The sequence below is a fragment of the Scyliorhinus torazame genome, chromosome 18 (genome assembly GCF_047496885.1).
Source record: "Scyliorhinus torazame isolate Kashiwa2021f chromosome 18, sScyTor2.1, whole genome shotgun sequence".
Taxonomy (NCBI): Eukaryota; Metazoa; Chordata; class Chondrichthyes; order Carcharhiniformes; family Scyliorhinidae; genus Scyliorhinus; species Scyliorhinus torazame.
In genome coordinates this window covers 144871437-145159794 of record NC_092724.1, presented here as the reverse complement: position 1 = coordinate 145159794, position 288358 = coordinate 144871437, and the positions used below count along the sequence as shown (strand labels likewise).

General features: G+C 47.4%; 1 long non-coding RNA gene across 4 annotated transcripts; it reads right to left on the bottom strand.

Moving 5' to 3' along the window:
• Nucleotides 1-44951: 44951 nt before the first annotated feature.
• Nucleotides 44952-267933, bottom strand: LOC140395593 (uncharacterized). Of its 4 annotated transcripts, none has more exons than XR_011936242.1 (3): nucleotides 267762-267933; nucleotides 98973-99089; nucleotides 44952-46995 (listed from the first exon to the last, which is right to left on the bottom strand). It is a non-coding gene; the product is annotated as an uncharacterized lncRNA (long non-coding RNA). The 4 variants fall into 4 exon arrangements; XR_011936244.1 differs by lacking the exon at nucleotides 267762-267933 and adding an exon at nucleotides 267322-267500; XR_011936245.1 differs by lacking the exon at nucleotides 267762-267933 and adding an exon at nucleotides 264021-264202.
• Nucleotides 267934-288358: the final 20425 nt, after the last annotated feature.

Sequence of the window (288358 nt, the reverse complement as noted above, 5' to 3'; positions counted from 1 at the left end):
AGATGTTCCAACCAGACAGTGGCATGCTTTTGTTTGCCCTAGTGCGAGGATCTGAAGGTGATGCAAAAAGTACAGGGAAATCAGGCACAAGGGAACACACACCTCCAGGAAAGCCATTTAATTTAACGGATGGAAAAACAGTGGCAGCCTTTCTCTCGCCAGTGGGATTTTCTGGACCCGCCAATGGTGAACCCCCGCTGGGCGTATTCTGGCCAGGGGGGTTGTGGGGGTGGGGGGGGGGTGGACTCAATGGGAAATTCCATTGACCGAAGCAGGCCAAGACGATCCCGTGGGTTGGCCGCCTATTGCCGCCCAGGAATATACCGTGGGGGGGGGGGGGGGGGGCACGAAAAGTCCCCACCCCACCCCAGTAACTTTTCAACCAGGTTTCTCAACTAATTGATATGAGACAACTTGCAAAGTAAGATAGGGATCAACAAAGTTAATTGGGTATTACAAAAAGGGAAGAAGATTTGAACCTCTCTTTTTGGGAGAGACAATATCAAGATTAAATAATGTATTAGAAAAGTAAATGGCATTTTAAAAGTACAAACAGCTTTATGGTTAAAGATCCTGTAGAATTTTTTCAGTTATTATTATTAATGTTATAATATTGTAAATTATTATAAATGTTATAATAATATAAATTATTATAAATGTTATATTATTATAAATTATTATTGTAAATGTTATAATATTATAGAATCATAGAATCATAGAATTTACAGTGCAGAAGGAGGCCATTCGGCCCATCGAGTTTGCACCGGCTCTTGGAAAGAGCACTCTACTTAAGCCCACCCTATCCCCGTAATCCAGCAACCCTATCTAACCTAAGGGCAATTTGCATGGCCAATCCACCTAACCTGCATGTCTTTGGACTGTGGGAGGAAACCGGAGCACCCGGAGGAAACCCACGCAGACACGGTGAGCACGTGCAGACTCCGCCTTGACAGTCACCCAAGCGGGAATGGAACCTGTGACCCTGGCGCTGTGACGCCATAATGCTAACCACTGTGCTACCGTATAATAATAAATATTATTATAAATGTGGTCTTTCATCATCGAGTCAGCAGGTTGTGGGTTTAAGTCCGTCTGCAGAGACTTGAGCACATAACCCAGATTGGCACATCAGTACAGTATTGTGGGAGGGCTACATCATCAGAATTGCAATCATTCAGATAAAATGTTAAACTGAGGCTCCACCTATCCTCTCAGGTGGACATAACAGAGTCCCTGACACCAAGTCAAAGAAGAGCTGGGGGGTCAGTAGCCAGTCCTCAATCAACATCAATAAAACAGATGTTCTGGTTATTAACTCATCAGACGTTTGTGTTTTGGGAAAATTAGCTGCCACATTTCCTACATGGCATCAGTGATTACAGCACAAAAGTGCTTAATTGGCCGCACCCTGGAATTCTGAAGTTATGGATGGCACAAAATAAATTCCTGACTGTGAAAAATGTACCTGTTGTAAATTCCTAGCTTCTTGAGACATCGTAGCACCAAGGATGCACAATTATCCTCACAAATAACCAAGTCAACCCTTTGTTATTCTTTATGGTTTAAAGCCTGCAGGATTTACACAGACGCATTCCTCAGACCTGAAACACAGCAAGTCGGCCACCACAGCTGTAACATGCTAATCCCACAGTGACAGAATCCCTTCTCTCCATTCCTGCCCAAATTAAAGTGGCACAATTCAAAAATGAATCACAAGTTGGAGTGGCTAATGGCTTCTGTTAATTCAAATTCAGATTCAAGCAAAAATACCACAGGTACATTTGTATTCCTTTTCTTTAAAACACATGCGTTCTTCGAAAATGGGAGCAAAATCAGATTTATACAAGAATAAAAGCAAATTTCTAAAATAGCGTAACAAGGTGTGCGCGCCAGGATTTTAGAAGACAATGGTTTTTGCTGTCTTTGCCAATTAATCAGGACAAATATGATGAATAGTTCAGGTCCTCTGGGATTCAATAACCTTGCTGGTACAAATTACACAATACTATTAAGTCATTGTGCATTTATGGTTAAGATCTGCAAGTGGACTTTCAGCGTTCTGTGTATCTAAAAGCACCGATATGGTTCCTGAAGAACTTTGAAATTTTCATCGTAGCAGGTAAATTAGTCCCAACATGCAAGAGTTATTTTACATGTATGGTTTTCCTCCATGTTATAATTTTTTCACGATTAGGTCCGTGGAGATTTAACCCTATTCCCTCTAGAACCATCCAGGTTTCAGCAGTGACAACCCAGGTTCCACCCCATGCCAATAAGTTACATGCAGCCACAGGCATGTTCCTTTTTCAAGCATGCGTTCACCACACAAAGTCGTCAGATAATTTACAGGTTTTTTCCACCAGCAGGACAGAAATAAAACTGATCACAATCTACAACACACGCACACAAAAAGTTTTTAACATTCAGACAACTGTGCAAATAAAGTAAATGGACGTGTAAATGAGCAGTTCTTTTGGACTGCGTCATGTAGACATTGGCATGAAGCAAGGCAAAACTCATTGCTTTCTTGCACTGATAAAATATTTTGACAGGAAAAGTTTGTTTCTTCACCAAATTGTTCCAGCAAAATGGAAAGCAATCTTTTAGATTTGGTGGAGCTCGGTGAAGAATGACAGACCAAATAATTTCTAGCTGTCAAGTACCAGCATGTGACAGATTTACACAAGCTTGAAATCCAATGGGCTACAATTTATTTTCACACCGTGCAAAAAGTTAAAGTTACTGTGTGCAACACAGGAAGAGTGAGGGTAATATCCAGTGTTCCCTCTGAGGCAACAGGGAGGCACAGACATTTCTCAAGCACAATTTACAAGTTTTTTCCATCAAACACTCATTGTGTGTACAATAATAATTTGTAATATGAACTTCCACAGAGTTTGTAAAGTCTTTACAACCAGGTATAAATTTGAGTTTCCAATTTCATTCAGCACAATAAAATCTGTGGTCGTATTGTTAAGAGAGGGAGAAAGTGATTTCCAGGCAAAGCTTTTCCACTTGTGGAGAAGAATACAAAGTCACGGTATAGGAGCCACTTGAATTAACATGATATTCCTACTGTCAACTACATGGTGGAATAAACTGGATTAGACTAAATATGGCCGGATAAATTTTGCACGGAAAACAGATATCAGCTGCATTATTTTTTGGGTTTCTGATTTCGATATTTAAAATAATTTTGCCAATTTATGTTCCTTATTAAAAAAATGATGCATCCAAGGAAGGCAATTCTCCCACTGGCAAGGTAAGTGCTGCTGGATTTGTGGTCTCCGAAACTGTCACTGTAGAGTAATGGCAAGTGCTGACTGACTGTACAAAGAAAGTGGGGACTAGCAGCCGCAAAGCACAATGTCATTTCAATGACAAATGGCGTAATAGAAATTGTACCACGTTATTGCTTCTGCATTCCATCAAATACTCCCTCCCAGTCTCACTACCAACACAGATTCAGCTCTGATGCACGGGGGGGGGGGGGGAAGCACTGATTTCTGCCTCGCACCGCTGGAAACCCCCTGTCTTAGCATGAAAGCATCATCAACAGCTGCACAGAAATTGTCCTGACACATATTTGTTTCGAAACAGCTGCATAATGCAGCCAAGCTGTGACTGTACAAAAACAACCATTTGCAAGTAGCCTGCATAAAATAAACATTGAGCTCTCAATGTACTTTTTTTCTTCGTGGAACTGGAAGAAACGTAATCCTAACATAGCGGTTATGATTTCCTTGAAAGAAAACAATAAGCTTCCTGAAGATATGGAAGGTCAAATAAAAAGGCTGGCGCATATCCACGGTTGCTTTTCAATACGCAAGAGTCGTCTCTGGTTCAGTTATGGCTCTGTTCCCACTTGTCACTACCTTTGAATGGCTGTAATTTTGCTTCAATATCGTTAAATTTAAATGGTGCAGCATTTATTTCTACATCTTCAAATTGACAACAGCAGTTTTGCTATCATCTGATTTAAAGGGATCTCCGATAGATAGATATGAATGTTTCCAACACAGGTTGTTGCTGCAGGAAGTGTCACCGAGTTCGAGAGTTTAGAAGCGTCACAAACCCTCCTTTATGAATACAATTTACATTAATCTAATAAATGCACGTTATCAGCAAAATCCTATTTCTAATTTAATCATCCTTTTTTTTTTGTTGCTTGGACAGTTTCTAATTGAAAAATATTCCAGTTTTACAGAATTGACGACTCCAAGGTTTGGGCATATTGGATGATCTTCAAATCAATAGTATTTCTCAGTGTAACCAAGTGTGTTGGACACTGATTTCCCAATGTCACGTTGAATGAGCTCTTTATCGCTGTATCACTCATCTCCTGCTTATATGTCTGCTTCTCAATTCCAATAAAGGGAACAATAAACGATTTCAATGTTTTATCTGGAGCGAATTCAATAGGAAGAACCTTGAAAAACTGGTTGTTGCCATCTGTTGGAAGGTTGCTCTTCTTAAGCCGGGTTTAAAAACAATTTTAACTGCTGGTGTGAAGGCCCTCTTTCTCTATGGGTTTTGTCGAATCATTACAGTGCATAAGGAGGCCATTCAACCCATCGGGTCTGTACCGATCCTCTGAAACATCACCCTAACTGCGTCCACTCCCCGCCCTCTCCCCAAAACCCAGTAACCCCATCTAACCTTTGGACATTAAGGAGCAATGTAGCATGGCCAATCCACCTAACCTGCACATCTTTGGACTGTGGGAGGAAACCCACACAGACACGGGGAGAACGTGCAGACTCCGCACAGTCGCCCAAGACTGGAATTGAATCCGAGACCCTGGTGCAGTGAAGCAGCAGTTCTACCCACTATGCCCCCGTGCTATTTCCCAATCTGTGCAAACCCGTAGCTCAATAAATGGCTATAATTCAGCATTCTTGCACAGGTGATTATTAAGTAGGGCACTGATTTAGAATGACTGGACTGAAGCACGGCATTCAGGAATTTAATCAGTGTTCCAGAGACGGAATCCCACAATTCTGTACATTTTTCCATGAAGTGCATCTTTGACTACCATGGCAATGGACCTGAATCTGCAACTCAGAGTGCATAACTGGGCACCAATTACTACAGCTAGATTTGCATTGTTCTCACGATAAATGCAAATCAGCCTAAAGTGGTCTTGCCAAAACTAGCTAGAGGTTCATTTAAATATTGTATTGCACATTTCTATTTTCCATCCACGAAGAAAGAGCTGTGTTGGATGTTCATTTTGCCCACCCAACTGGAGATGTCCCAAGGGCCCATTGTGCAATGCATCTTTAAATAGGCAGAGACTTTAACCATTCAATTTTAATAATGTTTATTGTCATTCGTTTTTTTTGTATTGTTGGAGAAGTTATCTATTTCCACAAAAAGTGTAAAGTAACTTTCTTTGGTCAGAATTGTGGTGCCTAAAATGGTGCTTTGTAATTCATGACAGTTAGCAAAGTCACATTGGAATTAATGCCGGGTGCTAGTTTTTAAGGACTTCGTAGGCAGTGTTTAGGGTCCTTTGTTTGGGAGACTGAGGGCTGGATGCTTCGTCCTGGGACTCCCAGAATGCGTTCCCTGATGGGATGGAGAATCAGGCGTTAGGGTAAAATTGGGATCGGCGCCCACCCCTCTGGTGGCGTGAACGAGTTCCATGCTGCTTGCCAGCAGGAGCATGAAAATAAATACAAATGGGTCATAATGATCTATTTGCATCTATTTAGCAGTCCTGGTGCCCTATGCTCCACCCTCCCATGATTCTCCGGTCCCCACGGCCGAGAATTACGTGGGCACGGATCACCTCTGGTCTCTACAATCATGGCCCTGGTATGGTGGACCTTACGGTGGGTCAAGGGGGCAACAGTTGCCTCCTTGCCCACTGTGCGGTTCACCACACCAGAGCCACGATGATAGAGACCATCCGAGCCCACCCAAGGCCCAGCCCTCCCTCTGACATAGCACAACAGCTCCGACCTCCCTCGCTGCACCGCGCAGCAGCTCACAACCCCTGGATTGCCTGGGTGCCCCCCCCCCCACACACACACACCCCGACAACCCCCCCCAACTATGACCCAAACCACCCCCATCTTCACGGGACTCCTGTAATAGGGGTATGCCCCAGAGACCCCTGTGATAGGCAGACCCTGCCCCCCCCCAGAGACCTCTGTGATAGGGAGACCTCCTCAGGGACCCCACTGATGTAAACTGTGGACTATTATCTGACACCAAACCACTGACAGCAAATTGCAAACCAACTTCTCAAAACCTCACTAGTTTTGGCACTTGTTGTATTGAGCATAGACTCAACATTTCTCCATGATTGATAAGGGCAAAGTATTCTCCCACTTCACATGTACTCATTCCCATGGTTTTTCTTCTGACCATGGAATGAAGGAAACGTTGGGTTGGATCATTTCTCATTCTGAAAAGTACTTCACAAACTCAATTATATGTCTATTTTCCTTTGGATACCAAAGGTACCACTTGCTCTAACATGGACTATCCCTGTGTGTTTTTGATGAAGAACAATCTCTCTCTAAACCTCAGCAGGATAATGACCTTTAAACCCCATAGGAGACAATCTTGATCTGCACTCAATTCAGTTTTACATGTGAAATACTCCTGAATTTTCTCATCGTCAGAGTCTCCAGGCCAGCCATCCATGACAAAATTGACCATTTCGCACCACATCCTTGCAAAGTTTCTTCACGAGTTTCTCTGGCAGACACTGGCATGTTGTTTGCGTATGTAAAGTAATTCACAGGTAAATTAATAGCTAAAAATGAATCAGCCTTCATGGGAAACCTTGAAAGAACGTCCTCATCAGCATGATCTGCTGACTTGTGCTTTCTAATATCATTCTGTTGGTTAATTTTATCATTTGGTTCTCTTTGCTCAAAGACCACTTTGTGCTCTTTCAGCACTTGCCCAAAGGCAGACACACTCTTACTGATCCCTTTTAAATAACTTGGCCCAGTTTAATTGTATCTACTTAAGCCAATTCCTTCCCATCAGGGACACTTTATTCCCTCTTCCTACTACCTCCAACTTTCCGATTTTTATTTCTACTGTGGGTGCTAGAATTATATCTTCAGCCCTATTACACTCACCTTCCATGTATTGTTTTCCTTGTTGTCTGCCAGAGTTTAAATCTGGAACTTCCTGCTCAATAACATTAACTTCTGTTTCCATGGGCGAAATTCTCCTACCCGCCCCGCCACATTTCTGCCCCGACCGGCCGGCGGGAGTCTCCGTAACACCGGCCGGTCAATGGGGTTTCCCATTGTGGGGCAGCCCCACGCCGTCGGGAAACCCCCAGGCGCCGGCAAAACGGAGACTCCCGCCGGCGGAGAATGACGCCCCTGATCTCTCATTTACACATTCGAGGATTTCCAACAACCAGAATTAGCTTCAGACCTACTATGACCTTGCCCTGGTGCATGGTCGTGATCTGGAGCTTTACCACAACCTGGTGAATTACTGATACTTCTACACTTGCAGACTGCCTGGATGTGACCGACTTTCCCACAGCCTTAGCTGTGACTGTAAATCAGGCATTTAAATGGTTGGTGTGATGTTTTCTGTTGAGTCCATCAGGATGTCTTGAGTACATAGTGTTGAACAAAGAACATCAAGCGAAGTAAACGAACAAAGCTGATTTATTTACACTACTTAAATAAGCTTCAAACAGGTTCCAAGGTAAAAGTTATTAAATTAAACTATCCGATATCTCTAACTACAGGGGCGAGATTCTCCGACCCCCCGCCGGGTCGGAGAATCGCCGGGGGCTAGCGTGAATCCCGCCCCTGCCGGTTGCCGAAGTCTCCGGCACCAGAGATTCGGCGGCGGAAACGCGCCGCGCCGGTTGGCGGGGCCCCCCGCTCGATTCTCCGGCCCGGATGGGCCGAAGTCCCGCCGCTAAAATGCCTGTCCCGCCGGCGTAAATTAAACCACCTACCTTACCGGCTGGGCAAGGCGACGCGGGCGGGCTCCGGGGTCCTGGGGGGGGGGCGTGGGGCGATCTGGCCCCGGGGGGTGCCCCCACGGTGGCCTGGCCCGCGATCGGGGCCCACCGATCCGCGGGCGGGCCTGTGCCGTGGAGGCACTCTTTCCCTTCCGCCTCCGCCACGGTCTCCACCATGCCGGAGGCAGAAGAGACTCCCTCCACTGCGCATGCGTGGGAATGCTGTCAGCGGCCCCTGACGCTCCTGCGCCGCCCGGAGATGTCATTTCCGCGCCAGCTGGCGGGGCACCAAAGGCCTTTTCCGCCAGCTGGCGGGGTGGAAATTCGTCCGGCGCCGACCTAGCCCCTCAATGTTGGGGCTCAGCCCCCAAAGATGCGGAGCATTCCGTACCTTTGGGGCGGCACGATGCGCCGTTTTGGGCGCCAGTCAGCGGACATCGCGCCGTTTCCGGAGAATTTTGCCCCAGATCTCTCAACTAATCTCTCATGCCTGAACACCTTGGGCGGGATTCTCTGATCCTGAGACTAAGTGTTGATGGCGTTGTAAATGCCATCATGTTTCACGACGGCGTCAACATGCCCTCAGGAGCAGCGGTTCTGAGCCCTACAGGGGGCCAGCACGGCACTGGAGCGACCCACGCCGCTCCAGCCGGCGATGCCGGTGTCAGATGGGCGCCGCGGGTCTGCACACACGCAGTGGGACCGCCGCCAATGCGCGCATGTGCAGTGGCTCCCTTCTCCGCGCCGGCCCCGACGCAACATGGCGTAGGGCTACAGGGGCCGGCGCGGAACAAAAAACGCCCCCAGCCCGAGAGGCCAGCCCCGATCGCGGGCCAGGCCACAGCGGAACCCCCCCCCCCCCGCCCCCCCGGGTCAGATCCCCCTCCCCCCCACCAGGCTGCCCCCGGATGCATGCACGCCGAGTTCCCGCTGGGTAAGACCACACGTGGACAGTGCCGGCGGGGCTCGGGATTTTTGCGCGGCTGCTCGGCCCATCCCGGGCAGAGAATCGCGTCATGGCAGCGTCGCGCGATTTGCGCCTGGCCCGGCGATTCTGCGGCCCGGCCTGGGCTGAGAGAATCCCGCCCCTTCTCTCAGCATCCCAAGAGTCACATGATATTTATAGGACTCCTCCTTTCTCCATTTGGTGATGAGAAGTATTAACATCAAATTGTTAACGCTTTGCCTTCTTTACAATATACATATCCGTATCCCTCGACAAATACATGAATAGGATGGGAATAGAGGGATACGGACCCAGGAAGTGTAGAAGATTTTAGTTTAGACGGGCAACATGGTCGGCACAGGCTTGGAGGGCTGAAGGGCCAGTTCCTGTGCTGTACTTTTCTTTGTTCTTTATATTGTTACAGTTAGGAGTGACATTGGCAATGGTAACATTAAATTTTCTGACTGAGACGGAGAACCTGGCTGCTGTGGCCTGGATCTTGCTAAATCACCCCTGCCGGCTTAGGAAAAGAACTCCCTTACAATTTGCATCTATTCCTTTCTGCCATTTGCATGGCTGTGGCCTCATCGCAGATCTCCTTCCAAGTCAGCTTATTGCATTTGCTCAAAGCCTTGGCCTAGATTTTACCATTCTTTAAGCCACCTAAGAATGCTATACCCACAGTGACAAGAGTTTATTTTAATATGTAAAAGCAATCTGTAGCAGACTCACTTAGCAAATGTTTTCTTTTGCAGAATGCAACTCAGGGCAATCTCATTCTTCGTTGTACCATGATATGAATATAGAATCTCATTAGTTTCAGAATAGTCCATACAACTGCTGTGCACAAATTAGCTGTTATCATAGAATCATAGAATTTACAGTGCAGAAGGAGGCCATTTGGCCCATCGAGTCTGCACCGGCCCTTGGAAAGAGCCCACACCTCCACCCTATCCCCGTAACTCAACCTAACCTTTTTGGACACTAAGGGCAATTTAGCATGACCAATCCACCCAACCTGCATAACTTTGGACTGTTCTGTTTCTTTTATTCGTTCATGTGACCTGAGCGTCACTGACTAAACCAGAATTTGTTACCCATCCTTAATTGCCCTTGAAAAGGTGGTGGTGAGCTGCCTTCTTGAGTCGCTGCAGTCCATGTGGCGTAGGTACACCCACAATGCTATTAGGGAGGGAGTTTGAGGATTTTGATTCAGAGACAGTGAAGGAATGGTGATACAACTCCCAATCAAAATGGAGTTTGGAAGTGGAGGTGTTCCCAGGCATCTGCTGCACTTGTTCTTCCACATGTGGCAGAGGTTGTGGGTTTGGAAGGTGCTATCAAAGTAGCCTTAGTACGTTGCTGCAGTGCATCGTGTAGGTGGTGCACACTGCAGTCACTAATTGTGATGGAGCGAATGAATGAATTGTGCTTGAGCTTCTTGGGTGTTGTTGAAGCTGGACTATCCAGACAAGGGGAGAGCATTCCAGCGCACCCTTGCAGATTGTGGACAAGATTTGGGAAGCCAGGAGTTGAGTTATTCTCTTCAGAATTCCCAGCCTCCGACTTACTCTTGTAGCCACAGTATTTATATGGCTGGTCCAGTTCAGTTTCTGATCAATGGTAACCCCCAAGATGTTGTGTAATGCTCTCTGCATGAACCAGTAACCACACTTCAAATGTATTCCGCTGACTTAAACGCACTTTGAGACATCCTGTACTCACGAAAGGCGCTACACAAATGCGAGTCCATCTTTTTGATCAGCTTTAAATTAATCATCAGTACTTTATGAGGCCTCACACTAAAGTTACCACCGCCCCTACAAATGCAGCAGCTTAAAAACTGAGGAGTTATAGAGCATGAAGGAAAGATTTCGCAGAAAACCCAACTTGGCAGTTCTAACACAACTTTAAAAGGAAGGGCAATGCTTAAAAATCGAATTAGTGTTGCAGTAACAGTAAAGGAACAACAGCAGAAACACTTTATCCTTCCGTGCTAATCCGGTGATCCAAGTAAACCAGAGAATGAAGAGGTTGTGAAAATAAAGTCTGGCTGGTTTGCGATAGTTGGGGAGGCAAAAAAAAAAGCACGGCTGGGAGATGATATGGAGAGCACGACAGATGTAAAAAAATAACTAAAAGTCGCTTGAATAAGGACAGGGGGGGTCCACGCCGAGTGAAATAAAGAACTTTGATTTATTTACAATCACGGCATAACACCTCCTGGTAGATCCCCACCAGATTTCTTTCTGGCCGGTGCCTCACTGGGATGCTACAGTCGCAAAAATGAAATGCGAAGAAAAAAAACAGGATTAAAGAATTCCTCCATTCCGTGATGTCATACATGCATTCCGAAGGGACTTTCTCTGCTCTTCTGTAGACACATTCTTACAAAACGTATTTTCTACAACTTCACTTGAAATAGAAAACAGTGGAAATCTTGACAAAGACATTTATTACATTGCAATGCATAGTATCGGATGGAATTCCTACCCTCTTCCCTCTCCCCCAGTAATTAATCTCTGGGAGGATAGGGGAGTGCAGTAGTTTCAGAACATTGCCCTTTGACCTCTGTACCCAGGATTGTCTGTTCCAAGAATGATGGGAGGAAAGGACCCTGAATGTAAATTGCAAAAGACCTGCGTGAAATTACTCAGTTCAGTATCAAACACCTTGAGAAAACCTTACCAACTTAGTACCTGGCAAAACAGTAGGATCATTCTCATGGAACCCAGTTCCCTGTACAGCCATCTTACCAGAGCCAACCAATTAAGAATGTGTCTCTGTGTTCACTGGCCTTTCAGGGAGGATGGGCGGGATGCTGTTCCATCCTGTCAAAGGAAACATTTCTACTCAAAGGGGCCATAACATGAGTCAGGAGAGCTCCGCAGCACTTGGGGTTTTGAGGCTCAGCAACCAGAGGAATGGAGAGGAGACCTGGGAAGGCAGCTCCCCAGGTTTTCCCACTTCCTTACCCACTACTCCTGGTGCAGGAACTGAGGCGCTGCAGTGAGATGAACTCTCCTAAGGACAGGGGGAGACGACAAACTCTCCAACCAAGCTGGGGTACATGAATGTCACCACTTGGAGTGTGCACCCTCCAATCTGGAGACAGTGCACCAGGAGGCTCCGGGACCTCAGGAGGACGATACAATAGGTGAGAGGTATGATAATTTTGTTATCAAGCTCCAGACTCTGACTTTCCCAGCATGTTCCTGCACAGTATTCCTCAGGTCGACATAAGAACTAGGAGCAGGAGTAGGTCATCTGGCTCCTTGAGCCTGCTCCGCCATTCAATGAGATCATGGCACAAATTCGACACGCCGCGGTCGAAAAAGAAGCCCAAGCCATCGTGGAAGCCGTACGGCACTGGAGGCACTACCTCGCTGGTAGGAGGTTTACCCTCATCACCAACCAAAGATCGGTTGCCTTTATGTTTGACAATACGCAGCGGGGCAAGATCAAGAATGACAAGATCTTGAGGTGGAGGATCAAACTCTCCACCTATAACTACGATATAGTATCGTCCTGGGAAGCTCAACGAGCCCCCAGATGCCCTGTCCCGCGGCACGTGCGCCAGCGCGCAAGATGACCGATTACGTGCTATCCACGATGACCTCTGCCACCCGGGCGTCACCCGGCTCGCCCACTACATCAAGGCCCGCAACCTGCCCTACTCCACCGAGGAGGTCGGAGCCATGACCAGGGACTGCCAAATTTGTGCGGAGAGTAAACCGTACTTCTATCGACCAGATAAGGCCCACCTGGTAAAGGCGTCCCGGCCCTTTGAATGCCTTAGTATCGATTTCAAAGGGCCCCTCCCCTCCAATAATCGCAACACGTACTTCCTGAACATCATAGACGAGTTCTCCCGTTTTCCGTTCGCCATTCCCTGCCCCGATATGACCACTCCCACAGTCATCAAAGCCCTGCATAGTGTCTTCACCCTGTTCGGTTTCCCCAGCTATGTCCACAGCAACAGGGGCTCGTCGTTCATGAGCGACGAACTGCGTCAGTACCTGCTTAGTAAGGGCATCGCCTCGAGCAGGACTACCAACTATAACCCCAAGGGAAACGGGCAGGTGGAGAGGGAGAACACGACGGTCTGGAAGACCGTCCTACTGACCCTACGGTCCAGGAATCTCCTGGTTTCTCACTGGCAGGAGGTCCTCCCCGATGCGCTCCACTCTATTAGGTCCCTCCTTTGCACGGCCACAAACCAAGCCCCTCATGACCGCTTGTTTGTTTTCCCTCGGGGAGCTACCTCAGGGGCCTTGCTTCCGCCCTGGCTGATGACACCGGGTCCAGTCCTCCTCCGAAAACATGTTCGGAGCCATAAGACCGACCCCCTGGTAGAGAGAGTCTAGCTCCTGCACTCCAACCCACACTATGCGTATATCAGACACCCCAATGGCCGGCAGGATACCGTCTCCCTCCGGGACCTGGTGCCCGCAGGCTTCGACACCACGACCACTACTGCATCCCCCACACTAGGTCCCGTCCAACCTCCCATGTTCAGCGCCCCTACCCCTATCCAGCCTCCCATGTTCAGCGCCCCTACCCCGATATGGTTCTCGTGCTCCCTTCCACCCGCCGCACCGGTCCACAGGAATGAAGCTCCGGAAGAGCTGCTCCAGGAGTCCACGCCTGTGCCTGCTCCGGGCCAAGCTCCACAGCCACCCGAAACGGTGTGCAACACCAGTGCTTCGGCGGTCGCAACGTACGATCCGGTCACCAGACCAACCGAGTCTGTAAACCCGTCACCCCTGCCAGACTTCATTTTTTAAACAGGGGGTGAATGTGGTGAATGGAACTACTGTTAATTCACCAGTGCACTGTGATATCATGTTACTGCTGTATCGTGTTACGTTATGTGTTTAACCCTGTGGGCTCCACCTATGGGCCATTGTACGGCTTCACCCACAGGGGGATATGTCGGGGCATGTACGAGCTTGCCCATGGCTCCACCCCTTACAGGAAGTATAAAGGCAGCTGACCTGCAGGGCCGCATTCATTGTTGTACCGGTCACAGGCAGGCTCAGTTGTAAGCTGTTTAAAACCACGGTTTACTTCTCAACGTGTCTCTCAGTGAATTGATGGTCGCATCACCATCCTTCCACTCTCCCTCATTCTATGACTCCCTCGCACATTTTGTTCCTTAAAGCCACCTATAGGAACAGCCTGCATGTCAGCCTGAGCTGCCTGAGGCACTGCTGCCCAGACCTGTTAAGAGTTGTTTTTCTGTCTGCATAAACTGTTGACATTTTCACCTCCTGTGCTGCTGGTACTGTTGGCCATGGTGTAGTCTCTGGTCTTCGCCCTCGGAAGTAGTGGAAGGTGGGGCTGTATAAGCTGTTCCCATGTCGTTCTGAAGGCCTGCAGCGATGAAGTGCAGCTGAATATGAGTTGAAGTGCAAGGCAGGTGAAGTGCCTTCCAAGCAGTTGATAATCACCTGTCAAGCAATGATGACAATCTCCGAGGGAGGCGCTTTAAACACCAATCTCTCAAAGGCCAAGGCTGGAGCTAACAGTGATCAAAGTTTCCTTGAAGAAGATCTTCCCACTGTGTACTCGCTGACCTTGACAAGTAGCTGAATCGTCTACGTTCTCTGGTTGGGAAATGCAGGATTCAGAACTAAAGGACCTTATAATTACCTTCTTAATAACCTCAACAAGCTCATAAATACTTGCTGACAGAACTACAGAGGTTTCCACCTCACCTTCAATGTTGTCCTAGGGAAAGCCAAAAGAGAGTGAGATCACATTAGGATCCTGACCAGACGTCACTGTCCTGAACTTGCCCACTCCCCGATGCTGCCTCCAACAACCTGGAAAAGGCCTTCCCTTTTTCTTTACCATCCCAGAGCACAAGACAGCCCATTAGTCGGCACAAAGTTGGCAATCTCACTGCATGGATTTGTGAGGCTTACTGGTGCGACAGGATAAACTCTTTTGAGACTATGAATGGCGGGCTTTTGACGGGGCAAAGCTTCATTTTGCAGCTGGCCCTATGATGCCTGACCTGGTAATGTCTGATGTCCACAGAAGGGTGCCACTTCTCAAGACCAACAACTGCATGGTGAGCAGAAACCATCACAAAAGTAGTCAGCAGGAAACAGAAATGGAAAGGTAAATTTTAAAAATTGTTTTCAAAGTGCAGGTAGAAAATATAGAGAAAAGGTGCATGATTAAGTTGAAATTGAAAGTCAAAGAAATAAAACATTTAATTTCCTACATTAAAACAGTGATTGCACTTCAAAGTGTAGTTTTCACTGTACCTCGGTACATGTGACAATAAACAAATCCAATCCAATCCAAAGCTCTGTGGGGCATCCTGAGGTTGTGGCGGGTGCTATATAAATGCACGTCCTTTTTCCTAATACAAAATGTGGTTTTTCATTGGACAGTAAAAATGTGAATGGGACCTTGCAAAATCAGGCTTCGCTGTGGATTAGTAATAGTCAAGACTATTCATTCAAGTAGCAGCATCCTCAGGGAAGAAATATTTTAGACAGAATGCTGCTCAATCCAAATGTAATCAGATGTCTTACTAACTAAATAAGTGTTTTGCCAACAGTTTAAAATAATTCCTTTCTCACCTCACTATTTTCGAACATGGCTTCCCAGTGTCCCAGAGTATGGTGCGTTTACTGTGGCCCAGTGCACTGCCAGCCAGCATCAAATCAAAACTTCTTGAACAACACAGTTTCATAAACAGCAACAAAACTGCAATTCAAAATCTTTAAAGTTTAATCTGCCGCGCAAGTGGCTATATGAAAAAGAAATGCACATAACAGCTGGAATCCATCTGCTACTGCTTCGGGGAATTATTAAACAGCTGCATTCAGCTGTTTAGAATACAAGAGGGTTAAGCTGTGATTTGCTGATCCCCCATTAACCTGAATACTGTTTCTAGATTGAAAATAATACTTTTAATTTTCCAATTATGGGATTTTCATTTCGGTGCCTAAGATGAAGACAGGTCATTGCTAACTAACACATGCATTCACTATCTTTATCAGACATTTTTAGGTCAATGATAGCAGGTTGTAAGTGGAATACAGAGCAACCCCTACACCCATGCCCTCACCAAACCCAATTCCGCCCATCCCCCCGCCCAATAATGGCACCTCAACACCCAAGCCCTGATGAATACCCCTTGCTGTACTAATAATGTGACATTTCTGTTCCCACACCAGCCCAATCATTGCTGAGTTATGAGCAGTTTTACAATGTCGACTCATATTCACTGGCGACTGGAATACAATTGGTCAAACTTACCTCATTTAGGACCTGTAACCCAGCCATCATTCATCTCATTAGTCGGGACATTGTTCGAAGACAATAGATGGCCTAATCCTCCAGTTTACCCTACATTTCCAATGCTGAATAATTTAAACTACAACAAAATTCGGGAATCATACAGAAACAAATAATACTCCTGAAGAGCAAAACTACATTAATTTGTTGCTGCACATATATTTGGTCTAGTCATGTTCCAGCATACAGAAACGTCTTGTTAAAGATTCAGCCAGCTGAATCTGCCGCTTTCCCATGTATTTCAGTGAGAATGTCTATGATTATGACCCTACATGTCACTTCTTATTCATTTCAGATCAAAACAGAATCTAAAGAACTGGGCAGTTGACTTGAATCTGTTCCGAAAGAAGTTCATTTTCATCCTCGCAACAGTAATTATTTTTAAATGCAAGCTCAAGGCCTCAGTTACACAGTGTACCTGGAGTTACTCCAGCTAATTCTAAAATACTAGTGTATTTGCATTTGTTTAGGGATTCTAACCTGCAGCCTGGGGCTGGTGGTTCATCTCGCCCTCAATTTGGATTAATATGGCTTGGATAAACCATTTGTAAGGCCAGCCCTGAAGGGATCTGTCACATCTCCGATCCCTGCAGCTCCATGGAACTGGCACAGACGCTTCAAGCAAACTGATCTGAAGTAGACAGCTCTGAATATTGCATGTGGACATAAACATGAAATACAGCACTACTCCAGAAAAAACAAAGAGTTTATCTGCTGTTCTAGTTTGCAAGCTTCACTGAACCAGCACCACCAAAACAACAGATTAAATGGTTGGCCATCTAATTAGCTGCTGGGACAGCCTTGCTGGGGATAAAAGGTATGGTTGCTAAATTTACGGTTGATAGAAAGTAAGATGTGAAGAGGACAAAGGGATATAGATGAGTCAAGCTGATGGGCAAATGCAGTGTAATGTGGGAAAATGTGAAATTGTCCATTTTGGCACAAGAATAAAAGAGATTGCAGAGCTTCAAGATGCAGAGGGACCTGGATGTTCTAATGCATGAATCAGAAAATGTTAGTGTGCAGGTACAGCATGTAATCAGAAAAGCTAATAGAATGTTAGAATTTATTGCGAGGGGAATTGAATCCAAAAGTAGAGAGGTTATGCTTCAGTTATACAGGGCAGTCGTGAGACCACTTCTGGAGTATTAGGTACAGTATTGGTCTCCTTATTTAAGGAAGGATGTAAATGCTTTGGGAGCAGTTCAGAGGAGGTTTATGAGAGGATTGTTTCATGAGGTAAGGTTGGATTGATAGCCTTGTATCCGATGGAGTTCAGAAGAGCAAAAGGTGACTTGGTTGAAACATATAAGGGGCGGGATTCTCCCCTACCCGGCGGGGCGGGGGGTTCCAGCGTAATGGAGTGGCGGGAACCACTCTGGCGTCGGGCCGCCCCAAAGGTGTGGAAGTCTCCGCACCTTTAGGGGCCAAGCCCTCACCTTGAGGGGCTAGGCCCGCGCCGGAGTGGTTTGCGCTCCACCGGCTGGCGGGAAAGGCCTTTGGTGCCACGCCAGCTGGGGCCGAAAGGTCTTCACCAGGCGTCGCGGGTCGGCGCATGCGCGGGAGCGTCAGCGGCTGCTGACGGCATCCCCGCGCATGCGCAGGGGAGGAGGTCTCTTCCGCCTCTGCCATAGTGAAGACCATAGTGAAGGCGGAAGAAAAAGAGTGCCCCCACGGCACAGGCCCGCCCGTGGATTGGTGGGCCCCGATCGCAGGCCAGGCCACCGTGGGGGCACCCCCCCGGGGCCAGATCGCCCCATGCCTCCCCCAGGACCCCGGAGCCCGCCCGCGCCGCCTTGTCCCGCCGTTCAAAAGGTGGTTTAATCCACGCTGGCGGGACAGGCATTCCAGCAGCGGGACTTCGGCCCATCGCGGGCCGGAGAATCGGCGGGGGTGGGCTCGCCGACCAGCGCGGTGCGATTCCCGCCCCCGCCAACCGGTGCGGCGCGATTCCCGCCCCCGCCAAATCTCTGGTGGCGGAGACTTCGGGACACGGCGGGGGTGGGATTCACGCCAGCCCCCGATGATTCTCCGACCCAGCATGGGGTTGGAGAATCCCGCCCAAGATCTTGAGGGGTTTTGACAGGGTGGATGCAGAAAGGACGGTTCCTCTTGTGGGGGAATCTAGAACTAGGGGTCACCGTTTAAAAATAAGGGATCACCCACTGAAGACACAGGTGAGGAGAATTTTTTTCTCTCAGATTCCATGAATCTTAAAACTCTCTTCCTCAAAAGGTGGTCGAGGCAGAGCCTTGAACATTTTTCCAAGGCAGAGCTAGCTAAATTCTTGATGAACAAATGGGTAGGTGGGAATGTGCGGTTCAAGTTACAAACAGAACAGCCATGATCTTATTGAGTGGTCGTATAGGAACTGAATGGCCTACTCCGACTCCTAATAGATATGTTCATATGTGCCTTAGCATAAAACAGTCACTGAACATCAAAAATATTTCATTTGTCTGAAACACTAAAATGTCTTGAGGATGTAATGCCACTGAAGGGAAAGTTCTTTCCCGTAACATTACTATTGCTGTCAGCTAATTTCCATTTTCTTCCTCCCATGTTTGGAACAAAGAACAAAGAACAAAGAAAAGTACAGCACAGGAACAGGCCCTTCGGCCCTCCAAGCCTGTGCCGTCCATGCTGCCCATCTAAACTAAAATCTTCGGCACTTCCGGGGTCCATATCCCTCTATTCCCATCCTATGATGCCCCTTAAATGTCACTATCGTCTCTACCATGGCGGAGGCGGAAGAGACTCCCTCCACTGTGCATGCGCAGGAAACTGTCAGCGGCCGCTGACGCTCCCGCGCATGCGCCGCCCTGATATGTCATTTCCGCGCCAGCTGGCGGGGCAACAAAGGCCGTTTCCGCCAGCTGGCGGGGCGGAAGTCCCTCCGGCGTCGGCCTAGCCCCTCAATGTTGGGGCTCGGCCCCCAAAGATGCGGATCATTCCGCACCTTTGGGGCGGCGCGATGCCTGTCTGATTGGCGCCGTTTTGGGCGCCAGTCGGCGGACATCGCGCCGTTTGGGGCGAATTTCGCCCCTGGAGTCACATATAAGCCAGACGAGGGTTAGACAGCAGATTTCCTTTCCGAAAGGACATTAGTGGACCAGATGGGTTTTTATCACAATTGTCAAAGGTTTCATGGTCATCATTAGATTTTTAAGTCAGATTTTTATTGAATTAAAATTTCACAATCTGCTGTGGTGGGATTTGAACCTGGTTCCCTGGAGCATTCCCTTGGGTCTCTGGTTTATTACTACCTCCCCTATCACATGAATAATGTGTACATAGATGACACAGTGGGGGCATGTTGTTTTATATATGAAGAGGCAATAGAAGTGAATTTCTTTGGGGTTTCTCCCATCCTTCCATTGCAACTGTGACAGAATATCTGTAGAAACCTCAGTGTGGCCCCATTTACACCATTTTTCTGGGGTTTCCAGGACTCCTCCCCACCGATGTCACCAGAAGAGGTGGGCTGGCAGAAAAAGGGTGAAGAAAATCCCTGTCATAAAAAGATTGAACAAAATCAATATTAGTACCTAGAATCTCCACAGTCCACATCTAATCACTAACTCTAGTTCAATCAAAAAGAAAATACACAGTCTCGCTCACCATACATTGCCAAAGTTGCACAACTTAACTACTTTGCATCAACTATTGCTTGAAAACACGTTTGGATAAGTCTAATGCAGGTTGTGTCCATTAGTAGTCTTGGCTTCGGTTGGACAACTGGAGGTTTTTTGCTGTTTTCTTTTGCAGTTCTGTGGGCTCTTTCACTCTAGTGTCTAGGCAGAATGCTCAGCAGCTAATAACAGCTTTGGGATGCAAATTAACTGTTTGCCCAAGGTCAGGAGCACGTTTGAAAACAGGTTGCACCAAAAGTTAGCCACCAAAAAACTTTGGGAGTAATTTCAGCACCGAGAGTTTTTCCTTTCACTTGTGCCTCCCCCTGTCCTTGATAATGGATTTAACCCCAGAGCAGGAGGTGGCTGGAACGCAATTGACATTCCTATTATTTTCACAAAGGATATTTCTGGGCATGCGAAAGCTTGCTGTTGTCGCATTTGGAAAGAAACTGGCTTTATCTCATGAGAAATACCTACACTCTTCTAATTGCTTGGAATTCACCTCTCTTCCCAACTGCTCGGCGTTTCATCTGAGCTGCAAAGAATTCAATAACCCACTCGAGGCTGATCAATACAATCTGTGATGACACAAAAGCATTCTGATGACTGATCACCCACTTAACATCTCAGCAAGAAAATCACTAACATGAAGGCTCATTTTGTTGGTCTGTCATTAATTTGTTGCTCGACATAAGCAAATGTCCTAGATCTTTGTCTGGTTTGGTGCATATTCGTACAAAGACGACGCCAGATGTTCATCTTTCCTTCAACCACAATTCGATTGTTACCTTTGAGGTTGCTGCTGATTTTGAAGCCTGGTGAGTCTCGGCAAAAACAATGGAGTCCTCGTCAAAAAAGAATGGAGAAATATTTTAGCAGGTTTCACATTCATCATTCTCAAGGCATTGATGATTATCTATCTTTAGACTAACAGTACAAAAGAAATAGATTACATATAGAATCATAGATTTCCTTCAACGCAGAAGAAAGCATTGCAGTCTCTTTTCCGAGGGAAGATTAGTAGTAGCAGGTACGCCTGGTGTAATCTCTGCTTCTGTAGATGAACTAGAAGTTATGCATTCAGATGGGGCGGAGACCGTTACCTCCTGAGGTAGTTCTGGCATTGGCACACTAATGTGTGTTGACAATAATTGATCCATTTGGCACCTCTACAGGAGTTATCTGTCGTTTGGACTGAGTAGGATATTGGACCCATCTGAGCCAATACCGCCGCAGTGATTCACTTCTCACCAGTGTTGTAACTGCTCGCTAACACTTGTTCTCCTTGTTGAAACAAGCATTCCCTTGAATTACTTTTCTGTCTCAGAATCTGTGACCGTTGGTTCTGCTCTACTATGTCGGATGTCTCCTGTGGCAAGAGTAAATCAAAGGTAGCCCTCAGCTTCCTTTTCATTCAAAGCAAAGCTGGGGATCGGGTGGCACGGTGGCGCAGTGGTAAGCATTGCTGCCTCACGGCGCTGAAGACCCGGGTTCGATCCCGGCCCCGGGTCACAGTCCGTGTGGAGCTTGCACATTCTCCCCGTATCTGCATGGCTCTTACCCCTACAACCCAAAAAGATGTGCAGGGTAGGTGAATTTGCCATGCTAAATTGCCCCTTAATTAGAAAAAAATAATTGGGTACTCGAAATGTATTTTTTAAAAAGCAAGCGCGGCGATGAAGTGAACCTTGGTACTTGGAAGCTTTCCGTGCATGTTCAAGGATTGGACAAACCTTTCAGCTAAACCATTCATGGATGGGTGGTAAGGTGCTGACTTTAGATATTGAACGTCACACATCTTTAAGTGGTCTTCAAACTCTTGGCATGTGAACTGTGGCCCATTGTCGCTCACAATCTGCTCTGTTTTTCTGCTCTACTATGTGCATCGGGAGTGACCCCGGGCTGGATTCTCTGATTCTGGGGCTATATCCCCATGCCAGCGTGGGAACGGTGGCATTTTATACCAGAAAAACTGGCACAAAACGGCCACCGATTCCCTGTGTTGCTGGGGGCTAGCAGGATGGCAGCGTAGAGCATCTGGCTCTATCTACCAATATGCCCCGGAGAACTGCGCATGCACACAGCGGGGGCCTGCAGCAGCCATAGCCCCCGGATCCAGCCGCAAAATAGTGCCCCCCTTTGGGCGGCTCGAACGTGCCGGACCACCCCCTCCCCCCCCCCCCCCCTGTGCCCCCAGCCCCCAATAATGTCCCCCCTGCCCGCGGATCGGCTCTCCCCCGACTGTGTCAGTGCCGGACTGAGTCCGCAGCCGCCATGCTGAGTTCCCGACGTGTGAGACCATGAGAGACTCGCGCCATCGGGAACTCGGCGGGTCAGGGGCGGAGCATCGGGGGGCGGACCTCAGGCAATGTCCTGAGGCCATCGATACGTGGCGTGGGGTACTCCTAGAGTATGCCGCTTTGGAGGGGGCGGAGCATCGTGAAAGCGGTGCCGCCCCCAATTTGATCGGAAACGTGGATTCTCCGGCCGTTCGCCGAACGCGATTTCGGCCTAGGCAACCGGAGGATCCAGCCTCCTATCACCAGGATCTTGGTGCAGAACGTGGGCTTTTGCAGCCAGTGTAGATCCTGGAGCCAGTAGTGATAATATCATGAATGACTCTGGCTGCGATTCAGTGACCACGTTGCCCCCAGCGTGGATCCGGACACAGTGGGTGAATCGCGGGCGAGCCCCAAATCGGGTTCTACGCCGGCCGCAAAACCGCACCCGGGTCACCCAACTCGCTCTGCCCGGGGGGAGGGTGGGGTTGAAATCAAGAGGGGAAGTGAAGGTGGGGTGGTGGAACAGGGCGGAGGGGGTGGTGCAGGCAGGCCCGCTGTGAAAATTAACCTGACAGAGGCTTCACATGCATCAGCTGTGAAATGTTTTAATAGTGAACATTTCAATGTGACAGATTTCCACTCCCCCCGGCTACAGAGAGTGATCCCCTCTGCGTGCCCACTCAATGCTCCTTAATCTTTTTGATCTTCCGTGGTCTACTGTTATGTCTAGGTGTGTCCTCAGGATGCGCATCAGAGTGGAGGCAGTCTGCTGTTTCCGCGTCCTGTGGCCTTTGATAAACTTGGCGGACCTCCACTGGAGAGCTTGGTTTCGGAGGACTCCAGCTGACTTACTGGTGCCACAGGTGCCGCTGTGCCACCCTGTTCTGCCTGCTGCCCTTGAGATGTCTCGGTATCAGGAGGTGGGGGAGGGATTCAGAGGAACTGGAGATGCCGTAGTCTCCTTGATGGCAGGTCCTGGGTTGGCCTCCAGCGCTTTCTCCTTCCTGAGGGTGCACAAAGAGCCTGGGTGACTACATGGAGCAGTTGGGCAGCTGGAGTGAGCTCCAGAGGCCTCTAAGCCATTTGGCTCTGCCTGTCCTGGAGGCTCCACATTGTCTGAACCATGGAGTCGATATCCTCAGCAATGGTCCTTAGTAACTGGGCCATGCTCTGGAGTGCCTTGACAATGTCCACCTGAATTTGGGACATGTCCCTCATTGATTGGGACATGAGGTAGAGTCCTTCAGCCATGGTCATCACAGACTGAGCCATGCCTTGGGCACCACAACTCAAGGCGTGGACGTCACGCTCCATGTTTTCAACTGCGCTCTTCACAATAGCTGTGTTGGCCTCGGTGCCATGTATTGCCAGCACCATCTCCTGTGTCTGAAAGCTTTGGGACTCCGCCAATTGGAGTTGCAGTCGCTGGAATGTTCCTCTTACCTCCTCCTGAACCTCACAGCTCAGGCCCATCATCTGCATCAGCTCCAGAAGAACCTTGTCCAGAGGCATATGATTGGGACTTGGGATCCAATAGCCCTCCAACTGCTATCTCCCTTGGATGCTCCCATCTCCACTTGATGTGCATCAGCAACTGTGTGGTGCTTACCAGATGGCGCTCCTGAAGTCTGTCTACTAGTGTCGCCCACCGAGGTGTGCGTCTCTGGAACGTGCGGGTGAAAGCTGTGACGCATCACCGGTGTTCGCCTTGGAGCTCGCCTCCAAGATATTCTCATGGATGGCAGGGGAGTGTGGGGCGGGAGTGGGGGTGGGGGAGGGGGGGGGGGGGGGTGGTGAGGGGGGTTAGAACTCCGGATGGCCTGGTCTCACTGGATGGTGATCGATCCAGCAAGACAACGAACAAGTGGCCAACGAAAGAGAAAGGTTAATTTTGTGGGACATCAATAACACACTTGAGGCAGGTCATCTAGGTGAAGTGGCAATGGATCCTCACCTCTCTGGCACAGGCTGACCTTGCTGTCGGTCACTGGTCTCTCCTCGGGCAACCCTGTGATCTCCAGGGCCCGTTTCCCATAGCGGGTGAGGTCTCGAATGTCTGGGACTCCTCCCACACCCTGGCCCTTTCCCTCAAATTATGGGCTATTTACTCCTGCAGGACAAAGAGAGGACATTGTGAGTCGCACACTTGATGGGTCAGGGAGTGTGTAGCAGGTGGCATGTGTGGGAACCGCACCTGGACTTGAAGGGGCTGTGCTGGTGAGTGCCATTGGGTTCTGAGGACCAAGTTTGAAGATCAGGGGTGGGAATCTGCGGGAATCGGCGGGGTGGGCATTTCCGCCGCCGAGGAGTGGGCTAAACCACTCCGGCATCGGGCCGCCCCAAAGGTGCGGAATCGTCCACACCTTCAGGGGCTAGGCCAGCGCCGGGGTGGTTTGCGCCATGCCGGCCGGCGGGGAAGGGGCTTGGCACCACGCCAACCGGCGCCGAAGGGCCTCCGCCGGCCAGCGCGAGTTGGCTCATGCGCGAGAGCGCCAGCGTGTGCTGGCACCATCCCAACACATGCGCAGGGGATGTTCATCTCCGCATCGGCCATGGCGGAGGACCACAGCGCCCAACGTGGAATAATAGATTGCCCCACGGCACAGGCTCGCCCGCGGATCGGTGGGCCCCGACCGCGGGCCAGGCCACCGTGGGAACACCTCCAGGGGCCAGATCCCCCCGAGGACCCCGGAGGCCGCCCACGCAGCCAGGTCCCGCCGGGAAGTACCTACTCTAACTTACGCCACAGGAGCGGCCGAAAACGGGTGGCCACTCGGCCCATCGTAGGCCGGAGAATCGCAGGGGAGGCCGCCACCAGCGGCCGTCAACCGGCGCGATTCCCGCCCCTGCCAAATCCCCGGCAACGGAGAATTCGGCAGCCAGCGGGGGCGGGATTCACGCTGCCCCCCGGCGATTCTCCGACCCGGCCGGGGGTCGGAGAATCCCGCCCCAGATGTAGTGAGGGTGCGAGGCATCAGCCAGCCAATTGGGGGTGGGAGGGGAGGGAGACAGTGGGGGGGGGGGCGGAATTTGAGTGGTTGCATTTGGGACTTAGGCCAGGAGGAAGGTGCCAATCTACCCTTCCAGCATTGGACGACAGTCCTCTTGATTACACTGCCTGCGCTCACTGCAGCTGCCACTACCTCCCAGGCAGCAATGCTGGCCCGGCTGCTGGTTCTCCGACACCCTCGGGGAAACAGGGTGCCATGCCTCTCATCCGCTGCTTCGAGAAGCCTAGTCAAGTTGGCATCGCCAAAGCAAGGAGCAAGACTGCACACTGTCACCCTTGTCTATTGACTGGGAGTGAGTGTTGAGGGAGCACTTAAAAGTGAGTAGAGCGAATCAGACAGTGAAGGGGTCAGGAATGGCGACATGTGGGGGCTCATTTTTGGCACTATGTGCCGTTGCACAAAGACCTCGATCTCGCCAATCTGGCCGCCGCGAATCACCCCACCAAACTTGCCCAAAAGCAGACTTAGAATTATTTCCGCTGAATTGCGCCCAGGGTATTTGTCCTCTGAGGTAATAATTAGTTGGATGTCATTTTACAACACAATTGCTTATTTTGGGATAGAACTGCTCAGTGTTTGTACTGTGTGTGCTCTGACCACTTCTGCTGGCAAGCCAGCGAGGACCTGGAAAGGTAAACCTGAAAAGGGGTAGAAGAACTGTGTCTGCAGCTCACTGGGTCTACTCAAACGAGGCCCGATCCACAGCCTTTTCGCCGCCGGTCAGTCTCTTAAAATTCAAAGCGTACCCAATTAAATTTTAATGGATCAAGTCCACAACATAAACACATGGAATTATTTGGTCACTCAATCCAAGAGGTATGGCACAGAATTTTCATGTCTTCATTCGCATCTTGTTCATCCTTACAGAATGATGATACAAGGGAAATGGGTTAAACGTGACATAGCACAATATTTATTGGGTACAATCTGAAGTGTCCTGAAATGTTATTATAGCTGTGAATTATCAATGATCATAATCGACTGGATAATAACTGAATCGCAAAGAGGAAAGATATTTTATTATATTACGCCTGTCAGTTTGATATCACCCCTCAATTTAGCATCCCACAGAGCGTGGTTATAATTGAATAAACTTGGCCTCCGCCACCAGATTAGGAACAGCCTTCTCGCTACTTTGGTGCACAGTAAACAGTTGCATGACCCTGTTGCATTTCGGTCTCTGAACAATGATGTGGGCAAGCTTTCAAATGAATGTGTCTGCAACAACTGATCTTTCAAGTGAAAAAAAAATACCTTCTCAGCGAGGGTGCCGACATGAAGGGCGCAAGCACTCAAAAAGCGAGGTGTTAAGTGGTTAACCCATTACAGCGGCCTTTGGAAAGTGCAATGACCTGATAGGAAGCTTTGGAAGACCAGCAGCACCACCAGAAGAGTAGGCGTGGCTCAGGCAGCAAGGAGAGAATATCACAGCTATACTGCGAGAGGACACCTCAGAGGGCAGTGAGGCTATATGGGTAGAGATCAGGAATAAGAAGGGTGCAGTCACAATGTTGGGGGTATACTACAGGCCTCCCAACAGCCAGCGGGAGATAGAGGAGCAGATAGGTAGACAGATTTTGGAAAAGAGTAAAAACAACAGCGTTGTGGTGATGGGAGACTTCAACTTCCCCAATATTGACTGGGACTCACTTAGTGCCAGGGGCTTCGACGGGGCGGAGTTTGTAAGGAGCATCCAGGAGGGCTTCTTAAAACAATATGTAAACAGTCCAACTAGGGAAGGGGCGGTACTGGACCTGGTATTGGGGAATGAGCCCGGCCAGGTGGTAGATGTTTCAGTAGGGGAGCATTTTGGTAACAGTGACCACAATTCAGTAAGTTTTAAAGTACTGGTGGACAAGGATAAGAGTGGTCCGAGGATGAATGTGCTAAATTGGGGGAAGGCTAATTCTAACAATATTAGGCGAGAACTGAAGAACATAGATTGGGGGCGGATGTTTGAGGGCAAATCAACATCTGACATGTGGGAGGCTTTCAAGTGTCAGTTGAAAGGAATACAGGACAGGCATGTTCCTGTGAGGAAGAAAGATAAATACGGCAATTTTCGGGAACCTTGGATGACGAGTGATATTGTAGGCCTCGTCAAAAAGAAAAAGGAGGCATTTGTCAGGGCTAAAAGGCTGGGAACAGACGAAGCCTGTGTGGCATATAAGGAAAGTAGGAAGGAACTTAAGCAAGGAGTCAGGAGGGCTAGAAGGGGTCATGAAAAGTCATTGGCAAATAGGGTTAAGGAAAATCCCAAGGCTTTTTACACGTACATAAAAAGCAAGAGGGTAGCCAGGGAAAGGGTTGGCCCACTGAAGGATAGGCAACGGAATCTATGTGCGGAGCCAGAGGAAATGGGCGAGGTACTAAATGAATACTTTGCATCAGTATTCACCAAAGAGAAGGAATTGGTAGATGTTGAGTCTGGAGAAGGGGGTGTAGATAGCCTGGGTCACATTGTGATCCAAAAAGACGAGGTGTTGGGTGTCTTAAAAAATATTAAGGTAGATAAGTCCCCAGGGCCTGATGGGATCTACCCCAGAATACTGAAGGAGGCTGGAGAGGAAATTGCTGTGGCCTTGACAGAAATCTTTGGATCCTCGCTGTCTTCAGGGGATGTCCCGGAGGACTGGAGAATAGCCAATGTTGTTCCTCTGTTTAAGAAGGGTAGCAAGGATAATCCCGGGAACTACAGGCCGGTGAGCCTTACTTCAGTGGTAGGGAAATTACTGGAGAGGCAGCACGGTTTTGTGAAGGGGAGGTCGTGTCTCACTAATTTGATAGAGTTTTTCGAGGAGGTCACTAAGATGATTGATGCAGGTAGGGCAGTAGATGTTGTCTATATGGACTTCAGTAAGGCCTTTGACAAGGTCCCTCATGGTAGACTAGTACAAAAGGTGAAGTCACACGGGATCAGGGGTGAACTGGCAAGGTGGATACAGAACTGGCTAGGCCATAGAAGGCAGAGGGTAGCAATGGAGGGATGCTTTTCTAATTGGAGGGCTGTGACCAGTGGTGTTCCACAGGGATCAGTGTTGGGACCTTTGCTGTTTGTAGTATATATAAATGATTTGGAGGAAAATGTAACTGGTCTGATTAGTAAGTTTGCAGACGACACAAAGGTTGGTGGAATTGCGGATAGCGATGAGGACTGTCTGAGGATACAGCAGGATTTAGATTGTCTGGAGACTTGGGCGGAGAGATGGCAGATGGAGTTTAATCCGGACAAATGTGAGGTAATGCATTTTGGAAGGTCTAATGCAGTTAGGGAATATACAGTGAATGGTAGAACCCTCAAGAGTATTGAAAGTCAAAGAGATCTAGGAGTACAGGTCCACAGGTCATTGAAAGGGGCAACACAGGTGGAGAAGGTAGTCAAGAAGGCATACGGCATGCTTGCCTTCATTGGCCGGGGCATTGAGTATAAGAATTGGCAAGTCATGTTGCAGCTGTATAGAACCTTAGTTAGGCCACACTTGGAGTATAGTGTTCAATTCTGGTCGCCACACTACCAGAAGGATGTGGAGGCTTTAGAGAGGGTGCAGAAGAGATTTACCAGAATGTTGCCTGGTATGGAGGGCATAAGCTATGAGGAGCGATTGAATAAACTCGGTTTGTTCTCACTGGAACGAAGGAGGTTGAGGGGCGACCTGATAGAGGTATACAAAATTATGAGGGGCATAGACAGAGTGGATAGTCAGAGGCTTTTCCCCAGGGTAGAGGGGTCAATTACTAGGGGGCATAGGTTTAAGGTGAGAGGGGCAAGGTTTAGAGTAGATGTACGAGGCAAGTTTTTTACGCAGAGGGTAGTGGGTGCCTGGAACTCGCTACCGGAGGAGGTAGTGGAAGCAGGGACGATAGGGACATTTAAGGGGCATCTTGACAAATATATGAATAGGATGGGAATAGAAGGATACGGACCCAGGAAGTGTAGAAGATTGTAGTTTAGTCGGGCAGTATGGTCGGCACGGGCTTGGAGGGCCGAAGGGCCTGTTCCTGTGCTGTACATTTCTTTGTTCTTTGTTCTTTGAGAGCGTGAGGCACCCTCGAACGTCAGCATCAAGATCAGAATGAACAAGGACCAGGAGGCCACGCGGAGATGAGGGAGAACTGGTTTGGTCTAAAAGTGCAGCCTTTCCTGCCCATGGTTCTGTCCTTGGGGCATGGAACTTCTGGCTGTGAGGACCACTAGTGTCCACAGAACCGCCAGATTTGACATTCAGCAAGAGCCACTCCAAAGCAGGAGTGACGACCGGAGATTCCTTCATGTCCCCTCATTAACCTCCTGATGGTTAATTATTGACTACCTATCTCCGCCAAGTGGGTAGATGTTTCTGTTGTTCCATTGCTTCCAGGAAGATTGCCATGAAACAAGAAAGTGTTGGCTCTCCGACCCGACACTCTAATATGCAAGTATTCTCCCAGTCCCACTTTCAAGTCTGCCTCAGCAGCACTGGAAAATTCTGTCCTATGAGAGGTGATTTTTCCCATAATGCCATTGAGAAAAACGTTGCATGATTAGGCCTGTTCTGGCTGCATAATGTATAAAGGGAACATTATAGTCAATTGTCTACTTGCTCAATACCTCAATCAAATTCAGTTTGCAAACTGCATGTCCCAAATGTATTACAGCATTATAGTCACAAATTATTTCTTCAGATCCCTCAAATGTTGCCATTTCCCCCCCTCTTTTTTTCCCAAAAATTGATTCAGCTCAACCTTTGGCTCGAAGAAGCAAGACTGCCTTTCCTTGGCTTGGTTCCAAACACTCTCTGGTTCACCCACTTGCCTTTTTTCAACAAAACTTTACAATTACACAAAATCTCACAAATTAATCACAGCAACCGTTTGGCGATCTCATTACTCACACGCAATACAGTAGCTGGCATGCCCACAGCACGACATTTCTGCTGCGACTTCTCGAACAGATTGCATGCTCACTTGAGCTAATTTCGACCAATCCCCAATTGCAGTAAAAAATTATGGATTGGACCAATCGACAAAAGCATCAACCCCACCAACTCAGCACTTATATTTCATCATCTTTATATGCTCAATTCCAGTGGCGATAAGGCCACTGAAAGCCACATTCATTTCCATCACATCCCACAGATTCTTCTCCCAATCCAAATGCTCTGACTGCCTGTGGTCTTGTCTTCAATGAAACAGGACCTCTGGTATACATATAATTATATATATTTTAAATAGCGTCGTTCTATCTTTTGTCATTGCTTTTTAGGATTGTCTCATGTGACGTGTTTGTCACTCTGTAGAAAACCTGGCTGCATTCTATTGGGTTGTTGGCTGACATTGTTTTTTTATTTAAATATGTAATTTTGACTGACAAGCAAAGAATTCAAATCGGAGTCGAGGATTTAACAACAGCAATGGCTGTGGTAAATTCACACGGGTAAGTCACAGGTTGTCAGCTCCCTTGCGCTGACGGGTGCAAAGGTCCCGGCGCCATATTTAAACACCAGTCCAGCACACTCATCTCACCCTCTCCAGCCCACTTGTCTTCACCAGACTGTGTAGAATGTCAGCAACGCAGAGGGAAAAGGCTAGCAGCGTCAAGAAATGGTCCGTTCCTCGATTCAGCCACTCTCCCCCTAAACCCACCCCGTGTCAGGTGCCCATGCCCCACTTGGAACTCTACCAACTGCATCAGGAATCATTGTGCATCCCCGTCCAGTGATCGATGTGGCCTCCCTTTGTTAGTGAGCTTTTTATGCAGCCTTGTTGGGGTTCAGCTCCCCTCCCCGCCTTGTATTGTTCCTCACCTCCCCCCCCCCCACACTCCCACGCCTTGCACAACCCTCCTTCCACATTTTCCCACTTGTCTTCGTCAGGTATACCAGTGTAAATCTGTATAGCATCTCACGCAAACAAATTTTGCCTTTGATAAATGTGCAGCATCTATATTTTGCAATATCAACAAGTCATGTTTTAAAGCCTCTCCCGGGATTCCTGATGGTTGTTACACGACGGTAAATGCAGCCTTTGGGAGGGGGTGGGGGGAAGGGGCGGGGGGGGGGGGGAAGGGGGGGGGGGCGATCCCCACCAGAGGCCCAAATAGCAACAAAGTGTCGTTAGATAGCAAATCACTTGTGGTGCTTACCCTGCTAATTCCGCCTCGAACAGACTGATTTTTTGACTGAATCGTACCCTTTGTGCCCATCTTGTGACGAAAGTAAAATGTGAGGGAAAAAGTCTCTCATGGACCTCCCGCTTTTCATAACCACCAGACATCCCAAAGTACTTTTCGACCAATGAAATACTTTCTAAGTGTGGTCACTATTGTGATGTAGGATATGTTTCAGGTAATTTGTGCACGAGATAATCTGTTTTTGTGACATTGATTGAGGGACAAATATTGGGACGGACAAGAATAGTATGTTGGGACCTTCTCAGATCACCTGAGAGAGCAGACAGGACTCGGATTGATGTCTTATCTGAAAAACATCACCTCTGGAAGCACAGCACTCCCTCAGTACTACACCAGAATGTCGGCTGTGATTTTCTTTGCTCAAGTCCTGGAATGGACTTAAACCTGGAATATTCAAACTCAAAACTAAGAGTGCAACCAACTGAGCTGCAGCTTCAGAACATTTACTGCATGACAGTGTTGAGCAAAGTACCATTTAAGCTGCCCCAAGTGACTGCAGTACAGATCAGGTAGTGATTTTCAGGCTCCGAATACCAATAAGCAATATCATATGTGTCTATCTACAAATATCCCACGATGTTGAACCCAACATTACGCATCCATAGAACTATGCAATTCCTTCTGTGCAGAAGGCAGCCATTCGGCCCATCGAGCGACCCTCCGAAAGACCCAACCAGACCTGCTCCTCTGCCCTATAACTCCACCTAACCTGCACATATTTGGATTGCGGGAAGAAACCAGAGCACCTGCAGGAAACCCACGCAGACACAAGGAGAACGTGCAAACTCCACGCAGACAGTCACCCAAGGCCGGAATTGAACCGGGATCTCTGCCGCTGTGGGGCAGCAGTGCTAACCACTGTGCCACCTCAATTAGCGGTCGCATTATTTTCAGTTAAAAAAAGAAACAAAAACCCTATTATGATTCTGTAAGGAAAAATACACTTTAAAATCCTGCTGCAATATAGGGCCACTCTTGCATACGTTATCTCAGAAAATACACTGATAATGCCACCAGTGCTGTACAGATTTATACCTTTTATAGAGTGCTGCAAATGGTCACTTTGCAACTGAATAAAACATTGGTTTTTTTCCTAAAGGCACTGTAACATTTAATTGAAACCAATGCAAATAAGAATCAAAATCATGTCATCTGTGTTTTATTCAAAGAAAATTACATTCCATCCTTGTTTTATTAAATAAAAAAATCATGCAGTATTTAACTGGCATATAATGTGGCATTTTTACTGCTGGAATTGAAATTGTTGAATGTAAATACTTGAAGGTCAGACATCAGATAAATCAAAGGTGGGTTGGAAGCAATGGGTGAAGGAGATGGAGTTAGGTCTATCTGGGCAAAGAAGCACAAGTGTTCGTTTGAGAAGCAGCGAAACACGCCAAGAAAAAGAACATTTTTATTTTTATTTCAGCAAACATCTTAGGTGGTATGTAGCAAGGAGGTAGAACATAGATCGTAGAACATACAGTGCAGAAGGAGGCCATTTGGCCCATCAAGTCTGCATCGACCCACTCAAGCCCTCACTTCCACCCTATCCCCGTGACCCAATAACCCCTCCTAACCTTTTTGGTCACTAAGGGCAATTTATCATGGCCAATCCACCCAACCTGCACGTCTTTGGACTGTGGGAGGAAACCGGAGCACCCGGAGGAAACCCACGGAGACTCCGCAGAGACAGTGACCCAGCGGGGAATTGAACCTGGGACCCTCGTTGGTCATTTGTCTCATTGTTGACTTCCGGGTGCGGCGATGACCAGCTGAGTCGCACGTTTCGGCAGCTCCCTGTGAAACGGACTTTTGGGCTCTTGATAGGAGTCCCAACGGCAATTTTGACGACTAAAAACACTGTGCGGTAAACCAGAAGGGAATCCCCCCTGGATACGGATGGAAAAAGGAGAGGGAAGTGGCCAGATTGCAGTGGATCCTTTAGAACAGCGGCAAGGAAGGCAAGCAAAAACCAAGATGGCGTCGGAAGGTGGCAGTTTAACATGGGGCCCTGAACAACAAGAGTTCTTGAAATGCTGTGTGGAAGAGATCAAAAAGGAAATGAAGAAAGAGCTGTTGGCCCCGATACTACAGGCAATCGAAGGGCTAAAGGAGGAACAAAAGACCCAGGAGCGGGAGCTTCGGGTCGTGAAGGCAAAGGCAGCCGAGAATGAGGACGATATACAGGGCCTGGTGGTGAAGACGGAGACGCAGGAGGCACATCAGAAACGATGTGTGGAAAGGTTGGAGGCACTGGAAAACAATGCAAGGAGGAACAACCTGAGGATTCTTGGTCTTCCTGAAGGTGTGGAGGGAGCGGACGTCGGGGCATATGTGAGCACGATGCTGCACTCGTTAATGGGAGCGGAGGCCCCGGCAGGTCCGTTGGAGGTGGAGGGAGCATACCGAGTGATGGCGCGAGGACCGAGAGCAGGAGAAATTCCCAGAGCCATAGTGGTGAGATTCCTCCGTTTTAAGGATAGAGAAATGGTCCTTAGATGGGCGAAGAAAACTCGGAGCAGTAAATGGGAGAACGCGGTGATCCGCGTTTATCAAGACTGGAGTGCGGAGGTGGCGAGAAGGAGGGCGAGCTTTAATCGGGCCAAGGCGGTGCTTCATAAAAAGAAGATAAAATTTGGAATGCTGCAACCGGCAAGACTGTGGGTCACATATCGAGAGAGGCACCACTACTTTGAGACGGCGGATGAAGCGTGGACTTTTATTGTGGAAGAAAAACTGGAATGAGCGGGTTATTAAAAAGAACGTTTGAACAAAGTGGTGGGGCGAATGTGGGGGGCAAAGAGGGGTTTTATGTACTAATCCTGCGATGTGGTAACTTTTCTCTCTCCCACAGGTGGTGATGGGGGGAGGAGGGGAGGTGGAGGAGATGGGGCGTTGGCCATTGGGGGCGGGGCCAAGGGAGAAGCGCGGGCTTGGTTCCCGCGCTATGATAATCATGGCGGGAATAGAGAAGCAGGAAGGAGGGGGCGTCGCACGGTGCGAGCCGAGGTCACGGGGGGAAGCCGAGGTCAGCCAGAGTTTGCTGACTTCTGGGAGCAACATGGGGGGAGTAATTACGCTAGCGGGGGATCTAGCGGGGGGGGTGGGAGGGGGGAATTACTGGGTTGCTGCTGCTGGGGAGAGGGGGGAGCTGGTATGGGAGAGGATGGGCGGGGGGGCACCGCCTGGGGGAGATACAGCTGCGTGGGAACCGGGTGAGGAGCTGGAAAAAGGTGATGGCTAATCGACAAGGGGGGGGGGGGGGTAGGAAGCCCCCCAACTCGGCTGATCACGTGGAACATGAGAGGGCTGAACGGGCCGATAAAGAGGGCACGGGTACTCGCACACCTTAAGAAACTTAAGGCAGATGTGGTTATGTTACAGGAAACGCACCTGAAACTGATAGGCCAGGTTAGGCTACGCAAAGGATGGGTGGGGCAGGTGTTCCATTCGGGGCTAGATGCGAAAAACAGGGGGGTGGCTATATTAGTGGGGAAGCGGGTAATGTTCGAGGCAAAGACTATAGTGGCGGATAACGGGGGCAGATACGTGATGGTGAGTGGCAAACTACAGGGGGAGACGGTGGTTTTGGTAAACGTATATGCCCCGAACTGGGATGATGCCAATTTTATGAGGCGGATGCTGGGACGCATTCCGGACCTAGAGATGGGAAAGCTGATAATGGGGGGAGATTTTAATACGGTGTTGGAACCAGGGCTGGATAGGTCGAAGTCCAGGACTGGAAGGAGGCCGGCAGCAGCCAAGGTACTTAAAGATTTTATGGAGCAGATGGGAGGTGTAGACCCGTGGAGATTTAGCAGACCTAGGAGTAAGGAGTTCTCGTTTTTCTCCTATGTCCATAAAGTCTACTCGCGAATAGACTTTTTTGTGCTGGGTAGGGCATTGATCCCGAAGGTGAGGGGAACGGAGTATACGGCTATAGCCATTTCGGATCACGCTCCACACTGGGTGGACTTGGAGATAGGGGAGGAAACAGGAGGGCGCCCACCCTGGAGAATGGACATGGGACTAATGGCAGATGAGGGGGTGTGTCTAAGGGTGAGGGGGTGCATTGAAAAGTACTTGGAACTCAATGATAATGGGGAGGTCCAGGTGGGAGTGGTCTGGGAGGCGTTGAAGGCGGTGGTTAGAGGGGAGCTGATATCAATAAGGGCACATAAAGGGAAGCAGGAGAGTAAGGAACGGGAGCTGTTGCTGCAAGAACTTTTGAGGGTGGACAGACAATATGCGGAAGCACCGGAGGAGGGACTGTACAGGGAAAGGCAAAGGCTACATGTAGAATTTGACTTGCTGACTACAGGCACTGCAGAGGCACAATGGAGGAAGGCACAGGGTGTACAGTACAAATATGGGGAGAAGGCGAGCAGGTTGCTGGCACATCAATTGAGGAAAAGGGGAGCAGCGAGGGAAATAGGGGGAGTGAGGGATGAGGAAGGAGAGATGGAGCGGGGAGCGGAGAGAGTGAATGGAGTGTTCAAGACATTTTATAAAAAATTATATGAAGCTCAACCCCCGGATGGGAGGGAGAGAATGATGGGCTTCTTGGATCGGCTGGAATTTCCCAAGGTGGAAGAGCAGGAAAGGGTGGGACTGGGAGCACAGATCGAGGTAGAAGAAGTGGTGAAAGGAATTAGGAGCATGCAGGCGGGAAAGGCCCCGGGACCGGATGGATTCCCAGTCGAATTCTATAGAAAATATGTGGACTTGCTCGCCCCGGTACTGACGAGGACCTTTAATGAGGCAAAGGAAAGGGGACAACTGCCCCCGACTATGTCTGAAGCAACGATATCGCTTCTCTTAAAGAAGAAAAAGGACCCGCTACAATGCGGGTCCTATAGACCTATTTCCCTCCTAAATGTAGATGCCAAGGTCCTGGCCAAGGTAATGGCAATGAGAATAGAGGAATGTGTCCCGGGGGTGATCCACGAGGACCAAACTGGGTTTGTGAAGGGGAGACAGCTGAACACAAATATACGGAGGTTGTTAGGGGTAATGATGATGGCCCCACCAGAGGGAGAAACGGAGATAGTAGTGGCGATGGATGCCGAGAAAGCATTTGATAGAGTGGAGTGGGATTATTTGTGGGAGGTGTTGAGGAGATTTGGTTTTGGAGAGGGGTATGTTAGATGGGTGCAGCTGTTGTATAGGGCCCCAGTGGCGAGCGTGGTCACGAATGGACGGGGATCTGCATATTTTCGGCTCCATAGAGGGACAAGGCAGGGATGCCCTCTGTCCCCATTATTGTTTGCACTGGCGATTGAGCCCCTGGCGATAGCGTTGAGGGGTTCCAAGAAGTGGAGGGGAGTACTTAGGGGAGGAGAAGAGCACCGGGTATCTTTGTATGCGGACGATTTGCTACTATACGTGGCGGACCCGGCGGAGGGGATGCCAGAAATAATGCGGATACTTGGGGAGTTTGGGGATTTTTCAGGGTATAAATTGAACATGGGGAAAAGTGAGTTGTTTGTGATGCATCCAGGGGAGCAGAGTAGAGAAATAGAGGACCTACCGTTGAGGAAGGTAACAAGGGACTTTCGTTACCTGGGGATCCAGATAGCTAAGAATTGGGGCACATTGCATAGGTTAAATTTAACGCGGTTGGTGGAACAGATGGAGGAGGATTTCAAGAGATGGGATATGGTATCCCTGTCAATGGCAGGGAGGGTGCAGGCGGTTAAGATGGTGGTCCTCCCGAGATTCCTCTTTGTGTTTCAGTGCCTCCCGGTGGTGATTACGAAGGCTTTATTTAAAAGGATTGAAAAGAGCATCATGGGTTTTGTGTGTGCCGGGAAGACCCCGAGAGTGAGGAAGGGATTCTTACAGCGTAGCAGGGATAGGGGGGGCTGGCACTACCGAGCCTAAGTGAGTATTATTGGGCCGCTAATATTTCAATGGTGAGTAAGTGGATGGGAGAGGAGGAGGGAGCGGCGTGGAAGAGATTAGAGAGGGCGTCCTGTAGGGGGACTAGCCTACAGGCTATGGTGACAGCCCCATTGCCGTTCTCACCGAGGAACTACACCACAAGCCCGGTGGTGGTGGCTACACTGAAGATTTGGGGACAGTGGAGACGGCATAGGGGAAAGACTGGAGCCTTGGGGGGGTCCCCGATAAGAAACGACCATAGGTTTGCCCCGGGGGGAATGGATGGGGGATATGGAATGTGGAAAAGAGCAGGAATAACGCAACTGAAAGATCTGTTTGTGGATGGGAAGTTCGCGAGTCTGGGAGCGCTGACCGAGAAATATGGGTTGCCCCAAGGGAATGCATTCAGGTATATGCAACTGAGGGCTTTTGCGAGGCAACAGGTGAGGGAATTCCCGCAGCTCCCGACACAAGAGGTGCAGGACAGAGTGATCTCAAAGACATGGGTGGGGGATGGTAAGGTGTCAGATATATATAGGGAAATGAGGGACGAAGGGGAGACTATGGTAGATGAACTAAAAGGGAAATGGGAAGAAGAGCTGGGGGAGGAGATCGAGGAGGAGCTGTGGGCAGATGCCCTAAGCAGGGTAAACTCGTCGTCCTCGTGTGCCAGGCTAAGCCTGATTCAGTTTAAGGTATTACACAGGGCACATATGACTGGAGCACGGCTCAGTAAATTTTTTGGGGTGGAGGATAGGTGTGCGAGGTGCTCGAGAAGCCCAGCGAATCATACCCATATGTTTTGGTCATGCCCGGCGCTACAGGGGTTTTGGATGGGGGTGACAAAGGTGCTTTCAAAAGTAGTAGGAGTCCGGGTCGAACCAAGCTGGGGGTTGGCTATATTTGGGGTTGCACAAGAGCCGGGAGTGCAGGAGGCGAGAGAGGCCGATGTTTTGGCCTTTGCGTCCCTAGTAGCCCGGCGCAGGATATTGCTAATGTGGAAAGAAGCCAAGCCCCCGGGGGTGGAGACCTGGATAAATGACATGGCGGGGTTTATAAAGCTAGAGCGGATTAAGTTCGTCCTAAGGGGGTCGGCTCAAGGGTTCACCAGGCGGTGGCAACCGTTCGTCGAATACCTCGCAGAAAGATAGACGGAATGGGAAAAAGAAGGCAGCAGCAGCAGCCCAGGATCGGGGGGGGGGGGGGGGGGAGGAGGAACCAGAAGGACTCTCAGGGTTGTTAATATATACTGTATAGTATGTATAGGTCGTTGCTACAGATAATTATATATTGGACTGTTAAATTATATTTTTGGAGAGTGTTACTTGTGACAAGGCAGTTGCCAATTAGGGCTAGTTTTCATTTTTGTTATTTATTATTTATTCATTTTTTGTTTATAAAATAGGTCATTGTTATTTGTGTTGTTATAATATTGTGTAAAGGATGCACAATGTACTGTGTTGGTTGACCAAAAACTTTCAATAAAATATTTAATAAAAAAAAAAAATTGTCTCATTGTTGTTTTTGGGATCTTGCTGTGCACAAATTGGCTGTCACGTTTGCCACATTACAAGAGGCGACTTCACATCAAGAGTGCTTCAGTGGTTGTTGAAGTGTTTTGGGACATCCGGGGAATGATGAAACATGCTAAATAAATGCACGTTCTTCCTAGCAATGGTCATGAAGGATCATATGTCGCAGAATAATAAACACTTAGTGAAGGAATAACTGCATATTTTGGGCGGGATGTTCCGTCCCACTGCGCCTCACTTCTGCCTGATGGGATGCTCTGTTACACCGGCCGGTCAATGGGGTTTCCCCATTGTGGGGCAGCCCCACGCTGTTGGGAAACCTCCGGGCTACCGGCAAAATGGAGCATCCCGCGGCGGAGACTCCCGCTCCTCGTTTATTACCTTCACAGAGCTGGACAATAATGTACCCTGATTAACCAACGAGTTGTTCATCCAACATGTTTTTAACAGCCATCACAATGAAAAGGCGTGTTTCCATCAATCAGCAGTTGCCTTTCAAAAATAATAGTTAAATTGCAGTGGTATCCCAAAAGTGTACAGGAAACACAAGGGTGAAGGGTATTGGCTTCCTTGACATCAGGACTAACAATCTACTCAGAGGATGTGATGACCTTTACGCTTGCAAAATGTGCAAATATGATAAAGGAACAAATACAGATGTTATGTTAAAGGATGGTGAAACACAAGTCAGAAACTACACCTCCACAACTGGAGTTCCTGGTTTCAAACCCTGGAAAGGATGGCTTCAGGGAAACCCAACTTCTCTTACAAACAGAAGACGTTTGTGTCCCATTAACACAGAAGTAGAACACTTTGCCCAAATGGACTGGGATAATAAGAAGCAAGGCCCTTCAGCTGATACGCGTACGCATATTCGCCAGTGGACCATTAACAAGTGTGCTTCCATTGGAGTTTAGAAGAATGAGAGATCATCTTATGGAAACATAAGATCCTGAGGGGACTTGACTTGAAGGGATGTTGTGGGAGAAATTAGAACTGGGGAACACGGTTTAAAAATAAGGGGCGGGATTCTCCAATCCCACGGCCAAGTTCTGACACCGGCGTGAAAAGCGGCGCGAGCCACTTTGGCGACAACGGGCCTCAAGTGGCAGGTTTTCACCCTTTCCTAGGGGACTAGTACGGCGCCGGAGTGATGTAGCTCCGGCGCCCGAAAGCCGGCGGGCCAAGGCCGGCGCAGGTCCGCACATGCGCGCCAACACCGGCGTGAGTCCGCGCATGCGCATGGGTTCCCATCTCTGCGCCGGCCCCCGGGCAGTATGGCAGAGCCCAACAGGGGGCTGGCGCGGAGAAACATAGGCCCCCCACGGAACTAGCCCTCCCGCCGATTGGTAGGTACCAATCGCGGGCCAGGCCACCATGGAGGGCCCCCCCCCCCCCCCAGTCCCCCCCCCCCCGCCCCCGTCTCTCCCCCCCACCCCCCCAGGGTCGGATCTCCCCGTCCCGTCCCCCCACCAGGATGGCTCCCATAGCCAGAACTCCAATGTCCCCCGGGTGGGACCATATGTAACCCACGCCGGCGGGACTCATCCAAACTCAGCGGAGAATCGGATGGCCGGCGTTGGGATGGCGTGGCGCGATTCATGCGCCCTCCCCCCCCCCCCCCCGCAATTCTCCGACCCGGCGCGGGGTCGGAGAATCCCGGCCAAGGGGTCTCCCACTTAAGATGGAGACAAAGGGAATATTTTTCTCTCAGAAAGTCATGAGCCTGTGGAACTCTCTTGCCCAGGGAATCATGGAGCAGGGTCATTGAATATTTTAAAGGCTGAATTAGATAGATTCTTGAGTGACAGCAGAGACAAAGGGTAAAGGAGGTAGGAAGGAAAATGGAGTTGATGACACAATCAGAACAGCCAAGATCTTATTGAATGGGGAAACAGGCACAAGAGGTAGACTGACCGATGCCTGCTCCTAATTCAAATGTTTGTCTGCTTGTATGCTTCAAGGTAGTAAGGAATCCCTGGTTTCAAATAACTTGGGTGGAATTCTCCTCGGCGGGATACACCGCTTTGCTGGCAACGTACTCACGCCCGTAGATTTCCCCATGGTGTAGGGGATAGCCACATTGGGAAACTCCATTGGCCGGCGACCGGGACAGAGGATCCCGCTGCCGACGGGGGCGCACTGCGCCAGAAAACAGGTCTGGCAGGACAGAGAATCCTGCCCCATTCGTTTCACGTTTCTCGTTTTATGCTCTCCAACGTTACTGCTTGGTGACATATTACTAGTTACAAACACTCAAATTACTGTTTGGGTCACAATATTCCATTTGAAAATGCTCTTAGGTCAGATTCATTTGATGACAAAGTACATTGAAAAATATCAGTGTGAACTCCACACTTTTGGAAGGATAGTGCGGCTTTAGAAGGTGTGCAATACAATTTACTATGATGCTGCCCAGCATAAGAAAGGATAGATATGAACAGTTATAAAATTAGGGGTTTATTGTCAGAATAATGCAGTTTATGTGAAGACACATGTGCTCAAAATTATGAAAAGATCAGTAAGTTAAAAAGAGATTCCTGTTCAGGCATCACGAGCAAGAAATGAAAATGAAATGAAATGAAAATCGCTTATTGTCACAAGTAGGCTTCAAATGAAGTTACTGTGAAAAGCCCCTAGTCGCCACATTCCGGCGCCTGTTCAGGGAGGCTGATACGGGAATCGAACCGGTCTGCTGGCCTGCTTTCAAAGCCAGCGATTTAGCCCTGTGCTAAACAAGAGGTCACACATACAAGAGTAAAAGTGAACGGTTTACAATAGTGAGTAAGAAATTACAAGAATTTTTTTGAAAAGAATTTTGAATTAAGGGGCAATTTAGCGTGGCCAATCCACCTACCCTGCACACATTTGGGTTGTGGGGGTGAGACCCACGCAGACACGGGGAGAATGTGCAACCTCCACACGGACAGTTACCCGGGGCTGGGATAAAGTCCTCAGTGCCGTGAGGCAGCAGTGCTAACCACTGCCCCACCGTGCCGCCCATTTACAGCAAGCTTTGAGTCTGTGGAATTCACTTCCAAGATAAATGGTTGAGGCAAAAAAGGGTTAACATTCAAGATTAGATTAGATAGAGGGAATGAAGATAGAGGGAATAAGGAATAAGTGATTAGAGATAATTCTCCCACATGGGAGAAATGTATAATGGACAGATGATCCAGTATATCACCTGTGATATATGATTGCCCGGAGTCAAGACATAAGGATATTGAAATATAAGAAGTAGGAATAGCTTGCCCCGCCATTCAAAAAGATCGTGACTGATCTGATCTTGGCTTCAACTCCACTTTCCTGCCTGTTTCCATAATTCTCGACTCCCCTATCATTCAATAATCTGTCTATCTCCATCTTAAATGGATGAGCCTTTTCTGAATCAGTGTCCTCAGCTCTAGAGTCGCACAGAAGGGGGAACATCCTCTTAGCATCTACCCTTTCAAGCCTCCTCAGATTTATATACGTTTCAATAAGAACAACTCTCATTCTTCTAATCTCCTTTTGGCCTTGTCTCTCATTTTGTACAAATGGCATTTTTATTTTATTTTTAGCATGAATTTGATCCATTTCAACTGATCTTCTCTCAGGATTTAATGTATTTTTAAGTAAATGTTGCTGCTTTTATACCAATGTAAACCCACTTCTGCAGAGTCACTAACATTTTGTTTGTCCAGTCAAACAGAAAAGATATCAAAGCACAAGGGGGCAGACATCCCACATCAGCTTGTTGTCAGCAATAATTCTGTTTAATGTTTGTTCTTTGACAAGAAAATGACAGGCGAACTCCCAGACCCAATGAAGAAAAAGAACAAATGCCCAATTAAGAACAATGACCACCAATATTCTCAGAACAGGAAATGTTCTACAAAAAAAAGTGCCATCCTAATGCAAAATTACTAACACCAATTACTAAATATATACATTACTAAATGTAGTGTGGGCTGTCAGTGGTTTCCAGCCCACCTGGATTCTATCAGTTCCAATTTTCAGTTTTGTACAGAAGTTATACTCAATAAACCAGAGATTTTCTTCAATTTTCCTCTTTCCTTGAAGCATCAACTTGGGAGTATTATTGTTTTTTACACCGAGGAAACGGTCACAAGCAATGTAAAACTTACACCCTAGGCAGAATTTTACAGTCCCATCACGGCGGGGGCAAGGCTGTAAAATGCAGCGTGCTGTTCAAATGTTCATTGATTTCTGCGGGACCGAATTATCCAACCAGTGTAAAATTCCGCCCCTTGATGCTGAAACATTGTAATTGCAGCAGATCTGAGGTCTTGCAGTTACTCTCAAAATGCCTTAATCAAACATGCATGCAAACTGCATTGATTCGACGTTTGTTGATAATGTTCCTTCAGCTGGTTTTATCAAATTTGTTAAAAACTTTGGGGAATAATTGAGTTTGGCAGCAGAAAAAGATTGTTGGATATGAGAGGGAGATTCCTTCGGACGTTCCAAAAACAGCCAGATTCGGAGGAGAAAAATGAATTCAGCAAAGTATGCTTCCGTCATTATGAACGCAGGCGCGCTTATCCAAGGTCACAGACTTACAAAGACCAAGCTTCTTGGGCATCTCAGAGGAGACTTACGTTCAGCAACTCTCATTCAGAAGAACCATAGAGCTATGGCATCTGCTCCAGGATACTTGACCGTCCAATTCAGCAACAGGCAGAACTCACCCCACAGCTGTTACGGGCACCACTGCATTAATCTTTTACATAATCGGATCCTCCCAAGCCATCACAGGTGAATATGCCAGGTTAGACAGTCTAAAAGACTATAAGACCATCAGACATAGGGGCAGAATTAGGCCACTCGGCCCATCGGGTCTGCTTCGCCATTCAATCATATCTGATATTTTTCTCATCCCCATTCTCCTGCCTTTTCCCCATAACCCCTGATTCCCTTATTAATCAAGAACCTAACTATCTTTGTCTTAAAGTCACTGTCCAAGTCACTGACTGCTTCTGTACCAAGTTCCTCTCACCCATCTCTCTCCAGCTTCCTGACACTTACTAGCTCCCAATTCTCCAATGCCTCAAATTGTGTTTAAATCCCTCCACATTTCTATAACTTTCTCCAGCTCTACTTACCCTATTCCTATGAATACTGCATTCCTCTGGCCCCTTGTGTATCCTCCACTTCCATTGCCCTACCATGGGTGGCCATGCTCTCACGTATCTAGGCCCTACCGATTAGAATTCCCTCCCCAAATATCTCTGCCACTCCACGTATCTCTATTACTTGATGTTCCTCTTCAAAACTCTTCGTAACATGCTGTTTGAATCAGTGTCAGTTTTCTTTCCTGATTGCACCTCTAACGCACCTTGGAATGGTTCTCTACATGAATACACCTATATAAATGCAAGTTGTTGTTGTCAAAGGTATGTAGACGTCTGTTATAGCGATCAGTAAGAAGCGGATTCATTCCCCCATTCCTAATCTTATCAGAGATGGTGTGTATTGGCCAATTCTTTGAAATATCGCAGTAGCACAATGGATATAATGTGGTTCTTTGGGAAAACTCAAATGGTTTCTCACATATATCTGCATAAAGTTGGTGACTCGCCACATTCTGTAAATGTGAAGTGTATTCACTTACCTCAACAGGGAAGTGCCAAAACTTTTGGTGCAAGATGAATATTTCTGCTCACTCCTTGCAAAAAGTGGAAGCCAATTTTGCGTTTGACTTTAAACGTGTCATTATGTTGGGACCTGCGAGATTAAAATTAAATGAGTGTTTTTTTCCCCTATTTGTTGTGTTCTCGAGGTTAAAAAAACCCTCAATAGAATTTGACATGCTCAGGTCATTTTTCATTCAAAATCTCTTGCCTGCAATAAGCAGAGTTTTTGTAATCGCTACATTGAGCACACTGGGAACATTAATATCGTAATTTTATGGCTGCTCTGCTCTGGACGTAGGTAAAACTTTATTGCTTCTCGAGTAAAGACACTGTGCACACTGTGTGCTGATGTTCTTTATTACTTCTGTCGGACAAAGCACAAACTAGCACTTGGAAACTTTAAATTGGTGTGAAAAGGTTTTGGTTGTTCTATAAGTTTCCAGGGGCTCTGCAAATCAGGCAAAAGCCAAAAACAATGGCCGAATGTTTGAGAGGTGTACTGATAGCACTGGTGTGTTGATAATTAGCTTGTACAGCAGTAATCACGGAAAGGAAAAGATTCACCACTGAGGAGTAACACGTGGAGTTATTTATTAGAATTGTGCACATGCTGTGATTCCTAAATAAATGGTGGCATCATTTACATGTGGCTTTATGAGGGAGGAGGACTACTTAACAATAACATCGCAGGTGCATGAAAATTGTCCTGCATTCCCTCACCACTAAAAATGTACCATTATACAGCCTCAAGCCTCACCATTGATTTATGATTGCTCGCTAATCTAATTAATTAATGTGAACTTATATAAATTCTATCAATTTGCAGTACACCAATGCAAATGGAACACTGGCAGTCTGGTACAATAACACTGGCAGCCTGGTACAATACGGATTTACGGTAACAATATCATTTTAAGACTTCTCACATCACAAAACAATTTAGTTTCTCCAGGTTTAGTAGTATTTAATTTGATTTTGTTTTGCTTAGTCGCCCATTAAATTCAGGTAAAGAGCCACAATCCAAAGTACAAGGTTGAAGAGAACATAGTGCAAGTACTTCGAGCAACAGTCAGTAGTTGAGGGCAACTTTGGATTTCAACAGATTGTAACTTGTAAGAATTAAGGGCAAATTATTGGGGGTAAGAAGTCCCACATTGTTGGAAAAGGATGGGTTTGAGATGGTGGCAGCACAAAAATTCTTTATTTGAACGTCGCAAAGGTTCAAACTGGAAAATGTGTAAGATGATTTACGGTCTGAGCCTTGGGTCAGTGGTAACGTTCTTGCCTTTGAAAACATGAAATCAAAATCGCTTTTTGTCACAAGTAGGCTTCACATGAAGCGACTGTGAAAAGCCCCTAGCCGCTATATTCCGTCGCCTGTTCGGGGAGGCTGGTACGGGAATTGAACCGTGCTGCTGGACTGCCTTGGTCTGCTTTAAAAGCCAGCTCTCTGTGTATCAGGAAGTTATGAGGTCAAGCCCCACCCCACAGACTTGATCATAGAATTTATGCTGACACCTCAGTCCTGACTTTCGGATAAACCGTTAAACCAAAGCCTTACCTGGCCCTTGAAATGGATGTGACGGATCCCATGACACCATTTAAACAAGCGCAAAGGCGTTCTCCTAGTATACTGGCCAACATTTATTCCTCAGCTACACCAACGAACCCCATTACTTGGTCATTTATCTTGATATCTTAATATTTGCCAGTCCTTGCTGTAGAATTGTTGGCTGCTGTGTTTCTTTACATTACAAAAGTGACTACAATTCAACTTTGTTGGCTGAAAAGCACTTTGGGTCATCCTCAGATCATGAAGGGGGTTATATAAATGCAAGGTATTTCTTTTTTTCCACAGAATAACAGGAGCACAAAATGAAAATTCATGTGGGCAAAAAAAATGCTAAATAGTATCGATAAAATAGGGGAAAGGAAAGGTTGTAACACAGCAAATATGATCAATTATTTTTTTTTAAATTTAGAGTACTCAATTATTTTTTCCAATTAAGGGGCAATTTAGCGTGGCCAATCCACCTATTCTGCACATCTTTTAGGTTGTGGGGGCGAAACCCACGCAGACACGGGGAGAATGTGCAAACTCCACACGGACAGTGACCCAGGGCCGGGATTCAAACCCGGGTCCTCAGCGCCGTGAGGCAACAATGCTAACCACTGTGCCACCATGCTGCCTGATCAATTCTTGTATTCTATCTCAGGATGTAAGACCCGTTCCCCCCATCCCAGCTCAGCAGACGTGCCAGCTATATTCCAGCCTTTGCTGGGTTTATGTTTTGCACAATGTTTTTGACTGTGTGCGTGTGTGTGCGTGTGCTCAATGAGGACAAATTCCTTATCTGGCTGTGGCTAGCAGAAACACTTCCTTCTCCAGGGGATATTTTAAAAAGTGGTCAGTCCAAACAGTCATGAAGTCACCAAAGTGTTATCATTCCTCGTCGATGCAACGGCGCAAACAAAAGCATCTTTTTTAACGATTCGTAATCCGTACGATTGCCTGGACACCAAGCATTCAGATGCGCTGCTTTTATCTCCCTCCACCGAGGCTGGAAGTTTCCTTCCACTGTAAGAACAGCTGACAGCTGGTCCTAGAGAAACCGCATCTGCCAAAGAAACACATCACTAATTAATAGGAATCTCTTTATTTCACTCCGCTGCATTTCAGCCAAGGCTACAATAATAGGAGCTGCGAAGCTGGTGGGAATGTCGCTTCTTGCTGCATACGAATCGGGCCACATGCGCCATCTCATCTGCATAACAACAGTTAACGAGATACACTGCCGGTGATGTAATGCGTCATGTGAGTGAAGAGGGCAGTGAAATGAGGGGAAAGCTGAAAGCTTTTACAGCTGCGAATGTTTTTCTGAAGAGAAAAATGAGGAAAACATTTAGCTGAGCATTCTTTAAACGTCCAAGCGTCAGATGAATCTTCAGTACATCCTGTATATATTATCTGCCCCAACAACGAAACAATATAAATCAAAGTCCCAAAAAATCATCATCTGTTGCTATAACTGTCAAGGTGCTGGTACCACAGAAACAAGCAAGCTGCATATTTATGAGTTATATTTAGTTATTCAGTAAAATAATGCACTTGATCTGATATATTCATCTCATGAGTTTCTTACCACAATGGAATATCTCAATTCGCCAAAGTCCAAATTATCTATTTTCCTAAGTAACAACCTCAACACAACAGATAGTGATAATTAGTGCAGGATGGAATATCATTAAGTGTGGAATTCTCCCATCTTGAAACTAAGGGCCTTGGCGGTGTCAGGAATGTGGAGTGTTTTCCATGGTGAAGGTTGGCGGGAAAACATATAAAATCATCTGGCCCCGACCTCATTAATTATGCACAGAGGGACTTTGTGCCATATTCAGTGGAAGGACAGGCCTGTGCGGCGCGTAGTCAGTCATCCTAATCGGTACCATATTGAAGAGGTGCCCAACACCACTGACGCACTATTGAAGAAACTAGGTGGACCTCCTGAGAAATAAGAAATAGGGGCTGGTTTAGTACAGGGCCAAAGAGCTGGCTTTTAAAGCAGACCAAGGCAGGCTAGCAGCAGGTTCAATTCCCGTACCAGCCTCCCCGAACAGGTGCCGGAATGTGGCGACTAGGGGGTTTTCGCAGTAACTTCATTTGAAGCCTACTTGTGACAATAAGCGATTTTCAGATGGATCTCCGGGAACTTTCTGAGGCTGAAAGATGGGACCTCCTCCAGGACACCATGGGCGTCATTCTCCGACCCCCCGCCGGGTCGGAGAATGGCCGTTGGCCGCCGTGAATCCCGCCCCCGCCCCCGCCGAAGTCTCCGCTCCCGGAGATTGGGCGGGGGCGGGAATCCAGCCGCGCCGGTTGGCGGGACCCCCCGCTGGATTCTCCGGCCCGGATGGGCCGAAGTCCCGCCCAGGAATTGCCTGTCCCGCCGACGTAAATCAAACCTGGTATTTACCGGCGGGACCAGGCGGCGTGGGCGGGCTCCGGGGTCCTGGGGGGGGGCGCGGGGCGATCTGACCCCGGGGGGTGCCCCCACGGTGGCCTGGCCCGCGATCGGGGCCCACCGATCCGCGGGCGGGCCTGTGCCGTGGGGGCACTCTTTCCCTTCCGCCTCCGCTACGGCCTCCACCATGGCGGAGGCGGAAGAGACTCTCCCCACTGCGCATGCGCGGGAAACTTTCGGCGGCCGCTGACGCTCCCGCGCATGCGCGGGGAAACTGACAGCGGCCGCTGACGCTCCCGCGCATGCGCCGCATTTCCGCGCCAGCTGGCGGGGCAACAAACGCCATTTCCGCCAGCTGGCGGGGCGGAAATCCCTCCGGCGTCGGCCTAGCCCCTCAATGTTGGGGCTAGGCCGCCAAAGATGCGGAGACTTCCGCACCTTTTTGCCGGCGCGATGCCCGTCTGATTTGCGCCGGCTTTGGCGCCAGTCGGCGGGCATCCCGCCGTTGGGGGAGAATTTCGCCCCATATCTGGAAGCTCCACTTGCGGATGCTCCCCCGACCCACTACTTTGGTGTTCCAGGGTCTGGGATTGTGTGCTGCCTTCAGGTATTGTTCAGGTGAGTCTCGACATTTACACACCACGTCATTTCAGACGTGTTTCATGCCAGCATGTTTACCTGCTGGCAGAAGTTGGTGGGGGGAGTGGGAGTGGGGAGGGGGGGTCAGGCCTTCAACTGCTTACATCAATGGGATGCAAATGAGGTCCATGCTGGCCTCTGGCTGGTTTTACGAACCACCATGATGGGCATCAGTGAAATATAGCACTATAAATTCACACGGCATGAAAACGGTTTCTGGGCCTTCCGCCATACTCTCCCCGCCATCGAACACGGCAACTGGGGCATGAGAGAATTCTACCCGACATCAACGTCTTACGTTGTCAGTTGGAGGAAAAGGTCGCAAATCCAGGATAAGTGACAGGGTTAATGCTTATTGAACAACACTTGTAATTATCTGAGCAATGAATGTGCCATCTGTAGTTATATCCTGACATCCACACATTGTATTACACTTCCGAAAAGTTTGTTTCCATGGCAGATCTTTTGGCAATTAAGCAAATGTAGGACGTACAAACCCAATGAATACAAGACTATCCATTATATTTGTTTTCATGTGCAGATTGCTGAATATCTCTGTGGAAGGATTTAAGCATTTCTTATATGTAAAATGTATTTTTCACGTTGTGTTACAATCCAAGTAGCAAATTTATTGGCTTTTGTTATTTTCATAAGCTTTTACTGTATATTGAATCACAAGTTTTCATTGAAAAAACACCTGATGATTGGTAGCCATCGCCATTATCGCCTTCAGAAAATGTACAAGAGCAGCTCAATAAAGCACACTATTTCTTTTCAGTAAAGCAATTTCTTCCTATTTGGTGGGCTCATTACCTTCACCTTGTGTCATGAATTATAAAATCCTCCTGCTTGTCACATTATGGAGGTATCCACAGTAAAACATACAGTGGCACAGGTCCACGGTGCTGCAGCAGAAACTGGCAGTGATAAGCAAAGATATAAACCCTCAGGGTAAAACTTGAACAGAATGCTCATTAACACAAAATAAAATGGAATACCGTGTATTTTGTGTGGAAATGTAAATTGATTCTGCACTTAAATAAGTGCTACATTCCCAAGGTTTACATGATGTGATGTTCACATACAGTTGGATCTTTTCCCTCATGGAGTATTATGCCAAGCCCATGTTATCCTCACGGTACACTTCCAGAAACAACGGCCAGAATTCATCCGGCCATTGCGATTCCCGCCGGCAGTACACCCTCACTTGCAAGCTGGGGTACCGGAGAATCCAAACCAATATTTTCTATACAAGTCAATTGTGTGTATGTGCGTACACTGATGTTACCAAGTGGTCAAAATATCGTCCTTAATACTGCTTGACTAACGTGGCACAAAACATCTGGCGGATAGCCACTGGCAGAAGGTGAATTGTCTTCTATATAATAATAATAATAATCTTTACTGTCACAAGTAGGCTTATATTAACACTGCAATGAAGTTACTGTGAATAGCTCCTAGTTGCCACACTCCGGCACCTGTTCGGGTACACAGAGGGAGAATTCAGAATGTCCAAATTATCTAACAGTCTTTCGGGACTCGTGGGAGGAAACTGGAGCATCCGGAGACTAAAAGCAAATTACTGCGGATGCTGGAATCTGAAACGAAAGAGAAAATGCTGGAAAATTTCAGCAGGTCTGGCAACATCTGTAGGGAGAGAAAAGAGCTAACGTTTCGAGTCCGATGACTCTTTGTCAAAGCTAACAGACAGAGCAAGTGGGAAATATTGATACTGTGGAGTGAGAATGAAAGGATGAAACCCGGAGGAAACCCACGCAGACACGGGGAGAACGTGCAGACTCTGCACAGACAGTGAATCAAGCGGGAATCGAACCTTGGACCCTGGCGCTGTGAAGCAACAGTGCTAACCACTGTTGCAACAGTGCTAACCACTGTGCTACCGTGCCGCCCATCATATGCAGATTCAGGTGATGCTCAACTCCAAACCCAAGGACCAAACTTAGAACAAACTTTTCCACTCATCAGAGCCAACCTCTTATTCTCGCTGTAATACATGGTAGCTCAGTTCCTTTTGTCAAACACAAGTTCCGGGAGGCATCCACTGACCTTCTCCTGGGAACAACAGCAACAGGGCAAAACCAATGAAGACTTGCAGTTCTGCTAACTCTGCCTAAGGGTATGTTGTCTCAGTAATGGATCTTCATTTACCTCTATTCATATGAAGCAGAACACTTTGAAGGAATAAATCAAATGCCAATTCAAACAGCAATATTGTCTCTGCCAGATACATAATCAGCGTCATGATAGGCCAGGTTAAATCTGAAGAATCAATAAACACCACTGTGTGAATAGATTCTTGGGCAGGATTCTCCCGCACTTGACGCGATGGCCCGACGCCGGCGGCAAGACCGGCGCGAACCATTCCGGCGTCGGGCCACCCAGAAGTTGCAGAATCCTCTGCACTTCCGGGGCTAGACCAGCGGCGCAGGGGTTGGCGCCGTGCCGAAGGGCCGCCGTGACCCCGCGCATGCTCAGAGCCGCTGACGTGTTCTGGCGTATGCGCAGAACCACCGGTGTGTTCCTGCACGACGCCGGAGGGATTTCCGCCCCTCCAGCTGGCGGAAACGGCCTTTGTTGCCCCGCCAGCTGGCGCGGAAATGACATCTCGGGGCGGCGTATGCGCGGGAGCGTCAGCGGCCGCTGACAGTTTCCCACGCATGCGCAGTGGAGGGAGTCTCTTCCGCCTCCGCCATGGTGGAGAGCGTGGCGGAGGCGGAAGGGAAAGAGGGCCCCCACGGCACAGGCCCGCCCGCGGATCGGTGGGCCCCGATCGCGGGCCAGGCCACCGTGGGGGCACCCCCTGGGGCCAGATCGCCCCGCGCCCCCCCCAGGACCCCGGAGCCCGCCCGCGCTGCCTTGTCCCGCCGTTCAAAAGGTGGTTTAATCCACACCGGCGGGACAGGCAATTTATCAGCGGGACTTTGGCCCATCCGGGCCGGAGAATCGCGGGGGGCGGCCCGCCAACCGGCGCGCCGCGATTCCCGCCCCCGCCGAATATCCAGTGCCGGAGACTTCGGCAACCGGCGGGGGCGGGATTCATGGCGGCCAACGGCCATTCTCCGACCCGCTGGGTGGGTTGGAGAATGACGCCCCAGATCACATGCATGCAAATGTAATTTGCTTCCTTGTAAATTCAGCACATCTTCATGCTTGCCACTAAGGCACAACACAATCAATTCAGAATACCATAAACCACAATTGAAAAATTTGTAAAATTTTAAACGTTTATCATCTTACCCAACCTTTAAACTATGTCATTAAATAGTCACAGCCAAAGGGAATTGTGAGCTCGACAACCTTTGCTCCAACATTAATGATGTGTTTTAAATTCATACTATGAAACATTCCTGCGAATTTCATAAAAGGTGTTAACTTTCATTCCAAAACCTGTCCTGTGAAAACAAAGACAAAAAAAATTGACCATAGTAATTATTCTCTCCCGCAGAAATGTTTCGTCTAATACAAAATAGACAACTCTCATTTTGATTTCATTGCCAAATCCAGAAATTATTGAAAAGAAAAATTATTTCATTTCAAGCAGAGACCTGTCACTTTGTCCACTTGTAGTAATTGATTGATGTTGTGTATTTCACTCCAATCAAAAGGGAGGGATAGGCTGGTTGTGAATTTCTCTGCATAGTCGCACTATGATCAGCTAGGTAGACAACAATTTTTTTTCTTCCGCTGAAGTGGCTTATCTCACTTCAGCAAAGAGCTCAATCAAGGGGTTAATTGGGAATAAATAAAACTGACTCCCTAAAGTGACCCAAAGGTTTGGGAAACATAGAGGTGTACAAGAGAGTGCATATTAGAATTCTGAAATGTATCACGAAGCAGGATATAAAAAACATTTTCTCATCTTAGCGTTTTCAGTACACTCATTTACTCCAGCACTGTCCCAGATAATCAGACTGTGGAAATAACAAATAAAATTATGGCAAAATGCAACCAGTAAAGTTATTGACAATGTCAATATCACTTTTGAATCATCAGGTGACATCAGTTGCCATGCTTATGGAAACAAAGAAATCTGAGCTAAAAAATAAAGCATTTTCCCAGGAAAATGAGACTGGAGTTTTAGATGCACAATGCACGACAACAATATAAGCACTCTTAATTGAGAATTAAGTAACAAAGGCAATTGGAAAAACTTTTCATTATTCACTTGATTTTTCACTGTGTTCTGTGTAATTATAGATCAGTAAATTGTAACAAGCTCAGAAGGATTTTTCTGGTCCACTGCCTGAAAATTGTGCAAATTAACACAATTAAGCAATTTTCCTTCATTAAGCAACGGGTCATTATCCTCCTGCAATCTGGACTCACAGACTGCCAAGCAGGATTCCCCTACAGCTCTTTTCAAATTATCAGCACCAACATCAACAGAACTACAAACTATCTCGAGGATCAAATTTACAATGATAGGGCAGTTTAATTACATTTCTAATAAAACAAAATAGTTCCATCCTCTAGCAATGTACACCATACTATACTTTTGAGGGCCTAGTAGCTTGTTACTGCAATCAATAAGCAATTTTGCTTCCTACTCCCACTCAATATTGTCGCAATACATTGACCTTTCAATGGTTATTGGCCTAAAGTTAGGTCCATCTTCTTTAAGCCTGCTCAATCTTTTTTATCCCCCAAAACACTTCCACAGAGCCCTACCTGACCCCTTTAAAAAAAGTAGCAATATATGAAATAAAAGTTGTTCTTCACGTGCTCTTGAGCCTGGAAATTATTACACTATTGATATTGCAACTTGTGCTGAATTTGCTTCATGGCACACATTGATATGATACCAGTGATGGCACTTCAAAAAGTAATTTATTTGTTATGATGTGCATTGGGATATACTAAGACAATGAAAGTTATTATATAAACGCAAGTCTTTCTTTCTTCTTTAAGCCATAGCTTCACTGCAAAGCAACAACGCAAAAGCTGTAAATCTGCACTTGGGACTTGATATTAGCCTGGAATGACGCGAAGTGAAGCTCACTGATGAATAGAGTCACACCCCATTTGGAACTAGGTCAGGCCTTAACTCTGGGGCCCCAATGCAAAACGACAACAGAGACAGTCCAGTTGAAACATAATATAACATCATAATTAGGTCATTGTTGTGTTATGCTGCTTCGTGTAGCATAAGCTGCTCCCTTGATGTATGCTTTGACAAAGGAAGCTCCAGACTATGAAATGAGTTCAACGTGTATATTGAACTATTAACACAATTCTTAAATGAGTTTGACTCTCTGCTAATCTAACTGTAGTAACTCAGTCTATCTTTACCAGCCTGCTCTAAGCCACGTGCTGGGTGGGATGCTGTTGATCAACCCTGATGTACTCTCTAGGTGTCTGTCTGTGGAAAGAGGCAGAGCATGTGTGCCCTGTCCTTTTATATGGGCTGTGAAGTGCCCCCTTGTGGTAATGCCACCTCTGGGTGTCCTGATTACCCATTGATTGTGTCCTGTTATAATGACCCATTGGCTGTATGTCTGCATGTCATGACACCTGTGACATGCCTATCACAACAGCACCTATACTTCCTCAGGAAACCAAGGAAATTCGGCATGTCCACATTAACCCTTACCAACCTTTACAGATACACCATAGAAAGCATTCTATCAGGCTGCATCACGGCCTGGTATGGCAACTGCTCTGCCCAGGACCGCAAGAAACTTCAGAGAGTCGTGAACACCGCCCAGTCCATCACACAAACCTGCCTCCCATCCATTGACTCCATCTACACCTCCCGCTGCCTGGGGAAAGCGGGCAGCAAAATCAAAGATCCCTCCCACCTGGCTTACTCACTCTTCCAACTTCTTCCATCGGGCAGGAGATACAGAAGTCTGAGAACATGCACGAACAAACAGAAAAACAGCTTCTTCCCCGCTGTTACCAGACTCCTAAATGACCCTCTTATGGACTGACCTCATTAACACTACACCCTGTATGCTTCATCCGATGCCAGTGCTTATGTAGTTACATTGTATATGTTGTGTTGCCCTATTATGTATTTTCTTTTATTCACTTTTCTTCCCATGTATTTAATGATCTGTTGAGCTGCTTGTAGAAAAATACTTTTCACTGTATCTCGGTACACGTAACAATAAACAAATCCAATCCAAATCCAATCCAATCCAATCCATCTCTGGTGCTCCCTCTAGTGGTTACTTAGTTGTAGTGTATTTACATTAACCCCTTGTGTATGTACAGTGATGCATACCACCACAGTCATGTGCTTAATTGCTCCAGCTCCCCTCCAGGTGAAATCCTATAAACAAGGATTTTGCACCCTTACTGTTCTATCTCTTTTTAGAAAAAGTGACCATGCTAGGTTGCATTGGCTGCATGGTTGGAGTTCGCTTGTAATAACCGACAATGAAAGTATGCATCAAATGACATGTAGCTGCCCAATCACTTGGATGTCAGAGAAGTAGCTTTCCGCTAACTTTTCTGTAAAGTTCCCAGATGATGTCACATCGTGGCCAAGAACTCTGCTTTTATGATGAATAAGGAAAGTAACGTGTACCTTACTAAAGTTGAATTCCAATGAACACTACCAGTTTACAAAGATCTGCTACACATGGATTATCATTATGCTTGGAACATCATTTCTAAAGGGTGATGAGAGTCTGGAACTCACTGCCTGAAAGGGTGGTGGAGGTAGAGACCCTCATAACATTTAAGAAGTATTTAGATGTGCGCTTGCGATGCCAAGGATACAAGGCTGTGGATCAAGTGCTAGAAAATGGGATTTGAATCGTTAGGCGGTGGTTTTTGACTGGCGCAGATGTAATAAGCCAAATGGCCTTTTCTGTGCTGTGGACCTCTACGGCTCTCTATGTTGCAGATAACTAGCCAAGTTGTAAGAATTTATTTCACAGCTACAGTCATTCAGCAAATGAGTCTGAACAAAAACAGTGAACTTTTCTCAAGGTAAATTTTGTAAACGACTAGATGGTAGCACAGTGTTTAGCACTGCTGCCTCACACCGCCGAGGACCCGGGTTCGATCCCGGTCCCGGGTCACTGTCCGTTGGAGTTTGCACATTCTCCCCGTATCCGGATAGGTATCAGCCCCACAGCCCAAAGATGTGCAGGGTAGGTGGATTGGCCATGCTAAATTGCCCCTTAATTGGAAACAAAATGAAAAAATAAGATACATTTTAGAGACATAGCTAGACCTCTGAAAAATGATGTGTCTCTCGATGAAACTAGCACAGATGGTTGTTAATGGACCAAGTTTGAATGCAAAATGGAAAATATTTGTTTATTTCAATATTTGTTATTTAAACAAAAAATATTTGTTTAATTATCTGTTACATTTGACTCTATAATTATGTCGAATGAGAATGGATGGGAGGTGGTTTTGCACAATAGGATGCTTGGATCTACCATTCCATATAATAGAAGTGAACAGAAATTTTGGGTATGTTAAATGGCTGGATCAGGTAGATTTTTATCCATCGCTTATTACCTTACAGGAGGAGGTCTGGTGGTGCCGTGGGTTGGGTCCCTGCCTCTGAACCAGAAACCCCGGGATTGTGTGCCACCCTAGGACTTGATGGTTAAGGAAGGTGTGTTCATATTGCCAAACAGGTTAAGAATCAACCTGCAAAATCCTTCCAGCGCACCAGCGGCAGGTGGTAAGAGCGGGAGAGGTCAGCCATGCTTGATGTGAAGTGGTGCCACTCAAGGTATAACCCTTTGGCAACAAGCTAGTGACCTGTTCCAGGTCAAAACTCACAATGGGAGCAGATGCCAGTCTGCATTGTGCACCACAAGGTGTGGGAAGAGAATTGTTAACTTATTGGAAAAAAATTGTCTAAGAATACAATGGCAGTCCTAAAAGGGTTAAATCGAGCCACGTTTAATTTTAAACTAATTCAATCCTCCTGACTTATAAGGGATCAGGCTGATTTCACCAGCTGTGTAATCCAGATGATTAAAAGATAAATTAATCAGGTACAAGGTTTGATATTTATGGTATGGAACCTCTCAATCTGATCATTGCAAGGGGCCATCAATCAATTGAGCAAATTATTTTTATTCCAGCCAAAGCAAAGCCAATACACAGAAAATTGAAATAATGAAGCTTACTGGCAACATGATATAGCTGCTTGCTGATACCCGGGAGGTGCTAATGTCATAACTTTCGTAGGAACCCACTCAGTTATCATTTTCCACTGACTGCTCCTGTAAATCTGTGAATATTTCATTACACAGCACAGTTAGGGGTCCAACAATACTCAATCCTGACATGTTGCATGTGTGTAACAAAAGTCACCAAACATACGAGTGAATAATCCCCTGCGAGGGAAAACCAGCAATTAAAAACGTGAAGTGAAAAACTGAACATGAAAAAAGGTAAGTACAGGCTTCGGCTATCATTTAGCACCTGGGTGAGACAGGTATATATTCTTGTTATGTAATTTCAAAGCAAAATTAATTGGTTGCGGAACATTCCATGCTTTGGCTAGAGTCATGCATTGGTGAAATATACAATTTTGAAATAAATGCTGCTTTAATTATCAACACAATTCACAGTGTTCTGGGTCAAGAAACTAGTTCATAAAGCAGACATAGCCAATGGCTCCGACGTTGCTCTCTGTGATGGAAGAACAACTTTCACCTCACTGACAACTGTCCGCTTATGGACTGGTTAACAGAGATGCCGACTAATCTGACGTATTTACCAGCATGGCACCCTCCACATGGAACCTGTGAACAGCTTAAATAACAGTGAGGTTCCTCAACCATCCTGACTGGAGTACTCTCCTGATTTTCGTTCTGTAGAGGGGGAGTTCAATTAGAAGTTGGGCCCATCCACCCCTCCCGGAATGAGTACAGGGGCGGCTGGCTGTGGGCTGGACAGAAGGCCCGGCCCTGACGGAGAGAAGAAATTAGCAATTAGATTTAAATTATGTCAAGAAAGTGAAATCATGATTGAGAACTACAGACAGGGTTAAGAGATAAAAGAGGCAAGCAACAAAAGTAACAAAAAATGCAATTAAAAAAATATATAAAACAATGGGCGGAATTCTCCCAGGCCCCTGCCAGTTCAATGGTAAGCAGGGGAGATCAGCGGGATTGGTGTGAATTTCCCACAGAATCTTCCGCTGGTGTCTGCCATGGCAGATCAGGAAACTGGCGTGTAACTGATTTTCATCCCACTAATGGCATGAAAATTAAAGCCTGACCTCCTATGCTCAATTCTCCGCAATATGAGCAGGAAAACACGCGGGTGCAAAACACACCTGGAACAATGTGGCGTGCAGATGTCGACGCTCACCTGAACAATGCCTGGGACTGCCTTCGGAGATGTGGAAAGGCGCTTCCAGCGACGCTGGACCCTGGAATACCACAGCATAGGGTGGGGGCAGCATCTACAGATGGATCTTCCAGACTCCATGTACTGGAGGAGGCCCATCCTCCAGTCTCAGAATGTCCCTGGAGAACATTTCCTTTCTCAGGAGCTCCATCTTCAATTTCTGCAAGTTCACCTTCTTTTATCAACAATGGGTCAGTGATGTTGGACGCATTTTCAATATGGTGCCCAGATATGCTGGCGGACGACACGCCTGCCCCGCCATGAAATACGATGTGTCATGTGAGAGTACCTTTAAGAAATGGGTGTTTATAAATCAATGTGTATATAAGTATCTGTAGTGAGAGTACCTTTAAGAAATGGGTGTTTATTACTGCAGTGATGTCAGAGAGTGGGGTGGAGCTGGGCTGTGTGTCAGCTTTCTACTTTCGTTTTAGGCTGTTTGCTGCAGGGTGTGTTTTAATTTCGTTTTCAGAGCTGGATAGCTGCAGTCACAGCCAGAAGGTGTATTAGAGTCTCTCTCTGTAATCTAAAGACTGTAAATCGATCCTGGTGATTTAAAACTAATAACAGTAGTGACTTTAACCTGATGTGCTTCTGGTAAAAGGTGTTTTAAGTCTTATGGATGTTAAAAGGAAAGCTTAAAGGATTACTTAGTGTTGTATTCTTTGGGGGTTGTATTTGAATTAATGGTTGCTAAGATGTTCACTATATGTTTTAAAAAGGTTAACTTGAGTTCATAGAATAAACATTGTTTTGCTTTAAAAAATACTTTTCCATTTCTGCTGTACCACACATGTAGAGTGGGCCGTGTGCTCCCCATACCACAATCTATTAAAAGTTGTGGGTCAGATGAACTCCATGATACACTTTGGGGTTCTCTAAACCCTGGCCCATAACAGGCGCAAAACCCCCAGTTGCATAGTTAGTTAGGTTGGGGCCAGAGGAGTTTACCCAGCTTCCCTCTGGCCTCTGCAGTGGGAAACACTCCACGGGCGGGATTCTCCACAATCAGCGCGATGTCCGCCGACCGCCGCCAAAAAACAGCGCGAATCAGTCTGGCATCGCGCCGCCCCAAAGGTGCAGAATTCTCCACATCTTGAGGGGCCGAGCCCTCACCTTGAGGAGCTAGGCCCACGCCGGACTGATTTCCGCCCCGCCGGCTGGCGGGAAAGGCCTTTGGCGCCCCGCCAGCTGGCGCGGAAATGACTTTGCCGTGCGACGTATGTGCGGGAGCGTCAGAAGCCGCTCACGGCATCCCCGCGCATGCGCAGTGGAGGGGGTCTCTTCCGCCTCCGCCACAGTGAAGACCATGGCGAAGGCGGAAGGAAAAGAGTGCCCCACGGCACAGGCCCACCCGCGGATCGGTGGGCCCCGATCGCGGGCCAGGCCACCGTGGGGGCCCCCCCCCGGGGCCAGATCGCCCCGCACCCCCCCCCCCCCAGGACCCCGGAGCCCACCCGTGCTGCCTTGTCCCACCGTTCGAAAGTTGGTTCAATCCACGCCGGCTGGCGTGGGTTGACAGCGGTGGGACTTCGGCCCATCGCGGACCGGAGAATCACCGGGGGTGGGCCCGCCGACCGGCGCGATTTCCGCCGACCGGCGCGATTCTCGCCCCCGCCGAATCTCCGGTGGCGGAGAATTCGGGACACGGCGGGGGCGGGATTCACGCCGGCCCCCGGCGATTCTCCGACCCGGTGGGGGGTCGGAGAATCGCGCCCCACGTTCCTGACTTGCCAAGGGACTTAGTCCCAGGATGGAAGAATGCCTCGAATTATCTTTCTTCTGAGGAAAGGAGACTCCCTAGAAGTGGACCCATGCATTTGAATTGGTCCCTCCCACTCCCCCCCCACCCCCCCACAATGAGTACGGGGCGGCTGGCTGTGGGCTGGACAGGAGGCCAGGCCTTGAAGGAGAGAAGGAAATAACAATTAGATTTAAATGATGTTGAGAAAGTGAAATCATGATTGAGAACTACAGACGGGGTTAAGAGATAAAAGAGGCAAGCAACAAAAGTAACAAAAAATGCATTGAAAAAAGAAATGAAAAAATGGGTGGACTTCTCCCGTGCCCCTGCCAGCAGGTTCATGGGTGGGCATGGGAGATCGGCGGGATGCCCAGAAATCCGTTTTACTCCGGTGAGAAGTTCCCGGTAAAATTACATTTTAAGAACTAAAAAGGTTTTTTTAACAGTGATTTTCACTACTCGCATCATTAAAGATTCTCTTACTCCCAAAAGCACCAGGTTATTCAGTCATTTTTAGTGCAGCACTAGTGGTATGTACTGCATATTTGTATCAATACAGTGACTTCAGGACTGTACCTATTGGCAAGGATTGCAACAGTGCAAGCTATAGAGAAGCAGCATATCTTGGGCAGAAATGTCCAGGTTTCTGTGCTTAACTGCATCATGGAGACACCGAGTTGTTATCAGATTTACCCTGCAGTAATGATGAGTGCTGATGGCCTCGATGTTATTATTGTGACAAGGAAGCTGATGGGAAGTAGCACAGAAATCAGTAACTGACTTACAAAACCGCTTTGCTTAGCTCCAAACTTCTTCATTTTAAAAAATATATACAAAATTGAATAAATCTAACACGCCCAACAGAATAAATTCTCTAATTATCCACGATGCAATAAAGGTGGTTTAAGGCCTCTTGTTTCCCAAACCCAATTACACAACAACTTTGCAGTTGCAACGATTTATCCTGAACATGATCTATATTTATGTACAGAGTTAACATTTGTTCATACTGCCTCACTTATTTCTGCTTGATTATGTCTGTTGCTAATTGAAATGTATTCACTACCGGAACAGCACAATATATTTGTTTGGGTTAAGTTGGCACAGGAAGAGGATTTCAAACTCACTTGCAGTTATTCGTGATCTCATCTGCACGACATTATCAGTGCTATAGGATTCCCTAGGGTTACCCCGTCTGGTTAGCATCTGGCAGTGTGTACGCACACAAGACTGGGCCTCCAAGATGTTCTTTCTTATCAAAGTTTATAGTCTAGGCACTGGAGTAGACACCTCATTGGTTTTGCAAGGACCTGAAACCCCTAAACATCTGGCTTTCATCTCACCTGTCAACTTTATCAAAAACTGGTTTTAATTTCTGAAGTTATGGTCATAAAGAATCAGAAACAGAAGTTTGATTGCCCACTTTTTCACATCTTGTATTTTACATCATCAATAACGTCACAAAAATGGCAAAAGTGTTTTTTAACTCTTTCACCAGCACATATTCTGCACAGTTTTTAACCGTTTCATAGGTTTTGGGTTTCGTGTCGATTTTGTTGAAGCATTTTTTTTGTTTCTTGCTGGTGAATATTGCAGAAGGCTAGTGAAACACGTTGGTTTTTCATCTGGACTATTTAAGTGGAAAATAATATGATTGGGCAAATTTAGAAAAATATATAAAAAGCCTCAGCACAAGCCATGACTGTAAAACATCATCACTGAAGGAGCCAATTGCGCACAGGAGTACCTCCACCTCAAACGGACGGTGCTTCTTCATGAGCAGAAAAAGGGAATAAGAAGAAAAACACTGGGCCGGATCTTCCACGGAGAGACAATCTCTGTCAAATTGCCATTCAGTTCCTTCTTGCCCATCTTAACCTGGAGCCGCACATTTTTCACCTGCGCTTCCTACCCAGGCATCCTGGAGTCACTTCAGCGCAGCGTAGGGGCGTGGGGGAAGAGAAGCACTTTTCATGGCACTAGATTTAAATGTCCCAGCCAGTTTGTGGTCGGGAGTGGGGCGGAGGGAAATAGGGTTGTGAGGAGTAGTTAGAGAGTGGTGGGCAGTCAGGTGGTCGGGGGTAGTCGGTGGTGGGGTTGGAGGCTCAAGAGGGTAGTAGGGTGGCCAGGGAGGAGTTGAGGGTGGGGGTTTGGTCAGGTGCAATAGTCAAAGATGGGGTAATAGATGGCCAGGGGATAAGCTAGGGTATTTGGAGGGTAGTCAGCTGGAGTGTCAGGTATCAAGAGGGTAGTCAGGAGAGGTGGGGGAATTGGGAGGGTAAGGTAAAGTAAAATCGCCATAGTCCCAGATGACCATAGGTTGCTTTCCCCTTTGAGGGGGAGAGCTGACTGGTGGTGGTTTAACCTGAAGATCACCACACCTCAGGCGAGGGGCAAGGTTGAGAAGGTGGGGCCTTCATGAGGAGGATATTTGGAGAGTCAGGGGGGTTTGTCATGGGGTGGAATGAGATGAGGATAGTAGGGAGGTCCGGTAGAGATTTGGGGGTCAGTTATATAGGCCGGGATTCTCCGACCCCCAGCCGGGGACTTCTTTCTTCTGCGTAGGGCCCCTCTGTGGTTCCGCCATATTGCCCGGGGTTCGGTGCGGAGAAGAGAACCGCGCATGCGCGGAAATAGGCCGGCCAGTCCGCGCATGCGCGGAATCACGCCGGTCGTTCCGCGCATGCGCAGAATCACGCCGGTCATTCCGCGCATGCGCAAACTCGAGCTGGCCCTTCGGCGCCGGCTGGAGCAGCGCCAATCCCTCCGCTGTCCACCTAGCCCCCAAAAATGCGGAGAATTCCACACTTCCGGGGGCTGTTGACACCAGAGTAGTTGCCACCAGTTTTCCCGCCGGCATGGGGATTTAGTACCCAGAAGGAAGAATCCCACCCATAGTTGTCAAGGAGTTAGAACTGGTTTTAATGCTTACAACGTTTCCGGGTAGCTATTCTGCTGAACGAGTCAGTACAATCAAAGTCTCTGGACTCGAGACAGCGGCCCCATTAGCTATGGCCGCAAATCCCATAATGGCCGCTAAATCTTGCAAGTGCCATTTGCGCTGGCACGATCTTACTTTGAGATCGTCTCCCTCCTCGCCCCCTGCACCAATGATGTAATCAGGTTCACATCCAGAAAGGGCATAAAGTTGATTAAAGGGCTTAAACCGTAGCCATTATCAGCCCATGATTCCCAGGCAGTGCCTTGCCTGGCTTGCAGTGTCAGGGGCGGGTCCTCTGGGATGCCCCATTAGGAGGCGGGGTTCTCCTTATGTGTGGGGGTGGGGAACGATGTTACTGTGGGGGGAGGTTGTTCATGCATTAGGTGGAGGGGCCTGGTGCCTGTCAAGAGGGGTTAGGCTAGAGACTGTGAAGGTGAGAGTGGGCAGTACCTGTGATGAGGAAGGAGGGGGTAGTGCCAGTAACGGGGAGGAGAGGGGTTAGTGCCAGTGGAGGCTGGGTTCGGGCCACCCCGAATGTGGTGGGGAGGGGTTTGCCCATCTGTGGGTGGGATTTCGAGTGTTGTCCACTGGGTTCCCGATCACCATTGGGGGGTCCCAATCTCTGTGGGGATGGGGGTGGGGGGGGCCTTTAATTAAATTTTAAGATCAGGGCACATTTTACCATTTTTGTCACAAGCTAACCACACCTTCTCATGCAGTCTTTGTCATATTTTTAACTCATTCAAAGAAAATCTGTTTGCACAGTTAAAATTGGGCATGGTGCGCTAAAATTACAGATGTTAACAGCACTCATAAGCAAAACGTATGTAAAACATTCATAATTATATCTGATGGGAAGACAAGCAGAAATAAGGGAACAGTCTCCACAGGAAGCATTTCAATTTTATCTTTTAATTCAGACATATGAGCAATAAACATTTTCCCAACACAATCTTCATGCCACAGGTTGTTTAATTCTCTTTTCCTTTGACACTTTTTTTTTGTATGTTCTTATAAATCCCTCTCGGTGCTAATTTCTGCCAAGCTTCTTTGAACACGTATGCGTCAGGATTAAAAGAGCAGAGACAGGAATTGATACAAATACATAATCGACTGTATGTTAAAAACACAAAACGGATCAGACTAAAGCCATTGGGTACATCCAACCTAAGAATCCACGTTTTAACTGATCACCAGAAATATACAGTGTGGCGCTTGTACTGATGCCTGAAAAGTCAGAAATAAGCCAGCTAACATTTCAAGACATTTTACAAGGACCCTTCATTCTTAGAATTTGCAGTCCACGGTAAACATAGTTCTGAAAATGCATCTTCTGAATTGTAAGGGTCACTTTTGTGTTGTGAATAATTCAGAACGTCCTGCATCAGCAGCTGCCTCGCCCTGTACAACTGTGTGCTCACTGACAGAAATCGGGCCATCAGGTATTCATTTTTTTAATTTTCAGGCTATGTTATCCATCAAACAGGTGCGCCATTTGCATTGCCTCACCTTATTATTTCAGTGAATGTGTAATTCTTGGTTACATTTAAAAAGTCAGATAAAGTAGTCATAAACTAAATGACACGGGATGATTATTGGCCCAGGAGCTTACCGATTTTGCAGTGTGGACAGAGCTGTCATGTCAGCTATGGCTCAGTTGGCAGTTCAGAAGATTGTGGGTTCAAGTCTCACTCCAGAGACTTGGGAAACAAAACCTAGACTGGCACTCCAGCGCTGTACTGCGATAGTGCTGCCCTGTCAGGAGGTGCTATTTAGCTGAGCTCTGCTCACACACCCGGTGGATGTAAAACCAAGGCAACATTTCAATCTCTGCTGATTCTACCAATATTTATCCCTCAATCAACATCAGTAAAACAGATTGGCTTGAAACTTCCTCAGAGTGGCAATCTCAGGCGGATTGCCACACCGGATGGACTTAACCTCCTTGAAATTCCAACCCTTAGGCTGCATAAGACAGGAGCAGCGGAGCGGGCATGCTGGCTACATCGGTGCAGAGTAACTGATGTGTAGAGAAGAAAGACATGTCCCATTTTTATGGCATTAGCTACCATAAAGGAGGTTTTTAAAGAGACAATATAAAGGAGGAAGGTAAGTGGTGGTTCAGACATCGGGGGGACTCTCAGTGGGGTGCGGGGGAGACCCGGGCAGATGATTGAGACCGGGGAAGGTGGGGACACACTCAATGGTGGGGCAGGGGATGCCCGGGGGGGGGGGGTTCGGATTGGCGTGGAAGGGCGTCTGAACGGGAGGGGGGTGGCTTGGCGGGGTCACCACCTCCGGTGTTGCCTCGGGTGGGGGCGTATGCTTGGTTGGGATGGTTTGGGGCAAGCTCTGGGAAATGTTTTTTGTGCAGGGTGTCCCGCAAGGGGCCGATCTGGGTATTTTAATTAGTTACTCTGATGTTAGAAGGGCTTTTTTCCCTTCAAACTCATTCAGAGTAACTTTCAGGGCAAAACTATTCGAAGTTAGCGATTTAAATCACTTTGCCAGATGGTTCCAAGTTGGCGCTTCTGGATAATTGCCAGGTAAACCCTTACGTGGGAAGCTCCTGGATGGATTCCCCAGCGCATAACTGGGGTACCCCCTAGATGCAATACTGAGGATCCAGGAAGTTATGGGCCAATCTAATTATTTATCATATTGCAGTATGTGGGACTTGCTATGTGTTGACTGGTTGCTTTGTTTCCTGCACTGTGACCTTGGTGGCACTTCAAAAGTACATCACTGACGTTTGGAAGGTCGTAAATGGCACTTTATAAATGCATGGCATTTTTTTCTTTTTAGTGAGAGGAAAAAGGCAAAGAATGAACTTATATTGAAGTTTCCACACAGTGCCCTGTCAATCTGACTTTTAAACGGGCTTCAATTTAAGGAACTAATGTTTCTGAGGAATCATTATTCGAAGCAAATAAGGGCCTTATTGCATTTTTAGAATCTGATGCCTTTTTATTATCATCACTGAGGTGACTGCTCATTGTTAAGACTTTCCCTTGAAGAAACAAGGCCCAATTTCTATTTAGCCTACATAAGACAACAGGCAGGCAGTGGATAGAGTAATTGGTGTCTATGGCCATCAGTGCTCCTGATTTCTCAGTAGCGTTCTCTAAAGCATCAGTATACATCATCGAACATGAATAAGCACAGTTTAGATTTTGATGCAATAGGCTAGGAACATGGGCAAACATTTTTTGTTTTGTTTTGTTTTATAAATTTAGAGTACCCAATTATTTTTTTTCCAATTAAGAGGCAATTTAGCGTGGCCAATCCACCTAACCTGAACATATTTTGGGTTGTGGGGGTGAAACCCACGCAGACATGGGGAGAATGTGCTAACTCCACACGGACAGTGACCCAGGGTCGGGATTCGAACCCGGGTCCTCGGCGCCGTAGTCCTAGTGCTATCCAGTGTACCACCGTGCTGCCCTAGAACATGGCCAGACATGCTGGAAAATGGGATTTGAATAGATAGGTGCTTGATGACCAGCACAGACACGGGGGGCCGAAGGGCCTCTTTTTGTGCTGTAAAACGCGATGACTCTATGAACAGCAACCATGGGACACCAATTCAGAACTACCGGAGATGGAAAAGAAAGATGCAGTATTTGTCTGCAATCTTCAAAATATAATTAATGACCTATGATTGGAAAGGGTCAATGTCTCAATAGGCATGGGATCACACACCTTGGGCAGAATTCTCCCCCAACGGCGCGATGGCCGCCGACTGGTGCCAAAAACGGCGCCAATCAGACGGGCATCGCGCCGGCCCAAAGGTGCGGAATGCTCCGCATCTTTGGGGGCCGAACCCCAGCATTGAGGGGCTAGGCCGGCGGCGGAGGGATTTCCGCCCCGCCAGCTGGCGGAAATGGCGTTTGTTGCCCCGCCAGCTGGCGGAAATAGCGTTTGTTGCCCCGCCAGCTGGCGCGGAAATGCGGCGCATGCGCGGGAGCGTCAGCGGCCGCCGACAGTTTCCCGCGCATGCGCAGTGGGGAGAGTCTCTTCCGCCTCCGCCATGGTGGAGGCCGTGGCGGAGGCGGAAGGGAAAGAGTGCCCCCACGGCACAGGCCCGCCCGCGGATCGGTGGGCCACGATCGCGGGCCAGGCCACCGTGGGGGCACCCCCCAGGGTCAGATCACCCTGCCCAGGACCCCGGAGCACGCCCACGCCGCCTGGTCCCTCCGGTAAATACCAGCTTTGATTTACGCCGGCGGGACAGGCAATTTCTGGGCGGGACTTCGGCCCATCCGGGCCAGAGAATTGAGCGGGGGGTCCCGCCAACCGGCGCGGCCCGATTCCCGCCCCCGCCCAATCTCCGGTACCGGAGACTTCGGCGAGGGCGGGATTCATGGCGGCCAACGGCCATTCTCCGACCCGGCGGGGGGTCGGAGAATGACGCCCATGATATCATTTATATTATTAGGTTCAGTTCTGGGTAATCGATATTGGGATGGGGGGATGGGGTGAATAAGACTATTTAGATCTTGGCCAAAAAAATTGGCAAAAAGAGGTTGAGCCAACCCGCGCATCTGCAATTGTCACCACTCCAAATGGCTGTTCTGCTCTCTAACTTGGCTGAAGCTGAAGGAGTACAGATAGATTGGTGCTCGCAACTGTAAGTGGCCACCACAGAACAGGAATTGCTTGGCTTTCCTTGAAGGAATTAAAAGGAATCCTTGAAAAGAGAAATCATTCGCCCTGTACTTGAGAGCACGGTAAAGCCACGATAGAACAGGGTAACTACACATTTTGTAATCCGTGCAGCTGTCTGTCAGGCCAAAGGTTCATTTCTCAACTTGATAAAACCCAGATTTCGGAGCAAGGCTTTTATTATGCCTTACTGCTGTGCGACCAGTTCTTGGAATGGCCGTGCTCTCATTACTGAAGTGTTTCCAGTGAAAAGTTCAAATCTGACAGGAATTTTTCTGCACAGCAGAAGCAGGACTCCTGTGCATCTATCTCAGGATTCCAAAGCCTCACCATTTTGCACTTCCCTTTCAGAAAGGGTTAGGTTGCCATCAAAAGGTCAGCTGCAATTTACAAGTGATGACTGTCAGCGCGCCCAGCCTATGTAAAATATTTAGAATAGTAAAACGGTGCACAGATGGCACTTTGTATATTTATTGGAATTCAAGACACATGGTGACAGAGATTAAATCAAAACATAACCTTTTACAGATGTTCAGCCAACCCACCCCTTTCTTGTTTGTTTATTTTTGGTTCCACCACTGGTAGCAGGCAGCCTCCTTGCGAACCACGCCATGCTGATGTCGAAGGCAATGGGTGCCAAACTATACTTTGGCAAGGCAAAAATCTATCGGTAAATTACGTCCAGTGGTGGAATACAGATTTTAAAATGAACATTTTGCCACATTCAATATCCTCAACTCAAAGGTACGATTTTATTTTTATTCCACTGGTAAGTTACTCATGGTTAAAATTTAAATTGCCTACAATGCAAGATTCTATGGGGGAGAAATCTACCACCACCTCACCAATTCCTTGGGTGAAACATGAGGGGGTAGGTGGTTGAATTACATATCGCTAACCCTCAACACCAGATCTCCCCCCTCCCGCAACCCAGCTTCCAGCCAGACCACAAGGTGTGTATTCCTGAAACGTGCACTCAGCACCTTCCACGTGCGAATCAAGGTTGTAATGGCAATTGCAGAACCACGATTGAAAGCGGACTATAAATGGGTGGAGTTGATACCACACATGCTCCTCCTGCATGGTTGAGTCTAGTGCAGCAGAACCAATGGTCCACAGTCAAAGCCACTTACAAATGTATCAGAATACCTTGAACAGTCATATCTCTGTGGGGACAATTACTTTTGACAAATTTAAGAACTGTAGACATTTCGAGTCATTCATATTGTATCGTCAGTGAGCTCAGTTGGCTGGAAGTCTGGTTTGTGATGCGGATGATGCCAATAGCATGGGTTCAATCCCCGTACTGGCTGAGGTTATTCATGAAGGCCCTCGCCTGAGGTGTGGAGATCCTCAGGTTCAATCACCACCAGCTCCCCCCCTCAAAGAGGAAAGTAGCCTCTGGGACTATGGTGACTTCCCTTTATTCACTTTGTGGCAATCAAATTATTCAGTAGTGAAGCACTGAAATATTATTTTTTTAAATAAATTTAGAGTACCCAATTATTTTGTTTTCCAATTAAGGGGCAATTTAGCGTGGCCAATCCACCTAACCTGCACATCTTTGGGCTGTGGGGGTGAAACCCCCGCAGATACGGGGAGAATGTGCAAACTCCACACGGACAGTGACCCAGGGCCGGGATTCGAACCAGGGTCCTCAGTGCCGCAGTCCCAGTGCTAACCACTGCGCCATGTGCCTCCCCTGAAATATTCTCTTTTGGACAACATCACAGCCTCAGATTATTTCAAAATACAAGAGGAACGACCATAGAAAGTACTTTGGAGGAAAGAGCAGGGCATGACGACTCGCGCCTGACCAATCAAGGTGGTTTTGTGCTCACCTAACTCACTCCTGTTTTGGGAATATTTTAATACAGAAACCTTGATGTGCTTCATTTCATTTTGAAGAAAAGATTGTGGAAATTTACAGTCCCCGTTTCCACTCACCCTCTCACAGCTCTAACCCAGCACTTGTGCTTGGAAGGGCAACCTAATGCTAAATTTGTCTTTTCCATTTTAATCCTTTGAATCTTGTCATGGTCTGCACCTCTATTCAAAACAAAGGTCACCGACTGATCCCTCTGCAAGGAAGCTCACACTTTGCCTTAATTAAGAGATCATTTTAAATAACAGATAGTCCAACCGTCATTTAATTTTTGCATTCTCTTCAGGGGCTATATTTATCAAGGCAATGTAGCGGTGATGAGTATATCGCTATTTGATCTGAATGAGAAAGGTACTGGGGTAAGTTTTGTTTTATTCGTTCACGGGATGTGAGCATCGCTGGCTGGGCCAGCATTTATTGCACATCCCCAAGGGCATTTTTAAGTGCTTGTGGATGCCTCCTATATTCAGTTTAAAGTGTTCCTTTGGCCAATAGATATATTCCTATAACTGGCTATTTCACAGCTGCCAAGGAAACATTTTAAGACGTTGACATCACGTATGGGGGTCGATCAGGAAACACTGAATTACAATTCATCCATGCAAAGGAGAAACTCGTGTCTGCTCTCGCAGGCACAGTAAGAAGTGCCTGTTTGAATGCCTCACTATTATTTTAGCTACAGAACAAAGCTCTGACAGCGCCGATTTGAAAGCAGAAGTGCACTTCTAAATTATTTTCTTTTTTGACTGACATTTCAAAACCAAAAGTTGGGTTCTCCTCATGGAGAGCTGCAACACAACTTGAAAAGCTGGAGAGAAATGTTGTTTGGCTTAAAGAACCTGAAATGCAATCTGCAAAGCCAAAGGGTGGTCCCAATCAGCGTAGAGCAATTGTACGACAATTTTTCCTGACAGAGCCCCAGGCGTGACATCAGTTTTCCGCTTCCTGATTTATACAATATTGTTTGTCAAGCACTGGTGCATCTAATCACCAAACATTTGGAAGTAGGTCCCTGAGGACCAGGCCTCTCCTTTAAAGTCATCCTATGCTATGTTGAAAATAACATTGACAGAGAAAAAAATGTCATGATGTTTGCTTAATCAACTGCATATATCTCTCTATTACAAAGCTCTAGTCAGAATGTGATAAGACATGCAAGAGGTATGCCTGCATCATAGCTTCATGTAAATAGCTGATCATTTGACCCTGTGTTTTTGCCAACCAATTTGGACTGTGAGTTGTCTACAGTGGCTAAATATTACCACAGTATTGTTAAAGGTTGTGTAGCAGTCAGGAACAAGACTGAAAATCCAGATGTAATTGATTATAACCGAGACTCGGGGCTGGATTCTCCGTTTCGGGACGATGTCCCCACGCCATTGTGCAAACTGTGGTCTTTTACATCAGAAAAACTGGCGTCAAAAGGCCACAGGTTCACCGTCTTGCAGGGGGCTAGCGGGCAGCTGTCATGGAGCTCGCAGCTACAGCTGCCGATTCGGCCTCCCGCACTTCTGAGTCAGGGGCCGTGCATGCGCACGGCGGCGGCCTCCAGTGGCCACGCCGTGCTCCATGGCGGACTCAGACCACGGACCTGGACCACGTAAATAGTACCCCCGATTGGCCGCGCGTCCGACCCGGACCGCCCGCTCAGAAATATCCCAGTCCCGTATGAGGCCCCCCTGCCCTCCGATCGGACCCCCACGACTATGGCGGCCGTGGACGCGAATATCCCGAATGGCAGGACCATTAGCGGTCCACACCATTAGGAATTTGGCTGGTCGGGTGCAGACAATAGTGGGGCGGGGCTCTGGCAATGGTGTCTGGTGGTGGATGTGCGGCGCGGGGGGGGGGGGGGGCGGTAGAATTGCCAAACCGGCGCCGGTCCCGATTTCATGCGGGAAACTGGATTCTCCGCCCCGGCGCCGAACACAATTTCGGCTTCGAGCGCGGAGAATTCATCCCGAGAGCTTTGTGATATGTAACTGAGGGGACAGAAGTCTCCGATCTGTCACTCATTAAGAAACGTGTGTGAAATAAATTGATGGAGTGTCAACCCCATTGATATGATTGCCACCATAATTCAGCAGGGTCACTAAAAGGGGCACAATTTTCTTTCCTTTTATACCTGGTGGTATTCAGAATCAGGGTGGTAGCAGACAGAAAATAAAGTGCCTGTGCATCCTACCTAATTACAACTGCTTTTACAATTTATTTGAAATTTCTGCAACAAAGTGCCTCGTGCCCTGAGCCCCTGTCAATTCAGATAAGGGGCTGGATTCTCCGATTTTGGGGTTATGTCCGGAGGATCCATGGCGTTTAATGGGGGAAAATCGGCAAGGCCCCAGCACCGATCTTCTGACTGGTGAGGGGCTAGCAGCTGTGCAATATAAAACGCATGGCCTTCCCAATGTAAACACCTGGAGAATTGCCGGGTTTGTGGCCGCGCACGCCCTGCAGCGGTCACACCGTACCACATGGCGCCGATCATGCGCGGACCCCACCTGCCAGATTGTGGCCCCTGGACACCCTCTTGCCACCCCCGGGCCACCCCCTACCAGTCCCCCCCGCCCACGCCGAAGTGCCCCCAGCCAGCAGCACGGCTTCCGACCTCTCTTAGCGGCGCTGGACACTGTCCGCAGCCGCCAAGCCGGGTTTCCGACCGCCGAGATGATAAGTCAACGCCGCTGTCGGGAACTCGGCCCATGGGGGCTGAGCATCGGGGGAGGGCCTTCAGGTAACGTCCTGAGGCCGCCCCAACGGCGTGCTCCTCGATGATGCCGTTTTGGAGGGGGCGGAGCATCTGAAAACAGGCGCCGCCCCCATTCAGCCGTAAAAAGGGATTCTCCACCCGATCGCCGATTACCAACTAATGGCTGGCATAAATACTGAAGCAACCACATTTATAGGTGCACTCAGCTGTTCTCAGGCAAAAAGCTTTTGGAGACATGTCTCTGCCAGTAACTTGCTTTACATCTGAAAGGATCTGAATTTCCGTCAGTTGGTACCGTGTATTCTGAATTGCTGAGGGACTTCTCACAATTTCCCAACACATCATCAGCAACCTGTCTACGGAGAGCATGGCTTAAACTGGCACATTACGTCGTGCAAAGTACGGAGCAGCCAGAAATGAGGACTAGTCCCTTACCGGTCTCTCAAGGCAGCTCCTTCTCTCCTCTATTTCCATCACATTTCTCACTGGGAAACTCAAATCTACGTCTAAAAGGAAGGCCAGATTAGGAAGAGGCAAATTTGACCATAATTATTTACGGATTGCCCTGTTGGGGTTAAGATGAATTCAGGTAAAATGGAAGGAGCTTAACTCTCCGTCTGACCCTGACTGCAACTTATTTTAGATTGTTTCATGTGGAAACTGGGTATTCTAACCAGGAAAGTTTTCCACTCTATCTTGGCACAGCACAGGAAGGCTTGTTATTTTTAAATGTTCTTTTTGAAAGTGTTCTCAATGAAGAGAAACTCCCAGATTTCAAATTAGGAAGGTCACTTGATATTAAAGCAAATGATTTTTGAATCACACCAAACAATACAATGCATTTCAACGCAGTGAGGAAATGAAAAAGCTGCAGTCTTAAAACAGAAAAACATTTCATTCTCCAACTGAAGTGCGTGACAAAAGGTCATCACTGACCTCCACAGTCCTTTTTCGTACACCCTTGCTCAAAAATGATATTGGTCAATGCAACATTAGTTGACAAAAGTTATTTACTTTTTAGGCTCGTTGCTGTGGCAGCAAAAGAAATCCAGAAACAGTAGTTCAACTGAGTTTTGTTTATCAAGGAGCTGATGTGCAGAGCCAGCTGTTTATATCCTCCCCAGGAAAGCCAAGGCCATTTTGTGCCAGTCCAGAATGGCTCAGACACTTGCTGACAAAGAAAAGCCCAGACTACTGAGCAATGAAACAGGTTTCATTATCTCTGCACACAAAAGCCAATTTCTTCCAAAGAAACTTTCCATACCAATGTTTAATCTACTCTGTCTTTCAGACATTCAATTAACATGGTGCACGAACAGCATGCCCTCAAAAGGAGCATTGCTTTATGTTTCTCCGCATATTTACATGTGAAATTTATTTCTCACTGTGGAAAGTGCTTTCGAGCTTCTTTTATCAAGCATTTCCACTAAAACGCATTTCGAGCAAATACACCTGATGTGAGCCCATAAGTTACCTTTGATCATACCTAATATACTTGAAAGGCATTAATCTATTTGTATTTGTTTTAATAAATTTAGAGTACCCAATTCATTTTTTCCAATTAAGGGGCAGTTTAGTGCGGCCAATCCACCTATCTTGCACATCTTTGGGTGGTGGGGGCGAAACCCATGCAAACACGGGGAGAATGTGCAAACTCTACATTGACAGCGACCCAGAGCCGGGATCGAACCTGGGACCTCGGCGTCGTGAGGCAGCAGGGCTAACCCACTGCGCCACCGTGCTGCCCACTCTATTTGCTATTTTAAACTAATTTAAATAGGTGAATACCTCACTAAATAGTCATCCCTGGGATACCAAGCCAATGCTCTAAGCATTAAATGTTAAAAGTCGCAAGAGTAAGCGACGTCCAACGTCAACATTTTTTGCCACCGTGGGCTCTCCTGAGATGGGGTAATGGGTCATCGTCTTGAACTACTGCCATCATTGGTGTGATGGTGCCCCAACAATAGTGCAAAGTAGGGATTTTCAGGACACTGATTCAGCAGTGATGAAGGAACTGTGATTATCTGCCCAAGTCAAGACAATATGTGATTTAAACGGGAATTTAAAAGTTGTTGGTATCAAATATCTTGCTGCTCTTGTCTTTCATTGTGGTATTGACCAAGGAGAAGCTGACATTGCAGTGAGCATTGTGAGTTGCAGTTCTAATGTATGTGGAGTTCAATTTCCCAACATTTGTTAATATAGGAGAATGAATAATTGGCGCGATCGAATGTAGAAGTTTCTAAGTGTCATTTTGGGCGGGTTTGGCTGGGAGTTTCTCCCCGGCTCTGTCAGACATTTCCTCACAGTTCTCCAACTACACTTCTCCATGGCTGGGGGAGTTTCTCGCCAGGCTAGCCCACACAAAGGGTGGGAATTCCTGCCCCATCGACGGCACACAGGTTTCCCGGTGACGAGGGATGCAATCAACAGGAAATCCTGCCATTTTCATCACTGGGGAGCTGAGCCTAGGCACCAACCCTCCAGATCAGCTCCTCAGAGATCGGGCCACTGTTTGGAAAGGATGCCCCGATCGCCAAGTGAGCTTCCCACCCACACTCCCCACCCATGGGCAATGTCACCCTCCCCCACCCACATGGGCATTATTCCACACTCTCCCATGTGAGGACACCTTGCTATGGGGTCACTGAGGGTCCCCCTTTTCAGGCCTCCCCAACCCCCTTTCAGGCCCCCATCATTCCAGGACCCCCATCCTTCACGCACCCCCCGCAACCTTCTGGAGGCCCCTTCATACCCCCCTCATCCCCCAAGGCAGGCCAGCAGTACGGTTCAATTCCCGTAACAGCCTCCCCGAACAGGCGCCGGAATGTGGCGACTAGGGACTTTTCACAGTAACTTCATTGAAGCTTACTTGTGACAATAAGCGATTTTCATTTCATCCCTCCTTTCATATGCATGCCCCCCTCAGGCGCTGACCCTTGGCAGTGTCACCTTGGCACATGGGCAACCTGGCACTGCCATCCTGGAAACTTTCCAGTGCTCCTGCAAGCCTGGCAGTGCCACCTGGGCACCCTGGCAGTGCCCGGATTGCAGTGATGATGTGCCAACCTGGCAGTGCCAAGGTACCCAGGAGTCAGGGGGAGAGTCAGATTGCCACTTGCCCTGTCCCTGACCACCCAGGGGCCTCCAATGGCCGGGGAGTCTCCCCAGGTGCCGTTCCACCTGGCCCACATTTGTGTGGACCAGTACTAATTGGCATCCCGCTGGGGCCACCCTGGGGAGGCCGGTAGGTGGCAAGAGCCGGTTCGGTCTGGCATCAGCACGCTTGAGCGGATTCTTAAACCCACTTAAGCATGCAAGGCTGAGCCCCGTCCAATCGCGACACCTTGTGACATTATTAGATCTTGCGAGGTGTAGTAGCCGTCGGGAAGCCTGAGGGAGGCCTCTCCTGATGCTGCGCCCCCGTTCGGGTGGGACATGGCTGGTAGATCGCGCCCAATATTCTCTTCCATGAATATTGCTTGAGGATTTGGTGGTATGTGCTGACAGGTTTAAAGGGAGTAGTAAGAAAATTCATTCAGCAATTATACACCCAGTCCTGCATCAGTTTTCCAATCTTTTTTGTATTGGTGGGAGGTCTGCGGTTACTTAAGTTTTGAAGCACCTTTGCGGATATTTCTCATTTCTCTGCAATTCTGTTATGGTAATGAGTAAGACTGGCAAACGAGAACTGCATAGAATCCATAGAATCCCTCCAGTGAGAAGGAGGTCATTCAGCCATGGGGTCTGCACCAACCCTCCAAAAGAGCACACTACCTAGGCTCACTCCCCTCCCCCCAAACATTGATAATGGCCATCCCACCTAATCTGCACAGCTTTCGACAATAAAGGGCAATTTTAGCATCATCATTCCACATGGCCTAAACTTCTTTGGACTGTGGGAGGAAACCAGAGCACCCGGAGGAAACGCACACAGACACGGGGGAGAACATGCAAACTCCACACAGACACTCACACAAGGCCGGAATCGAACCTGGGTCTCTGGCCCTGTGAGGCATCAGTGCTAACCGCCGTGCCACTGTGCCGTGCCGTACTGGCAGAGGTGACACATTAAACTAAGGCAACTCAGGTGAAGGGCACTATTTTGAAGGAGAGTAGGGGAATTTTCCTCAAGTCCTGGCCAATATTTATCCCTCAAACAACATTACAAGAAAATATATTGGCTGAGATTCTCTGTTCATAACTCCTGCCATCGGAGAATTGCAGCAAATTCACGCTGCCACTGGGGGGCGCTGGTACTCACTCCTTATCCATGCAAATGTATGCATGGTGGAGAACTCACCGAATTCCATTGGAATCTCAGCATCAGGCCACAATTGATGGGTGACTCAATCACAAAGTCCACTGGTAGGTCCCCCCCCCCCCCCCCCCGAACAATGCAAATCCTGACCGCTCCCCGCCCCCCTATCCGCAGACTGCAGTTAGCCAACTTTGCACCGAAGCCCGCCTGGTGGATTTCCCACTACGACTGGTTGCAGGGTTGCGGAGAATGGCAACGGGTCTAGCATCCGCCACTGAACCCAGTTTCTGTCGGGGATCCATTCCTCACCCAATCGGGATTCCCGATCGCAGCGGCAGGGAATGAAGAAATCCCGGCCATTATCTGCTCATTTTCACATTTCTGTTTGTGGAAGCTTGCTGTGCACAAATTAGCTGCCACATTCCCTACATTGCAAATGATTACTTCTAAAGTACTTCATTGGCTGTAAAATGCTTTGGTGTATGCTGTGATTTGCCTTGTGTAGCTTGACTTCCATTATTGAAGTTATCAACCAAGAGGTCAGGTTCAGCATCTCTCCTCCAATTACTGGTAGATTTGTGCCTGTCATCACTGAACCTACCAGCAATTCTAGCATGGGACAAGCCACTAACAACAAAAGCAGATTTACTGAATCAATTGTACTTGTAAAAGGGTAGTGTTTATTATTTTCATAAGTACATCAAAAAGTATTCATTTGATACTTAGGTATGAAGAGAACCTAGAAAACCCATTAGCCTGTCCCAGTCTCTAGGATCCAACAATATCCACCACATATTTCTCCAGACAATTTGCTTATAGAAGGCTTCCCTTCATAGATCCTTCTGTGCATTCCCCACCCTCTGTGTAAAGCAGGTCAATCTAAACCCACCTTTTCACACTCTCTCTTCCAACTTGATGCAGTGCAATCTTGTCATAGATCTGCAAATATTTAAAATATTAACAATAGTTTTGTCCAAATTATCAAATCACCTTCGATAAGAGTGACGTTTTTAAAACAGAAGTCAAACTGCGAGGTTGCCTATCAAACTTTTGCTTTCAATTAATTTCTTGGGAGTAGCTTCATCGTTGCCTGCCGTAGAACAACCAGATGTAGGTTTCCAACACAGGAAATGACGTCCAATTTACCCAACCGTTTCTATCCATGACCTTAATTATATACACTGCATCGCTGGAGGCTAGTTCCCAAGGATAATAGGAACCGTCTGTCAGAGCCCCCAGGAGCAGTCACCTGTAATCACCAAGAAGGGAAAAAAGGCCAAATTATCAGCAGGTCAACACTCACATCTTTTTCTCATTGGGCACTCTTCATTAAGTGATCTCTAAAAGGCAAACACAGGTGAGGCATCCAGTGAGCAACGTGTCCACAAGTTACTGATCTCAACTCGGAAGCAATGGAGCACAGACAGCAATGTTTAATTACTGCAAAGTCAAAGAGCATCTGGGAGCTTACGTTCCTCGACACATTATTTTTAGTGCAATGGTTACAATCATTTACACTGATTCCTGGTCCAGGTTATTTCAAAATAAACCGGTTAATAGCTATTTTTATCAATATGTTAGCTAATGCACTATAAATAGTGCACCGCTTTAATAATTAATATCATTTAAATGGCCATCTTGCACTGTGGCAAAATTGAACAACTGAATTTAATTTAAATAAAGGTAGTTGAATGTCCCGCTTTTTATTTTACCTATACACCAAGATACAAGTAAAATCTTTCCTTCTCAAAGGTTGTTGCTGTAACATCCAGGTCTGTAAAGCAGGCTGCTTTATTGTCTTAGCAAAGTATATACTCTCCACTTCTGAATGTCTTCCGTATTGCACAGGGTGTCGAAGCTTTTTGTCTCACACTCATCAGGACAGTTGTAAGAATACCAAATTTCAAAGGGAACAACAATTAATACTGCATGAAAAAAGGATGCTGATCGGTTGGCTAGTCAACTCTGATTGATCAAGGCGTTGCCTTGTAAATGCACAGCGAATGATTGTCCCCCAGCCTTTTGTAATCATTCTAAAAGGCGCAATGCCTGGACATGTTCTTTTGGCCTACAGAAGACACATCCCTGCATGTGAATATATGTAGCTTCTAACATGCATAAGTGAGCCACATTGTGAGCCTAACTGCTAATCGTAAATTGTTTGTTAGTGTAACTATTAGCACACTTGGGATTGTTCAGCTGGTGATACCCAATTATGGAATCAAATCTAACATTAAACATTATGGTATGAGTTTTCATCGATGAGGCAGGTGGCAGAAGACTGGAAAATTCGTAGCTTCAAGTGCCCGCCTCAGGAGAAAGTGCCCGCAATTATGAGAGGGGATGATTGTGGGCTGCAATTGGGCCAACCCGGGAAAGAGATCAGAGACAACCATAGGGATGGTTAGGTCCTGAGGCAGGCTGTTTAAAAGGCCCACATTGGTGCTGTGAGACTTTATCCCAGTTACAATGAATAAGGTAAGGCCGCCTAGCCGTCAGATACCCGCATTCCCCACACACTCCCCATGCCCAAGTCATGCTATTGCATGTCCTCTATTCCAGGTATTCCACCATTTGCCTCTCCTCCACCCTGCTCCCCCTATGTCACCTTATTCCTCCCAGCCAGGCTATATCCCATGGCTCCTCAAGTCCCCTCCATGCAATCCTATGGCACTTCCATGCTTATTGGCTGCCTAGACACTGTACAAAACTAATTAATATACCATGACTATAGGTAGTGCAGAAAAAGTTTTTAAAAAAATGTAATTCATTCATTATTCCATTATATTCAACAAAATGTCAATTTACTACAGGACAATGGAAGTGCCAACAGTTCAGACACTTTAAAGTAGTAATAGCAGGACCCGGGTTTGAATCCCGGCCCTGGGTCACTGTCCGTGTGGAGATTGCACATTCTCCCCATGTCTGCATGGGTTTCACCCCCACAACCCAAAATATGTGCTGGTTAGGTGGATTGGCCATGTTAAATTGCCCCTTAATTGGAAAAAGAAAAATAATTGGCTACTCTAAATTTATCATTTAAAAAAGCAGTCACAGCAGAAACTGTAAGCACTTGAAATCTCTTAACCTTGTGTAAGTAAACATTTTGCGAGTCACAGCAGAGATGAGAGAGCCAGGACTCTTAATCAAGCAATATTTTCACTGAAGGTTGCACAATGAATACCGAGTAAGGCTTGGCTCAGAGCCCAGAAATCCATTACTCTGTTCAAGCAGCTGACACATTGAAAACCTGCCCTGACTGCATGATAATTGCAGAGGACTAGAATATGCTTATCCCTGCAATGGAGCCAGCCACGTCCAGAGTGCTGGTTGCGGGTTTGTAACATAATCCAGCTCACAGCCCAATCCAACCTGCAAATATGCACTCTTGCAAATTCAAAAGCCCAGAGATGGGGCTGGGAATCCTGGAATCGGGACCCGCTTGCCATTTTTGAAGGGCTCCTGAGTGAAAATCCAGGCCTATGTTCAGAGTTTTGCAAGCATGAGGTGGTTAAGTACGGTCAGTATTCTGCCAATAGTGAAAAGCTGAAGGCTCATGATATTTAGTGTGTTGGGACATGCAGGCTACGTATCTGGCATCGCATCAGCATTGAAATTTACATACCACATTACTCACGTGTGGTGGACAGGATATCGCTTTAGCTTGACACCAGTCTCCCACTGGGGGAAAATAACACTCATGTTGCCACTGCATTGTAGTATCATGAAGTAACGTGTATTGCGCTTAAAATAAATTATGATTCGGAAGTGTCAATAGCAGACACAAAATAGTATTGAACTTCAAATTACAAATAAGTGGGCAAGGTGATTTTTGGCCATTAGTTCAGTCATAGGACACATTTCCCCTTCAATTCGGGCAATTAAGCGTTTGTTTATATTAAGTGTGGCAATTTTACCCCCTCTTCAGAGTTACAAGTCTCAAAAACTGTAAAGAATATTAACACCTATTTACCCGTAGGTGTGTGTGGTAGTCGGTATTAGAGGTATTACGGAACCCTGTAATGCTGTAAGACCATTGGTGTAGGAGGTACTGTTTTCATTGGTTAACCCTCCCTGCTGGTTCCGCCCAGTAAGGCGGAGTATAAGAGCCCATGTGTCTCCAGCAGCTGCATTCTGTACCCGTGCTGCTGGGGGAAACATCTAGTGTAATAAAGCCTTCAATTGTCTCCAATCTCGCTTCTGGAGTTATTGATCGAGCATCAATTTATTACACTAGATTTTAAAGAATGGAGCTCCGAATCAAGCCGGAGTGTCTGCAACTCAGCCCCCACGCGGAAAACTCAGCGGCAACCTTCAAGCACTGGCTGGCGTGTTTCAATGGATATCTCAGGACCGCCACAATTACACCCACGGAGGACCAGAAACTGCAAGTTCTGCACTCGAGGGTGAGCCCAGAGATCTACACTCTCATCGAGGATGCGGACAATTTTGTGGCTGCAATGAATCTGCTGAAAGGACACTATATTCGCCCTGTAAACAAGGTCTACGCCCGACATCTACTAGCGACGAGGCAACAAATCCCTGGGGAATCGCTGGAGGAGTTCTACCGTGCGCTCCTGGTGTTGGGGAGGAACTGTAACTGCCCACGTGTTTCGGCCAGCGACCACACAGAACTTTTGATCCGGGACGCATTTGTTGCAGGTATGCTGTCCTCCCAAATCCGCCAGCGATTGCTGGAGAAAGAGACACAGGCCTCAAGGATGCATGGGCCCTTGCTAGCTCCCTGGATGTGGCCTCCTGAAACGCCCGCGCTTACGTCCCCGACCGTGCGGCAGCCGCTTGGGCAGCGTGGAACCCCCCCGCGACCGATTCCGATGCATCCCCCATAAGCTTGTGCTGCGAGACTGCCAGGCAACCCCGGGGGGCCCCGCTGCTATTTTTGCGTGCAAGCCAAGCACCCCCGACAGCGCTGTCCGGCCCGCTCATCCCTCTGCAAAGGATGTGGCAAAAAGGGCCACTTCGTGGCGGTATGCCAGGCCTGGGCGGTCGCTGCGGTCTCCAGAGGCGAATCGGGAACGCCACCACAACCCTCTGCACGGGCCACGTGCGGCCAGCGGGTGCCACCATCTTTCTCCTTCAGGGCCACGTGTGGCCTCAAGGGCGCCTCCATCTTGTCTCTCGGACACCACGTGTGATGGATGGGCGCCGCTATCTAGTGCACCCCCAGCCATGTGCGACCAGTGGGCGCCGCCATGTTGGCTGGACTCTCAGGACCCCGACTCAGATGACCACACACCGCCCGAGGAGAACATCCAACTTCTGCCACGACTAGCCTCGGTGACCCTGGACCAGTCTCGGCCCCGAACACTCTCGACTTCAACGACGACCGTGCTCATCAATGGGCATGAAACATCCTGTCTGATCGACTCAGGGAGCACGGAGAGCTTCATACACCCCAACACGGTAAGGCGTTGCTCTCTCCCCGTTCACCCAGTTAACCAAAACATCTCCCTGGCCTCCGGGTCTCATTCAGTAGAAATCAAGGGGTTCTGCATAGCGAACCTCACGGTCCAGGGAAGGGAGTTTAAAAATTACCGGCTCTACGTCCTTCCCCACCTCTGCGCTGCCACACTCCTAGGGTTAGATTTTCAATGCAACCTCCAAAGCTTAACCTTTAAATTCGGCGGCCCTATATCCCCCCTCATTGTCTGCAGCCTCGCAACCCTCAAGGTCGATCCCGCTTCCCTGTTTGCGAACCTCACCCCAGATTGCAAACCCGTCGCCAGGAGCAGACAGTAGTGCCCAGGACCGGACCTTTATTAGGTCGGAGGTCCAGCGATTACAGAGGGAAGGTGTCATTGAGGCTAGCAACAGCCCCTGGAGAGCTCAAGTAGTGGTTGTAAATATCGGGGAGAAGCATAGGATGGTCATCGATTATAGCCAGACCATCAACAGGTATACGCAGCTTGACGCGTACCCTCTCCCCCGCATATCCGATCTGGTCAACAGGATCGCACAATACAAGGTCTTTTCCACGGTGGATCTAAAGTCTGCCTACCACCAGCTCCCCATCCACTCTAGCGACCGCAAATACACTGCTTCCGAAGCAGAAAAATGAAATGAAATGAAATGAAAATCACTTATTGTCACGAGTAGGCTTCAATGAAGTTACTGTGAAAAGGCGGCTCTACCACTTCCAAAGGGTTCCCTTCGGTGTCACTAATGGAGTCTCGGTCTTCCAACAAGAGATGGACCGAATGGTTGACCGGTACGGTTTGCGGGCCATGTTTCCATACCTCGATAATGTTACCATCAGCGGCCACGACCAGCAGGACCACGACACCAACCTCATAAAATTCCTCCATACCGCAAAACTCCTTAATCTCACATATGACAAGAATAAATGCGTGTTCAGCACCGACCGTCTAGCCATCCTCGGCTACATAGTGCATGATGGAGTTATAGGCCCAGACCCTGAACGCATGCGCCCCCTCATGGAGTTCTCCCTCCCTCACTGCTCCAAAGCCCTGAAACGCTGCCTGGGATTTTTCTCTTATTATGCCCAGTGGGTCCCCAACTATGCGGACAAGGCCCGCCCGCTAATCAAATCCACGGTTTTTCCCCTGTCGACAGAGGCCCGCCAGGCCTTCAGCCGCATCAAAGCGGACATCGCAAAGGCCACGATACACGCCATCGACGAGTCCCTCCCCTTCCAAGTCGAGAGCGACGCGTCCGACGTAGCTCTGGCGGCCACCCTCAACCAAGCGGGCAGACCCGTGGCCTTCTTCTCACGCACCCTCCACAGTTCAGAAATCTGCCATTCCTCAGTTAAAAAGGAGGCCCAGGCCATAGTAGAAGCTGTGCGGCATTTGAGGCATGACCTGGCCGGCAGGAGATTTACTCTCCTCACTGACCAACGGTCGGTGGCCTTCATGTTCGATAATGCACAGCGGGGCAAGATCAAGAACGACAAGATCTTACGGTGGAGGATCGAACTCTCCACTTACAGCTATGAGATCTTATATTGTCCCGGTAAGCTAAACGAGCCTCCAGATGCCCTATCCCGCAGCACATGTGCCAACGCACAAGTGGACCACCTCCGAGCCCTCCACGAAGACCTCTGCCACCTGGGGTCACTCGATTCTGCCATTTCATTAAAACCCACAACCTGCCCTACTCCATCGAGGAGGTCAGGACAGCCACCAGGAACTGCCAAATCTGCGCGGAGTGCAAGTCGCACTTCTACAGGCCAGAGAAAGTGCACCTGATAAAGGCTTCCCGTCCCTTTGAACGCCGAGGTATGGACTTCAATGGGCCCCTTCCCTCCACCGACCGCAACATGTTCTTCCTGAACGTGATTGACGAGTACTCCCGGTTCCCATTCGCCATTCCCTGCCCCGACATGACCGCAGCCACCGTCATAAAAGCCCTCCACAGTATCTTTACACTGTTCGGTTTCCCCGCCTACATAAACAGCGATAGGGGGTCCTCTTTTATGTGCGACGAACTGCGTCAATTCCTGCTCAGCAAGGGCATTGTGTCGAGCAGGACAACCAGTTACAACCCCCCGGGGAAACGTACAGGTAGAGAGGGAGAACGGAACGGTCTGGAAGACCGTCCTACTGGCCCTACGGTCCAGGAATCTCTCAGTCTCCCGCTGGCAGGAGGTCCTCCCGGATGCCCTTCACTCCATCCGGTCACTGCTGTGTACCACGGCCAACCAAACACCTCACGAACGTCTCCTTGTCTTCCCTAGGAAGTCCTCCTCTGGGTCCTCGCTCCCAACCTGGCTGGCAGCTCCTGGACCCATCCTGCTCCGCAAACACGTGAGGGCGCACAAGTCGGACCCATTGGTCGAGAGGGTCCATCTCCTCCACGCTAACCCTCAGTACGCCTACGTGGCGTACCCCGACAGCCGACAGGATACGGTCTCCCTACGGGACCTGGCACCCGCTGCATCCCCACACACACCCCCACCACCAATCCCACCCTCCCTCCCACCGGCGCACCCCACAGCCGCCCCCTTCCCAGGTGGATCGGTCCTCCCACCGGTCCCGTCTAGGGGTGATGAAACTGCCGAAGAAGCCGAAGCCACGCTCCCAGAGCCACAAATGCCCGTGCCGGTGCCTGCATCACCACCGAAGCTACGACGATCTTAGAGGATGACCAGGGCCCCCGATCGACTAACTGCTTCATTCTGAACTGTAAATAAATTTTGTAAATAGTTACGATGTAACGAGGCAAAACCACTGTACTGATGTATACCGGGTACCTCCATAGCCTTGACCCCTACCACTGTGTAATACGAGGCCACCACCCATGCCGGACTCTTTTTTTAACAGGGGGTGAATGTGGTAGTCGGTATTAGAGGTATTACGGTACCCTGTAATGCTGTAAGACCATTGGTGTAGGAGGTACTGTTTTCGTTGGTTAAGCCTGCCTGCTGGTTCTGCCCAGTAAGGTGGAGTATAAGAGCCCGTGTCTCCCCAGCAGCTGCCTTCTGTACCCGCGCTGCTGGGGGAAACATCTAGCGTAATAAAGCCATCAATTGTCTCCAATCTCGCTTCTGGAGTTATTGATCGAGCATCAGTGTGCCCACTGTGACATCTTATAAAGGAAAGAGAAAACATTTTGTTCAACAAAACATAACTGTTGACTTGACACCCGCTCAGTACTCACCAAAAGGGCAGTTTATTCTTTGTAATTTGGCAAACTGTACATCCTGAAAATCCATTTGCCTCAAGTACACAGATGAACATGCTGGTCAAATGCCATTTCAAATCAGGGCCTTTTCTTGCTGATTTTACATTACAGTAAGTCAATCATCCTGTCAAACAGTGAAAGCACTTCACGTGCCACATCGAAAGAGGAGGTACTGCTTAATGTGTTGGATGGAGACTCTTTTAGGATAGCCCAAAGAAGCCTTCACAGTTTTCTCAGTTCGAAAAAAAAATGACTAATTTCTTCTTTTCTTCACTGCAATGAAGGGTTTCCACTTGAAATGTTAACCAATCTTTCTTTTTCAAATGCTTCTGATGTTGTTGTATATTCCAGCATTTCCTGTTTCATGCCATGACCGTCAATCGATACCCAAATTGGTAATCTCAAACCCCTTGGCTAATTTTGTCATCACATCTCCCTCTTTAAATTACATTGTAAGTGCATGAACATTGAGAAAAAAATGCTATGTGCTCTAAAGTTTATGAAAGCCTTTCATGAAATCAGAAGCTGATATTGATGAAGCAGATTATACAGTGTCTCAATTACCTGGCATGAAAGGCCATGGGCTCATAACTTGGTGTTCTCAGTGTTGACACTGATAACAGAGGCAGTTACCTCTAAACTCTAGGCAAGCACATTTACATAGGAAGGGAAAGAAACAATGGCGAGTACGTAACTCGTTCATGCCCGGGTGGTCCCGGCGGATTGGAAATTAGCAAACGTGACACCACTGTTTAAAAAAGGAGGTAGGCAGAAAGTGGGTAATTATAGGCCAGTGAACGTAACTTCGGTAGTAGGGAAGATGCTGGAATCAATCATCAAGGAAGAAATAGCGAGGCATCTGGATAGAAATTGTCCCATTGGGCAGACGCAGCATGGGGTCATAAAGGGCAAGTCGTGCCTAACTAATTTCGTGGAATTTTTTGAGGACATTACCAGTGCGATAGATAACGCGGAGCCAATGGATGTGGTACATCTGGATTTCCAGAAAGCCTTTGACAAGGTGCCACACAAAAGGTTGCTGCATGAGATAAAGATGCATGGCATTAAGGGGAAAGTAGTAGCATGGAGAGAGGATTGGTTAATTAATAGAAAGCAAAGAGTGGGGATTAATGGGTGTTTCTCTGGTTGGCAATCAGTAGCTAGTGGTGTCCCTCAGGGATCAGTGTTGGGCCCACAATTGTTCACAATTTACATAGATGATTTGGAGTTGGGGACCAAGGGCAATGCGTCCAAGTTTGCAGACGACACTAAAATGAGTGGTAAAGCAAAAAGTGCAGAGGATACTGGAAGTCTGCAGAGGGATTTGGATAGTCTAAGTGAATGGGCTAGTGTCTGGCTGATGGAATACAATGTTGACAAATGTGAGGTTATCCATTTTCGTAAGAATAACAGCAAAAGGGATTATTATTTAAATGATAAAATATTAAAACATGCTGCTGTGCAGAGAGACCTGGGTGTGCTAGTGCATGAGTCACAAAACGTTGGTTTACAGGTGCAACAGGTGATTAAGAAGGCAAATGGAATTTTGTCCTTCATTGCTAGAGGGATGGAGTTTAAGGCTAGGGAGGTTATGCTGCAATTGTATAAGGTGTTAGTGAGGCCACACCTGGAGTATTGTGTTCAGTTTTGGTCTCCTTACTTGAGAAAGGACGTACTGGCACTGGACGGTGTGCAGAGGAGATTCACTAGGTTAATCCCAGAGCTGAAGGTGTTGGATTACGAGGAGAGGTTGAGTAGACTGGGACTGTACTCGTTGGAATTTAGAAGGATGAGGGGGGATCTTATAGAAACATAAAATTATGAAGGGAATAGATAGGATAGATGTGGGCAGGTTGTTTCCACTGGCGGGTGAAAGCAGAACTAGGGGGCATAGCCTCAAAATAAGGGGAAGTAGATTTAGGACTGAGTTTAGGAGGAACTTCTTCACCCAAAGGGTTGTGAATCTATGGAATTCCTTGACCAGTGAAGCAGTAGAGGCTCCTTCATTAAATGTTTTTAAGATAAAGATAGATAGTTTTTTGAAGAGTAAAGGGATTAAGGTTTATGGTGTTCGGGCCGGAAAGTGGAGCTGAGCCCACAAAAGATCAGCCATGATCTCATTGCATGGCGGAGCAGGCTCGAGGGGCCAGATGGCCTACTCTTGCTCCTAGTTCTTATGTTCTTATGCCCCTTTATGCAGCTACCTCACTCAGCATTGGCAAATTATCCTGACAAAGTCACCCAATGGCACTTACTGGGGCTAATTTTAACTTTGTCAATAATGTAAAGAAGACTATACTGAATTGGCTCCTTGTTAGAATCATAGAAATACCTACAGTGCAGAATAAGCCCATTTGGCCCATCGAGTCTGCACCAACCCACTGAAAGCGGACACTACCTCGGCTCGCTCCCACACCCTATCCCTGCAACCCACCTATCCTGCACATCCCTGGACATTAAGAGACAATTTTATCATGGTCAATGCACCTAACTAGCACACCTTTGGACTGTGGGAGGAAACCATAGCACCCAGAGGAAACACATGCAGGCACATGGAGAATGTGCAAACTCCAGAGAGAGAGTGACCCAAGGCTGGAATTGAACCTGGGTCTCTGTCGCTGTGCGGCATCAATAAAAATAATAATTTTTATTAGTTTCACAAGTAGACTTACATTAACACTGCAATGAAGTTACTGTGAAAAGCCCCTAGTCCAATTCCGGTGCCTATTTGGGTACACAGGGAGAGAATTCAGGATGGCCAATTCACCCGGCAAACACGTCTTTTGGGACTAGTGAGAGGATACTGGAGCACCCGGAGGGAACCCATGCAGACACGGGGAGAACGTGCAGACTCCACACAGCCAGTGACTCAAGCCAGGAAACGAACCGGGGTCCCTGGCGCTGTGAAGCAACAGTGATAACTACTGTGCTACCGTGCTGCCCACACTTCTCCCAATTAGCAATTGTTATACGCTTCTCTTAATTATCATTTCCATTGAAGACAATTGGATATCAATCATTCATATGATCAAAGAAGGTTGAATTTACCCCCACAGTCTGGGATGATGCAAGGTAAAGAAAATAGGAAATCAGAGCATAGGTCGGCTTTCTGACTTCTCAAACCTGCTGTACCATTCAAGATGGCTGATCACCTACCTCAACTCCACTGCCCTGCCTACCTTATAATCCAAATGCCTCAAGAGGGGTGAAAAAGGAGAATACAGTGAAAATAAATAAAGGTACGACATCTTAAAAAGTTGGCTACAATTAATATTCATACAAGCTTGGCAAGTCACCAAATCTTTGTAAAGTATCACAAAATTAGCAGTATCAGTTAACATGGAGGGCACCCAAGATTACTTGGGCGGGATTCTCCGATTCCCCAGCTGCGTGTTTCTCAGCAGCCAGCCATTCACTGGCAGCGGGATTCTCTATTCCTATCCCTTGTCGCTGTTATTTCCCAATGAAGCCAGCCCACGCCGCCGGGAAACCCGAGGACGGTTGTGCGCTGCTGGCGGGACCCGAGAATCCCAATGCCGTGGCCATATAATAACAAGAGTAATAATGCAGCCTCCGTGATTGCAGGTCCATACTGAATTGCAAATTGATGCTTAAAGCCACAACTGGGCAGCACGGTAGCATTGTGGATAGCACAATTGCTTCACAGCTCCAGGGTCCCAGGTTCGATTCCGGCTTGGGTCACTGTCTGTGCGGAGTCTGCACATCCTCCCCGTGTGTGCGTGGGTTTTCTCCGGGTGCTCCGGTTTCCTTCCACAGTCCAAAGATGTGCAGGATAGGTGGATTGGCCATGATAAATTGCACTTAGTGTCCAAAATTGCCCTTAGTGTTGGGTGGGGTTACTGGGTTGGGTGGGTTTGCTGGGTTATGGGGATAGTGTGGAGGTGTGGACCTTGGGTAGCGTGCTCTTTCCAAGAGCTGGTGCATACTCGATGGGCCGAATGGCCTCCTTCTGCACTGTAAATTCTATGTAAATTCTATAAACTGCAGGTATTGAATCTGGCTGCGCCACCTGTTACTGTGCATATGATCGCAAGACTGGACTCTGACCATTGGGGTTCTCTGTTCCTGCCAGCAGTGCACCCCCACCCACGGGTTTCCCGGTGGCGTGGAGTGGCTTCAATGGGAAAGCCCATTGGCAAGCAGCGGGAGTAGAGAATCCCGCCACCAGGAGCGGTGCTTCTGAGAAACACACAGTCAAGGGACCAGAGAATCCAGCCCTACATTTCTGACAGAGTGCTTGTCACCTTCCTCCCTGCAAAAGCCTCCAGCAGTGTCACACTTGAGCTGGCAGCTCAGAGGTATATCGTCTTCTGTCCTCTTTTATTTTGTGGCGCAGGTGCTGGTTTCTTTTTGGTTCCTTTCCATCGTGGATAAAGGTGGGCAAATGCCGTGAAGTTTCAAGCACCGGTTTTGAACAGCCATCACAATATTCTGTGTCAGCTGCCGACTGAAATACCAACATGGTGTGTTCTTGAGCTGGCCTGAATCTCTGTGGGGACCTCCAAACCGCCTGTCAGAACTCTGCGAATCGTGCTGAAGCACTCTCCCCACTTGTTGACCGTTGGCGTGATTTTTCCAAGCATTCCAATTGATATTCCGCTGAAGAGCCTGGGAATTCCTGGCACGTGCTTCTTGAGTCCTTCTCCATTTTCTCTCTATGCTAAAAGCTATCTGACACCACATCAACAGGTTGGTAATCTAATCTTAGCCTGAAGACTTTTGCGGTAATCATCAGCCGACTAATAACATGTGTTCTTTCTTCCAAAAAGAACTTGGCCTTGCCAGCTTTTTCCACCAATTTCAGAAGCGTCCATTAAAAACTCAATGGCTCCGAATGTCAGACAAGAACTTAATGGAATCTTCTGACCCGCCAGAATGCCAGGGTGACTGCCCAAACACAGCAGCACTGATTAGTTGCAAACTGGAAAAGAAATCTCCAGCTCGCATGCCTGATCATCTGAGAATCCATTAAGGAAAGACAGCCTGGAAAATTCAAGTAAACTTAATTACATCATGTCTATTATGTAAATGTAGCTCAAAGCAAAAATACAATTTTGAAACATAACCTATGGAATGTTTTTTCTTTTACAGTGTTAAGTACTGGATTCGTGAATTTTAAGGAATGCATGCTGGCAAGTCACTGAAATAAATGTAATTTAAAGGTGCATCTCCCTTTCATTGCAGTCCCCTGCCCTCCCCACAAGTACACCCCCCCCCCCAAATATATTCCGCGAGGGAACGGAGTCCCACATATATTGAAATCAATTGGCAGAATAAACAGTGCTGTACAAATAGAAGCAAAATAAAGAGCATTTAAAAGAGGCCTATTTTCTTGCAACACTGAGAATCTTGAGCATGGAAAATATTTTGCGTCAAGAAGTTGGGTCGAACAAGGTTTGCATTTTGTTTTCCCCTAAGAAACCCTGTGTGCATTAAAACTTAATAGCTTTGGAAGTCTTGCATACCTCCTTGCCACAGGCTCCAGACTTTCGAGAAGTCAACATCATTTTCAGAAGCATGTACACAAGTAATTCCTGTGCAACCGTAGACATTATGCACAACCGGAGACCTTTGTACTTTTTATTATACACCGTGGAACTACCCACTGCGGTGCTCTGAAATTACCCCAGTTTTGTACAAAAAACACTTTTTGTAACGCAAGGAACAAAATCTGATTTTTTTTGCTCAAAGAAATTTGATTTAGCAAACACCAACAATCATGACCAGGAATGCTCACAAATATAATTATGACCAACAAAGTGGCAAATCAACAAATATATAATTTACAATATTGATGTCCACCAGAGAGAAGAGAAAACCACGTTAAGCCCTTTAATTTTTCCATCAATGCTTGCTTATCCATTAGAATTCTTTGGCAGCTCTACAGAAAGAACAACCAAGACTTATCTTCAATGATGAACATATCTCAAAGCATTTTCTGGAGTTGTTAATAAATAAAAGATGGATTTTTTTTCACAATATGGGGAGGATTGGAGAGAGAATAAAAATAGAGCAAGGGAGCAGAAGATTTGAGCATTGATGATGACGCAGAGAGAGAGAGACACACAGGCAAAACATCTGGAGAATAGAAATGGGAATATAAGGAGGGTGTAGGTGTAGAATGGCGTGAAGTAATGCCATAACATTATTAAAAGAGAAGATACAGGATGTTAAATTCCATGCTTTGGGAAACAGTGCCAGTCAACAAGGATGTGGTTGATGGACCAGGATGATGTGACGTGAGACGGGATGCAGGCAACTGAAAAAGCCCCAGGTGACGTGCTTGTCAAGCAATATATGGACCCAACACCCTCAGCCTCAAACCAGTGTGGAATGAGGACATAAAGGATCGAGAAAGCATCAGCCTTTGATGGAGAGAACACTTCAAACATCTCCTAAACAGTGATACAATCATAGATTAGGTCATATTTGAGGAAAGCCCTCAACTCCTCATCAAAGATGATCTTGGACTCCCACCAAGCACGGACGAAGTTGAAGCCACCATTGATCACTTGAAGAATGGAAAGGTTGCAGTAGTGGATGGGATTCCAGAAGAGATTTTCAAACTTGGAGGAGAACGGATCAACCGTCACCTCCAACAGCTGTTCCTGAAAATCTGGGACAGAGAAGAACTTTCTGCTGACTAGGCAGATAAGGCCATCATCTCATCTACAAGGAAGGAGACAAAGTGGACTGCGTGAGCTACTGAGGAATCTCCCTACTCGCCGGGAAGATCATCGCCCAAATCCTCGCTAATCGTTTTCTCCAGTCTCTGAAGAATTCCTTCTGGAAAGCCCGAATAGCATCCAACCAAACTGTGGAATAGTGGACAGGATTTTCACTGCTCAACAACTTCAAGAGAAATGCCAGGAGCAGCATCAGCCACTCTACATGGCCTTCATCGATCTGACCAAGGCTTGTGACTCAGTCGATCGGGATGTTCTAAGGAAGACTCTGTCAAAGGCCGGCTGTCCAAAGAAATTCATCAATATTCTCGGACTCCTCCACAACAAGATGTTGACAACAGTCCTCACCGACAGAAATAAGACAGAAACCTTTGAGGTCAAGACTGGAGTCAAGCAGGGATGTGTCATCACTCCCCCACCCTTTTCTCCATCTTCACTGCCACCATCATTCACCTTGTCAAGAACAAGCTTCCCAGTGGAGTGGACAACATCTACAGGACGAACAGAAAAATTGTCAACCTCAACCAGTTGAAATCCAAAAAGAATACGACACTGGCATCGCTCGTGCAACTTCAGTGTGCCGATGACAACGCCATCTCCACTCTTTGAGAAGAGAATCTCCAAGCCATGCTTGACACTTTTCCCGAAGCATGCTGAAGTAGTGGTCTCAGCCTCAACCTCAAGAAGACTCAAGTCCTTTACCAACTCACCCAAGGGCAAGATCCGGTCTCTTCCTCCATCAAGATCAAAGGAGAAACCCTCCCAAACATGAAATATTTCTCCTAACTGGGGAGCTACATCTCATCTAAGGATGACATTGATTTGGATGTTCAACATCATATCCAATTCACGAGCGCCTCCTTTGGACACCTATAGGCGAGAGTCTGTGACAATCAGGCCATCCTTGCTGATACCAAGATCCTTATGCACAAGGCAGTAGTCCTCTCAACTCTTCTACATGCTCAGAAGCCTAGACTACGCACAGATACCACCTCAAGGCCTTGCAGAGGTGCCATCAATGCTGTCTGAGACAGATTCTCCGCATCAGCTGGGAGGACAGGTGTACTAATATCAACGTCCTTGAAGGAGCCAAGAACACCGGAATCATAGAATCATAGAAGTTTCAGTGCAGAAGGAAGTCATTCAGCCCATTGAGTCTGCACCAACCCTTGGAAAGGGCACTCTACTTATGCCCACCCCTCCACCCCATCCCCGTAACCCAGTAACCCCAACTAACCTTTCAGTCACTAAGGGACAATTTAGCCTGGCCAATCTACCTAACCTGCACATCTTTGGACACCGAGGCCAAGCCAACTTCCCTGGGCCGGCTATGTGCTTAGAATGTCAGAGTCTCAATTGCCATAACAAATCTTCTTCGCCCAGCTCAAGGAAGGCACCCGAACAAGAGGAGGACAAAGGAAACGCTTCAAAGACACCCTGAAAACTTACCTCAAGAAATACAACATAGACATCAATACCTGGGAAACCCTTGTTCATAAGAGGCTTATTGGAGGAATCTCCTGATTGAAAGGTCACAATTCTTCGAGGGCACCTGATGGCAAGAGGAGGCCCGGGTAAGGAGCCTGAGAAAGGAATACCAGTGATCTGGAGCCCAAGGATCAATCCCATCTCCCGGAAACACCTGCCAAGTGAGCGGTCGAAGATGCGCCTCTAGGTTTCGGTTTGTTAGCCATGTAAGGACTCATAGAACTCATGACCAGTAGCATGGAGTTTCTTATGTGGACCATCATACTCATTAGCGAGGGATCGCCGAAGAAGAAAAAGACAGATGACTGAGATGCCACAAATTGGGTTTTTTGAGGTGGCCAATGCGAGTCCAGCAAATGGGAACTTAGAAAAACAAAGTGCCAAATTTTAACTTTAGTCAGGATTTGGATGAATGGGTGGCAAGGTGAGGTGGAAACTTACTCTTTGCTCCAGAAATGAGGACTAGGCTCCAACCCCCAAGCGTCATATACATTTTGCACAGGAAATCAGTGGGTAAGGTGGAAAATTACACAGTTTGGGTGGAGGCCAAGAGCCGACACAAGATAGAGAGTGAGATTCTCTTCTGAGGCCCAATTTGCGATGGCCTTGTATTCAGGAAGGGGTGGGAGCAGCGGTAGAGGAGACATAGGCTTCCCTTGTGTGGTTCAGGTGATCACTCCTAACCCCAAAATGGCAAGGAAGTGCCCATTTGGGTCTTATCTGGGCTGGATTAATCTTTCCACTGTCTTTACCTGGTCAAGAAGCCCAAATTCAGATTGGAGTCAGATCTCCCTGAAGTCATTGAGCAGGCTACCTGTTGGCAACAGAACAGGTTAAAACTCAGAACACTGGGTTTCTGGCAGCTTTCTGGCATGTGGCTAACCTTGGGGATCGTAAGTGTCCAGCTACCTGGCAAGCCACTGTCAGATTGGAAGTGACAGAAGGGATAGAGGTTGTAGCGCACAAAGACTCCATGAGACGAATATAGTGAAGTCGATGAGGCTTTATTAAGCGTGTCTGTTCCCCAGCAGCCCGATAGTAAACTGGCCTGCGGGGGAAGGCACCGGCTTCTTATACTTCGCCTTCAGGGCGGAGCATGAGGTCAACGGCCAACCAGGACCCGGGATCTGTCAGCCAATGATGACATTAGGGCTTCCAGTCCCACATGACCCCCAATACATACTACCACAGAGGTGACCAATGAAGCAGAGGTGAACAATGTGACTAAGATTATCACAGAAATATGCAGCAGAATGCGGGGTTTGAGTCTCCGCGCTTAGAGTTGAACAGAACCCCAGGATTTCATGTAACATGTTTCGACCAGAGTTAGGGAGGAAGGAGTGCCAAGGCATCAGGTAGGTCAGTCTTCCTGATGTTTATTTGGAGTAAATAGATTAGAGTCAGGTAATAGATCTGAGTCGTGGTGACGAGTTAGTATTGGGTGCCATTGATCCAGTTCCTGGGGGGTTGCTCAGCAACAAGAATTAACTTTTTATTTTAGAAAGAACTTGAAATGACAGTTTTCCTCTCATTGAACTTTTAATCACCTACCACATCTAAACGCAATACAAAGTAATAGATGCTTGAAACAACTGACAGCATTTCTAGGATTGATAGATCGTGCTGTGATTATCTACATGGCATGTGACAATAACATTTCTGGGAGTTTCTAATAAGATCATGAGATGATCAATATGAGCCTTGCTACTCATACTGTAAAAACATCCTGCACTCTCCAAGTAATTAGGTCAGTTCTTGGTTAAGCTGGGGAGGCAAAAGATTCAGGCTGAGGTCCAGAGATCAGTGGGTGACCAATAATAGTGCCGAGGGTCCGGGAATCGTGGGAAGTGAAGAGAAGAGGTCAGGAGCAGTGTCAAGTATAAGGAGAGGATTTAGAGATGCAAGTAATTGCGAAGCGTTAGAATGTGAACATTCTGATAAGTTACTTATTTTCTGTCCTAACCCACATGGGACTTACGAGGTGGCAATGATTAAATTCCCCGTGAGCCTCGCTGAATACCAACACTCCCGTTAAAGGGGGCAGAGAACGCTAAATTATGTATAGTTATCTTCTGCATAAAGTCGGCCAGTTTGGGTACTGACAAGAGAGACCTGGCTGGGATCTTTCTTGCTCTGTAAATAATAGTTATTGCAATAAAACTTTACTTCCTATTAACAACTCGGTGTGGACTCCTTCACGGCCTGCAACATTTTCTTTGTCACTGATGATCCCGAGGGCTGGATTACCCCAAGTGCAACTCTGGCTGCATCAGAGAAAACCAATGCTGGAGAGGAGAGCTCGAACAGGCATTCGGCTACTCGTTCGTGCATAGAAAAGGCCTAACAACAGCTCCAGGCCTGGGTAAGTGCCACCACTTGTCCATCCTTACCCGTTGTGGCAGGTGCCTCCTTTTGGGTCTGAGATGCACTTCCCGCCTGCCATTTGACAGACTTAGTCGGGTGCCAAGCACCTAAAAAAACGAATGGAAGAAGGCTCGATTTTTAGACCACCCCGATTTCAGAGGAATATTAAAGTTGGAAAAACTTGCCAGTGAAACAATCTGGAAAAGAATCCCCAACATAAAGGCAAAATAATTCAGGTCTCTTCCAAATCCGCCAACTGTGGGATTCCTGCCTATTTCTCCCAAAGAAAATTAGTCCATCGGGGAGGATAAGCCATTGGTGAACTTGGAATGAAGAAGCTGGCCCACAGTTAATCAACTTCATCTCAACAGTGAATATCTTAAAGCGCTTGAATGCTGATTTGTGACAACGCTGGATACTGAACACTCCACTGGGGTAGTTAACACGTGTAATTAAAGACGGCGATGAATGAAACAGTATGGATACTGATTTTCTGTTACGTTTTAGCGATTTACAGGCTCTGTTATAGTACAAGGGGAGACTGAATGTACTTCTTTTCCATGATTAGCCAAGTTTACATATGGGCTCAAGCTGCGAATCCAACTGATGCAGCAAAGCTGACTCACCGTTGAATCTGTAAACAGAGGCAAAGTTGTGGAAAATGTACAAAAGGACTAACGACTGATTTAATGCAATAATTGCCAGAGTTTCCTGGCTTCCCCCATGTCAGTTGTAATGAAGCAAAGTACCTGTAGGTTTTAGATTCTGTTAATGGATAGTCTGAGGCAACAGCTGACAGATTCCCCCTTCAGCTATGAACTGGATGCATGCTGCACTGTTCCTGTGAGAATTCCTTCTCGGGAATTAATACTCCTGGGCATGTCAGGGGCACTGCACAGTAAATCACCAGGTTTACCAGCACACACATGGATCCTTCTTTTCTTTAACTGAGTAAAACCATGGCCCAGACTCACACTGGGAAGGGGAGACGAGTTAAGCTTGTCCGCGGTGAGTGGAAATCGCACTTCACCGTGAATGAAGTGCTGGTCAGACAAATGAGAACGCCAGCAAAATGTCCTGTCATAACCTCAAGAACATTATACCTCTTTCTGCTCCAGGCAAAACCAGGCTCCCTGCCGTACATTCTTTTGGCACGTCAAATCTGATCAGCAAGAAGATAAATATTACTTTGCAAGATGCTGGTGGCAGTTATTCCCGACCTATCTCCGCTTGTGTGCATTTAAATTACAATCAATGAAAACAGAGTGTGAGCAATAGGGACGGTTTGCACCCACTCTTTTAGATGCTAAAAGTACCCTTGGAGCTCCAAAATAGCACCCATGGCATGAGCACACACATCTGGGGCGAATCATATTCAAGGACATTCATGCATGCAGTGAACATCCACTGGGGTCTGCAGAGCAGGCTGATCAGGTGTCAGTCAGCATGCGGTGCTAATTTGATGCCGAGGTGCCATTTTGGAGCTCGATAAATGCTGGAAATACCCATCGGGTCAGGCAGCATCTACGGAGAGAGAAACAGTCTGTTTCACATCAATGGACTTTCATCAGAACTGGGAGAAGTTAGGGGTGCAACAGCTTCTGAGGAAAGGGTGGGCGGGAGAAGGACAACCGGAGGCTGGATCTGTGATTGGGTAGAAGGCGGGAGAGACTGAATGACAGAAGAGCTAGACTTCCAGGGGCAAAGGGAACGGTGATGGGGCAAGCAAAGAAACAAAGAAAAAGAAAACTGTGCCGAGACCAGGTGTACAAAGAAAAGAAAACAAAATGGAGGGAGAGTTTGCAGTTGGAAATTGTTGAACTCGTTAAGTCCAAATGGCAGTGAAGTGCCTAATCGAAAGCTGAGGTGTTGTTCCTCAAGCTTCCATTGAGCTTCAACAGTGCAGCAGGACAAGGACAGAGATATCAGCATGAGAGTAAGGTGGAGAATTAAAATGACAAACGACAGTACACTCGGAGTCACGCTTGTGGACTGAACGGATATTCCACAGAGTAGCCATCCAAACTGCATTTGGTGTCCCCAATCTTGAGGCAACCACATTGTGAGCAGCCAGTACAGCAGACTAAATTGAAGGAAGTGCAGACTTCCCAATGGTGCAGGATACTGGCTGTATCCACATTGCTTTGTGGGCAGCATGTGTTAAATCTGCTCTAAACTAGAACCAAATGGGGTTCCCCAACCTCAGCATCCAGCTGGTGTGTAGCCACATAGGCAGTGCATCCTGCAGGCCAATGACCGATTTGCCCATGCCCGATATGTCTATGCGCAAATATTGTGCAGGATTAGCCATGATCAATGCACGGGGTTACGGGGATAGGGCAGGGCCGGTACAGACTTGATGGTCTGAATGGCCTCCATCTGCACTGTAGGGATTCTATGATTCTATAATATCAGTATAAGGGGCAGCACGGTAGCATTGTGGATAGCACAATTGCTTCACAGCTCCAGGGTCCCAGGTTCAATTTTGGCTTGGGTCACTGTCTGTGTGGAGTCTGCACATCCTCCCCGTGTGTGCGTGGGTTTCCTCTGGGTGCTCCGGTTTCCTCCCACAGTCCAAAGATGTGCAGGTTAGGTGGATTGGCCATGATAAATTGCCCTTAGTGTCCAAAATTGCCCTTAGTGTTGGCTGGGGTTACTGGGTTATAGGGATAGAATGGAGGTGTTGACCTTGGGTAGGGTGCTCTTTCCAAGAGCTGGTGCAGACTCGATGGGCCGAATGGCCTCCTTCTGCACTGTAAATTCTATGATAATATTGCATACAAAAGCCAACTATTCACACATGTGAATTCCCTTCGTGCCTGTCTTCCCTGTGCCTTTGCCTGTGCTAGTTTTCCTACACAGTGCTGCCCCAGTGGCTGCAGCATGACTGGCAAACGGCTGCCGACTATCACTGGCAGAGACTGCAAATGGCCTTGAACATTGACTTCACACAGCTCTGGGCTTAGAATGCCTGGCTTTGGACTGCACCACCATGGCATGGGCAGGAGTTGTCTGGGCTAGCTGTTTGACAGAGAGGACACTGATGGAGAAGCAAGGGTGGGGGAAGGAATGCTATCATCCGGAGGGAAGACAGAAAATGTATGGCCCATGGAGCAACAGTCACACCCCTAGGATGGCACATGGAGCAATCAAATGATCCTGTGCCCAATGTCACAGCAAGTGCAGATCTGCTCTTGAAAATACATACAGTGTCAGCATCTCCGCTGGGGGCTGTGAGTGGAATTGAGTGATGGTGCTGTGTCTTCATCATCAGTCTCTTTTTGGTCTTCTCCCACTGCCTGGACAGGTTGCAGCTCTTGGGTAGCTGAAAGCAAAATGGCACAAGTTTAAGATTGCGGCACAAGGAGAAGTTGGGAGGGAGAAGGAAGCTCATGGTTACTGTGGTAAACGCCTTGCCACTACAATTCACCACTGTATTGTTTTGTATTATGTTGATGCCCTTGTGGGTTCTGCCTGTGGCTCCGCCCCCTCGGGGGTGGTATATAGATCTGCAGCCTGTAGGCGGCAATCAGTACAGAGCAGTTGCAGGCAGGCACAGATCTAGCTTATTAAAACCACTGTTCACTTCTACTAATTGTCTCATGTGAATTGATGGTCGCATCAGTTACATCATCTGTCATTTGTAAATCAGAAGAGATTGTGGGAGGAGGGAGAACTAGGTTATGAGAAGGACTATAAATGAGGACATTTATTACATTTTCATCCCCCCACTAGCCACAACCTTAATAATAACTGTCCTTATAATGACCATCACCATCTTCTGCATGGTGGGTTAGGGCATGCAGGCAAATCTGTCCCTCATTGGTAAGCTCTTGCTGTCACCTTTTCCTGTCGAAGAGAGAGACGGAGGAGGATGTGTGTCAGTAAGGTGAAATGTGTTTGGTTTCAAGGCTGCCATGGTTAAATAGCTAGCAGTGCACGCAAGCTGTGACATGTGGACGCAAATCTTACAGCAGTGAGAGGTGCTTGTGGGTTAGCTAGAAACTGACTTGTCTGCTTCTGCCTGCTCGGTGTTAACTGGCCTACCTTGCTTCTGGGGGTCCAACCAATTTACCTTTGCTCCACTTGGATTTTGCCTTCTGTATATTTGGCTGTCTGCCCCTATCATCCTCCTTGACTCTAGGCTTTGTCATACCTCGTTGATCTCCCCAATTGTTTAGGTACTCTGTTTCTACTCTAAATCTGCTCACATCTGAGTCAAACTAACTGCCTTCTAATCTTGTTACTGGGAGAGGCGCATCTCATCTGGCATTTTGAATACTGGCCACTGATGTTTCTAGGCAGATTTCACCGGTTGCTGAGCAGGTCGCATTCCATTATGTTTTGTTAAATTCTTTTTACGCCGGTTGCTAAGCAAATTCATGACACCAGCATTTTCCGTTTTTATTTCGGATTTCCAGCATCCCCGGTATTTTGCTTTTAAAACAGTGTGATTAGTGCTGGCTGAATACAGAGGGTGGTATTCTCCCCCCCCCCCCACCCCACGCCGGGTGGGAGAATCGCCGGGGCGCCGCGCGAGTCGCGCCACGCTGCCCGGCCACCCGCACGCGATTCTCCCCCCCCCAAAACCAGCGCCAACGAGAATCGCCGCGAACGGCGAGCGGCGATTCTCCGGCCCAGATGGGCCGAGCGGCCGGCGATAAAACATCCTGGTCACTGCCGGCGGGAACTGTGCGGGAACGCTGGGGGGTGGGGGCGGCCTGTGTGGGGGGGGGGGGCTCCTTCACTGGGGGCGGGGGGGCCTCCAATGGGGTCTGGCCCGCGATCGGGGCCCACCAGTCGGCGGGACGGCCTCTCCCCCCCGTCGGGCCTACCTCCTTCCGCGGCTGGCCCCAGAACCCCGGCGCCATGTTGGTGAGGGGCGGGCGTGTGTAAGAAGTTCCCCGCGCATGCGCAGGAATGAGCTGCCCAACTGCGCATGCGCAGGAATGAGCTGCCCCAACTGCGCATGCGCGGGTTGGCGCGGCCCATTTGGCGCCGCGTAAGGAGGCTGGAGTGACGTGAACCACTCCAGTGCCGTGCTGGTCGTGCCAGAATATATACCAGAATAGGTCATGCCCTGGCCCTGTTCGCGCCATCGTGAAACGCGACGCCGTTCACGACGGCATGGGCACTTAGTCCCGGGAGCGGAGAATCCCACCCAGAGATCTTGAAGTGAGCATGCAGCACAAAGTTGGCTTTTGACGACATTGCAATCAATGGACATAGGCTAACCATACATCATAAGCCTCCTCCCCCTTTTTCAGAGGCTATCCAAATTAGCGCCATAGAGCTAGTAATACCTATTCCAAATGTGCTGAAAAGCTGAAGAATTCTCTCAGAGGTTTGGTCATTTTTCTTTCTTGTTTTCTTGTGAATCATTTTAAAACAAAACATTGTTTCCAAATGATAAGCCTCCTTGATTAAAGATCATATTGTTTGGTGGTTAAAGATAGCTGCACTTTTCAGTAATTCTCTTGTAAATTCACTGTAGACGAAAACTCAGTTTTCAGTAATGACTGTATGGAGCCAATGCTACATTCTTCCTACAGATTTTCTCTTCACATAGTACTAAACTCTGTGCTGAGGTCAATGCTTTCAACGCTCGCTCACTTTTTCACCTGTTAGCTGCTGTGAATAGTTCTCGCATGCTCCCTGGTGCCATGGTCACCACATTCTGTGGTCACTTTACCAAAGCGAACAAATTGAAAGGACATGTGATTTCCTGCCAGGAATTATGGGTAAGTGATGTAATCTAGGATTCGCTGTTTCAATAAGTTCAATAAGCTGCCCCGTGACATCAATTTTATTCTTTAACTGAGAGTGTCATCAACCAAGGTGACCTGAAGAGGTGGGAGTAAAAGGCTTTGACCAGAGGAACAGGAAACAGCTGACATACATTTACATCATTCCAAAGAGGGGAAAATAAAGTGAGGACGGAAATGAAACAAATTACTTCGCCACGGCAGCTTAGATGTCTTTGAAGAGAAGTCGATGCAAAGCAGTTTGTAACTGCACTTTAATCACCATGACACGCGTGTGTGTAAATTCCATAGGGTCCTCTGGTGTGAGAACTATGGAAGCCCTGGAGAAAAAAAATCAAAAATGGTAGTTTAAGCTGCTTCACCGCTGTCTCCACCTTCCTTTTGCCAAAATTATTGCTGGATGTCAAGGGAACACCACAATAATTAAGGGCCATGGTGTCATTGTCAAGAATTCAAACAACACTTCAATTCCATCATTTTAGTGATCTGGTCAGAAAACTCAAAAAATGAAGTTAAAAGCGACATTTACATTTATAATTGAGCTATATTTGAACTGCCATCCCAATGAACAAAAACAAGCAATAATCACTCTGTGGTAGGATTCCTTCAAAGGTCATTGGGCGGGATTCTCCGAGCCTGCACCGGGTTGGAGAATCGCCGGAGGGCACGCGAATCCCGCCACGCAGCTCCGACGCCGGGCCGCCAATTCTCCGGCGACCGGAGAATCGCCACCAAACGCGCCGGCGCCGTCGCCGCAGTGCCGGTCAGGGGCCGTTGAAAGCACCCCCCGCGGCGATTCTCCGCGCTCGACGGGCCGAGTGCTCGCCGAGTTCCGCCAAGTCACGCCGGTGTCGTTCGGGTATGGTCCTACCTGGCGGGACCTCGGTGTTCTGGGGGCCGCCCTTGTGGGGGGGCAGGGGGAGCCGACTCCGGGGGGGGGGGGGCCTCCACCATGGCCAGGCTTGCGATCGGGGGCAACCGATCTGCGGGCGCGCTCATTCCGGGAGTCTGTATTCCTCCGCTCCGGGCCCCTGTAGGACTCCGCCATGTTGCCCAGGTGGCCGGCGCAGAGACGGCCGCGGTGCGCATGCGCGGACCCGCAGCGGCCGTGGCGGCATGCGCGGACGCCTGCTGGATGTGTCGGGCCGGCTTTCCACGCCGGAGCAGCGCACAGCACTCCGTCGCCGTGCTAGCCCCCGAGGAAGAAGAGAATGACTGGGCCTGGAGGCCCGTTGACGCCGCGTCACTCGCGCCGGTTTTGACTCCTACGTCAACACTTGGTCGGGATTTCGGAGAACCCCGGCCAACATGTCAACAAAACAGTGGGTGGGATTCTCCAGTCCCCCAGCCCGCTGTTCGCTGGCGGCGGCATCCTTCCTTCCCGCTGCTTGTCAATGGGATTTCCCATTGAAGCCACCGGGAAACCCGTTGGTGGGGTTGCACTGCCTGCGGGAAAAGGGAATCCCGACGACCGGAAAATTCCGGCCAATATCATATTGCCAGGAATTTAAATATAGACTTTTTTTCAAATATTGGACTTCTAAAAGGCAAAACGTTGAAGCACATTCCGAAAGCAAGCACGTAACAGGTACTGCAAGTTATGTTTTCTAAGGTTTAAGAAAATGGGCACTGCACACTAATCTGAAGAGGTGGGTTTACACCAGTACACTGTACACTGGAAGATCTTCCTGTGCCTGGGCTCGGGAAGTATCAGGGAGTTGAGCATGCCAGAGTACCTGTCTGGAAAGGAACTCATTCAATTTTCCGTGTTAATTAAAGTGCACAGAAAATCAGGAGGCTTTCATGACAGACGGGGCTCTAATCTGCCCAATTTCCCAACATTTGTTGTGCTCATGTGATCCAGAACACCTGTGCACAGACCCAGGAATGGCTCCCTTTAAAATCTTTCAAACAGCCCGACTTTGTGTAACTTTGGTCCATATTAAACAAAGGGAATGATAGTCCTTCTTTTCTGTGTCGCCCATCTTACTTAGTGGCACGGGGATAGATTTTAGTGGCTGTGCATTATGCTGTTTAACTCAATGCAGTGAGGAGCTGTGTTCACAAATGGAACTGGCTTCTTATTTATTTGGTGGGAATGTCTCTGCGCCAAGTTCCAATTTTTCTCCAACATCATCAGTTTATTTGGAGAGCGCCTTGCGGAGTCTGTTTTTGCCCACGGGTAATGCGCCTATGGGATGAATAATGTGACACAAACAGACAAAGCTTCCTGTTAAGCACAGCACGCCACACAACAGTCTGATTATTTGCCTGTAGCCTAATCTACTGCTTGCGCAGTGATTGTTACTATTCTTCAATAAACCTTTCTATATTGGCTCATGAGATCAATTGATCATTTTAGCTTAAAACTGCTTAATTGTGATTTAGATAAAATACCTTTTAACTGAGGTTGGATGTGTTCACTTCACTTCATTTGCAAAGGCAAAACACTACAGCCGCTGAAATTCTGAGTTAAAAACAGAAAATGCTGGTAATACTCAGCAGCTCAAGCAGCTCTTGTGGAGAGAATTAGAATTAACCCTTCAGCCAGCTGACCTTTCATATGGTTTGGAATGTTAATTTTGTTTCTCTCTTCACAGATGCTGCCTGACCTGCTGAATATTTGCTGCAATTTCTGTTCTTATTTCAGTTAGTAGCATCTTGCATGTTTATAATATTGCCATGACTTCACACTCACCTAAAGTTCATAAGTTCATAAGATGTAGGAGCAGAATTAGGCTAGTCGGCCCATCGGGTCTGCTCTGCCATTCTATCATGTCTGATACATTCCTCATCTGCTATCTACAATGCTACAGACCAAGAGCTGGATTGCAAAATCAGCCAGAGCATCGCCTCCCCAGAACACATGACCTAGGGGCAGGAGTAGGCAATTTAGCTTCCCGAGCCTAAACACCTTCAACATGGCTGACCCCATTCTGGCTTCAACTCCACCGTCCTGCCCGTTCTCCATAACCCTTCAACCCATTACCAATTAAAAATCTGTTTAACTCCCCCTTAAATTTGCTCATTTCCCCTGCATCCACCGCATTCTGGGATAACAAATTCCACAGATTCACAACCTTTTGGGAGAAGTAGTTTTGCCTCAAATCTGTTTTAAATTTGCTACCTCTTATTCTAAGATTATGACCTCTCGCTTTAGAATGCCCACAAGAGGAAGCATCTGCTCCACGCCTATTTTATCCATACCTTTTAGCATCTTGAATACCTCAATTTGATCTTCCCTCATTCTTCTAAACTCTAGAGGCCTAAACTGTTCAATCTCTTCTCATATGACAAACCCCTCATCTCTGGAATCAATCTATTGAACCTTCTCTGAACTGCCTCCAATGTCACTACATCTTTCCTCAAATAAGGGGACCAAAACTGTGCACAATACTCCAGGTGCAGTCTTACCAATGCCTTGTATAGTTGCAACAACACTTCTTTACCTTTATACTCAATTCCCTTTGCTATAAATGCCAACATTCCATTTGCTTTCCTTAATATCTGCTGCACCTGCATATTCATTTTATGTGACTCATGCACTAGGACACCCAGATCCCTCTTCATCGGAGCACCCCAAAATCTCTCACCATTTTGATAATAAGTTGCCTTTCCATTTTTTCGACCAAAGTGCATGACCTCACACTTATCCATGCTAAACTCCATCTGTCATATTTTGCCCCACTCTCCTAACCTATCTTTATCCATTTGTTAGATTCTTATTTCCTCATTGCAACTTACTGTCCCACCTATTTTTGTGTCATCTGTGAATTTGCCAAAAGACCCTTCCATCCTGTATCCAAGTCATTATTATAGATTGTAAATAGCTGGGGCCCAAGGACCAACCCTGTGGCACCCCACTAGTTACATCTTGCCATCCAGAAAAAGACCCATTTTTCCCGACTCTCTGTCTCTTGTCCGTCCGCCAGTCTTCTATCCAAGCTAATAAGTTACCCCTAATCCCATGGGATCTCACTTTGTGAATTAACCCTCTGTGCGGCATCTTATCAAACACCTTCTGGAAGTCCAGATATACTACATCTACAGGACCCCCAGTATCCACTTTGCTTGTTACATCTTCGAAGAACTTCAGCAAATTAGTCAAACATGATTTGCCCTTCATAAAACCATGTTGACTCTGATGGATAGTGCTTTGGCTTTCCAAATGTCCTGATGTTATGTCCTTGATAATTGATTCGAACAATTTTCCAACAACAGATGTTAAACTAACTTGTCTGTAATTTCCCACATTCTGCCTCCCTCCCTTTTTGAATAAGGATGTTACATTAGCATTTTTCCAATCCACTGGAACCTTACCCGTGTCCAGGGAAATTTGGAATATTATAACCAATGGATCCACTATCTCTGCTGCCACTTCCTTCAACACCCAAGGGTGCAGGCCATCAGGCACTGTGGACTTGTTTGCCCTCAATCCCAAGAGTTTGTTGAGTACCGTGTCCCTATTGATGCTGATTGTTCCAGGTTCCACCCTTTCCACTACCTCTGAATTGCCCCTTCTTATAGGAATGGTACTAGTGTCCTCCGTGAAAACTGAGACAAAGTATTGATTTCTCACCTTTGCCATTTCTGTGTTCCCCACTATTAACTCACTGGTTTCATCTTCCAAGGGGCCAACATTCACCTGAGCAACTCTCTTCCCTTTTATGTACCTGTAGAAGCTTTTGCTATAGTTTTTTGATATTCTGTGCTAGTTTTTTTCCCCATAATTTACCTTAGCTCTTTCTATTCCTTTTTTGGCATCCCTTTGTTTATGTTTGAAAGTTTCCCAATCTGATATAACTTAGTTTTTGTCTCTATAATATCCTTGACTTCCTTGTTTAGCTATGGATGTTTTTTACCCTTCTTCCCATCTTGCTTCCTCACTGGGATATATTTTAGTTGTGAAGAATTGAGTATGTCCTTAAACAACTGCCACTGCTCATCAGTTGTCCTACCTTTTAGCCTTCCTGCCCAGTCTATATGGGCCAAATCTGTCCTCAAGCCTATGTAATTCCCTTTGTTTAATTCCAGAACACGAGTGTGGGACTCCACTATCTTGCCCCCAAACTGAATCTTGAATTCTGCCATATTATGGTCACTATTCCCGCGTGGATCCTTAACTATGTGGTCATTAATTAATCCCTCCTCATTACAGACTACCAAATCGAGAGTAGCCTCCTCCCTGGTTGGTTTCCCAACATATTAAGACCATAAGACATAGGAGCGGAAGTAAGGCCATTCGGCCCATCGAGTCCACTCCACCATTCAACCATGGTTGATTTCAACTCCATTTACTCGCCCTCTGTCCATAGCCCTTAATTCCACGAGAAATCAAGAATTTATCAACTTCTGTCTTAAAGACACTCAACGTCCCGCCCTCCACCGCCCTCTGTGGCAATGAATTCCACAGACCCACCACTCTCTGGCCGAAGAAATTTCTCCTCGTCTCTGTTCTAAAGTGACTCCCTTTTATTCTAAGGCTGTGCCCCCGGGTCCTAGTCTCCCCTGCCAATGGAAACAACTTCCCTACGTCCACCCTATCTAAGCCATTCATTATTTTGTAAGTTTCTATTAGATCTCCCCTCAACCTCCTAAACTCTAATGAATATAATCCCAGGATCCTCAGACGTTCATCGGATGTTAGGCCTACCATTCCTGGGATCATCTGTGTGAATCTCCGCTGGACCCGCTCCAGTGCCAGTATGTCCTTCCTGAGGTGTGGGGCCCAAAATTGCTCACAGTATTCTAAATGGGGCCGAACTAGTGCTTTATAAAGCTACAGAAGTACATCCCTGCTTTTATATTCCAAGCCTCTTCAGATAAATGACAACATTGCATTTGCTTTCTTAATTACGAACTCAACCTGCAAGTTTACCTTTGGAGAATCCTGGACTAGGAATCCCAAGTCCCTTTGCACTTCAGCATTATGAATTTTGTCACCGTTTAGAAAATAGTCCATGCCTCTATTCTTTTTTCCAAAGTGCAAGACCTCGCACTTGCCCCCGTTGAATTTCATCAGCCATTTCTTGGACCACTCTCCTAAACAGTCTAAATCTTTCTGCAGCCTCCCCACCTCCTCCATACTACCTGCCCCTCCACCTATCTTTGTATCATCGGCAAACTTAGCCAGAATGCCCCTAGTCCTGTCATCTAGATAGTTAATATATAAAGAGAACAACTGTGGCCCCAACACTGAACCCTGCGGGACACCATTGCTCCAGGAAACAGTCTCTAATGTATTCAATGAACTCTGCCAATTTGATTCCTCCAGTCTATGTGCATATTAAAATTACCCATTATTATTGCCACACCTTTCTTGCAAGCCCCCAATATTTCCTGGTTTATACACTGCCCTGTTGTAGAACTACTGTTTGGGGACCTATCAGGAGTGACAACGAGAACGGAACTGCTTTTAAGAACAATTTCGTGTTTGGAAATTGGCCTTTAAAGTGCCTTTCGGAAAAAAAAAAATAAGAGGATCAACTGCAAAATTGTTTACCTGTGAGGTGCCCATAGATGCTGTATATTCAAGGCAGGAGTTCACATAGGTGGATTGGCCACGCTAAATTGCCCTTCAATTTGAAAAAAAAATGTTTTAAAATGAAATTTAAATCATGGATGCTGATGACAGCATCATCATGAGATGGGAAGAGTCACCAATACTGACAGTGGGTAGGAATTTAATGCATTCAGATGAAGATCATGCATGATTAATACCTCTGGAATGATGTAACTGTAGTGTTTTCAGTGTACAGCTCGGCTTCATGCTTATTCCTAACATTGTACTAGGCAGTGGCTTATACACCGAAGTCAGTGAGGCGTGGAGATGGAAAGAGGCCCCTGCATCTGAGGGGCAGGGCAATAGTATTGGCTTAAAGAGGACTGTTAACCAAGTCACAAGTTCTACCGAGGGACCTTTTAAATCCATCTGAACTACTACAACAAGCAGTATAATTCCTCATCCAAAATAAACCTTGGCATTACCCTAAGATGCCAGCCTTGATTTTGAGTTCAAGAAAGATGTGCACAATTTGTTTTGGCCATGGGCAGCGCCCATGGGTCACCGTCTACATTATATCAGAGGTTGTGAATGACACAGTGGAAAGTTCCAGTCATAGTAGAACAGTGTGACTCCTGACTCACAAGGAACTGCCACAGGAGAGCCATTAATATTTGCATGAAAGGGAAACAGATTTCTTTTTTCCTGACGTACGAATCCTTCCTTGCAGTCTGGCTTATTACTGAGGATGCGGTCTACGGTAAATTTAGCATTATCTCACTTCTGTCTTCTCCTTTCTCAAGCTATTCAAACCCAAGGTTAGCATATCTCTTTCATGCTCCAAAACCAGTTCAGCGAGAACGGAAAGCAAAATATTTTCATAATAATTGAGTAAGCCAACTGAGGTAACACATTCAGCAAGCTTTAGCATTAGGTTGCAGTGCTTAAAGTTTCAAATTTTGTTTTGCAAGTTATAATGGGCGTGCTCTAATGAAAGGAAGAGTGCCGTTCTGGGGAGATTAGTGGGGCCGTTCCTGGTGCTTGTAGAGGTGTGAATGACCCTGCTTTCAAATGGCACTCAGCGGGGAACGTCCCGTCAAGCTCACATTCAGTCGCGTTTTTAAATGGTGCCATGGTCTCTTGATTTCCCACCCCCGCCCCTCCCAATGTGACCCGTGGACTCCTCCAAACCCCCAATTCACCTGTTGGGGGCTCCTCAACCCCTCCCCACATCCCATACGGACAGAGTACAACTGGGCCCGATCCCTGACATGGGCAAAATGCCACCTGGGCACCTTGGCACTGTCAGCCTGGTGCCTGATAGTGCCCCTGCCAGCCTGGAGGTGCCACCTAATCACCCTGGCAGTGCCCAAGTGGCAGCAGGCCAGCACTGCCAGGCTGGCAGTGTCACGGTGTCCGGGTGGCATCAGCAGTGTCAGGGTGCCACCTGCCCAGATTCCAACCCCCAGGGGCCTCTGGACACCTGGGAGACCTCCCCCAAGTGCCATTCTGCCTGGTCCCCATTTGTGGGGCAAGTGCTGAATGGCACCCGGCTGGGGTCTCCTCGGCGAGGCCAGTAGATCCCAAGGGCCAGTTAGATCCACAGTAGACATAGTTAAGTGAGCAGCTGAGTTCACTTAACTATGCAAGTCTGGATCCCGCCCATTGTAGGTGGGTTCCAGATCATGACGTCTTGCGAGATCTCGTTAGATCTTGAGCGGCATAACGACTGTCGGGAATCCTGGAAGAGGCCACTCACGGGATCTACCAGCTGCGTCCTGTCCCGAATTCACACAGGTAGTGACCCAGGCAGGGATCGAACCCAGGTCTTCAGTGCTATGAGGCAGCAGTGCTAACCACTGCACCACCGTGCTGCCCAGGAAATGTAGTTTTTTGAAATAAAATGCATATTTAGTCAATACAGCCAATAATAATTTACAAGCTTTCACATCGGACAGTATCAACTTTAATGATTAAATTTAATACGAACAAGTTAACATAAGGAATGGAGCGGGATTCTCCGCAATCGGCGCAATGTACGCCAACCGGCACCAAAAATGGCGGGAATCAGTCCGGCATCGCACCGCCCCAAAGCTGTGGAATTCTCCGCATCTTGGGGGGCCGAGCCCTCACCTTGAGGGGCTATGCCCGCGCCGGACTGATTTCCTTCCCTCCAGCTGGCGGGAAAGGCCTTTGGTGCCCCGCCAGCTGGCGCGGAAATGACTTTGCCGTGCGGCGCATGCGCGGGAGCGTCAGCGGCCGCTCACGGCATCCCCGCGCATGCGCAGTGGAGGGGGTATCATCCGTCTCCGCCATAGTGGAGACCATGGCGAAGGCAGAAGGAAAAGAGTGCCCCCACGGCACAGGCCCGCCCGTGGATCGGTGTGCCCCGATCGCAGGCCAGGCCACCGTGGGGGCACCCCCCAGGGCCAGATCATCCCGCGTCCCCCCCAGGACCCCGGAGCCCGCCCGCGCCGCATTGTCCCGCCGGTAAGAGAGGTGGTTTGATTCTCGCCGGCGGGACAGGCATTCCAGCAGCGGGACTTCGGCCCATCGCGGGCCGGAGAATCGCCGGGGGGGGGGGGGGAGGGGGGGGAGGCTGCCAACCGGCGCGGTGCGATTCCCACCCCCGCCGAATATCCGGTGCCGGAGAATTCGGCAACCGGCGGGGGCGGGATTCACGGGCGAAATTCTCCTACCCGCCCCGCCACATTTCTGCCCCGGCCGGCCGTCGGGAGTCTCCGTAACACCGGCCGGTCAATGGGGTTTCCCATTGTGGGGCAGCCCCACGCCGTCGGGAAACCCCCGGGCGCCGGCAAAATGGAGACTCCCGCCGGCGGAGAATGACGCCCCCCGCCAGCCCCCGGTGATTCTCCCACCCGGCGGGGGGGTCGGAGAATCCCGCCAATGATCTCAATTCAGACGGTTTGGAGAATCCCCGGGAGGTGGCATGAATCCCGCCCTGCCGACGCTGGCTGCCGTATTATCCGGCACCGGTTTTCAGGCGGGGGCGGGGATAACGCCACGCCGGTCGGGGGCCATTGGCAGCGTCCGTCCCCCCGGCAATTCTCCGGGCCCCGATGCGCCGAGCTGCCGTCGGTTTCTGGCCAGTCCCGCCGATGTGAAATGGACATGGCCCACATGGCAGGACCTGGCTGGTAGGCCGGCTGCTGCGGTCCTCGGCGGGGTCGCGGGGTGATCTGGCCCCGGGGGTGCCCCCCATGGTGGCCTGGCCCGCAATCAGGGCCCACCGATCTGCGGGCGGGCATGTGTCGTGGGGGCACTCCTTCCTTCCACGCCGGCCTCTGGAGGGCTCTGCCATGGCCGGCGCGGAGAAGGCACCCCCCTGCGCATGCGCAAGAATACGCCGGCCGATCTGTGCATGCGCGGAACCACGCCGGCGGTTCTGCGCTTGCGTTAACTCACGCCGGCCCTTCGGCGCCGGTTGACACAGCGCCAACCCCTCCGCCGCCGACCTCGCACTCAGAAGTGCAGAGGATTCCGCAACTTCCGGTTGGCCCGAAGCCGGAGTGGTTCTTTACGCCGACGTCGGGCCACTGGGGAATTCAGGAGAATGTGGGGAGTTAGCACTGATGTGCCCATGAAGTGATTTATTTCCCATCCAAGTAAATTCCTTGAACTGACATATTATAGAACAGCCTGCTCTCGATGTTGGCACCTATGTTTCAGCCATGACTCAGTTGGTAGCACTCGTACCTGAGTCACAAGGATGTGGGTACAAGAACTTGAGCAAAGCAATCTCGTCTGACACTCCAGTGCAGTACTGAGTGAGTGCTGCAACTGCCAATGTCTTCAGGATGAGACATTAAACCGAGGCTCTGTTTGCCCTCTCAGGCAAAAGATCCCATTATACTTTTGAACAAGAGTAGAGGAGTTATACCAGGTGTCCTGGCCAATATCCCTCAATCAGCAGCGCAATACACAGAGTATCTGATCATTGTTTGAGGATGTTTGTTGTGCGCCAATTAATTGCTGAGTGAAGAAGAACAAAGCCATTGCTTGGTGAGGCAGTTAAGTAAAATAGTTGTGGCACCTCATCAAGTCACCAATACTGAACAAGCAAATGATTAATAATAATAACACATGGGTAATGGTAGGTAACAAGATTTCTTGCAATCGTGACTGTACTTCAAAATTATTTTGTTGGCTGTAAATTGTCGTGGGACATACTGACATAATGAAATACAAATACACTCTGCGGGATTCTCCATCGGCGAGATCCTCAGCTTTGCCGGCAGCACACCCACGCCCGTGGGTTTCCTGATGGGGAACCCCATTGGCCAGCTGCGGGAATCCCGCAGCCGCGCAACACTGGAAGACAGGGCTGGCGGGACGGAGAATCCCGCCCACGTTCTTTTCTTCAAAAAATTCAAGTGGTATTTCAGTAATCTTACATCTCCAGACTTGCATTGTATGAGGCCCAAACATTTGATTCCTCATGGTACACAGACTGCTCCTTGCCATTGTAGTAAGTTGGGAAGTATTTAGTGAAAGGCATTGGATACATTAATTTACTGACAAAATACTTCCATGCACCACTCACTGAAATTAATTGAGTTAATGATAGGATGTCTATAATTAGTGGTTATTAATATGGAGTCAGACAAACACATATTTGCAGTAAAAAGACAATTCTGAAGAATTTAACAAGGTAATTAACACTTTCTGTTTAGTTGTAAATGTAGAAAAAAAATCGAAAAGAGGGGATGTCAAGCAATGTAATTATAATAATTTTCAACTAAAAAGGTATCTTATAATCTAAATGAAAGCATGACATACAATGTGCTCTTCTGAAAGAAAGAGCCACAATATGTAGCAAAAATACGAACGTGAGCATTGTTCAGAGTGGTACATACTGTGTGTGTCGGCCATCTGTTTAATTGTATATAACTAGGTTATCTGGATGAAATGTAGCAGTCGCGACAGTACGTAATTTTGTGGTATGGCGCACTGTACTGTGGTCAGTTTCAGGAATCTGTTTCAGAATCCTGCTCTAAAGTTATAGGTCATAAATGTCACAATTCTGTGCAACAAAGATTTACATGAAAATATATAAAATGCAGGCTCTCTGCTATATAATTTTGAAAGAAATTAGATATGTGATTGCCATTTTCCCTAAGTGCTATATTTACATTTTCCCTAAGTGCATTTAAAGGAAAAAAAATCTATCAACTGTGCACCTAAAATTGTGACATTTCAGTAAAATGCCACAAAGATGTCTCCAAGGAAGAACAATTTAACAAACTGAGTCACCACAGAATAGCTTCTCTCCCATGAATAGTGCCTTTGAAACTGTTGCTTCTGCTGGAAATTGCACCTTTGTTATTCAGCTTTGAAGAAGCTCTGATTCTTTCAGTCACTCTGGCCTACTTACCAAGGTCCAGTCTCTGGGCAGCTTATCTGCCAGGAAGGTTCTATAAGTCAGCCGAGCAGAGGTGTGGAACAGACCAGGGAAACTGTTGCGAGAAAATTGGGGGTTTGCTGTTTTATTGGCAAAATTTGTGAAGTCAAATAAGTCATTGTAAATATAAATCAGCAGCGAATTAGGTTAAAAGAAAACTATTACTTCCAAAAATTTGTTTCCGGCTTTGAGACATTATGATGAATTACTGACACACAACACAATCATGAGCAGCACGGTAGCACAGTGGTTAGCAGGGGTCCAGGTTCGATTCCCAGCTTGGGTCACTATTGGTGCGGAGTCTGCACATTTTCCCCGTGTCTGCATGGGTTTCCTCCGGGTGCTCCAGTTTCCTCCCACAGTCCAAAGATTTACAGGTTAGGTGCTCTTATCTGCAGCACCGCACAGATTATTGTAAACCAATTGGGACCTGCTGAGATTTTCCAGCATTTTCTCTTTCGTTTCAGTTTCCAGCATCCGGTGTTATCCAGTGTTTAACTCACTGCCACCTCTTCCAGGAACGCCTACCCTGAAGAAGTACTGCTCTTCTCTCTGACAGGATTTCCGTATGTCGCTCCCTCACTATCCACCTTCACTGTTTCCATTTCTCTCTTAGTGTTAGACAAGGTATTTACCAGGACTCGCTTCCACAGCCACATTTCCTTCCTCAATGACTGTCTTTGTCTCCGACTTACCCCACGGGAATTTCAACTTAAATTCCACCCTGTATGTATAACCTCCAGTATTGCAGGTACCTCCAGGATATACACCATTCTTCCAACTGCTGCTTTCGCCACATCCTGAAAGCCACACTCAGTGCCATGCGCCGCCACATGAAGACACTCGACACCTCTCTCCGGCAGCACCGTCATACTATCTCTCAAAGCTGTCCCTGTCCCCAGTTTCATTTCATCCTTCGCATCATTCGACGCCTTGACAAGAATCTTTTCCTGTTATCTTACAGATGTTAAGGAACGCAAGCTTCAACAACTCATCAAAACCACTGCCCATCCCAGGCCCTCCACCAGTCCCAATCCCTCGTACCTCATTTCTCCCAATATCAACACCACTGCCCTTCCCAGGCCTTCCACCAGTCCCAATCCCTCATACCCCATTTCTCCCAGCCCCAGCCCTTGCCGCGTGTTTACCATACCCTCCGACCTTCGCCTCTCTGAGGCTGAGCGTGCTGTTCCCAGCAAAGGACTCAGCTTTGTACCCATACATCTCCATCTCAATGAATTTCGGCTCGACATGATGTTGAACTCTTCTTTCGTCGCCTTCATGGGGTATGTGGAACATTCCTTGTTCCAGGCCCATCCGGGCCCCCTCTCACAACTCCTTTACCGATACATTGATGACTATTTTGGTGCCGCGTCATGCTCTCGCCCGGACCTGGAAAAATTCATCAACTTCACTTCCAGTTTCCATCCCTCCATCACTTTCACCTGGTCCATCTCAGACACTTCCCTTCCCTTCCTTGATTTTTCTGTCTCCATTTCCGGCAATAGACTATCCACTAACATCCAATAGCCCACGGACTCCCACAGCTATCTGGACTACAGCTCTTTCGACTCTACACCCTGTAAGGACTCCATCCCTTTCTCTCAACTCCTTCGCCTCCGTCACATTTGTTCCGATGATGTCACTTTCCAAAATGGTTCTTCGAAAATGTGTTCCTTCTTCCTCAACTGAGGTGTCCCACCTACTGTTGTTGACAGGGCCCTCAACAGTGTGCGGTCCATCTCCCGCGTCACTACCCTCACCCCCTCCCCTCCCTCCTAGAACAAGGATAGAGTCCCCCTCATTCTCACATTTCATCCCACCAGCCTTCATATGCAAAGCATAATCCTCCGCCATTTTCGCCAACTCCAGCGTGATGCCACCACCAAATACATCTTCCCTTCACTCCCTCTGTCAGCATTCTGCAGAGACCGTTCCCTCCGAGATAATCTAGTCCACTCCTCCACCATACCCAGTACCTCTTCCATCACCCATGGCACCTTCCCATGCAATCGCAGAAGGTGTCACACCTGCCCCTTTACCTCTTCCATGCTTAACATCCCAGGCCCAAAACACTCATTCCAGGTTGAGCACTGGTTCACTTGCATCTCTTCCAATTTGGTCTACTGAAATTCGCTGTTCCCAATGTGGTCTCCTCTATATCGGAGAGACCAAACGCAGACTGGGTGATCACATTGCTGCGCACCCTCGGTCTGTGCGCATTCAGGACCCTGACCGTCCTGTTGCATGGCCAATCCATCTAATCTTCACATTGTTGGACTGTGGGAGGAAACCGGAGCACCCAGAGGAAACCCACGCAGACACGGGGAGAAAGTGCAAACTCCACACAGACAGTCACCCGAAGCCGGAATTGAACCCGGGTCCCTGAAACTGTGAGGCAGCGGTGCTAACCACTGTGTCACCGTGCTGCCCAATGCTCCAGGGGTTACATAATGGGGAGCGATTACATAAACTAGGTTTGGATTCCCTGAAAGATATAATGTTCAGGGGTGATATGTTGGCGATTCTTAGGAATTTGAGAAGAATTGATCGGGTAGACAAAGAGAAGCTATTTTCTGCTGGTGCAGCAGCACTGGACAAGCAGACACAAACCCTAAAATTAGAGTCGGGGCACTTAAGTTTAAGATAATTTAAGATAAGCAATGAAGATAGTGAAGATAATTTAAGATAAGTTAGGAAACCATTCAAAGGGTAGCAGAAATGAGAACGTACCCACCACAAAAAGCAGTAGCGGATCCACGGGTGTTTCACAATGGGACATTCGTCACGAACAGCTCACCAATTCCGGTACCTGTGGAGGTGAGCACCGGTGCCGCGTGGAACACCCACGGATCACATGGAAAATGGCCGGGGAATCGCCGGGTCCCGGCCACGCATGCCCAGGGCTGACGGCCTGCACTGGCTGCACCAGAAAACATGTTGCCGGCCGTGCTGAACGGCCTACCCACCCACCCTTACCCCATCAGCCCACTCCCTGGTCACCCCCCACCACATGCCCCAGCCTGAGCAGAAGCCCCCCGACCAACGGCGCGGCTGGTTTCCGACTGCTGGGACCACACGTGGCCCGCGCTGTCGGAAACTCCCCCTATCGGGTGCGGAGCATCACGGATGGCCCGGCTGATGATGCGCCAATGGCATTGAGACTTCGCGAGTCGCGAGACTCGATGGCGCTGATATGGAGACGGCGGAGCATCGCGAACTGGCATCAAACTGGCGCTTGCCCCGATTCCAGAGTCGGAACCCATTCTCCGCCTGATCGCCAATCCCGATTTCGGCGTCAGGCTATGGAGAATTCTGCCCATGATCTTTGTTGTCAGTCATTTGATCCACCATATGTTTCTCATTTCATAGAGCACAATAGGACATTCACACGCGGTACTTCATATAGAGTAGAACAAAAAGAAATCAACATTTTTGGGCAGTAACTATAAGGTGTTTAGTTTACATGGCGAAAATTAATTGGCGTGAAAAGAATCCTGACTTCTGGGGCGAAATTCTCCCCCAACGGCGGGATGCCCGCCGACTGGCGCCGAAGCCGGCGCAAATCAGACGGGCATCGCGCCGGCAAAAAGGTGCGGAAGTCTCCGCATCTTTGGCGGCCTAGCCCCAACATTGAGGGGCTAGGCCGACGCCGGAGGGATTTCCGCCCCGCCAGCTGGCGGAAATGGCGTTTGTTGCCCCGCCAGCTGGCGCGGAAATGCGGCGCATGCGCGGGAGCGTCAGCGGCCGCTGTCAGTTTCCCAGCGCATGCGCGGGAGCGTCAGCAGCCGCTGTCAGTTTCCCGCGCATGCGCAGTGGGGAGAGTCACTTCTGCCTCCGCCATGGTGGAGACCGTGGCGGAGGCGGAAGGGAAAGAGTGCCCCCACGGCACAGGCCGGCCCGCGGATCGGTGGGCCCCGATCGCGGGCCAGGCCACCGTGGGGGCACCCCCCGGGGTCAGATCGCCCCGCGCCCCCCCCCAGGACCCCGGAGCCCGCCCACGCCGCCTGGTCCCGCCGGTAAATACCAGGTTTGATTTACGTCGGCGGGACAGGCAATTCCTGGGCGGGACTTCGGCCCATCCGGGCCGGAGAATCCAGCGGGGGGGGTCCCGCCAACCGGCGCGGCCGGATTCCCGCCCCCGCCCAATCTCCAGGAGCGGAGACTTCGGTGGGGGCGGGGGCGGGATTCACGGCGGCCAACGACCATTCTCCGACCCGGCGGGGGGTCGGAGAATGACGCCCCAGTTACTTGAAGACTGTCTGATTGAGAGAAAAAGTGTATTCACATCGAGCTTGTCCATTTGGACTGTGGTGGCTTTATTCAATTGCTTCACAGCTCCAAGGTCCCAGGTTCGATTCCCGGCTTGGGTCACTGTCTGTGTAGGGCCTGCAGGTTCTCCCCGTGTTTGCATGGGTTTCCTCTGGGTGCTCCGGTTTCCTCTCACAGTCCAAAGATGTGCGGGTTAGGTGGATTGACCATGCTAAATTGCCTTTAGTGTCCAATGTGGGGTTACTGGGTTACAGGGATAGGGTGGAGGCATGGGCTTGAGTTGGATGCCCTTTCCAAGGGCCGGTGCAGACTCGATGGGCCGAATGGCCTGCTTCTGCACTGTAAATTCTATGATTTTAAATCATACACGCCACCCTTTATTGTGATAACAACTTTAACATCCACATTTACTTTGAAGTTATTCCTTAGGACTGCATTTTCTCCCCGACATCTGAACATGCAACCTCCGAGTACCTTTATGCTGAAATGAATAAACGCACAATGATGGTAACAGAGATCAAGAACAAGAATTAATTGATTGGTATACGTTTTGGCCCTGCCTAGCTAAATCTTCTCCACAGCTAATTAAGACAAATTTTCTAAATCATTAGATATTCCATCTGACTTTCAGCAATGTCAGGATGATAAGTCCTCAAAATGTTAAAAAGGTTTTTGAACACCTTGGAATCCCTTAATATTTAACTGGTTTTCAACTTTAAAAGTTCTACGCAATTGCGGCTTCAAACATTAGGATAACAAAACCAGCAGAAACAAAGCTTTGTAGCGGTGTTAATGGAAGTAGATTCTCAGTTTCAGTTATATGAACACAGGACAAAAGATACGCCATTCACTTTTGGGTGTTGCATTCATTCCCATTGCTGAATGATTACACTGTGCAAGTCACGAGGTAATCCAAAGGAGAGGGAAAAAAATCACTCAGGACAGCTGTACCTTTAGCAAAAACTTTCAGATTGTGGGCAGGATTCTCTGACCACCCGCCGGGTCGGAAAATCGCCAGGGGCTGGTGTGAACCCCACTCCCGCCGTGTCCCGAATTCTCCGCCACCAGAGATTTGGCGGGGGCGGGAATCGCGCCGCGCCGGACGGCGGGCCCACGCCCGGCAATTCTCCGGCCCGCGATGGGCCGAAGTCCCGCCGCTGTCAACCATCTCCCGCCAGCGTGGATTAAACCACCAACCTTACCGGCGGGAGCAGGCGGAGCGGGCGGGCTCTGGGGTCCTGGGGGGGTGCGGGGCGATCTGGCCCCGAGGGGTGCCCCCATGGTGGCCTGGCCCGTGATCGGGGCCCACCGATCCGCGGGCGGGTCTGTGCCGTGGGGACACTCTTTTTCTTCCGCCTTCGCCATGGTCTTCACAATGGTGGAGGCGGAAGAGACCCCCTCCCCTGCACATGCGCGGGGATGACGTCAGCAGCCGCTGACGCACCCGCGCATACGTGGACTTACGCAGGCCGGCGAAGTCCTTTCGTCCCTGTCTGGCGTGGCGCCAAAGGCCTTCCATGCCTGCCGGTGGAGCAGAAACCACTCCGGCACGGGCCTAGCCCCTCAAGGTGAGGGCTTGGCCCCTAAAGGTGCGGAGACCTCCGCACCTTTAGGGGCGGCCCGACGGCGGAGTGGTTCCCGCCACTCCATCACGCCGGGACCTCCCGCCCCGCTGGGTAGGGGAGAATCCCACCCTGTATCTATGACTTTCCCTTTCCGTGGACTTTTCAAGGACAGAATCTTGGTGAGTCTTCAGTTCTTTATGGAGGAGGGCAGCTAACATAAAACCATCCAAAGAAAACCATACTAGCAATTCCAGTTTGATTTTAATCTGGGTTGAAGAACTTTGGTGAACTATTTAACAGTGGATTTCTTCTGTGGTAAAAGCATTGCTCCATTGTATTGTTATTTACGTCTCCACTATCGACATGTACTTGAAACAAACATGTTGCTCTTCTCGAAAGCTCAAATCCATCAGTTGATAAGAATATAAAACATCACATAAGTCATCCTCCAGTTTACTTTTCTAAAAGTACAAAGTGCTTTTCCCACAGGTTCTTAACAATATGGTGACATATTAGGGACTGGACTTTTCTAAAGTTACTGAATGCAAGATTAATAATTTTTTATACGAGTAGGAGCCTGGACTATGCCATGAACAGTCATATCTAAGCTCCGAATACTAAAGTTATCATTCTTGCTGAAGCATACACTCTACCAGTCCCCTTTGCCAGGGCTGGCAAAAAATCTATTAAAGCAGCAGTGTTCAGTGTTAAAACATTTCAGGCCATCCATAGTCAGAGCTTCAAATCAAGGACATCCGAAATTGCATAAAATCTGGTTCAAACTTGAGGTTGTATCTACAAATTTGGGAGTTGGTCTGACCTTCTTTTTTGGGGGGGGGGGGGGGGTGGTCATACTATTATAAAGATTCCAATTACAGGTAGCAAAAATATTACGAAAAGGTGTTGGTTAACCAACATTTTCACCAGTTCCCTGCAATATGCTTTTAATGAGTGCCACTAAACTTTCTAGAAAAGCAAGGTTTTATTTATAAACTTGTTCATACCTGTGTTTGCATCGTGATAAACAGACTGTAATTTTAATGGGAAATACATTGTGAATTCTACTCAAGTAATTACTGCAAGATTGACATTTTCATTTATCAGAAAGCTCTTGTAACGGGACCAAGCCCAAATGAAAAAGATCCAGCAATGATTCACAAATTCAGCATCTACAATTCACCAAAGCTGAACAGTACAAGAATTCATAATTGTAAGTCAGGGACTCCAAACATTCTTTTCAGAAAAGAGCAGAAAGAGGTAATCTATGCTTTCTTCAATTGCATGCAGAATTTGATTTATTTCTGTACAAGTAACAGATATTAAATAAATACTGTACAATCAAAGAGAAATTGGAGACTTCAAGAAATACAAAAAGGAACAAAATATTTTTTGTACACTATCAAAAACAACCTTTGCTGTTACCCCTGAACAAAACCCGTGCATAATTATCTGAAGTAATTCAGAATCAGCACAACACAGAAGCCAAGACAGCTTCATACACCCCTCAGCAAGACCCGACAAAAGAGCAAGTTTTACATTGTGAGCGAGAGCACAATCTCTAGATAACATCTCAGCCTCTTCAACACAATATTTAAAATTGAGAAGCAAATGAGATACAGTTGCAAATGAGATATCTGGACAGGGAAATTGCCACATTGCCTAGTCAGGACCTGTAACATTCCCCGCTTCTCTTCCGCTCTAATTGGTAGATACTTGATCCCTAATGACATTTAATTCATGCTCCCTGGGGCCAATTGGGGATGAGTGATATGTGTGGGAAAACCAACAGCCATATTGGTGCACCTGCCTCATGTGTATCTCTTCCATCTCCCCCCACCCATTACACTGTGCATTTTTCTCTTATTACAGCTATTCAAAGAATACAAGAGGGACATAAAGAAGGAACAAACACAATTCCTGTGCACTCATGCCAAGTCATTCAAACAGGCAACAAAAAAAAACCATGAGGAATTGTCAACCCTTCGACTGGTACTGAATTTCCTCTGCATATTGCAACCTGTTTCCCAGATCTCTCATGGATCAACCTTTAGAATTTATAAGAAGCACGTAATGTTCACAGAAACCTCCAAGTACTTCACTCTGAAATGTTTAAACAGATAGTCAGTCAGCTTTATGACACGGTAACCATTCAGGCTTAGCTCATTTAATCAAGATTGGAATTGCTTAATGGCGATCTAAAAATAATATCTTGTCTTAATATGCAGAGTTTCATATTTTGATACTTCAAGCTTTAAGGTTCTTTGGGCGGCACGGTAGCACTGTTGCTTCACAGCTCCAGGGTCCCAGGTTCAATTCCCGGCTTTTGTCACTGTCTGTGTGGAGTTTGCACATTCTCCCTGTGTCTATATGGGTTTCCTCTGGGTGCTCCGGTTTCCTCCCACACGCCCTGAAAGACGTGCTGCTCGGTGAATTTGACATTCTGAATTCTCCCTCTGTGTATCCGAACAGGCGCCGGAATGTGGCAACTAGGGGCTTTTCACAGTAACTTCATTGCAGTGTTAATGTAAGCCTACTTGTGACAATAAAAGATTATTATTAATGTTCAACCTCTGTCGCCAAAAGGGTAATTTTATGAGGCTGTGCTCCCTGTGTGAAGCCTCACTTAAACAGGAGGGGGGCTTTGCAGAAGCAGCAGTATAGTGTTTTAGCCCCATCTGCTACCTGCATCTCTGTCACCACACATACACACACATTACAGGACGATGAAGAACCTCACAATATTACCCCAAGGCAACAAATTTCTTAATTCCAGGGCTTAAGAGAAAGATCAGAAGGAAAATCAACCCAAACCGCTAAATTGCATCTATTAATGTTTGCTTTCAGAGGGGGCCTATCTGCCTCTCAACCATTTTAGAGAACGTAATGGAAGGCCATGAAATGTGGAGAGAAAATAAATTGAGGAGCGATTCACACGCTAAAGAAAATGGGCGGGATTCTCCAGTCCGCCAGTTTCGTGTTTCTCGGCCGCATGCCGTTTCGCTGGCAGTGGGATTCTATCTTCCCGTCGATTGTCAATGAGATTTCCCGTTGTAACCAACCGACGCCACCGCAAAACCCGTTGGCTGGGCCGCGCTGCCGGTGGGAAAATTGAATCGCAACGAACGGAGAATTCCGGCCCAGTAATAATTCGAGCCAATATTTTCACTCAACCAATATCACCAACAGCAGATTATTTAATCCGTTGCCATGGTGCTGATTGTGGAATCTTGCTGTATGGATAATGGATGCTGCACTTACCTACGTTTCAAATGCAAAAATATTTAATTGGCTGTAAAACGCTTTGGGATGATCTGCGGTTATGGGAGGCAAGCATAAACCAAGTCTTTCTTTTCATAAGTAAACACATTTAATCGTACATACGGCGTAACTGTATTTTTCTCAACTAATTATGCGCAGATGCCATCTTAAATATTGATGAGTGCAATTTTAACCACATACACCAAACATAAACCGGGCTGGTGCAGTTATAATCCCACTAGGTTATCAAACCACCTTGGAGATGACAGTTTCCTGTTTTAACTTGATCAAATGAGCATACAGCAAAGATTCCCTTTGACATGCCACCTGAACTTAGGGATGAGCAATAAAAATGCTGGACTCGGCAGGACATAAAATAAATGCCCAGGTCACATTTCTGAATTAGCAGGTGAATCGATAACTTACACCACTTTGCAAGAGTCCAGAACTAGCCAGGAAATGGGGTCTAACGTATCTAAAACATAGAAATATACTTTTACCCAACATGAAGATTAAGATAATTAAGGTAACTGGTGAACCCATACGATTCTTTATTCCTATTGTTTGGCATCATCAAAACCCAGGGAAGAAAATATGAAGGAACTGGATAATTTTAGCAGAAGTAATGAGCCACTATTAACAGAGTTCGAAATTGAAGAGCCGCAAGTAGTAATTAAACAAGTCACTCAAAAAAAACACGTAATTCTATTCAAAGTTACTCTTGACTCTCTTGCCCTAGATATTGATCTCTGACCTTGGACGGCAACCAATCATTAAAGTGAGACATCTTCAAGAACAATCATTACATGTGGTGAGCTTTATGTAGTCAAGAATAACACGGAAAGGCAGCCAGGCATAGATAGCATGCTACTTTAAATATACCGATGATGCAACAGGTTAATCAATCCAATGTCAACTGTTAAATTGTTTGCCAAATTAACATGAAATTAACTAAATTTAATACTTAACCATTGATTCACCTGACTGGGAACACAACATAATAACATAATTCCACAAAACATGTTGAATAAAAAAGACACCTCTGATGTGTACAAAGGCCACAGAAACGCAATGGAAATCTGGAAACTTTAAATGCTGAAAATCTGACATGAATTTACAGAGCTGACGATGTTAGAAAAACTTTTGCAGCGTCTTTCCCAGGAAGCTTATATTTCAGCAGAATTAACCACATTTTGGGAAAGATTCACCCAAAAAATGACTAAGAGCGTGATCTATCGGCCAGGATGGCGAACGCAGTAGAAAGCCTGAAGCGCAACGTCCATGCTTTGCGTGGTGGTGTCCAAGGTATAGCTCAGTATGTGACGACCAGGGCGGAGGGGTCCGACATTATGTCCCATTTATTGAGGGACATGTCCCAGACACAGTTGGAAATTGCCGAGGCATTCCCGAGCTTGGCCCAGTCACTGAGGACCATCGTTGAGGGCATTGACACTGAAGTTCAGACGATGGGGAGCCTCCAGGACTGGCAGTGCCAGATGACTCAGACTTCAGGAGCTCACTCCAGTTGCTCGTCCATCCCATGGAGTCACCCTGGGCCCTATGGGCACCATCAGGGAAGAGGCACTGGAGCCCATCCAGAGGACGACCGCCAAGGACATCAAAGGCCACAGGTGTGGAAGGCAAAAGGCTGTCCACACCTCTGATGTGCACTCCCAGATGTAGCACTAGACCACAGAGGATCAAGGAGTGTGGAGAACTGAGGGGGCACTTAGGGGTGAAGTCACCGTCCGTAGCACAGGGAATGGAAATCTGTCACGTTAAAATGTTCACCATTAAAACACGTCACACCTGATACATGTAAAGTCTGTCACTTTAATCAGCCGGCCTGCCCGCACCTCCATCCCCCCCTCTTCCCTCCACTCCCTGGCCTCCCGGGCCATCCTTGTATTTTGGACCCTTGCTGCCACGTATTCTCCTCCTCCATAGAGTGAAATGTCTGTGGCTACTTGATTCAGGTACCGCACTGTCTCTCTGTTGAGACAAAGTCTTTGCGGCATGTGCTGTGCGTGAGCTCATTGAAGGACCAACTGTGCACCCTGTCACGTCGCTGGACTACCCCTTTGACCCATTCCTCAGCCAGATGGTCGGCCGGGTCTTGAGGGTGTGCGGCGGTGGCTCCCTGCACATGGGGTGCCTCCTCCAGCCTGGGCTGGCCTTGCTATCGTGTTTGGTGCCCATCTCAGCTGCAACAAGCACAATGAAGGCAGCCTCCAGCAATCATTTTTGTATCTTAAAGGAATTGGAGGAGGAGAGACACCGATAATCAGTTAGGTCTTCCTTCCCAGCATCCTCTTATCTCTCAAGCTCCCTCATCCTTACCATAACTGTCCCATCATCTCTCAGGTTGCCATCCAGCTAGCCATTGCACGTGAAGTGCTCTCACAACGAACAAACTTAATTCCTCATTTGAGATAGCCTTTAGCTTTGAAGCTAGAGGCTGCTCAAAGTCAAAGGAGGTAAAACTGATTGTCATGAGGCAAGCTGCAGCAGGGCTCTGTCCTGGGAGAGCTTGGTGGGACGGGCAGGCTGCAGCTGTGGCTGCCTCTGGTATAGGTTTACACAATAGTTAAAGGTGGCTTGAAGGCCTCACAGATGCAAAGCCCCTCACCCACCCCTACCCAGGGGCGACCCCCGACCTGGGCCCCTCCAGTCCCCGGAACAGCCCCATCCCCCTGAAGGCACCCCTCCCCCCCCCCCCCTTCCAAGCCCTGGTGCCTTTGGGCTGCACGGCAGTAAATGGGGAGCGCTACTCACCTTCTCACTACCCCTCAGTGGCCATTGCGTCAGGTCCCCGGTTTTGTAGAGGAGTACTAAACGACGCCTGGGTGACTTCTCACTGGGAAGTCAGGTGACTCCTGGGAGGCCGCAGCATTTGACTTCAATGTCGGTAATGAGGTTGAAATGAATGCGAATTAGACTTAACGAGTATCTCGCCAGTTTTGGGCGAGATCAGGATTTTGATATCGGGAGCGAGCCATGTGAATTGCAAAATTGCCTGGCACGACGCAAATCTCGATTTTGGCTTCTCCCGCTATTCACCTGGCGCAACGGGATCAACGCCGGGCGCAACAGAGTGGGAAATCCGCACCTGTTACATTTTATTTTACTTGAACTCATTGGTACATTTTATTTTTACAATTGATATCGGCCAGAGTGAAATGAAACTCACACTGTTGGTCTCTACGATCGATTGAGAATCTTTGTTTAGCGTTGAGATTCTTAGTCGTGCACACCATAGCCATGGCAGAAACTAACAGCAACCTCCAGTCTGACTGATATTTACAATTACTATCTTAATATGTCAATTTAAATATTGTAAATCTCACGTCTTTGAGAAATCCTTGTCAACTTCTCAATTACAGTTTTCTTTGTGCACGTTTAGAATGGCAAATGCTGACTTCCGGGTGCGGCGATGACCAGATAAGTCGCACGTTTCGGCAGCTCCCGGTGGAACGGACTTTTGGGCTCTTAATAGGAGCCCCATCGGCAATTTTAACGGCAAACAACACTGTGCGGTAATCCAGAAGGAAATCCCCCCTGGACACGGATGGAAAAAGAGAGGAAAGTAGCCGGATTGCGGTGGATCCTCAAGAGCAGCGGCCAGGAAGGCAGGCACAAAGCAAGATGGCGTCGGAAGGAGGCAGTTTAATATGGGGCCCTGACCAACAAGAGTTCCTGCGGTGTTGTGTAGATGAACTCAAAAAGGAGATGAAGAAGGAGCTGTTGGCCCCGATATTACAAGCGATTGAGGGGCTAAAGGAGGAGCAAAAGACCCAGGAACAGGAGCTTCGGGTCGTGAAGGCAAAGGCTGCTGAGAATGAGGACGACATACAGGGCCTGGTGGTGAAAACGGAGATCCACGAGGCACAACACAAAAGATGTGTGGAAAGGCTGGAGGTGCTGGAGAACAATGCGAGGAGGAAGAACTTAAGGATTCTTGGTCTTCCCGAAGGTGCAGAAGGGGCGGACGTCGGGGCATATGTGAGCACGATGCTGCATTCGTTAATGGGATCGGAGGCCCCGACGTGTCCGCTGGAGGTGGAAGGAGCCTATCGGGTTATGGCGCGAAGACCGAGGGCTGGAGAAATTCTTCGAGCAATAGTTGTGAGATTTCTCCGATACAAGGACAGAGAGATGGTCCTCAGATGGGCCAAGAAAACTCAGAACAGTAGGTGGGAGAATGCGGTGATCCGCTTGTATCAAGATTGGAGTGCGGAGGTGGCGAGAAGGAGGGCGAGTTTTAATCGGGCCAAGGCGGTGTTGCATAAATGGAAGGTCAAATTCGGAATGTTGCAACCGGCAAGACTGTGGGTCACACATCTAGGGAAACACCACTATTTCGAAACGGCAGACGAGGCGTGGACATTTATTGTCTAGGAGAAGCTGGAGTGAGCGGGCCAGAAAAAGAACGTTTGGGACAAAAGTGGGGGGGTGAATTTGTGGGATGAAGGGGGGAAATGGGGGAAGAGAGGACTTCCCAGATTGTTAAACCTGCGACCCTGTAACTTCTCACTCTTCCCCATGTCGTGGGGGAGGGGGTGAGGGAGGATGAGGAGCTGCGGGCGCCGGCCATTGGGGGCGGGGCCAAAAGGGGAAGCGTGGGCTTTGTTCCCGCACTATGGTAATCATGGCGGGAACAGGGAAGCAGGAAGGAGGGGGCCTCGCACAGTGTGAGCCGAGGTCATGGGGGGAAGCCGAGGTCGGCCAGAGTTTGCTGACTTCTGGGAGCAACATGGGGGGTGCAATTACGCTAGCTTGGGATCTAGCGGGGGGGGGGGGTTAACTGGGTTGCTGCTGCTGGGGAGAAGGGGGAGCTGGTATGGGTCCTCAAGGGGGGGGGGTAAAGAGCCCCCCAACCCGGTTGATCACGTGGAATGTGAGAGGGCTGAACGGGCCGATTAAGAGGGCACAGGTACTCGCACACCTAAAGAAACTTAAGGCAGATGTGGTTATGCTTCAGGAAACGCATCTGAAGCTGACAGACCAGGTTAGACTTCGCAAAGGATGGATGGGGCAGGTGTTTCATTCGGGGCTAGATGCAAAAAACAGGGGGGTGGCCATACTAGTGGGGAAGCGGGTAATGTTTGAGGCAAAGACTATAGTGGCGGATAGTGGGGGCAGATACGTGATGGTGAGTGGCAAACTGCAAAGGGAGGCGGTGGTATTAGTCAACGTGTATGCCCCGAACTGGGATGATGCCAATTTTATGAGGCGTATGTTAGGACGAATCCCGGACCTAGAAGTGGGGAAGTTGCTAATGGGTGGAGACTTTAATACGGTGCTGGACCCAGGGCTGGACAGATCGAGGTCCAGGACCGGAAGGAGGCCGGCTGCAGCTAGGGTGCTTAAGGATTTTATGGTGCAGATGGGAGGAGTAGATCCCTGGAGATTTAGTAGACCTAGGAGTAAGGAGTTTTCGTTTTTCTCATATGTACATAAAGTATTTTCACGAATAGATTTTTTTGTTTTAGGAAGGGCACTGATCCCAAAGGTGACGGGGATGGAGTACACGGCTATAGCCATCTCGGATCATGCTCCACACTGGGTGGACCTGGAGATAGAGGAAGAAAAACAACAGCTTCCACCCTGGAGAATGGACATGGGATTATTGGCAGATGAGGGGGTGTGTTTAAGGGTGAAGGGGTGTATTGAAAGGTACTTGGAAATTAATGATAATGGGGAGGTACAGGTGGGAGTGGTCTGGGAGGCACTGAAGGCAGTGGTTAGAGGGGAGCTGATATCTATTAGGGCACATAAAGGAAAGCAGGAGGGTAGGGAAAGGGAGCGGTTGTTGAAAGAACTGCTGAGGGTGGACAGACAATACGCGGAGGCACCGGAGGAGGGACTATACAGGGAAAGGCAAAGGCTACATGTAGAATTTGACTTGTTGACCACGGGTAAGGTAGAGGCACAATGGAGGAAGGCACAGGGTGTACAGTACGAATATGGGGAGAAGGCGAGTAGGTTGTTGGCCCACCAACTGAGGAAAAGGGGAGCAGCGAGGGAGATAGGGGGGTGAGAGATGAGGAGGGAGCGATGGAGCGGAGAGAGTGAATGGAGTGTTCAAGGCATTTTATGAAAGATTATATGAAGCGCAGCCCCCGGACGGGAAGGAGAGAATGATGTGCTTTCTGGATCAGCTGGAATTTCCTAAGGTGGAGGAACAGGAGAGAGTGGGGCTGGGAGCACAGATTGAGATGGAGGAAGTAGTGAAAGGGATTGGAAGCATGCAGGCGGGGAAGGCCCCGGGACCAGACGGATTCCCAGTTGAATTCTATAAGAAATATTTGGACTTGCTGGCCCCGCTACTGATGAGAACCTTTAATGAGGTGAGGGAAAGGGGGCAGCTGCCCCCGACTATGTCAGAGGCAACGATATCGCTCCTCCTAAAGAAGGAAAAAGACCCGCTGCAATGCGGGTCATACAGGCCCATTTCCCTCCTGAATGTGGATGCAAAGATTCTGGCCAAGGTAATGGCAATGAGGATAGAGGATTGTGTCCCGAGGGTGGTCCATGAGGACCAAACTGGGTTTGTGAAGGGAAGACAGCGAAATACAAATATACGGAGGCTGCTAGGGGTAATGATGATGCCCCCACCAGAGGGGGAAGCGGAGATAGTGGTGGCGATGGATGCCGAGAAAGCATTTGATGGAGTGGAGTGGGATTATTTGTGGGAGGCGTTGAGGAGATTTGGCTTTGGGGACGGGTATATCAGGTGGGTACAGTTGCTGTATAGGGCCCCGATGGCGAGCGTGGTCACGAATGGACGGGGGTCTGACTATTTTCGGCTCCATAGAGGTACGAGGCAGGGATGTCCTCTGTCCCCGTTATTGTTTGCATTGGCGATTGAACCCCTGGCCATGGCACTGAGGGGTTCCAGGAAGTGGAGGGGAGTACTTAGGGGGGGGGAGAAGAACACCGGGTATCTCTGTATGCGGATGATTTGTTGCTATATGTGGCGGACCTGGCGGAGGGGATGCCAGAGATAATGCGGATACTTGGGGAGTTTGGGGAGTTTTCAGGGTATAAACTGAACATGGGGAAAAGTGAGCTATTTGTGGTGCATCCGGGGGAGCAGAGCAGAGAGATAGAGGATTTACCGCTGAGGAAGGTAACAAGGGACTTCCGGTACCTGGGGATCCAGATAGCCAAGAATTGGGGTACATTACATAGGCTTAATTTAACACGGTTGGTGGAACAGATGGAGGAGGATTTCAAGAGATGGGACATGGTGACCCTGTCATTGGCAGGTAGGGTGCAGGCGGTTAAAATGGTGGTCCTCCCGAGATTTCTTTTTGTGTTCCAGTGCCTCCCGGTGGTGATCACGAAGGCTTTTTTCAAAAGAATTGAGAAGAGCATTATGAGTTTTGTGTGGGCTGGGAAGACCCCGAGAGTGAGGCGGGGATTCTTGCAGCGTAGTAGGGACAGGGGGGGGGCTGGCACTACCGAGCCTAAGTGAGTACTACTGGGCCGCCAATGTTTCAGTGGTGTGTAAGTGGATGGGAGAAGGGGAGGGAGCGGCGTGGAAGAGATTAGAGAGGGCGTCCTGCAGGGGGACTAGCCTGCAAGCAATGGTGACGGCGCCGTTGCCGTTCTCACCAAAGAAATACACCACAAGCCCGGTGGTGGTGGCTACATTGAAAATTTGGGGGCAGTGGAGATGGCATAGGGGAGGGACGGGAGCTTCGGTGCAGTCCCCGATAAGAAACAATCATAGGTTCGTTCCGGGGAGAATGGGTGGGGGATTTGGAGCATGGCAAAGAGCTGGGGTAGTACAATTAAGAGATCTATTTGTAGATGGGACGTTTGCTAGTCTGGGAGCGCTGACGGAGAAATATGGGTTGCCCCAAGGGAATGCATTTCGGTATATGCAATTGAGGGCTTTTGTGAGGCAACAGGTGAGGGAATTCCCGCAGCTCCCGACGCAGGAAGTGCAGGATAGAGTGATCTCAGAGGCATGGGTGGGGGACGGGAAGGTGGCGGACATATACAGGGAGATGAGGGACGAGGGGGAGATCATGGTAGATGAGCTGAAAGGGAAATGGGAAGAAGAACTGGGGGAGGAGATTGAGGAGGGGCTGTGGGCTGATGCCCTACGTAGGGTAAACTCATCGTCCTCGTGTGCCAGGCTAAGCCTGATACAATTTAAGGTGCTACACAGGGCGCATATGACTGGAGCACGGTTTAGTAAATTTTTGGGGGTAGAGGATAGGTGTGCGAGATGCTCGAGGGGCCCAGCGAATCACACCCACATGTTCTGGTCATGCCCGGCACTACAGGGGTTCTGGGTGGGGGTGGCAAAGGTGCTTTCGAAGGTGGTGGGTGTCCGGGTCGAACCAAGCTGGGGGTTGGCTATATTTGGGGTTGCAGAAGGGCCAGGAGTGCAGGAGGCGAGAGAGGCTGACGTGTTGGCCTTTGCGTCCCTTGTAGCCCGGCGCAGGATATTGTTAATGTGGAAGGAAGCCAAACCCCCGGGGGTGGAGACCTAGATAAACGATATGGCAGGGTTCATAAAGTTAGAACGGATTAAGTTCGTGTTAAGGGGTTCGGCTCAGGGGTTCACCAGGCGGTGGCAACCGTTCGTCGACTACCTCACAGAAAGATAGAGGGAATGGAAAAGAAGTAGATAACAGCAGCAACCCGGGGGGGGGGGGGGCGGGGGGGGGGGGGGGGGGGGGGGAATCGGACGGACTCTCAGGGATGTTATTGTATATGTATAGGTATTTGGTATATGTAATTGTATATTGGATTGTTGGATTGTATTTTTGGAGAGTATTTATTTTGGACAAGGCAGTTGCCATTTAGTTTTGTTTTTTGTTTTTGTTTATATATTACTTCTTTATCTGTTTAAAACTGGCCACGGTTATTTATATTGCTTTATTGTTGTGTAAAAGAAACACTACATATTGTTATGTTTGGCCAAAAAACTTGAATAAAATATATATTTTTTTAAAAAAGAATGGCAAATGCTTAGTAAATTTGCTACTACTATGTCTGTCAATAATAATAATAATAATTGCTCATTGTCACAAGTAGGCTTTGTGGTGATATGCATCACTGTAAATACACAAGGGGTTAATGTAAATAGACTACGACTAAGTAAACACTAGAGGGAGCACCAGAGACGTCATGACATGTAGACATACAGCTAATGAACACATAGAATAGGACACGACCAATGGGCAGTCAAGACACCCAGAGGTGACACTACCACAAGGGGGCATTACACAACCCATATAAAAGGACAGGGCAATCATGCCCTGTCTCTTTCCACAGGCGACACTTAGAGAGTAGGACAGGGGCAGATCAGAAGCATCACACCCACCACGTGTCTTAGAGCAGACTGGTTAGTTAGACTGAGTTACTATAGCAAGATTAGCAGGAGAGTCGAACTGTGCTAATGGTTCAATTAATCACATTGAACTTACTTCAAGGTCTGGAGTATCTTTTGGTCAAAACTGCATCGAGTTGCAGCCTGTGTTATCCCAGAGTACATAACACAACAGGCTTCAATGAAGCTACTGTGAAAAGCCCCTAGCTGTCACATTCCGGCGCCTGTTCGGGGAGGCTTGTACAGCAATTGAACCCGTGCTGCTGCCTTGTTCTGCATTACAAGCCAGCTGTTTAGCCCACTGTGCTAAACCAGCCAATGGAGGTGCAACAAGGACATACTGGTATTCGAGTTTTGTGGTGGACATTTTGTGGTAACAGTAACTGTGAGGCGATCAGTGCACACCTTCGTAACCAGGTAAATTCGACAACAACTTCTGTCCCTTGTGCATGTGCAGTTAATGCAGAAATGCGAAATTAACTGTCAGAGATATCCTTCTCTTTTACAGGTTGTACTGGTATACTCCTTGGCAAAAGATTTTGCATTGAGTAAGTGCAATGGCAAGCCAAGCACTAAAATGGCTGAAATGTTTAGTGCTGGTGTGAATTTTTAACCTTGTGGTAAAATATAATTACCGATGAATAACTTCTCGGGTCCTGAATAATTAATTTTACAAGTGTAGTATCTCATTCACTTCATGGGAAATTGGTGTTGGAAATTTAAAAACAAATAAAATGTTTTATTTCACTTGCCTGTTTTTTTTCTTCTCTCTCTAATCCATTTATGTTTCTCAATTTTTATTTCACTTTCTGTGCATTGCTTAAATCTAATTTATATTTCCTGTTTCATGCTTCCTGGTTTGGGCTCAGTGAGTCTCAATGAGGATTCTTCAATCCAATTGCTTGAGGAGCCTCGCTGGTTTTTATTTCTTGGTCAGAGGACACCAGACCTGCAGGCATCGCACTATATTAGATGCCAGGTTAGAGGAAATCTCCATTGATAATCAAACGGCAACTTTGGAAGCAACTGTTGGTGAGTGCAGTTCCATCATCGCTGACAATAAAATCCAGGCCAATAGAACGTTGAAGTCTGTCACTACATGGCTCGGTGAATTAGAGAGAGTTTTGTGAATTTCCATTTCAATTATTAACCATTAATAAACAACACCCAGAATGCACTTGGTAAATCTATTTCCACTGAGCTCTGATTTAAACACTCCGCACAACTAAATACACTTCCCCCAAGCTTATTTTGAGGTCCTTGAAATAATTTAATGTGTTTTAAAAATGGTTTCACAGAAGGTAGTTGTTTTTTTCTTCAATTTAATTATGTTAAAAAACATGAACAACACTCTGACCAATTCTCTGAAATGGCCATCCGAACCAATCCTTCATCTATATTTTTATCAACACTCTGTGATTTAAATGGGCTTCCTGATAGCGGAAATGTCAACAACAAAAAATCCAGATTGTGAAAAATAAATCACTTCTCAGAACAGAAATGCAGCAGATAAGCATGAAGCCCATCTGGCATGCATTCATACGGATTTCTGTGAAAATAGCAAAAATATATCTTTCAATAAATTGGGCAGAAGTAATTCATTTTCCCTGCTGCAAGTTTTGAGACAACAAGATATTCAGCTTTGGACACCTTTGCAATTGAACTTTAACAAGTCCATCAAAATGTTATTCAATAGTTCCCAAAATGCAAAAATACATCTTAACTATGCGTGGAAGGCTACAGAAGGTGAAGAAATAAAATGAAGGAACCATACCTCCTTTACAAAACCAAAAATGATAAAGTGCACACTCTGTCCAGTGGGAGTAAAGATTTATACTGAGGACCTAAACATGCCACCCCAGTGATGTGCGTCTGAAGATGCAAATACTTAACAGACATCTGAAAACATAAATTTAAACTGCAAAATACGTTGTTGGATTTGTAAGTTTAAACACTTTTGGGCTGTAATTTAAATTACCCCTTCCAGGTTTAGAGTACATATTAGACTTAAAACTATCCCCTATTCATTTTCATATACTTATATCTTAATCTCCTGAGGCATGACTCACCATCAGTTCATTTTCACTTTTGGTCAACCGATCAGTGTAGTTCTCCAGACGTCATCGGTTTTGTGCTACAGGATTATCGTCTGGCTAGGTTTGCAGTGGTGGAGAGGGGGGGGAGTGATGTGTAGGGATGGGAGGTGGAGTGGGGGAAGGTGGTGCTAAGGTGGGAGCCAGGGCAGAGGCCCGGGTCAGTGGCAGACTGCATGGTAGCACAGTGGTTAGCACTGTTGCTTCACAACGCCAGCGACCCGGGTTCGATTCCCGGCTTGGGTCACTGTCTGTGCAGAGTCTGCACGTTCTCCCCGTGTCTGCGTGGGTTTCCTCTGGGTGCTCCAATTTCCTCCCACAAGTCCCAAACGACATGCTTGTTAGGTGAATTTGACATTCTAAATTCTCCCTCTGTGTACCCGAACAGGCACCGGAGTGTGGCGACTAGGGGCTTTTCACAGTAACTTCATTGCAGTGTTAATGTAAGCCTACTTGTAACACGAATAAAGATTATTATTTTATTTATTGTTGACAAAGAGGCCGACCACTTTTTTCAAGCGGACTCTGCAGCCACCCAGGGATCAGTCACTTTCAAGATGGCGACAACCAGGGCACCGGAAATTAACACAGCTGTAATTCCACAAGGCTCACCTTCAGGTAACGTCAGTTTTGGGGAGTTAATGATCATCCTGTTACAGTGGATGGTGTTTGGGGCGCTGCAATATTTTGGCAGGTGGATGTGAGGGATGATTGCAAAGGATATTAGGATGTTGAGTTGCATTTGGAGAATGTGAGGGCCAGACGTGGCAAAAGATAACTTTAGAGATTGAGCATTGGGAAGATTAGGGATGAACTAGGGCAGTGGAGGTCATGGGCATGGAGTTTAACATTGTGGCACAATGTAAGCATTCGACTGAAATTAAAGAATGAAATGTAATGAACAGAACTTTGTTTAAAAACTAAGAAGACTGAAAGAAGGTATTGAAGACAAAGAGACTGCAATGGTTATGAACAGGATTACTGATTTATAGGGCAGAATTTTAACCACAAAGGTGTGTGTGTGTGTGTGTGGTGTGGTGGGGATGATACATGGGGCGTCATTCTCCGACCCCCCAGAGGGTCGGAGAATGGCCGTTGGCCGCCGTGAATCCGCCCCCGCCGGTTGCCGAAGTCTCCGAAGGGAGAAAAGTCGGCGGGGCGTTAATGTCGCCGCTGCCGCGGAGAATGTCACGGGTCTGCGCAAGGCAGCCGATTTTAGGCCTGCCGATATTCTCCCTTCTGGATGGGCCGAAGTCCCGTCGACGTGATGACCGTTCACGTCGGCGTGAATCAAACCTCCTTTTCATCGGCGTGACCCTGTGCTCCAGGTTCACGCCGACCAGCGTGGAGGTGGGTGACGGCCTGGGGGGTTGGCTCTGGGCAGGCGATGGCGTGGCCGCAGTCTGAATGCGTGAGGAGAGGTGTGTCTCAGCTTGTGTGTGTGTGTGTGCGGCGGGGGGGGGGGGCTGGTTAGAATAGGCTGGGCTCCGGGGGAGTGCCGGGAGGGGGTCCGTGCCGGGGTGGAGGTTGGGGGGGGGGGGTCCGTGCCAGGGTGGAGGTTGGGGGGGGGGTCCCTGCTGGGGAAGGGGATGGGGGGGTCCGTGCCGGGGTGGAGGTTGGGGGGGGGGGGTCCGTGCCGGGGTGGAGGTTGGGGGGGGGTCCCTGCTGGGGAGGGGGATGGGGGGGTCCGTGCCGGGGCGGAGGTGGGGGGGGGGTCTGTGCCGGGGAGGGGGATGGGGGGGTCCGTGCCGGGGTGGAGGTTGGGGGGGGGTCCGTGCCGGGGGGGGGGTCCGTGCTGGGGAGGGGGGTGGGGGGGTCCGTGCCGGGGTGGAGGTTGGGAGGGGGGGGTCCGTGCCGGGGTGGAGGTTGGGAGGGGGGTCCCTGCTGGGGAAGGGGATGGGGGGGTCCGTGCCGGGGTGGAGGTTGGGGGGGGGGTCCGTGCCGGGGTGGAGGTTGGGGGGGGGGTCCCTGCTGGGGAGGGGGATGGGGGTGTCCGTGCCGGGGTGGAGGTTGGGGGGGGGGTCCGTGCCGGGGTGGAGGTTGGGGGGGGGTCCCTGCTGGGGAGGGGGATGGGGGGGTCCGTGCCGGGGTGGAGGTTGGGGGGGGGGGGTCCCTGCTGGGGAGGGGGATGGGAGGGCAAGTGAGTTGGTCCACCTGGCCAAGTGCCAGCCTCCAACAGTTGGACCCATGCGTTCCATGCCACCTGGCTGGGGGGAGGAGGGGATATGGGCAATGATGACATGTCGTCATTCCCCTCCCCCCACCAGGCCGCCATGTTTTCAGATCATCCAGCGATGTTGGCCGCCGTGGCGGCAGCCGCTCATGTCTATGTTGCCCTGGATGAGGAGGAGGAGCGTGCCAGAGAGGCGGCGCAGGCTGCCGCAGAGGGGCAGGCGGCAGCCGCCCAGGCTGGAGGGACACCTGACCGACAGGACGAGGAGGGGGAGGAGGACGTCGCGGCCCCACGGCAATGGAGGCACCCGAGGGCGCCCCGTGTGTACCTGCCCAGGCAGTCATACCAGGACCTCACGGACCGGGAATGCAGGAGGAGACTCCGGATGAGCCGGGAAACCGTGGCACACATCTGCCACCTGCTGGCACACCTGACACCGCGTGGCACTGGCGGGGGACACCCTCTCCCCGTGTCCGTCAAGGTTACGGTGGCCCTGAACCTTTATGCAACGGGGTCATTCCAGGCACCGAATGGGGACCTGTCCGGCATATCGCAGACATCGGTGCACCGGTGCATCCGGGCAGTGACAGATGCCCTATATGCCATGGCGCACCGCTACATCCGCTTCCCCGTGGACCGAGCCAGCCAAGATGCCCGGGCCGTGGGCTTCTCTGCCGTGGCCGGGTTCCCCATGGTCCAGGGCGCGATCGATGGGATGCACGTCGCCGTGCGGCCACCTGCAGATAACAGGGCCGTGTTCACTAATAGGAAGGGGACCTATTCGATGAACGTACAGGTGGTCTGCGACCACCGCATGTTGATCCTGCATGTCTGCGCCCGTCACCCAGGCAGTGTACACGACTCATTCGTGTTGTCGCGGTCATCCATCCCCGGCATGTACGAGGGACGCCATCCCCGGCTGAGGGGCTGGTTGCTGGGCGACAGGGGCTACCCATTGCGATCGTGGCTGATGACGCCTATACGGAGGCCACGCAATGAGGCGGAGAACCGCTACAATGATGCCCATGTAGCGACAAGGGGAGTGATAGAGAGGTGCTTTGGCGTGCTGAAGATGCATTTCAGGTGCCTGGACCTCTCTGGGGGCGCCCTCCAGTATCGGTCAGATAGGGTCGGCCGCATCATTGTGGTGTGCTGCGTCCTGCACAACATAGCCCAACAGAGGGGCGATGTGCCGCAGGCAGAGGAGGGCGGAGTGGAGGAGCAGCAGGAAGAGGCGCAGTCCTCCCCAGATGAGGGGGATGGGGGTAATGGTCAGGGCAGACGGGGTAGACACAGCCGGGTGGCTATCCACCGTTACCGGCTGGCCCAGCGGGCACGGGGCAGACTGATAGACGCCCGCTTCACTGACTAGATGGGCATGGGAATCGGGTAGTATGGCCACAGACCGCACACCATGGCAACAGCCGACCACCCACACCCCCCACTCATCCACCCACCCAGCACCCTCCCCCCCCTCCCCAACACCACCCACCCCACCCGCATGCACACCACCCCCCCCCCCCCCCATTGCCAATCCACCTGCGGCACAACGGGCCGGGCTCACACAGTTGCGGGTGGACGCGTGTCTATCACAGGCCATGGAGGATGATGACAACCCGCCCTGCGGTGAGCTCCTGGCTCCACATCGTTGGACTATGTCTGACCCATGGCCATAGTACCGCCATCCACCCGGACCATCCCTGCATGCGGCTGTGACACTGCAGCGCACGGTCCCGTCCTCTGCCCGGGGGATGTTGATGGCCGCCCAGGGGGAAGGGGGCAGACTCACCTGGGGCTGAGGTAAGACCACCCCTCACACACACACTTGCGCTCAACGTACATGACACCCCCGCACACTTTGGACAGAGCACAAAGGCAGCTTCTGTAGGTGTAACATTGACTTTAATAACCAAAGGAGTTCATGCACGTGCCCTAGCCCCTAAAACTCATCTGTGCCCTGCAGCCATGCCAACTTACTCAGTGTCTAATTGTTTGGCCTTACGGGCCCTTTGACTACGTCTACGTGGTTCCCCAGACGGTACAGCAGAACTGGAGGTGGACTCCTGTGATTCCTGCCCTCTGACACTGGATCCCTTTGGCGGCCGTTTCCTGGGGCGTCCTGGCCTAGATGGGCCAGGCTGCGGCCCGGGCGACTGGGATGGCGAGCTGCCAGCCTGTCCTGCCCGTTGCCCATCCGATGCACCTGGGATGGAAGGGGGGGAGTCCGAGGTGTCGCGGTGTACCGGGACCTCCCCTACAGAGGGAGCCGGGATGGACCACACCACCTCCTCCTCCCTCGGGGTGCCCGATGGCCCCCAGGCCTCTACATGGGTGGGGGATGCGAACGGACTGGCCATCCAACGCCCCCCCGACATCTGGCGCTGCCAGTCCTGGAGGCCCGTGCTGGTATCGACAGGGGTCTGCAGGTTTGCAGCCATGGAGCCCAGGGGGTTGGCAAACCCTGTCTGTGACAGTGCGACGCCGGCTCGCACATGGCCACTGACGCCGATGCCCTCAGCGATGGCCTGCAGAGACTGGGCCATGGCCTGCTGAGACTGGGCCATGGCCTGCAGAGACTGGGCCATATGTTTCTGCGATGGTGGAGGGTGTTGGTGACAGCAGTGGCGTTGTGTCATGCTCTTCATCCCACTCTGAGTCCATGGCACTTTGGGGTGGGGGTTCGTCTCCACCCATCCACTCTGAGTCACTGTCCGGTATTTCGTCTTCCTGGGTAGTGCTGTCCCGGGTACTGCTGTCCCGGGTAGTGGTGTCCTGGGTAGTTGTGTCCTGGGTAGTGGTGTCCTGGATAGTGGTGTCCTGGGTAGTGGTGTCCTGGGTAGTGGTGTCCTGGCTCGGATGTGACGGGGGCCTATGGCTGCCCCCCTCATCGCTGGGTGGTCGCTCCCGCACGTGACGGAGGTGTCGTCTCCCTGTTGCTCCAGGTCTCTCCGTCTCCCGTGGTCTCCGAGGGGCATCCTGCGGGCGGTCTGCATCTGCGGGGATGGGTGCCTGGACGTTTGGTCCTGCGATACACAGTGAAGCATGCATGGTTAGACATCAGGCAGTGGTCAGGTGATACGGGGGAGGGGGATATAGGGGAGGGGGGATATGGGGACGGGCTGTCGGTGGCTCACTTGCTACTACGCCCCCGACCTCTGCATCAGCAACCTCCCGGTCCTCAGGTCCGCCAGCCAGTTCCAGGGCCCTTTCCTCGTGTTCGGTCAGTGGCCTCTCATCAGCGGGGCCTCCTCCAGTCCTCACATGCTCCCTATTGTTGTGTGCGCGCTTCTCCTGTGGGGGGGGGGGGGGGGGAGTGGCAGGGGTAAAAGGCAACACTGTTAGGCAGGTATATGAATGCACGCCATCGGTTGCGCATGCATTGCAGAGGTTAAGGTTAGGGCTGGATTCACTTGGGGATATGGGGGAGGGGGGGATATGGGGGAGGGGGGGATATGGGGGAGGGGGGATATGGGGGAGGGGGGATATGGGGGATATGGGGGAGGGGGGAGGGGGGATATGGGGGAGGGGGGATATGGGGGAGGGGGGGATATGGGGAGGGGGGGATATGGGGGAGGGGGGATATGGGGGAGGGGGATATGGGGGAGGGGGCGATATGGGGAGGTGGGATATGGGGGATATGGGGGAGGGGGGATATGGGGGAGGGGATATGGGGAGGGGGGATATGGGGGAGGGGGGGGATATGGGGAGGCTCACCCTGCCTGCTCTGACGAGGTCGTTCACCTTCTTGTGGAACTGGGTGCCTGTCCGTGGTGTCAGGGCCACAGCGGTGACGGCCTCTGCCACTTCCCTCCACAGACGCCGGCTGTGGCGTGGGGCAACTCTGCGGCCGTGCCCGGGATACAGGGCGTCCCTCCTCTGCTCCACCGCGTCCAGGAGCGCCTCCACATCCCGTGACTCGAACCTCGGGGCTGAGCGGCGGCCAGCCATCCAGTCGGGTGTTGCGGTCGGGTGTTCCGGTCGGGTGGGGGGGAGCAGCGCGGCCTTATGAGCCGTCACGCCGTGCAGCGCGTATGACGCTGCACGGCGTGAACCACTGCGCAAGCGCGGATCCCGTTACGTCGCTGCTAGCCCATTTCGGGCCGGAGACTATCGGCCCATTTTTCCGACGTGACGCAAGTCGGATTTGCGCCGTTTTTTGCGACGATCGGCGGAAAGCGGAGAATTTCGCCCATGGAGTGGGTTCCTTTGTGAGCAGGGGGTTAAAGTGACATTATGTCATGAACTCGACATGATCCAGCCCACTTCTGAATTGAACTGGATGCAGATTTGTGGGCAAACAGGAAACACCTCTCACCAATGGTGCTGTCCAGTAAGGAATGAAATTATTCAAAGAGGCTGGATTTAACCCAGCATTCTGGCTTTAACATCCAGCACATGGATTTCCAGAGTTCCGTAGAACTCACCAGGGTTAATCAGGGTTAGCAGAGATTGCTACTTCAGTGAGGATGACAGGCTGAGAAGCCTTCAAAACAATGAAACTGAGCAGTTACAGCCCAGCCTAGGTGAGAGGTGGCTGATCACAGCACCTCTTCCAGGAGCACGTTTGTGGTAGTGTCAGGTATTGCAGTACCCGAGAGGCTGTAGACCATTGGTTAAGCCTAGCAGCTTACCATTGGCTGTTTGGTATGTGGCTCCGCCCTGACAGATGGGGTATAAGAACAGGTGCCATCCCAGCAGCCCTCATTCTGTACCAAAGATGCTGGGGAACAGATCTAGTCCATTTAAGCCTTCAGTTATGATACAACCTCGTCTTCGAGTTTAATTGATCGCGCATCAATTTAATAGACTACTCTTGAGCTGTAAGAATGGATCTCCGAATCAAGCCGGAGTGTCTACAACTCAGCCCCCACGCGGAGAACTCGGCTGCGATTTTTAAGCACTGGCTGGCGTGTTTTAAAGGCTACCTCGAGACGGCCGGAGGCACCCGCTCAGGAGAACAGAAACTGCATCTCCTGCGCTCGAGAGTAAGCCCTGGAATCTTCTCCCTCATGGAGGAGGCGGAGGACTATGATGATGCGATCGAACTGTTAAAGGGACATTATATACGCCCTGTGAACCAGGTCTACGGACGTCACCTGCTTGCAACCCCGGCAAAGCCCCTGGGAATCGCTGGAGTACTTCTACCGTGCGCTACTGTTGCTGGGCAGAAACTGTGGCTGCCCGCATGTTTCGGGCAGCAAGCACACAGAACTTCTAATCCGGGATGCCTTCGTCGCAGGTATGAGCTCTTCAGAGATCCGCCGAAGGCTTTTAGAAAAGTACACCCTGGGACTGAGAGAAGCACGGGCCCTGGCAGGGTCCATGGAGGTTGCCTCCAGAAACGCGCAGTCCTATGCGCCCGACCGCGCGGCGGCCCCCTGGGCTGCGTGGCATCCTGCAGCGGCAGCCCCACTGACCATCCCCGTGTCCCCGCAGGCCTGCGCTGTAAAACGGCCCGCTAGCTCCGTTGGGCACCGTTGCTCCTTCTGCGGGCAGGCGAAGCACCACCGCCAGCGCTGCCCAGCCTGTACCTCCACCTGCAAAGGGTGCGGCAAGAAGGGCCATTTTGTGGGGGTCTGCCAAGCACGAGCCGTGGCTGCGGTCTCCAATGACTCCGGACCGCCGCGGAAACCTTCCCTTCGGGCCCTAGGCGGCCAGCACTCACTGCCACCCCCCTCTCCGAGGGCCACGCCCGACCCACGGCCGCGGCCATCTGACCCCTCAGACGCCACGCTGGACGGATGGGCACTGCCATTTTGTCCATCCCCGCTGCCATTTTGTACATCCCCGACCACCATGTGCGATCCATGGGAGACGCCATCTTGGATGGGGCCCCAGGCCCCCAGCACAGCCGACTACATGCTACCCGATCACAACCCACAACTGCTCCATCTGGCCTCGGGGACGCTGGACCAAAATCGACCTCGGACACTCGCAACAGCAACGACGATGATCTTCATCAACGGCCACGAGACGTCTTGCCTGATCGACTCTGGGAACACGGAGAGCTTTATACACCCCGACACGGTAAGGCACTGTTCACTTGTTACCCGCCCTGTAAACCAAAGAATCTCCCTGGCCTCCGGGTCACACTCAGTGGAGATAAAGAGGTTCTGCCTAGCAAACCTCACTGTCCAAGGCAGGAAATTCAACAATTTACGCCTTTATGTCCTGCCGCACCTCTGCGTGGCTACACTCCTGGGGTTGGACTTCCAATGTAACTTGCAAAGCCTCACTTTTAAATTCGGCGGCCCCATAGTCCCCCTTACTGTCTGCGGCCTCGCAACACTTCAGGTCGACCCGCCTTCCCTGTTTGCAAACCTCATCCCGGATTGCAAACCCCTCGCCACCAGGAGCAGACGGTACAGTACCCAGGACCGGAGCTTCATCGGGTCAGAGGTCTAAAGGCTACTGAGGGAAGGGGTCATTGAAGCTAGCAACAGTCCCTGGAGAGCTCAAGTAGTGGTGGTAAAGACCGGGGAGAAACATAGGATGGTCATTGACTACAGTCAGACCATCAACAGGTTTCCGCAGCTGGACGCGTACCCTCTCCCCCGCATATCCGACCTGGTGGACAGGATCGCGCAATACAAGGTCTTCTCCACGGTGGATCTCAAGTCCGCCTACCATCAGCTACTCCTCCTCACTAGTGACCGCAAGTACACTGCTTTCGAAGCAGATGGGCGGCTCTACCAATTTTTAAGGGTTCCCTCTGGTGTCACTAATGGGGTCTCAATCTTCCAACGCAAGATGGACCGAATGGTTGACCGGTACAGCTTACGCGCAACGTTCCCGTATCTTGATAACGTCACTATCTGCGGCCATGACCAGCAGGACCATGACACCAACCTCAGAAAATTTCTCCAGACCGTGAAAATCCTTAACTTAACGTTCAATAAGGATAAATGTGTCTTTAGCATCGACCGTCTAGCCATTCTCAGCTACGCAGTGCGAAATGGAGTTATAGGCCCCGACCCTGAACGCTTGCGCCCCCTTATGGAATTCCCGCTCCCTCACTGCCCCAAGGCCCTGAAGCGCTGCCTCAGGTTTTTCAGCTATTACGCACAGTGGGTCCCCAACTACGCAGACAAAGTCCGACCCCTAATCCAGTCCACAACCTTCCCCCTGTCGACGAAGGCCCGCCAGGCCTTCTGCCGCATCAAAGCAGACATTGCAAAGGCCACTATGTGTGCCATCGATGAGTCCCTCCCCTTCCAGGTCGAGAGCGATGCATCCGACATAGCTCTGGCCGCCACCCTCAACCAAGCAGGCAGACCTGTGGCCTTCTTCTCCCATACCCTCCATGCTTCAGAAATTCGTCATTCCTCGGTCGAAAAGGAGGCACAAGCCATAGTGGAAGCTGTGCGACATTGGAGGCATTACCTGGCCGGCAGGAAATTCACTCTCCTCACTGACCAACGGTCGGTGGCGTTCATGTTTGATAATTCACAGCGGGGCAAGATAAAGAACGACAAGATCTTGCGGTGGAGGGTAGAACTCTCCACCTACAACTACGAGATCTTGTACCGTCCTGGGAAGCTAAACGAGCCTTCCGATGCCCTGTCCCGCTGCACGTGTGCCACCGCACAAGTGGACCGCCTCCGAGCCCTCCACGAGGACCTCTGCCACCTGGCGGGCACTCGCTTTTTCCACTTCATTAAGGCCCTCAACCTGCCCTATTCCATCAAGGAGGTCAGGACAGTCGCCAGGGACTGCCAGGGACTGCCAAATCTGCGCGGAGTGGAAACCGCACTTCTACCGGCCAGAGAGGGCGCACCTGATAAAGGCTTCCCATCCCTTTGAACGCCTCAGCATGGACTTCAAAGGCCCCATCCCCTCCACCGACCGCAACACGTACTTCCTTAACGTGATTGACGAGTACTGCGGGTTCCCGTTCGCCATCCCCTGCCCCGACATGACCACAACCACTGTCATCAAGGCCCTCCGGGGTATCTTTACACTGTTCGGGTTCCCCGCGTACATACACAGTGATAGGGGGTCCTCCTTTATGATTGACGACCTGCGTCAATTCCTGCTCAGCAAGGGCATCGTCTCAAGCAGGACGACCAGTTACAACCCCTGGGGAAATGGGCAGTTAGAGAGGGAGGACGAAACGGTCTGGAAGACCGTCCTACTGGCCCTGCGCTCCAGTACTCTCCCCGTCTCCCGCTGGCAGGAAGCCCTCCCGGAGGCCCTCCACGCAATTCGGTCGCTGCTCTGTACAACAACAATCAGACACCTCATGAACGTCTCCTTGTCTTCCCCAGGAAGTCCTCCTCCGGGACCTCGCTCCCAACCTGGCTAGCGACACCCGGACCCATCCTGCTTCGGAAGCATGTGCGGGCGCACAAGTCGGACCCGTTGGTCGAGAGGGTCCACCTGCTGCACGCTAACCCCCAGTACGCCTACGTGGTGTTCTCTGACGGCCGGCAAGATACAGTCTCCCTCCGGGACCTGGCGCCCGCCGGAACCCCAGGCGCACCCGAACCATTACCCCCACCTCCTCTCCCCTCACTGCACCTCACTGGGGGGTCGGTCCTCCTGCCGCTCCTACCTAGGCCATCCCACCCACCGACGCCCCCTACAGGCGCCCCCCTCTCGTGTCAACGGTTTGCCCCACCAGCGCCATCTAGGGGTGACGAAGCTGCCATGGACGACGAAGCCACGCTCCCGGAGTCGCAGATGCCCGGACCCCCACCAGAACCACCACAGAGGATCAGACGATCCAGGAGGACGACCAGGCCACCCGACCGACTGATTGCTACACTGTAACTGTAAATGAACACTGACTGTATATTTCTTCCACACTTGTAAATACTCACGGTACCTCCATATCTGATCATACCATGTTCAATGCAATTGTAACCACTGGCCACCACCCCCGCCGGACTCTTTTTTAACAGGGGGTGAATGTGGTAGTATCAGGTATTACAGTACCCGAGAGGCTGTAGACCATTGGGTAAGCCTAGCAGCTTACCATTGGCTGTTTGGTATGTGGCTCCGCCCTGACAGGCGGGGTATAAGAACAGGCGCCATCCCAGCAGCCCTCATTCTGTACCCAAGCTGCTGGTGGACAGATCTAGTCTATTAAAGCCTTCAGTTATGATACAACCTCATCTTCGAGTTTAATTGAGCGTGCATCAACGTTTTCACAGGTGATTTTCAACCTTTTGAAAGTCAGTTCACCCGTCTTGGACTTCCCTTCACATTTCCTTGCTGTCTGCTTTCGCCCTGACATGGCAGCAGCTTACGCAGCTTGTACCCTACACCTCTGACAGCAACAGCATCACCAACTGCCTTCCTCTCAGCCATATGCTGCACCACAGATCAGAGGGCTTGGATACAGATCCAACTGGAGAGAGGTGAGATCCCCCAACACAGCGACGGATTAGCTTGCTGAACATGTCGGAGCGCGGAGTGACTCAGCAGTCTCAGGCTATCATGGCAGGTTGCTGCTGACATATGCAGCCTCCGGGAAAAAGACTTCCTTTTCCCAGTGGAGCAGGTGGGCACACATTGCCTGTCGCCCACAAGATGCTTGTCACTGGAGCTCAACCTCCCAGCCCAGATCCCTTTCCCCGAAAAAGCAGAGAGTCCTGTGTGAGAGGAAGAAAGGACAACATTTCAAGAGGGAGACTATGAGGTATGGGTTTGAGACATTACGAGGATGAGGCTGTGTGTGGGTGTTGTTTGCCTGGATGGGCTTTAAGGAGGTGCGTGGAGAGGGAGGAGTAAGCAGAGTTGCAAAGTGTGATGATCTGAGGACTGTTCTGCAGTGAATGGCAGTAATGCCAGAGCCTTTGGATCGTCCCCTGAAGGGATTATGCCACTCGGATTTCCTGAGGTCCTCGATTCTCTTGGGGCACGGTCTCCAGGTACAAGGGACCACACTCCTGATCATTTCCATGGTCACTTGTGCCCACACCTGCATGGCTTTAGGGACTGGTCCCTTCCTCCTGTGTGAGGCAAATATCACCTCACTCTGCTCCCATAGATCCCACAGCAGAATCTCCACCTTAGAATGAAAGACCCCGGAGTCCATCTTCCCAAGCCCCCCCCCTCTATTCCTGGGGTTGCTGAAGCCACAGGAATCAATGTAAAGTTCTGCCATTTTGAGCCCTGCCTCAGAGTCCCTCTAACTAGAAATCATTCCTTTGACAGATTCAGCATGTCATCCCCAACACAATCTCTGATTGGACAGGATACTAAGAAGTGGGATGCTCGTGTCATGGAGGTAAAGAGTCATGTCAAAGCCGGGTGACAAATCAGACGGAATGTTGCCCACTATCAATCTTCCTGCTGCATGTGTGTATTTTCTGTTAATATCCCGCCCAAAGTGGCAGGTCAATGAGAGCCATCATTGCAGATAGTCAAAGATTCTACCAGGATTGGAGCGCAGGCTGAATTGGTCTTACTACTTTGTTCAATAACCAAAATGTAATAAGGAGATTGTGGTAATGAACAATCATGGAAGTTGCTGCAAATTAAACAACGAAGAACTGAATCTTCAATAATGTACAGCTGGTAAAATGATAGCAGGAAGCCCCATTGAGGTCCAGGAATTCAGTACGGCACTCCTTCAGTACTGTCCCTCTGACAATGCAGCACTCTCTCAGTAACGAGCCCCTGACATTTCTACACTCCCCAATGCTGACCCTCCCAGAACGCAGCACTTCCTCAGTACTGGGTCTCCAACAACACAGCGCTCTCTCAGTTGTGACCCTCTGATTGTGCAACATTCCCTCAGTACTGACCCTCCGACAGCGCAGCACTACCTCAGTGATGACTTCCGACAGTGCAACACTCCCTCAGTACTGACCCTCCGACAGTGCAGCACTCCCTCAGTACTCTGACAGCACAGCACTCCATCAGTATTGACCCTCGGACAGCACAGCACTGCTTAAGTACTGACCCTCTGACAGTGCAGCACTCCCTCAGTACTGACCCTCTGGCAGTGCAGCACTCCCTCAATACTGACCCTCTGACAGTGCAGCATTCCCTCAGTACTGACCCTCTGACAGTGCAGCACTCCCTCAGTACTGACCCTCTGACAGTGCAGCATTCCCTCAGTACTGACCCTCTGACAATGCAGCACTCCCTCAGTACTGACCCCCTGGCAGTGCAGCACTCCCTCAATACTCACCCTCCGACACACCGAATTCCCAAGACCTTGATGAGAAAACAATTGCAAGAATTTGTGATATTGCAAGTGAGTATAAGAATAAATTAAATATCTGACACGTGTTTCATATGCAGCTATTTATGTTATAAATGGCGTTATAGTCAGGAATGTGAGAAAATACTATTCAGTCAAGCATGCAGATTGGCCGGAATTCTCCGGCCATTGGGATTCTCGTTTCTAGCTGGCAGCACATCCCCGCCCGTGGGTTTCCTGGCGACATGGGGCGGCGTCAACGGGAAATCTCATTGACAAGCAGCGGGAAGAGAGAATCGCCCCACCAGCAAACGGTACAGGCGTATCCACATTGTATTTATCCAGGAGACCTGAGTTTAATTATTTTTTTTGCGTACGGCTGACCCTGGGCAAGAAAAGTAACACAGAATTTTAAACGAAAACACAAGAAGTTAGAGATTTCATATCAAAGCCTAACAATGTTGTGGTTTAGTGAGTAACATCACATCAGAATGTGCCACTGAGTCACCCAGATGAGTAAGGACTCATTTTCTTCCGTTAAGTTAATCTCAGCCAAGACAGCAGTTGGATATTCAGTCTCCCCCAGGCTAAGGAAGGAATCAGTCAGATTCTTACAAATGATCGCTATTTCTGTGACGGAAAGTGCTTGGGTGCAGATGTTGGGTAATTGGGGTTGGCTGCGATATCCTTAACTTGCAGAGCTGCATCGGTAGTACATACTGTTGTCTTCTATGTTTTAACTGCTGTAATGATGTACACAGAATATCTAGTTGTTTAACTGGAAAGATGATTTATTAACAAATACGTGAAAAGATAACTAACAACCTATAATACAGACAATGGTTACTAAACTAATTCAGTGAATTCCCCTGGAGCTACTCTAAGTGCGACGATCCTCTTGTACGACTTACTACCAACTGGCGGGTGTCTCAGGTCACGTGTTAGATCTCTACCATGGGCGGCATGGTGGCACAGTGGTTAGCACTGCTGCCTACGGTGCTGAGGACGTGGCCCCGGGCCACCGTCCGTGTGGAGTTTGCACATTCTCCCCGTTTCTGCAAAGGCTTCACTCCCACAACCCAAAGATGTGCAGATTAGGTGGATTGGCCACACTAATTTGCCCCTTAATCGGAAAACAATTGTTGGATACTCTAAATTTAAAAACAAAAGAACAAAACAGTACGACCTGCTGGTTGGAGGTCGTACGGATAACTATGTGCATTGGTAGACAACTATATACATTGATGTGTAATGCATATCACCACACATACAGGCACCTCGGCCATGTCATGATATGCAAACACACACATAATGATATACAGGCAGGCACAGACAAGCAGCTAATGGACACAGAGAACAGGACATGACCAATAAGCAGGCAGGACACTCAGGGGTGGGATCTGACTCTAAAAGATACAAGGCACTCACACTCAGCCTCTTTCCACTGATGAACATCTAGAGAGTCAGTCAGGGGTGCTGTTACAATCTCACACCTCCACCATGTGGCTAAGAGTTAGACTGGTTCAGTCAGACAGAGTAACCACACTTAAGTTCGCAGAGAGTCGAACTCACAGAGAATTGTGCCAACTCTGCTATTAGTTCAATAAACCTGATTGAACTAACTTCAAGGTCTGGAGTATCTTTTTGATCTAAGCTGCATCCAGTTGCAGCCAGTGTTATACCAGTGTACCCAACACAATATGATACCAGGAGACTACTAATTTAAGGTGACAGAGTAACCACACTTAACTTAGCAGAGAGTTGAACTCACAGAGAACTGTGCTAACTGTGCTATTAGTTCAATAAACCTGGTTGAACTAACTTCAAGGTCTGGAGTATCTTTTTGACCTAAGCTGCATCCTGTTGCAGCCAGTGTTATACCAGTGTACTTAACACGACAGGCCACATAGACCTTGAAACTACCTCTGGAATCACAGCCAGGCATAGGTAACAACCTTGAGAAGAGAAAACACAGACAATGGCTTGGGGGAAAATAATTTGTGCGCTGCACAAAATGCTGCACATTTTTGCTGAGAAAAAGTGATCTTTCAAAATGTTGACTCAAGTTGTCTTCCCTTAAATGATTTGTCTATTAATGTTCCCAGTACTCAATACACAGGTACTTATCATTTGTTGCAAATTTACCTCGATAATAAGTATTTAAAATTGCATTTCTTGCAATGTAAATATTCTTTACCGTCTCAAAACCCTTAAATGACCAGTTCAAACTCTGACCCATACCAGAGAAATCTTTAAGGTTAAATGTGCCTCACAATCACAGCAGAACGTTACAAGGGAGATTTGATTGAAGAGTTCCCCTCGTCACATGCTTTTTTAGTCTCTGCTTGAATGTGCATACTCTTGAATGTTGGTGTCACTTTAATTGCGTGCGGATGTTTCACCATCAATATATGTGGTCCTTAAGTTGCTGCGGGATAATAATTGTAAACATCTAAACTAAGCGGGTCAACAGCCTGCAGCCAAATAATAGAGAAAACAATTGAAGGCAAATATGTTCGGCAGTTCCATGTATTATCCCATTGCATAGTTTCCAGGTTTATGTATGTGAATCATTCTCAATGTTCAGGGTTTCTACTGATTCATTGGTTCCATCTTTACTCTCAACAAATGCTTCCTTCCAATACAAAGACAGATTTATTTCCCTTTCCTGCACTTTGAACAAACTTATTCCTCATACCATGGAATAGACTCATAGGGCACGATTTAACTAAATGGGAACATTTAGCCGTGTGTTTCCAGGCACTCGCAGCGCCAAGAAACACAAGGCTGTACAACGGCACTCACGTTAGATAGCGGGTCTCAATGGGGAATGCGCGGCCGAGGCCTCACATAGACACATTTTGTACACCGAGAAGCTCTGCTTGCTAGAACTCCTCAGTGTATGAAGAGATCAGGGCACCATTTTTAAATGACGTCCTGATCTCCAAGGACCTCAATGCGAACCCTGACACCCCACCAGCCCCAACGCACCACAGGTGGCAATGCCAACCTGGCACCACTCCTACTAGCTGATAGTGACAACTGGGCACCTTGGCAGTGCCAGGCTGGCTCCCATATAGCACCCTGCCCAAAGGGCATGAACCTGTGGGCAGACATTCACCTGTGGGCCTCTGACCCCCTGGAACACCCCACGAGTGCCGTACCGTCGGGTCCCTGTTTGCGGAGACCAGTACTGAACGGCGCTCGTCCGGGTTCTCCGAGGCGAAGGTGATATATCCCACACCTCGGGTAACTCGGGAATCTGCACAGTAAAGTGAGAATCTCTCTCTGGCTTTAACATGAAAATTTGCTTAAAAAGTGATTCTGCCCGCAATGGGTGGGATTCACATCGCAATGTCAAGCAATGTCAAGCAATGTCAAGCGAGATCGCATTAGACCTAGCGAGGCTTTGAGAGCAGGGTAGATCACGGGAGCGGGGTCTCCCGGCTTTTATCGGCCACGATGCACCACGGTGCTGCTTTTCGGGTGCAGCGTGGCCATTAAATCGCGCCCACAGACACACAGAATCGTAGAATCCTTGCAGTGCAGAAGGAGGCCATTCAACCCTTTGTGGCCCACACCCCTCCCTGTAACACCACCTAACCTTTCGGGCACCAAGGGATAATTTGCCATGGTCAATCCACCTGAACCTGCACAACTTTGGACTGAGAGAGGAAACTGGAGCACCCAGAGGAAACCCACACAGACATAGGAAGAAAGTGCAAACTCCACACAGATAGTTGCCAAGGCTGGAATTGAACCCGGGTCCCTGGTGCTGTGAGGCAGCAGTGCTAACCACTGTGCCACCATGCCGCCCATCATCTGAGTCTTTCTTTATTTTCTCCTACTGTGTTTCAATGTTCCATTCTCCATTCAATTAGCTTATTCCTCATGTGTTATCCTCAGTCCATCCTGACAATTCCATTTCAATATGGTTCTCCTTCATTCATATTGTCAAGTGGAGGTGGTAGCTTAGTGGTAATGTCACTGGACTGGTAATCCAGAGGCCCAGGCTAACGCTCTGGGGACACAGCAGATGGTGGAATTTAAATTCAAATGATAAATCTGGAAGTAAAGCCAATCTCAGTCATGGTAACTATGAATTGTCACAAAAAAACATCTGGGCATTTGTGGTGGTATGTATTAGGGGTAGTACGGTACCCAGTGATGCCGAGAGGCTATTGGTGGACAGACACTGGGTCCTCATTGGATCTGCTGCCTACTGGCTCCACCCAGTAAGGCGGAGTATAAGAACCCGGGTTCTACCAGCAGCCGCATTCTGTAACCGAGCTGCTGGGGAACAAGTCTGCGTAATAAAGCCATCGATTGACTTCACCTCATCTCACCTCGTGAGTGATTGATTGTGCAACAGCATTATGGTGGCACAGCGGTTAGCACTGCTGCCTCACAGCACCAGGGATCCGATTCCAGCCTTGGGTAACTGTCTATGTGCAGTTTGCACACTCTCCTGTGTGGGTTTCCTCCGGGTTCTCCAGTTTCTCATCCCATAGTCCAAAGATGTTGGGTTTCATGCATTCATGTCGAGAGGGCTAGAGTACAATACCAGGGATGTACTTCTGAGGCTGTATAAGGCTCTGGTCAGACCCCATTTGGAATATTGTGAGTAATTTTGGGCCCCGTATCTAAGGAAGGATGTGCTGGCCTTGGGAAGGATCCAGAGGAAATTCTCAACAATGATCCCTGGAATGGAGAGCTTGTTGTATGAGGAACGGTTGAGGACTCTGGGATTTAGAAGGATGAAGGGGGGATCTTATTGAGACTTACAGGATACTGTGAGGCCTGGATAGAGTGGATGTGGAGATGATTTTTCCACTTGTAAGAAAAACTAGAAGCAGAGGACACAATCTCAGACTAAAGGGACGATCCATTAAAACAGAGGTGAGGAGGAATTTGTTCAGCCAGAGGGTGGTGAATCTGTGGAACTCTTTGCCGCGGAAGGCTGTGGAGGCCAAATCACTGAGTGTCTTTAAGACAGAGATAGATAGGCTCTTGATTAATAAGAGGATCAGGGGTTATGGGGAGAAGGCAGGAGAATGAGGATGAGAAAAATATCAGATATGATTGAATGGCGGGGCAGACTCGATGGGCCGAGTGGCCTAATTCTGCTCCCATATCTTATGGTCTTATGGATTTGCCATGCTAAATTGCCCCTTCGTGTCCAAAGATTTGCAGGTTAGGTGGGGTTACAGGGATAGGATGGGGGTCTGCGCCGACCCTCTGAAAGACTCGATGGGCCGAATGGCTTCCTTCTGCACTATAGGGAATCTATAGGTTTCACTTTAGTGGCTGGTTTAGCGCACTTGGCTAGATTACTGGTTCCTGATGCAGAGCAAGGCCAGTAGCTTGGGTTCAATTCCCGTACAGGCTGAGGTTATTCTTGAAGGCCCTGCCTTCTCAACCTTTCCCCTCGCCTGGGATGTGATGACCCTCAGGTTCAATAACCACCAGTCAGTTCTCCCCCTCAAAGGGGAAAGCAGTCTATGGTCATCTGGGACTATAGCGACTTTAATTTGACCTTTAATGCCCTTTCGAGAAGGAAATCTGCTGTCTTCATCCTGGTCTGGGTAACATGTTGTAGTTGACTCTTAAATAGCAAAGCAAGCAGTCGAAAAAGAATGAAAATGGACAAAGCACCTGGCATCAACCTAGGCATCAGAAACAACAATGGCAAATCCAGCCCAGTAGCCCCTGCAAAGCCCTCCTTTTGTGCTTAAACATGGGAGAGCAAAAAGCCTGATATTGTCTGTAAGGCATGATTCGGTGAGAATGATCATGCTCCAAACACCACCATCAGCATCCCTGGCCTTGCCCTGCCCCACTGGATGGATAGACCCAACAGGGGTGGCAGCACAGTGGTATACAGTCAGGAGAAAGGTTCTCCGAGAGTCCTCAACTTGGACTCTGGACCCCGTGTAGTCTTATGGCATATGGTCAACCATGAGCAAGGAAAGCTCCTTCTTATTATCTCCTACTGCCTGGCCCCTTGCCCCCAGTTGATAAATCAGCACTCCTCCATGTTGAACACCACTCGGAGGAAACATTGAGGGCAGCAAGGGCATAGAATATGCTCTGAATGGGGTACTTCAGTGCCCATCACTAAGAATGGCTCAGTAGCACCACTACTGACCGAGTTGGCTGAGTCCTAAACACCACTACTGCTGAAGTGGGTCTGTGGCGGATAGTGAGGGAACCAACAAGAGGGAAAAACCTATTTAAACTTGTCTTCATCAACCACCTGTTGCAAATGCATGACGGCATTTGTAGGAGTGACCACTGGACAGTCCTTGTGGAGAGGAAGCCCTGCCTTCACATTGAGGACACCCTCTATCATGTTGTGGCACTACCACCATGCTAAATGGTGAACAGATCTAGTAAGTCAAAACTGGGCATTCGAAAGGCATTGTGGGCCATCTGCAGAAGCAGAATTGTATTCAGCCTCATGGCCCGGCATATCCACACTCCACCATTACCATCAAGCCAGGGTATCGACCCATGTTCAATGAAGAGTACAGGAAGGCAAGCCAAGAGCAGCTTCAGGCACACCTAAAAATGAGGTGTCAATTTGAGACGCTACAACGCAACACTACTCACATGCCAAACAACGGAAACTACAAGTGATAGACAGAGCTAAACAATCCCACAACCAACGGATCAGATCTGAGCTCTGCAGTCTTGCCACATCCAGTCATGAATGGTGGTGGACAATCAAACAACTAACAAGAGGAGAGGATGTTCCCCATCCTCAATGATGGAGGAGCCCAGCATGCCTGTGTAAAAGACGAGGCTGGAGCATGTTCAAAAACTTTCAGCCAGAAGTGCTGAGTGGATGATCCATCTCAGCCTCCTCTGGAAGCCACCCAGCATCATAGATGGCAGTCTTCATTCAATTTGATACATGATATCAAGAAACAACTGAAGGCATGGGATACTGTGAAGGTTGGGCCCCTGACAACATTCCAGAAGTAGTACTGAAGCCTTAGTGCTCCAGCACTTGCTGTGCCCCTAGCTAAGCTGTTCCAGTTGAGCTACTACGCTGTCCTCGTCCTGGCAATGTGGAAAATTAGCCCAGTATGTCCTGTCCAGAAAAAGCAGGACAACTTCAATCTGGCCAATTACCGCCCCAACACTCTACTCGGATAATCAGCAAAGTGATGAAAGGTGTTGCCGACGGTGCGACAGAGTTGCACTTACTCAGCAATAACACGGTCACTGGCACTCAGTTTGAGTTCCACCAGAGCAACTCAGCTCCTAACCTCATTACAGCCACAGTCCAAACATGGACCAAACAGCTAAATTCAAGAGGTGAGGTGAGAGTGACTGCCCTTGACATCAATGCAGAATTTCACCAAGTATGGCATCAAGGAGCCCTAGCAAAACTGGAGTCAATGCGAATAAGGGGGGGGAGGGGAAATTCTTAATTGGTTGGTGTCATACCTAGCACAAAGGAACATGACTGTGGTTGTTGGAGGTCAATCATCTCAGTCCTGGGACATCATTGCAGGAGTTCCTCAGGGTAGTGTCCTTGGCACAACCATCTGCAACTTCTTCATCAATGACGTTCCTTCCACCCTAAGGCAGGAAGCAAGGGTGTTTGCTGATGATTGCACCATGTTCAGCACCAATTGCGACTCCTTAGATACTGAAGCAGTCCATGTCCATATGCAGCAACACTGGGACAACATTCAGGCTTGGACTGATAAGTAGCAAATAATATTCATGCCAACAAGAGCGAATCCAACCATCCCCTCTTGACATTCAAATTACTTTACCGATCGCTGAATCCCCCACTATCAAAACTCTGGAAACAGACCAACATAAAAACAGGAGCCGGCCATTCAGCCCATCGAACTGCTCCGCCATTCAATTTAATCATGGCTGATTATCAACCTCAATACCACTTTATCTGCACTATCTCCATATCCCTTGATGCCATTGGTCTGCAGAAAGTTATCAATTCCTGTCTTGAATATTCACAATAACTGAGCTTTCAAAGCCCTCTTGGGTAGAGAATACCAAAGATTCATCACCTGCTGAGTGAAGAAATTCTTCCTCAACTCAGTCTTAAATGGCCTGCCCCTTATTCTGAGATTCTATCCACTGGTTCTAGACTCAGCAGCCAGGGGTGACATCTTGGTCGGAATTTTCCGGCCATTGGGATTCTCTTTTCCCGACAGCAGCGCACACCCACGCACGGGTTTCCCGATGGTGTGGGGTGGCTTCAATGGGCTTCAAATCCCATTGACAAGCGGCGGGAAAAGAGAATCCCGCCACTAGCAAACGGCGCGCCGCCAAGAAACACGCGACTGGGGGACCGGAGAATCCCGCTCATCAGCACCTTCTCAAAGGCTGATATGGATGGGAAATAAATGGTAGCCTAGCCAAATGATCCTGTGAACAAATTTTTAAAAACTCGCTGATGTGACTAACACAGAAACTGAACAGTCGCTAAAGAACTAAGGGCCGGTTTCTCCATCCCGCCAGCCCCATTTTCCTGTGCAGCGGGCCCCCGCCCGGCAGTGGGATCCTCCGGCCCAGCAGCATTGCAATGGGGTTTCCCATTGTGGCCACACCCACACCGTCGGGAAATCCGCAGGCGTGAGTGTGCTGCCAGCGATGCGGAGGATCCCGCCCAACGTCTGTGTGTGGGTGCATGTCGCAGTTATGCCAGTCAACCCAGGAAAGAAGTTAGAGTCAGCTACAGCGATTGCTGAGTGCCGAGGGGGGCTGTTTAAAAGGCCTACCTCGGTGCTGTGATACTTCATCTCAGTTATAATGAAAACTGTAAGACCCTCCAGCCCTCACAACTCCTCACCTCCCACACACTCCCTATGCCCTATTTATATGACCTCATACCCCCGCACTCACCCCCTAAGGACATGCCTTTATGCAATTGACATGGGGGGAAAGAGTGTCCATATAGATGGGTACAGGGCCTACCTTGGCATGGGGAGCATGAGGGGCAATGTGGGTGAATGGAGGGCATTGCTTGGCACAGGGAACATGAGGGGACATGAGGAAGGTCAGGGAAATACCTTGGCACTGGAGGGCTTGAGGGGGAGCTTTTGAACTTGCCTTTCATAAAATCTCTACAGAATAGAATCATAGAATGTTTACAGTGCAGAAGGAGCCCATGGGATCTGCACTTACCCCCTTAAAGGCCACCATACCCCCGTAACCCCACCTAACCTGTACGTCCCTGGGCAATAAGGGACAATTTAGTCAGGCCAATCCACCTAACCTGCACATCTTTGGACTGTGGGAGGAAACCGGAGCACTAGGAGGAAACCCACGCAGACACAGAGAGAATGTGCAAACTCCACACAGACAGTGACCCAAGGCCAAAATTGAACCAAGGTCCCTGGACTGTGAGGCAACAGTGCCAACCACTGCACCACCATGCCACCCAAAAGGTTCCCTCAAACCATAGTTCACTGCATCACTGAGATGCCCTGAATCACAGCTCTTTTAAGAGCTAGCCCAACTCCAGGAAAATTGTGGGGGACTAGGATATGCCTAGTGTCGGAAGTGCAGGGCGTGGGCATGCATCCCAAACCAACCCACATCCTTAAGAGGGCCTCCTGAAAATTGGGAAGCCCAGAAGTGGATTAGAAAACCCAGAATTGTGTCCCGCCATCCGTTTTCACCCCTCCAGGGAGTCTCCATTAAAACCCAGCCCCAAGTATTTTCTGTATCGCAAGGTTCTTTTAACCGATCACATTGAAATGTTCTTCTGTGGCATTGCTCATTAAATTATGTATTTGTTTATTTCAATCGTTAATGAATGTGCAGAACATTTGTGTATCAATCCCAGCATCACACACTGAGGTAGCACTTCAGCTAATAAATAATCGCTTGTTCACTTGTTCAGTACAAAGCGTTAGTCTTTCTTTCATGCCTTAAACATTTACGTTGCAAACAGGCAGACTGCCCTTTTCCATTTAATATGAATAGCATACATTGGCAACAATGAACAAGGTCTCTGTTTATCACAGGGTTTAGTGCAGCAGGGATCATTTTAGTTTGTGGTGAAAACGATTTCTAGAACAAGTTGTGGATGATGAAACTAAGATAAACAAATACCTTTGCCAACATGACAACAGGCACTGCAATCCAAAAGTCACTGGCTGACTTCTGGAGCACTTTGAGATTTTTCTTTTTGAAGTCTATCTATGCAGGTAATTCTTTTCCTTTCAGAACAGATTTCCTAACCAACGTATGTGCATGCCATTTCTAAATTGAATTTAAAATGTTCGAATTTATTTGCAAGTACTGCGATTTATATCTTGTCTTTCCATCTTTGGAACAAGAAAGGGAATCCAGGCGGACTGGAACCATGCATTAGTCAACCTCTATACAATGGTAGTCAGTCAGATCCCTGATTTATCCTAACACACAATCTAATCCAAAAGGATCAGACATTACATAAAAGCCTCAATGGAAAGAAGTTTGAATTTTTCGGCATATACGATCCACACTTTATTTTATTCTCGATGACTTGAAAACCTGGGACAGGAAACCACACGAGTTTGAAACAGTTTATCTCTATGTTGGAAGCAAGCAATCTATTACTGACAGTGGCTGCGGGTTTTCAACAATGACCCTCGCCCAGTGAAAAAAAAAATGCTTTTTGAAAATTAGGTGTAACTAAGGAAAAATAAACGCACTCCGGCTGATTGCAAAAAAAGTGATTCAAATCTTCCATCAGCTACGTGTTGGATATTTGAACACTGTACCTTCCACTCATCAGAATCAACATTACACGGCAGCATATCACACCATGTCAATTCATAGCCTTACTTAAGAACTTTATCAATTTTTACTTGAACTGCATCTGAGAAATGAGTTAAGTTTCATAATGGCACATTCCACATGAACCACTACTCCTACAGTCAAAAAAAAGTTAAACACAGTCTATACTGCCCTTTCTTGAAAGGAAAGGTGCATGTTCCTTAGCTTACAAATGTGAGATTTAGGAGTTCCTAAATCAACATTCTGACTTCCTGGACATATGTTTGACACAGGTTTTCCAACAGGCTGTGAGGTCCAGCTACATTAAACACAATTCCATGTTGGGGGCCTTCAGCAGTGTACCTCATCTTGCGCCTGTCCAGCTGTTGACAGATAAGCTGATGCCCATGACAGCCACACATGTGCAAATATCTGTCATCTTCTTTCATTCATTCAGTCCAACATAATACTTTCACATGGTTCAGCAGCCTTAACAACGAATCTTGGAGAACACATAGGTTTCAGAAGAAGCAAATGTAAATTCAGGTGAATAGCAAACCTTTTTTCACTGACCCACAAAATCCTGCGGCAGAACAACCACAAAGTAACATGTGCAGATAACTATCAAAAAATAAAATGCCTGAGATTTGAATATTTTTATGTGTAAGAACTCAAACAGAGCTTGAAGAGGAGTCTGAGTGCAATAAAAATTCAGATGCAGTTAGACCTAGGACATATTTTCATCGGGAAATTTCTGTCTTAATTATGTCTTCGTTGCCCAAATGCATCTTGGGCTATAAATTAAATGCGGGCCATTGTTTATGTCAATGGGGTCCTTCTAGATCAATTTTTAATTGTAATGGCTAGCTCAAAATTTAATCATCTTTTTTATTTGATGTCCAAAACTATTGTACTGAGAAGGTATGAACTTGGTCAACATTATACTCCATCCCTTGACGATTAACTCATTGGTTGGTGTGTTCTTCAGCGGGGCTGCTACTTCAAAACGAAAATTATGCTTTCCAACCCTGCAATCTTTCTTGCAGTCTTCAGCTACCTGCCCTCCTCTCAATTTTCACATGAACCTGTTGTTAAAGCGTCTCAGTGAAGACCCGACTCCTACATCACGCACATCATAAACTGTTATTTGAAAGCTACTAAAAAGAACCACAAAAAACTTTGAACCATTTCTGTCCTTGTGCCGTTTATGTGGTTCATTAATTACCTCATAATGATGGTGCTGTGTTATGTCTTATGCCATTGTGCTTCCAGTATTATTTCACTCGCAAATACATTTGACAATGTAGCTTCATGGTGATGACAGACCACTGTGGCTACTCCGTGTATTCTCTATGAATGACATTCTACAACTAGCTATGAATTTTTAAACCAGGACACCGCCCCATACATAGCAGTGAATTCAAAGGCAGTTTTCATTTATAAGGGATTCTGTCCACTTGTTGAAAATGTTTGCAAAAAATGTAGGGATGGAGGGGGCAGTAGGAAAGAAGGAAAAGAGCACAAACTGCAAAAATCAAAGCTGTTGAAATTAAGCGATTAACCTACCTCGCTGATTAATACCAACATCCCAGCTCACACCTGGGAGTACACACATCTCCTCACTTTAGTTTGTTTTTTGTTGAAGTTTCATCAAGCCCACAAAAATTAAAACCATTTAGCACATTATCAACTGGATTCTAATTAAACATTTCTGGCAATGGGCCTGCATTGATCTTACCTTGCATAGCCAGCTGGTAATGGGTGAGTGACAGCCTCAAAATGGGGTCAGTAGTCTGACTGCCCCCAAAGAGACAGAAGATGCAGCCACTGCTATTTTAACAGGAAGTCAACAGACAGACATCAGGCAGTAGGTCTACTTCAATTGAAAATTGGAGTCCGTATCCCGAAGTGCCATTTTAGGTTGGAAAATTATTTGCCCTTATATTTTTGGGGGCGAGAAGGAGTAAAATTTATTCAGAATAGGTAGAAACTCTATCACACAGAGCTTCAGATTATAAACCTATGGACAATTCAATTAACATTAAACAGGTGAATGAACTATGTTTGATACAAACAGTTGGCCCAGAATTTATTTTACATTTGCGCTGATACATCAGTGCATACACAACATAATGCAAATTTTCTGCACAGTAGATTGATTAAGTTATGCCTGTCTTTCTTGGTTTTTTATACCTCTGCAATAGAACCTTGACGAAGAACTGTTCATTAACTTAGTTCTGCTCCCTTATGCAAAAGTGTTGTTTATATAAATTTTCTGCATTTACTCCATCTCTCTTGAGCTCTCTCTCAACATATCATTTGGTCCCTGAAAGAATCTGCTCACTTAGTTTGGTGAAACATGACAATAAAATTGTTAATTTAGTGCTGTCCTTAGACTGTCCACAAGCTGCGGGTAAGCTCAGACACGAAGGCTGTGGGCTATGGAGTGGTCTAGCAGAGGGACTAGAACAATCGTGGCATAATTTATTTCTCTCAAGGACGACATATCTCTTCAACCCACGGACAATGGTCACTCAAGGGTCACCATGAAGCCACAGTACACGCTTCCTCACTCCAAATCCTGGACCTACTGTTGATACTCAGACTCATCTAATCTTGAAATGCAGATGTCTTTCTGCTTGTATTGGAATATTACTCAAAGAGCCAAGCATTAGTTTTAATTTATTTCATAAATTACATCATACATTAATCAAGAGTGTTTTAGTCAGATAAATTAATAGATAAAGTGGAGAAAATGCTTGCAATCAGACATTCACTGGGGTGGAATCCTATACTACCAAAATTAAGCAGCATTATGCAAATCTTTAGAAGGACTGGTAATAGCTAAAGTACAACAGCATGTAGGTAGGTTTCACAGCACAATAGGAGAATTCAAGCTGGTGCTACAGATATCATTTACCTTTCCAAAAATGGTTTTCAGCCGATGGCATAACGGATTCAAATGTGCACTTGCAGAATTTTCTAAAGTAAAATATCAGCTAATTCAATATAGTTTCCACAACCTTAGATCAACAGCAAACGCAAATGGTGGACTGCAGTCAAAATCCGAAATGAGAAGCTATTAAATTCAAAATGTTTCCCTCTGAACTTATTGGGGGGAAGGAAGAAGCGTGAGAATGGCCAAGAGAGGGTGAAAGAAACGTTCTTTCCCTTGGCGAACAGTGCCTACCTTTCATGTGCCTTTCTGCTCTGATTGAAGTAGTATCTAATTAAAAGGAAGGCAACTTTATTTGCAGATTTCGCCGTCCTAGTACTTGTTAAACGTCAGTGCGGCTTGGCTTTAACACTTGAAATTGTGCTTTCTAACATTAATAAAACAGTTTGGTGCATTGTTACTAATATTGCATCAGGCAACAGCAAACGACTTGTATGTCTCACGAAATTCCGAATGTCAAAGCCACCCATATTTTTGGCCACTGATATTTCAGTCAAATTAATTGAGTATCCCCAAGTAAGAGGAGTTATTTAGAAAGACTGATAGTCAGCAACGCAAAAAAGATTTTATGAACACATAGACAAAAATAAAATTATTAAAGGAAGGGTAGGACTGATATGAGACTAAAAATGAAGGCGTGAATTTCCATGAGATGATTTGAAAAGTTGTTGGCCTGGATTTTTGCTGGACCTTTTAAAGTGGTAGATGGGACAAATCCCGAGGTTCTGCCCTCATTCCCGGTGGAATACATTTTCACTGGTAGGGGAACAGGGGCAGGACATGAATCATGGACCCAAACTCGCTGGGCCATTTCAACTGAGTGCTGAGTTCAGACAGGCTTCATTTTCGCTAAAGCAAGAGCCTTATCCTGCAATGTGTCATTTCTGATTTTATCGCAGAGTGGACATGTGTGCTCATAAAGGTTCAGTAAGGTCTGTTAAGTTATTTAAATAGCCTGCCCTTTGAAAATTGAAATGATAACCTGTGTCTGTGAGTTGAAAGTAATATGTCCCAGCAGTTTGAATAGTTGTTCATTGACATAACCCAAAGTACTACAATTACAACATTATTTCTGCTTTATTGCTTTCTACAACGTATCATTATCACAGTGGTTTACTGTAAATTCACAGTTTGATAGCTCAAATAAGTTATTAAAAGATTAGCTGTCTTTAATGTGGGGTCATGAATACAAATGTTTGTTTTCACAGTGGATTATGTACTTGAGAGAATTTAAATGTATTGAATTGGGCTTTCGTGAATGAGGGTGCTTTTTCATACACAGTGAAGAGATTTAAAACTTCATTTATTTAATTGAAACATGACTCCAGAGCTGTGCCCATGGTGGGTATTGGGTGAGTTGGCAAGGAGGGTGTAAAGGCAAAGGGTGGTGGATGGAGAGCATGAGGTGGTATTAATTTGGCTAAGGGACTATAAGGAGACATGGATTGGTTGGCAGGGGGCATGGGTTGCTGGGAACTGGAATGTAAAGGCATGGGAAGTGGGTGTGAGGGTGAGACCTAAAGGTGAAAATATTTAACAAAACACCTGGGATGAAGTGCCAGAGAATTGAAGTGGGCCTTTTAACGAGCCCACCTTAGCACTCAGCATCCCGTGGTTACCTCTGAACTGTATTTGGGCAAAGCAAGGCCGACACCACACTGCGCTTGCCCCCACCCCTGGTAAAAAGAACCAGCCATTTCAGACTCCTTTCCCTCTGAGGAGGGCACAGAAGGCTGGGAGATTTTCGAACTCTGCCCACCCACCTTCAGAGCAAAAATCCAGGCCTTTGTATCAAAAGACTCAAGCCCACTGAAAATCTAGAGAACTTTCAACACAAGAGTTTCCTGTGTTGTTTCATCTGCATAGTCGGTAATCATTGACAAAAACCTACCTAAAATCTGTAATCACCTGGAGCAAATCTAAATTGAAGTAATGTTGCCACAGTCCCAGCTGACCATAGGTTGCTTTCCCCTTTTAAGGGGGAGGACTGACTGGTGGTGATTTAACCTGAGGATCACCACACCTCAGATGAGGGGCAAGATTGAGAGGGGGGGGCCTTCATGAATAACCTCAGCTGGTATGGGAATTGAAACCACGCTGTTGGCCTCGCTCTGCACCATGAACCAACTGTCCAGCCAACTGAGCTAATCCATAAGAGCTTTTATAAGAGTAGTAAATCAACATTTGAAAAAAAAACACTGAAGATAAACGGGTGAGAGGTTTGATGCATAACGGACCAACACAGGTATTATTGGCCAGTGGTACCTCCCTCTCTCTGTACTGTAAAACCCCAATCACTTTGCTGATTGAGACTAGTTTTACGACCAAGTAAAATGCTAAACCATGCCATGAGAAAGTGAATCACAATCGTGTTATTAAAAGTTCTGAAAATTCTGGACAAACATCCCCCCCACCAAACCAAACCTATTACACTGTCTTTAATCTTTTCAGGTGTTGACAGATCTATTGCATATTTCCAACAGTATGGGCCAATTGGTGTGAGGTGCCACTTTCTCAAAATAAAGCAAAATTTGGGAAGAAGAATGCACTCAGAAACTACTTTCTCCTGATAAATGTTAAAATGGGATCATGTCTAGAATTGTATGGAATGGCTCAGGCTGAGCATGGACGGGTAAATGTTGTCAAAGCATGACAGAAAGTGAGTAAACGGCAGAATTAGGTATGTCCCGGTGATAGAGTGGATGATATATTCATTTCTGTTCTGTTTCGCATAGAATTTAGATATCAGCCAATGTTTTATCCAAATCGTGGAGAAAGCACACACATACCTCCCATTTCACTCAAAAAACACCACCCTTTGCAGATACAGAGAGATTGATCTGTTAACCCGATTTTTGCAGAAAATGCGAAATGCTCTTTATTCATAATTAATCGCAATACATCAGGGAATGTAGGACACAAGGCAATATCTGCGTGGCCCACAGGAATAGTCATTATAGCATGAACAGGAGAAACCTCCTCTCGGTTTGATGGATGATATAACATATTGGAAGCATTCACAAGAAAGCTGTACAGTGTTGTGCACTGATGGCTATGCGCATTTGGTTACAATTTATTGATAATTTTTCAACGTTCTCCACACTCCTAGGGTCAACATTTCGGGTTTAAGGAGGCTTTGCGGATCATCCACCAAACTTTATGAAAAAAATACTGTCAGCCTCATTTGGAGCACAAAGAAAAACACAAAAAAGTCCTTCATTTTCACACTGGGCTGTCTTACTATTGAGGTTTCCTGAACCTCCCCTTATATTAATTGCACTTTACAAATAATAAATAGCACAATATTTCTCAAATTTGAAAACGTACAGGTAAAGTCTAAAAATTTGTAGGAGATCACTCTCAAATGGCAATGCCTTGAGAAGAGTATTTGAGATGCTTAACAACGTACGTACATGCATAAACTTGAAAAGAAATGATCACCTTGCAACTTTGTTTTCCCCCCACACTTATTTGGAGGGAGAAAGGAAGTTGAACAGAGTATTCTCTATTGGGCCCAAATCTAGCGTCAGTCATTAGGCAACATTTTCTGAGCAGACAATTTCCTTTGTAATCTACTGTAATATACTGTGTGGAGGGGGGAGGTGGAGCATCATTCTGAGAACGAGATACAGTTAACACTTCAGGGAACTAGAACAAAAAAAAAACCTGGAGCCCTCACAAACAGTGGCAATTTAATCGTGAAATGAATTAAAAGTGAAATAATGTAACAAGAAGAATGACTTCACCCTTTTTTTTGCGGGGTGGGGGTCTGGGGGCAGAGCCGGAGGAAGGAACAAAGTGAATTTTTCACCTTTCCGAAGGATATGTCCAGTTGCTTTATTTTCTACGTAAAGCAGTTTCTCATCAACCTAACCAGCAGGTCTGAGTGAAAACAACATTTTTAACAGGTTCTTGTGAGATGAAGTGCAGCACAAGTTGAAACCAAAATAGGGTAAATTATTGAAGATAATTGGTTCTTATTTGCCACCAGTTTTATTGGCTTACTTCCTCCAACGTCTTGTGTCGCTGCTCTCTATGTATCAGGCGGCACGGTAGCACAGTGGTTCGCATTGTTGCTTCACAGCACCAGGGTCCCAGGTTCGATTCCCGGCTTGGATCACTGTTTGTGCGGAGTCTGCACGTTCTCCCCATGTCTGCACGGGTTTTCTCTGGGTGCTCTAACACAAGTCCCGAAAGATGTGCCTGCTAGGTGAATTGGACTTTCTGAATTCTCCCACTGTGCACCTGTAACTTCATTGCAGTGTTAATGTAAGCCTACTTGGGACAATAATAAAGATTATTATTATAGGCAGAAACTGGGTAAGATGGGAATCCTGCCATATTTATTGTTGCATTGAATGCACATAACCTCTTAAAATCAATTCAAAATGTTCCGGGAGAACAGCTTGCTCCAAGATTTAGCAGACAAATGGTTAGCTGCGAATGGACACCCGCCAGCTTGGTTCAACCAGCTTAGGCCAGGACGTGAAAGCTGTTTGCCTGTTCCTGATAAATTTCACATAGGCTAAACAATTTTGCAAAAGGCAGCCCCTCAAGTCAGTCAGCCTCTTCCTTGTGACACGCTCCCAGGTTACTAATCCTGGATGTGAATTATCGATCCCCCTGCTTAGTGAGCCAGCCAAAGGCTCTGCAAATTGTTTCCCAAATACACTGATAGTTTGCTATTGTGACTTTACTGTCCCAACCTGTAAAAGTATTTAAATACCAAACACCCATGCATAAAGAAATCCAAACATTGCAAAAGGCTTTTTTTTTTAAAAGCTAAGTCAACATTAAAACTACAATTTTCACTGCCATTGCTGTCCCTTTCATAAGTGGGACACTGTAATATTTCCCCTTGACTCTATCGTCTGAACAATATATACATTTACAGGAGAAATGCACACTGGTACTGCTAATTAATTGGTTTAGGAAAGTTTAATTCCAACCATATCCTTTGTGATGTTAAATAGCTCAAATAGAATGAATGCTTGTAATGGGAGTGACTTGACTTAATACAGAATATGCTCCATTTGGTTTGGTGGAATGTTGTTTTTTTCGGAGGGGGGTGTCTCTTCCATTTTTCTGTTGCACTCTGCCACCTCACATGCTACTTCAGCCAAAAGCATCTGTCACCGCTCGCAATCGGAAATGTCCTAGAAAAGTAGAGTACAAGTTGAAAAGCCCACTAACTCACTTTACTCTCAACATCCCTCCCCGCACAGACAGCACAGCCACCATCTGAGTGGTGCACCATCTAGTGGCCAAGTGAAGAAACTCAAAAAGAAACCACAACTGAGCCGCAGGGTCTGTGACAAGTAGTCCTGGGACTTGTAACTCAAACTCCTCTGATCAGAGGTGAACACCAATCTTGGTTGCCCAGGCCTCGTGATTTTTTTTGCCACTTTGCTGCATTGTATTATTTTCAATTCTGCCTTTGCTGCTCTTGAAAAAGTTCCTTTGGCAGGAAATGTTATGTGCCTATGTAAAGATTAATTTAGCACAGTGCGAACCCCTAAGAGTGTCAAATGCACACACCAAGCTTCTTTGAAAGCACGAGCTCCTTCTGCAGAGTGACTGCAAGCGGCTAAATTTAATCAAATGTTCTGGCACATCTCACATTCAGCATTCGAGAAACCCGAGCTATGAATGACGACTTTTCAAATCTGTTTAGATCGAACATGAAAAGTTAATAACTTTGTGATAGATTATCCAGGCTTGAAGCTGATTTTCAGCAGTGTATGTTTTCTAATTCTTGATTAAGTTCTGTCCCCAGTTCAGTGACAGAAAACAAAGAGTGCATCTGTTTCCTTGCTGACAAGCTGACCACAACCTTATAAACAGGTAAAAGAGCGACAGATTCTCCTATCAGGTTTCAACTAGCTGAACCTAATGCAATTAAACTATTCATATTGACACTGACAAGTAAAGAATTTTAAAATATCAGTCAAGGAAAAAAACACAAAGGATATGTTTAAACATCTGTAACACTATATAAAAATTGGTTTGAAACTGTATAATTGTATCCCTATTAGCAATTTCACTTGGCATTGTACCATGGTAAAACTCAAGAGGTACGACTAGAGTAAACAGTTTTAATAAAGCCAAACCAGACTACATAAATTAAAAACAAAATTACTGCCTGCTAATCGAGCACTGCGATCTGCCTTCGAATCCCAACTTTTCTATAGCAGCATGTTCAGGAGTATTGAAGACAGCTGCAGCAATGCTAAGACCACCCTGGCTTTTTGCAGTTAGGATTTTCGGCGACTCTCAAAGTGTAATATTCTTGTCAAGCATTTCTGTCAGGCATCAATAGTGGAATAGTATAGATGTCCCAATTGTGTGGGACGACAGTGCCCTGATATTTCATGGGACCAGTCACACCAGTGTCACATCTTCCTCGCTTATGCATTCATTGACACTGTCCAGCGCGGGGGGGGGGGGGGGGGGAGTGTAATTTGAGGGGTCTGCCTTATTTGTACACACTTTTGTGACTCATAAGCTTAAATCTTACACAACATAGGGGTATTGGGCTGGAAATGAACAATCTTTAGAATGATAGATTTTTGCTGCAGCCTGCAGGAGCAGAAGATGAAGTTTTTTTTTTGGTCAAACCTGGTTGACTGTACGGCATGTGCTATCAAGAGCTCCTGTGCCACTTCTAAAATATGACTTCAAGTCGAAGGGGCACTCAAACAAGAAAACAAGGCTCAAGCTTTCACAGAGGGACCTCCAAACATTCCTGGATGAGATGCAGCAATGAAGAGGCCTTGCTTTGCCACTGTTAGATCAGGCTGAAATCACTCAAAAATGCATTTAATATATTTGCATCTCCCATCTAAGATGGCAACAAATTGTGGTATGTCTTCCAGTAAATATTTTCTCAAAGTAAACATACAATAACCTGCAGATTAGCCTGTTGGAAGTTAGAATGTCTTCAAGGTATGAACTTAAAAAGGGCTATCCACAGATAGAAAGTAGCCAGACTAAATGCAATAAACTAATGTGGTCCGAATCAGTTTGCTGCCTTTTAACATACAGATGGAATTGGAAGCAACATCACGCAATATCTCCCAACTCTTGAGCAAGAAAATACTGGCAGCTCTTATATCTGTAGCTGCGTCCTGAAAGAAAAAGGTTTTCGGAGATTTTAAATTTCAGTCCCAAAGACAATTGTGTTGCTTTTGAAATAATTTTTCACAGGCTATCTGCAAATTCACAGTTAATTTTGCAACATGATCGGGAGGCTGTCAATCTGTGGCGTGGCACATAAAATAGCACTTGCTTACATAACAATAACCTCACATTAAAGTAATTTGCAGTGCGAAACACTCAGATGATGAGAGGCCCAGTGTGGCGTTATATGTGAAAGCAATTCGTTGTTCCCTCCTCCATTATTGAACAGTTTAGGACGTTTCAAATCTCTTGACTCGAACCGGACCTTTTGCAAGGGAGGTGCGAATGAAGAGGCAGGGCGCAAAAGATAAGGCGCGTCACAGGGGAGGAAAACCATGTGTCACCTCAAACTGCTCTTGCATACCTCCTCCTGGTTAATTACAGAAAGGCACTGGGGGAACCTCAGCAGCAACTGAGCTGCCAGCCCTCTCGAGCTGGGAGCAATCAGCATGAAGGACAAGTTGGTAAAGGTAACTAACTTTATCCCTGATTGGGGTTGGGTGGGGCAGACAAGCATCCATGTAAAAGAAGCTAAAGCATCAATCAATGCAGACTACAGCTAATCCTTTCTTTCTTAAACACATCTTTCTGCAACTCGCAATACAAGAATGCTGGAGACATCCTTTCAGCTTCGAAGGGGCTTACAGAAGACTGGGAGATTACAGCGAAGTCCATGGGGGTTGGAGAGTAACCTCGTGCTTTTCTTTGCCACTGTGTTCTGTCATGTGGATAGCTCAGGAAAGTATGATAAAGTGTGTGTGTGTGTGTGTGTGTGGCGGGCGGGGGGGGGGGGGGGTGAAGAGTGGGGAGAACACAACTCTGTCCTTCTGATGCAACTTCTCACTGAATGTATTTTTTTTACAATTGAACCAGTGTGCCAAGTCTGCTGGAAAACAGGAAGCGCAGCATCCACACAGCGCCCACGAATGGCAGTAATAGATAATCCAGGGGCAAGTAAGCTGTTGTAAAAGGGATTGTAATCATCTCATGCACTTTTCTGTCTGTGAACAAAACACAAGAATATTTTACATCTTTTCAAAATCACCAGACCAAAATTGGCACAATAGCGAGCTAGATTGCTCTATGGCAGGTGTTGCACACCTCTTGGCAGCCAGGGCCGGCCCCACCATGGAAGGACCAACTCATAACACAATGCAAGGGTCAACTGATTGAAATATTTCTGTGCTGCTCTCAGCGCTTAGTGCATGATCGATGCAGCCACAATATTTGCTGCAAACTGAGAGGCCAGCGGGAAAACAAATGATATCAGTTGTGCCTGAATTGTGGAGTAAATCGGCCAGCCTTTAGAAAGAATTCATGTGTACTTCTCAGGAAAATATACATTATTTGTATTTTCAAAGGCTGTTTAAAGAGGGTGGGAGGAGGAGTCAAGCTAATGTCGAGACATGAGGCAATGAATTGTGGATAGGTGCAGCACAGATGGCGACCATGACCTCCCCCCTCCCCCCCCCCCCCCCCCGCCAACCCCACAACACCCCATTTGACGGAAGGCGAAGTGGTGGAGCTGCTGCATGGGGTGAGGACAAGGGAGGTGCTCAAGCTGTTCATCACATCTGGTTGTGAGCAGAATGATTGCTCTCTATGGTATCCTCAGTACTCAACAATCAGATACAGGAGAAGGCAATGAACCCGGCGCAGTGAAACTATCCAACAATATCCCGTCACGTAGATGGACACATATTGCAGAACATAAAATTGCTTTTCTCCCTTTCCCACACCCTTATCCATACATCAGATGGAAATCCATTCTTCAGCAGGGTCATGTTCAAAGTCCACCAAAATGCCTTTTATGTGTAAGCACTTTACAAGAACTTTGTTCATCATTCCACTGTATCAACGATAAGATCACTAACACCCTCCCGCCCTCCCCCCGTTAGCATGCCGGACCACACCCCGACTTTTGTTAGGATGCCAGATGAGAACCCCAGACAATGTTAAACAGTGAGGAAAGGATACTTCACCCCAGGAGTGATGACTCTGACCAATTGGTATCTATTATGTTCCAACAAACTTTAATTTAAACATAGAATTAACCATGTTAACATCAAAAAAATAGCTTTACAATCAGCAGCTGAATTGTTCTTAAACAAAAGGAAATATTTGAACTTACTATCTACACCTGCTGCTAATTCCAATTAAGCAAGCTGATATACCTTCAATTCACCGAGAGGCAGAGAGAGCGAATGAACATGAGGCTTTATTAGTCATGAACTTGCCTAGCCAGAGCCGGTTGCACAGATGAATGCCGCCCACAGGCAGCCTCTCTATATATGGCCCTGGTGAGGGCGGAGCATGCATCAGGTGAATACATTCACTACATTCACCCCATGTTAAAAAATCATGTCCAGCGGGGGTGACGTGGGGACATTACATATTCAGTCTATCTGGAGGCCGGATCGTTCTCTTCGACCTCCTCAGCTCTGGCGGTGTGGCGGGCACAGTTGTTGCAGATGGTGACTTTGGGGGCGTTGTGTCTGGAGCTTGAGCCTCAGTCCGGCATGTCGGAGACGGTTGGGTGTGTGGGGGTAGGCAGGGGGGGTGATGGGTGGCGGCAGTGTCGGCACGGGACAATACAGGAGACCCAGGGGAGCGTACGGGGCGCTGGAGGTGACGGCGGACAGCGGGGTGGGGGGCGCGTTGGCAGGGGAACCAGCTGGCGCCAGGTCCCGTAGGGAGACCGTATCTTGCCGTCCGTCCTGGTACGCGATGTAGGCGTACTGGGGGTTGGCGTGGAGCAACTGGACCCTCTCGACCAGGGGGTCGGTCTTATGGCTCCTCATGTGCCTCCGGGGAAGGACTGGTCCCGGAGTTGTCAGTCAAGATGGAAGCGAAACCCTGGAGATGGACTTCCTGGGGAAGATAAACAACCGATCGTGAGAGATCTCGTTCGTGGCTGTGCGGAGGAGTGATCTGATGGAGTGGAGGGCATCGGGGAGGACCTCCTGCCAGCGGGGCTTTGGGAGACTTCAAGACCTGAGGGCCAGAAGAACGGCCTTCAATACCATCGCGTTCTCCCTCTCCACCTGCCCGTTTCCCTGCAGGTTATAGCTCGTAGTCCTGCTCAAGGCGATGCCTTTGCTAAGCAGGTATTGACGTAACTCATCGCTCATGAACGATGTGCCCCGGTTGCTGTGGACGTAGGCAGGGAAACCGAACAGTGTGAAGATGCTGTGCAGTGCCTTTATTACAGTGGCCGAGGTCATGTCGGGGCAGGGGACAGTGAAGGGGAAGCGGGAGTACTCATCGATGACGGTGAGGAAGTATAAATTATGGTTGGTGGAGGGGAGGGGCCCTATGAAGTCAATGCTTAGGCGCTCAAAGGGCCGGGAGGCCTTTACCAGATGGGCCTTGTCTGGCCAGTAGAAGTGCGGTTTGCACTCCGCGCAGACTTGGCAGTCCCTGGCCATTGCCTTGACCTCCTCGGTGGAGAAGGGCAGATTGCGGGCCTTAATGAAGTGGGTAAGCCGGGTGACCCCCGGGTGACAGAGGTCATTGTGGATAGCCCGAATTCGGTCACCTTGCGCGCTGGCGCATGTGCCACGCCACGGGACAGGGCATCTGAGGGCTCATTGAGCTTCCCAGGACGATACTTGATATCGTAATTGTAGGTGGAGAGTTCGATCCTCCACCTCAAGATTTTGTCATTTTTTATTTTGCCCCGTTGTGCGTTGTCAAACATGAAGGTGACCGACCGTTGGTCGGTGACGAGGGTGAACCTCCTACCGGCTAGGTGGTGCCTCCAGTGCCGCACGGCTTCCACTATGGCTTGTGCTTCCTTCTCGAATGAGGGGTGTCGAATTTCGGAAGCGTGGAGGGTCCTAGAGAAGAATGCGACTGGCCTGCCCGCCTGGTTGAGTGTGGTGGCCAGTGCGACGTATGGCACATCGCTCCCTACCTGAAAGGGGATGGACTCGTCCACCGCGTGCATTGCAGCTTTTGTGATGTCGGCCTTGATGCGGCTGAAGGCCTAGCGGGCCTCATCCGTCAGGGGGAAACTGGTGGTTTGAATAAGTGGGCGGGCTTTGTCCGCATAGTTGGGGACCCACTGGGCGTAGTATGAGAACAGCCTCAGGCCTTGAGGCTGTGGGGAGGGAGGAGTTCTGTGAGGGTGCACATACAGTCGGGGTCGGGCCCTAGGACTCCCTTCTCCATGACGTAGCCGAGGATGGCCAGTCGGCTAGTGCGGAAGACGCACTTTTCTTTGTTGTATGTAAGGTTGAGGGATTGGGCCTGGAGGATCCTGGAGGAACTTCTGAAGGTTGGCGTCATGGTCCTGCTGATCATGGCCGCAGATGGTCACATTGTCCAAGTGCGGGTATGTAGCCCGCAAACCGTACTGGTCCACTATTCGGTCTATCATTCTCTGAAAGACCGAGACCCCGTTAGTGACACCGAAGGGGACTCTGAGGAAGTGGAAGAGTCGGCCGGCTGCTTCAAAGGCAGTGTAGTGGCGCTCTTCCAGGCGGATTGGGAGCTGGTGGTAGGCCGACTTCAGATCGACCGTTGAGAACACACGGTACTGCGCAATCTGGTTGACCATCTCTGCTATGCGGGGGAGGAGGTACACATCCAGTTGCGTGAATCGGTTAATGGTCTGGCTGTAGTCCACAACCATCCGATTATTTTCCTCAGTCCGGACGACCACCACTTGCGCTCTCCAGGGGTTGTTGCTGGCCTCGATGATCCCTTCACTCAACAGTCGTTGGACCTCCGACTTGATAAATGTCATGTCTAGCGAACTGTACCGTCTGCTCCTGGTGGCGTTGGGCTTACAGTCAGGAGTGAGGTTTGCAAAGAGTGACGGGGGGGAGACCTTGAGGGTCGTGAGGCTGCACACCGTGAGGGTGGGCAAGGGTCCGCCGAACTGTAAGGTCAGGCTTCGGTGATTACATTGAAAGTCCAATCCGAGCAGTAGGGGGGGGCGCAGAGGTGGGGGAGGACGTAGAGTTTAAAACGAGCGTACTCTGTGCTCTGCATCACGAGATTGGCGACACAGTACCCCCGGATCTGAACCGAATGGGACCCGGAGGCAAGGGAGATTGTTTCGGAGGCTGGGTAGGTGTGGCGGGAGCAGCGCCTTACCATGTCGGGGTGGACAAAGCTCTCCGTGCTCCCGGAGTCGAATAGACAGACTGTCTCATCCCCATTGACCCGGACGACCATTATGGAGTTCTTCAGCTGTTTCGGCTGCGACTAGTCGAGAGTGACTGCACCCAGCTGCATGGTCGGTCGAATCACAAGATGGCGGCACCCATGAGTCGCACGTGTCGGGCTGGGGCGAAGATGGCGACCAAGATGACCGCCCCCATCGGTCGCACGTGTTGGTCGGTGTTGGGGCCGGAGACCAAGATGGCGGCCCCCACGAGTCGCACAATGCTGATGACGCATCTGATGGGGGTGTTCCGGGCAGGCACGCAGCCACATTGCGGGGTCTGTGGGGCTACGAGTCCATGGGTCGGGCCTGGTGCGTTTTCGATTTCTGAGCCTTAGGTCGGCCCAGACAGACTCTAGTGAAGTGCCCCTTTTTCCCACAGTCGCTGCACGTCGCTGTGCAGGCTGGGCAACGCTGCCGGGGTGTTGGCATGCGCAGAAGTAGCACTTCTGGGCTGGCAGACTCGCGGCGCAGGCCTGCGACGTAGTCGGGTCCGATGGGGGCTGCAACGAGGGTGTCCACGAGGGGTTCGCCAGGCCCGCGGGGAATACACTGAGGTTCTGGTCGGCCACCTCTAGCGAGGCAGCTAGCTTTACCGTGTCCCGCAGGTCGGAGGTCCCGTTTTCCAGCAGGCGCTGCCTGAAGTAGTTCGAGCGGACCCCCGCCACGTAGGTGTCCCGGATCTGTGAGTTCATGTGTTCCTCCACCGTCACATCTCGATACCTGCAGTTCCTCGCGAGTAGAGTCAGGGTTTCCAGCGATTCTCCGGTGTGTTGACGGCGAGTAGTGAGGGGGTGTCTGGTGAACACCTCATTTACGGGCTTCACAAAGTGTGCGTTGAGGGTTGCGACCGCCGCCTCGTACGTGGCCGCTTTCTCAATCATTACTGAGATTCGATGGCTCACCCAAGCGTGGAGGAGTTGCTGCTTGAGGGGCTCCATGGGAGGCGTTGTGGAGGAGTCGAGGTAGGCCTTGAAGCAGCAAAGCCAATGTTCGAATATCTCCTTGGCTTCAGACGTGCGGGCGTCCAGTTTGAGCCTGTCTAGCTTTAGAGCGGCTTCCATAGTGCTGTCTATGACTAATAAATTGATATACCTTCAATTCACCGAGAGGCAGAGGGAGCGAATGAGCATTAGGCTTTATTAGTCATGAACTTGCCTCGCCTGAGTCGGTTGTACAGGTGAATGCCGCCCATAGGCGGCCGGTCTATATATGGCCCCAGTGAAGGCGGAGTCAGAGGCGGAGCCCACCAGGGTTACAGTACAGTACCTGGAAGCAGCTCGTATTACCACTTCCAGGTCATAGGTCATAGATTACAGTATCATGCATGCATTAGGTGAATACATTCACCACACAAGTCAATACTGTTCAAATGATACATATAGGCCAGTCTATATATGGCCCCAGTGAAGGCGGAGTCAGAGGCGGAGCCCACCAGGGTTACAGTACAGTACCTGGAAGCAGCTCGTATTACCACTTCCAGGTCATAGGTCATAGATTACAGTATCATGCATGCATTAGGTGAATACATTCACCACACAAGTCAATACTGTTCAAATGATACATATAAATAAAGTTACCACAACAGGTTTACTTTCCGCCTTCTGCGTAGATGCTTTTAAGGAGAGAGATCCTTTCAAGAGCAGATCCAGTACACTTCTGCTCAACCTAACAGCATTTGGCAAAACTGCTGTTAAACTTAAAATTGTATAACAAACATACAAAACAAGAGACAGACCTGGCTCCCCCCATTAATTACATAACCTGTATCTCACTAAGTTCCATGACCTGCTCAGCTAGGACTAAACACCACTCCCTCATAAATTATCTACACTCCAGGGAATCTCCAGCAATCATAACACCATTCTATTTGCCCTTTATCTGGAACCAAGTATGTGGTTGGAATGAATAATTACCTCACCATTTATGACTCTTTAATTACAGCTTTAGAAGACACACTGCATATATTTTAAAACATTACTGCCACAAATATAAAATATGAAATCTAACAATTTCTACATTCCCCGAAGATGGACTTCAAGTTGGGCTGATATCAGCCATCCAGGCCCTCCTGTGTTTCAGGAAATGCAGCACTGGCATGGGTAATCATTGAATGAGAAAGATGAAAATGCATGCCAGCCGAGATTATGTGCTCGAATCTATAGTAGATACAGAATCAACAAACATATGAGGCAAAAATCAAAATGCTAACAAATAAGCTGATAATGGTACTCTAGCAATCTCACCAACAACACGGAAAAAAGTCTAACCCAAAGACTCTACAATATTTTAGCACAGTGGATAGCACTGTTGCTTCACAGCTCCAGGGTCCCAGGTTCAGTTCCCGGCTTGGGTCACTGTCTGTGCGGAGTCTGCACATTCTCCCTGTGTTTACGTGGGTTTCCTCCGGGTCCTCCGGTTTCCTCTCAAGTCCTGAAAGACGTGCTTGTTAGGTGAATTGGACATTCTGAATTCTCCAGGGACCAGGGATCAATTGGGTGACTGTCTATGTAAGGCTTGCACATTCTCTCCGTGCCTGCGTGGGTTTCCTCCGGGTACTCCGGTTTCCTCTCACAGTCCAAAGATGTGTGGGATAGGTGGATTGGCCATGCTAGATTGGCACCTTAGTGTCCAAAGGTTAGGTTGGGTTAAGGGGAATGGGGTAGGTAGAGTGCTCTTTCAGAGGGCTGATGCAGACTCAATGGACCGAATGGCCCCCTTCTGCACTGTAAGGATTCTACTCTTCTATGAGGAAGAGAAGTCACTGAACAGGTGGTTTTTACAAAGAAGTCAATGAGCTCCTCGCAATTCTTGTTAGAGTCTAGGTTAAGAGTGGAGGTGGTGCAAAGAGGTGTTTCTGGAGTGGGATTGTAGTAGACAAAAGGAACTTGAGTTTACTTGTCCTTTGCAGGATGTTTTTAGAGTGAAGATAGATGGTGACTTTGGAGTTATGATGAAGGATACTGGTCATGGCATTGCACTTAGCAATTAACGTACTGAGATTTTTACCAAATGCCATCACAACAGCAGAAGGAAATGGGAACTTGTCTTAACAACTCAGCAATGAAGTAATGCCTCTATAGTGTAGGACAGAAAGCTAATTAAAGGAACAGAAATCACACCAAAAAAACTTGGATTTTATTTTTTGGTGGCGGACATTCATCGCTGCTGATCTTTCTAACTTTCACACCAAAAAAGCTTTTGCTTTCCAGTGGAGAAGGTATAGGAAGATAAACAATTTAACCTTTCTTCTACTGGAAGTCTGTGGCAGATTTCAACGCATTAGAATATATTTGAACATTAGCATTGTTGCCTCACACGCCGAGGTCCCAGGTTCGATCCCGGCTCTGGGTCACTGTCCGTGTGGAGTTTGCACATTGTTTGCGTGGGTTTCGCGCCACAACCCAAAGATGTACAGGTTAGGTGGATTGGCCACACTAAATTGGAAAAAATGAATTGGGTACTCTAAATTAAAAAAAAAAGAATATAACATTGAAAGCCTAGTGTTGAATACAAAGTACACAACACTGAAGCTGTCATGTTTAGAGCAGTGTTCTTCAAACTTTTTTTCCGGGGACCCATTTTTACCAACCGGCCAACCTTCGGGACCCAACCTGGCCGACCTTCGCGGCCCACACCGGCCGACCTGCACGACCCACCATTTTCTCTGACCTTGTTTGCTGCTGACAAAAAAGGAGGAAATGGTTTTGGGGTCTCTTTGGCCCTCGTACACACTCCTCCAATGGAACCTGTTGGACGAAGGTGAAGCCTTCTGGTGTCAGAAAGTATGGAGTCTCCATCTGTCCAAAGTTCTGAATTTCTTTCCTGTAAAATGTTATCAAATAAACCCCCCCCCACGAACTTGTAAAAAAAAACAATTATTAAATGAGTAAAATAAATGAAAAAAATGAATAAACCACCCCCCCCCCCCTACTTGTAAAAAAACCAAAATCATAGATAGAATTTACAGTGCAGAAGGAGGCCATTCAGCCCATCGAGTCTGCACCGGCTCTTGGAAAGAGCACCCTACCCAAGGTCCACACCTCCACCCTATCCCCACAACCCAGTAACCCCACCCTATACGAAGGGCAATTTTGGACACTATGGGCAATTTAGCATGGCCAATCCACCTAACCCGCACATCTTTGGACTGTGGGAGGAAACCAGAGCACCCGGAGGAAACCCACGCACACACGGGGAGGATGTGCAGACTCCGCACAGACAGTGACCCAAGCCGGAATCGAACCTGGGACGCTGGAGCTGTGAAGCATTTGTGCTATCCACAATGCTACCGTGCTGCCCTCTAATGAATAAAATAAATGAAAAAAATAAAAATTAAATGAATAAAATAAATGAATGAAAACCACTACAGAACTTGTAAGACAAAAAGCTGCAACCGTTTAATAAAATAGCGGCCGCTCTGCGCATGCGCGCCAATCACCGTGCGCGTATGCGCAATGCAGCCAAATTTTTTTTTTAACATGTTCGCAGCCGCTTGCAGCTGGCATTATGAAAAGCCGGCTGCTGCGCGGGGATTTGCGCGATCGGGAACGCCGCGGACAACGACTCTGCAACCCTCCCGACACCCGCCCACGGCCCACCCGCGGGTCGCGCCCCCGACTTTGAAGAACACTGGTTTAGAGCAAATTGGAGGGACATGTCGCATCAAATAGGAGCACTTGATTCATTTTCTTGTCGAGAATTCAAAAGAACAGCACTCCGGCACTCCGAAGATTGAAGAAATGATGATATCAGCAACCTCTGATTTGTCAGATGCCCCAACTAGAACTCCATTATCATGACACTGTCACTCAGAGAGACGAGACAGCTGAGAAACATCAAATCAGGGCATGGAAACAGTTTGAAACAAGGCCATGCTTACTCAGCTTTTGTACTGAAAACCGTCAAAGCTGAACGTTCACAGGAAAGTCATAGAATCCCTACAGTGCAGAAGGAGGCCTTCGGCCTATCGCGTCTTCATCGACCGTATGAAAAAGTATTCCGCCCAAGTTCACTCACCATCCCAATGACCCCTTAACCTAACCTACACATGGTTTTTGACACAAAGGGGCAATTTTACATGGCCAATCCACCTACCCTTCACATCTTTGGACTGTGGGAGGAAACCCTCACAGGCACGAGGCAGCAAGGGGTGCGGTGGTTAGCACTACTGCCTCATGGTGCCGAGGACCCGATCGATCCCAGCCCACTGTCCGTGTGGAGTTTGCACATTCTCCCCATGTCTGCGTGGGTCTCACCCCCACACCCGAAGTTGTGCAGGGGAGGTGGATTGGCCTTATTATGGGTGAAATGATGGGCGGCATGGTAGCACAGTGGTTAGCACTGTTGCTTCACAGCACCAGGGACCCGGGCTTGATTCTAGGCTTGGGTCACGGTCTGTGTGGATGGCCTGCACGTTCTCCCCGTGTCTGCGTGGGTTTCCTCCGGGCGCTCCGGTTTCCTCCCACAAGTCCTGAAAGATGTGCTTATTAGGGGAATTGGACATTGTGAATTCTCCCTCAGTGCACCTGAATAGGCGCCGGAATGTGGTGACTAGGGGATTTTCACAGTAACTTCATTGCAATGTTAATGTAAGCCTACTTGTGACAATAATAAAGATTAAGATAAAGAGAAGAACGTGGAAACGCCATACAAACAGTTGCCCAAGTCCGGAATTGAACCTGGGTCGGTCAGCAGTGCTAACCACTGTGCCACCTTGCCGCCCACACAGTTTGACAGTGTTTGACAGAAAATACTTAACATGAAATTAAACCAATAATTGATGTGAAAAAAATCCATTAAACATTTCACAATGCACCTTTCCTTTTGAAAATACACTGGTGGTTCAGAGAATAACATGGCTATGTTATCTTGCAAGTCCATAACTCCTAACACAACCTTCAGAAGGGCTAATAGTTTAACTTCCTTGTGTATCGTTTACCAAATACTTGCGTTTGATTATTTTGCCAGACAGGAAGTGGGTGAGACAGTAGTTTATCAGAGAAGTTAAATATTAACCAGGCGCGGGAATGTGGTGACATCAACTTGCATACTGGTGAGAGGGTGGCAAGTCTCCTTTCAAATACTTGTTTTATATTTTGGCAGAGCAAGCGTTTGCATAAAAACTATTAAACGCAATTTATTTTAAAATAACATTGCTCATTGAAGTCATTAACTGATTTACTGCTCCAAGGACTACCTGCAATTAATTAGGCCCCGAATGCATTAAAAAAAACACACCATTTAGATGAAGGTATTGTGATAGTTTGAACAATTTGCACAACCAGAGATATTTGCGGTGCAGAAGACAATGTTAAAAACAAAATATCTGAACAGTCGATGTGAAATATGAGAGGTTTGATATTTTAGAAAACAGGATTAATAAATCCTCGTAAAAACATGCTGGTGGATTTTTTATTTCCATTAGATGCCAAGTAGTCACGGTACAAAGTACTTGCCTGTCATACTGATAATTCAACCTCCTCAGCGATAATGCTGTCTAGATTTCACCATGGGTTGTGACTGATGACGATCAGAACCTTCCTCCTATGTAATTTTTTCTCTTCCCTTTTCCTTGGGCCTCAAGATCCTGATCCATGGGGACAAACAGGGAACATGATCCCAGGTTTCAGCTGGCAGAAGATGATTTCAGCATGATTTTACTTTCCTGACCTGGCCCTTGATGAAGGACTCCTCAAGTGGGCAACACCTGGCACCAAAGAGCTCAGAAGCTGAGGGGGGCAATGTTACATCGGGTGCTGGAGTGCAAAAGATGGCAGATCAGTTCCAGGGTTGTTCCCAGGCTCAATTGTGTGGATCATTTTGGATGCTTCATTATTTTAACAAGAAAAATATGAATAACTAAAGTGCATAGCGAATATAATGATGATGGCAGCACAAATTGAATCCCGGTAATTAGGTGTAATTATCCAATTAAATCCTCAACTATGAAAGACATTTGGATAAATATACTATTGGCCATAATCACAGCAATATAAATTGCTAAGCACTCTTAATAAACATTTTTGCCTCACCAGTAAGCCCTAAGAAACAATAATTACAATAATTGGGAAAATTAAAAAAGAAAATTAAAGTTATGAGGTGTAATAAAGCTACCCCTGTGTACCTATGGCACGTTAACAGTGCAAATCACTCATGTGGTTCTCAGGGCCTTGAGATCACACGTGGGGCGGGATTCTCCCCTACCCGGCGGGGCGGGGGGTCCCGGTGCCAAGGAGTGGCGTGAACCATTCCGGCGTCAGGCCGCCCCAAAGGTGTGGAATACTCCGCACCTTGAAGGGCTAGGCCCGCCCCGGAGTGGTTTGCGCTCCGCCCAGGGCCAGATCCGCCCACGCCCCCCCAAGAACCCCGGAGGCCGCCCGCGCCACCAGGTCCCGCCGGTAAGGACCTACTCGAATGTACGCCGGTGGGACTGGCAAAAAAACAGACAGCCACTCGGCCCATCGCATGCTGGAGAGTCGCCGGGGGGGGGCCACTGCCATCGGCCGCGGACCGGCGCGGCGCCAGTCGGCGGGGAAGGGGCTTGGCGCCATGCCAACTGGTGCCGACGGGCCTCCACCAGCCGGCGCGAGTTGGCGCAAGCGCGGGAGTGCCAGTGTGTACTGGCGTTATTCCCGTGCATGCGCAGAGGGCTTCATTTCTGCACCGGCCATGGCGGACCGCTACAGCCACTGGTGCAGCCGGATAGAGTGCCCCCACGGCACAGGCCCGCCCGCGGATCGGTGGGCCCCGATCACGGGCCAAGCCACCGAGGGGGCACCTCCCAGGGCCAGATCCGCCCACGCCCCCCCAAGAACCCCGGAGGCCGCCCGTGCCACCAGGTCCCGCCGGTAAGGACCTACTCGGATGTACGCTGGCGGGACTGGCAAAAAACAGGCGGCCACTCGGCCCATTGCGTGCCGGAGAGTCGCCGGGGGGGGGGGGGGGTGCTTCCATCGGCCGCCGACCGGATTGGCGCGATTCCCGTCCCCGCCAAATCCCCGGCGCTGGAGAATTCGGCAGCCGGTGGGGGCAGGGTTCACGTCGGCCCCTGGCGATTCTCCAACCCAATGGGGGGGGGGTCGGAGAATCCCGCCCATGGTGTCAGAAAATTCCAGTGGAACTAGCTTGGCACTCCCAATTCTGACGCTGCACTTTGCATTACTGTTTGGATGACTAACATAACACATTGAGCCCTGCCTTTATTACACAATACCATGAGATTGGAAACAAATATAACACATATACACTAAAAGGTAATAACAATAATAATAATCGCTTATTGTCACAAGTAGGCTTCAATTAAGTTACTGTGAAAAACCCCTAGTCGCCACATTCCGGCGCCTGTTCGGGGAGGCCGGCACGGGAATTGAAACCGCGCTGCTGGCCTTGTTCTGCATTACAAGCCAGCTGTTTAGCCCGCTGTGCTAAGCCCGCAAGTCCAAATGTTTCACAAAGTATAAAACCTTTATAGAGAAGTCAATTCATGTTTGCGGATCAATCATAATTGAAGGTACTCGATTGTCTCTGGACACTGCCCACACAAATATGGGGCGAAATTCTCCTGAAACGGCGCGATGTCCGCTGACTGGAGTCCAAAATGGCGCCAATCAGACGGGCATCGCGCCGCCCCAAAGGTGTGGAATGCTCCGCATCTTTGGGGGCCGAGCCCCAACATTGAGGGGCTAGGCCGACGCCAGAGGAATTTCCGAGGAATGCCCCGCCAGCTGGCAGAAACGGCCTTTGTTGCCCCGCCAGGTGGCGCGGAAATGACATCCCCGGGCGGCGCATGCGCGGGAGCGTCAGCGGCCGCTGACAGTTTCCCACGCATGCGCAGTGGAGGGAGTCTCTTCCGCCTCCGCCATGGTGGAGACCGTGGTGGAGGCGGAAGGGAAAGAGTGCCCCACGGCACAGGCCCGCCCGCGGATCGGTGGGCCCCGATCACGGGCCAGGCCACCGTGGGGGCACCCCCCAGGGCCAGATCGCCCCGCGTCCCCCCCCAGGACCCCGGAGTCCGCCCACGCCGCCTTGTCCCGCCGTTCAAAAGGTGGTTTAATCCACGCCGGCGGGACAGGCAATTTATCGGCGGGACTTCGGCCCATCCGGGCCGGAGAATCGCGCGGGGGGGCCCGCCAACCGGCGCGGCCCGATTCCCGCCCCCGCCGAATATCCGGTGCCGGAGACTTCGGCAACCGGCGGGGGCGGGATTCATGGCAGCCCCCGGCGATTCCCCAACCCGGCGGGGGGTCGGAGAATGACGCCCATGGTCTTTCCTGGTATCATATTCCTTAATTATATTAAGATTTTGATGAAAATATTCAGCCCGATCTGCCTTTTCTCCTTCTAACTAGCAAACAAGTAGCCATCTGCTATTTGAATCCATCATTATCATTATGAACACTTTTCCTTGTTCAATTTTATAATTTTCCTTTGTTAACTTATCAGTATTCTCACCAAGCAAAATCCTTTTCAGAGTCTTATTGTTCCCGGCTACAATTTCACAGAATATAAATGAGGCTAAAGCAACACTGGATGAGCATTCATCTGAGCTTTTTTCAATCAATGCCGGGGTGTGACACAAAAAGACTTCTCTCCAACTCACAAAACGAGGTAACAGCGCAAGGGTTTATAAACAAACGATCACCAATAATGAGCAGGTCAGTAAGCAGAGAGGAAAAAAAGGGAGATTTTCCCCACTCTGATCGTCAGATCAGTGTAAAGAGGTCTTTGCGTCAACTCGTCTCACATCTTAATACGCTAACGCAAGCACATACTTTTGAGCATCATCATTCCCTTCACCCTGATAAATTCACACAAGTAGGGTGAAAAAAAATCGCTTTAAAAACAAGAAATGGATGGCTGATGAATTCTAGGAGAAATGAGCTGACTCAGCAACTCCTTCCTCATGACAGAAAGAAAATCCAAGCTTGGTGGCAAGAACAATTCCTTGGCAATGATGCTGGAAAGAGCATTTAATTAATTCTGTGAACAATATATTTCCTTTGTAATTGTATTCGACCAATGTAAAATAGAGACAGCTATGAGAACAGAACGCAACAGCAGAAATTTGTAGAGTGGGAGGCAGAGCTTGGATTTGGAGGGAAAGGCTCACCTTCTACTTGCCGAGTTTTCAATTGGTGCCAACCATGAAAGATGCAGTTAGAGGAAGAATAAATTGCAAGCAAGAATGTATGTTTTATGATTCACTCATAGAAACAAGAATAACTCCATCTGAAGGGGCAGCACTCCATACCGTGGGGCAGCACGGTAGCATTGTGGATAGCACAATTGCTTCACAGCTCCAGGGTCCCAGGTTCGATTCCGGCTTGGGTCACTGTCTGTGCGGAGTCTGCACATCCTCCCCATGTGTGCGTGGGTTTCCTCCGGGTGCTCCGGTTTCCTCCCACAGTCCAAAGATGTGCAGGTTAGGTGGATTGGCCATGATAAATTGCCCTTAGTGGCCAAAATTGCCCTTAGTGTTGGGTGGGGTTACTGGGTTGTGGGGATAGGGTGGAGGTGTTGATCTTGGGTAGGGTGCTCTTTCCAAGAGCCGGTGCAGACTCGATGGGCCGAATGGCCTCCTTCTGCCCTGTAAATTCTATGATAATCTATGAAGCCATAAAGACTTGACTCACAGCATGAATTGTTAAGTAGTGGTAGGTGGAAAAAGCAATTGTAATTGAAGATGCATACAAGTTTTCATCCAAAAATCATTTTTCTTAATCGCATTTTACATTTCAGTAAATGAAGATGATTCTGTTAATTGAAGAGTTTAATCTTAGGCAGAGTCTAATTTGGTGTCTGTCTTCAGTCGGCTTTCCTCTGTATCTATTGCGAGCACGAGCTGGTGTGAAATGTCAGCAAAGTAGAACTGTAATTTAGTAGGTGCCCCAGATTTCAAATACACAAGTACACTGCACACTACAGTCACTGCCAAGCAGGAATGTGCAAAGTGCACGCGGTGCCTGTCCGAGACCGGCAGCCCACTGGCTCAGCCGATTTTGACTGCCAGGTCTCATTGTCAAGCTGCTTGCCAATGTCTGGACCACAAACTCTAGAATGATGGCGGAAGATGTCGGCCCAGACGTTAAAATCATGGAACACATTCGCTGGGGACAAGAAGGAATTGTTTCCTGCACTCGGGTAATTGGACAGGCACGGTGGTGGAATAAATCCATTCCTGCTCTGCCTGCCCCTCAAGGAAACCAAAACACAAATCAAGAATTTATCTTACTGCCACTGCTCTAGCTCTGGCAGATGTTCCCAGCAACATATGCCAGGCAGAGAAACTTCGACTCAGGCCTCAGGTTAAAATTGCACATCAGGCCCAAGCCTGTTCGGCAATTTAAAGAGTACTTTCTGTCTACAGGCGTGTGTCTCTGCCATCCGGAATGTAAAACTGCAGTTAGTCAGATTGGGTAAGAGAGGAATGGTTAGGTTCCCCATTCCATTTTAAATCGTCTACCCTTCTTGGAGAAGAACAAGTGGAAGGGGGGGGGGGGTGGTGGAGTCAGTTGGGAGTTGAAATTGAGGCCACGCTATCAGTAACAGAAATAGCCCCATCTTCTACTCCCTTCCTCTCCCTGCTAGAAAACCGATCGAGGTACAGGAGAGTCTCACATCTGAGTGAACCACCAAAGCTTAATACTCTCAGCAGTGCCATCCATCTTTTTCCATGAGTCAGTTTAACCCTTACACCAGGTAAAATATTCCCCAGATTGTTGGAGCATTCGCAGATTGATGGTAGGCCTGATTCATAATGGGGGCAGAGTAGCAATATGCATATGTACGTTAATGCAGGAAATTCAAACTCCTGCACCCTGGGGAGCCTTGGTTATGGAGGGGCCCAGCTCTCTTTGCCCATGGGAAGTTCAAAGCAACAGATCTTGATATGCATACAGATTTCTGTTGAGTTTCTCACTGCACTCTTCAACTCATATCAAGCACCAACGTTTGGTCTAATTTCATTGAAACATTTGGTCTTATTTTTCATAAAAAGACAAATTGAGTTCCTTGGACAGCTTGAAACAGCTAAACTTCAGCAGTTTGGCATCATGGCTCATTTAAGGAACTCAGCAGTTCATTACCTGGTCTCTCATTGGCAATGAGCCAACATTGAGACAGCAGTTTTTCTCTTTGTTCCTATTCAATTGGAGCCTACAAGACCTATCATTCAACGTAATGTACTTCTATACCACCAGAAGGAAATAGTGAAAGCAATCGTATAAAACATCTGTACCTGCCAGGCAGTAAACATCCAATTTCACAGAGATTACATGAAATTTATCCCGTCATAGAATTTTTGAGCCAGGTATCCGATGATTACGCAAGGACCTTTAAAATATTGCCAGAGCGCAAAACATTCAATTCTACTGACCTGAGATAACTCACTGCTACTGTTCACAAGAACTGTATCTTCAAAACAAAGAATGCACGATGTCAAAATGCAAAGGCAGATGCATGAACTGCAATATAACAGGAGAAAATGAGCTGACCTCTTTTTGAACCCAATTCCAATAATTTTATTTTATTTTGCAAATAATATGGGCGCGATTTAACGGGAGGGGGGGGGGGGGGGCGGTAACAGAATCCTGTTTTGGATATTCTATGATCCTACGATCCTATGTTTAGCAGGGTGTTGCTCGGCGCAGCACGACCCAGCTATCAAACGGGACTGGGGTTTTTTTGGGCCTCAGCGAGGAATGCCCCGCTGAGGCCGAACTTGTCCCGGTTCCTGCACTGATGAGCCAAATGCCAGCCCGATCTCGCGGACCCCCTCAGATTCCTCACTGTGGCCTCTGGAACACCCAAGGCCCCAATTTATTTGTTAGGGTGGCCTCAAGAACCCCCCCCCCACACACCACCTCATAAGGGCAAAGCACCCCCGTGCCTGATCCTTGGCACAGGCAACCTGGGCAATGCCAGCCTGGTACCGTGGCAGTTGCCCCTGCCAATGTGTCTGGATTTGAAGTGCCAAGGTATCCAGATGGCAGCGGGAGTGCCAGGGTACCACCCTGCCCTGAGCCCAACCACCTGGGGGCCTCCAATGGTTTGGGACACCCAAGGTGCTGTAATGCCTGGCCTACAATTGTGTGGACCAGTGCTAAACAGCAACGTGATGAAGTTTTCCAGGCACGGGAGTCCATTCCCAGGCCTCAGGAGCATCGGGCACCGACATATTTAAGTGTGCCTAACTGATCACTTTGATCACAATGTCTCGCTTCATCTCGTTATATATCGCGAGGCGTTCCGAGAACCGCAAATCCCACGAGTCGTCGCAACGAAGCCGTCCGATCGCTCCCTATGTGTCAATGGCAGTAACAGCAGAGTAAATTACTCGCGTGTTAGATTGTTCGCATAATACATCTGCTATCACTGCAGCTACACCACAGATAACAGTCAGAGGCCCTTGCCCGTACAGCATGATTCTCAGAATCATATTGCCAACGGTTCTGACTATGAAGCTTAGCAACAGTTAGTCAGGGCACCACGTTTTTCTTCTGGGATAGCTAATTTATTAATGGTGGTTCTTTTTACAGTTAATAAGAGTCATGAATACTTTTACAAACTGCCCAGCCGATGTTGTTAAAATGTGACTTCACACTAAGATATACCCAGCACAAAACTCTGTTGATGTGACATTAACTACTTCAGTAAACACCCAGGTGTCAGATCAACAACCTGACTCCTGTGCTACATTCTTATTTTTGCGTCAGTACACACCTGGGGCGAGATTCTCCGACCCCCCGCCGGGTCGGAGAATTGCCGGGGGCTGGCATGAATCCCGCCCCCGCCGGTTGCCGAATTCTCCGGCACTGGAGATTCGGCGGGGGTGGGACCCCCCCCCCCGCGATTCTCCGGCCTGGATGGGCCGAAGTCCCGCTGCTAGAATGCCTGTCCCACTGGCGTGGATTGAACCACCTACCTTACCGGCGGGGCAAGGCGGCGCGGGCGGGCTCTGGGGTCCTTGGGGTCTGGGGCCCCCCCCCCGCGCGGGGCGATCTGGCCCCAGGGGCTGCCCCCACGGTGGCCTGGCCCGCGATCGGGGCCCACCGATCCGCGGGCGGGCCTGTGCCGTGGGGGCACTCTTTTCCTTCCACCTTCGCCACGGTCTCCACCATGGTGGAGGCGGAAGAGACTCCCTCCACAGCGCATGCGTGGGGATGCCGTGAGCGGCCGCCAACGCTCCCGCGCATGCGCCGCCCGGCAATGTCATTTCCGCACCAGCTGGCGGGTCACTTTCGCCAGCTGGCGGGGCGGAAATCAGTCCGGCGCGGGCCTAGCCCCTCAAGGTTAGGGCTCAGCTCCCCAAGATGCGGAGGATTCCGCACCTTTGGGGCGGCGCGATGCCCGACTGATTTGCGCCGTTTTTGGTGCCGGTCGGCGGACATCGCGCCGATACCGGAGAATTTCACCCCTGAAGTTTTGCTTAACTGCAGTGCAAAAGAGTTAGCAAAACTGTGACATTTTGGAATAACAGCCAAAGCTAAATTGGCCACCATCGCATCAAGGGCGATTCTTAATGATGCAGAGTGACCTGCTGTGAATGTTGGTGAACAAAGGGCCTGGATTTACACTTAGTCGGGGTGACTTGGGTACCCTGTAAAAATAGTAACCGGGACCCGATTACGGGATTCCCGGCCCCATTCCTAGGGTTTCCAATTTTCAGCAGTGCTTTTTAATGTGCAGCTGGTTCAGGTCACAAACCTGCACCCTGCACTCCCAGCCTGGCCGGCTCCGTTGTGGGATGTCCCAGTCCTGCTCGATTTTCATGGAATCAAGCCAGGCTTTCAATGAGTCATGGTTCACGGCATCTCTAAGGTGTCATGAATCATGGTGTGCATGAGGGCACCTTTGAAAAGGTAAGTGCAAAAGGTCCTCTTCATACCCCCATGTCATCGTATGCCGCCATCCTCCCCCTATGGCCGTTCGTCTACCCCATGTCAAGGTATGGCCCCCAAATAACCCCTGCCTCATGCCCCAATATTAAGGTATGGCACCTCCATGTCCATTCACCTACGATACACTGTATAAAAGCAATGAACCCTATAGTGACAGCATTGTATTGAAAAAAACTTTAAAAATGTAATTCGTTCGTAAAAACTTTTTTTTAAATTTAAAATACCCAATTATTTTTTTCCAATTAAGGGGCAATTTAGCGTGCCCAATCCACCTACCTTGCACATATTTTGTGTTGTGGGGGTGATACCCATGCAGACACAGGGAGAATGTGCAAACGCCACACTGACAGTGACCCAGGGTCAGGATCGAACCTGGGTCCTCAGCGCCATGAGGCACCAGCGCTAACCACTGCACCACCATGCCGCCAGAAATAACTTTTACTATAGCCCAATACAAGTGCCAATAATCCAAACCCTTTAAAGTTTTAATAGCAGAAACTGCAAGCCCCTGAAACCTTTTTATTTTGTGTAAATAAAGATTGTGAAATTAACAGAAGAAATCAGAGAGCCAGAGCTGTCTATCAAGCGATGTTTTCTCTAGTGCTCAGGTGTTTCAGCAGACTAATGGCTTTTTGGGTGCTCAGCCAAGCCTCATTATATACTCTTGGCTGAGAATGAATATCAAAATACCTTCTACTTTTCAATTTTGTAGTGCATACATACATACCTTGGCCTGGATTTTCATCTTTAAGGCAGGTAGCAAAGTCAGGAGCATTCCTGGTTTTCCGCACAGACCTCGGGAGGAAGTGCTTGCAAAGATGGGATCTTCATAGCCAGTGGACAAGTGTAGGCTGCAGTCAGGCCAGCTAACCCGGAAAAGAGGTCAGAGGCAACCACGGGAGATGCTAGATGCCGAACCAGGCGGGTTAAAAGGGATGCCTCGGTGTTGTTAGACTTTGCCCAGTTACAGTGAAAACAGAAAAACCCTCCAGCCCTCACCCCTCACCACCCCACACACTTCCCATGCTCCAAGTATGCCACCTCCTGTCTCCCCACCCACCCACTCTGGCCATCATGACCTCCATGCCAAGCTATGCCCCAAATAAAGCCTCTGCCCCCATGCCCCACACCCACTCCTATGGCCCTTCTATATCAAGCTGTACCCTCCAAACAAACCCTATGCCCACTCATGCCATGCCACGGTATGTCCCCTGCCCCCAGCAACCCCCTTGCTCCCCCAATGCTGACCTATTTCCCCCATCCGACCTCTATGCCCCATGCCAATTTTTGGAACTTTATTCTTAAGTCTGATTGGTCTACTTTATTTGTTCCAACATTTCAGCTGAGCATGATCAGTGTTAGAACAAGCTATAACATCGTTATGCAGAAAAAGCATATCAGTAAAGTCCAAGCAAACCCGCCTACACATTACATGAGTGCCATTACCATTTTTTACCCACCCACACACACATATTCCAAAAGGGGACAGATAATTCCACCCATTAAAACAACAGGATCGTTCAAGTGTGAAGGACAATATTTAAAAAAGTTCCAGACAGTCTGCAGGTGTCAAAGATAACACATGAATTCTGCCTTTTGAAATGTGCAAACACAATCGCACAAGGGTGTATTGTTTAGCACTGATGAAAAGGGCTGCTGAATAAAATCATACAGATTCCATCAAACTTAAACCAAACTTCAGCAAGAAAATACCACAAACACACATCTGTTCCGATTGCATTCGCAATTTTCTGTTGCAATCTTTCAAACAATTGCTCATTAAAGACACAATCAACATCGCCAGCAGAAAACGAGCTTGGATTCCAAGTGATACACATTGATGGTCCTCCTGAAATCTGGGGACGCAATTTTCCAGCCATTTTCTCCAGTCTAGTTGGCAAGGCTTGCAGCAAATGGAAACTCTATCTTTCCATCATTAATACTTCTGATCACTGTAATTCTCACAAATGCATCAATATTAAGTCTTGTAATTGTTCTATTTACCACCCCATATTATTTTGGAGCACAACATAACGCTCCATGGCTGGAATCATACTCCCGGAATATAATAACATCATTGTAATGAGGCTGGGGTTTTTTTTGGTGGGGGGTGGTGGGGGGGGGGGGGTGGAAGAAATTGTGATAACAATGAGAGTAAAATGCAGCAAATTATGCAAAGTGGTTCAGTCTAATTTAAGTTACACACAAAATAATTCATGATTCAACATTGTAGAATTACAGTGCAGAGCGGAGAGGGGGAGGCAGGAAGGGCGGAAGGGTGGCACTCAGTGGGACCCCCTTCTTGATGCAAGGTCCCCTGATTAAGCACTGAGTGCCTTTGAAAGAGGGACCACCCTCCACCTCCCACCCGGGCGCCCGCAAACAAGCTTGACAGCAACAAGCATGGCGAACCTCCCACCCACAATCGGGTTAATGCCAGCAGCGGCCGAATGAGGACATTAAGTGCACATTAAATAATTTTCTTTTGGTCTTTTTGTTTTGTTTTATTTGGAATGTATGGGTGATGTTTGGGTTTGTATGTTGAAGGGGATGCTGGTTGGGGGATTGATACTGTATTTGTTATTGTTGCTGATCTTTTATTGTATATTTGATGAAAATGTGGAAAATTAGGAGAATCAAAAAATATTTGTTTTAAAAAGTGGACTTTAAATGCCCACGAAAGGGCTGAATTGGCAGCGGGATTTGAACACCACCTTCGAACTTTTCCGCCACAGACTTAATCAGACTCTTCTGCCTGATTAAATGCTCTCCCAACTATCAAACTTACCCAGGACAGGGCACACGATTTCACCCCATGGGATTCACATTGCCACAGAGATGGGACTTGAAAATCAAATGGTCTTAGATATCCCTGAAAACACACAGACAAAGTTAGTCTGCCTGAATCCGGGAGAGGGGGAGCAGCTATAGAGACAGGCACAGCGGGAATGCAGGTGGGAGCTTGTGTATAGATTGAAAAAGTCGACTTCATGAGTTGGTAAATGAACTTGAAAGGTCTGCCTGCCATGCGTTAAGGGGAAGAAACTCTGGCGTGGGGAAGGGTGGGTGCAGAAGTTGCACTCTGAAAGACAGTTCTGAGATTAAAGGTTCCTAGGCTGAGAAAGGAAAATAGTGGAAGTAAACCCTCGGAGCTAAGAATCATCTTGAACTGGTTCTGGGAAAATTTAATGTCTTCTTAAAGGATGGCACAAAAGCAGAGAGATTTAAGGGTCCAAGTACAGAAACACTAAAATTTGGTGGTCAGGTAGAAAAATAATCTGAAAGATTAATGGAATAGTGATCTTCATCTCAAGAGGGTTGAAATACCAAGTGATGGAAAGTTTGGGTTAGACCACGTTTTATGTAATAGATTTAGTACTGGGTACCAGACCGTAGGGAGAATATATTGGCTTTGGAAGGAGTGCATCACAGATTGACCAAAATGGTAACAGGGCTAAAAGGGTTCAATTCAGGCCACGGGCTTTATTAGCTCATATTCTCTTGAAGATAGAAGATTAAGGGACACTCTAATTGAAGTGTTTTCAGGTTATTAAAGGTTTTGATTAAGGTAGATAGAGATAAGCTATTTCTACAGATTGATGGTCCAGAACATGGAACATAAAGAAAAAATTTAAACTAGGTCATTCAGATATTTTCACATAAATGGTAATAGAAATATGGAACTTGCTCCCCCAAAAAGCAGTCAAGAAGAGGTCAATTAAAAATTTCAGAACTCAGATTGATAGGTGTTTTCTGTTGGCAAGGGTCTTGTCTGCCTCAGTACTTTGCAGAGCATGTTAAATCCTAAGTGGAGTCTTATATAGATGGATGGGAGTTAGTCATTTGTTAATTTAACTTGAGGAGGATGCGCTCGTGTTCTTAATAAATATCTCCAATAGAGCTGAATGGTGGTCTGAAAGTGTGTTCATTCTACCATTTTCCAAAGTTTAGAGCATGGGTCACCCCATGACCTCTATGCCTTGTCATGTTTGAAAATGGTGCATCCTCTCATCATATTGGCTCTGGTAAAGAATGACAGCAAGGAATGAGAGGTTGTTGCTACAGAGGAGGGGAAAATTACAAATTTCAGAAAGGTTTTAGTACATTGGGATGAAGTGAATAGAAAGAGCAAGTACAAATGTAGTTGCAATAACTTTTAAAAAATCAAGCTTCAACACAAATTGGATGAAAGGACATCACTGAGTAAGTGTTGTCACCGCAGTATGTACGTAAATGAATTAATGCTCTGGCCTTACTGAACTGTTTGCTCCTAGTTTGAGAGAAAGCTTGGTGTGAGCCTGCGGAAATAATCAGGATCCTGAAGCATATGGACAGGACAAATATCAAGTTATTAAACATTGTCACAGGCTTTACAGCTGGAGGACATTGTCTTAAATTTAAAAGATGGAGAATGAAATATAATTTGATTGAATTACTACACACTGTGGTATGAAAATATATGAAGGGCACTTCCAAAGGCAAGAATCCCATAGAATCCCAGAAGGTGGCCATTTGACCCATCAATTCTGCACCAATGCTTCGAACAAGCACTCTACACATGCCCACGCCCCCCTATTCCCGTAATCCCATAGCCTAGCCTGCACATCCCTGGACACCAAAGGGCAATTTTCCATGGCCAATCTACCTAACCCGCACATCTTTGAATTGTGGGAGGAAACCAGAGCACCTGGAGGAAGCCCACGCAGACACAGGGAGAACGTGCAAACTCCACACAATCTCTACAGAGATTGATTCCTAAATTTGCTGATGAAGAGAGTTGGGTAAGCACCAAGTGAACATTTTTAATCGGAAGTTGGGAGATCTATCATTGCATATCATGTTTTATGAACACTGGAACCAGCTCGATAAGCACACAATATTATCTTCTGGCGCTCTATGTTCAAATGTTGCTCTGCCACTGCAAGGCTTCTGCATGCAAATTTATTTGTAATGATGAAGGACAGGAGAATACCCACACATTACAACCTTACCACAATATTGGTTCAGGCACTAATTAGTGATCAGTGATCAATCTAGGACATGATGGGAATTTTGTTCCATCTCCACCCCTTGCAAGCAACTACACAATGGAGAAAACGCAGAACAACCCGAGATAAATCCACTGGGTTTGTACATTTTATTGTACATTGGGCAGCATGGTAGCACAGTGGTTAGCATAGTTGCTTCACAGCTCCAGGGTCCCCGGTTCGATTCCCGGTTTGGGTCACTGTCTGTGCGGAGGCTGCACATCCTCCCCGTGTCTGCGTGGGTTTCCTCCGGGTGCTCCGCTTTCCTCCCACAGTCCAAAGATATGCGGGTTAGGTGGATTGGCCATGCTGAATTGCCCTTAGTGTCCAGAAAGTTACGGGGATAGGGTGGAGATGTGGGCTTGAGTAGGGTGCTCTTTCCAAGGGCCGGTGCAGACTCGATGGGCCGAATGGCCTCCTTCTGCACTGTAAATTCTATGATTCTATGATTCCCTGTGATAAAGGGAGGCATATTTGTCGCCATTCTTCTTGCTAATGACTTAGTGGCAAATTTTCTTCACAAATAATCCCCCAGCAAGGTGATGAAGCTATGATGTTGCTTGAGAGGCAAGATACAATCCCTTAATATTTAGCAATTCACAGCCAGTCCCACGTCTTCAAACTGCTGTTTGTAAAAACAAAACGCCCATGTGAACTCTCCATCCTTTCCATACAGGCACTCCTTCAGCTTGCCAGCAAAAGTCGCAAGTGACAATCAAAATTAGGCTTGGGTTTGCTGGCACTTCTCGCTTCCAGGTTCTCTCCCAAAGACACATAAAAAGAACTGAATTCTGAGAACCGAGAAGGTTACCAAAATAAAAAGGAACTTTCTGATGCCTTACGATAGGGAAAAATATTTGTAGTTCAGGCAAGAACCACCGTGATTGATTAAATAGAACAAAAAAAAAACATCTTTATGGATGTCTCCTGTACCGAAAACTGAGCAAAGTCCCTCAATTGTGAAATAAATTCTACTTCAACAGGGCTGACAATGTCAAAACTTCCCTGCCTGTTTGGCTGAATAAGACAGCCAGCATGCCAATGCAATTTAATTGCACATCACAGGACTTAACCCCCAAATAATTAGCATGTGGGTATGTTTTCCAAGCACATTTAACTTGCAGCCTCTTTCCACATTTCCATCAGAACGCAAACAATTAATAAATAATTATTGCAATTTAAGTACTTACTGTCAACCCTGGTTCAGTCATAGATGCCGGTGGTAGTTTGCATTGATTAATGTAGCAGTCCTATTGCCTCGATTCTGTTGGCTTGCGTGTCATACTCAGTACTGAGTATTGTATCTTTTCTACCAAAGATGGACTGTGAATATCTCAGGAACTGTTTATCTGGAATTGATTTAAACTTCATTTGAAAGAAAAAGTCAAAAGATGCCAACTCCACCTCCTCATGCACAAGGCTAAGCCTCATGCAGCTGTAAGTGGTGCTCAGAGCACACTTGACAAGAACCAGAATAGAAAAATATATGAATAGGAAGGGAATAGCGGGATACGGACCCCGGAAGTGTAGAAGGTTTTAGATTAGACGACAGCATGGCCAGCACAGGCTTGGAGGGCCGAAGGGCCTGTTCCTGTGCTGTACTTTGTTCTTTATACCTCTGATCGTGGCAAGTTGTTCTGGCTCCATCACCATCAGATTTAATTTGAATTACATGTGGTCTTACACCAGCTTTATTGATTTTTTTTTAAAGACCAAATTGCTGTAAATTTGGAATCACGGCTAATTTAAAAATCCATTATTTCAACAATCCTGACCTGCATGAAATGACCAGTGATGCATTTATTCATATGTTGAAAATTATCCCACCCAAAATGTTGACCGATCTTTCTCTTTCAGATGCCGACTGACTTACTCCACAATTCCAAAATTCAGTCGGTCTTTCTTTTGCTCCAAGCAAAACACGTCTTCACTAGATGGCTGATGAAAAACACGTTGTGTACATCTTGAATATTTTATTTTGATTATTTGATTGTAGCCTCATAATTCCACTACCAGGAATATTTTCATGTTTGCATTTTGACTGCAGATTTGGATTGGATTGGATTGGATTTGTTTATTGTCACGTGTACCGAGGTACAGTGAAAAGTATTTTTCTGCGAGCAGCTCAACAGATCATTAAGTACATGAGAAGAAAAGGGAATAAAAGAAAATACATAATAGGGCAACACAACATATACAATGTAACTACATAAGCACTGGCATCGGATGAAGCATACAGGGTGTAGTGTTAATGAGGTCAGTCCATAAGAGGGTCATTTAGGAGTCTGGTGACAGTGGGGAAGAAGCTCTGGAAGCATTTTAAATGGAAGTTTTAATTAAATTCTAGCTATGAGGGCTTGCTTTGATTGCTTTAACTGACTGGTGACATTCCATTTTTAATCTTATATGATGATGTGCCATACAATTTTGGTGATTTTCAGTGAGGCTTCTTACGATGCCACAACCTGTTCCCTTTCACTGGAAAAAATGAGTTATACTTTTCTGTTTGGAGCTCAAAACCTTGAATTTACTGATCGAGTTTTGCTAACGAAAGAAAACTATTGACGATCAACAGAGGAGTGAACAGCGCCAAGGTCCCGGGTTCGATTCCCGCTTGGGCCACTGTCTGTGCGGAGTCTGCACGTTCTCCCCGTGTCTGCGTGGGTTTCCTCCAGGTGCTCTGGTTTCCTCCCACAAGTCCAAAGATGTGCAGGTTAGAGGGATTGGCCATGCTAAATTGCCCTTAGTGTCCAAAGAAAAAGGTTAGGTGGGGTTACTGGGTTAGGGTGGAGGCGTGAGCTTAAGTAGGGTGCTCTTTACAAGGGCTGCTGTAGACTCGATGGGCCGAATGGCCTCCATCTGCACTGTAATTTCTATCTATGATAATAAATTGATGAGGAATATTGATATATAAAAAACTACCATATGGGTACTCAATATGCCATACATTACTCTTTTCACTTGTCAGCTTGACTCACCTGTAGCACTTCAGAATGCCAGAAAGAGGACTGGACAGAGTAGACAGGGAGAAACTGTACCCGCTCGCAAAAGGACCAAGAACGAGAAGGCACAGACTTAAAGTGGTTTGCAAAAGAAGCAAGTGTGTTGTGAGAAAAAACAGTCTCACACAGCAAGTGGTTCGGGTCTGGAATGCACTGTCTGGCAGTGTAGTGGAGGCATGTTCAAACAAGGCATTCAAAGGGGCATTTGATGATTATTTGAATAGAACCGATGTGCCGGGTACAGGGGAAAAGGTAAGAGAATGGCACAAAGTCATGATGCTCATTTGGAGAGCCACGCAGACATGATGGGCCGAATGGCTCCCTTCTGCACTGTAACAATTCTGTCATTGCGTGAAGTTAAATGTGGTCCATTGCAGCAATCAAGACTGAGTGAATATTATCAAAAGTATTGTCTTTCAGCGAAGGTGGTGAACTGAGGCCACACTGTTGCCTTTTTTACCGACTGTAAATATGGCAGTCAGTGAGGTTGCCCTCCTTTCTCTAGGTATCTATATTATATTGCTCAGAGTCGCCAGGTATCAAATGATACCACCACAAGGTTCAACCGGCTATCGATCAAAGAGCCAAACACCAGTGTGGTAGTCTGTGTAGAAGTATTACGGTACCTAGCAATGCTGGAACACCATTGGTAGATAATGTATGTTTCCCATTGGTCAAGCTGCATGGTAGCTCCGCCCTGCAAGGCGGGGTATAAGAGCCCGTGCCGCCCCAGCAGCTTTCTTTCTGTACCTGAGCTGCTGGGGGAAACATCCAGTTTATTAAAGCCTTCAGTTGGACTACAACCTCGCTTTAGTAGTCATTGATCGTGCATCAATTTAATAAGCTAGATTTAAAAGGATGGAGCTCCGAATCAAGCCGGAGTGTCTGCAACTCAGCCCCCACGCAGTAAACTCGGCGGCGGCTTTCAAGCACTGGCTGGTGTGCTTCAACGGCTACCTCGGAACGGCAGAAAACACACCCACAGGAGAACAGAAACTGCAGATCCTGCACTCGAGGGTGAGCCCAGAAGTCTCCACCCTCATCGAGGACACGGACGACTTTGATGCCGCAATGGAGTTGCTGAAAGGACACTACATTCGCCCTGTAAATCAGGTCTACGGCATCTACTAGTGACGAGGCGACAAATTCCTGGTGAGTCACTGGAAGACTTCTACCGTGCGCTCCTGGTGTTGGGGAGAAACTGCACCTGCTCGCAAGTTTCAGCAAACGACTACACTGAACTGTTGATTCGGGACGCTTTCGTTGCGGGTATGCTGTCCTCTCAAATCCGCCAGCGTTGGCTGGAGAAAGAGACTCTAGGCCTCAAGGAGGCACGGGCCCGTGCCAGCTCCCTGGATGTGGCCTCCCGAAAGGCCCGCACCTACGCCCCCGAGCATGCGGCAGCCCCCTGGGAAGCGTGGAACCCCCCTGCAGCCGACTCTGAGGCATCCCACATCCCCCCACAAGCTTGCGTTGCAAGACGGCCTGGCAGCCCCGGGGGGCCCCGCATCCACATGTAAAGGGTGTGGCAAAAAGGGCCATTTCATGGCGGTATGCCAGGCCCGGGCGGTCGCTGCGGTCTCCGGAAGCGAATGCGGGCCATCACCACAACCCTCTCCACGGACCCCGTGCGGCCAGGGAGCGCCGCCATCTTCCTCCCCCAGGACCACGTGTGGCCTCTGGGCGCCGCCATCTTGTCCCGCTGATGCCACGTGTGATAGATGGGCGCCGCCATTTTGTGCACCCACAGCCATGTGCGACCAGTGGACGCCGCCATCTTGGATGGACTCCCAGGACCTCGGTGCCGATGACCACACACCGCCCAGCAAGAACACCCAGCTGCTGCCGCGATTAGTCTCAGTGACCCTGGACCAGTCTCGGCCTCGAACACTCTCAACTACTACAACAACGGTACTAATCAACGGGCACGAGATGTCCTGCTTAATCGTCTCTGGGAGCACGGAGAGCTTCATACACCCCAACACGGTAAGGCGCTGTTCTCTCCCCGTCCATCCCGTTAATCAAAAAATCTCCCTGGCCTCCGGTTCCCACTCAGTAGAGATAAAGGGGTTTTGTGCAGCAAACCTCACAGTCCAGGGAAGGGAGTTCAAAAATTACCGACTCTATGTCCTTCCCCACCTCTGCGCGGCCACACTCCGAGGGTTCGACTTCCAGTGTAACCTCCAAAGTCTAACTTTCAAATTCGGCGGCCCTATACCCACCCCCCCCCTCACTGTCTGCAGCCTCGCGACCCTCAAGGTCGATCTGCCTTCCCTGTTTGCGAACCTCACCCCGGATTGCAAATCCGTCGCCACCAGGAGCAGACGGTACAGTGCCCAGGATCGGATCTTTATTAGGTCAGAGGTCCAACTGCTACTGAGGGAAGAAGTCATTGAAGCAATCAACAGCCCCTGGAGAGCACAAGTAGTGGTGGTAAAGACCGTGCAGAAGCATAGGATGGCCATCGACTACAGCCAGACCATCAACAGTTTTACGCAGCTGGATGCGTACCCTCTCCCCCGCATATCTGACCTGGTAAACAGGATCGCGCATTACAATGTCTTCCCCATGGTGGATCTTAAGTCCGTCTACCATCAGCTCCCCATCCGCACTAGTGACCGCAAGTACACTGCCATCGAGGCAGATGGGCGGCTCTACCACTTTTTAAGGGTTCCCTTCGGTGTCACTAACGGGGTCTCGGTCTTCCAGCGCGAGATGGACCGAATGGTTGACCGGTACAGTTTACGGGCAACATTCCCGTATCTTGACAATGTCACCATCTGCGGCCACGACCAGCAGGACCACGACACCAACCTCCGAAAATTCCTCCAGACCGCACAGATCCTTAACCTTACGTATAACAAGGATAAATGCGTGTTTAGCACCGTCCGCCTAGCCATCCTCGGCTACGTAGTGCGAAATGGAGTTAGAGGCCCCGACCCTGAATGCATGCGCCCACTCATGGAGTCCCCCTCCCTCACTGCTCCAAGGCCCTGAATCACTGCCTCGGCTTTTTTTCTTACTATGCCCAGTGGGCCCCCAACTATGTGGACAAGGTCCGTCCCCTGATCAAATCCACAGTTTTTTCCCTGTCGATAGAGGCCCGCCAGGACTTCAGCCGCATCAAAGCAGACATTGCAAAGGCCACGAGACACGTCATCGATGAGTCCTTCCCCTTCCAGGTCGAGAGCGACGCGTCCGCCGTAGCTCTGGCGGCCACCCTCAACCAAGCGGGCAGATCCATGGCCTTCTTCTCATGCACCCTCCATGCTTCCGAAATCCGCCACTCCTCAGTCGAAAAGGAGGCCCAGGCCATAGTAGAAGCTGTGAGACATTGGAGGTATTACCTGGCCGGCAGGAGATTCACTCCCCTCACTGACCAATGGTCGGTCGCCTTCATGTTCGATAATGCACAGCGGGGCAAGATCAAAAATGGTAAGATCTTGCGGTGGAGGATCGAACTCTCCACCTATAACTACGAGATCTTGTATCGTCCCGGGAAGCTGAACGAGCCTCTAGATGCCCTATCCTGCTGTACATGTGCCAACGCACAAGTGTACCGCCTCCGAGCCCTCCACGAGGACCTCTGCCACCCGGGGGTCACTCGCTCCTTCCATTTTATCAAAACCACAACCTGCCCTACTCCATCAAGGAGGTCAGGATAGCCACCAGGAATTGCCAAATCTGCGCGGAGTGCAAACCGCACTTCTATAGGCCAGAGAAAGCCTACCTGATTAAGGCTTCCCGATCCTTTGAACGTTTCAGTATGGACTTCAAAGGCCCCCTCCCCTCCACCGACCGCAATTCGTACTTCCTGAACGTGATTGATGAGTACTCCTGATTCCCATTCGCCATCCCCTGCCCCGACATGACCGCAACCATCGTCATAAAAGCCCTCCATAGCATCTTTACGCTGTACGGGTTCGCCGCTTACATACATAGTGATAGGGGGTCCTCCTTGATGAGCGACGAACTGCGTCAATTCCTGCTCAGCAAGGGCATTACCTCGAGCAGGATGACCAGTTACAACCCCCGGGGTAACGGACAGGTAGAGAGGGAGAACGGAACAGTCTAGAAGACCGTCCTACTGCCCCTACGGTCCAGGAATCTCCCAGTCTCCCGCTGGTAGGAAGTCCTCCCGGATGCCCACCACTCCATCCGGTCACTGCTGTGTACCACGACCAACCAAACACCTCACGAACGTCTCCTTGTCTTCCCCAGGAAGTCCTCCTCTGGGACCTCGCTCCCGACCTGGCTAGCAGCTCGCGGACCCATCCTGCTCCGAAAACAGGTGCGGGCGCACATGTCGGAGCCGTTGGTCGAGGGGGTCCATCATCTCCACGCTAACCCCCAGTACGCCTGGCGTACCCCGACGGCCGACAAGATACAGTCTCCCTACGAGACCTGGCGCCCGCCAGATCCCCACGCACACTCCAGCCACCAGTCTCACCCTCCCTCCCACCGGTGCACCTTACAGCCGCCCCCTTCCCAGGAGGATCGGTTCTTCCGCCGGCCCCGTCTAGGCCCCCCTGCCCACCGACGCACCCCGCAGACGCTCCCTTCCCAGGTCAATCGGCTTCCCCACCAGCGCCGTCTAGGAATGTTGAAGCTGCCACTGAGATCGAAACCACGCTCCCGGAGTCACAGACGCCCGAAGCTGCACCGGTGTCACCACCAAAGCTTTGACGATCACAGAGGACGACCAGGGCCCCCGATCGACTGATTGCTTCATTTTAAAGTGTATATAGTTAATTGTGAAATTGTAAATAGTTACGATAATAAGACAAAACGCTGTACGGAGGTATTACGACACCTCCAAAACTATAACTTCTACCACGTTACCATGTTGTACTACCAAGCCACCATCCCCGCCTGACTCTTTTTAACAGGGGGTGAATGTGGTAGTCTGTGTAGAAGTATTATGGTACCTAGTAATGCTAGGAACACCATTGGTAGATAATGTATGTTTCCCATTGGTCAAGTTGTATGGTAGCTCCGCCCTGAAAGGCGGGGTATAAGAGCCCGTGCCGCCCCAGCAGCTTTCTTTCTGTACCTGAGCTGCTGGGGGAAACATCTAGCTTATTAAAGCCTTCAGTTGGACTACAACCTCGCTTTAGTAGTCATTGATTGTGCATCAACCAGTTAGTTAGTTCAAGGTCAAGGGTACTTTATTTACACACATAATTAATCATGCAACATAAACACTACTAATTAAACTACACCTATCGACTATGACAACCTGTACTTAACTTCAGGCACCCGGCTTAGGTCAGAGGAACAGTGGCCGTTGTTCGATTCTGGATCTATCGGGTCTTGGTTAGAAGTAACTGCTGCTCAGCTGGGCTCATCTGTCTGGTAGCGGGCATTGAACTTGAACTTGTTTCTGGTGGTGCTGCAATTGGACGTAGACGTTGCCGGAGCACCAGGTCCAAGAGAGGCCAAACACATGGTGGTCTCTCTTTTTATTCTTGGGGGGTTTTGCACTCTTTTGGGCGGTCCTTTAGTTTGGGCCCCACTAATTGGGTGATTCCTGATCATTGCGTTCGATTCGAACCAATAAGGGGGCGGGTGCCTTGATGGCTGGGCGTGTCCTAAGCGGTCACTGACCCTGTTGTTTACGCTTCCCGAGTATAGGGAGTGGCGCCGAAATGTCTGGGACTGTATCGGTCGCTCAAGTATCAGTCCTTTGTCTGGCGGAGATGGGCCATTAAATGCTAATCAGTTGGGGTTTTGATACCGTCTGGATTCCTCACTCGCAAATAGACATTCAGGCTCTGAGCCTGCCTGAATCTCGCATTGTCCATTTTTCCCGCTATGCTTTGCAACCTTCTCTATTCCTGGTTGTAAGTGGCCATCCCAGATGGCTACAACATGTCTGTGTTTAGGTGAATAGAAGAACAACTTTATATTTATATTACACCTTTAACGTAATGAAACACCCCAAGGTGCTTCACAGAAGTATTACAAAGCAAAATCTTCTCTTCGAGGCGGAGACGTTAGGTCAGAAGACCACAGCTTGGTGAAAGAGGAAGGTTTTAAGATGTGTCTTGAAGGAGAAAAGTGAGGTCGAAAAATGGAGATGAGTATAGAAGGAATCCCAGAGCTTGGGGCCTCCACCAATGGTGGAGTAATTTGATTGGAAATGCAAAAGAGACCAGAATTAGAGGTGGCAGATATATCAGAGGGTTGTGAATGTAAATGATCCCATGACAAGGGAGTTCTGCTGGTATCCTGGCCAATACTTAGCCCTCATACAACGCTGGCAAAAAAAAGCCATTCAACTTATTTGCTTGTTTGGCGGACCTTGCTCTGTACAATTTGGTTTCTTCACCTACAAAAATAGTTTACTTGAAAAGCAATGAATTGACCGTTGAATGCCTGGGACATCCTGTAGATGGGAACGCTGCTATATATATATATACATAAGTTCTTGGTGCTTAGAACTTGATGCATGCAATATTTGTATTTCTTTTTTGTTGTTCACAGAAGAACCATAGCTTTGAAACTGCCTTCGATCTATAAAATGTGAAAGAACATGAGTGATTTGACATTCAGTATGCAGGTACAAAATCATGGGACAACAGCTGAGCTTGGCAGGCACTGAAAATCATAGAATTTACAGTGCAGAAGGAGGCCACCCGGCCCATCAAGTCTGCACTGGCTCCTGGAAAGAGCACCCTACTCAAGGTCAACACCTCCACCCTATCCCCACAACCCAGCAACCCCACCCAACACTAAGGGCAATTTTGGACATTAAGGGCAATTTATCACGGCCAATCCACCTAACCTGCACATCTTTGGACTGTGGGAGGAAACTGGAGCACCCGGAGGAAACCCACGCACACACGGGGAGGACGTGCAGACTCCGCACAGACAGTGACCAAAGCCGGAATCGAACCTGGGACCCTGGAGCTGTGGAGCAATTGTGCTATCCACAATGCTACCGTGCTGTAGTAACTTCAACCATCTTCCGCATGCTTCCAATTGATACATATTTCAGATATTATTTGCCATGTACTTTCAACATTTCAGCCATTTCTGCTAAAATTTTGCAGTAATTAAAAATGTATTAACTGCTACTTTAAAGTAAAGCTGTTTCTTGGCTGACTCTGCAGTGGGGTCACGTGAAAAGCCATGGTCAGGCAATTATTCAGTTCACTGGAACAGACCTATACATTGATTCCCACTTTGTGTAATACATATGTCTCCAATTCTAGTGAAAGTCTCCACAAGGCTCATACATCTTCAAGCAAACATCTATGCCACAAATGAGTTTCTACTTCACTTTGAGTTAGGGTTAACCTTTCTACCAAGAACCCATATGCCATTTTATCCGCAAGTTACTGCTTATTACAGTAAAATCCCCCTCAAATATTCTCAGGAGTGCTCCAGCTGTAGAATTGAGCAATGTGTTACTCTAGTTCATGAGATTGTAAGAAAACATAAGTCTGAGGCCCGTTAGCCTAACATCAGTGATAGGCAAAATGCTAGACTCTATCATCAGGGGCTGCCCACGCTTAAAAAATCATATCACGATTCAACAGAGTCAGTATAGATTTATGAAAAAGACATTTTGTTTGTCAAATCAGTTAAGAGCTCTTTGAGGACGCAACTAGGATAGATCAGGGGGTGGTGGGGGGGAAACAGTTGGTGTGGTGAATTTGGATTTTCAAAAAGCATTTGTTAAAGTTGCCATACAAGATGTTGGGCTGTATTTTATGGCCACGTCATGGACAGGGGTGGGGCTGGAAAATACAACGAGCCATTCAAAATTCCATTGACTTTGGCGGGAGCGGGAATCCCATTGGCGGTAGGTTCCACCCGTTATGACACAAAATGGATTGAAGACTGGTGAATGGACAGACAGCAGAAAGTAGAGATAAACAGGACACTTATAGGTTGGCTGGTTGTAACTAGTGATGTACTACAACTATCAGTACTTGGGCCTCAGTTATTTACAAATGGCACCTTCTCTATATATCAGTTTCAAAATAAGTGGATGCACTCTTTCTTTCCCAATTTGCAATCACCAGGATCTACCTTATCGAAACGACTTAATATTTAATATTTGACGTTTTGATGAGAGCCTGCTTTAGGTGCACTCTTTCAAAAAGCTTAGGTTTTACCAATTTTAGCTTTCACCTCTTTTCAGTTGGGATCTTGTTAATCTCTTTATCTTTTCCATTGTTTTTTGGGGAAATAATGACCACAATTGTGAATTTCCACTGAATCTGATCATTATTTGAGAAAGGCTGACCACAAGCTTTGCAAACTTGTGCTTGAGTGTTGCTGCTATTTAGTACAGTATTCTAGGAGTATGTGCAAAATGCTATGAAACAGCTTTGGTGCAGAATTCATGTAGTCCTTCAGTTTTTGAAGAACAGGTATATTCTGCCGATCTGCCACTTGGGGAAGATTCCTGCATTTTACCAGTGCACTTAAGGCACATAAGGCACTTAATTTCAGGCCACTATGCAGTTAAAATCTGGAAGTTAATGTCAGAAAAACCACGTTCCGGGCAGCATGGTGGCACAGTGGTTAGCATTGTGCCCCACGGCGCCGAGGTCCCAGGTTCGATCCCGGCTCTGGGTCACTGTCAGTGTGGAGTTTGCACATTCTCCCCGTGTTTGCGGGGTTTCGCCTCCACAACCCAAAGACGTGCAGGCTAGGTCGATTGGCCACTCTAAATTGCCCGTTAATTGGAAAAAATAAATTGGGTACTCTAAATTTATTTTTTAAAAAAGAAAAAACACGTTCCACCGCAGGGTGTATTAAAAACAGTCCTCATGAATAGATTTAATGCAATGACGTAAGCTTTGAGATAAACACTATAAGATATCAGAAAATGTTAGGGCTGATGCATTTAGGGATCAAATGAATTTTAACTGTGTGATAAGTGGTAATTGCTACCAAACTACCCCTCTGGCCCTGAAAATTGTATTTTCCAAACATGAGCTTTCGGTCCTTCCGCTCTTGATTAGAGTTGGAGAGATCATTTCTTTTAGATTTTCTGTATATCTCAATATCTCTCTCTTGACACCTCACTCTCTTAATCCCATCTGTCTTTTCAAATTTTCATTTTCCTTTTAGTGCATTGATTTCAATTTAATTTGTGCTGGAGACACTACGCGTCTCATTCAGAATCCTTAAATCTGATTGTTTGAACAGCCTGCTTTTGCCCTGGCCACGGTTGCCATATTTATTCAACTCAGAAGCCCACAAAAACTGAGTTTATTTGTTTGCCAATAGCTGCAAATTCTGAGCTGAATGGCTAATGTGCAATTAAATTAAACTTATTTTACAGGATTATATTATGGGTGGGACTTTCCATCGACCACTGGATTTCCCAGTCTCACCAAAGGTCAATGGACTTTTGGCTGGGCCGGCAAATCTCCCATTGTAGGTCTCGCTATGATGGGGCCAGAGCATACACCACAAAACAAATATTCCCACTTGCCGTTTAGCAATGGGTTTATTATGGGTTTGAGATATTTTGTTTAGAAAATATATATGAACTCATCTTTACATCTGCCTGTCATTGAATTATTCAAGTTTGATTCAAGCTGATATTATAATTCACACCTCTGAATGAAATTCTCATTTTTAAGATTACTTTTGCGGATATTTCAGGGCTTTACAAATGTCTCTTTGCAACCAACCCGTGAGACATATGCAAGGTCAGAAGTAGAAACACAAAATGCTGTAAAAACTCAGTAAGACTGGCAGCATTTGGAGAGAAAGAACTGAGAGTTAGCATTTCAAGTCCATGAGCTTTGATCTGAAAAAGAAAGGCTGGAATTCTCTGGTTGTTGCGATTCACTTTTCCTGCCGGCAGCGCAGTCCAGCCTGTGGCTCTTTTGGGAGCGTGGTTAGAATGGAAAATCCCACTGACAATCGATGGGAAGATAGGATCCCGCCACCGGTGGATGGCGCATGACTGAGAAACAGGCGGCTGGCGGACTGGGGAATCCCGCCCAAAATTAGTAACGTAACAGATTTTAAGCAAATACAGACACAGGAGTCTGGGCCTTTCCGGCCCCAGCATGGTGGCAGGTGCGGTGAGCCATTCAAACTTCCATTTACTTGGGCGGGATCGAAAGATTCCACCAGCGGGAGGAGCCAAAATATTCCGGCCAGGAAAGGAGAAAAGGAAAGGACTGTGACAGGGTGGAATGCAGGACAGATTCAAAAAGGATGATAGTTTTCAAAAATGAATTCATGGGATGTGGGCATTGCTGCCTGGGCCAGCATTTAGTGCCCATCTTTACTTGCCCTTGACTTGATAGGCTATTTTTTTTAAGGGTCAACCACATTGCTGTGTGTCTGAAGTCACATATAGGCCAGACCGGGTAAGGTCACTAGAGTGCCTTCCCTCAGATGGGTCTTTATTACAATTGACAATGACTTCATGGTCATCAGTCGACTTTTAATTCCAGATTTTTAATTGAATTCAAATTTCACTATCGTGGGATTCAAACATGGGTTCCCAGAGCTGGGTCTCTGAATTACTAGTTCAGTGACAATACGGTGGGTTTTTTTCAAAGGAAGGACACAAAGGTACAAATAAACAAGAGCTTTATTGGAAAGGTGTTTCCTCTACAGTCCGTGAGGATCGACTGCTCATTTTTCCACCCAAATGGCTGATGATGTCATCAATATGTCACGTGATCAGTCTCTGAAAGTGACCTTATTCCAATTGGGAACAAACATGAATACACAACACATTAAAGATTCCTGAATGAAACACAATATAACATTTACAATGTGAACAATATGAACAATTAATAAACACAACAGTCAACAAATTAGAGGTTTTGGACGACATTGATTTCTGTGTGTTGTCGGCAAACCTCAGGCGCCTGCTTTTTTTGTGCTGACCGCAACCTCTGGTGTTTCTGTTTTAGTTTGGACATTGTCCATAATTGTTTCAATCAGAGTCGGCGTAGTGTTCAGAGGTTGACCCAGTGTTGAAGTGTCCTCAACTGGGGTACTGTCTTCCACAGTTCTTTCTGATATTGTCAGGTTCTCAGGAATGTCTAGTTCTTCACTTGGCACAGTTTGTTGTGGACTCTCGGTTGACGCTGAATCTGGAAAACTAGTTCTAGTTGCAAGAAGTTGATCATCGTACCTCTTCCACATTAAATTGTCCCGAGTTTGAACGGTGTAGGACACTAGTCCAGTTTGTGCTAAGACTGTGGTAGGTATCCACTTCTCACTGGTGGAAAAGTTCCTTGCCAATACTCCCTGACCTTTCTGCGAAACACAGCATCAAGCGCAGTTCTCATATCATAAAACTTGACTTTGCTGTTTCCTCCCCACAATTTCTCTTGTCTTCGACAAAACAAATACTGTGCGTAGCTGATGTTTTATCATGAGTAATGCTGGAGAACTTTGGGTTGTCAAATGTGTTGTATTCCTGTATGTCACCAAGAACATGGGGCAGCACGGTAGCACAGTGGTTAGCAGATTTGCTTCACAGCTCCAGGGTCCCAGGTTCGATTCCCGGCTTGGGTCACTGTCTGTGCGGAGTCTGCACATTCTCCTCGTGTCTGCGTGGGTTTCCTTCGGGTGCACCGGTTTCCTCACACAGTCCAAAAATGTGCAGGTTAGGTGGATTGACTATGCTGAATTGCCCTTGGTGTCCCAAGAAAGGTTAGGTGAGGTATGGGGATAGGGTGGAGGTGTGGGTTCGGGTGGGGTGCTCTTTCCAAGGGCTGGTGCAGACTTGATGGGCCAAATGGTCTCCTTCTGCACTGTAAATTCTTTGATCTATAATTGCCTTAGTCATTTAGACAATGATCCCTGCTCACGAGTTACCTTCAATGAATGTTTCATTGACTGAACAAAGCTTTCAGCCAGCCAGCCCATTTGTTGCAGGATGATTGTTCGGGTCACCGAATCTTGCAAAAATCTCACCCAATCTTTCTATTGTTCACTCTGAGGACTTAATCTTCATAATGGTGACTTCAGGCTATTTTAAGTGAGCATTTACCACAATGAAAAACATTTACGCTTCAAATGTTCCAGCATAATCTATGTGAACTCTTGGCCATGACCCTTCTGGCCTTTCCCATGGGTGCAATGGGGCTAGTGGCAGCAGATTTTGATTCTTTGTACAAGCCAAACATGCTTTCTCCTCGATTTTGCGATCAAGCCCTGGCCACCCAAAATATGTTCTGACTATCTTCTTCGTCCTTACTATCGCACAATAACTTTTGTGAGGTTGGTTTAGGGCATGTTTCCTTAACAATGCTGGAACAATGACCCCAATTCCCAGAGGAGACAACCATTTTATTTTTTGGAGAAATTCACTTTTTAAACCGCTCGCTAGTCTGTCTCCAATGGTGTCGTTCAAGAAATCTCCAAATTCACAGTATTCGGCAAATTTCTTCAAAGTAGCTAGGTTGGTTATGGTTATGGAACCTGAACCTGTTGGCAATGACCAAAGGTTTAGGTGAGAAGTGGCTCTGCAATATCTCCACAATCTCAACATAGGTTTTCCAGCTTGGTTTTTCTTGATGCACCAGACTTCGCAGGAGATTGAATGTCCCCCCCGCCACCCCCCCCACCCCCCACTTCACATTATGCTCAGCAAAGTTGGGTCGATAATATCTGCCGCATTTATATTCGCTTGGACAAATTAATCACATCTTTCAGTATATGAGCTCCACCGCCCGGTGTTCTCATCATACGGTCCCACAGCACCAAAATTACCCACTATTTTTATTATGAAAAGGGCTTGCATAAGCTTGATGTGCCACAGAATGTTCTACCACTGCAATGTTTATTATTTCAAACAAGGTATCCCTGACCTCAGCCTGTTTCCTTCCGGGTTTATGAACACCCCCAGCTCTAAACTATTGTTGCAGGGTATTTGCTACCCACAGTGCTCCCTGTGCCGTTCCAGATCTTTCCAGGCGGAGCATATGGTGAGCTTATTTTCAAAGTTGTTTCCTCTAAAATCTACATGTAAACTTTGGTTCCTTGGATGGCTGATTCCGATACTCGGCACTCCTCCATCGTCAGCTTTGCTGTCGCGAAGTTTTCAGCCACCAAATCCTTTTTGGATGCCTGCACACGGATTGACGATTTTAAAACTTTTATTTTTTCTTTCTCCGGGAGTCCGCCAGCATGGTTCTGACCTCCTCATCGCCAGTTTTCTTTTTGGCATTTTCAAAGGGTAGACTTGAAAACCACAAACGTCGAGATGAACAAGAGCTTTAATGGACAGGTGTTTTACTCTATGGGCTGTTAAGATGGACTGCCCATTTGCCTGTGCAAATGGCTAATAATGTCATCAATTCATCACATGATTGGACTCCTAAAGTGACCTTGCTCCAACTTGGAACAAACATGAATACACAACAAATACCACTATGCTACTGCCCCCCACCCCCCTCCCCCAAGGAGTGCAAGGCAAAGGAGATGGTAATGGAACAATTAAAGAATAAAAGACGAGTTGCATGGAATTGTTAATGGATGCGACATTGAGGTTAACAATTTCAGATCATAACTCCGGTCCCCATTTTTTGACAAAATGTGATGATGATTCTGCTTTTCACACTTGCACCACTTCTAGGTCCATCTTTACAGATGTAAGTTATGCTATTTAACCCTTCCGCCTTTCCAACCTACCCCAGGCCTTCTCTTGACTTCTCTGCCCCTGTCCACCTCCAAATCCATTCATTTTTGAATTGATAAATCTGGAACATGACCCCTGTTTCTCCGGATGCGGCCAGATCTGCTGAGCAATTCCAGCAATTTCTGCTGTTGTTTTGGAGTTCCGGCATCTGCAATGTTTTCCTTTGGTATGCAAGATCCATCCAGGTTGGTTCACCTTCTGATTTTTAGCTCTTAGTTTCATCAGACTTGTGCGGAACATCTGCTGTCCATCTAACTCACACATTTTAGCATCGGCTAGCGAAAGACCATGTGGCGACTTCATCAACATCAAAGTGGAAGAAGTGTGTTATTAAACTGTCCTGAATTCAAATATGGCTTTGATTAAAACTTTTCTCTTTCCACATTTTCCCTCTTCTGCAATCCTCCTTCAATCCATATCCTCCTCCACTAACGGAGCATTTTCAATTGGGCAAATTAGATAAGGGCCGGGATTCCCCCCTACCCGGCGGGACGGGGGGTCCCAGCGGGATGGAGTGGCATGAACCACTCCGGCGTCAGGCTGCCCCAAACCTTTAGGGGCCAAGCCCTCACCGTGAGGGGTTAGACCCGCGGCGGAGTGGTTTCCGCTCCATCGGCTGGCGTCGAAGGCCTTTGACGCCACGCCAGCCGGGGCCGAAAGGACTTCGCCGGTCGGTGGAAGTTCGCGCATGCGCGGGAGAGTCAGCGGCTGCTGACGTCATCCCCGCGCATGCACGGGGGGGGGGTCTCTTACGCGTCGGCCATGATGAAGGCTGTGGCCAAGGCGGAGGGAAAAGCGTGGGCCAGGCCACCGTGGGGGCACGCCCCCCGGGACCCCGGAGCCCGCCCGCGCCGCCTAGTCCCGCCGGTAAGAGAGGTGGTTTGATTCTCGCCGGCGGGACAGGCATTCCAGCAGCGGGACTTCGGCCCATCGCGGGCCGGAGAATCGCCGGGGGGGGGGGCGGGGGGGGTGGGGGGTACCGACCGGCGCGGCGCAATTTCCGCCCCCGCCGAATATCCGGTGCCAGAGAATTCAGCAACCGGCGGGGACGGGATTCACGCCAGCCCCCGGCGATTCTCCGACCCGGCAGTGGGTCGGAGAATCCCGCCCAAGATTTGATGAAATTCAGTCACGCGTCAGGTCTGGTCTCTTTCGTACATCACAGGAGACGGTCATTCGGCCATTGTGCCTGTAGTGAGTCTTTGAGAGAGTTATTAATTCATCCCATTCTCCTGCTAGTATCCAACAACTTCAGATTTATTTCATTTTCAAGTATTTATCCAATTCCATTTTGAAATTAATTATTGAATTTGTTTCCGCCGCTCTTTCAAGTAATGTGTCCACCGATTATAACACTTCACTTCAGTAAAAGGTCTCCTCATCTCGCCCCGTGTTTCTTTGCCAATTATCTCAAAGTTGTGTCACAGCGAACATCGTTTTGTTTATTTACTGTCAATGTTCCTATTAATTTTCAACACCTATGTAAAATTTCACCTTGATATTCTCTGTATAAGGAGTACAATCTCAGTTTCTCTACTCTCTCCACATAACTGAAGTTCCTCATCTCTGGTATCAGTCTGGTAAAACTCCTCTATATGCTCTCTGGGGCCTTGACATCGAGCCTAAAAGTTGCCTTCAGAAGTTGACACAATACTCCAGCTGAGGCCTCATCAATGATTTATAAATTTTGAGTAACTTCCATGTTAAGATTATTCATTTGCAGCTGGTTATCACCCACAGTAGTCTTGCTGGGAAGTTGATTAATAACCTGCTTACTTCAAAGCACTAGGGCTAATGGTGCTTCTGACTTCAAATACAGGGAGATTACGGTAAATGAGGCTGGTGCCGTTGTCTCCATTCAAGAGAATCAGAGAACCACCAAAAAAAGCGGTCTCCGTGGGCATTTCCAGAAACCTGCGGAAACAATAGCAGGGTTTTACCAGCAGATTCAGCCATCTTGTTCCTACCATGTTCAGCTTCTTAAATCAACCCTTTGGGTGTGTGGGGGAGCGGGAGTGGGGGGGGGGGGGGGGGGGGTGATATACGATAGTTACGTTTGCTGGCACGTAATTTGTGATCCAAAAGCAAACCAGCATACACTAGAATTCTGTGGCAATACCGTGGAACAACATCTTGAAGCAATTTTATTATAGACAAGTGCCACGAGATGCCTGAACTCCCACACACATTTGCCAGAAGGATTTATGAACTGTACAAAACTAATAAACTCCTATGGCGAGCTTGATTTTCATTTGAAAATAGTTTAAATTAACTAGCTGTTCACTACAGGATTCTGACAACATCACAACGATCCACATGTCACTTGGACAAGCATGGATAAATTAAGGAAAGCCAGCAGCCATTTGTTACAAATCGTGTTTAACTAACCTGTTTGAGTTTTTGATGAGGTAACAGAGGGGGTTGATGTGGTGCACATGGATTTCCAAAAGGCACTTGATGAAGTGCCACATAACAGCCTTATCAGTAAAGTTAAGAGCCCATAGGACAGTAGCAGCATGGTACAAAATTGGATGGGTATAGGGTGAACAGTTGTTTATTGGACTAAGGGAAAATATGTCACGTTCCCAGGGGTTGGCGATAGGACTCTTGCTTTTCCTAATATCCTTGCCTAAATTTGAGCGCACAGGGCACAATTTCAAAATTTGCAGATGACTCAAAACTTGGTAGCATTGTGATAAGCTGCAAGAGGACATCCACAGACATTTGAATGGATGGGCAAGTGGCAGATGAAATTTTAATGCTGAGAAGCATTAAGTGATTCATTCTGGTAGAAAGAACAAGGAGAGGCAACATAAAATAAAAGGGTCCAATGGATAATTATGCCCTAAGTCCGGTGGTGTGCAGGAAAGTCAACATGATCCCTGCTGGTCAGCGGGAAGAGTGAACATGTGCGAACTTCTGCTTTTGAGCTCATTAAAAATTCGTTAGCAAGGAGCTCGGTGAGTCTCATGGCAGGAAGTCACATGACCCGCTGTTACCTCATGGAGACTAAGGTGTTGCTTATATTTTCAAAGTTCACCCAGAAGACATTCATTCATTGATCGCCAGCGCACCGCACTATCCCTGCAGAGTCCTTGTGGTCCTAGCTCATCCTGGAGAAGCTGGCAGATATGGGCAATCACAGCCCAGGACATATGTGGGTGACTCCGGCATTGCGCTCATCTTTAGATAAGAGCATCGCCAGCGATACACCCATGGTTGAGCCAATGTTCGTCATTGCAGTGTTCCATGTTCACCAGTCCCTGTCATTCTGGTGTGCTCCATGTGCCTATGCAATAACCTCTTGAAAGTTCCTAAAGTGTCCGACTCCACTATCACAGCAGGCAGTCCATTGCACACTCTAACCACTCTCTGAGTAAAGAACCTATCTCGGACATCCCTCCTTTTCTCCCATCCCAAACCTTCTAGTTATGCCCCCTTGTAACAGCTCCATCCACCAGAGGAAGTAGTCTCTGAACGCCCACTCTCTCTATCCCCCTCATCATCTTATGAACCTATATTAAGTCGCCTCTCATCCTCCTTCGCTCCAATGAGAAAAGACCTAGCTCCCTCAACCTTTCCTCATAAGACCTACCCTCCAATTCAGGCAGCATCCTGGTAAATCTCCTTTGCTTCCACATCCTTCCTAGAATGAGGTGACCAGAACACAATACTCCAAATGTGGTCTCACCAGGATCCTGTACAGTTGCAGCATGACCCCACGGCTCTGAAACTCAAGCCCCCTGTTAATTAACCCTAACACACTATAGGCCTTCTTCACGGCTCTATCCACTTGAGTGGCAACCTTCAGAGATCTGTGGACATGAACCCCAAGATCTCTCTGTTCCTCCACATTCCTCAGAATCCTACCGTTGACCCTGTAATCTGTATTCAAACTTGTCCTACCAAAATGAATCACCTCACACTTATCAGTGTTAAACTCCATCTGCCATTTTTAGGCCCAGCTCTGCATCCTATCAATGTCTCTTTGCAGTCTACAACAGCCCTCCACCTCATCCACTACTCCACCAATCTTGGTGTCGTCAGCAAATTTACTGACCCACCCTTCAGCCCCCTCCTCCAAGTCATTTATAAAAATCACAAATAGCAGAGGACGCAGCACTGATCCCTGTGGTACACCACTGGTAACTGGTCTCCAGTCTGAAAATTTTCCATCCACCACCACCCTCTGTCTTCTATGTGATAGCCAGTTACTTATCCAATTGGCCAAATTTCCCTCTATCCCACACCTCCTTACTTTCTTCATGAGCCGACCATGAGGAACCTTATCAAACGCCTTACTGAAATCCATGTGTACGACATCAACTGCTCTACCTTCATCTACACACTTAGTTACCTCCTCAAATAATTCAATCAAATTTGTGAGGCAAGACTTACCCTTCACGAATCCATGTTGACTATCCCGGATTAAGCTGCATCTTTCCAAATGGTCATTAATCCTATCCCTCAGGACTCTTTCCTTAACGTACCGACCACCGAAGTAAGACTAACCGGCCTATAATTACTAGGGTCATTCCTATTCCCTTTCTTGAAGAGGAACAACATTCGTCACTCTCCAGTCCTCTGGCACCATCCCCTTGGACAGTGAGGACCCAAAGATCAAAGCCAAAGGCTCTGTAATCTCACTCCTTGCCTCCCAAAGAATCCTAGGATATATCCCATCTGGCCCAGGGGACTTGTTGACCCTCAGGTTTTTGAGAATTGCTAATACATCTTCCCTCAGAACATCTACCTCCTCCAGCCTACCCGCCTGTATCACACTCTCATCCTCAAAAACATAGCCACTTTCCTCGGTGAACACTGAATAAAAGTATTCATTCAACGCCTCTCCTATCTCTTCTGACTCCATGCACAAGTTCCCACTACTGTCCTTGACTGGCCCTAACCTCACCTTAGTAATTCTTTTATTTCACACGTAAGAGTAAAAGGCCTTGGGGTTTTCCTTGATCCTACCTGCCAAGGACTTCTCATGCCCCCTCCTAGCTCTCCTAAGCCCTTTTTTTAGCTCATTCCTTGCTACCTTGTAACCCTCAAGCAACCCAACTGAACCTTGTTTTCTCATACAAAAAACAAACAAAGAACAAAGAAAAGTACAGCACAGGAACAGGCCCTTCGGCCCTCCAAGCCCGTGCTGACCATGCTGCCCGACTAAACTACAATCTTCCACACTTCCTGGGTCCGTATCCCTCTATTCCCATCCTATTCATGTATTTGTCAAGATGCCCCTTAAACATCACTATCGTCCCTGCTTCCACCACCTCCTCCGGCAGCGAGTTCCAGGCACCCACTACACTCTGTGTAAAAAATTTGCCTCATACATCTGCTCTAAACCGTCCCCTCGCACCTTAAACCTATGCCCCCTTGAAATTGACCCCTCTACCCTGGGAAAAAGCCTCTGACTATCCACTCTGTCTATGCCCCTCATAATTTTGTAGACCTCTATCAGGTCGCCCCTCAACCTCCGTCGTTCCAGTGAGAACAAACCGAGTTTATTCAGCCGCTCCTCATAGCTAATGCCCTCCATAGCAGGCAACATCCTGGTAAATCTCTTCTGCACCCTCTCTAAAGCCTCCACATACTTCTGGCAGTGTGGCAACCAGAATTGAACACTATACTCCAAGTGTGGCCTAACTAAGGTTCTATACAGCTGCAACATGACTTGCCAATTCTTATACTCAATGCCCCGGCCAATGAAGGCAAGCATGCCGTATGCCTTCTTGACTACCTTCTCCACCTGTGTTGCCCCTTTCAATGACCTGTGGACCTGTACTCCTAGATCTCTTTGATTTTCAATACTCTTGAGGGTTCTACCATTCACTGTATATTCCCTACCTGCATTAGACCTTCCAAAATGCATTACCTCACATTTGTCCGGATTAAACTCCATCTGCCATCTCTCCGCCCAAGTCTCCAAACAATCTAAATCCTGCTGTATCCTCTGACAGTCCTCATCGCTATCCGCAATTTCACCAACCTTTGTGTCGTCTGCAAACTTACTAATCAGACCAGTTACATTTTCCTCCAAATCATTTATATATACTATGAACAGCAAAGGTCCCAGCATAGATCCCTGCAGAACACCACTGGTCACAGCCCTCCAATTAGAAAAGCATCCTTCCATTGCTACTCTCTGCCTTCTATGACCTAGCCAGTTCTGTATCCACCTTGCCAGCTCACCCCTGATCCCGTGTGACTTCACCATTTTAACTAGTCTACCATGAGGGACCTTGTCAAAGGCCTTATTGAAGTCCATATAGACAACATCCACTGCCCTACCTGCATCAATCATCTTAGTGACCTCCTCGAAAAACTCTATCAAGTTAGTGAGACACGACCTCCCCTTCACAAAACCATGCTGCCTCTCACTAATACGTCCATTTGCTTCCAAATGGGAGTAGATCCTGTCTCGAAGAATTCTCTCCAGTAATTTCCCTACCACTGAAGTAAGGCTCACCTGCCTGTAGTTCCCTGGATTATCCTTGCTACACTTCTTAAACAGAGGAACAACATTGGCTATTCTCCAGTCCTCCGGGACATCCCCTGAAGACAGTGAGGATCCAACGATTTTTGTCAAGGCCTCAGCAATTTCCTCTCCAGCCTCCTTCAGTATTCTGGGTTAGATCCCATCAGGCCCTGGGGACTTATCTACCTTAATATTTTTTAAGACACCCAACACCTCGTCTTTTTGGATCTCAATGTGACCCAGGCTATCTACACACCCTTCTCCAGACTCAACATCTACCAATTTCTTCTCTTTGGTGAATACTGATGCAAATTATTCATTTAGTACCTCGCCCATTTCCTCTGGCTCCACACATAGATTCCCTTGCCTATCCTTCAGTGGGCCAACCCGTTCCCTGGCTACCCTCTTGCTTTTTATGTACTTGTAAAAAGCCTTGGGATTTTCCTTAACCCTATTTGCCAATGACTTTTCGTGACCCCTTCTAGCCCTCCTGACTCCTTGCTTAAGTTCCTTCCTACTTTCCTTATATTCCATGCAGGCTACGTCTGTTCCCAGCCCTTTAGCCCTGACAAATGCCTCCTTTTTCTTTTTGACGAGGCCTACAATATCTCTCGTTATCCAAGGTTCCCGAAAATTGCCGTATTTATCCTTCTTCCTCACAGGAACATGCCGGTCCTGAATTCCTTTCAACTGACACTTGAAAGCCTCCCACATGTCAGATGTTGTTTTGCCCTCAAACATCCGCCCCCAATCTATGTTCTTCAGTTCCCGCCTAATATTGTTATAATTAGCCTTCCCCCAATTTAGCACATTCATCCTAGGACCACTCTTATCCTTGTCCACCAGTACTTTAAAACTTACTGAATTGTGGTCACTGTTACCGAAATGCTCCCCTACTGAAACATCTACCACCTGGCCAGGCTCATTCCCCAATACCAGGTCCAGTACCGCCCCTTCCCGAGTTGGACTGTCTACATATTGTTTTAAGAAGCCCTCCTGGATGCTCCTTACAAACTCCGCCCCGTCTAAGCCCCTGTCACTAATATAGTACAGATGTCACTTATGAATAAAGTTAACAAACAGATTACCTGATTAGATGTGTAGGCCTTTGGAGAGAGTGCCTTTCAAGAGAAGATTAGGTACACTTCTGCTCAACCTAACAACATTTGGCAAAACTGCTGTTCAACTTAAAATCCTTCTGTCTTGGCAAACTAAAATCCTGTGGCAAACTGCAAAACTGCAGACAGACCTGGCTCTTCCCATTAATCACATCATGTGTTTCCCACCAATGTGTCACGTTACCTGCTTAACAGGACTAAATAGAACCCCTCATAAATTATCTACTCTCCAGGGAATCTCCAGCAATCCCATTAGCCCTTTATCTGTAACCTGGGATCAAGTGCATACAGCAATAGTTGAGTGCAAAACAAGTCACTGCTTGAGCTGCTGTCAAAGGTAATCAAAGAATTTAAACTAATCTCTAGCTGATGATTACATCCCAGGTAGAAAACATGTTGGTGACTAGTTCAAGCAGACGTGTCTTCATGATAAGTTGCCTTTCAAGGCATATTTGTATAACAAGGGAGGGCAATACAACTTGAAGAGTGCAACAATCACAACAGCAGCTACAAGTACTTAAATTTAAAAAAACTTTTAAAATGCACTTAAAATTCACTGCAATCAATATCCTGGGGTTAACCATTGATCAGAATCTAAACTGGACTAGCCATATTAACACTGCGGCTACCAGAACAAGACAAAGGCGAGGAAGTCTATGACAAGTAACTACCCTCCTGACCCCCCAAAACCTGTCCACCATCTACAAGGCACAAGTCAGGAGTGTAATGGAATACTTTCCATTTGTCTGGATGAGCACAGCTCCAACAACACTCAAGAAGCTCGACACCATCCAGGACAAAGCAGCCCGCTTGATTGCTACCCCTTCCACAAATATTCAATCCCTCCACCACCATCAAACAGTGGCAACCATGTGTACCATCTACAAGATATACAGCAGGAACTCACCAAGATTCCTTCGGCAGCACCTTCCAGACTCACGACCACTACCATCTAGAAGGACAAGAGCAGCAGATCCCAGTGAAACCCCACCACCTGAAGGTTCCTTTCCAAGTCACTCACCACCCCAACTTGAAATATATCGCCTTCCTTCACTGTCATTGGGTCAAAATCCTGGAATTCCCTCCCTAACAGCACTGTGGGTGTACCTACACCTCAGGACTGCAGCAGTTCAAGTACGAAACTCACTACAACCTTCTGAAGGGCAACTAGGGATGGGCAATAAATTCTGGTCCAGCCAGCGATGCCCACACCCCGTAAATGAATTTTTTAAAAGCACATAAGTATCGATCACAACAATGTGCTCAAGTTAGGTGATGAAAACACACACAAGGAAATAGCCTGTAACATCCTGAAGTAGAAGATGAGATGGTTGAAGCGCAGAAATGATGTAGACATGAGATAAAGATGAATAATGAGAGAAGCCAAAGAAATAAAAGACATGGAAGGTGTGTACAAAGCTGAAGTAATGAGGGACAGACAGGAAAAGGAAAGTGTCAAAACTGACAGAACAGAGCAATGGCCCAAGAGCCTGGTCCAGTCTGTCCCAGGCCATGAGACACAAGTCCACTTCCCCAGCACACCTGGATCTTATGGTGGCATTCAACCTCATCATCATTAAACTGATTCTGTACATCTCCTGGATCTTCATTTCCACAGAAATACCTTTCTATCTGTTTGTCAATGTTCCGTGCTAATTCCACCTTACATCAAGGCTATCTGACCACAAGGCGTCTGATTTTTAACTCTGGACTCGAATCCATTTCCCAATTACTCCTGGCCTGTTTTTATAAATCTTAATAGTCACTGCAGGGAATATCAGCCTTCAATGGAGAGAACACTTCAAAGAACTCCTAAACCATGATCGCATCATAGATGAGGACTTGTTCGAGAAAGTCCCCTAACTCCCCATCAAAGGTGATCTTGGGCTCCCATCAAGATTGGATGAACTTGAAGCTGCCATTGAACACATGAAGAATGTAAAAACTGCAGGAGTGGATGGGATTCCAGCAGGGATTTTCAAACTTGGAGGGGAAGAGATCACCTATCATTTCGATCAGCTGTTCTTGAAAATGTGAGACAGAGAAGAAATCCCTGCCGACATCAGGGATGCCGTCATCACCACTATCTTCAAGAAAGGAGAAAAGTGGACTGTGGAAACTACCGAGGAATCTCCCTACTCTTCATCGCCAGGAAGTTCATTGCCCAAATCCTCATAAACCACCTTCTCCCAGTCTCGGAAGAAATTCTTCCAGAAAGTCAATACATAGAAAATTGAAGGAGGAGGAGGCCATTCGGCCCTTCGAGCCTACTCCGCTATTCATTATGATTATGGCTGATCATCAGGTTCAATACCCTGACACAGCCTTCCCCCATATCCCTTGACCCCTTTAGCCCCAAGTGCTATATCTAACTCCTTGAAATTACACAATGTTTTGGCCTCAACTACTTTTTGTGGTAGTGAATTCTACAGCTTCATCACACTCTGGGTGAAGAAATTTCTCCTCAACTCTGTTACTGAAAATGTGGGACAGAGAAGAAATCCCTGCCGACATCAGGGACACCACCACCATCTCCAAGAAAGGTGAGAAAACGGACTGTGGAAACAACCAGAATTCCCACGTCTTGAACTGTGTAACCAGGAGCTCTTAAAGGGGACACTGGAGATTGTAAAAAAAAAAAACCCAGAACTATTCTATGTTACGCTTTGGTGTTGTTGGGAGCAGCAAGCGTGCTCCTACAGGATCGGCAATGCAACTAGAGATCGATGTTGATGAACCCTTCCCCCCAACCGCACCCCTAAATGTACCTGTGGGACTCCATACTTGGCAGGCTTTGCTAGGCCCAAGCAGGCGACTCGTGTCAGGTGTGAGGGCACCCGAGTGCCTTCCACAACTCACCCAAGTTAAGGTGGTGAGGCCCGAGGGCAAAATTAGTTTGGGACTCAATGAATTCGGCCTCAACATCTTTCAGAGAGGCAGGGGAGGGAGAGAAAAGAGAAGTGGCAAGAGCAATTGAGCAGCTCACTTGTTGAAAGAATTGCCTGCAATATATATACAGACAACATACAAGTTGGATTGGCCGGTGGATTAGTTGGTTGGTTGGCATGCAGTACAACCCAATAAATTATTTGCAGAACCTCAAAACATTATTTGATTTTACAACACTCCCTTTTTCATCATGCACTAAATTGTAATTGATTTACATACATGTCATTGGCTAACCAGGACATAGAGGCTGAACATGTTATTACGGAGACAGGAGTACAATAATATAAGGACAGAGCAATGTTGAAATAAAAAGTTTACTGCAGGAGCATACATCTCAGATGATAAAAGTAAGTTCATGTCCACAGTAAATGAAAACCTTGCACATCAACTGCAAAATAGGTAGTTTAGCTCAAACACTCAGATGGAAAAGGTACTGTGGCGTGGCATGGAAACAATTACATCTTGGCAAGTAAACTTGGCACAAAATTCTAAAGTTTTCTGACGTTAATCCTTGAACGAGTTCACTTCTACATGATTTGGTCTACGTAACTAAGAATATGTCAGGACAGATTATTCATCATTAGAACATGACAAGCACTTCAATACTCAAATCATCTGTTTCACGTAAAAGTGACTATGATTACCATCAATCACATTCAGCTTTCAACTGTATACGTTTCAAACGTGAAGCAAGTTACTAAGAAAGGGAACGCTTCCTGAGACTAGTGAGGGACGTTCATGCTAACTCAGGCTGCTTCACTGCTTCAGATACAAGGAATGAATAACAAATCATTGATCCCCAGATTGTTTGCACAATGGACTGAGCATCATTCCACTACAAAGAGGTACCACTCCCTACCAGAACCCTTTGACATCATTTGACATCATTTGCATCCAACAGCGTGCATTTGTACTCATTTGACGGTAATTGTGCTCAGGACCAATCATTTAACTAGCTTTTCACAGCAACAGTGCCCAAAAGCAATTATTTAACAAAAATGAGGTATAATTTTCACTCAAAAGCGATCACCTAGCGATCATTTGAGATTGCAAATAGCGATCAACGGACATAATTGTCATCAATTACCACCAAATCCCAGAACTCAAACATTTGTAATTCACCTTCTGACACCAAAAATGATCATAGAGTTTGTTCTCATCTCTGAAATTCTATAGCTTCAAACATCCTAAAGTTATGCTCATTTTAGAAAAAGCAGACTTTGTTTTAACACGTATGTTTTGACAAGGTAACTTTATGCTTTTCTTCATAAGCTAACAAACCCCCCCCCCCACCCCCCCTTTGCCATCGCTGTTTGCGGTAGTCTTGTTCCCCATTTCCCATTACTTTTCCCACTTCTTCCCCCTTTCCGCTCCCTCCCTCTTCCTGCCTCCCGCTTCCCTCTCTTCTCCCCTGTTCTCCCTCCCACTCTCTTATCACCTCTACTTCCCCCACTTCATCTTTCCCCCTCTCGCCCTCCTCTCGTCTTCCTCTCCCCACTCTCTCTGTCCTCCCACCTCTTCCCCTCCTCTCCCTGTTCTCTCTCTGCTCCCACTTTCTCTTTCCTTCTTCCTCCCTTCTCCTCCACCTCCCTCTCGACCACCTCCCTGTCTCTCCACCCTATTTCTCCTGCCCGCTCTCTCTCTATTCCTTCACCCCCTTCTCTCCCCTATTTCTCTCACACACCCTCTCTCTCCCTCCTTTTATTTCCAGACCCTCTCTCCCTCCATACTCCCTTCCCTCTTTTTCTCTCTCCACCTCCCCCCCCCCCCCCGGCCCAAACACTCCAGCCAACGCCCTCGGAACGCTCAGGTCACAGGCTCAGCCAGAACTGGCAGTCACAGAGAAAGCCTGCTTCGCTGCAGCTTTCCTGCGGACACAGAACCAGCAACAGTGGCAGGAAATAGTGAGGGGGGGGGGGTCAGCGGGGGCCCAAATGTCGGCGACAAGTGAAGAGGGTGGGCAGGGGGGCTAAGCCACTGAGATAATACAGGGGATGCTGAAGGGAACCACCAGGGAACACTGACAGGAGAACACAGAGGGGTGTGGGGGAAGAGGTAGTGGTGAAAGGACTCAGACTGATCACCCTGCGCCCCACATGTTCTCATCCCAAGATGGCAATTAATAAATGAATAAAATTAATTCAGATCTGATGGGGGTCTAGTTGTGCTCGCACACATACATAGTGGAAAGATTGTGAGGATTAAATGAAAAAAACGTAATAAATTCAGACATTAAATGATTAATTTCCTTGTGTTTTTCAATGCAGGCTGCTAATCATATTTGATGCCTTCGAGCACACCTGATTCCTTTGAGTGCCTTTTACCCTTGATAGCGTTGATGTCAAAGGTGGCAAAACGTTGCTCACTGCATGAAAAACTCATTCCAAATTCGAATATTTGATGTCAAATAATCGCAGATCATTTTTGAACACGTCTAAAAAAAACTGATTAAATGATGTCAACATTTTCTTGTAGGGGAGGCATGTTTTATTGTGATAGCTAATTCTTAAACTGGCACATGATTAACGGCATTAACACACAAAAAAACAGCAATGACAAAATGGAACATTCATTCCTTTAGATGATTAGAGGTAGAGCTCACAGCACCATATAGATCAAACTTGCAAATATTATGCAGGTTGAAAAACATTCAAAACCTCTAAAAAATCATTACTTCACTGCTTTGTTATAACTGGGGATTATTACTTGTAAAAAGATAGAACTTACAATATATATTTTACCATGAAGAGCTTTCATGTTGACCTGGTGTAAAATATTTGCGGCATCATCCAAAGTTCAAACCTTTGCGGCAGATTGATAACACAATGGGCAGTATTTATTGGAAGTCATGATATTGGAAGTCATGATATTGGAAGTCATGATATTGGAAGTGACAGAGGTCTCTTCAATTCGCTAAAGAGCTGGCAAGAGTCCCACATCACCACTTTTCAGGAAGATCTGCTGCATCATTTGCCACTCGGGCACTTGACAGGCCAGCAACAGGACATCCCTGGATCTAGGACCCAAGGGTAAAAGCCCCGCCCACCCAACAGCTGCTGACCAATCAGAGCCAGAAGCTCTATTGACAGCAAAGCCAATGGGGAGGTGGTGGTTGCTTCCAGTATGACACTCACCCATGGCCTGGTAGCATCATTGGACCCCTTACCACAGGTGAGCGGAGGCGAGAGCAGGGTCACAGGTTGGCGATCATGGGGAGGGCTGGTCAGCATCATGGGCAGAGGAGCAGCTCTACAGTAGTCCTGCCCCTTTCAAGTTGCTGGGCTGCTCGATCAACTGAATGCCTTTGAATGAGGGACCCCTGACACCCCCTCTCCCCCACCCCTACAAGTCCTAAGCATTAATTTCCCACTTCAGGGCTTCAATTAGCAGTGGGCTGGGATGGGAAGGTTGTCCACATGCTTTACCACCACAGACTTAATCGTGGTGAAAGCAGCAAGGTAACGGGGTCCCGCCCTGCCAGGTTAAATGCCACCCCCAGGACCAAATTTGCCACTTTGCAGGACACTAAATATCCTCTTTGCCAACCAGGTTCTATATCCAGCTTTATAGCAGAGGCCTCCAATAAAGCTGTGACCATATTTTACACCAATTTCAACATGTATTTACAGGCAACTGACCAAGAACAGGGATCCCCTCATTATAAGTCACTTGACCTCGCCAATACAGGTTGAACCCTTTGTTCTTTTCATTTCCTACAATGACTTTTAGGACGGAAAAGATTTTGAACAGAAACTACTTTGGAGCCTGGTTGGAAAAGTACACAAAATTTAAAGTGATTGGAGCCATGCAACTGGACATTCAGTTAATTTTGTGATCTTGTTTATTTGTGAAAGAATTTGCTGGAACAGAAAATTATAACACCATTATTTCCACACCATTTTCTTGTTTAGAAAGTGGGCTAAAACAGCTTATAACAGACTAAGAGCTACACTAAGCCACTATCAAGCCAGCCAAAATCCAGAACACAGGTCTTTAAAGGTTCAAAGTGGCAGTAGATTTCTTGATTGAATTCATTGTGAACTTACCTTTACTGCTAATAAAGCTGGTTTTCACTAGCTTAAAGAAAACGTATCATTTCCTGATTATACAGTAAAAGCACAATGCTGTTCGGATGACAGGGTGAAACACTATATTGGTGTTTGGATGCACTGTGTGCATGCATCCAATTCTCCCCCATGACAAGTTGTTAATCTTAGCTACAGTCCAAGAGGTGATGCTGACTAGAGGCCAGACACTTTAAACAGGAAAGGAGGGAAAGGAAGCAATTTAAAAATTAGCAAGGTTGAATTCCCGAATGCTCTTGTTCACCTTCTGGTGGCCAACTCTGAGCCTGAATTACAGAAGCTGGAAAAAAAAAGTCTCCTAACCTCTTTCTTGGCTGGGAAACACTGCAATGCACAAGGGAATCTAAGAAGGATTGGGACGAGACTTAAAAATAAGATGAAAGGAAGCCAATAAAATCAAACAGAAAGCAGAATTCTGCAGATGCTGATAATCTGAAGTAGATTATCATAGAATTTACAGTGCAGAAGGAGGCCATTCGGCCCATCGAGTCTGCACCAGCTCTTGGAAAGAGCACCCTACCCAAGGTCAACACCGCCACCCTATCCCCATAACCCAGCAACCCCACCCAACACTAAGGGCAATTTTGGACACTAAGGGCAATTTATCATGGCCAATCCACCTAACCTGCACATCTTTGGACTGTGGGAGGAAACCGGAGCACCCGGAGGAAACCCACGCACACACAGGGAGGATGTGGAGACTCCGCACAGACAGTGACCCAAGCCGGAATCGAACCTGGGACCCTGGAGCTGTGAAGCATTTGTGCTATCCATACTGGAACTAAGCAGCATCTGTGGAGAAAGGAAGGTTGGATTAATGTGTTAGGTGGCTTTCAATATAAGGTAACTGAGCTGACACATTAACCCTGCTTTCTTTTAACCACAGATACAAGCTGACCTAATGAGTGTTTCTATCATTCTCTGCCAACAGAAATGAAATGTTGAGCTTAAATTCCATGGCATCTCATTTTCCTGAACATACCGGTAGAAATTTCCAATGAATTTCGTTACACTGCCTACTGCAGTCCCAATTTCTCTCATGTGATCTAAGAAATGCAATCAATTGGTGTGCCAAATCTATCAGGATGCCTCCATAATCAAAAAAAGATTACTGCATAAAGCTGTTCTTAAAATGTCTCCTCTTGGTGACTCAAGTGACTTCCATAACAGTAAAATTAGCAAATAAGAGTTATAAATTTTCTGTATCGAAATGGACTTCTCGCTGTTATACTTTTGTGCCAACTTTTTCCTTTATAACTTTCCACTTCTATACTTGCAAAGAATAATGCCCATGTAAATTTCTTCCACTGTAATTACACTTCCTGGCAATGATTGTCGTGTCATAGTTTTAGATCTTCCAGTTCCTCAACTGATACTGCAGGGAAACTCTAATGTTTCAACCCCTCTGCTTCCCAAATTGCCTGATATGTTGCTATTTATCTGTAAATAATAATAATATCAAATCGAAATATAATGGAAAAATAAGAACAAACCAATCCACTGCAATTTATCGACAAAATTTACAAATTGAAGATGAGATAGAAGCCTACAAGACTCCTTTATGTTATGTCCATGACACCTTTCTAAATCACTCCTTTGTCCCAATCTATCCTTGTTCTACTCCTCTATCCCACCTTCTCCATCCACCTCTCCTACTATATAATCCATTACATTTCCATCTTCCTTCAGTTCTGGAGAAGGGTCATTTGATCTGCTGAGTTTATCCAGCATTTCCTGTCTGAACCTCTGAAGTAAGGTGGGTCATTGGATTGTTTCACTAAGAGGAATGCCTCTCCAGAAAAGTCGTTGAAGGTTCTCGAAGAAGGATTTCTCTACGCAACAGTGGGAAATCTGTTTTCTTTTCTGTATTTATGCCTGCGTACCTTTGTCCGAATATAATTGTTATTTTTTTTCTTCTTAAATGAAAGGGAATCTGGCAACGTTAGAAATGCAGGTCCCTTTAAGAGTAAACCAGGTCTTTCTTCAGAGTGAATTGAGAGCAGAGCAATGCTCATTGAAGCTTGTACTTCAGAGCTGGGCTTTTCCCCAGTAGGGGATGCTTTTGGACAGGGAGAGGATCCAGAAGGGAAGAGTAGAAACCAGTATTTGTACTGAACTATAATGTTACTCAAAAACAGGTGTGAATCATCAGATTGTCTTCTACTGCCTGTTTGAGGTCATCAGAAAAGTAATTTAAACTTGTACAGAACTTTCGTTAGAGCTCCGTAAATAGGTCATCAACCTGAAATGTTAACTTGGTTTCTTTCTCAACAGATGCTGCCAGATCTGTTTATTATTTCCAGCTGTTTCTGTTTTTATTTCAGATTTCCAGCATCCCCAGTATTTTGCTATTGTATGCCTTTATTGGAGAGAAAATCAACTATGGGAAGGCATAAAACTAGATATTAGATTGACTGTCCATAATACACACTCCTCCCCTTCAAAGACATCAAGGGACGGTGCTGGTGTAGTGGTATTGACACTGGACTGGTGATCCAAAGACCCAGGGTAATGCTCTGGGGACCCCGGTTTGGATCCCGCCAGAACAGATGGTGGCAAGTGAATCCAATAAGTAATCTAATGATGGCCATGAAACCATTGTTTTAAAAAAAAACATCTGGCACACTAATGCCCCTTTAGGAAAGGAAATCTGCAGTCCTTACCTCCATGTGGTCCCAGATCACAGCAATGTGGTTGGCTCTTAAATTGCCTAGCAAGCCACTCAGTTGTATCAAACCAAAGTGAATAAGTCAATAAAAAGGAAAGAAACCAGACGGACCATCTGGCATCGATCTAGGTACGGGAAATGGCAAACTCATCCCTGTTGACCTTGCAAAGTCCTCCAGATTAACATTTGGCCAAATTTGGGAGAGCTGTCTCACAGACTAGTCAAGCAACAGCCTGACATAGTCATGCCATACAGATAAAGTCCCAGACACCACTATCACTATCCCTGCAGAGGTGGCAGCACAGAGGTATAAGGTTGGGAGGGAGATGCCCTGGGAGCCCTCAACATTTATTCAGGAACCTGTGAAGTCTCATTTCTTCAGGTCAAACATGGGCAAGGAAACCTCCTGCTGATCACCACGTACCATCCGACATCAACTGATGAATCAGTACTCCTTCATGTTGAACATCACCTGGAGGAAGCACTGAGAGTTACAAGGGCACACAATGTACTCTGGGTGGGGCACTTCAATGTCCATCGCCAAGAGTGGCTTGGTAGCACCACTGGTCAAGTCCTAAAGGACCTGCCTGCACCAGTCCATGGCATTATCGATAGGAGAAGTTCTTATGGAGACAGGGCCCGTCTTTACATTAAGGGTATCCTCCATCGTGTTGTGTGGCACTATTATTGTGCGAAATGGGATTGATTCAGAACAGATCTAGCAACTCAAGACTGGGCCACCAGTAGCAGCATTATTGTACTCAGCCACAATCTGTAACCTCATGGCCCGGTATATCCCCCACTCTATCATTGCCACCAAGCCAGGAGATCAAGGATGGCATGCCAAGAACAGCACCAGGCATACCAAAAAATGAGGTGTCAACCTGGTGAAGCTACAACACAAGACTACTTGCATGCCAAATAATATAAGCAGCAAGTGATAGAAAGAGCAAAGCGATCCCACAACCAATGGATAAGATCTAAGCTCTGCTGTCCTGCCACATCCAGTCATATGGTGGTGGACAATTAAACAACTCACTGGAGGGAGGAGGAGGGTCCACAAATATCCCCATCCTCAATGATGGAGGAGCCCAGCACATCTGTGCAAGAGACAAGGCTGAAGCATTCACAATAGGGGCTTTTCACAGTAACTTCATTGAAGCCTACTTGTGACAATAAGCTATTATTATATTATTAATAATCTTCAGCCAGCAGTGCCAAATGGATGATCCATCTCAATCTCCTCCAGAGGTCCCCAGAATCACAGATGCCAGTCTACAGCCAATTTGAATCATGCCATGTGTTATCAAGAAATGCTGGAAGCACTGGCTACTACAAAGGCTATGGGCCCTGACAATATTCCTGCAATAGTACTGAAGACTTGTGGTCTAGGCCTTGCTGTACCCCTAGCCAAGCTATTCCAATACAGCAAAAACACTGGCAAATACCCAGCAATGTGGAAAATTGCGCAGGTATATCCTGTACACAAAAAGCAGAACAACTTCCACCCGGACAATTACCTCCCTATCAGTGAATTTTTAATCATCAGTAAAATGATGGACGGGGTTATCAACAGTGCCATCAACCGATGGTTATTTAGCAATAACCTGCTCACGGATGCTCAGTTTGGGTTCCGCCAGGGTCACTCAGCTCCTGACCTCATTACGGCCATCTTCAAACATGGATAAAAGAGCTGAACTCCGGAGGTGAGGTGAGAGTGACTTCCCTTGACATAAGGCAGTATTTGATCAAGTATGGCATCAAGGATACCTGACAAAACAGGAATCAATGGGAATCGGGGAAAACTCCCCACTGGTTAGAGTCATACCGAGCACAAAGGAAGATGGTTGTGGTTGTTGGAGGACAATGAACTCAGTCCCAGGATATCACTGCCGGAGTTCCTCAGGGTAGTGTCCTCGGCCCAACCGTCTTCAGTTTCTTCATCAATGACCTTCCTTCCAACATAAGGTCGGATGTGGGGATGTTTGCTGATAATTGCACAATGTTCAGCACCATCCGTGACTCTTCAGACTCTGAAGCAGTCACATTGACAAATGCAGTGAGACCTGGGCACTATCCAGTCTTGGGCTGACTAATTACATAATTACCATGAAGTGCCAGGTAATGGCCATCTCTATTAAGAGAGAATTAAATCATCGTCCTTTGACATTCAATGGCATTACCATCACTGAATCCCCCACAATCAGCATCCTGGGGTTACCATTGATCAGAACATCAACTGGAATAGCCATATAAATACTGTGGCTTCAAGAGCAGGTCAGAGGCTAGGAATCCTGCAGCAAATAACTGACCTCCTAACTCCCCAAAGCCTGTCCATCTGTCAGGCACAAATCAGAAGTGTGTTGGAATACTCCCCCCTTGCCTAGATGAATGCAGCTCAAATAACACTGAAGAAGCTCAACACCATCCAGGACAAAGCACAATGTGTACCATCTACAAGATATACTGCAGAAATTCACCAATGCTCCTCAGGCAGCACCTTCCAAACCCATGACCACTACCATCTAGAAGGACAAGAGCAGCAGATTCATGGGGACACCACTGCCTGGAAGTCCCCCTACAAGTCACTTAGCAGCCTGAAATGGAAATATATTGCAGTTCCTTCACTGTCGTTGGGTCAAAATCCTGGAACTCCCTCCCTAATAGCACAATGGACTGGAGCGGTTCAAGAAGCCAGCTCACCACCATCGTCTCAAGGGAAAAAGGGATAGGCAGCAAATGCCGGTCTAGCCAGCGAAGCCCGCATCCCGCAAAAATACATTTTTTTAAATGTTAAGGAAAAATTAGGTGAACTGCACGACAGCCAGTCAATTTGCTCCTACCCATTTTGTGCTTTGCTAAAACTGAAGTGAATCTTGTGTCTAACAGCAAGTTATATAGCTACAATAATAATTGAGAGAAAATTAGAACTGAGTCAATTAGAATCTAGCCCTGCTTACAATGAATAAACAAGTATGAACAAACCAGAATTGATATGAGTCTGAGCAGCTAAATTGATGGTGAGAATTGGAATCTGCCTTTTGGATTCTGTTGTTATTTTCTGCTTTTTGCACAATATTTAGCCCATCAGTTCCCTCCTCTTACGGTTCCCTTGCTATGGCTAAGTGCCATTCTCCAATTGCTTTCACCAGGAAGGCAAATATGCAATCTGCTTACTGGCTCCATGACAATGCTCTTCAGCCCATTGTTGCTTGACAAAGCATCTGGTGGCTTTTTCTGTCTGTGCAGGAAATTGCTGTACGCTCTCTCCTCGCCACTCGCACCGCATTCTGCCCCCCACCCCCACCCCCGCAACACACCCCAATTTACCTCAGGAAATCAACTTGTGGAAAATCACAGTCACAAACTCAAGTCCGGCCACAATTCCGTTCACTCCGTCAAGCCAAACAGAATAATTCAGCAGTTTCCAGTTTTGAGTTTACGTTGGCAAATTCAACATTTGAAACAGAAGACAATATATTAATACTTAAGCGCACAGCATCACTCAGTTGATTAAAGTCCAAATAAAACCCAACCTAACACTTTACTTGACTCACTAAATATATAGTCTTAACCTTAAAATTAGATGACTGGCTACATTGGCGTTCAATTCTGCAACTCTTGCTTCCAGCATATCTACGATTCATAACTTTTCTTTAGCATTTTGTCAGTATCGTTGAGATGACAGTTTTTCACCATTAAAATTAAGCTGATATTTAGAGTGCTCCCATTTGATCAGTTACAAGAAATTCACAATTTATTAACATTTTCAGGACTGCAGCACCACTTTGACAGCCAGATCCAGAACTGGCCATGTCTACATGAGATTGCCCTTTTCCCCTAAGTTATCTCCTATTTCAGAATGTTCAATACAAGCTATAGAAAATCTTTTGCCAACATGAACGTTTCTTGTGTACCGAACAGTTACTGCCATTGGTTGTCAAATGGCTGGGATTTCAAAACAAAAAACTTGACACATGAAGCTTTTTAGGTCTCCTTTGCTATTAGCACATACACTGCATCTACATATCGGAATCTAGCCCTATTACCATCTGATGGACAATACTCAAGAACTTTCATCACGATTACAAATGAATGAGTATGATTTTGAGGCCGTGGTTGCAAGGTGGTCATGACTGGGAATTAAATATCCAGGGGTATCAAACTATTTGGAAGGACAGACAGGAAGGTTACGGAGGGGGTGTAGCTCTGATATTTAGGAATGACATCAGAGAGGTAGTGCGAGATGTTAAAGGTTCTACGATGAAAAAGGTTGAATCCATTTCTGTGAAAATTAGAAATAATAAGGAAGGGCAACAGGGTGACACAGTGGGTAGCACTGCTGCCTCACGGCGCCGAGGTCTCAGGTTCGATCCCGGCTCTGGGTCACAGTACGTGTGGAGTTTGCACATTCTCCCCATGTTTGCATGGATTTTGCCCCCACAACCCAAAGATGTGCAGGCTAGGTGGATTGGCCACGCTAAATTGCCCCTTAATTGGAAAAAATGAATTGGGTACTCTAAACTTTAAAAAAAAGAAATAGTAAGGAGAAAAGGTCACTGATAGGTGTAGTCTATAGGCCACCAAATAATAACATCATGATGACGGGCAATAAACAAAGAAATAACTGATGCATGTAAAAATGGAATGGCAATTATCATGGGGGATTTTAATCTACATGTCGATTGGTCAAACCAGGTCAGGCAAGCCTTCAGGAGGAGTTCACAGAATGTATCCGCGATAGTTTCCTCGAACAGTATGTAATGGAACCTACGAGGGAACAAGCTATTCTAGATCTGGTCCTGTGTAATGAGACAGGAATAATTAATGATCTCATACTTAGGGGTCCTCTTGGAAGGAGAAATCACAGTATGGTTGAATTTAAAATACAGATGGAGCGTGAGAAGGTATTGTTTTGTGGTTAAATGAAGGAGACTACAATGAGCTGAGGGAGGAGCTGGCTAAGATAGACTCGGAGCAAAGACTTTTTGGTGGGACAATTGAGGAACAGTGGAGGACTTTCAAAGCGATTTTTCGCAGTGCTCAGCAAAAGTAAACATCAGTGAAAAGAAAGGGCTGTCTGAAAAGAGATAATCAACCCTGGATACCTAAGGAAATAAAGGAGGATAGCAAATTGAAAAAAAAATGCATACAAAGTGGCAAAGGTTAGTGGGAAACTAGAGAATTAGGAAATCTTTAAAAGTCAACAGAGAGCCACGAAAAAGCTACAAAGAAAAGTAAGATAGATTATGAGAGTAAACTAGCTCAGAATATGAAAACAGATAGCAAAAGTTTCTACAAATATATAAAATGGAAAGCGTGGCTCAGGTAAACATTGGTCCTTTGGAGGATGAGAAGGGGGATTTAATAACGGGAAATGAGGAAATGGCCTCATTTTGTGAAGACACAAATAACATGACAATAATTGATGGCAAGGAGGCTATGGCAGATGAAAACCTAGAAACGATCATTAGCACTCAGGAGGTAATGTTGGGCAAGCTAATGGGGCTAACGGTAGACAAGTCTCCTGACCCTGATGGAAAGCATCCCTAGACACTAAAAGAGATAGTGGGGGAAATAGCAAATGCGCTTGTGGTAATTTACCAAAATTCGCTGGACTCTGGGGCAGTTCCGGCAGATTGAAAAACAGCAAATGTGATGTCACTGTTTAAAAAAGGAGGTTGACAAAAGGCGGGTAACTATAGGCTGGTTAACTTAACGTCTGTAGTGGGGAAAATGCTTGAAACTATCATCAAGGAAGAAATAGCGAGACATTGGGATAGACGCAGCATGGGTTCATGAAAGGTAAGTCATGGTTAATGAATTTACTGGAATTCCTTGAGGACATTACAAGTGAGGTGGACAACAGGGAATGTGGTATATCTGGGTTTCCAGAAAGCATTTGACAAGACGCAGCACAAAAGGCTGCTACATAAGATAAAGGAGCACGGTGTTATGGGTAAAGTGTTATCATGGATAGAAGATTAGTTAATTAACAGAAAGCAAAGAGTAGGGTTTAAATGGGTGCTTTTCTGGTTGGCGATCAGTGACTAGTGGTGTGCCTCAAGGATCAGTGTTGGGACCGCAAATTGTTTACAATTTATATAAATGGCTTGGAGTTGGGGACCAAGTGTAATGTGTCAAAGTTCGCAGATGACACTAAGATGAGTGGTCGAGTACAGTGTGCAGAGGGATACAGATAGTTTAAGTGAGTGGGCAAAGGTCTGGCAGGCAGAGTACAATGTTGGTAAATGTGAGGTCACCCATTTTTGTAGGAATAACAGCAAAATGGACTATTATTTAAGTGAGGTAAGTGGAGCTGAGTCCTCAAAAAGATCAGCCATATTGAATGGTGGAGCAGGCTCGAGGGGCCAGATGGCCTACTCCTGCTCCTAGTTCTTCTGTTCTTATGTTCTAAACTCCAGTACAGCCAATATTTTTCCCCTAAAAAGCTAAGAAACTACACAATACAAAGGTAGGGAGGTTATGCTTCAGTGAGACAGGCCACCAGTGAGACCACATCTGGAGTACTAGGCACAGTATTGGTCACCTTATTTAAGGAAGGATGTAAATGCATTGTAAGCAGTTCAGAGAAGGTTTACCAGACCAATACCTGGAATGGGTGATTTGTCTTATGAGGAAATTTGGACAGGCTAGACTTGTATCTGCTGGAGTTTAGAAGGGTAAGAGGTACCTTAATTGAAACATATAAGGTTCTGAGGGGTCTTGACAGGATGGATGTGGAGAGGATGTTTCCTCTTGTGGGAGAATTTAGAACCAGGGGTCACTGTTTGAAAATAAGGGATTCCCATTGAAAATGGAGATGAGGCAAAATGATTTCTCTCAGAGTGTTGTGAGTCTTTGAAATTATTCCTAATGAGACATAAAAGCAGAGACTTTGAAGATCCTTGGTAAACAAGGGGGGGTGATAAGTTATCAGGGGTACGCGGGATGCAGACTTGAGGTTACCACCAGATCGGTCATGATCTTATTAAATGGAGGAGCAGGCTTAAGGGGCTGAATGGCCTACTCCTGCCCCTTGTCTGTATGTTCGTAAATTAGATGTAACGCCGACCATCGGGTTGGTAATGAATAATGAAAATAAGAAAGAAATTAGCTTTAATTTGTGAAGAGGCATCTCAAAGTATATTTTGGGAAATTGGCGTAATTTAATTTTGAAATTGTTGTTGCAAAGAGAGCACATTTAACCAGTTTTAGGTTAAAGTTAGCTTTTTTAAAGGTGGGTTAATAATAAAGAAAAGGTATTTAACAGGTGCTGTGCAGGATGATGTAGTTCATTTTCCATCTTAAAGTGTACATGAGTGAATGTTAACAGATACAGGCATGCATATCCAGATCAACTTCTGCCCTCAAGCAACGCAGTGGAAAGTAAAAATAAACTATAGCGGATACGCAGTCACAAAATAAATTTTGAAATTAGCGTGACAAATTTATCTTAATAGTCAAGTGTAAAATGAGCATCAAAAATGCTCTTGTAGAACTGCCAGCTGTTGTAAGCTCGATCCTGCAGATCCAGTTACTGCAGTAGCTAGGGGATGCATTAAGGATTCTCCTCCTCCTCGCCCTTCCTCCTCCCCAAGAAGAGGAATAAACACAGGCTACGGGATCTTTGATTGCTAAGATCATTGTTGGTAATCAAGATATTTAGGACTTTCAATGTTAAAGTAATTATGATATAATAACGCAAGATTCCCAAAATATATGAACCCCATCCTTCTGTCTAAATTTCCATAAATCCGAGATTTATGCAAACCAAGATTAGCTATACAGAATAATCCAATATTTTCCATTTTCGGTTTACATTGACAAATATAACCTTTGAAACAGAAGACGCTAATTTATCTCGGCAGTAACTGTCCCAGGCTGTCCTACTCATCCGGTGTTCCTCCATTACTTTAGCTATTTAAAGTTATCGTTCCTGTTCACAGTACCTGAGCATCAGTCAGTGGTTAATCGGTCTGTAAGTGAAACACGTCATTTCAGTTTAACCAGAGAAGCAGACAAAGGTTAATTTAGTTTCTAAGCCTCCCGAAACACATCAAATGCATCAATATTCGAGCTCCTGTTGCTGTGAAAATAGTCAACATCACAGGAGTTCAAAGGCACCATTTTATTTCTACCACCGTCAGAGCTGTTGCCACATTCCAGTTTTCCTGAACCACCCAGGAGTGCTGCCAGGGATGTCATCAGGGACTGGACATTTTGTAGTTTCTTTTACTGTAAGCCTGCAATATTGAAAAGATCGTAAATGTGTTCCAAAAATAAACCGCAAAAATACTGCAACCTCGGGACGCTTGATGAAGTCTCATAAACATAAAGTTAACTAAGGCATAAAGTCATAAGAATACCCTGTTCAGTTTTTACAGAAAATGGCACTTTTATTAGGGTCGGGGTGTTGAGTCGACGGTTTCTCAGCTTACATATTATGCAGTAACATTGTTCTTTTGTTAACGGTGAAATATTTTAAACTTACTTCATCATGCACGAATCAAATAGGTAAGAATAAAATTTTAAAAGGATCACTTTGAATGCTAAATTTCCTTAAAGTTTGTCGTCAGTGTTCTATTGAGTATTTTACTCAAACATTGATATGTTACGTAGAATATTGTAAACTTGAGTGAATGGTGGATGCAGATGCTGTTATTGTGCACAAGATAATGTTCCCCCAGATTTCTGGAATTTCCATTGCAGAAAGCAGGCATGTAGTGTCAAAAAGAAACTGAATGGACAAGAAGGCCATTGACAATGCACAACAGAGATTGCATGACATCAGAAGAACATCATCGCTTGAAGTCAGATACGTCAAACTGCAGAGTAATTTGCAAGAAGGGCAAAGACACAATTCGTTTTTGTTTTTGTTCAAATGGTAACAGCTGCTGCAGGATAACTCGTGTCGGAAAGCATATTTATACATTCCATATTTTATTAATCTCAGGCTCTTTTACAAAAAAACGTAACAGCAGTCATTGTATTTCCAAATCACTGCGAGGGGAGAGATCCCTGGTTGCGGAATTGCAAAATCATTGCAGAGTTGAAATGGACCCAAGTGGAAAGTGATATTTTAGTGTTAAGAGTATCAATGGTTTACACAGCAATTATTCTGTTACAGTAGCTTCCCAATAGATGGTCTTATTTCATTTTGAAATTTGTAAAACTCTCACATCTAATCCCATGACCGATTGGTTAAGAATTGGCAATGGTTACGAGAAAAAAAATATTATTTTAGATTACTATCGCGTTTCACTTCAGGCATTAAGGGACCATCTCTTGCACCTCCTTACTTCACTTCAGCACCTCCAGAGATTCCAATCTTGGCCCATTTTCTTCCTAGTCTGCATGTTGACCCTTGGTAAGCACAGCTTACATCAACTGTACTTCTCAGTATTCAGCCATTTGAAAGCTGAAATGTTCAGGTTTCAGTTTTAAAACATATATAATTCCCTAACTTTTTTAAAGAAAAGCAAAGGCAACTAAAAATATGCAAGACAAGTCACCCATATTCTCCCTGAGGCATAACAGATTCAACATTTATTTGACGAGGAGAATATTGTGCACATTTTGGGTGCCCCATTATAGGGAGAACAAAGAAAAAATGGAAAATGTGCAACATAAATTCACTGGGAAATTACCAGGGTTGAATCACGACAAGAAACTTTGCAATGTTAGAGCTGTTCCTGGTGAAGTTATGGGGATAGAGATCTTCAAAATTAGGAAGGGTTGTGAAAGATAAATAGTGATCAATTGTTTTCACTAGTAAGTGTGAGATGGCACAAATTTTAAGACAGTAGCAAAATGAATAGGGGCATTAAAATCAATTCACACAACACATGATTTAAATGTGGTATCCTCTGCCACAAACAATTTATTAAGCAGAGTCAATAAAATAGGATCAAATTGAGGCTTGATAAAGGATAGTTAAGGGGTGGAGTAATGTGATTAGACTTGGCTCATGTGAAGGAGAACACTAACAGGATTGAGAGGTCACATGGCCTGTTCTGCACTGCAACATTGGCACCAACCAAAGCCATCCCGTTGACATCCCACTTTTGCTGATTCAATCCCATCGCCAACAGCTCACACAGATTGAGCCCATCACTGTGAAATGTTGGTGCCTGATGTGATTTCTAGCAACTATATGTAAGATCATCTGCCTCCATAACCACCATTACAGAAACCCTGAGTCACATCACTGACTTTTTTAGTTTTCTGTTATCTCCTTACCAGCCATTTGAGCTACGCCTCACACAAACTCAATTTCTTCTGGGTCTCCAATGCCCAAAGCCAGTACTATATAAAGCCACACTCACTAACTGTGCAGTCATCACTGGTTTTCACCAGATTCTTTTCCCTATCACATCATAGATTATCATAGAATTTACAGTGCAGAAGGAGGCCATTCCGCCCATCGAGTCTGCACCAGCTCTTGGAAAGAGCACCCTACCCAAGGTCAACATCTTCACCCTATCCCCATAACCCAGTAACCTCACCCAACACTAAGGGCAATTTACCTTGGCCAATCCACCTAACCTGCGCATCTTTGGACTGTGGGAGGAAACCGGAGCACCTGGAGGAAACCCACGCACACACGGGGAGGATGTGCAGACTCCGCACAGACAGTGACCCAAGCCAGAATCGAACCTGGGACCCTGGAGCTGTGAAGCAATTGTGCTATCCACAATGCCACCGTCCTGCCCGCATGGAACTCTAAATCTACATCCTTCCATGGCTTTTCTCCACCCTACTTCTGAATGCCATGCAGCCCAACATCTCTTCTGAATAGGGGCTGCTGTGCACTTCCTCCATTCTACCACCTTCGCAGATTCATACTACAGCCTTGCATTAAGCGCTTATGCCTTGATAGGTCTCAGTTCCAACTACAAAGCTTCCTCAAAATAAAAACTTTCGTAAACTCATTCTTTGGCCAATTCTTTTAAGTATCCCAATTCCCTCATAGTAGTCTATCATACCTCCTTACAGTGTATCATGGGACATTTTGTCACCTTAAAGTCTCAGTAAGAGGGTAAATTGTTACTTGTTCCCTTCAAGTTGTATATCTGTAATGCAATAATAACAGAATTCTATTAATGAACTTTTCCACAAATAAACTGGCAAATAATATTCTCTTTGGACAAACAGAACTTGAAACCAGCTCCCTCCATTCCCAGTCTTGGTCAAGAGAATATTGTGCTTGGAATGAAGAGCTGAGACCAGGGAAAGACTTGGTCTGTGCACTAATTCCATAAGTCTTGGAAATTTCCCAAACTGCATTCAGCCAGAGCACAACCTCAATTAACCTAAAGCAGCCTGCCACAGTAACATTTATATTTCTTTAGCAGCGCTCGTGTCGTTTTTGGCCATTTCATTACACGGTGAAAATAGTCCAAAAAATATGAACACCAAAATTAGTGAAACAACACGCTTCATTAAATATGATGACAAATTGATCGTATGGCTTCAGACAAATAAAATGTAGGTCTCCAAGTTACTAATGGGCAGAAAAATCAGAGATTACAAAAAACTAGGTAATAATTATTACTGGTGATATTACTTTTTAAATAAATTTAGAGTACCCAATTATTATTTTTTTATTTTCCAATTAAGGGGCAATTTAGTGTGGCCAATCCACCTAACCTGCACATCTTTGGGTTGTGGGGGTGAAACCCACGCAGACACGGGGAGAATGTGCAAACTCCACACAGACAGTGACCCAGAGCCGGGATCGAACCTGGGTCCTCAGCGCCGCAGTCCCAGTGCTATCCACTGCGCCACATTCCACCCCTTTTTACTCGTGATATTAAACAGTGACATAAGCGATGACACAAATATTGCCTTTCCCTTCTGAAATGTGTCCCAAAGCAAAACATGATGGCTGGAATTCTCCGGTCTTTGGGACTCTCTGTTCCCGCTTGCAGCGCAACCCCATCCACGGCTTTCCCAGCGGCATAGGTTGGCGTCAATGGGAAATCCCGTTGACGTGGCGGGAGTACAGATTTAATGGATGGGATAATGGGCGTATTGGAGAAGTTTGCCATTTTCCGGGCTGCAAATTGAGCACGGCCAAAAGTGAAGTGTTTGAGATGAATGCCCTGGGGAGAAGGGCAGGTTTGAGTGCCCTACCCTTTAAGTTGGCTCGGAGTAGGTTCAGGTACTTTGGTCTTCAGGTGGCCAATGAATGAGCCACGATGCATAAATGGAACCTGGCTGGCTTGGTGGATGGGGTGAAAGGTGATCTGAAGAGGTGAGATGACCTCCCACTATCGTTCGCAGGGAGGGTGCAGACGGTTAAGATGAACGTCCTGCCGAGAATTTTGTTTGTGTTTCAGTCCCTCCTGATTTTCCTCTCAAAGGCATTCTTTTGTAAGGTGGATAATCTTGGCTTTCGTATGGGCTGGCAAGATGCTGCGGATTTGGCGGCTGTTTTTACACAGGAAGCAGCAGGGGGGGGGGGGGCTAGCGCTCCCAAATTTATGGTATTATTATTGGGCGGCGAACGTGGATAAGGTCCAGCAGTGGTGGGTGGGGGAGGGGGCAGAGTGGGTGCAGGTCGAGGAGGCATCGTGTGTGGGGGTACGTTTGCGGGCTCAGATTGCGGCCCCCCTTCCGTTTGCCCCGGGGCGATATACGGTGAGCCAGGTACTGGAACCAGCTAAAGCGGCATTTTGGTATTGGGGGGGGGGGGGGAGGTTTGTCGGTGCTGGCCCCTATTTGTGGGAATTACCGGTTTGCCCCGGTAGGGGTGGATGTGACACATAGGCAGTGGCACAGGGAAGGAGTGGAACATCTGAGGGACATATACATGGAAGGTAGGTTTGCAAGTTTGTGCCAGTTACAGGAGAATACCAGCTGCACAAGGGGGTGGGGGGTGCGTGATGGGAGGTTCGTGGATATTTACGGATGGCTGGTGGACACAGGGAAAGAGCCAATTGAGGAGGTGAAGTGGAAGTGGGGGAAGGAGCTGTGATGGAGGTGGGATGGAGGGGTTTGGATTGAGTTTATGCACCGATGAATGCAACGTCGTCCTGTGTTAGGATGAGTTTTGTACAGTTCAAAGTGATTCATAGGGCTCGCATGACTCGGGTGCGGATGAGTGGGTTCTTTCCAGAGGTCGAGGATAAGTTTGAGAGATGTGGAGGGGCGGCCAGCAAATCATGTCCACATGTTTTGGTCATGTCCAAGATTTGTGGGGTTTTGGGACCAGATATTTGAAGCATTATCAAAAAATGTGGGGTGGAGATGTCACCAGGCCCTCTGGTGGCGATCTTTGGGGTGTCAGAGCTGCCGGAGCAGTTGGAGGGGAAGGGGGCCGATGTGATAGCCTTCGCCATTCTGATTGCCCGGCGGCGAATTCTACTGGAGTGGTGGTCGGTGCAACCACTTCGGGTGTCAGCGTGGCTGGGGGATGTAGCAGAATTCCTTAAGTTTGAAAAGGTTAAGTTCGCCCATAGGGGCTCGGGGGGGGGGGGGGGGGGGGGGGGGGGGGGGCTCCGAATGAAATGGAGGTTGTTTCCGTCCCTGTTTGAGGACTTAGTTTGTTACCAGTGGGTGGGGAGGAGGGGGGTGGCGCCAGGGTGGGGGGTGTTAAGAGGAGAAAAAGTGGGGATTGTGTTATGTTTTTGAACGATTGTGTGTTCATGTTTATGTAAGCTCTGGTTTGAATAAAAATACATATTTTTTAATAACTTTCCCGTTTTAAAAAAGCTGATGTGTGCCTTGCCGACGTGACATCAGGTCGGCTAGGTGTCAATATTTAGTGAGGGGGATCATGTGGCGGGGAGGCCAATTAAAATTAACATTTATTCAAATCTAGTTCAATGAGTCCCCGCCCTTTCTGGGCGTGAACCTCCTGACATCACCGGCGAGGGACAGGCAATCTCTTCAGAGAGAATCGTCTTTTCCGATTTTCTCCAAATTGTCCATCTGTGTCCCTGTCCTCTCTTTTTTTTAAATTTAGAGTACCCAATTCATTTTTTCCAATTAAGGGGCAATTTAGCGCAGCCAATCCACCTAGCCTGCACATCTTTGGATTGTGGGGGCGAAACCCACACAAATACGGGGAGAATGTGCAAACTCCACACGGACAGTGACCCAGAGCCGGGATCGAACCTGAGACCTCGGCGCCGTGAGGCAACAGGGCTAACCCACTGCGCCACCATGCTGTCCTGTCCCTGCCCTCTCTGATGGTGATCGCGGGCTGGAAATCGCCCCCTATCTGTCAGAAAACCACTAAATGGTCAGCAATTAATGGCATTCTTCAATAAAGTAATTATAATGTACCCTTAGAAATGCATTTGGGCAACTGTATTGTACATTAATAGTCTTTTAGTTGTTAATTCCCTGCCTCAGCATATTTGCTATCCTGGAAAACAAGATCTGCCCCATAGAGTCAAAAGTCTGACCCATAGCAACAATAGATCTGAATAGATCTACAACACATGAGGGCATGACTTAGATGATGAACGCAGTGTGGCACAGCTTGCCATAACTTAAGCCACAGCTATACTCAACACTCATCATTTTTATTACAAGGGAAAAGTACAAAAATGCAGTTTTCAGCAATGATGTAATTAGAAACTACGGGGAATGCATATATTGACGCACAACATTTAGTTTCTAGCAGGCCTGCGATGTGCCTGTTCCCTCAGTTAAATCAATTGGCAAAAATTGAAATTAATTCTTCTGCATCATTTTCGGAGCTTTTGATAATTTTGCCTTTCAACCCAATTTTCTCTTCCCTGGCGAGGGTCGCAGATATTCCAAACATGAAAATAAAATCAGCTGCAGAAACTTTACAGGGTCCAGTTTCTTCTCTTGTGAATCTAATCCCTGATACATCATCTTAAATTTGTGAACTGAAACCTCCAATAATTCTAACCAGCAGTGCACTCGACATTCACAGACAGAATCGGTTCATTGAAATTAAACGGGTTATCGCCCAAGTTAAAATAGCAGACAAAGGAATGTTGTATGAAAATACTAAAGTGTTTGTTCACTATTATTGCCAAAAGAATGTTTAAGCTTATATCCCTCTTTTAAACATACCAAAAAAAGGTTTTATTTCTGAAAATAAAATCCGCGACACATTGAAATGGCTCAGACAGAAACATATCGCAACATAAAATCACAAATAAAAACAGACAAAGGAGAACAGCTAAGGCACAAGTAAAGCAACAAAAGGTGGCTCCAGAGGAGGTGTCAATGGTTATCACAGAACGAGACCCCATCTTGTGTTCCTTCACTTATTCCATTTGCACCACCTTTGACTTGCTCCATCATGCCTTTCGGCATTTCATCACGCCTGGCCACTCTCCATCCTATCACCGTTCTTCATCCCTTCCACCAAGCTTTCTTTGACTCGGTAAAATGGCGAACAACTTCCTGTTGAATGAAAGGTCATCGTCCTGAAATAGTGGACAGAATGTTTGGATTTTCTTTCTCAGTGTTGTCTCCAACAGGAAAAGCAAAGGGCAGCCCGCCACCATCTGCCTTACCGGGGTTTCCCGCCGTATTGTTTTAGAAAAACAATTGGAAGGGACGGGTTCCCATAACATCATGCTGGCAGGGCGGGGTCCTTCAGAGCCTGCTCTGCCAGCAACCCAGCAGTCTGGCAGATTGGGGCCCCGCTTTCAAAGCGTGAATGGTTTTAACAAAATAAAAATAAAAGCAGAAACACCCCACGGAATCCAATATCCATCGGCATGGAATCCCTTCTAGCAACCCGCACACCCACTGCCACCGCCCTCCCGCAATACAGACAAGTAAGCCCTGCCCTCCCCCCCCCCCCCATAGACACAGGACCCCCTCCAAGAGAACCTACCCACACCCTACCCCATGGACACAGCATCCCCACGAACACGGTACCTCCCACAGGGAACACACCCTCAACAGCACACCTTCCCGACAGAAGACCCCTGGCAGTGCCCAGGCACTGCACCATGACTGCCTCCTGACACTGCCTCAAGGAGGCTTCGAGGGTGTCCTTGAAGCGTTTATTCTGCCCTCCTGGGGCCTGCTTGCCATGTCAAGTGCTTGTTTTGGAAGCCTCATGTCAGGCATGCGGAACACATGGTCCACCCAACGGAGGTGATGGCACATGCTCAATGCTTCGATGCTGGAGATGTTGACCTAAGCGAGAACATCAACGTTGGTGCGCCTAGCCAGGGGATACTGCCAGGGGGAACTGCCAGAACACCTCCAGGCTACTTCCCAGGTGTGGCCCCCTCCCCACTGGGAATTGTACTTGTGCATCTCCAGCAGATTCTGTTCACCAGGTCCACGTTTATCAAGACCTATTGTAAAACACGTCACAGTGATGTCACGCGGCGGAGAGAGGAATTCCCAAATTGGGGTTGATGCAGCCGGGATGCCAGCTAACTGGATGCTAATGTATGTTACTGGGGTCCCAAACTTTCATGGCGGGACCCCCAATATGTCATGGGTGGGGGTGGGGGTGGGTGGGAGGGGGGTGTGGAGTAGCAATCTCAACAGGAAATCCCACCGGTGTAAAAGCCATTTTGGGACTCCCATTGGATTCTCCACCCCCTCCACCGCTCCTGTCTGCCGAAAACAGGGATGGAACTCCCTTTCCTCCCCATTAACTCCGTTTCTCTCTCCGGATGCTGACTGACCTGTAGTTCACTTCAGCAATTTCTGCTTGTACTTCAAATTTCAAACAACCTCAGTGTTTTGTTTTTGTCACATAAAAATACAATTGCTATGAATGAATGGATACAAATATCTGAAAGTGAGCTCTCAAAGTGAACGGGCTGACTGCTTCCAGTGCATCATACTTTCACTGATTGGTAATGCCGTTCCTCACAATTCCAGAGACACTGACAGTCCTAACATTGCTCATGTGGCCTTATTCCCTCATTGGTGTACGGTGAAAAAAGAGCCTGCGCTGAAAGCACATAAAGAAATTGGAAGCCCTTCTCAGAGCCACAGACATAACTACCAACCTACCCAAAGACAGCCCAGTAAGCTACATCACACATCTCATCAGTACAGTGTGGTGAAATCTTAATTATGGGAATTGTTATGGGCCAGGGTTTAGAGAACCCCAAAGTGTATCATGGAGTTCACCTGACCCACAACTTTTAATAGATTGTGGTATGGGGAGCACACGGCCCACTCTACAGGTGTGGTACAGCAGAAATGGAAAAGTATTTTTTTAAAGCAAACCAATGTTTATTATATGAACTCAAGTTAACCTTTTAAAACATACAGTGAACATCTTAGCAACCATTAATTCAAATACAACCCCCAAAGAATACAATACTAAGTAATCCTTTAAGCTTTCCTTTTAACACCCATAAGACTTAAAACACCTTTTACCAGAAGCACATCAGGTTAAAGTCACTACTGTTATTAGTTTTAAATCACCAGGATCGATTTACAGTATTTAAGTTACAGAGAGAGATTCATACACCTTCTGGCTGTGACTGCAGCTATCCAGCTCTGAAAATGAAACTAAAACACACCCTGCAGCAAACAGCCTAAAACGAAAATAAAAGGCTGACAGGCAGCCCAGCTCCACCAATCTCTGACATCACTGCAGTAATAAACACCCATTTCTTAAAGGTACTCTCACTACAGATACTTATGTATACACCCATTTATAAACACCCATTTCTTAAAGGTACTCTCGCATGACAGAATCTCACTGTAGATGTTTCAAAATGAAGTATAACTCATCATCACAATAGCTTCATTCCCTACCTTATTTTCAAACCCGAGCAATTCAGTTAAAGCAGTGACAGGAATGGTCAAATAATGCCAACTAATGCAGTGATACCAGGAACATCCTCTTCAGAAAGATAAACTACATCCAATGTTGAAATCACATTTCACTCAAGCAATACCATAGGAAGCTACTTCAAGGAAATTAAAAGGTTTTCTTCTAAGTTGCCTTTTGGTTGTATGTTATATATAACTCCTTTGAGGATATATATGAGATTCTTGGAGGGTCTGACAGAATAGATGCCCAGGGGCTGGTTCCTCTCAGAGAATAAAACTAAGGTGTGTAATCTCGGGATAGAGGTCAACCATTTCTTCTCCTGCTGAGGCAGTTCTTTGGAGTGGAGGACGACTTGCTTCTATGCTAAAAATGACATCACGGGTGACTGAGGAGTCCATTGTGTGACCTAATGTCTCTGTCACAAATGGGGCAGCCGGTGGTTGGAGGAGCGGGTGGGTGGGGTGCCCGGGTGGGTGGGGTGCCCGGGGTGCACGGATTGCCACACACTCCTTTCGCTTTCAGTGCTTGGCTTCAACCTACACTCGGAAAAGAAATTCCAAGTGTTCAGCTCCTTCTCAGATGCTTTTCCTCCACTTCGGGCTTTCTTGGGCTAGGGATTCCCAGGTGTCGGTGGGGATGTTGTATTGTTTCAAGGAGATTATAAGGGTGTCCTTGACATGTTTCCTCTGCCCTCCTCGTACTTGCCTGCCGCATCAAAGCTCTGAATAGTTTCTGGAGTCTCGTGTCAGACATACGGATAATGTGGCCCACCCATCGGAGCTGCACAAGCATCGGTCACTGCTTCGATGCTGGGGGTGTTGGCTGAGTGAGAACACTGACTGCATTTGCAGGATCTTGTGGAGGCAACACTAGCGGTATTTCTACAGGGTTTTGTGGTGCCTGCTGCACAGAGTCCACGTCGCTGAGTCAGAGAAGAGGGTGGGTAACTGCTCTGTAGACCATGAGCTTGGTGCCGGGTCTGAGCTCCTGGTCTTCAAACATTCTCTTCCTCAGGTGACCAAACGTTGTGTTGGCACAGTGAAGGCGATGCTGGACTTAGGACTGAGATGTGGGATATTTCTTCATTCAGAGGATCGTGAATCTTTGGAATGCTCCATTGCAGAGGACTGAGGGCCAAGTCACAAGCTGCATACCGTTCATTACTATCTAGTTGCCGACCAGTGGGCCAATCCATTTAAAATATAATGTGGTTGACCTTCAGTTGACCCAATAACCAGAGGATTACTCACGGTTGTTTGCTGCTGGAGGTCTGACAGTCACACCATTAGGTGAGGGGGAGTTGACTTTATTTTTCACTGGGACAACTACTTGAAGCCCATCAAGTTGTGCCATAAATAATCAATATCAGTTGAAAAGAGATTATTTTCTAAAATACAAAGCTTACATTTATGATGAAAATCCTCTGACTGTCTCCACAAATACTAACCATGCTGCATTTCCTGATTGGTGTCACCTCTCTTTCAATTGCAAATGTGGACAAAAACCCAGTAGGCCAGATCATTAGCCATTTTATGCATCACATGCACTTCTATTGGGGAATTAGTGGATGCAGAAAGCTCCTATCTGAAACAGGTAGGGCTAATGCTCCAATAAGGCTAGATGGATACCCACACCATTTCCAATCCATGTCTGATACAAAACATTGGGCGCGATTTAACCAAACAATATTAGGGTCCGTTCTGGGTAGGATTAGCGGATTCATTCTCGGCACTACCCCATTATTTAATGACACTCTGTTGCTATTTTGGTCCCCAGCGGGGAAGGTCGCTCTCCTCCGAGGCCACACTCAGCGTCATTCCAGGAAGAGATCAGGATGCCACTTTGAAATGGCGCCCCAATCTCTCGCACCCCTCCCCCATGCAACCCCTAGATCCCCCAACATCCCAACGCACCTCTCAGGATATCCTCAGGCTGCCACCCACCCCATCCCACACGAGCAAGGCACCCCCAGCCCGATCCTCGCCTTGGGTAAAATTCCAGCCTGGCACTGCTGCTGCCAGCTTGACAATGCCACCTGAGCACCCGGGTCGTGCCAGGGTGACACCAGTATGGCACTGTCAGGATGCCAGGTGGCACTACCAGAGTGCCAATGTGCCCAGATGACATCAGCAGTGCCAGGGTGACACCAGCAGTGCCAGGGTGCCACCCTGCCAGGAAGCCGACCACCCGAGGTTCTCCGATCGCCTGCGAGACCCCCCCCACCCAAGTGCTGTGCCGCCTGGTCCCCGTTTCTGGGGACGGTGCGAAAAGGCTGGGGTCTCCTCAATGAGGTCAATAGATGCCGGGTGGCCATTCGATCCAGCGTCAGCAGAGTTAAGGGGGTTTCTAAACTCGCTTAACTCTGCGACTGGTTAGGTCTCGCAAGGTGTAACCACCGATGGGACAGGGCTGGCACATCACACATAGAGTCATCTACCCATTAACTTGCAATGTGCATCCAGAAATGTCAGGGACTGAATTGTTTACTTAAGTTAATTTGAGGAGGTCGATAAGTAGGTTTTGGGGCCAGTTGTCAACCCCTGTTCTTGCTTTTTCATTTTTGTCTTTGTAGTAACTAAGTCCAATCTTACTCCTCCTTCACCATGAGGAATAGAGCCAAAACTGTTTTAATTTTTAGAATCCCCTGTACCTGTGCTTTTTGGAAGAGCACCAAAGGGATCCTATATCCTGAAATGAAATGAAAATGAAAATGAAAAATGAAAATCGCTTATTGTCACAAGTAGGCTTCAAATGAAGTTACTGTGAAAAGCCCCTAGTCGCCACATTCCGGTGCCTGTTCGGGGAGGCTGGTACGGGAATTGGACCATGCTGCTGGCCTGCCTTGGTTGCTTTCAAAGCCAGCGATTTAGCCCTGTGCTAAACCAGCCCCTATCCTCCCTTTTCTCCTGCAAGTTGTCCCACACCAGAGACCAACACACTTCCAACTCATCACAAGCAGCACGGCCTTCAGTGGTATGATTTACAGGAGAGGTTGTGGCAGTGTTGTGTGCATGTACCTCAAGCTGATGTCCACCCAAAAGCACAGCACCAGCAGAGACTGCCAAGATTAACAACTGTTCTTAACTTTTGTGTTTTCATTTGTTTTCCAGGCGAGCATTTAAAGCGTCAACAACATCAGACAAATACACAAACAGAGATGTATAAATTATTAATGCCATTTATCAACTGATTTCATCTCCTTCTCCGTAAATAATTCTAAGTAGAATGAAACCTGTGCAATTTTATAGGGAGGCAGGAGTTCCAAACATCTCAGGATTATTCACGTAACAATGTGTTCCCCCACACACCATTATCTATGTGAACAGGAAAGAACTCCCATGATTTGAATGCAGTTTGTATTCAGCTATCCACACTGTATTATGCAAATCAATTTTCACTTCTCAGGAAGTGGTTACCAAGGGCGCAATCTAACGGCCGCGTTGTGCCTGACGCGGATCCGTGTGAGCCAGTTTGATAGCGGGAGAGGCCGAAATCGGGATCTGCACCCAGTGCCTATCGGTTTCCGATCTTTCGTTGGTGGGTTCCAGATCCTGCCTAGATGTGGCTAGGTACCAATTAATACCTATCGAGGGAAATTACAGGATGGACCTTGTGCAAGGATGAGCCTGATACAGTTTAAGGTGGTGCACAGAGTGCATATGACTCGGGTGAGAATGAGTGGGTTCTCTCAGAGCGTACCAGATGAGTGTGAGAGGTGTGGGCGGGGGCCAGCAAATCACGCGCACATGTTTTGGGGTTGTGAAAAATTGGGAAGATTCTGGGCGGGAGTGTTCGCGGTCTTAGCCAGGAGGAGGGCGTGGACCCGGACCCTTTGGCGGCGATATTTGGGGTTTCAGAGATGTCACAGCTCATGGAGAGGAGGAAGGCCGATGTCTTGGCCTTCGCCTCTCTGATTGCACGGCGGCGAATTTTGCTGGAGTGGCGGTCGGCATCGCCACCGGGGGTAGCAGCATGGTTGGGTGACCTGTATGACTTCCTGCGGTTAGAGAAGATAAAGTATGAGTTAAGGGGCTCAGCAGGGGAGTTTGAGAAAAGGTGGGGGGATGTTTGTGACCGTGTTTGAGGAGCTGTTCATCGCAGGGGGGTGGGGGGGGGGGGGATTGATGGGGAGGAGGGGGGGGGGGGAAAGGAGAAAAATTTGTACAAACTGTATCGTTGACAAGAATGGTTCCCGGGTGTTTATTTGCTGTAACCTACTTTGATACAAGTTTGAATAAAATGCGTTTTTTTAAAAAACATTGTTGCTGCTGTGGTGAGTGCTGCATGTACGTGACATGTCACCGTGGAAGTCAAGGAAGTTCAACTACACCTGAGCACCTGTGGAATATTTGGATGCCAAGATTTGGTTCTGGTGAGATTGGCCCATGTGGGAGGGGCCTGCACGGCTGTGGCTCCTGGATGGAGAATGGCACTGATACGTGGAACAAGTAACACATTGATGGTCAGTTCATTTCTGCGACAAAGTTTTGGACATGATCACACATTCTCAGGATTATTATCCGTTTCTGATGAGGAACCTGCAAGGCGTGATACCATTTTGTGAAAATGAGCTGATATGGCTTTGATACGTTACCAATGTGGAACAGTGACGTTTCCTTGTTTAATGATTAGTGTGATGTGTGGAATGTTATGTAGTTGATTTTCAAATCTTTGTTACTGGTGACCGTTTGTTAAATGAAACGTTCTCGAGTGGAATCTCGTGGGTACAGGTGCCATGTCTCAGACAAGTGTTAGTGCCAAGCATCCCAGTCAAACTGTGTGGCCTGGACACTTTGCCTGAACCCTGGATGCGTAAACACCACAGAGCCAGCAGCCAACAATTAAAAAGAAGGCTAAGCTTCAGCACTGGGGATATCCCCACAGCCGTAGGGGGAGCGCGTGTGAATTGAGGAGGGTACTCAAGCCCGGTCCACTTAATATTCCCAGAAGGGGTGCGTGTGTAGGGCGGGGACCCCCAGCACAACAGACTTGTGGACGGCACCCTGAGAGAGAGGCGGGAAACATAAGGGTGGGGAAGGTTTGGGGGATTTGAGGGTCCCGGGGTGGAAGCCATAACTGATTGTCGATCGCTCACCTCGTCCCATTCCTATATTATCACATTATGGATGGGATCGTAGACCCTGCAGCAGCCGCTCTAGCTGTGCCGGTGGCAGTCCAGATGGCTAGATGCCGGAGAAGGTGGAGGCAGCAGCTTCGACGCAGGTTCGAGGAGGCAGCCCATGTACAGGAGCCCGCCCCACACCCTGAGGACCGGCCACTCATCAGGCTGGGGAGGAACTCAAAGGGGGAGGCCAGTGACGGCTCAAGGTGTACAGGTGTCACTGAGGAGATATCGGACAGCATGTGCCCCAGGAAGTTCCACCTTAACAAAGGGACGGAGCAGCACCTGTACCTTGTTCTTGTGGACTTACTCATGGAGGAGGTGTATATCCTCTCTCGGTGGCACATGAAGGTCACCGCAGCCCTGAATATCTTTGCCATGGGTTCATTTCAGGGCTAGAGCGGGGATTTGTGTGGCATTTCACAATCGACAGCCCACAAGTGCATCTGTGAAGTTACGGATGCCCTGTTTGCCCAGGCATCAGACTATATAAACTTTGAGCTGGATCAAGCCCATCAAGATGGCCGGCAGCAGGATTCTCCACCATCGCCGGGGTGCCACAGGTCCAGACACGCATGTCGCCTTGTGCACACCGGGACAAGAGATAGAACCCTTCATTAACAGGGAGAGGTTCCACTCTCTGAATGTTTAACTCATGTGCGACCACCACCTCCGGGTCATACACGTGTGTGTACTCTTCCCAGGGCGTGTGCACAAGAGTTACATCCTGGGACACTCGGAGATCCCAGCGTCTTCAATGATCAGCCTCGGTTGACGTGTTGGCTCTTAGGGGATAAGGGGTGCGCGCTGAGGTCCTGTTATGAGGATATACTGGAGACTTTGTTCCCCTTGGAGAGAAGAAAATTAAAAGGTTATTTGATAGAGATGAAGCAGCTGCGTAGAGTAGATAGGGAGAAACTGTTCCTGTTCTTAAAAGCATCAAGAATGAGCGGGCATAGATTTAAAGTGATTTTCCAAAGACGCAGATGAGAAAAGATTTCTTCACACAATGAATGGTTCAGGTCTGGAAGGCACTGTCCGGAAGTCTAATGAAGGCAGGTTCAACCGAGGCACTCAAGAGGGCATTAGATGATAATTCAAATAGAAACAAGGTGCAGGGGTATGCCACTAAGTCATTGGAGATCCGGTGCAGACACGATGGGCCGAATGGCCTCTTTCGGTGCCGTAACAATTCTAGGAATGTACTCAATGACTGAGCATCCACAACCCGCATCGTTTTTAAAATAGCATCCGTAAGATCCAGCTTCTCGAGCTCATCGGGTAAAGAGGGACCCTAAATCACCCTGTGGACAGCAGGTTCCTGCTCCTTCCCACTCACTTACATTGCATATTTCCTCTTGCTCACTCCTCTGTAGTTCAACACAGCTGTATCTGAGTTGGTGCTGGGTCGCACTAAGGCCTGGCTTTGCTTTGTATCGCACATGGAGAAACTAAAAGGAAGACTGGTTGCAACAATGAATTTCGAAGCAGCTGACACTCATCATGTTCAGCAGAAGTGTCATGCTTCAAGCCTTCAGTGTCTGGCGTTGTTGTTGAGATAGCCATTCGGACAATAGAAGGAGGTACAGCAGAAATGCCTGATGAAATGTGAGCGAGTGACACTCCTCCTTTATGGCCGCCTCCCCAGTGATTTACAGCCCCCTCAAACAGGGTTTGAAATTGAATGTTAGAATGTCCTCCTCCAGTTAACATTCCATCTGTGTTGTGGAAAAGAGTAAAATAAGTTTCAATCATCAAAATGACAAAACATAATAGCCAAGTGTTGACATATTAGTCTTTGGAGGGTGCGGTATGTATTTACAATATTTAACTACATTCAATGCAATGATTCTTTGGGGCAGAAACCATGCAAAGATTTCAAAAAGTACTTGACTGTTACCAGGACAGAAAGGTTACAGCTATTAGGGGAAATTGGACTCATTTCGCTCGAATGGGAAGACCAAGTGATAGAGGTTTGGTAGAATAGATGTCACAAAGAGGTAAGACCAGAACTTGGGGCTATAAACACAAGATTGTCATTAATAAATCCAATAGGAAATTCAGGGAAAGGTTCTTTATCCTGTGCGGTAAGAATGTGGAACTTGTCACCACAGGCAATAATTGAGGCAAAAAAAAGCTCAGACACATTCAAATGAATAAGTATGTGAAGATAAAAAAAAGAATCATATTGTGATGAGGTTAAATGAAGAGGTGTGAAGAGAGGCTTGTGTACCGTATGAACTCGAGCATGGACTTGTTGAGCCACATGGACTAACGCTGTGCTGTGAATACTTCTTCAAAATTCTTCCAAGGAATGCGGGCATTACTCGCAAAGCCAGATTTGCCCATCCCTAATTGTCTTTGAGCTGAGTGGTTATGAAGCCATTTCAGAGGGCAGTTAAATGTCAACCACACTGCTGTGGGACTGGAGCCACATGTAGGTCTGGCCACGTAAGTATAGCTGATTTCCTTATCTCCAAAGGACATTCGTGAACCAAGCGTGTTTTTACAACAATATTACGGAGACAATTCTGGGCGTTTTTAATGAATTAATTGAATTTAAATTTCACCACCTGCCACAGGATTTGAACCCATCCCCTGAGCGTGAGCCTGGTCCTCTGGATTGCTAGTCCAGAAGTGGCATCACTATGTCACCATATCCCCCTTTATAAGCACAGGAACAGGTCTAGGTGCAATCTGGGGTGCCAGCGTACAGGGCATTTATAGCCGAGGTTAAAATGATAATTGAATCATGTAAAGAGGAGGTAATTGTAAGTGAAACTTACTGGTCTCCTCTGCAGTTTTGGCTGATTTGGCATGTTCAGAAAACCCCTGTAAGCCCAGCAGGTGTGTGGGATGCTCCTCAGCACAGCTAGAATGGTGAACATCGCCTCCGATTCGCCCTGGGCCGCTTCCCAAAGGCTGTGGAATTCACTTCCAGAAAGCGCTCCCTTCCCCAGTGTCTCACATCCTCCTGGAGTGTTGGTGTTCCTGTCTGAGCAGTGGGGGGGATGTCAGCCTCCTGACATTTTACAACCAGGCCTCTTTGTTAAAACAAGCTTTCTCGCTTTAAATTGGCCAAACCGATATCTTCATTTTTAAACTGTTGGAGGTTAAATCCTGCATTCGAGTATGATTTCCTCCCAATCAACGGACAATCACTTAATTGCTGACTTTTTCTGGTAAGCTCACAAATCCTATTCAAATGACACCAAGCCCAGAAATGGGCATCGGGTCAGAAGACTGCACATCAGGTGGCTGTTATTCTTGCATCAATTTACTTCTGGTTGGTCCTAATCCTAATTGAAAAATCGAGGCTAATTTCTCCTCTATCAAGTTGCATAAAATGTAAGAACACAGCATAGAAATGGCTATTTGACCCAACCCAATCTATACTGGCATTAATGCCCAATTTAATTCACCTTCCTCGGCTGACTCGATTAACATAACCCTCTATTCCCTTCTACCACATATGCTTTTACCTAGCTTTCCCTTAAATGCATCTGAATTTCTGATTTGATTGCTTGGTGACTATCATCGTTGGCTTCTATTTCTGGTGTTGCTCGCAAGTGGAAACACTCTGGCTGCTTATACTCAGTCAAGATCTTTTTTAAATTGTAAAGACTTTTCTTTGCAACAGAAAAGAGACCCATAATAATAAGTATAGGTCTCGTAATTCGGCTATCATCCTTATAAATCTATTTTGCACTCTCCCCTTCCCCCACGATTCTCTTTTTATGATACAGGGATGAGAACAGCACACACTTTGATTGATTTAACCAAAGTTCAATACAAGATTAGCATAACTTCTGTACTTTTCAATTCTTTTTCTCACTTTAGAAATGAAACCTTCGTCCTTGGTTTGCTTTTATTACAGCCTTCCGCCACATGCTTCAGTGATATATCTGTCCGTACCCTCCAGATTCCTTTGTTGTCAACCCCATTTCGACTTTTATTTTTCAAGCAATGAGTGAACCTTTACTTTCCTTATCACAGTGTAATGTCTCGTACCTATCTTTGTTGAAATAAATTTTGTCAATGATATGCCCGCTCTGCAAGTTTATTAACGCTTTCTTTAATTTGTTGCAGCTCTCGTCATTGTTGTCCATGTCTCCCAGCTTGGTGTCAATAGAAACTTCAAACTTGTGTTTTTGATTGTAAAGTTTAAATCGTTAACATAAATTGTGAACAGTGGTCCCAGCATTAATCCTTGTGGGACCCCACTTCCTACCTTCTGTCACTCTTAAATAGCAGCCCTTTACCCCTGCTCTCTGCTTTCTGTTTTGCAGCCAGCTAGCTTTTCATTCTGCGTGTCCCTTGACTCCCCATGCTCCTGACCTTATTCATTAGTCTATTATGAGAATTTTGTAAATTTCACCAACACCCCCTGCACATTCTTGGTGCAGGAAAGTTTTATGGATTCGCTTTGTACATAAGGCACACGGAAAAGTAATAAGGCTGGAAGAAAATATATCATAAATCACAACAATATAACTTTGACACCACATTGTGATGGCTACTGTTTGGTACCTTTTCTGCATTGTAACAAATTGCATTTTATGGAGTGTTGTTTTGGAGTAGTATAAATAGTGGCTGTAATAAAAACTGGTCAGTTACTTCCCCAGTTACAGAATGTTCCAGTTAATTATAGCCCTGAGTTCTGTTATGCATGTGTCCTATTAAGTAACCCATTAATGTAATTGTTTATGATACATGGTTTCTCCTGTGTTCTATTAAAATTATTCACTTGGGTTTGCACCACATGTGTGGACTGGAAAACAGTGGTCTATTTTTCTGCTGGAACTACTTTCTGATATTCATGTACCAAGCAGCAGGCCTTTCCCAGCTCCGGACATTTGAAGCAAGTTTAGGGAGTGATTAATACATGATTATTTCTCGCTATCATAAAGAGAGAATTTCCTGCTCCATATTCTGGTTCTTCGCTATAATATCCTGCAATTCAGCATGCTTAAGGCTTTCAGCCTGAGCCAGCCAGAGTTCATACATGCCAAAAAAATCCTAGTCCGCCAAGCATGGAGAGAGATTGCTGAGATTTTCAGCTCCTGAAGCATCATTCCCAGGGACAGGACAAGACCGTGAACAAGAGAGAGTAATTAGACTGGAGGAGGGCCAGAAAACCTCATGGTACTATCAGACCTGAGGCAGCAAGTGCTGGAGGTCAGTGGCAACCCACAGTTGAGCAGAAAGGCAGCTTGAGAGTGGGAAACTGAATATATTGCCTCCTGACTATTACATACACCCCTTCATGGCCCGCTGAAACTGCACACTCGCACAGCATGACTAAATGACATTGCCTGTTATCTCCGACTGTTCAGCTTTGCGGAGCCAACCTAGGCCTTGTCCCTTTCCTCCAAACTCTTCTCAACAGACAAACCCTCTCAACCCCAAAAAGAAGGTGGCTCAGTGGAGGAAATTCATTGAAGGCACAGTCACACACTCCATCACTCCCTATCACCAGCACGGAATCTGATTGCCTGGCCAGTTTACAGAGCAATTGAGCTTTGCCGTGGAGAAAAGAAATAGCCTTTCAACAAAGAGAACAAATCTGCACACTTCACGCAAGTAGTTATATCTGGTACTAGAATGCATGCCAGGGAGTTTCACCATGATGGCTGGAAACATGGAGGAGTCCAATCTGTGCCTTGTCATTTCCTTGGGTATCAATCCGCTGCAGTTTGTAATTTTTTCGAATTGAAATCACCACCTGGATTATGTTGGTAACCTTGTCTGCATAATCAAAAAGTATATTGTCCTTCCTTCTCTCAATTGTCTCTCACCTTCATCCGTTCTTCCTTCTATGACAATGCCTTGTTGCTTTGTCTCTTCCTGCTCAATCCTCTTTGAAATTCCAGATAGTACAGAATACAGCAAACTACATTGATGGGAGTGATTTTGTCTGGCTCATAACAAGGCTAGAGGATGATCAAGGCAGCTGAATCCTTGAAAATGGCAATGGTAGGCTATTTGATGTTCCTGCTGGTACCCTGGCTGTTCTTAGGCGTTACAAAAGCATAATAAGGTTGTGGGAGGATGTCATCAGCAAGGTGTTGATCGAGCGGGATATTTCTTGCCCTCTTGTAGCCATCCTCAGGCAGTCAGAGATGGGTGGAAAAGTTGGGGCATGGATTAGTGTCGCTGAAAAATGGCAGAAAAACGAAAGCTGCCAGCAAAGCTAGTGCAGACTTACATTATCTTTCAGCGGTGATCACACACCGGTTGAAAATTGATGAAGTGGATGCCCTTTCTCTGCTTAATGAGGGTTGCTAATAAGGGAGGAAAAGAGGTCACAAAGCAAGCTGGAATGGCCATAGAAATACATTATTCACAATGAATCACAGATCCTAATGGGTATTGCTGAAAAATATCATTTTGTCAAAGTTTTTCATTTTGCACTCATCAGGACACTCACAAGAATAGCAACGTCGGGGAAACAACAACTTTACATTGCATGAGAAGAGAGTACTGGTCAGTGGGCAAGTAGACTCTACTGATAGAGTATGCACCAAGAGTATGCACCAGTTATTGGTGACTGACAATTAACTGCCAAGCATTGTTTGAAAATTTAAACCAGGCAACTTGACTCTGATTAGTCAAGGCTTTGTCCTGAGGAACGAACCAATGAATGGCCATCAATTATTTTGTTCAGCTGAAACAGGCGCAATGTGTGTCTGTGTTCTTTCTGTCTGCAAAGAGCAGGGTCCTGTGTATTAATATATGTCGCTTCTAGTATATGCAAATGCACCACACCATGAGCCCGACTGACAATCTTAAATTGGTTGTCAGCATAGTTCTTATCACACCGAGGATTATTTAGCAAATGATGTCCAATCGCACCTAATGTTGGCCACTATGTTTTGAGTTTTGTAAGCACAGGCTGGTTGGGTACGGTCTAAACCTTGAGCATTGCGAACAGCAGAAGGGAGATGGTGTTTGATCCTCATGGCCCAAGTGCCTGTAAACTATGCAGCTTTCAGTCATGTCAATCAGTTACTGATGTGAACACTGCTAAGTTTTACACAGCAGAGTGGCTGCAGGATAGAACCACTGACACCCCAGTTAAAATTGCACCCGGGTCCAATTGACCTCAGAATTTGCATTTGGAACCGAAGTTTGCGCTACAGTAAATATGTTGGGTGGCAAAATTCAGGCAGAAATGAGACAATTGTAACAACGAAAACACCCTAGCTAGGATTCTCCGAGCCACATTCCCGCTCGGCGTGGGGGCGGAGAATGGGGCGTGAGACCCACGATCGGGTCCGACGCCTTCCCGCAATTCTCTGGGGACCAGAGAATCGCCGCCAATGGTCAATGCGGTGCCGGTCGGGTCCATTGAAAGAGGCCCTCGCGGCGATTCTCCCAACAACTGGCCGAGGTCCCGCCGCCGTGGTTCACTCATGGTTACACCTGGTGGGCACTCGGAGTGGCAGCTGCGGACACAGTCCGCAACCGCCCTGGTGGAGGCAGGGGGATCCGTCACCGGGGGGGGGGTGGCCTCCAGGACGGCCAGGGTTCGGGGGCGATCTGGGGGGGAAATAGATATTTCAGTGATACAAATGGACAATAAATGCAACATTGCTGGCATTGCCCACATCCTGGCACCAAATGAAAAGACACAAAACTGAACTCAGCATTTCTTCGGTCCTCCTTTATATAAATATTTTACTGAATGCGCCCTCTAACTTCGACGTTGAAAATTCACTAAAGAGCATGATTTGAAAGCAGCAGAAACTATTTCAGTTTCAATTTCCTGCTGGCTGCTACATTACCACCATGTATTTTAATAAGTCTATGTTAAGATTCTGAAACAAATGGTGTATTTGACTCGTGTGGTTGTTTAGTATATCTGTTAAACCATGTGGGGAATTCTTTTTAAATGCCTGTAATTTCAATAGCAGAAAGGAACTTGATCATTTATTTTCAACATTATACACAAGGAACTAGCTTAACGTTCAGCCTGATCCTAGAACAGATCCCATGTGATGCGGACCACAACACAGAGAAAGATTTGTTTATTATCCTTCATAAATGTCGAGTAAGAGCTGTAAATTAAGAACAAAATACATGCCTCACTAGTTTTTATTCTGAAATGGTCATTGATGGCTAACCTAAAACAGTGATTTACATTTAATAGTAGCTTGCAAAGATGATTTATTTCTCATGCTTTATCAATCTACACTGTGTTTCCACGCTGACACCAACAGAAACAAACTTAAGGTAATAAATGGCATCCGTTTGTATTACTGTGAAGCAATTGAGAATCCGAGAAAAACTAAGCATAAAAAGTTCTTGGCACCCGATAATTGCTTCGTATTTCTGCTTGTATTTAATTGAAAGTGGAATGCATTAGCTACATTACAAAATGTTAACATTCACATCATTTTGCAATACTTTGGGAACATTACTGTCATCCCAAAATAAAAAATGCTGGCAACGCAGAACAGATACAACGGCATTCCAAAAGTTAAAGATAGGTTAATGTTGACCTCCATTTGAATTCCAGCATGTCATTTCATTTTTCTCCCTATAGTTTGTTAATTTCTCATGAAAAAATACATTTATATCAATCACTGTGCATTGGATAATGTTAAACCTACACAATACGGTGTCCAGTTCTATATCTCGCACTTTAGGAAGGGCATCAGGGCTATGGAGAGGTTAAGGAAGTTCACTGGAGCTGAAAATTGCTAAAATAAAAGACACACCTTGTCAACACTTTTTGTCTTGCACTCATCAGGACAACTCGCAAGGATACCAAAGACTCTTCTCATGAAGTATAAATTGTTGTTCCTTTTACATTTGACATTCCTGCAATTTGTCCTGTTGAGTGCAATACAAAGCTTCAACAACATGTGCTTTGTCAGGAATATTCAAGTTCTTTTCTACCTAATGACTAAGAAATGAGAATGTTTGGTTATGATGACAGAAATCGGAACTCATTCACACCAAAGATTTATGAGAAACACTGATGGGGATATTCAAAATGGAGGACAAAGGGCGCGATTCAGTCATCCCATTGAAACCAATGCGGATCCGGGCGCAACGAGCAAATCGTGCAAGAGCCCCAAATTGGGGCCCGCGCCGGGCCGATCGCAAGTCACTCGATCCGCTCTGCCCGACGAGGTCTGTATCGCACCGTCAGTGGGCGAGATCAAGATCTGCATATTTAAATTAGCCTCTAATGGCTCATTTATCTGGCATCCGCGACTCAACGTCTGTGCCTGGGAGATCTCGCCAAGGCGCCGTTTAGTGTGTGTCTACAGAAACGTGGACCAGGCGTAAGGACAGCTCGGGGGGGGGGGGTCTCTCTCGCAGGCCATTGGAAACCCGTGACTAGCGATCAAAATGGCACCCTGATCTGCGAACAGCCGTTCCTGCTGGCGAGATCAGCTTGCCAGCAGGAAATCCCTCTAAGTACGGCCTCGACAGGGAGAAACTCACTGAGGCCCATAAAATGACAAAGTGCCGTTGAATAGTGGGAGGATTCCCGGCGTTGCAGTCGCTGAGAAACATCCCACTTAGCGCACCCAGGAGCGGACATTTACATTTGTCTGCTGAATCACGCCCAAAATAACCACAGCAAGTCAATATCCATTGATTAGTGAACTGATAACTAAAAATGTCTTGAACAATGCCCCAGGTTATTGATCTCTCGTCTGTGGGATATATGGGGCACGATACATCGGAAAGATTTCTAAGTGTGGTAGCGAGCGGGAACTGCTGCGAGCTTCCCGGCGCTCAGTCCGGCAATGCTGGCAACGTAATCAAACGTTAATTGGTCCACTTAAGGAGGTCCCACTGCAAATAAAGGCTCACCAGCCGATTCGCTGGGACCACACACTGCAGCCCCTGCTAACAAGGTCAAGTAGCATTTAAACAGCTTTTGCACAGCCAACCCCACTCAGCTCGTAGCCATGGCGCCGAGATGACCGGCTCCAGGATTTGGAGACGCAGACCTGGGGAGGCTGTTAGATGCGGTCGAGAGCAGGAGGGATGTTCTGTTCCCCTGAGGGTCCCAGAGGGTAAGCCACAGAGTAGTCAGTGCCACCTGGGATGAAGTAGCTGTGGTTATCAGCTCGGGCAGCGTGACCAGGACGACAGGCCTCATGTGATGCAGGAAGGCCACGACCTGGGCTGCACATGTGAGTTGGCTATGCCCCCAACCCCGAAACTTTCCCACTCCCACGCAAACCACAATCACCCCCCCAACCCTTCCTTCTTCTATCCTCTCCCCCCCCCCCCCCCCCCCCCCAATGATGAACCACATGTGCGACTAACGATGCCCTCTCTGTGTCCCCACAGGAGAAGTCCCACAACCATCGGGAGAGGGCCCAGACAGGCAGTGTGCACCGGACATCAGAATCCCCACCACCTTCGAGGAACGAGCCATGGAGGTTACGGGGATGGCCGAGGACAGAGCAGTCACCAACGCTAAGGTGAGGATCCACCGGGTCCCACCCAGATGGACTGTCACATGTGAGTTGTTAATGCCATACTGAATGACCCATCCCTCCCATTGATTATGTGTTCATTCCCCGCAGGACCTCCACCCATCGGCGCCGGCCCATCCAGGGTGGTTCCCTCCTCTGCCTCTCATGCAACTACCTTGGAGGAGAGCTCCGAGGATGCCACCATCGATGTGTCACAGCTGTCATCCTCACCCTCCAACAGCGCAGAGACACACAGCTCGGTGGGAAATGTTAGTGGTCAGGCTTCTGGGGCACACTCTGGTGAGCACCACACAGCTGCAGATGCACATCAGATGGAGGCAGTAATGCCCAGGTGAGACAGCAGTCGGAGGTCTGCTGGATGCCCAGATCCAGCTGGCTCCCAGTCAGATGCTGAGCCTCTGAACCAGGTTTGCCGGGAGCTGATTACAGATGTTAGGGTGAGGCCGTGATATTCAGAGGGGGATGTCCGCCACATTCCAGCAGGTCCACAGCTGATTGGAGGAGTCCCAGAGGCTACGGGCGCAGGAGATAGCCCCAGAAAAACATGGCACCGAGGCCAACACTGTTAGGGTTGCGACTGCAGTGGAGGGCCTAGTGTATGACATCGGCAGCATGGGTGGAGGTGTCCAAGGCTTGGCGCAATCGGTGATGGCTATGGCTGAGGGCCTCGGCAGACTGTCCGACTCACTGGGGGACGTGGCCCAGTACCAGGCGGACCTTGTTGAGGTGCTGCAGGACATGTCCCAATCTCAGATCGGAATGGCCGAGGTGCTGCGGACCTTTTCCCAGTCACAGGTGGGCATTGCAGAAACACTGCAGAGCATGGCCCAATCACTGAGGAGCATCGCCAAGCACATCAACACCAATGTGCAGACATTGGGGGACCGTCAGGGCTGGCAAGGCCAGATACGCTGGGGCAGCTGGGGCTCAATCCAGCTGCTCTCCATTCCGCGGTGACCCCAGAGCTCTATGGGCACCAACCTGGAGGAGGAGGCACTGGGTGACAACCATCCTTTTTTTTTGTGAATTTAGAGTACCGTGCTGACATAATCTCCCTGTGCCTATTTTAATGAAGGAATAACTATTGCTTTAAATCCAGCGGCTCAATGCCAGGGACAGTCTTTACAGTCTCCAGTTGCAACACCTTCTACCCTATTTTACTCACTTCCTTCGTCCCTATTAATTAGGCAAATGCAACTTTTCAGTCCTGTTGCTGTGAACATAACTTTTCCAATCTCGCTAATTTAAGTGTTTGCAATTCTTAACCCGAAGTATATAGCTAGTTTTACAGCAACATAAACAGCTGGAAATGCATAAATCAGCAAAAGCTAGCATGCAGGTTCAGCGGGTAATAGGCAAGGCAAATGGAATGTTGTCCTTTATTTCAAAGGCAATGGAGTATAAAAATAGTCGTGCTAAAACTATACAAGGCACTAGTTAGACCACACCTGGAATACTGTGAACAGTTTTGGTCCCCTTATCTAAGGAAAGATATTCTGGAATTGGACGCAGTCCAGAGAATGTTCACTAGGTTGATTTTCTTATGAGGAGAGGTTGAGTAGGTTGGGCCTGTGCTCACTGGAGTTTGGAAGAATACGAGGCGACCTTATTGAGACATGTCGGATTCTCAGGGTAGATGCTAGAGAGATTGTTTCCCCTTATTGAAGAGCCGAGGATCAGAAGGCATAATCTCAGATTACGGGGTCACCCATTTAAGACAGAGATGAGGAGGAATTTCTTCTCTCAGAGGGTAGTGAATCTGTGGAATTCTCTACCGCAGAGAGCTGTAGAGGCTGGGTCGTTAAGTATGTTCAAGGCTGAGATAAATATTTTTCATCAGTAAGAGTTATGCGGTTAGGGCAGGAAAGTGGAGTTGAGGATTATTATATCAGATCAGTCATGATCTCATTGAACGGCAGAGCAGTCTCAATGGGCCGAATGGCCTACTTCTGCTCCTATATCTTTTGGTCTTACGGTCTATCTTTCATACTAACTGAAGTCCAACTGAAAAGAGTGAACCATTTTTCCCTCAAAAACATGAAAATATGCTGCCCACCGCAAATTTGTTTAAACTGATTAACATTGTTCAGCACACCAAGGATTATATATCGCAAAGAGCTTGAGTAGCAAAGAGAGCCTACCTCGTGTGATTTTTCATTAATAAAATTAGAACTTCCAGTCCTGTTGTGAGGCAGTGCTGGAAACATTAATTTATAAATCGACTGAATATTCAAAGAACAAAGAAAAGTACAGCACAGGAACAGGCCCTTCGGCCCTCCAGGCCTGTGCCGACAATGCTGCCCGTCTAAACTAAAATCGTCTACACTTCCTGGGTCCGTATCCCTCTATTCCCATCCTATTCATGTATTTGTCAAGATGCCCCTTAAACATCACTATCGTCCCTGCTTCCACCACCTCCTCCGGCAGCGAGTTCCAGGCACCCACTACACTCTGTGTAAAATATTTGCCTCATACATCTGCTCTAAACCGTCCCCTCGCAACTTAAACCTATGCCCCCTTGAAATTGACCCCTCTACCCTGGGAAAAAGCCTCTGACTATCCACTCTGTCTATGCCCCTCATAATTTTGTAGACCTCTATCAGGTCGCCCCTCAACGTCCGTCGTTCCAGTGAGAACAAACCGAGTTTATTCAGCCGCTCCTCATAGCTAATGCCCTCCATAGCAGGCAACATCCTGGTAAATCTCTTCTGCACCCACTCTAAAGCCTCCACATACTTCTGGTAGTGTGGCAACCAGAATTGAACACTATACTCCAAGTGTGGCCTAACTAAGGTTCTATACAGCTGCAACATGACTTGCCAATTCTTATACTCAATGCCCCGGCCAATGAAGGCAAGCATGCCGTATGCCTTCTTGACTACCTTCGCCACCTGTGTTGCCCCTTTCAGTGACCTGTGGACCTGTACACGTAGATCTCTCTGACTGTAAAAACTCTTGAGGGTTCTACCATTCACTGTATATTCCCTACATGCATTAGACCTTCCAAAATGCATCACCTCACATTTGTCCAGATTAAACTCCATCTGCAATCTCTCCTCCCAAGTCTCCAAACGATCTAAATCCTGCTGTATCCTCTAACTGTCCTCATCGCTATCCGCAATTCCACCAACCTTTGTGTCGTCTGCAAACTTACTAATCAGACCAGTTACATTTTCCTCCAAATCATTTATATATACTACGAACAGCAAAGGTCCCAGCACTGAACCCTGCGGAACACCACTAGTCACAGCCCTCCAATCAGAAAAGCACCCTTCCATTGCTACTCTCTGCCTTCAATGACCTAGCGAGTTCTGTATCCATCTTGCCAGCTCATCTCTGATCATCTTTTGTACCAGCCTGCCATGAGGGACCTTGTCAAAGGCCTTACTGAAGTCCATATAGACAACATCCACTGCCCTACCTGCGTCAATCAACTTTGTTGTGGAGATGCCGGCGTTGGACTGGGGTGAGCACAGTACGAAGTCTTACAACACCAGGTTAAAGTCCAACAGGTTTGTTTCGATGTCACTAGCTTTCGGAGCGCTGCTCCTTCCTCAGGTGAATGAAGAGGTCTGTTCCAGAAACACATATATAGACAATTTCAAAGATGCCAAACAATGCTAGGAATGCGACCATTAGCAGGTGATTAAATCCTTACAGATCCCCCATCTCTGGATGCAGGACTTCGTACTGCAATCAACTTTGTGACCTCTTCGAAAAACTCTATCAAGTTAGTGAGACATGACCTCCCATTCACAAAACCAGCTGCCTCTCGCCAGTACTTCCATTTGTTCCAAATGGAAGTAGATCCTGTCTCGAAGAATTCTCGACAGTAATTTCCCTACGACTGACGTAAGGCTCACCGGCTTGTAGTTCCCTGGACTATCCTTGCTAACCTTCTTAAACAAAGGAACAACATTGGCTATTCTCCAGTCCTCCAGGACATCACCTGAAGACAGTGAGGATCCAAAGATTTATGTTAAGGCCTCAGCAATTACCTCTCTCACCTCCTTCAGTATTCTGCGGTAGATCCCATCAGGCCCTGGGGACTTATCTACCTTAATATTTTTCAAGACGTCCAACACCTCGTCTTTTTCAATCTCAATGTGACCCAGGCTATCTATACACCCTTCTCCAGACTCAACATCCACCAATTCCTTCTCTTTGGTGAATACTGATGCAAAGTATTCATTTAGTACCTCGCCCATTTCCTCTGGCTCCACACATAGATTCCCTTGCCTATCCTTAAGTGGGCCAACCCTTTCCCTGGCTACCCTCTTGCTTTTTATGTACGTGTAAAAAGCCTTGGCATTTTTCTTAACCCTATTTGCCAATGACTTTTCGTGACCCCTTTTAGCCCTCCTGACTCCTTGCTTAAGTTCCTTCCTACTTTCCTTGTATTCCACACAGACTTCGTCTGTTCCCAGCCTGCTAGCCCTGACAAATGCCTCCTTTTTCTTTTTGATGAGGCCTCCAATATCTCTCGTTATCAAAGGTTCCCGAAATTTGCCGCATTTATCCTTCTTCCTCACAGGAACATGCCGATCCTGAATTTCTTTCAACTGACATCTGAAAGCCTCCCACATGTCAGATGTTGATTTACTCTCAAACATCCGCCCCCAATCTAGGTTCTTCAGTTCCTGCCTAATATTGTTATAATTAGCCTTCCCCCAATTTAGCACATTCACCCTAGGGCCACTCTTATCCTTGTCCACCAGCACTTTAAAACTTACTGAATTGTGGTCATTGTTCCCGAAATGCTCCCCTACTGAAACTTCTACACCTGGCCGGGCTCATTCCCCAATACCAGGTCCAGTACAGCCCCTTCCCTAGTTGGACTATCTACATATTGTTTTAAGAAGCCCTACTGGATGCTCCTTACAAACTCTGCCCCGTCCAAGCCCCTAGCATTTAGTGAGTCCCAGTCAATATTGGGGAAGTTGAAGTCTCCCATTACTACAACGCTGTTGCTGTTACTCCTTTCCAAAATCTGTCCACTTATCTGCTCCTCTATCTCCCGCTGGTTGTTTATAGGCCTGTAGTAAACCCCCAACATTGTGACTGCACCCTTCTTATTCCTGATCTCTACCCACATAGCCTCGCTGTCCTCTGAGGTGTCCTCCCGTAGTACAGCTGTGATATTCTCCCTAACCAGTAGCGCAACTCCGCCACCCCTTTTACCTCCCTCTCTATCCCACCTGAAACATCTAAATCCTGGAACGTTTAGCTGCCAATCCTGTCCTTCCCTCAACCAGTTGTCTGTAATGGCAACAACATCATAGTTCCAAGTACTAATCCAAGCTCTAAGTTCATCTGCCTTACCCGTTATACTACTTGCATTAAAACATACGCACTTCAGGCCACCAGACCCGCTGTTTTCAGCAACATCTTCCTGTCTGCTCTTCCTCAGAGCCATACTGGCCTTATTCCCTAGTTCTCCCTCAATGTTTTCACTTTCTGACCTATTGCTCCGGTACCCACCCCTCCTGCCATACTAGCTTAAACCCTCCCATGTGATACTAGCAAACCTCGCGGCCAGGATATTTATGCTTCTCCAGCTTAGATGCAACCCGTCCTTCTTATACAGGTCACACCTGCCCAGAAGAGCTCCCAGTGGTCCAGATAACGGAAACCCTCCCTCCTACACCAGCTGTTCAGCCACGTGTTTAGCTGCTCTATCTTCCTATTTCTAGCCTCAATGGCACGTGGCACAGGGAGTAATCCTGAGATTACAACCCTCGAGGTCCTGTCTTTTAACTTTCTGCCTAGATCCCTGAACTCCTGCTGCAGGACCTCATGCCTCTTCCTGCCTATGTCGTTAGTACCAATATGTACAACGACCTCTGCCTGTTTGCCCTCTCCCTTCAGAATGCCCGCTACCTGTCCTGAGACATCCTGGACCCTGGCACCAGGGAGGCAACATACCATCCTGGAGCCTCTTTCACGTCCACAGAAGCACCTCTCTGTGCCCCTGACTATAGAGTCCCCGATGACTATTGCCCTTTTGCGCTTTGATCCTCCCTCCTGGACATCAGAGACAGCCGTGGTGCCATTGCTCTGGCTGCTGCTGTTTTCCCCTGATAGGCTATTCCCCCCAACAGTATCCAAAGCGGTATACCTGTTCGAGAGGGGGACAACCACAGGGGATTCCTACACTGACTACCTGCCCCTTCTGGTGGTCACCCATCTCTCTGCCTGCACCTTGGTGTGACCACGTCTCTATAACTCCTATCTATGATGCTTTCTGCCACTTGCATGCTCCTAAGTGCATCCAATTGCTGCTCCAACCGAACCACGCGGTCTGTGAGGAGCTGCCATTGGTTACACTTGCTGCAGATGTAGTCGACCGGAATGCTGGAAGCGTCACAGATCTGCCACATCTCACATTTGGAGCACTGCACCCCGCTGAGTGACATTTAAGCACTAATTAATTAATTTAAAATAAACACTTGAATTATTGTTAGATTGAGTAACAATTAACTATATGGCCCTGACGCTAGATGATTTTTACTGTAAAATTAAATGTTAAATACCGATCACTGCCCTCAGGTTTAGTTACTCCACTATCTAGTTAATCAATTAGATATGTTTTGCAATATAATATTTTTTTTCAAATTTAACAGATTCCCAACCAGCCAATCAGGTCACAGCTTTACTGTGATGTCACTTCAGTCCCCCCCCCCACGCAATTTGAAAAGGTAATAAAAATAAAAATCACTTACCTTCCCAGGATGTTCTCTAGTTCTCTCCCTGCAGATTAACAGTTACAGGCCAGAAGAAAGAGAACAAAACGGTCGGGGAAAAGCACCTTCTCCCACTCTGCATCAAATTACCTCACTGCACAAATTACCACGTTCCAATTCCCACTCTGGATGTGTCTCACTCACTCAGGATGTGTCTCCTTCACCTGCGCAAAGCTTATTGAGTGCGCTTTCTGTCTGTCTGTCTTTTATACAGACCTCAGCTAACGAGGGTGACTCACACTACTTAAACTTCAAAGAGAAGAATACAATGTACACCCTTGTGCCACTAAACAGGCCTCAGGTGACTGACAGATAACTGCCTCTCAGCAATTAGGGTGGGGGCAGCTTCAGCCAATCAGACACTAAGCTACACACTGCACTTTTAACTGAAAAACATCAAAATTAGGCTTACCACTTACCTTTCCTGATTAACTCACTGCACCAAATTACCAAGTTCCAGTTCCCACTCTGGATGTGTCTCACTCACTCAGGATGTGTCTCCTTCACCTGCGCAAAATTCAGATTACTGGGAAGAGGTATTTTGCTCCTTGACAAATGAACATCAGTTTTGTAAGTACCTCATGCTCGAACGTGAAATATGGTGCACTGCCCAAAATGCTGAAACAGTTTCCAAGCAAAATGATCCCATAATTTGTCAAAGTAAATATTGCAACACAATGTGTGTTATGAGGTGTTTCTCATGACCATTTGAGGAACTATCAATAGCTGTTCTGGTAAAATCAGGTCAGTTATTTCCTTCAGTTACAGAATGTTCTTGCTAATTATAGCCCCGAGTTCTGACAGCCCAGGTAAACAATTAATGACTCAGACCATAACTGCTCCGATGGCAGTCGTGTATTTGTACTTTTGACTACATGCTAGCGAGTTCTCATCACAATGTTCACCTTCGCAGAGTTCAGGGAAGGAAGATGTAGAGCACCAAATAACATGACAAGATACTGGAGTGAATATCTTCTGGTCTGTAATCACAGTATATTTGAACAAAATTAGACAACAAAGTCACTTTTTTTTTATGTTGCATGGTCTAAGCCAGTTTCAGAATCCCTAAATAAAACCCAGTTCCCATTTTTACTGATTTAAGTTTTTGATAGTTCAGTATGGCAGCACACAGAATTCTTTATCGGACCACTTCTCTTATTTCTCTCACGCCTAAGCATAGCAATTTCCTGAAGAATAAAGAGCACCTTTCCACCAGAAAAAAAATCAACTCTAATACTGGAAACACATCTCCCCCCTCTTTCAATGTTGCAAAGAGACTGTTCCCACCTCGATACCCTTTGTCCACTCACCTCCGACATCCCACTACGGCACCTTCCCACGCAAACACAGGTGTACCACCTGCCCTTTTACCTCTTCACTCCTCACCATCCAGTTAAAGCCCCAAACAGTCCTTCAGGAGAAGCAGGTGTACTTCTTTCAATTGAGGCTACTATATCCTCTGATCACAATGGGCTCTGCTCTGCACGGGGGACAGCAAATGCAGACTGGGCAGCAGTTTGTGGAAATTCCGCATTCAGGCTTCAAGCATGACCCTGGCATTCCGGCGGCCTGTCATTTTCATTATCCGAAATGCTCTCATGCTGCCACCTCTGTCCTAAGCCGGCTGTGCCATTCCAGTGAAACTGAACGTAAGCTAGAGGAACAGCACCTCACCTTTCAATCAGGCCCTTTACAATCTTCCGGACTCAACACGGAGTTCAACAATTGCAGACCATAAACTTTTGGCCCCGATTTTGTTTCTTTTTTTTCTTTGCATGTTTCGCTTATTTTCGACTCTTGGCACATATTTTGCTTCTTTCTTTTTGTGCCCCATCAGCATTCTCTTTGTTCCCGAAAGACTCTTCTGTCATTCAATCGCCCCCTGTTTTTCACCCGATCACAAACCTTCCTTTGGTCCCCATCGCAAGCACCTCTTGCTTAAAATCCATCACATCTCCAACGTTTCACAGTTCAGATGAATGGTCATCAGCCTGCAGCATTAAATCTGTTCTCCCTCCAAAGATGCCATGTCTAACAGTACTAGAAACAAATGTGGACATATATGTTGAAACATTTTTGGAAAATGAATGTACTGATCTGTAAGGCCAGCCCAGTTGCCATTAAGGTTAGTCCATGAATGTGGTTGCCTTTTGAAATAAAGACTAGACTGTTTGGTCATACATTGGAAATGGTCAGGCAATGACCATCTCCAATAATGACAATCAAACCATTGATCCTTGACATTCAATGGAATTGCTCTCTCTGAACCTCTCACTATTAACATCCTGAGGGTTACCATTGACCATAAACTGAACTGGACTAGCCATATGAATACTGTGGCTACAAGAGCAGGTCAGAGGCTAGGAATCCTACGGCAGGTAACTCACCTCCTGACCTCTCCAAGCCTGTCGACAATCTACAAGGCACAACTCAGCGTGTGATGGATTACCCTCCACTTGCCTGGATGAGTGCAACACTCAAGAAGCTTGACACCATCCAGGACAAAGCAGCCAACTTGATTGGCACCCCTTCCACAAACATTCACTCCCCCCACAACCAACCCACAGTAACAACTGTGTGTACCATCTGCAAGATATATTGCAGAGACTCACCAAGGCTCCTCAGGCAGCACCTTCCAAACCCATGACCACTACCATCTAGAAAGACAAGAGCAGCAGAAACATAGGAACACTACCTCCTGGAGGTTCCCCTCCAAGTCACTCAGAATCCTGACTTGGAAATATATCGCTGTTCCTTCACTGTCACTGTGTCAAAATCCTGGAACACCCTTCTTAATAGCATAGTGGGTGTACCTATACCTGGACTGCAGCAGTTCAAGAAGGCAGCTCACCACAACCTACTCACAGGTAATTAGGGATGGCCAACGAGGCCCACAACCCGTAAAAATGATTTGAAAAAAAGCATTTGTGCTTCTGAAAGTGAGCCAAGTTATATTGCACAAAAGAATTCTCCAGTTCAACTGAAAAAGTTAGAAATCACTAACTGGTAGGAGCCAAGTGGAATTCTCCAGTTGTTACAATTCGATTTTTCCGCCAGCAGCCCCTCCCCTCAGCTGGCAACGGGTTTCCTGGTGACGTGGGGTGGTTACAATGGGATATCCCATTGACAATCGGTGGGAAAATAGAATCCCGCCACCAGCGTACGGCGCGCGGCCGAGGAATATGCAGCTGGCTGACTGGAGAATCCCACCCCAAATCTACTGACATCTATATTCTCCCTGATATGCAAGGGAAGAAGATGTAAAAAGAGAGGTACAAATTATCCTGATTTACCTTTATTTATAAACGTTTGCAATCAAACAGAGAGAGGAGGTATATGAAAAATGGATTCTGATAACAACGGATATACCCAGAATTCTCCGGCCGTTGGGATTCCCTTTTCCCGCTGGCAGCCCACCCCCACCCGTGGGTTTCCCGGCGGCATGGGGTGGTCTCAATGAGAAATTCCATTGACTAACGGCGGGAAGAGAGAATCCCATCAATAATCTTTGAAAAAAATTGAAAATATGTCTGGGTTAAAAAAATATATATATATCATTCCTAACACAATCTGTTCATCATCTTTCAAGTGAGAAAGACTTGAATTTATATAGCACCTTTGGGACTGGGCATCCCAATGTGCATTACAGGCTATGAAATGTCATCATGTAATGCAGGAAATGTAATATAAGTGTTGCAGCAATAAACTTTTATCTCTCTAATTGCATCATGTGACAGCAGATTTAAAAAATTTAAGATTTGCTAAAGTTGATCTTACTTTTAGTTTTGAGACGATGCATTCTGGGAAGGCAGTCGACGGCTTGGAGAGAATGCAAAGTAAAGGTCAAACTTCTATGGCCATTCCTGCCTGCGGGAGCTTCCAGTCCTGCTGAGAGCGACCGCCCAATGGCAAAACACGCCACGGGGAGGATGTGGAAAATCCTTCCCAAAGTCACAACGATGCCAGTTATGAGGCAGGTCCAGAAAAACTGGAATTTGATTCCAATGAAAAATTAAAAGGAGATTTGACAGATGTATTCAGAAATAATGAAAGGTTTTGATAAAATAATTCAAGATCATCAATTTCCACGAGTCGCTACATCATCAACAAAATATAAAGGAATGGGTTAGAAGATTTTGTTTTTGCTGCAGGTTGTTAAGACTTAAAATGTCTTACCAGAAACAAGAGTGCCTGCCATCAGAATCCATTGTGACATTTAAAAGGCAAATGGATAGGTATTGAAATTGAGGGACGGCACAGTGGCGGAGTGGTTAGCACTGCTGCCTCACGGTGCTGAGGACCCGGGTTCGATCCCGGGCCCGGGTCACTGTCTGTGTGGAGTTTGCACATTCTCCCTGTGTCTGCGTGGGTCTCACTCCCACAACACAAAATTGTGCATGGTAGGTGGATTGGCCACACTAAATTGCCCGTCAATTGGAATAAAAAAGTTTGGAAACAAAACTATAGGGAAAAGTCAGTGGAATGGGGTTAAGTGGAGAATTCTTTCAGAACATTTGGCACTGGCCTCTTTCTGTCCTTTACATTCTGTTTCTAAACTAAAATGTTTAGAAGCTTAACTTCTGCTCTGGATTGGATAGGAGTGGGCTCCTTTCAGGGCAGAGTATGCTACCACATGTGGGATTTATCTGCCACCAAGCTAACCATTTTTGATTTGCTGATGGCAATTGCAGTCTTTGGCCCAGTGTAAAGACAGCACAAGTTCTGGTACACAAGGTACTACTTATAAATGCAGATTTCACAATACAAATGCTGTAAAATTGTGAAAGCATCTCGCCAAAGCAACAATTTTATCTACATCAAATGGTTTTCTATAAACAGGTTTGGTTTGAATTTCTACTGGAGTAAAATGTTATTACTGTTCTGGAACACAGAGGGCGGAATTCTCCGAGCCTCCACGGCAAAATCGCAATCGGCGCGGGGGCGGAGAATGGGCGCTGATGCCGAAAACTGGCGTGATACCGCTCCCGCGATTCTCCGGAATTGCCGCGAATCGCACGCGTGGTCTACGCGGGTCGGGGACCATTGACAGAGGCCCCGCGGCGATTCTCCGACGACAACTGGCTGAGTTCCCGACGGCATGGTTCTAACCACATTTTGCCTGTCGGGAACAGCTGGAGGCGACTGTGGAGTAAGTCCGCAGCCGCCCTGGTGGGGGGGCGGGGGGGGTCCTTCACTGGAGGGGGCCTCACAGACGGTCAGGCGAGCGATCGGGGGCCACCAATCCATGCGATCACCGCACGATCTCGGGGGTGGGGGGGCCTATATTTTCGGGGCCGCCATGTGAGTCGGGCATGTCGCGCGGGGCGGCCGCCGCCGTGCGTATGTGCAGACTTCCGACCAGATGTTCAGGGCCCTGTATCGGCAGGCAGAGCTGCCGGGGGCCTGCTAGCCCCCTGCAAATTGGAGAATCTTCAGGAACGGCCAGAGTGAAACGCCCGTGTTCTGACACTGGAGTGGGGACAAAGCACCATTATTGGAGAATCCCGCCCAGAGGGGCTCAATTTTAAATCAGAGTGAATTTCAGGTGAGTGAACGACATCGTCTGGGTGCCACCAGTTGACTTCCCACAGGGAATATGAGTGAGGAGACTGCAGAATAACTGTCGACAGAGTTCAATCATGCAGCCCCTGGACGGCTATCCGGCAAGTGGCAACTGGAGAATATTCGGAGAGAGTCTAGCTGGTTGGAACGTGTCATAAAATCATTGAATCTCTACAGTGCAGAAGGAGGCCATTCGGCCCATCGAGTCTGCACCGACCCTCCAAAAGGCCACCCTACCTAGGCCCATGCCCCCAACCCATCCCCGTAACCCAGTAACCCCATCTAACCTTTAGACACTAAGGGGCAATTTAGCATGGCCAATCCACCTAATCTGCACATCCCAGGAACTCAGGGAGGGGAAGAAGAGCCCAGGGACTAGAGTGGTCCTAACTGGTGGGGGCCTGAATGGCGCTGAAGCTCCTCCTGGCTCCACAAGAAGAGTTGCAGATTTCAACAAACCCGCACTGCCCGCCTTCTGCCTGTTGGTAAAGTGGCGGGGTCATGTCCGCTCATGCCCCAGTGTTAACATTTTGAGTAAACTAGTGATGGATAAGCCACACCAAGAAGGAGTCCAACAGTGTGAATTCGAAGAAATTAAGAATCCCAGATTCACATTTTGGAATGGCGACGTTCCCATAAATGGTCTCCTCCTGAATTTCATGTTATACACCAAAGTCAGTGTGACTGTCCAATCTGATCTGGAACCATGATTAAGTGACTAGGTGACAGAGAAATAGACATGGTTCAAGGGCTGTAACAGACTAATAATAAAAATTCTGTATGCCATCCACATTTAATCCTTTGCTCTCCTAAGCAGAGATGCCTGTTTTCCTTAAAATTTGTTTTTGGAAGTGGGTGTCGCAGGCTCTGCCAGCATTTATTGCCCATCCCTAATTGCCCTTGAGGGGGCAGTTAAGAGTCAACCACATTGCTGCGGGTCTGGAGTCACATGTAGGCCAGACCAGGTAAGGATGGCAGATTTCCTTCCCTGAAGGACATTAGAGAACCAGATGGGATTTTACGACAATCGACAATGGTTTTCTGGTCATCATTAGACTTTTAATTCTAGATATCTTATTGAGTTTAAATTCCATCACCTGCCGTGGTGGGATTCGAACCTGGGTACCCAGATCATCACCTGGGATCTCTGGGTTACTAGTCCAGCGACAATACCACTCTGCCACCGCTTCCCCCTCAACCTCCTCAAAACGGCAGAAGGCTTCAAAACAACCACTGAAGTCAACTGCACTGAATTGGAAACTGATGAGAGGTTCACCATTGTCCTACCCTTGGCAGAGGCACGTTGCTCCAGCTCCTTTGCAGGAGGCAAAAAATGCTCTTCTTCAGTCAGACTAGCCAAACCTCCAGGTTCTCACCTACACACTTAAAACAGAAGATCAGATGAGGAGGAGAAGCAGCAGAAGATTGAGTCTGAACTTCAGAAAACAGGCGCTGTCACAGAACCAGCAAAAACCACGGGGGCGTCTGTCGGCTAGCTATCCCAATCTAATGTGCAGATTTGCCAAATACTGATGGCACTGTCAGCCTGGCAGTGGCACTTCCAGCTGGCAGGGGCATGGCCAGGGTGCCAAGCTGGCAGTGCCAATATGCCAGGCTGGCATTTTTCCCACACTAGGGATTGGGCCCAGAGGTGCCCTGTCCATGGGAGGTGGGGTTTGGAGGTGCCCCGAGGATCCCCTTATAGGTGAGTTGGAGCTTTGGGAGGGGGTTCAGGGAACTGAGGAGTTCTGGCGAATGGAGCTCCTCGGTGCAGGAGATGGGACTCAGTGTGGCCTCGGCAGGGCGTTCCCTCCTGAGGCCCCGAATTTCAACAAAGTCCCGTTAGATAGCGTGGTATTTCTTGGTGCTGCGAGTGAAACACCCGGCTAAACGCGCTCGACACGGGACTCCGTTGCAATCTGGTTAGATCGCGCCCCACAGCAACCATGAAGCAAATTCTGCAGCAGGAGAGAAACGGCCCCTAACTCACCAAAATAAAACTCGGGGAGGCACAAGAGCACATGAAGAAACAGAATGTAGCACCAGAAGCCAAACTGCAGGATGAGCTCAAAGATGAGGAGCACACAGATGTAAGGGAAATATACCTTTTAAGTCCAGGAGGAACATGGGAGTACCCCACCAAAAACAGAAAACCCAAGTCCACTGTATAAATGAATGAGGACAGCATGGTGGTACAGTGGTTAGCACTGCTGTCTCACGGCACCGAGGACCCGGGTTGGATCCCTGCCCCGGGTCACTGTCCATGTGGAGTTTGCACATTCTCTCCATGTCTGCGTGGGTCTCACCCCCACAACCCAAAAAGATGTGTAGGGTAGGTGGATTGGCCATGCTAAATTGCCCCTTAATTGGAAAAAAAGAATTGGATACTCTAAATTTAAATAAATAAATAATGAATGAATGAACAGAGCAAACAGTCCGTCTGGAAGGAGAGGGATAAGCCCTTGGTATCCAACCAAGGAAGATAGATTGTTGGCAAAGAAAAATGCAACACTGAAGACCTCAAGAAGCGAACCAGCTGTAGAAACCTAGACACCTGAAACTCCAACTTCCAGAACTTCAGCTCAGAACAACAGTCAGCTCAAGCAGTTGAAACTACCATTTCTCCAAACTTGAAAGCATCGAGCTCTAAAAGAGTGGCAAAGCCTCCAAACTGTTCGAATCTGTAAAATCAGAGACTTGTGGGGAGAAACGGGAGCATGTAAGTATTATTGAAAATACATTTGGGCAAAGACTTGCAGGGTGGGGGTGGTGGTGTAGTATTAGGCTCATTGGGTCTGTAAGGGTTAACTGGGACTGAGAAAAGAGTTCCGCCCACATTATGACATAGAGAATCGCATGGGAGTAGTAGAGTGTAGAAGTGAGTCTGGCAGAAGTTGGCCTGAAGGTAGTACCTGCTATCCTGTACAAAAGTATATAGTTATGTGTTATTAATAAACAGTTATTGTTCAACCAAACCAGCCTCGAGATCTCTTCCTGGGACAACATACAACCTTACAACAAGGTGAAACAAATCAAATTCCCATTCCCACCAATTAATCCGAGAAAATATTCCGATGAAACGTTTTGCCAAAGTGAGGTGATACGGTTTGGAGTTACATTGCTGTTGTTCAAAAAAAAAAGGTGGCACAGTGAGGTGGAACAAACCTGGTCTTCAAAATGCAGATCGCCTTTTTTTTTCAGCGTGAAGAGCAATTTGTGTTCAATCAACAATAAGGGTTCGCGACACGATGGATTGTACAGTGGCAAGTTGCAGTAGCATAATAGGCAGCAGACTGGTGTCAGAAAGTCCCTACATGATGCCCGAGGTGATGCCCGATATGATGCATTTTAAGTTTTCAAACAGGTGAGCTACTCCCCCAGAGGAAGAAGAAGACAAGATCACTTCACCTCCTCCGCAAAGAGCAACAGCATTGACAGCACTCGGCAAATGCATCACCTGCCCGTCTTTTTGATCAGGGATTGGTGGATGACATCTGAGTAAACTGAGGGAAAAAAGGGAAGAAAAATGAAGTGAGACTGAAGAGAATTTATTTCGAATAAAACCCATTTTATACATGACTTCTTGCTGTTCGAAGATGCCGGCTGTAATTTCCCAGCCTGCGGCACATCTTCAATGGTAAATCCCATGGACAGTGGCAGTACCTGCCGCCATCCTGCCGCCAGTGAACGACGCGCGGCTGTAAAACACGCAGCTGGGGGACTGGAGAATCTCGTGAGGATTTTTGAGGAAGGAAAATTGTGCTTTGAGAAATTTTACCGCTGCTCCCAAATATGATAAATCTCTCAGGAAACAATGAGGACTTATTCCTTACACAGGTACGATAGGAAAATATTCATTGTATTTAAAACGTGAGAATACAAAGTAAAAAGATTTTTCCTGAGATTTCACTGCAGTGAAGCAAGAAGCAATCAGCCAAAGAAGGAAATTCAGCATTGTTTAAAATGGTTACAATGGAATTTTCATAATAGGCGAAGTAACTTTTAGTCAGCTGAACGGCAATGCTAATACCAAAGCTACTCAAACGCGCAACAGTACTTATCGATGCAGAAACATTAAGAGCAGTTTCTTTCACTCTCTTCACATTCAAAATCTTGTGTAAACAGTAGGAGAGGTTCTCCGCAAAATGAAAAATTCTTTTTCCTGATAGAAATCTCTTGGCCCGTCATTAAAAAGATATTTCAGTTTGTCAATGAGCAGCCAAGAGGAATATGATAGAAAATGAATAATAAACTACAAACACGACCTGGACTGTAATGTTTGGAGGTCGAATGAGGTTTACGCGTGCTTTCAAATAATCCCTGGCTGCTCGACAAGACTTGGTCGCGGCCTTAAGGGAGCTACCAGAATGAAACGCACAAGTGGAACACAATGCTACAATTCTTCCCCGCCTATGACGCTTAACTTGAGTTCCAACATCTGAAAATTAGCACCCGCACTGCTGCCAATATAAAACCTAAACAAAATGGCTGAACGATTGCCGAAAAGAGCATGCCACTGAGAGACCTGTTGTGTCATATGCATCAGAGTTTAAACAAATAATTGAAAAAGAAATGGTTTAGTGCAAAGCAAACTGGCTCAAGACGGTTCTCTGCCCTGATCCAATAAATCTGAAACGAGAAGCGTTGGTATGAAAGAATACACAAACACCAAACGCTTCAAATAAAGATCAATGGAATGCTGCCAAACCAGTTAAGACCAACCATAGTTATGGTTGTTTAGAGCAGAAATATACATAATAAGGCTGCAATACAACGACAACAAATATTGGAATGGATATAAATGGCATATTTATTTAGCTTTTATTGACATTTAAAGAATGCAAATGCAAAGGTTAAAGTACATGCCATCATTTTGAAAGGTTTGAAGCAGTGTTCAGAAGGAGCTGAAGATCAAATCTCCAATTCTTGTACATGTGATTCGGACATGCAACATGTCCATATTTTTAATCAAGTGCATTTTTTCAACACTAAACATGTACAAAAGACAACTTTATCCCTTCAAGCGCCAACTTTTTCGTCAGCAGTTTTCAAAACATTACGTGGAGATGATCACATAACGCACGAAAAGCTCTTTGAAAGAAAAGAAACGAGAACCAAAGAAGCATCACTATGTGCAACAGGACACTTAGAATAAGAATATAGGACCATGAGTAGGTCATTCAGCCCATCCAGTCTGTTCTATGATTGCAGACCCGTACCTCAACCATATTTCCAGTAGCCACTTTTGCTCCCATGATAGCTTTACCTCAAAAAAACTTCTCTCAGCCTCAGTCTTGAAAGCGTCAAATGGTGGCAGCACCTATGGAGTTTTGAGGGAAGAGAGTTTGAGATTTCTACTGCCTTTGCGTGAAGTGTTCCTTCTGGTTTCACTCCGAAATAGTCTGGATCTAATTCTAATCCCCTTTTCTTCTTTCACAGAAGACAATGAGGTTGGATTTTAGGGGGAACCATGGTCCCTGCACGCCATACTCTCCCACTAAATAATAGATGCCGCCGCCATCCCGCCAAACTCCCTCCACCCACTGTGCTGGGAGCAGCATTAATAGCTTTAAGGCCAAGAAGGCGTCCAGAGAGCTGCCGGCCAATTGGATGACCAGAAACCCGGCCCCAGCAACACCAGCTGGGAGTGGTGGTCACTGCTGGGATGACAAGCACTCTCACCATGCTGAATAACTCAGGTAGGTTTGGAGTCGAGGCTCAATGTGGCTAGGGTGCCAGGGTTAAGAGGCCAGGGGAAGGGTCAAAGGGAGATGACGCTAGGGGTGAGGCAAGTCTGCTGAGCCCAGGAGATTGGGAAAGGTGTTTCCTCCAGCATGCTGCCTTGCCCCGAATGAACCAACCCTGTAAAATTCACCAGACTTCCTGCATGGAATGGGCCTCTCCCCGCCACAGGTATTAGAAAATAGAACATAGAACAAACAGTGCAGAAGGAGGCCATTTGGCCCATCGAGTCTACACCGACCCACTTAAGCCCTCACTTCCACCCTATCCCCGTAACCCAATAATCCCTTCTAACCTTTTTGGTCACTAAGGGCAATTTAGCATGGCCAATCCACCTAACCTGCACATCTTTGGACTGTGGGAGGAAACCGGAGCACCCAGAGGAAACCCACACAGACACAGGGAGAACGTGCAGACTCCACACAGACAGTGACCCAGCGGGGAATCGAACCTGGGACCCTGGCGCTGTGAAGCCACAGTGCTAGCCACTTGTGCGACTGTGCTGCTCTATTATTCTAGCAGGGGTTGGATGAAGCCCTTATTTGGCCATTTAAGGGCCTCAATAGTCTCAAAGCACTTGCGCCCCGCCCCCACAGCTTGGGCCATGTGGCAGCTGCCAGGGAAAACATTTGTATTTTTCTTGCCATCAAACCTGCCACTGGGGAAGCGTAAGTTCCAGATCATAGTGTTGGGTTCGCTACAACATGAAAAGCCGCCTAGAGCTTTAACCTTTGGCAATTAAAAAAATAATTCACTTTCTGGCTGAACAGAAAAAGAAATCTGCTACAGGTCACATGACCACATGGTTGGCCCTTTGTTCTGGGAGCTACCATCAAAGTTTACAAGAACAAATGAATTGCTCATTCAGCTTACGGAATATCACATCTCATTTTACAGATCCCTTGTAATGAACAAAAGCAAAAGTGTAGACGAACTTACTCCCCAACTGGAGCTATCACAAAAGAGAGAGATCGAAGCTCATGAGATGCTAATAACCTCCTTGTTCTCTTTCCTAAGGAGAGACAATGGAATTCTGGCCAAAAGTACAGAAACTGCTTGATAAACTGCAATGAAGCATTAATACACCATGTCACATGACCCGAGTCTCTGGCCTTTTGGATATTTTTAACATTATGGATGACATTTTCCCAAAAAATGGCAAAATGTCAGGTTCTGACTGAAAACCAATGAGAAACAGGTAGATTTTCCGTCAGGATCTCTCACACCTTGCTATTTTTTTTGAACCGGTAATGGTGTTTTTGCACCGTGATTGTGTGGGGCGCGGTCTAAAGGCGCCAGCTAGCCTGGCGCCACAGAGATCGGGCATCTTTTTTAAAGGGCACACTGATATCAAAATTAAGTTAAAGACCCTCCTGTTCCCAGACTTTGGGAACCCCTTCCAAGGATCACTGGCATCAAGCCCTCCTCCCTCCCACCAAGGATCACTGGCATCAATGTCCCCTCGCCCCTCCCAAAGATAACTGGCACTGGTACCTTCATATTGGGTCTCTCTGAAGGCCGTGCTCCTGACCGTTCCCCCTCCAGGACTGCGCCCTTAAGGGCCTGCCCCCAAGCAATGACAATCTGGCACTGCCAGGTCAACACTGCTAGGTTGGCACTGCCAGGTTGGCACTGCCAGGGTTCCAGTGGCCCTGACCTGCCAATTCACTGACATCCCAGGGGCTACACTGGCATCCAACCCCCAGGCATGGTCATCACATCTGACCTCTATTTTTGGAGACAAATTATGATTTTTGCCAGTGGGAACATCTGGCATTCCCGCACAATTCGGCGTTAGGCCGATTTTGAATATTTAAACATAGTAAAATGTATGGTATTCAGGTTCACTCCCAGCAGTTATATCACCGGCGAGGGGCAAGGAATCTCATTCTGAGATCTCCCCCGTCGCAAATCCCATTATGGCCCTCTCCCGAACAGGATATCGCCCCCTACAGATTTTACCTCAGTGTCAGTCTGCTGTTTAACATTCAACCTGTGAATCCTCCAAGAAGCAGAACACCAGGCAGAACCACAGTCTGGTTATTGAAGTTTGTCTCTGCTGGAAAGTTTCCACCATCACCTGCAGAATTGACGTAGTCTATATGCACCTACTTCATCTTGCGATATCATCACCAACTATCAAGCAAACTCTACAACTCCGGTCTACAGACAGCTAAACCCGAGCTCCTACATGAAAGAATTCCTCATTCGGCTTTGGAAATTATGCAAACTCCATTTCTCTGGTTCTTCTAATATTACTACTCTTTCCTACTTAAGTGTGTGTGTGTGTGTGTAGTAGGGAGTTGCAAACATTTCCTCTCCGGGTTTTGAATGAGAAATAAACTAATTTCCTAACTTACTTATAACATATGTTGACTGCAGATTATTGGTAAATTGGATCACACAAAGTGAAAGTTTGGGAGAAGACGGCACTGCATATTTTACAAACAACTCAAAACATCTTTTTCTTACGTATCGGTGGTGAGAGGAAATAATTGAAGTTTGCTCATCTCTCCCTCCTGCCTGTAACAATAGTTTGTTTTAATGTAGCCTATTACATCTGCCTCGGTTATATCATCCCTCATCCTTATACACTGAAGGGAATCCTTGGAATATAGCCTTTAAGCCTCAGGATCATTTTGCTGAATTGGCACTGCACCAGTACAAGGTCTGCCACTCTGAACTGAACACAGTAATCCATATGAGATTTGACCAAGCCTCTATATAAGCCACCTTTAGATGCGCAGCACGGTGGCACAGTGGTTAGCACCGCTGCCTCACAGCGCCACGGTCCCAGGTTCGATCCCGGCTCTTGGTCACTGTCCGTGTGAAGTTTGCACATTCTCCCCGTGTTTGCGTGGGTTTCGCCCCCACAACCCAAAGATGTGTGGGGTAGGTGGATTGGCCACGCTAAATTGCCCCTTAATTGGAAAAAAAGAATTGGGCACACTAAATTTATTTTTTAAAATAAACCACCTTTAGACCAAGGCCAATATTCTATTAGACTTGATTGTATTTTTATAGGGACCACATCCGAGACTTGTGTACATGAAAACCCAAATCCCACTGTTCTTTCATGGATCCAAGGTGGATGGCCTGATACCTCCCCACATTGAGCACCATTTGCCACAGTTTTACCCACCCACTTAATCTGTTCACAACCCTGTCAGCTTTCTTGCTCCCACCTGCAATATTAACGGTGCTTCCATAGAATCATCAGCAAACCCTCTATTGGTCTCTGGGAAACAACACCAACTGCCAATTGGACCAAGTACCTTACTCTCTGAGGAACTGCCTTACCAGTTTTTTAATCCATGTCACAAGGAGAATGAAAATCTAAACTGGGTCCAGTTTTACTTTCACAACCAAAATTATGGGAGATAGTTGCACAGATTATTTTAAAAATTGAAGGAAGTCATCCTGTAGATCCTTCTTCAGGCTATAATATCCCATGGCATTTACCTGAATTGGAAGATCTATCAGATCGGTCAATGATCTCATGAAGCATATTTTACATCCAAGGTGTTGGCATTTAAACATTACGTTAGACTTTACTCTAAAGACTGGCTCCAACTTAAAGATCAGTTGAGACCCATCTAGATATGATTTGTGAATGCCAATTTAACACTAGCTTGAATACATAATACTTGCATTTACAGTGTCTGATAAAGTAGTTACATCTCAACCTGCTTTACTGAGAGATCACTGTTATTACAATCCCTCACCCAAGTTTAGATTTGGATGCAGGCTGACATGTCAAGATGAAGAACTGGAAGCATTTCTTCCTCCTGGCCCACATATAAATAAGTCACTTTACTTTCCTCATTCCACCTGTTCTTGTTACGGTATTAGTGCAAACATGCTCCTTCGGAAATTTTGCACTGCTTATCAAGGTCACCCCTAATACATGGCGCATTCCAGCTCATCTTGACCTGATACCAGAGCCTGTGAAAGGAGACAGGAAGGGTGGGGAATTGGGAACATCAGCCATCAAAGAATTCCAGTCTGTGTTCAAAAGGACACGGCCACATGAGATCAAGCATTGATTCAGTCTTTTCAAAGGCTGCCGATATTTTACATGCATTTTAAACCTTTGTAAAAAGTACTTTAGGGGATGGGAAAATAAAAAAATAAGCGCAAGAAGCGTGAAGGCAAGTGATGAAGTATTGTGGCAAACAAAACTTATTTCATTGCTGATGAAGTGTGTCATATCTTTGAGTTTGCCACAAAGAGAAAAGATATGGAGGAGCCACACTCTGGATTCTTACAAACACGATGGAGAGGTTTTATGAGGCATGTTGTTCATACAAACTTAAGATGGAGAACTGAAGCCTGTGCAAACACTCACTGCCAACGTCACTACAGATCACATGACACTTCACCAGTATAATAATCTTTATTGTCACAAGTAGGCTTACATTAATACTACAATGAAGTTACTGTGAAAAGCCCCTAGTCGCCACATTCCGACACCTGTTCGGGTACACAGAGGGAGAATTCAGAATGTCCAAATTACCTAACAGCACGTCTTTCGAGACTTGTGGGAGGAAACCGGAGCAAACTCATGTGACCCAAGCCGAGAATCAAACCTGGGACACTGGAGCTGAGAAGCAACAGTGCAACCCACTGTGCTATTGTGCTGCCTGATTCAGCAAACAACTGCTGCTGATGGATAGTGATCTGCACACAATACTGGGTTAATAGTTGTTTTAAAATTTCCACATATTCTCACTGAGTCATCGCATTTCAGTCCAGCAAGTTTTGGTGTTGCCCAATCACTTGCAACTGGTTCAAAGACTCCTGTTTGGACTAGCCTTTCTAGTTCTTTTTTGACTTGTGGCCTGATAGGGTATGTTCAGTTCTATTGTAGGGCGGCTGGTTTAGCTCAGTTGGCTGGACAGATGGTTCGTGTTGCAGAATGAGGCCAACGGCGTGGGTTCAATTCCCGTACCGGCTGAGATTGTTCCTGAAGGCTCTGCCTTCTCAGCCTCACCCCGTGGCTGAGGTGTGGTGATCCTCAGGTTAAATCACCACCAGTCAGTGCTCCTCCTCAAAGGGGAAAGCAGCCTCTGGGACTATGGCGACTTCACATTTACAGTTCTAGCTTTGAGAAATTTTGGTGAACACTTCGGCTTGTACTATAACTCGGGTCATGGAACCCAATGAATCTTCAAACACCGTCTCATACTTTTCCGGTTGCTGTAGGTTGTCCTTGGACTATACTAGTTGATTTACTGCTCCACATTTGTGTTTGAACTTGGTCAGCCATGTTCTTCCAAATAAAGCAGGAATATCTCCTTGGACAACTTGAAGAGGCATATCCACCATCTGTCCATTGACTTCTACTTTCACCATGATGAATACTTTTAATGGTACAACCTCTTCTATGTACAACCTTGTCATGTTTGATAGACTGGCCAAAGTGAATGATGAATTACAGAACATTTAGTTTAAATAATTTATTGAAGAACAACTGCGTGATAAGATAACTAGGATAAAAAATAAATAAACTAATAAGACTAATTAACTATTGTGGAACTTTAGCATTGCTGCCTGCGGCGCTGAGGACCCGGGTTCGAATCCCGGCCCTGGGTCACTGGTCCGTGTGGAGTTTGCACGTTCTCCCCGTGTTTGCGTGGGTTTCACCCCCACAACCCAAAGATGTGCAAAGTAGGTGCATTGACCATGCTAAATTGCCCCTTAATTGGAAAAAATAATTGGGTACTCTAAATTTTTTGGAAAATTATTGTGGAAGTACTGCAAAATATATCTAGCCTCCTGCATGACCGACTCCCAACTCCCCAGCCACAGGGTCACGTGATGGGTTAACACTGCCACCTAGTGGTCGGAGGCCATGCATAATATTATGTACAAACTTGCTTTATGCATATCATCACAAACCTTCGGATTCCATTTGACAGTTTTAAAGGCAGATGCTCCAACATTTGATTATAAATTGTCTCAGGTATTAGTGATACAACAGCGCCCGTATCCATTTCCATTTTAATGCGATGCCCATCAAGTTTTGGAAATGTCCAGAAACGGTGTTGATTCCCCCCGCGCCAACAAGACGCCTAGTTTCAACTCCTGCAGTTGCTCGGGTATGTCGTCTTCTGAACTTTGAACTTTACCTACTACTTTATAGACATGATGAGGGATTTTGCATCTGTGAGGCTTCAAGCCATCTTTACATATTGTGGAGACGCATAGCAGGGGCAACCACAGCTGCAGACTGCCTGACCTACCAAACACTTCCAGGACAGGGCCCTGCTGTGGCTTCAATCTTGAAATTCGATTTCGCCCCCTTCAACACCGAGCAACCTCTAGCTTCACAGCTGAAGGCTTTTTCTTTTCTTTCCAATTAAGGGACAATTTAGCGCGGCCAATCCACCTACCCTGCACATCTTTGGGTTGTGGGGGTGGGACCCCCATAAACAGGGGGAGAATGTGCAAACTCCACACAGGTAGTGACACAGGGCCGGGATCAAACCCAGGTCCTCAGCACTGTGAGGCAACAGTGTTAACTACTGCTCCACCCTCTGAAGGTTTTTTTCAAATTTGTAATAAGTTTTTAGTTGTGATAGCACCACACACCCCTCAACTCTCAAGTGCTTCCTCGAGGGCACATGTGCCGTGTCTGAGAGGATGATTATTGCACAGCATGTCATGCAAACTTTGATACCTGAACAGTATCTGAATTCTAGGAGCTTCAGCACCACAGAGACAGCTCCCAACAATCAAACACTAAAGAGCTGGGCATCAGCATTGGGGATCCTCTCACGACCAAAGGGTAAGTGTGTGGATCAGGGGAGGACATGTGAGCACAGTCTCTCTCATGTTCCAGGCAGAGGGCTGGGGTCTCGGGTCTCGGGTCTAGGAGCTCCTGATGTGGCCAGGAGTGAGAATGCAGAGCAAGGTTTGTTAGCACAACTGGCTCGCTGGATGGCACTCTGAGAGAAGGCGGGAAACGTAACGGTGGAGAAGGCTTGGAGGATTTGAGGGCCCCGGGGTGGAAGCCCTAACTGACTGTCAGTTTCTCTCCATCTCCAATTCCATCAGACCTTATCACCTTTGAGCCAGACCAGCCCCACCAAGTTGCCTGGTCTGCAGGATTTGCTGCCATTGCCGGGATGCCCCAGGTCCAGGCGGCAATCGATGGCACACATATCGCTCTGCATCGACCAAAGCATCAGAGAGTGCCCTATATTAACAGGAATGGGTCCCGCTTCCTGAATAATGCACCGGTGTGCTCACTACCCAGAGACCGTGCATGACACCTACATCATTGGACACCCAGAGATTCCGGTGTCATCGTGGGCTGTCATTGAGCATTGCATCGGACAGCTGAAAATGTGGTTCCGATGCTTGGACCGCTTACTTTGGACTATCTTCTCCTGCAATGAGAGGACATTGTGAGCCGTACACTTGATGGGTCACGGGGGTCTTTGGCAGGTGGCATGAGTGGGCACCGCACGTTGACATGAAGGGGTTGTGTTGGTGGGTGCCAGGGCGTTCTGAGGAATAAGCACGAAGATCAGGTGTGGCAGGGTGTGAGGTGCCACTCAGGGATTTGGAGGTCAAGGGGGGTTTGGAAAATTGAAGGGTGGCAGGTGGAACTGATGCCAGGAGAGAGGTGATAACTTTCCTTTGCAGCTCTGCGGAGATGGCTGGTCTTCTTCTGACTTTGGACCCCGGTGCTCCTCGTCAAGCTGCCCGCACTGACAGCAGCTGGCAATGCCTCCCAGTTGGCATTCCTGACCCAGATGCTGGTCCTCCGACCCCCTCGGGGGAACAGGTTGGGCCGCCTCTCGCCCAGAGCATCTAAAAGCCTGGCCAGGTCAGCATTGCCAAAGTGAGGAGCAGGTCTGCGCGCTGCCATGCTGATGTGCTGACTGGGAGTGAGTAGTGAGGGAGCATTTAAAAGCAGCTCTCCCTTGTTGGCAGCGGGCAGCTGAGGCATGAGTCGGGAACTCAGATGACGAGGGGGCCAGTAATGGCGAGAATGGCTCATTTTTAGCACTAAGTGCCGTTGAGCAAGGGCCTCAATTTCAGCAGTGCAGCCATCGAGAACCACCCTGTCAAATGCGCCCAAAATGACATTTTGAAATGTTTCCGTTAGATCGCGCCTGACCAAGTTCAATGTTGTGTACGCATGATATTGAAATAGCCACAGAAAAAGACACACCTATGGGAGTTATCATGGCAAAACCACCCAACAGTGCTATTTAACAGGTAGATGGGTCAAATATACATATCAAAAATTATTGTTTGTTAATCTGTTCTCGTTTCACTGCTGCCCACAATAGCTCCTTCATTGCTTCACATGCAAAGCCATGCACCATTAGGGAAGACACTCAAGCTGCAGCTTAGAGATGAAAATTTCAAAACACTCACAAGTTGAAACTTTAATCTGACATCACAGGAGTTAATTGTTGATCGATGTGTGAAACTAAAATTAATACATGATCCATTAGAAAAAAACACAACCTTAATTTTCATATGTGGCACGATAGTGCTGTCTCATGACTATTTGCTGTTATCCCAAGTGTTTTACAATGTGTTAGTTGAGTAAAAAGTCAAGGTTTGCCAGATCCCTGAGTTTGTGGCCATTTCTGTCTGTATGTATATGTAGTCAAACCAGAATAGAACTAGAAGTTCAAAGTTCCCTTTGAAAACATGTGTTGTACACTGTCTCTTTCCTGACCTGCAAAGGTATTACACTCGGGGGGGAAAAAAGGTGAGGTGTTGGAGGTCCTTCGCCAAACAAATTTGGTTGGAAAAACTTCTGGCGAACCAGTAAAGGAACTCTGAGTTTATTTTGCTGAGAAATAGTTTTAAAAATCCAGTGGAAATGAAAAGGCTGCATCACCAAATATTACTGAGCGACTGGGAGAGCGCAATCATGACCAAGCTTCTTTTAGAGCATATTCCTTTCTTGCTCCTCGCCTGAGGTGTGGTGATCCTCAGGTTAAATCGTCACCAGTCAGCTCGCTTTCTAAAAGGAGAAGACAGCCTCTGATCCTGGGGGATTTTTCATTTCATTTCATGTTGAGTGGTTAGAGATGTATTTTACTGCTAATAAAATTTTCAATATCCCTAACAACCCAGCTGCTGATTGGGCAGTGGCAGGGGGTGCAAGGGGGGGGGGGAAGCAACGTGATATTTCTGACTGAAGCAGGCCCAGAAGTGTATCAAATGCTCAAGAATTTGTTTGCCCCCCACTAAGCCAAATGACATGCTGCTGACAGACATTTTGAGTAAGTTTGATCAGCACAACAGTCCCAATTCACTGGAGACTGCAGAAAGTCATTGGTTTGGAACAAGGAGTCAACTGCCCAGTGAGGACATTGGAGACTTCATAGTGGTTTCTGAAAAAACTGTCCTTTCTTTGTAATTTGAGGGTATTTCAAGAGTGAACATTGTGGGATAGATCAGTGTGTGGTTCAGAAAGAGAACGTCGTCATCAGAAAGTTGCTGACATTGTCAAAGTAAATTTTCGACATAGCTCGCGGAGCAACATTTGACAATGAACATGCCGGAACGTGACTCGACAGAAGTCAGAGTTAATAACTGCTGGCTGTCTGCTGAAGTAAAAAAAAGCTGTGTGCTGAGTAAGCAGAGGCCAAAAAAAAGTAGTTAGTAGTTGCAGAGGTACACAAAGTCCTTTAACCAAGCTTGTGTCAACATTGGACATGGAACTGTCCATTTGTGA